Source organism: Agelaius phoeniceus, chromosome 5 (assembly GCF_051311805.1).
Source record: "Agelaius phoeniceus isolate bAgePho1 chromosome 5, bAgePho1.hap1, whole genome shotgun sequence".
NCBI lineage: Eukaryota > Metazoa > Chordata > Aves > Passeriformes > Icteridae > Agelaius > Agelaius phoeniceus.
In genome coordinates this window covers 69,533,068-69,781,649 of record NC_135269.1, presented here as the reverse complement: position 1 = coordinate 69,781,649, position 248,582 = coordinate 69,533,068, and the positions used below count along the sequence as shown (strand labels likewise).

The 248,582-nt window shown below is 43.7% G+C and overlaps 1 protein-coding gene across 4 annotated transcripts; it reads right to left on the bottom strand.

Moving 5' to 3' along the window:
* Window positions 1–118,323: 118,323 nt before the first annotated feature.
* SFMBT2 (Scm like with four mbt domains 2) lies at window positions 118,324–233,312 on the bottom strand. 4 transcript variants are annotated; one of them, XM_077179260.1, is made up of 21 exons: window positions 232,807–233,312; window positions 218,941–219,101; window positions 213,199–213,293; window positions 210,893–211,133; window positions 185,021–185,109; window positions 181,652–181,898; window positions 176,751–176,848; window positions 162,967–163,068; window positions 162,140–162,287; window positions 156,001–156,083; window positions 152,795–152,921; window positions 148,468–148,581; window positions 147,129–147,171; window positions 146,450–146,520; window positions 144,684–144,823; window positions 140,246–140,355; window positions 133,171–133,346; window positions 131,569–131,741; window positions 128,427–128,675; window positions 126,585–126,713; window positions 118,324–124,573 (listed from the first exon to the last, which is right to left on the bottom strand). In XM_077179260.1, exons 2-21 carry the CDS (start codon window positions 219,044–219,046, stop codon window positions 124,433–124,435), a joined length of 2,682 nt encoding a protein of 893 aa, XP_077035375.1. In that variant the 5' UTR covers window positions 219,047–219,101; window positions 232,807–233,312; the 3' UTR covers window positions 118,324–124,432. The 4 variants fall into 4 exon arrangements, with proteins under 4 accessions (XP_077035375.1, XP_077035376.1, XP_077035374.1 ...); XM_077179261.1 differs by lacking the exon at window positions 232,807–233,312 and adding an exon at window positions 232,583–232,728; XM_077179259.1 differs by lacking the exon at window positions 232,807–233,312 and adding an exon at window positions 232,037–232,182.
* Window positions 233,313–248,582: the final 15,270 nt, after the last annotated feature.

The following is a 248,582-nucleotide window of genomic DNA, read 5'->3' as shown; positions in this document are numbered from 1 at the left end:
ATATGCCACAACTGTAGTTCAGATTTGCAGAAACTTATTGTGTCAGCCTTACCCTGGGGAGCACCAGGAATAAGCAACTCTTCTTCTTTATACAGCAGAAGAAAAACTTCCTAAAGGAAAAAGAATCTTGTTAGCAATTCTTTTAGAAAAGTCTCCACACTCTGTGGCTTCAGGAGGAGGGAATTGCATCAGGGTTGTGCATCCTTCCCTGCTGAATTCAGCTGCAGAGATCCTTCTCCACTGACATCAGCTCAATACAAATCATTTGTGCTGACAAGATCTTTAATTGGGATGGCTCAGAAATGATAAACCAAGACCCAGAGAAATATCCATTGCAAAAATCCCTTGGATTTGCACCCAAGGATCAAGAATTCCCATTCCCTGGTGCTTCTAGTGGGAAGCTGCCTGGGTTGGCAAACTTTTCTACTCCATAAGAATACAAAACTTTAATCTGGGCAGCTGCAAAAGGATCTTGAGTTTCTCCATAGACTCCCTCATGTAAAAAAAAACCCAAACAAACCAAACCTGAGAAATTCAACAGCATCAAATTATGAAGCGGAAGAGTGAAGCTAATTTCTACAAGATTGCCTATAAATAATATATTTTATAGATATAATAGATATTATTTATACATATATATTCATGTAGTACATGAAATATATAAATTTTTATATATATAAAATATATATATTTTCTATATATTTTTTCATGTAGTACATATATTATATACTGTATATATACTGCTATATAAAAATATATTTTAATATGTACGTATAATATATAAAATATACATATTATATATTTAATATTATTTTATACATAACATGTGATATATTATATATTTATATGCTAATATATAACTATATATTTTATTTATACATACTCTATATGTATACTTATATATATATATATAAAGAGAGAAAATATCTCTATAGTAGGTATATATGTATTTCTACAAGTGTAAAAGATCAATGATTTAATGACCCTGTGTGACACATATATTCGTGCATACATTACATGTATCTGTGTAATTATATGTACAAATAAATACACTTACAAACAATTTCAAGGTGTGGCTCTGCATGGCAGTGTACAATTTAAAGGCAGAGAAACATTAGGCATTGATTTCTCCCCAGCTAACAGGATTTGTGGCTGGATCCCTGCATCTCAGCAGGATGATTTAGAGCCAGGGAGGGACCTCTGTGCATGACAATTTCCCTCCTGTTGGGAGGCATCAGCTCACAGTTTGGAATTCCTTTTAAAACCCTCGGTGTGAAATGTGCCCTTCTGGGTAATTCTGGCTGCAGATGCTCCAGCTGAATCCTTTGTGGGATAAGGGAATGTAACAGGGAGGGTGTGTTAAAATTCCTGATGAAGCATGAACAGAGCACTGCTCATTGGGAAGGGTTTCCCACTCAGAGCAGAGGTTTTGCACAGAGTTTGATCACATCCATGATCAATATCAGCCAATATATAAAAGCATCCACAGGTGGGTAGACCACCCCTGTGCACTCTGGAAAATCATCACTGGGAAAATTTCACTGCTTTCCTGCCTCTCTTTACTACATCTCCAATATAAACAGGGCAGAACTCAGCCCAAAATTTGAATTAAGTTTTCAAGCGGCCAAAAATTATGTCACTGGTTTTTGGGACATGGAGTTGAACTGTTCTCACAACAGTTCAGCTCTATTTTCTCTGTACTGCAGAGACAGTACAGAGACAAGGAACCCTAAATTCTTTCTCTTTACAGGGTAGAAAGTACAAGAAAGTTTAGTTTGGTACCAGCAGGAAGCTTGAACAAGTCAGAAAAAAAACACTCCCAGGTGAAATCCATGGTAGAACACCTTGGTTTTTCACCTCTAACAGTCTTGTGGTGTTTTGAGGGTTCATCTCAAGCTAAAGCACGAGTGATGGAGATCTCCCAGCTCCCATCTTCCTATCAGACCTCAGGATAAATCAGCTGGCAAACTCTCCTAAGCCATAACTCAAAATAAGTAATAATAATTAGAAAATAATTAATTTCTTATGATTTCTTTATAATTTCTTATGTGTTCTCATCAGAATCACTTGACTGGAACAAGGCAGAAGACCCCAAGGGCTCACTGTGCTCACTTCTGGCCACTTCTTCGGGTTTCTTACCAACAACAAGGCACAGGAGAAGTTTTTAAAAGGAAACAAAAATCAGAAGAGCCTTGATGAGGATAATTTTTAGAATGTATAAGTTACAAGCTCACACCTGGCACTCAGCTCTTCTCAGGAAGCAGCACTGCTGCTTGCCCTCTCCAAGTGGCTCTGAGTGAGACACTCCCAGGGTTATTTTTGTGCTCCTCAGCCTGAGCATCTGCTTGAAGAGCAGAACGGACTCCTTGCCTTCCCTCCCACTCAGGGTCTTCATTTTTGCACCAGAGGTTCCTGTGGTTTCTGGGATGGGACAGCCTCAGGGCTGACTTTGAAAGCTTGCTTGATGTCAGGACCCAGGACATTGCTCTGGCTGCCCTGGGTGATTCCAGACCCTGGCAGGGGCTCAGAGACCTTGGCACAGAGTCACAAACACCTGTGCCTTTGATTTTAGCCCATGGAAACAATTCCCAACTTTGTGTGAGGAGTTACAAGCCACAAGAGTTGGAGTAGAATGATAGTGAATTTGTCACAGGGTGAAAAAGTAGAATTTTGGGGATTTAGAATGGGGGTTCAGGAGGCAAGATGGAGGAATCTGGGCATGTCCTGACCTTCTCCTCCTCCTTCTCTTCTTCTTCTTCTTCTTCTCCTCCTCCTCCTCCTCCTCCTCCTCCTCCTCCTCCATCTTCTGCTGTGATGTTGGCACTTCTGGATTGGTTTAGAGTAGAGCCAGACTGTCTAACATAGGTGACAGGTACTGGAAAATTATTGTAAATTAAGTACACATAGTTCATAATATAAAAAGCCAACACCCGCCCAAGGGCAGGGACTGTGCCACAACCCAACCTGCTGGACAGATCTCAGCAGGTCAGAGAAAGAATGTCATAGATAAGAGAAAATAAACAACCCTGAAAAGCAGAACTGAGGAATCTCAACTTCTTCTTCTGTCACGGGGCTGGGAAAGAAAAAACTTTCTAATACCTCAAAGATCATCTCAACCACAAAAACCCAAAGTTTGCTTCCAAATTTATTATTTATGTCTTCCTGGCTGCCACTCCAGACACTCAGTGCCAGGTGCTCAGGTGGTTAGCAGGTGGTTTTGGTGGCCAGCAGTCAGAATCTCCAATAAAGATCTCATGGTTTGATAGATCTGTGTCTTGAGCAGTAGGACAGCACAAAATACTTGTTTTTCCTTCCCTCAGTCTGCATCATGAACAGTCTGGAGAAGAAAACATGGAACATTACTCAGTGGACACCACAGACAAAATTTCACTGGGTTGCTGTTACAAATTCAGGCTCTAACTATATAATAAAGAGGTGTTTAAAAATTATTTACTATAAAAATGTATTTACTATAACTTTCATAACTCTCATCAAGATAAAGGTCATACCTAGAGAAATGGCACCTCCTAACATCCAGCAAAAGGTTAAAATGAATAAAATCACTCAGCAGCTTAGAAGTAATGAGGAGTAACTCCATTACTTTTAAAGATCTTACCTTGGCACAAGGTAAGGAGGATCTACACAGACTCTCCCCCTCTATTTTAAAACTTTTTAATGAGATACAGAAAATCTGAGGGAAACCTCCAGCTGTCTTTACTCAGACCAAGGCTCTGGACTTCAGGAAATAGGAGTCTGAGAAATCACCAGCTTGGGTCTTTCTCTGCTTGAATATTTGCAAGTTTTAGCTATTAGCTAAGATAAAGACCATCTGTAGTCCTTACCAAATGCTAAATATTTCCCTAAAGTGACTGTCATCATTGCTATTAAAGAACAGCCAGGCTCTAATGCCTTTCTATGGGCCACTAAAGAAAACATTTGACTTCTCATGGATTTGAAGAGGATTCACCTTAAGGAAAACATCCTGATGAGAGCAGGTTTTAAGCTGTTAGGCTCATTCAGGCTCTGAATATGACTTTTTTGAAGGCTTTATGGCACTTATCTCCTATTCCCATTACTGTTTTTGTTAGTGCACCATGGAAACCCCATTCCTGACCCAGAACTCACTGTGCTGTCATCACCTCAGCATTCCAGTCCTGTTTCCTTGGCTGCACACAGCAAAAGTGCTTCCACTCACAACATTTTAACTCCTAGGGCTGGGCCCCACCTAGCTTTGTACCCCTAACCCATCTAGTCTGGGCATTTGTTTGGTCACCCAATCTCCCTTTAGTTTGGAAGGTGACCAAATTACTTCCAAAGCCTGGAATTAGGCTTTTCCAAAGCCTAATTCCCTCACTGGAAGGGAGAGTAAATGCACTGATGTGCCTCACCCTGCTCCCTGTGTCACAGATTCATGCTATCACCCAGATATGGAAAAAAAACAATAAAAAGTTGGCCAAAGATTCCCAATGCTGAGAAGTTGTGTCCTAAAAGATCTAAAGTTTGGGGGTAGTTTTCTATGGACAAAGGTGGAAATAACCCCCACATTTCATCTTTTTGAAGATGCCCTCAGCTCTGCCCTTTGTTGCCACCCTGGATCTTCCCTAAAGCTGCAGTCCTCACCCTGTTTTCCATGCTATCCCACCAGCATGAAATAAAACATTCTGCAAAGGCTTGCTTGATGCTGTGCTGCTCAAATTAGGCCTTTCTTATGTTCTTATATTTTCTTTCTTATAAGAAAATCTGCTGAACTGCTGACTCTTGTAGGGGTTTGACCCTTTAAAATGTTTAATGTGGCTGCTTCTTTGTGCCTCTTCATTGACCTCCTGCAGAAACTCTGAGAGTTTCTGTGCAAATTCTAAAGAACCTGGAAAGCATCACTGTAATGTAGGTGGTTTCCCTTCTGCCTGTGCAAGTTTTCTAACATTATGTGTGTGAGAGTGACCTTTAAATTGAGAGATTTCTCTTTTAAGCCACCTCTGTCTCAATGAATATTTCTGTCTCAGCAACAGAATTAAATTTGTCTCCTTCTCCAAATGAAGTTCAAGACTTCTTCACTTACAAACTGTTGCTAAAACTGAGGCTCTGCTAAGAACCCACCATGGAATGTGTTAATAATTAAGGAGCATGGATGGTCAGACAAATCCCAATTTACTTCCAAGTTTAAATTTATCTGCTTGCAGGAGCAGAAGGATCCACCTAAGGGAGTGGGCAGGGCTGGGAATTGGAGGATCATGCTATCATACAACCTTCTGAGCTTCAGCATGAGTTTGTACCAGACTAGAATGACTGCATGGCAGCCTTGTGCTCCAAAAACAGTTCTCACACTCCAAAAACAATTCCCTTTTTAAAAAATATTTTTTTTAAGATGATACTAGATTTGCTGCTGCACTCATACCCTCCCTCAAAGGAGCAGAACCTGGTGAAATCTGGGGCTGGCACAAAAGGAATGGAGAGGAATGGGCAGCTGGAGGAGGGAAGGGAGGGGAACAACTTGCAGCCACCAATTATCAGTCTGAGTTAGGCTGGTGTGAAGCTCAGAGCACAATGTTTGCTGTGCCCAGTGGGCTGAGCAGGTTGACAGTCCTGACACTGATATGTTTGTGTGTAGACCTCCTGCCTTACCCAAAATCTCATTAACCTCCTCACCCAGGTAGTTCCTGCTAACATCTAACTCATTTTCCCCCCTTCTCCTTCCATCATTACCCCCTCAAAAGTGTTTCTGTTTAATATCTTGCCTTTAAAACTACCTCTTCATTTTCCCTTCTGCCAACACATCACCTTCAGTGCAAAGGTGCTAAAGAAGATATATTTTCCCTGCAAACTCTATATCTCAGCAGTATGAGCTCTCATCAAGCAGCGATGCCATGCTGGGGAGGGGGTGTTGGGGTAGGATTTGATCTCTTTTATTTGCACAAGGTGACCAGGAACATTTGTCTACATCCCCCTGCAGGGGCAGGAAGGTTTGGAGCCTGCAGTGAGGCTCAGTCAGCTGAAAGTTCATGTGTGTAAAGAGAGCTTTTGTTATTTATTTCTTGTTTTCAAATCTGACAAAAACAAACAAACAAACCTTTCCAAATCAGCACCTCCTCACTGATTGCCATTGGATGAAGTGAGTGCATTCCCTGTGCCTGTGGCTCCCAAACCTCTGAGCCACCTCAGATCTCAGTGAACTCTAAAATTCCCCATGGTTCAGGCTCATTAGGACTGACAAGTTCTGCAAATCGCTGTGCTTAATTTGATTTTGCATAAAAGCTTCAGACCACAAAGGGCAGTCCCTGGACCATGGTTTGCACTGAAGGAATGACTTGCAGGTGAAGTTCTCCTGGAAAACAACTGCCTCCAATCCATGTAGATTCTCCATCCAAGTCAAAATGCAGGATTCTGCACTTGGGATGGAGAAACACCAGGCACAAATGTAAACTGAGGGAGGAATGGCGAGAGAGCAGCCCTGCAGGGAGGGATCTGAGGTGCTGGCTGGCAGAGACTCAACAGGGGAGGGAGATGCTGATACCTTCTCCCTGGAATACAGTGTTGACATGTGGGAATGGCTCAAAGCTGTGCAGGGAAGGTTTAAACTGGACATGAGGAAGGAGTTCCTCACTGAGAGTGTGGTCAAACACTGGAACAGGCTCCCTGGGGGGATACTCAATGCCTCAGGGCTGTCAGTGTTAAGGAGGGAATTGGAAAATGCCCTTAGTAACATGATTTATCCTCTGGCCAGCCCTGAAGTAGTCAGACATTTGGACTAACTGATTGATGTAGGATTTTTGGCCTTTCCAAACAATCTATTCTATTCTATTCTATCCTACATTTTTAATTCAGCCATTCAGAAAACACATTCTTTTCTGTGCCTAAAGCAGGTCTATAATTGCCCATGTCCCAACTTCCTCACTGGTGTAAGACAGGCTTGGCAGCATTTTGCACAACCTGCATCTCATGCTGTCACTGTTCTCTAGCTGCCTCATACCACAATGTAAAGTGACAAACAAAAAAATCAAGATTTAAGTTTTCCTGTCAATTAGAAACTCCAGGTAGGAAGAAAAGAAGAAACTAAAGCCTCTGTCTCAGATAAGTGAGACACAGGATATTGTTATTTTTATATCGCTCAATCATTCATGACTCGAGCTATAAAAAGTCCTAAATTCCTCATGGTCCCATATTGAGATGGAAGTTAATGCTTCATTAGCAGTAAAAGCTTCAGGTTATGTGAGTGAGTAACCTTTTGTTCAAACATGATGCCTGACATTTGCATAACTACGTCTATCTCTGAGTTATTGAGATGATGTGACTCACCAAGCTCTTGTAAACAGGTTTTTATTTTTCTTTCCTGCCTCCTCTCATACATCCTCACACTTTGCTTTCTCACAGCTGTCTGGTAGGGCAGTGACATTTTTAGGCTTCATCAGCTTTTCACATCAGAATAATCCCTCTCCTGTGCCTGGCAGCTGCTCCTGGAGATCAGAGAGCCCAAACCAGCAATGCCTCACCCAGCTGAGAACGTGGGGTGTTCTGCAGAAACAGCAAGGCAGAGGTGAAATCACCTTCTCATGGTGTCCCAAAGGACTTTGCACTGACCCTGGTTTCAAGCAGTGGAAAGGTGACCTGGAAAATCCCTTCCATAACCTCCTTCTGTAATTACTTGCAGGAGTTTAGATGTAAAATTATTATCAAGACTTTTTAGCCTCGAGCCATCTCTGAGCTCTGCCCAGCAATAAAATAACCTTGGTGGAGCAATGGAGGGGCTGAAGATCTTGTTTTAAGTGATGACTGGTTCTATACCACAACATGAGGCTGATTAGAGCAATTTGAGGCTTGAAAATAGTAATAGAAAAAATATGGCAGGAAAACATAGCTCAGAAAATAGAAATCTTCCATAAAATTAACCAGTTCCCTCTTCAATCCAACCAAAGACAGCTCTGAAATGTCACTGTTTGAATGGGTAGGAACCACCCCTTCATTGCCAACCAAACATATCTGTGGTTCCATTTCTGCTGTGGCTTTATTGGAGTATCCCAATTTCACTTCATTCAGAATCTTTTTAAATATTTCTGGAATGCAGGGGTTTTTTGGTATCTAAATCACTGCCTGTAGGAAACACCAGAGGGACTGGGACAGAAAGGAATATTCCCTGGTAACAACCCACCTCAGAATTAGGGAGCATGAAGTATGTCTTTCTCTCTCCAGAACCTTCCATTTACTTTGATTTTACAGTTTTTGGGTCTCTGTTCACTGTCTAGATTTTAGAAGCCAAGGAGTTATCATTTGATTGGCAAATCTTAGAATGGCCAGATTTAGGTCTATTCTGTTTTTTGTTTCTGTTTTGTTCTCTGTTCCACAAAATTTGTCCAATGGAGGGAAGACCTTTCCTTGCATGTTTGGCACTTGGAAACTGGAAAATTGCTGCTTTCTGCAAATGATGTTCCAGGCAAGTGTTTGCAAGCTACAGAAAAGGCTTTGACAGGCTCTGATAAAGAATCATATAATCATTAATCATTGCAAAATACCTCTAAGATCATTTAATTCAAACATATGTATTCACAACTTACAAGACAGTGCTTTCCTTTATGTCACAGCTTCTGAGCATGATCCTTTTCTTCATTTCACATCCACTACAACGTGCTGCACATCAAAATCAGGATAAATCAGTTTCTAGCACATCCTCTATGAACCTTCCTTCCTCATGGTGCTCTTTGGATGTGACAATTGCTGTAATGCAGTGGTCACCCTTAGAACTCTCCAGTGCTGCCTGAGTGTCACCAACATATTTTCTGAAAAATCCCTTCACCAGGATTTCTTCTCCTGGGAAGCTGAGAGGCCTCAGAGAAAGATGAAAATAATAATTATCTGATTGCTTCTCCTGTGTTTTGCTGCTTTGGAATGTGGTTTGGACATTGTTTACCAACTGGTCATTGTTTGGTTGGCTTCATGTGAATTGTTTTGATTTAATGACCAATCACAGCCAGCTGTGTTGGGAATCTGGAGAGTCACGAGTTTTTCATTAGCATCTTTTAGCCTTCTGTAAGAATCCTTTCTCTATTGTTTAGTATAGCATAACATAACATAATATATATAATATATTATATATTATATATTATATATTATATATTATATATTATATATTATATATTATATATTATATATTATATATTATATATTATATATTATATATTATCAGCCTTGTAAGAACATGGAATCAGATTCATCATTTCCTTCCTGCCACACCTGAGCAGTTATTTAACTTTATTTCCATCCACACTGAGCTGCTTTGGGTCTCCATGGCAGGAGGAGCCTGGAGGCTGCACTGCCAGAGACAACGACACCCAGGAGAGCAAAGGGATCCTGGGGAGCTCCTAAGGGTGACATCTCTGCAGAGAAAAAGGTTTTGGGGCCACACAAGTGGATAAACATTCACCCTGCTGAAAGCAGGAGGCCTTTGGGGTTGGGTACTTGAAGTTAACTTTTGAGGATTGGGTGGATTCTGTCATGGAAGATGTTTGGGAACTGATGCCCTGTGAAGGCTGACCTAGAACAGAGACAAGACAGAGCTAAAGAATAAAGCAGGGATTCATTCCAAGGATCTCCTCCATGGATGCACCTTGGGCAGCACAAGAGCCCAGCCAGGGCTGCACCCAAGATGAACCAAAATGGCCCCAAAATGCACCAGCGCTCCCGGGGTCTCTCCCTGGGATCAGTTCTGCTCCATTTGCATCTTGCAGTTCATTGTCCCATCCCAGCTTTAGCCCCTGCAGTCCCACCCTGCTTGTTTTTCTCTCTCCAGCCCACGGGGTTTGTGCTCCTGGGCTGAGATTTGGGTCATTTGTCCTTGGTGCCCAGCTGGAGCAGGAATTGTTTTGTCTCCCTGCTCTGTGCACAGAGCTCACCATCCCATAATATGAAGCCCAGACCCACAGACTAAAGCAGCACAGAATGTGAAAAATATAAAAGCTAAAACCTGAGGCATCAGCACAGAGGAGCTGGTCAGGGAGATATGAACACGAATCCACCAGCCAGGCAAGGTGAGCTGGGAGTGTCCAGGGAGATTTGGATTCAGACAGATTTTTTCAGCATTTTAGCTGAACTAAAAGCCCTCAAGGCCACAGGTAAGGCCACAGGTAAGGCCACAGGTCCATCTCCAAGAGCCAGCCCTGGCTCCCTGTGCAGTCCATAGGGCAGGTATCTCCAGTGGGACAAAAATACATTTCTGTCTGGAGCAAGGGCTCATCTGCCCACAAAAAGGCAGCAGCTTGCAATTGGCTGCTCAACAGTAATCATCCACACATAGAAAACAAGTTTACATATTTTTTCCTGCCTGTTAGCAAGCATTCCCAGTCACATGCTGGAAAATAGGCAGGAATCTAGTTCAGGTGTCCTGTTAAAATGCTGTCAGCTGTGAGCTCTTTAACGTTTTCACTTCAGGCATCCATAAATATTCAGTGCTCTTGTCCTGAAGGGCAGTTCTTTTAGGCTTAAGGGTGTCTTGACATCCTTAAAATCTGAAATCTGCCAAAAGTACTGGTGAGCTTTGTTGCTTCCAGACCCATGGGGAAAGATAGGTGTTCAGTCCAAGGTCCCTGTTACAGCAAACTCAGTTCCAGACCTAATGGGGCCAGCACAAAGTAAAAGCAGGAACAAAAAAAAAATTTTTTTCATGGTCACATTTGGGGTGTGACTGGAGGAACATCTGAGCTGCCATGAAAAGGCAGCATCTGTCAAACACTTTCTTCTCATTTTCTCTTTCCTGCTGCCAGATCTTCTGTCTTCTTTCCTGCTCTGCCTCCCCTTTGTATTGAAGCTGTTGCTTATCAGAGTGTTCTGGTCCTGCTTAGCTTGTTGGACTATATGGAAAACAGTTCATTATCCCTTTTTTTGGAAGGAGGGATGGAGGGGAAAGTTCATTTTTTGCCAGGCTAGGGAATTGTGCTGGCCCTCAACATCATCTGATGAGCTGGTAAAATATATATAACATCAGCATGTGACCAGAGATGGCTAAAAGAGAAAAATCTGAGGGTATGGAATGGGAAATTTACTTTGTCCAGTGCAATTTTAACTTCTGATTTGTGGATTTCTTTCCCTAAAACTGACTTTACTGCTGTGAGACTCCTTGACTTGCACACGGTGAAGCCTTGGACAAAAGGTGAGGTTTGCCTTTTCCATCTGCAGGTTCTGATCAGAAAAAGCAGTTTGCCCTCAGAGCAGTAATTGGAACAAATCTCCATGGAGAAGGTGGCAGAGCCCTCAGCAAAAGGACAGCAATTATCTTCCTTTGCTCTGGGATGAGGTCACTCATGGGCACTGATGAAGATATGGACAGCACCATCCTTCTACAGAAAAAAGATTTGTCCTGGTTTTATGTTTCATACCTGCCAAAAGAAGATGCACCTTTTCTGTTTGCTTTGGGGGCTTTTTGAGTGTGTGTTTCATTGTATGAGTGTGTGCCAGGTTGTTTGCTTTGGTTTGGATTTTTGGTTTTTTGGGTTTTTTGGGTTTTTTTGTCAATGCATCATCAGTTGTCTCAGAGATTGGATTTTGGGCCCTGTCTGCAGGAAGGAGGTGGCATCTGGATCCCAGAGAAAGCTGGAACCCATGAAGTTCCTCTCAGGGGGCTGACACAGGGACTTCCTAAACACCAGCCTTTTTAAAATAAACTGCAAAAGCTGATTCTTCCCACTTTTCTTAACCTCACATTGTTCTGTTTCTGTGCACCACATTAAGGAGCCATTCCTAGTTCTACAATGCTCCATGGAGTTACACACAGGATTCCCATCCTGGCAAACCAAAGAGACAAAGTTTTTACTCAAAAAAGTTCATGTGAGAAGGGAATTTGCTGCTTTCTCTGCAGAATGGGACTGGTGGCAAGCTCTGCCTTGATTTCCATGTGGTGTACCCAGACAATCCTTCCTGGAGAATGGGAAGTAAATTCTGATCAGCCTGATACACTCTCCTTCCTCTCAGATTGGATACCCAGCTCAACAGGAGGAAAAGAACTGGCTTTAAAATTCAGCAGGTTGTTTCTCCCTTTAAATTGGTGATTTGGATTCCGGTTTGGAGCATAAGGAAGCATAAATTATAACACAAATGAGAATGTGGGAGACAGGGTAGGAAAATTCTGTATTTAAAAAAAAAAAAAAAAAAAGAAGAAGCAGAGAGGGAGCAACATTTGGGGAATAAAAAGTAGGGCAGATTTTGAAATATTCTCAAAACCATTTAACACCATCTGTCAGGGGTTTGTGTTGCTAGGGATTTATCATCTCCTATCTACAAAATCCTCTGGCTAGTGAAAACAAATTTGGGAAAAGATGATTAAACTTCTCCTACCCTTGGATTCCCAGCCCCACACTGTCACCAACCAACTCATCTTCCTTCATGTGCTGGGAGGAGGCATCCTCTGAATCCATGAGCAACCCTATGGAAAATGCAGCAATTTTTAGAAAATCCTAGCTAATAGTTGCAACCCCTTTTAAGTTGCCACAGCCCAGCTTGATTTTCAGTGCTTTCAAAACAACCCCTACACAAGCCAAGGGTCAGCTGAGCTCTGAATAAAAATGTCCCTGAGGCAGAGGATTGATTCACAGAGGGGAAACAAATGCACAGATCCAAAAGCTTTGGATACAGAAACCTCACAGGCAACACCCAGGGGTTTTTTGTGCACATCTTGGAAGCATTTTGACCAAAACCTACCTTGTATATTTTTAAATCCTATTGATCTCACTTGGTCTGGAGGTTGCCTTTTCAAAAAGCCAGCTGATAGCAGTCTGAAGTGCTGTTCTAGCTGTAAAATGATGATGTTATGAGCAAGTGACAGATATTTCAGATGGGTGTAAGGTAAGGTGCTGGAATAACCTCCTTGACTAGAAATGGTTAAACACATGCAAATTTCAATAGCATTTTTATTTCAAATAAGCAGTAGAGTCAGTTCCTAATTGCTGTAACACTGCCTTTGGGGGTGAACTAGAACATTATTTGCTTCCACTCTGTAGGTTTCCCTGCACTCCTAAATGCCTCAGGATAAAACATGAGGTCTCCTTACAGAAGAGCAGAGAAGGAACAGTGTTTGGGGAATAAAAAGCATTCAGTGGAACCCCAGCCCTAACAAGCTGTAGGAGATGTAAAACCCTCCAGGTCTTCTTTATCCACAGACAAGAATGTAGAGACAGCTACACTAAATATCCCACAGGGGCATTTCTGCTGAATAAAAGGAAAAAAAGGTAATTTGTATTCTCGTACATTTCAATGCAATGGAAAATAATTAAAAATTAACTGGATGTTACCTTTGTGAAAAGCTTGTTTAAATAATCTAGTTTTTAAAAAAAGTGTTTCAATCATTTTTTACAGACTCTACCATTTAAGCTGTTCTAATAAACTAGTTATTTCAACTCCTCTTTAGGCATTTAGTAGCCTGCTATAAATGTCTTAGAAATGTGCCTTTAAATTGAATGTTTTTCTTGATGTCTTTTCTCCTTTCTGAAAGCAAATTATAGACAACATGCAAATGCAATAATCAGAGAGGGTTTTTAAATAAAAGTGTGTGTGCTGAGACAATTAAATTGTAATTGTCTGATAACAGAGGCTCTGGAATGCCAACTGAATCCCGGGAAGTGCAATGGAGGGAGCAACACTGCCATTAATTATTCTGTGTGCTGGGGACATGGGCCACAGCTTGCCAAGGGCTGCAGGCTGGTCTGATTCAAGCATGTAAAGGGGGTCAGATCCATGCTCTCTGGGACTTGTTTTTAGGGAAAATAAGGCTGAATGTTTGGGATGAGGAAAGCTGCTAGGTAGAAAGGGCCCTAATTTGAGGAAAGAGTGAGAATGGAAGTAGGAGACTAAAAAGTGTAGGAGCACAGCACATGGTGGAGAGGGCTGATCTAAGAAGAGGTGGAGGTGGGAGTGGGTTCCCATCTCTGGATGAATTAAAGACTCTGGATATAATTTTTATTGATGTTTTCCCCAGCTAATTTGGGTAACATCTATTCTCAGTGCCTGAGTGTACATTGGTGTTTCTGGAGATACCAAACCCTTTCACTCCTGTCTTGCAGTGTGGCCAACAGAGGTTTTCTGCCCTTTGGAAGCTGAATGTGCCATTCTTGGCTCAGCTGAGATGCTGTTTTGACACCAAAGCAAAGGATGAAGTGGTGTGTGTTTGCTTGCCACGAGCCAGACACTCAATGGCTCATTTTTCATTCATTCTGTCTCCAAAGCAAAGCAAAGCAAAGCAAAGCAAAGCTCTGTGTGTGTCTGCCAGACCTTCTTGCTTGGGTATCCCTGACAAATGACAGCTTCAACACAGAAGCAATGTGGTCTTTGGTCATAGACAGAGCTACAGTAATGACACATCTCCCAGAAATGTTGTGCCAGAGCCCACTCAAGACAAAAAAGAAAATGACTCCAGGGTATTTTTGACTCAGGTGTGCAATTTTTTTGAGAGCACACCCTGCCTGTGACTGTGAAAGACCACAGCCCTGGACTGGAGGAGAATTCAACACCTGTGTGCAGATGAAATAAAGCTGTAGCTAATCTAAAATCCAGAAAGTGAAGGTGAACTTTTCCACCGATTTCTGTGGCCTCACAATGAAATCTGTGGTTCTTTCTTGAGTTAAATGCCAACCAAAGCAGCCAAACACTCCCCAGTGTCTTCTTGCTGCAGGGTCAGCAGCAGGCACCTGGATGGCTGCAACCACCCAAAATACCCATCCCTTTCTCCTCATCCTGCAAATGGTCAGAGTGAGATGGCAAAGAGAGAGGAACTGCATGTTTTGCATGGCCACCTCTACACACATCCTAGCACAATTTGTCCAAAAAGTGAGGCAAATGAAACAGCTTGTCAATTCTGTTGTTTACAATTTGGAATGCTGGTTCCTAGAGTCTCTGAATTTGCTGAACTCAGTGCTGGGCTCTGTGTAGCTGTGTAAACTCACAGGAAAATCACTAAGGATGTAAGTTTTAATCCTTTTGGCTCTGGTGGCTCAACCCTATTATCTCTAGAGGGTTTAGAATTTAACCTTGAGTTCAAAAGCCTGAAAGAGTCCTAACCAGATGGATAATTAAGAGGTAGACAGAAAAGTGCCAATATGGATATAAGCTTTTCTTTAACTTCAAATTGGGGCTTTATGAGGAATGTACACCTTAGCAGCCCTTTGCTTCCAGAAAGGGAAGGGTTTGAATGCTGGCTTTTAATAATTCATGCAGTGATTCTCTCTGGATGCCATGTGGGCATGAATTTGCTTTTCTTCCTTATAAAGCTTACATTCAATTGGGAGAAAAAGATCTAATATCTACATGTGTGAGGATTAACTGAAGATGGTATTTCTGAGGTGAGAAATCTTATTATTGCCACAGAAAGCATTTATCAAATGGGTTTGAGTTGAGGATTTGAAGCTCCCCACAGCTATGAGAACACTGCATTGCTCAGAAAAATGCTTTTCTCTGTGACTGCAAAGTAACTCTGATTCATATCTGAGTCCATAACTGTGCTTGGAATATGCTCTTTAAATGGGGCTTTCAAGTCCCTCTGCTCACCTTACAGAGAGATCCACATTTCAGTGTTGCTCTGACCCAGCTGTGGCAGTGACAAATCAGTTTCCACAGTCACTTAAGGGAAACTCTCAGTACTGGGCCACTGGCAGGCAGAGCAGCTGTGATGCCTTTAATTCAGAAGTAATGGCTTTTGTCCATTGAAAACTGGATCAATGCACTAAACCCTTTTCACTAAAAATCAGAGGATTTCAGTTACTACCCTGCTAGGCAGGAGCTGCTGACTCCAGTTTCGCATCACTAAATACAGAGCCCAGAACGTTCCCCATATTTCTGTCTTTTACCCCACACGTGAAGTCTGCCTTCAGAAAAGGGTAAATAAAATCATGAGCTGGGACTGATCACAATAAAAGAACTCTAAAGTTTCCTCCTCATACACAACAAAACTTTTGTTTTCCTCTCTCTCTACGATGTGCCATAGAAGAAATATCAACAACTGCTTGAATGAAAATATGTAAAATGCAGAAACATGGACTTTCTCTTACATGAGTTTCTCATGATTCAGTATTTTTTGACAGCTTTGCTAACTGAGGAATGGAGAAGTTTTGGGGAGAGGTCCCACCAAAACAGTTAAAAATTAGGAAAACATTTAATTTCAGGACTCAAATTGCTGTTTCTGATAAGGTCTGGCTATATTGTTCTCACTAAACCAGGTCAATTATGTCCCTCAAAGGCAAACAGGGTTTCTCCTCAACAAAGTAAAGACATTTGAAAGCATTTTGGCCATTCTGAGATGGGGCCTGTTTCAAGAACTACTCTGTGCTGTGGGTCCTGTAATAAGTCCCATTATATTTCTGCCTGGCCACTCTCTGTTCACCAATACCTTTTTTTCATGTCTGATCTTTGATTTACATAAAAGTTGGCCATTTTAAAATTATGGAGCATGTCTTCCAAAATCTGAAGCTCCACTCAACAAAGACATCCAAGTCTTTGATGACAAGACAGAAACACCCCTACATGCAGTCCATGTTGTTTCTACAGGAGCTGGATGAGGAATATCTCTAAGTGGATTTCCCAGGGCATCCCAGTCAAGAAGGAATTTAAAAATGGCTATCTGGATGCCAAGCCACCATGGCAAATCCTTGGATTTGCCTTCCCAGCTGCATCATCCGTGGTAGAAATGGAACACCCTCAGTGCACTGGGGGGATTGGAGTAACCTGCAAATGAACCCATTTGCCCTTAAACCACGGATCTTTGTCTCTGGAAATGCAAACTTACCTTGAAATTATAACAGTGATGCCTCAGGTTTTGGCTTTTATATTTTTCAGATTCTGAGCTGCTTTAGTGTGTGGGTCTGGGCTCCATATTATGGGATGGTGAGCTCTGTGCACAGAGCAGGGAGACAAAACAATTCCTGCTCCAGCTGGGCACCAAGGACAAATGCCCCAAATCTCAGCCCAGGAGCACAAACCCCGTGGGCTGGAGAGAGAAAAACAAGCAGGGTGGGACTGCAGGGGCTAAAGCTGGGATGGGACAATGAACTGCAAGATGCAAATGGAGCAGAACTGATCCCAGGGAGAGACCCCGGGAGCGCTGGTGCATTTTGGGGCCATTTTGGTTCATCTTGGGTGCAGCCCTGGCTGGGCTCTGGTGCTGCCCCAGGTGCATCCATGGAGGAGATGCTTTGAATAAATCCCTGCTTTATTCTTTAGCTCTGTCTTGTCTCTGTTCTAGGTCAGCCTTCACAAGGCATCAACAGAAACCAAGCCTGGCTGGTGCCTCATTTTGCAATGGAGACCTTTTGAATCATTTCTCCCCACACATTTGTGGGGACCTTGAAGCATCTCCAGTCATTGGGTCAGATGGACACAATCCATTGCATGTAAAGTGGCAGATGGAGCTTCTATGGCAGAAATCTTATATCTTGTTAGTGCATATGAACCCTCCCAGAAACAGCTCTTCAGAACAAGTCCACCCATGTGGGAATTCCCAAAGCTTGAGCACTGATTTCCTACATGACCTCATGCACCATCATGTCTCTTGTCCCTAATTCACTTGTGCTGTTTTATTTACCTGATTTGCACCTACACAGCCAACACAGGGGACTGCTGTTAGCTGAGAGCTGTAGGTAATCATGGGATAACCCCAAACTAATTAGGATGCATTTGTGTATTCAATTACTCATGTTCAGAAGTTTATGTAAGATCAAGGCTTAGTGCTGTACCCACGGCCTTTGTATTCACTGCATGGGTAGTAACAAAAAGACAATACTCTTTGTCCAAGTTTCAAGGTTCCTGCCAATATTTGCCATCTGGGACACATTCCCTATCTTTGCTCTTGCCTTTGTGTCTGAAGTAGCATCATCTAAATGGCAAGACACGTTGCAGTCACACATGCTTAGTGTTTGCTGCTTGGCTGATGTTCAGACTCCATGGAGAAACACTCATAAAAGTTGTCCTGATCAAAGGACAACAGCAACAAAACTTTGCAGATGTGTTAAGAACATATCTGGGGCTGGGCAAAGAGTTAAAGTCATTTGAAGGCAGTGTCTTTAATAGATCCATTCTGTGTGGATGCTGGCTGGGATGAATTTGTTTCCATGAACACTTCAAAAGTCAAATAATTCATTTTGTCTTGCTGAAGCACAGTGGGATTATGTCTATGCAGTTGTGTCAAACCTCTGTGGGGAGCTTCTTAGGCTGAACCTCCCAGTTTGACATTTTTACCTGTCCTGCAGTCCTTGCCAATGCTTCATGTAGACCTGGAATTTACTCTGAGACAGAATGAAAAATACTGGGGTCTTCTTAGAGGCCAAAATTTATATATTCATTAAAATCAGGTGATTTTTTTTCTCCCTTGCCTCTGTCTCGTGGGGTCCTTCCTCTCTTGGAGCAGGAGCAGGTACAAAGGGACACACAGCAAACCCCACTGCTCTTCCCAGCACTAAGGATGCATTGTTGTGCTGCAAAAGTGCCAAGAGCAGCACAAGGCTATTTTCAAAAAGAATTAGGTTTATTGTCAAGAAGAATTAGGTTATTCTGGTCCAGGACATCAGCACTGCAGATGCCACTTAAACTTTGCACTGAAGTCTCAGGAGTGAAAAAGATCAATGTGATTTGCAGCCAACCTCTCCTGCATAAGTTTGCTGCAGCAAATCACAGCTGGAGTAATATTAAAGTCAAATAATAAGAATTAATTTTTATAGCATTGCACTGTTTCATTCCACCTGCAATTCTTATGAAGGTTATAGCACGATTGTCCTAAAAGTACCTCTTTTAGGGAAATTGAAAGTAAAGCAAAAAATCTTTTTGTGAAAGACCTCATTGGCTTCCTTTTTGGTTTAGATCATCCCCTGAAAACTGAAGTTCCTTGGAAGGTGGCAGCTCTCTCTGGTTCATTCTGTTTCTAACAAGGCAAAGTCTCTAAACCTTCACCCCTTCCAGGTGGATGGATAATCCACAGGGGAGCAGCAGTGCCCATGGCAGTGCTCTGGTTTGGTGTGGTTGTTAGGGCTGGCAGTAAGAGACACAGGCACACTGTGTCTGCCCTCTAACCCTTCTAACCCCACTTATCTTATGCTAAACACTCCTCTCCAGTTTCCAGATTCTTTCCTGACTACTGATTATGAATCCTACAGTCAGAAATTAAATGAAAACCACAATAAGGACCTTAAAAATCTCATTGCTTGAATTCAGGTGCTATTTTTGGGGGTGTAGAGGTTGAGTGTGGGAAGAGCTGTTCCATTTCTATTTCTCCTTTTTCTGTGGGTACAAAAAAAAAAAAAAAGACAGAAACAACAACTCCTGCCACCCAGTCCTCACCCATGCTAGATACACTCCATCTTTTCAAAAGCCATCTCATAGCAACTGATGGTGGCCTTGAGCAGCATTTCAGGAGCAATTAAAGTGCTTGGGGATGTGTCTGGGGGAGGAGAGATTCCTCTGGCCTCTGTTTAAATGAAGCTGCTATTCATTCACCAACATTTCTAATTACCAGCACAATAATTGAAATACTGGAGCAATCCATTTGAGGGAGGAGAGCAGGGGACAGGGTGATTTTATTAAAGCAGGAGGTGGGAAACTTGGTGCCAATGGCAGCTGAGCAAAGGGTTGGACTTGAAGGTCTCTTCCAACCCAGGGAATCTGTGATTCTGTGAAAGGCAACTCAGCTTGAGGAGATGCAGGCAAAGATGAAGAGGAGACAAAGGAATGGAGCCAGCCAGGGAGTGGGTGGAGGTTTGAAATAATTCTCCTTACTCCACAGCAGACATTTGGGGTCATCCTTAGCCCATGCAGCCTCAGGGACACTGGTTCCTTCACAGGGATGTCTGTAACCCAGCTGGGCTTGGTGGAAGGTGCTATTTCATCAGAATGAGAGATGGAAGAAGGGGCTCTGGATGCTCTCAGGTCTCATGATCCTGTTGGCAGTGAGGATTCAGGAGCTATGGGTCAGAGAAAGCCCCTTCTTTTGTCTCTCCACTGTTCTGTTCCTCCCACCCTCCCAGACAGGCTGGTGACTCTAGGGCCAGTTCCCAAGGCTCTTCTGATGAGAGAAACAACAGCTCAGACCATTGGTGGAGGTTTGGGTGTACTCCCTTCCTGCTCTTCCTCCCAGTCTTCACAGTCTTCTTCCATGTCCCTGATCATTCCAAGGCCCGGATAATTCACATAAACACACAGATGTGTGGTTCTGCAGCCAGCTGGGAAGAAGGAGATCGCTGGTGGGATGTTGGATAGTGGTTTCCACTTAATTTCTGGGTGTAGGATCCATAAAAAACAGTCAGAAATCACCCCTGCCCTGGAGATACAGAGCAGAGGACCTGGAAGCAGGCAGCAGACATGACAACTGCATTGTTGTCACCCTGGTATTACTTTTATTCACAAACTTTTTGCACTATTTGTCCTTTTTGAGAGTGTCTCTATGACTCCTGCTGAAGCTGAGATTCCCCATGGCAGTTGCTGCCTCTTTTTGCTGCAAAGCCCTTGACTGGGTCACATGAATGTCCTCCCACAGCAACAGCAATCAAGGATCTGCTGCACAAGTTCAGGATGAGGTCGAGTTCATGAATTCAGACATCAGGCTTGAGAGGACACAAGTGTGGCAGAGTCAGTGACAGCCTGTGGTGAGTCTGGATGATCAGATGTGCTGAAGAACCAGCAAGAGTGGAGTTTTTACCTTCCCTGATTATCTCACCAGTCACCCACTCCCACCAGCACCACCTACACATGTTCTCAACTTTTATTCCCAGCAGGGAAGTCACTGCTGCTCCTGGCAAAAGGTTGTGTCAGTTCCCATGTCTGAGTAAACTGGAGGATTCAGGACTTGTCACTCCATGAAGGAGGCACAAGGCACTGCCAATGACATCAAGCACATCCTGCAGGAGCAACTTGAGATTTTACAGCCTGCCAAGACAAGGCCCAAATGTCTCACTGCACACAGATACTGCTCCCCTCTGCACATCTTACCTAGGTCTTAGCCTTGAGCAAAATTGAGTCTTCTCCACTCATTGAGGCTGAAACCCATGGCTGGAAAGATTTGAGTTCTGAGAAAGGCTTTGGGTGGGTGTTGTAAAACCAGACTGACATATGTATTCCCTTTCTCTAAAGGCTTGAAATCTTAATGGGAACACAGCAGAACAAGAGGCTACAGACAGAGACAAGAGTGCTGTGGATGTCAGGCTGATTGAAATGTCTTACAGGAATACTTTTGACAGCTGATCTTGCTCATCCTTCCCTTGAGATGTGTTAAGCTGGTGAGATGAAGGTTCTCAGGTGGATGGTAGATGTGGCACAGTGAGACAGGAGTCACTTCACAGCAACATGCCCTGAGGCCATGCCCCGACTGTGCACACTGACAGCAGAGCTTCTCTGAGCAGCCAGAGACATTTTCCACATCATCAGTAATACCAAGATAACCATTAACCGTGTCCAGGTCCTAACCTTGAGAGCAGTCATGCATCCATGTCTGTTCCCATGGTCTAACTTCAGGCCTGGCATTGATATGGAATATAAGTATTTTGTTGCCCATCACATCTTTGACTGCATTGTTTTCCCCCTTTCCCTGTGTCAAATCAGCTATGCAGTTGTAACCCCTATTGGGACAATCTCTCTTTTTTTTTTTTTTTTTTTTGCAGATTATTAACCTCATGCTTGTGTCCAGCTCCAGAGTTTAACATTGCTTGAATGGTAAATGGCCATGAAAATAGCCAGGCCCCTTCTTTAGATAAGAGCCAGCTGTGAAGTCTGGATGTTGCTCCAAATATCCCCCTAGTTTGGGTCTGTGCCAGACTGGGGATGTGCTATGAGCTAATCACTCACAGAAATTAGAGGCTGCTCTGAAAGGCAAGCGGTTGTTGTGCTGCATGCACAATATTAAGATCTTATCTTGCTTTACAAGCAGACTAAACCCAGAATGAATCAATTATGAGATTAGAATTAATCCAATAATCCTCTGTTCTTGTGTGCCTGGAATCAGATGGTGCATCTGTGAAGATAGTGTTAGTTACGGCAAATGAGATCACCGCTCGTCCCATTTTATTAAAAGCCTTTCCCAAGCGTTAACAGCTCGGGTGAGAGGTTGAAATGAAATTAAATTGCAATCTCTCCTCTTTGACTGATTGCCATTGTGCACACATCCTTGGCCTCAGCTGCCCAGAGGGGATGGCCAGCACAGGAAACTGTGACTGTTGGAATGGGATGCAGAGGGATTCCTCTAAAGGATTCCCACCCCTGGATGTGGCTGCCAGTGTAGCTGGGCTCGTGGCAGGGAGGAAGCCAGGAAGCTTTACTGACCTCCTTAATTTCCTCCTGCAAACTCCTCTTCCAATGCTGCAGCTTGGACTCAGGGCAAAAAGCTGAAACGTGCCTCCCTGCCCACCACTGGTGCCTCTCACCAGCCAGGCCTGGCAGGCCTTGTCCTCTCTCCCCTCTTCTGTGTGGGTTTTACATTCCCACTTCTCCTGGCCTAAATCTGGAAAGTTGCTCTCCTGACTTATGTTTTGCATCAGAGACCAAGCACAATTTTGCCATTTACCAGGTTTTGCTGTTCAACTTTTGTACTTCAAAGCCAGAGTTAAGCTTGAGTATTCCTCACACTTCCCTCTCCTTTATTTTAAGGAACCAAAATAAACCGAAAAGTAGAGGGGAGTCCAAAGCAAACCTGCTGCAGGCAGCTCTAACCACTTCTTATTTGGGCCATCAGGGCTTGAAACATATTTTTAGTGCTCATATGGTTCTGCCACTGGATCCAAGACATGGGAACTGTCATGAATGACAATAAGGAGTCCCATGAAATGCACAACACTGAGTATAACCCAGAGGGAGAGATGTGACTTCAATGAGAAAAGAAGAAGATTACTTTTTTTATCCATGGTCCTTCAGGAAGATGAGTTTGGTCCAGGCCTTGTGCACTGAAGATGATACTCAAAGTTTGGAGCCTTCTGCTAGGATAAGTGCTCTCCCTCTATCACCTTTCAAATCCAATTTCCAACAGAAGCACTTGGAAAAAATTAGTAGCAGTGAAAATTTTCTTTCCATTCTGCTGAAGGGAATCTAGGTAAATTTGTTGAGACTTTTCAAAATAACTCTGTCTGAAGCAGAGATACCTGGATGATCCCAGCTTTCACAACTAATATTGTCAAATCTAGGTGCAACTGGAAACAGAAGTTGAAGAAAAGCACTTTTCCATGTCTTTAACACTAGGGCTTATTTGTTGGAATGCACAACCAAATAGCACCAGCCAAATGGGCACAGGAAGGTCAGGATGAATTTTTCAATATGGACAGTAAGTAAGCAAACTTACACCAACAGAGGATTTGGTCCACTGTAATCAACAGAAATTGAAGTGGAGATTTCCAGCTAGTGTGCATTTTAAGCTGTACCCTTGATCTAAATCCCTTCTCTAACACCCTATCTGGAAAAACAAATTGCAGTCCCCAACAGCAAGGTATAAGCAGCAGCCCCATGAATATGTAAAGATCATTCAGATGGTATTTTAAAACAGCATTCAGTAACCATTATCCACAGTTAACTGACTTCACCAGGCTTAAAAACAGGAGTCTTTAATTACAGTCGTTTATATTTCCAAAGATAGACTATAACATATTTATAAACAATCTGTGCACTTGGTGAGTAAATGACACACGGCATGAATCATTCCCTAACAGTTCTTATATAATATTCAAAGTGGGCATGAATGTTTCATGAAGGCACTTCCACTGCTGAACTTCATAGGAAACTGAGCTTTCCTCCTTTCTAGGCTGCTTCTTCTCTTCCTTTTCCTTCTGTGAAAGCCCTGAACAACTCAATTCCCGCCAAAAACTTTTGGATTTGTCCAGCTGTTTCCAGTGCTTGGACTGATGCAACTTGGATTTGGAGCCTCTGTGCCAGGAGTGCAGAGAGACACACTTTATCACAAAAAATTTCCTCTAAAATACCAAAACTCTTGTGTCTCATAGTGCAGCACCCGTCCCTTATGTGTCCCAAGGAAATACTGACTTAAACATGTGGGATGTTTAACATGGCACTGCAGAGATGAGAAAATCAAAGGATGGGAGATGAATTTACAGCCACTCAAGGGATCTAAAGGTTTACTCATGACTGGGAAACACTGAGGTGAAGTTTTTGGTGCAAAATCACTGAGATTTAGTAGTACCTTGAGTGGTAGAAAGGATTGGACCAGGCTCCATCAATGCTAGACATGGAGAAGCCTCCACATAAAGCCCAGATCAGGGTTAATTGTGTGGGTTGATCTTTGGGCAGTTCAACACCTCTCCAAAACTTCTGCAAAGAAGTAACAGGCAGCTGCAACAGCTTTGTCACAGGCCTGAAGCAAAGGGAATTTTTACTCTCTCTGGGCTTGTCCAGCAGCACAAAGGGAGCCTGTCTGTAACTGGGGCCCCCAATGTGAGATGATGCTATGATAAATATGTAATCATACTTCTAGAAACTTTCTGCTTTGTCTGTTGCACTTCAAATCCCCGTGACTATGGATGCTCCCCTCACTGAACTTTCCAGGCAGGTTGGATAATGATTCTTCGTGTGGACAGCAGGGAACATTGATGTGAACAATCCATTGTTAGGTGAGTGGCTTTATTGATACATGACAGCTTGGACAGCAGGGGTTACTGGAGTCATCCTGTTCTGTTTTTGCCATTTTAATTTCTCTGCAAGCCCCAAGGGCCAAATGAAAGCATGAATGAGTAAGTAAGAAGATATCCATTTGCAATATGTCCACAATTGTTTTCCTCTGAGCATTTCCTATCCATAGCCAAGTGTCCCAAAATTACACCAGGCAAATTTCAATGACATCTATTCTTCCTTGACTTTCATTAAAACATGCTGTTCGTAGCAGCAATAAAGAACATGGGTTTTAAATGGACCTAGATTTGTATTTTATATAGGCTGCTCAGTTGTTGTTGTTGTTGTAATAAATGACACAGAGACAATTTCAGATTGTTCTGACAAAAATCAGGACTCCTAAGGGGAGTCTGTCTCATGCACATGAAGTTGTAGCTCTGAGCAACCAGCCAGGAAGATGCAATTAATTTCCCCCTCGTGAGTAAAGCCATTATATAAAATACCACAGTTGCCTTGAGGGCCAAATTGAAGGCACTGAATTATGTATTATCAAAACTGACTTTACAATGATGTCTTCATGGGCACTGCTGCTGCTGCTTGTGAATGGAGAGGGAATGGTAGTCAGCTGCCAGGATCTTATTTCCCTCTTGGTCACTGTAAACAATACTCTGCTCATGTGAAGACCTTGATGAGATGCAGTGACATTGTTCTTTCCCTTCAGGGAGTGGCATGGAAAGGAGAGGAAATCCTGAGAAGTCTGCTTAATTATATTGTGTGCAGTCATAGTTCAGCCCCAGTCCTCTGCTCTTTGCTCAAGGCCCAGAGATGCAGAGGTTTTCCAGCCCATTCTCTCCTGTTGGAGCAATGAGGAACATTAAAGACCTAAGTTGAGCTGCCACTCCCAATCTATTGGAGCCACTTTTTGTCTAGGATGATGAAGGTCTGAAGCCTCAATATCTCAATTTCTGCTCAGGGAGTCTTCAAATGCCCTGGGTTGGAAGAGAACTCAAAGCTCCTCCAGTTCCACCCTCTCCATGGGCAGGGATAACATCCACTATCCCAGGTTGCTCAGATCTCCATCCAACCTGCCTTGAACACTTCCAAGGATGGGGCATCCACAACTCCTCTGAGAAACCTGTTCCAGTGTTCACCACTCTCACAAGAAAGAATTTCCTCCTGATATCCAATCTAAACCTGCCTTCTTTCAGTTTAAAGCCATTTCCCCCATCCACACATGCTCCTGTAAGTGCAGTGTGAACAGAAACCCTCCCCATTAAAAACTGTGTGGAATTTCATCTCCCTTCTGCAGCCACCACGCTGGCAAGTAATGTGGAAGAATTCCTTGTATCCCATGAGCAAAGGAAGGCAGGAACAGGGGGATTAAGATGGAATGTGCCAGCCAGAGCAGAGCGTGTGAGATGAGCCAGAGAGCAGGTGTAAAGTCCAGGAGGTCACACCTGATCAAAACAGGGTTATTAAGGAGTATTTTCAACTGGGCATTCACAAGATACATTTCTACACAGAAAAACATCCTTAGCATTTCACAAAACCAACACCCTGCATGTTATATTTATCCTTAGAAGCAAACAAGGAACAAAAAATTGCAGTGCCTGTGGCGAGATTGGATGGTGGCTCAGTGATAAGGGGGAAGTGGTTTTCATTTTTCATGAGTGTTTTCCCCTCTCCCTGGCTTCTGATCTGAGTCATCACAGTGCTGCTGTGAGGCAGGTATTCACATTAAAAGCAATAACAACTTAATTAAACTTCAGGTACTCTGAACTGTTCAAGCACACATAAAAATGGGAAAACATACATATTTCTTTGGGTAAATGGTTGTCAGACATTCATTTGTGATAGAATACATCAGCAGCACAGTGAGACAGGACACATTTTGCTTATCTTACAAATGATAAAAAGCAAATCAAGATTGCTTCTTTCCCTTCAGTCCCACATTGTGCCAGACTAAAAACATCCAGGAAAGGGAATGAATGTCCACTCCAGGAAAGGGAGCATGCAATCTTCTCTGGTCTGACTCTGAACAAGCATGAGACCTTTCCAAGCTGGAATTTGTCCTCAGATTTTCCCATAGAAGGCCTGTGACTATTTAAAACATGTACAAGTACCCAATAAGTGAAGCAATTATTCATAACAGAGGAAAATTTATTAAAATATTTTTGACAAATAATTCCTGACTAGGGAGGTGGGGAATACTTAGGATCAACAAAAATCAGTTCATGGATGCCCATTTCCTCCAACCTTGTCCCTCTTGCATACAGAGCAGTGTGAATATAGAAAAAAGCTGAATATTCAACTCTCTCTGAGGGATTTCCACTTTAGTTTCTAATTCAGATTGTCTGGGCCATTTGCCAACTTCCCTTTGTTCTGCAAAGGCAAAGCCTGAGCTTGCTGCCCTTTCTCCTGGTCCTGAGATGTTCCTGGGAGCTGAGGAAATCCCAGGTGGCAAAGGAGCCTCCCGGGGAGAGGGATGAGTGTGTGTGTGGAGCCCTTGGGAGCTGGGGACAGCTGTGACCCAGTGGCACCTCCACACTGAGAGCAAGATTTTCCCTGTCTGCTCCTGTTCCCACTTCATGAATCAGGCTGGGAAAGTATAGGCCCTTACCAAAAATTTAAATTCACCTGAACAATTCTGAGCAACACTTTAAATGGCTTTGTCTGAGCCTTTTGGATGTAATGTTATCTGGCATTTTCTGTCCGGGAACAAACCAATTTATTCGTGCCACAGGCATGGGTTTTCTTTCATATCCAGTAGCCAAAATGCCCTTTTGAACAGTGGGAAATAAGAGCACAATGTAAATTAACCCTTGGGTCTCCTTTATGGATCTTGTTCCTAACACAAGAACATGGTGGTTTGCAACCCAGGACTCTCCTCTTCATTTTTTAAAAAATGAAAATACAGAGTAATTTAAAGCCTGAGCAAACTTTTGAGGCATCTCTGTTATGTACACGCCAGACAGAAAATTTTCATATTATGCAGGAAGTTTTACTGGGGTCACTGCATTTTTTAGCACATCCACCTGCAGCAGAACTTGATACTGCAGGATGTGAGAGGATGGCTGGTACCCATGGGCTTGGTTTGGTGTAGTGGGCTTGGTTTAGTGGTTTAGGGCAGTAGCAGAGTCAGAATTTACGGAAAAATATCATAAATTATCGAGGTTTACAACCCCTTTTTTGACAAAGGCTCGCAGAAATCTTGCAGACCTTAAACCCAGTTTTGCTGCTGTGTGAGCCAAAGATCCGGGGAACAAAACTCCCCATGGTTTTGTACTCCAGATATGAACTTTTCCTCATCTAATGCTGGCTGCCTGAAAGCTCAGTCCCCACAAAGCTCATTTCCCTTTGTAGTCATCTGTAGGGTGGGACTTGTCTCATACTAATGATATTTTTAGATAAATTGCATGAATCACATTTATAGAAGTATTCTCCTCTTTCCACTGACAATGTAGGTTGGACAGCCAGCTCAGATGGGTCTGTCAACATTGTGACTGCAGGCCTGGAAGACAAATCCCACACTTTTGCACCTTCCTTTAGCTCATGAAACAGAGGAAGGGGGTCTGCAGGTAGAATTTAAATGATAAAAATAGCTTTGATTGACTTAACTGAAATGTCACCCTCTGAAACTTTAGCCTTGCTAATTTGAAAGATGTGGATCACTCATCTCAAACTGCTGGGCTCACCAAGAGCTGGATTCACAGTTGTGGTGTAAAAACATCAATAATTAAAGCAGCACCAAAAATTAGCCTGATTAGTTGTTAAGCTTTCCTGTTTATCAATTGTTTTTATTTTATTTCATGTTGGAAATACACCAAACCACAGGGGGAAAAGGGGAGCTTAGGATGCAAAAACGTTGTTGACACATTTCTCACTGGATGAGTGTTCATCTCTCTCAAACTTCTTGGACTTGCTTCAGTTCATCTTATCTTAATTTCTCTCAAACAAAGGCTGTATTCTAAATTTCTTTTTCATCCTCCAAGTCCCCTTACTCCTCAACCACCCTGTTGGCTCCAGTCAGTTCACCCTAAGAGTGGTGTACTATGGGAAGGGAGGATGCAGCATGCTCAGAGTGACTAATTTGGATTTTCAACTCCTTTCCTGAAGCTTCATTTTTATTTTTTCTCTTTATTCCATTATTCATGTCTCAGTCTGTAGCTACTCCAAAGGCTGCATTATAGTCCCTGACACAGAGATGTATTTTTTGAATGCAATGGGGTCCTTTCTGGGGGATGCTGAGCTGCCCTTTGGAGTTCTGCTATTCTTTGATGATTTGCTGAATCCAATCTCCTTTTGTTCTTCTTTTCTTCCAGTGTGTGCTCACTTCACAGCTGAGCATTTTTGGAACGTGGTGCCTTTCCTGCATAAATCCTGCTCCACAGATGTGGTGCCCTGGCATTTTCAGGGGTTGCTGTGGGCACTCAGTCTTTTGTTCTGGTTAGAAATTCCTCACAGCTGACCACTTTGTACCATCACCAGCTCCTTAATTGATAACTAGTAGAATTCCTGAGATGTAAAATCAAAGTCCTTTTCTCTTTAGCACTGAGGGCACCCTGCTCTCTCCATCCTCCATTTCCATAGTGTTCCCTTTTTGAAGCAATAATAAATTTATTTATTTATTTACTCTGAACAAGAGTTTGCCTTTTTTTTTTTTTTAGTGATCCGTGCTATGACCCAAATGTGGATGAACTTCACCTACTTTCTTCCTGACATATGCCTGTCAACTCTATTTCAAGGAGTGATATGAGGAGTTGGAAGGGGGGGGGAAAAGGGAAAATATTACCTTGAAGGAGATGAAAAAGGATTTAAAACAACCTGCCTTGGCTCCAGCCCAGTCCTTCTTTGGTTTGTGGATCAGTCAGTCCCCACCAGAGAGCATCACTGTGCCTCTGCCTGATAGCGAGATAGCAGGGCTGGGGTCTTATCACTTTGAACTCTCCTCCGTGTCTTTTTCATCTCAGCTTTCAAAACCCCTCGAGGCTGCACCGCGGACTTTTTTGACAAGTCAGCAACTGTTAATGTCTTCAGAAAGCAGCCTGAAAACCTGCAAACAGGCACTGCTGCCTCTGACAGCGAGGTGCAATCGCACCAACACCCTCCCCGAGCCTGCAGCCAAGGCAGGAACCCTCTGAAATTCAGGAGACGTGCAGCCCTCCCTAACCCTTGCCATCCTCCTCTTCCCTCGGGGCTGGAGGCTCTTCCCTCCTCTATTTGCCTGACACACATTTTGCACAGGGAGCAGGAGTTAGTGGTTTAGTTACAGAATGGAGAAGTGTGGGATCTCAGCACATCGTTCCCGATGTCCAGAGATGCCAGGAGAACCCTTGGGGGTCTCGAAAATCCTGGAATGTTGCCAAGAGTGCTTGGTGGCTTGATTTTGATCCATCCACAGAAGTAACAAGAGTTTGAGGACAAGAGAATCACTTTAGAGTGAAGGGTGTAAGAGGGACACATTTAGAGGGTGAAATATAAACTTTAAGGTTTTTGGTACAGGGGGGTTGTGGAGACAAGATGGAGGGATCAGGGCGTGTCTCGTCCTTCTTCTTTCTTCTTCTTGTCTTCCATCTCCTGTGATGATGTTGGCACTTGGGGATTGGTTTATGGTGAAGGTGCACTTGCTAACATGGGTGAAAAGCATTGGGAAATAAAGGTAAATATTATGTACGTAGATTTTAGTATAAAAAGACATGACCGCCCCGTGAGTGGTCAGAGAGTGCCTGTGACTGCCTGCAGATCAGACCTCTGTTGGGCAGACAGAAAATTTTGTAGATAAGAAACAATAAACAACCTGAAGACCGAAAAGCTGAAGAGTCCAGACTCGTCCTTTGCATCGCGCCCACCAAAGAACCACCCTGCCCGTGTCTGGGCAGAGACAGACAGACAGACCTGACAGAGAAGCAATGATATTTTTAGCGTGCCAAAAGAATTCCTGATTGAATTGTTCCCTATGCGGTACCACTTCAGCATATGGGACTAAAAACCCTGAATCCAGGGAAGCTTTTTTCTCTTCCTATTATTTCACAATTCCAAGTCCTAGGGTACATTTTAAAAATTGCACACCTCAGTGCTGTGAATTTGGTAAGAAATTCCTGACTGCACAGGGAGGAAGGATCTGGGTTTGCCAGCCAGGAGGTTTGCTGGAATACACACAGCAGTGGATGTTGTTATGTGAAATTATCTGCCTTTCTGAGGGGGTTTGAAGTGGTTGAAAGAGGCAGTAGAGTCTGGCAGCTGTTCATTTTTTGGGCCCAGAAGCCTCTGTCCCACAGCATGGACATCTGAGCACCAGGGAGTGAGTGTGTTTTGACAAGATGTTAATGGGCTGTGACTCTTCTGTCTCCCTGGATTTGTCAGGTCCTTGTGGAAGGGGTTTAAATGTAAATGAATTCATTTTTAAATACAGCATCCAGGGAGGTTTATCTTCACCCTGGGGTGTAATGCAGTGTAGGGTGTATGAGCAACACTAAGTGTTGGTGAAGATAAACTCAGCCTGTTCTTTAGCCCCAACTCCACCACTTACAAGACAGAATATGTGAATTTCAATGTGAAATGATAGGAAAAATGGATGTGTTTTCATTAATCCCACTTTTCAAAACGTGAGAAAGCTTAACAGATAATCCATGATTAAATGAACAGAGGGATAGATAAAATACAGGATTGAAAAGAATTGTTAAGATGATAATTCTCAATATTTGCCGGTTCTGTTATGGCAAAGGGGCTGTGGACTTGGAAGGAGCAATGAGTGGAGTTTGGCTTCATAAAAATCCTCCTTTGATTATCGCATGAGGGAACATCCTCTTGACCACAGGAGGAGTCAGTCTGTGGCTTTCTATCTTCATGCCCAACTCACTAAAACAACCCTCTCGATTTTTCATTGAGTTTATTTGATCTTGACCTCCTCGGATGGTCACCACTCTTCAAAAACGTTGTATCCCTGAGATTTCCAGGGTTTTTTTTCTCCATGTACAGTGTGAACCTCAGAGTGATCTCAGCCCTGGTCATATCTTTAGAGACAATGGCAAGCTTCAGTTGGAATGCTGGAAAATTCCTTTAAAAATTTTCTGCAGTGAGCACATAAGCATGGAAATACCATTTTTACTTGTTTGCCATCAGCTCTTCACCTTTTTTGATGGCACTGGAAACATCAGATCACCTTGACAAGAGTTGGGAAAAGGAGCAATATTAGGGATTTAATACTTCTTGGAGAGCTCCTTCTCCGATGAAGGATCATCCAAATATCCTTGGTGATATCCTGTCTCTAGTGATACCAAGAAAAGAACAGTGGTACTTTTTTGTAGGGCAAAGCACTCAAAATATTTTAAAAGATTTGATGTTTAATATTGTTTTGCTATTTTATTCATAGAATCTTAACAAGATCAGGCCTCCCCATTTTTAAAAAATAAAATATATTAACTGCAAAACTTCTGTGAACTTAGGAAAACAGTTTATGGTTTAGCAAATAGAATAACCTGGGAAGATGTCCAGATGCTGTAGAAGTTATTGGTGCTGCTGCTGCTTCTGTGGACAAGGATCACTGATGAAAATATTTTGTAAAAATGTAAGAGGATGCAGACCATATGGTCTGTTCATAAATACAATGTAAATGCCATTGAGGCATTAATTCTATTGTTTTGATTTATCAAAATAGATTTTGCATGGGATGAAAATTTCACAGAAAGCCCCAGAATATTTGACCTGGCTTTTTTTTCCTTAAGCAGCAGCTTGCTGATCTAATGGTATTAAAAATGGAGAGGACATTCCTGGGGGGAAGTGAAGTCCTCCACTCTCCCCATGTTATCAGACCCTTCAGGCAGCCTCATCCACTCATCTGACAACTTTAGAGTGTCCAAAAAAATGCATCTTTTTCATATGTCAGCCTTGGTTCTCTCATAGAGTCAGGAATATGGAGAGTCCTGGCATTTTACAGCACTGGTTTATGGGAGGGAGGATGAGGAATTCTTGCTGCTTGTCTTAGAATGTAAACTCTTTGCTCAGGCAGCAGACTGTTATTTTACTTCTGTTTTGGCTATTAGCTTAAAAATTGCATATTTGTGAGACTATCTCTAAAAACAGTGGGCTGGGTCACAAAACAGATAGAGAATAATCACTAATTAATCAGCCATCAGACTAATAATGGGCCTTCAGTTTTGCCAACAAACCTCGCTAACTAAATCGCACCCTCATTACCAATAACCACCAATTTAGAGTCTGTGTTACTGCACCAGTTTTATTAATGTCACATTCAGGAGGGTACTCCAGCAATAAACTGGCATAAGGCTGTAAAAAGAGGGTTGTTGTACATATTAATAATGTGTTTTATAGTGCACTTTAATATTCTGGATCCAAGCTGCCTGGCTTTATAATCAGAAGAGGAAAAAGGCAAGTCGATCAATCACCCTCACCTGATCTGCAGTGGCCACCTAACTCCTCACAGTGATAAATATGGGCATCATATCTTGTTACAAAAATCTTACTATTAAGCAATGCTATTAGTTCTAATTTGTTATAATGGCTTATAATAAGCTTGGTAATAAGTTTCTGAATGATTTATGGGGTGTTTTTTAAGCAGGCAGTGTCTGCAGTCTCTCCAGGAGATGTGTTTGGTGGTGGGTAAGGAGCTGGGAGGGAAGTGGGGGTCTCTGAGCAAGAGGAGAGAACCCTTTTAATGTGGACTTAGTCCAGGGACCAATCCTTCTTCCTGGTCTTCTCCATGCAGGAAAAACACCTAAAGCTAAAATTTCAGAGGCCCATGTTGAACATAAGAGCAGCCAGAAAATATTTCTGCATTTCCCATTTCTGCCATAGAAGACCCTTGCTTTCACCTTGGATGAGAGAGCTGAATCCCAATTTAAAAACATTAAAAATCTGTGTGGTTTAGGGGTTTAGGGATCTCACTGGTTTCAGGTCTTTGTAAACCAGGCGTATTTTATAGCATTTCCCTCCAATACCAGAGTGGTGAAGGAAGAAAAATTAACAGTTGCAATATACTCCAATGATGAGAGAACCCAAATAAACACTTAAAAGGAAGAGCCCTCACCTTTCCTCCATAATTCCATGGCCTTCCCTGCCTCCATACTGACCAGGAGTGGTCTGAGCTTAGCTATTAAATAGAGCTGACTTTGTGTCCTCTGGGAAGGAGGAACAAAGAGCTCATGGGAACATTCAGTAACAAAGAGGCTTGGACAGATCAGATGGCACAACATCAGATGGCACAGCTTGCTCTGACCATCCCTGGAGCAGAACTTCTTGGGAGCTGGGGTAAGGCCACCATGGAATTAAACCACATCTCTTGACCCAGCAGGGTCAGTCCTGCAGCACAATGCAGCAGCAGCTTCCCTTTGCTCCAAATTTAACTTAACTTTAATTTAACTTTAATTTCACTTAAGTTTAACCTAATTTCAACTTAACTTCAATTTTTTTTGCTCCCCTGCTCATGGAGGGATCAGGTGGCTGAACCAGTCCTGCTAAATCCTGTCCATGTCTGTGCTCTTCACCTTCCAGTCTTCCTGGCTTGGAAAAAGATCATCTCTGGTTCCACTGCCAGTCACAGCTGGAACATCTGTTCCAACCTGGAGTAAATTGTAGGTCAGAGTGATCTGTCAGAGGACAACTGACCCAGCAGATGGACCACCCAAAGCACCCAAAGCACCCAAAACACCCAAAATACCCAAAATACCCAAACCACCCAAACCACCCAAACCACCCAAGCACCCAAACAACCCAAACAACCCAAAGCACTCAAACACCCAAACCATCCATAACACCCAGAGCACCCAAAGCACCCAAAGCACCCAAAGCACTCAGAGCACCCAAACCACCGAAAACACCCAAAGCACTCAAACCACCCAAACCACCCAAAACACCCAAACCACCCAAACAACCCAAACAACCCAAAGCACTCAAACACCCAAACCATCCATAACACCCAAAGCACCCAAAGCACCCAGAGCACCCAAACCAGCCAAAACACCCAAAGCACTCAAACCACCCAAAGCACCCAAAACACCCAAAGCACCCAAACCACCCAAACCACCCAAAACACCCAAACCACCCAAAGAGTGAGGAAGAAAATGGTCATCCTTGGGGAAGGTGCTTCAGCTGGGGGTCAGAGACACGAGGGTGGGAGGAGGAGGCATAACCAAGCTCCATGAAGGGTAAGTGTGGATTTGCACTTAAAACCTTGACACCCAGCCAAGGGTTTCATTTTCCCCATGGTGAGGTGACTGTTCCTGTCTGCTGTGGAGCCGATGGGCTTTTAACTGTGGCTGCAGCCATTAATTTAACACAAAGAGCAGCATTTCTGTTCCTTTCCAGTGGAACCTGTCATTTGAGCCTAATGACTCTGATTATGGTCCCCACTAGCTGGTGATGGACAGGGCTGGTCCCCTTCCAGCAGGCTGAGGAGCAAAGCCAGGTGGCTTTTCAGCACAATGTGAATAAATAACTCTGTTTTCATTACTGTTGTGAAGGTTTCTAACCTGGACTTAGTTTGTAAGTAAGTTGGTTTCTAATTGTAACCTGGACTAGGTCTAATTTGTAACCTGGACTAAATCTTCAAGTAAATTGGTTTCTAAATAGAGAAGGGCAGGAGTAAAAGATGCCTGGAGTCAAGTCCAGGGATGGACTCTCACTTGGTGTAAAGTGATGTGGTGTAACTTCCATTTGATGGTGTTTAAGGCTCTATCCTGGTTAAGGACTGCAGAATCCCATGTGTGACTAAGATAAAGCAAAGCCCAACTAGGACAGGCCTTGCCAAGTTTCTTACTTACTTGGCACACCGAAATATTTATGGAAAAATTACAGATGTCCCATTAAATACAGTTAAAATTCTCTGCTTTATGGTGGAAGTTTACTGTCCTGTTGTAACGGCACTGAGCAGAATCTGGAAGAAAAAATTGCAAAAACATTACCCTGAGGAAAGCACCAGATAATCACCCTGTTAAACGCGTGCTTTGTATCACAGTTTAGCTACTTTACACATTCATTTCCCAAGTATTTCTTAACTGCATTGGATAAGTCATGAAAATACCACTCTGAGTGGCTGCAGGGATCACTTCTGTCAGGTTTACCATAATATATCACCTTGCTGTTGGCTAAAAATAATTCCCATTCAAATGGCTTGTTTTAACTGAATAACTGAAGTTTGTCTTTTCTATGTTCACATTTCACTGAAGCTCAGATTTCAGGAGGGACAATGGTAATGTGCACCAGAAGATCTTCTATATTTAGGTGTGGACAAGCCAGGAAAAGGAATATGAATAGAAAATCACTGCTTGAATGGAAATACTTCATCTTACCAATTCTGTAGAGGTAACTGTGCAGCTTCCCTGCCCACCCCCATCACTTGCAGTTTGCTTGGGGCTGGTGACTTTGCAGCTTTGTTTGCTCCATGAGTTGCTAAATAAGGGCAGAGCTGAGTGCTGTGAGGTGATTTTCCCATGGGAGATGGGTTTGCTCCCACAGGGACAGACCCTGTCTCCTTCATGCTGCCAGAAGTAAACCAGGATCAAAATCTAATTTAAAAGGGAAAAAGAAGAAGGCTGTGCTGTTATTGAAGGCAAATCCCTGCAGATCCCTGGGAATATAGCTGTTGTCTAATGGAAACCACTAATAAACCAAAAAAAAGCCACCTAAAGGGAAACAATCCATTATTTATATGACAGGTAAACCTCATAAAGACTCCTTATCAAGTTAACATCCTGGGCCAGGTACCTGCTTTTGTAATCTTCAAAAAGTGGAATAGGCATTCAGCCAGGGGTGTGTTTTTATTCAGTGTTTGTGTCAACTGAGTGAGCACCTGCCATTTCCCAAGGAGTTGTGCTCTGCATGATTTACGCTGCTGCTGGATTGTTTGGCAACATTCCTTCCCAAAGAGGCTACCAGCAATAAATTAGCTCTTTTCATGATTTAGACATTTTTAAGCGTTCCTAATCTTCCTCCCCCTCACCTTTTATTGTCAACAAATTCAATATTTGTTGTGCTGTCAATGATCTGGTGCTTTTCCTTCTCTGTTGCTGCGCCTTCTGTATTTTACAGGAATGTTCAGTTGCTCTGCATGTCACACACTAATAATACCTTTTGGCTAGAGGCAACACACCTCTCAGGATCTCAAAATGTTTTGTAAACTTTCATTACCTCCCAAATTCCACATGCTGCAGTGTCAGTGTAGTCCTTAAGGTGTTTTTCCCAAGTGGTCTTGAGACATCTGCGCTCAGATTGATAAATCTGTGTGGAAAAAAAAATGCACCTACCCAGTTAAATGCTTGTGATCTCAGGATTTTGTATGCAAACATAACATAAAATTGAGATTTTTTTTCAACTTATTTTTAAGGGTTTTCTTGAATCTGATCTATATTGGGGTAAGTTTGTATTTTTGGTTACTCGCTCGTTGGGCTTTTACCTTGCAAGTTCCCTCCTTGGATTTCAAAAAGGTCATCCCCTTCCCTCCAAGAGGGTTGCAGGAGACCCCAGAGCAGATCCACAGCAGAAACAGGGGCTGGAGAAAGTCCCTGTGGGTCACAGGCCCTGTTAGTGGCCGCCCCTCGTGTTCCCCTGGGATGGTGACAGCCAGTGGCAGTCACTGTGGTGACCCCTGCAGCGCGTCCCAGGAGCAGATTATTTATTATAATCCACGGCCCAGGAACTCTGGCTGCCATTTCCTGAGCTGTTGTGGCAATTCTCAGGAGACAGGAGGGTGACTGTGGTGGTGATAGAAGGGTAATTTGGACTGAGTGCTCCTCTCCCCTGGAGACAGCTGAACGTGTGAGAGACTCGGGCTGCTTTCTATAATAGACAAGTTCATAGCTAGAAAGAAGCTGTAAAAGAGCAGGACCATTAGAATCAAAAATAAGAGGATAAATAAAAACATAATAACACTTAAAATGGAAAAATATAGTAACTTTTAAGCTATTAATATAACTTAGGAACTCTAAAGTTTTGAATACATTAAGAATAATAAATTCTTTTCTGTGATGGCAAAACTATTTCCTCCCTGGCAAATACCCCTGGCTTAAAGTGCAGATTTATTTACAGAGTGGTTTCATAGTAGCTCCAAACTGTAAGGTTTTTCTCCTTGAACCTCTAAGCTCTGTATGATTTAGTGCTGGGGGCAAGAGATCACTGTTTAATTTATTTTTTAAACAAGCAAATGTTGAATTTAGAGAGACAAAAAATTCTTCATTCAGGCTCTTTAAGAATGAGCTGTCATGTCAACTAAAACACTAAAACCAAAGGAGAGGTACAAGTTTGGAGTTTAGGGGTACAACTAATTTAATCCCCCGTGTTTAGTTTGGGGGAAAACAGCACTAACAGCTTGATTTACATCTAATTCCTCCTGCTGTAATGCAGAAGAATTGCTGCCAACAGAGCAGCACTCAAGGACACGATGCCAACAATTAACCAGTCCACCCCATGCAAAGCACAGGACCTGAAACTGCCTCCAACAAATGCACAGAACTTCAGGTGCTCTGAACTCTGCGGACCAAATCATTCTCTATTCCTTTTAGAAACTGCAGGTCTCACTCCCCCCCGTTTTCTAGGTGTGTTTTGTATTTTCCTGCAAAGCCAGGCTGGCTGTGCTTGCATTTTTTTATTTTTCATCACCATCTCTGCTGTGGTGATGCAAAATAAGAAGGGAGACATCAGACTTCCATACACAAACATGGAATAAAAAGGTCCATTTACAGACATGCAGTCCCCATATCTATCACTACACGGAGCCATGTGGTGAAAACACAACATATGGCAATGTAACCATGGCAGTAAATAAAAGTAATTCTGTGTGTCAGCAGCAGGAGAGGAGCCACCACACATCATCCATTTTTGTCTCACACCAGAAAGGCCAAAGAAGACAAAGGCAGCGGCAATGGGAGCTGATGGACCAAGAGGCTCCAGTGACAGATTTTCTTCTTCCACTTAAGAGCCAGAAGAAAAATGGGCAGCTTTTCTGATCTTTTCTGTCTCAGACCAGAGTCTTTATGAGGCTGTGGATGAGACACATCCATGGCATCCCTGTGGGAGATAAGGAGGAGGATTTTTGGAGATGTGCGACGGAAATTGTCCTGAGTCCCACCACTCCACATGGGGTTGCACAAGAGCTCTTGAGCCCTGAGGAAAAAAAGCAGTGACACCTTTTCCATCAACCCATGATGCTCCATCCCTTCTTTTCAGCTCCAAGGACCACACCTGGTGTTTCTTCAGTCACAGCCCACATCCTACAGGTCACGGCCCACGAAAGAGTTTGGTTTCACCTCAGAAGCACAAGGCTTCCCTACAATTATTCTGCAGCTGAAAACCATTGGCCTCTTTGCTTCCAGCAGGCACAGGCTGGTTTTGTTTATTTTCCACTCCACTAAGATTTTCAGAAACGGGTGCCTGATGCTAAACTCTTTAAACATACTCTAACTATACATATACACAAAATCTCCTGATTTTTGAGAGTAGGTTGCTGTTAGTTTTCACTGAGACTCTACCAACATTGATTAATCATGAAGCTTTACAATGGGGTTTTAGGAGTTTATATTCAGAAATCCAGTTCTGCTTCCAGGGAGCTCCATGGACCATCATTTAAGCAGGACCCTCTTTGGGGTCTAAGTAAAATGCAGTCATGAAGGCCAGTAGATACCCACAACAAATTGGAGCTGACAGATGTTTTCTCCAGGGCTGAATTTGCAGCAAAGGGTTTAGGTAGAAATTAATCACCTCACCCTGAGAGAAATGAGTTGAGTATGAAAGGATTAAAGTAACCCTGAAAACTCAGAGGAAAAGTAAAGAAGCTTTTGATAAACCTTTTTTTGGTACTCAGTAGAGAATGGCATAGGAGGGTTGGAACACCCCAAAGAAATTATGATATCTCCTGTCTCTGTGCAGGGAACTGAATTTAGGGCAATTTGCACTATTGCATCAACCCCAGCTCCATGGGATGGGATGGGATGGGATGGGATGGGATGGGATGGGATGGGATGGGATGGGATGGAAATTGAGAGGACTACAGCACTCTTCCTGCCACAGAGATCTAACTACAGTCAGCATTTCGGGGATCACAAGGTCACGTTAATTGGTCTTGCACAATAGTCACAACTACTTGCAAAAAAAATGTTAACCAGGGTAGATCAGGGCAGCAGCTGACATCAGGTTAACGCCTGCACTCACAAACAAGCTTTTAATTAGGTAAAAACTAGCATTTCCAGGCCATGATCTTTCCAGATAAACTGAAAAAAATAATATCATAGAAGAAGATAACCAGAAGCAGAGGTCCAGGATTGTTGGTGTGTGTGCAGCTCAGCACTGGTTTAGTGCTGGACCTGGCAGCATTGATGGCTGGACTGGATGATCCTAAAGGTCTTTCCCAAACCTAATTATTCTGGGATTCCACGATTCTTTGCCCTGAATCCTGTTCCCTGAATCCCAACCTTTTCCCTAGCCGTGCCAGCAAATCCTCATACCTATCTATAGATGGCAGCAACTTTCCAAATCTCCTGCAGATGCTGATGAGCCGGGATGGGCTCTGGCTTCCCACGGCCAGGAGTGTTTCACGGCACGAAACAGGGAACAAACTGCACGTGGATTTAATGGTGTGCACAAAGAGCTCCACTCACTCCTAAGGCGGGGTGGGGGGGGGATATTTTCTTTTTTGTGTGCTTCTAAAAAGGTTTGGATTGACAGCAGAGACACGCACGGGGGTGGAGGAGGCAGTTGGGAGAAGTGGGTGGATTTCTTTTCTGCTGCTATTAACTGCCAGCTCAGAAATAGTAAAAAAAAAAAAAAAAGAAAAAAAAATTAAAAAAAGTACACCCTGACTGTGATTGTTGCTGGCTCTTAACATATGTCAGGCTCTTATCATTTCAGAGCAGCTGGCAAGTTCATGCAGAACCACCAGGCGGCCCAACGTGGCCAGTAATCAGTTAAGTACAGATGTCCAAATAGATGTAACTTCCATTAAACTTTAAATAAAGCTAATTTATGCTGAGTAAACAGACGAGTGAGCACATTTGCCCAAATACAGATGGCACTACCTGATAGCAGTGCATTAGAGGGGTCATTAAACAGGGAGGTTCAATAGCATAGTGCTCAAAGATGGTCTTCTGCAAGGAAAAATAGCTGAGATCAGGGGTAGAAAGTCTTCCTCTGCATTTCTTTTTTTCCCCCTCTACTTCTTTTTAAATAGCTTAGCAAGTTTGGAGTCTAAATGGGGCTTAAAGAGAAACAAATTTTCTCCTGGAGGGACACCCTTGCACCTGTCCAAATTTAAAAAACAATTAAAAAGGCATTGTTATTTTCCTCAGTTGGAAATCAGGATGAGTGCTCAGTTGGAGGGAGGAAAAATTTCTGAGAATGAAGGCCTTAATCCAAGGCCTGATGACTCAAGGGAGGGACTTTGCATTTGCATCCCCAGGGCAAGGGAGGCACTTATGTCATGCCCTGGAATTGGATTAGATGCACACTGAAAGCACACAAATCCATCCTTCCTTCCTTCCTTCCTTCCTTCCTTCCTTCCTTCCTTCCTTCCTTCCTTCCTTCCTTCCTTCCTTCCTTCCTTCCGCCACTTCCGCCACTTCCGCCACTTCCGCCACTTCCGCCACTTCCGCCACTTCCTTCCGCCACTTCCTTCCACCACTTCCTTCTGCCACTTCCTTCCTTCCACCACTTCCTTCTGCCACTTCCTTCCTTCCACCACTTCCTTCTGCCACTTCCTTCCTTCCACCACTTCCTTCCTTCCTTCCGCCACTTCCTTCCGCCACTTCCTTCCTTCCTTCTGTGCCAGCTCCTCAGAAAGGACATGGAATTCAGCTGAGGACCCAGATGTTGGGGCTCAGGCACCAGATGTGGGGGTTCTGGCTCTCCTAGGACATTGGGAAGCCTAAGTGAGGAATTAAAAGGTGGGATCACCTTTAGTATGAGCAGAGCCATTGGAGTCACCTTTCTGACTTTCACCTATTCTGCAATAACTCTCCATCTCCTTGTGTGTGATCAACAATAATCACATTATTTCAGCTTTGGGCACATCATGCAATGGAACAACGTCACCCACGACCTCTTCTGATCACAGCAAGCAAGGGTGGGACTTTTCTTGGCTGGTTCCTGCCTGTGAACACGTGGGTTTCCATGCTAAGCTTGTTATCCAGGCTCTTTCTGCAGCTGGTGGAGCTTCCCAGGGCAATTCATGCTCTGTAAAGAGCTGTGATGGATCACCTCTAGAGCTGCTTCCCTCTACTGACTATTGAGAGGGTCCAGATGTCTGCACTAAGCCAGATGCCTCATTTTCAGATGGCTAATGTTAGATAAAAGAAATCCAGCTCAAAAAGAAGCATCAGCCTGTCTTTATTATTTTTATTTACTATGTTCTTCTCTCTGCTTCAACTTGGTCCTTGTGGAATAAGGATAAAGACACATTAATGCTGATATGATGTCCTGTTTATCAAACCTCCTCTTATTTGTGCTAAAGGTGCCCCTGGGACACTTTCAGTGGGACAACTGGGGGATAATATTTAGTTATTTCAGATGCATTTTCAGAAATTAAACTTAAAGCAGCTGGGTTTTGAGTCTTGCACTTATGACCTTGCCTCGCTTTTATTTGTAGCAAAATAATTTATTTTCAGGTATCTGTAGGGTCAAAAATCCCCTTTCCCCACATTACAAGATACTGTCTTTTCTTTGATTGTCTCAAGAGTTTTCCCTCCAGTTCCTCTCATTTTAAACCAAGGTCCTTTTTAAAAACTCTTGGTCTTTTCTTATCCCATTCATGATATTGACCTACACAAAACCTTTCACCTCCCCTCAACTTTCCTCTCCCATCATTTTAAAATCATCCCTCTTAAAAATCAAATTTACACATCAAATTCTGTAACCCTTCAGGTTGATGGTGAGGTTCTCTAGCAAGAATATTCATGCTACTGCAGACGGCGTTGAAACATTTTTTGCCCTAAATTCTCTCAGTAATATTTAAATAAATGGCAAATGGCTGGGAGGAGGCACTGAAAAGCAGAATCCAATGCTGCACTGAAGACTTCCAGCATCATGTGTTATTCAAAGTAGTTCCTTCTTCAGAGTGATTACTTCATTTTACATTTCCTGGCCTTATGCTCATGTCACACCCCAGTTCCTGTGGCTGTCAGATTAAACACTGCTTTATCAGAAGAAATGCCATTGAATTATACAATTTCTTTGGCCATTTAACACCTTTATCTCCACCTTGCCTCTGCCAGGATTACTGACACAGATTTGCCCTGTCCTTGCTCCTAGAAAACTCCTAAAATATATGTAGGAGGAGTTTCTGGGGAATATTTTTTAATATTTTTATTCCTTTAGCCCATTTTTGTTGAGGAAAACTGCATGCAAAAAATTAGCTTTTCATCTTTGAAATGACACAATTTTTTAAAAAAAATCATAGGACAAACTTTCTGAATGGTGCTGATTTCTTTCCCATTTAAAACAAGTGGAGTGAGACTCTTGCTCATGCAAGCCCATCTGAAGGCTGCCCCTTGGAGCTGGTGCACTCTTGCTCTAAAAGCATTGGTGGAGGTGTCACCTGGGACCAGGTAAAAAGAAACCAAAGTCCATCTGTGTGGTATTTGCTGCAGTTCCCAGGACGAAGAAGGAATTGATGAATCTGACTCCACGTCCTCAGAAGGCTAATTTATGATTTTATGTACTTATTTTATATTAAAGAATGCTATACTAAACTATACTAAAGAATAGAGAAAGGATACTTACAGAAGGCTTTACAAGGTACTAATCAAAAATTCATGACTCTCCAGAGCCTTGACATAGATGGCTGTGGTTGGTCATTAAGTCAAAACAATTTATGTGAAACCAATTAAACAATCACCTGTTGGATAAACAATCTCCAAACGCATTCCAAAGCAGCAAAACACAGGAGAAGCAAATGAGATAATATTGTTTTCCTTTTTCTCTGAGGCTTCTCAGCTTCCCAGGAGAAGAAATCCTGGCAAAGGGATTTTTCCAGAAAATATGACAGTGACACCTCTGAATGGTGCAGAGCCCTCAGAGCATCTCCTGCCTCACCCAGGGTGGTTTTTGCTGTTCACACATATCGGAACAGGATGACACCAATGGCAGGCAGAAATGATGAAGAAGACTCCATCTTATCAGAAGGCTAATTAATTACTTTATTATACTATAATATTCTATATTATATTACACTCTGTTACATTACATCTAAACTGAATCTGCCAAGCACTCAACTCTGCACACACTGCACAGAATCTTGTGACTGTCCCAACACACACACACACACCTGGCCTTGATAGGTCAAGGAAACAAAACACCGACACTTTGGGTAAACAATCTCCATATTGCATTCTACTTTGGCACAAACACAGGCACAGCAAATGAGATAAGAATTGTTTTTCCTTTCTCTGAGGTTCAGAGAATGTGAAACCCAGAAATATTCTTGGGAAGAATTGTGCTTTGCTTTTTTTCTCTGTGAAGAGAAATGTGGTGACACACACACACATGCACAAAGTCACTCTCCGTGGCTGGAGTGACCTCAGCAATGCCATGGGGTCACAGCACGTGTCCACCACTGCCTGTAGGGTCATTTCAGCCTTGGACAGCCCCTCCTGAGAGGGGTGACAGAAGGTGACAGGCTCTGCTGGGAGCAGGCTGTGCCACATCAGCTGCACAGCTTCTGGCCAGCTCCGAGCGTGACCGCAGCAAATGAAATCTGCTTAGAGAGCATCGTCCTGAGCCATGGCAGGAGGAGCAGCAGGGGCTGCCCTGACCTGGGCCTGGCTTTGCTGTTCCACAGCCTCAGGCAACAACCTTAGCCTCCCCCAGCCATATGAAAAATCTTACAATCACAGAATAGTTTGGATTGGAAGAGACCTGTGATGGTGTTCACAGGGGTCTTAGGATGAGGGAAGAGATGAGAATATTGAGTCCATGTTTCAGAAGGCTGATTTATTATTTTATGATATATATTACATTAAAACTATACTAAAAGAATAGAAGAAAGGATTTCATCAGAAGGCTAGCTAAGAATAGAAAAAGAGAACGATAACAAAGGCTTGTGTCTTGGACAAAGAGTCTGAGCCAGTTCACATCACTGTGATTGGCCATTAATTAGAAACAACCAACATGGACCAATCCCAGATGCACCTGTTGCATTCCACAGCAGCAGATAATCATTGGTTACATTTTGTTCCTGAGGCCTCTCAGCTTCTCAGGAGAAAAAATCCTAAGGAAAGTATTTTTCATAAAATGTGTCTGTGACAGAGACCTTTTAACATCACCGTCCTGTTTTCAGCTCAGGAACAGTTAATTTCTTGTCAGCAGCTGTTCCAGGGCTGTGTTTTGGATTCAGGATGGGAATGGTGTTGATGACACACTGATGGTTCAGGTTTTTGCTTTTGTGTTTATCCTAAGTCAAGGAATATTTTTCCCCTTGTCTCACACTCTGGCAGGTTCACAAAAGAAATTGGGAGCATAGCTGAGACAGGTGACCCAAACTGACCACAGCATTGGATGATGGGTTTTCAAACCAGACTTCTTTCTGAGCCTTGTTCAAGCTGTGAATTCTGGATCTGGCTTTAGACATTTCTCAGATACAGCAATTATTAGCCCTGATAGGTATTCTGGTCTTTTTGTCTGTCATCAGCAGTAATTTTTTCCACTTCGATGTCTCCTGAGGGCCAGCTTTTGCTAGAAATTGTCAAAATATTTACTTGTTTCTCAAAAAAAAAAAAAAAAAAGAGAAAATATCATGATAGAGCTTAGCCAAGATGAGCTGTGTCCCTGTTCTGCAGCCAGCCCTCTCAGTCCCAGCCATTCCCACCAAGTGTCCACCTGCCAAATGGGATTCCTTCTTCTGGCTGCCGTGATCATTCTGCTTCCAAGAACAACTGCTGAGCAGACAACTGAGTCACTGAAGGGTACCAGGCACAGAGAGACACGTGGGAGAGAAAAGCAGGGGGCTGTTCACAATCTGCTCCTCCTATTTGGAACCACAGCTAATTGCCCTGGCTTGGCACAGCAGCCCCTGCCTCAGCTCCCTGAAGTACAGGAGAGTGACACGTGGAGAAGACCCTCAGGGACACATTAGTGAATTGTTGCATCCATTTTCTGCCTTTTAGATGTGATTGTTGTTCTGACACCTTAAATTTAAGCACCCAGGCCTGGCAATGTGACTGCCACCCTGAGCTCCTCTACATAAAGCGTGAGTCCGAGGAGACATTTTAAATTACCTCACTTAAACTGGTGCAGGATGCTGATTTTGGTTTCAGTCAGGACAGATTTTGTTATTCTCTCTGGTTTATATAAAGCAAGTGGTTTGGGTTGCATTAATTAAAATGGTTCATCCTTGTGGAAGAAAAGCCCAGGAGTTGTCAGAAGGAGCCAAGAAGCACAAATGCAGCTCCATCTCAAGGATGCAAATAAATGCCATGATTTGCTTTTCACTTTATATTAGTTAATGTCCTATTTATTTTATTACTTTTTCAGGCCAGAAGCTTAGGAACTAAATAACCCATGGCAAAGAAAATCCTCCTCTTGCTTTTAATAGGAGCAGAGAATCATAGAATAGTGAGGGTTGGAAAGCACCTTAAAGATCATTTAGCCCCAGTCTTGAGGTAAAACTCTTTAAGTTGTTCTGCCAGGATGAGAATCCTTCAATTCTGAGAGCAAAATATAATTTTGAGTGTGACCAGATGCCTCAAACCATCTGACTGATTTAAAATAGGAAGAACAGCTTTTCCAAGAAAAGTTATTAGGTCAAATCCTCCCCTCTCATCCCACTCTGCAGCACACTGATGTCACTGATGCTGCTGGTAAGGGAAATGTTGACTGACACAGCCTGTCAGGAAAAAAAAAAGGGTCTAAGAAATGGGTTAAATATTTCAGGCTCTGATTTAACAACCATCTGAGTTAGCAGCAACTTATATATTGATGGAAAGGAACTCTGAGTGCCTGCAGAGCAGGGGGAAGGTGCTGATAGATCAGATGAGCCCAGCCACAAAGCACTCTTAAAAATGCACATATACATGGCAAGGTTATTCAGCTCCTGCCTTTGGGTGGAATAATTGCCCTGTGAAACATTAGTGAATCAGCATGAATGTTTCATAAGTTTGAATTTATAAAATATTTCTGATTCTCCTGTACACATGCCTTCCAAAGATAACTTTCAAGTGCTTGCTGTATTATGCATCTCACTTTTCAAGAGAACAGCATGATTTCCTTGAAGACATATCCGTTTAGAGAGTTGCCATGGCAATTTGTTCCCACCCCCCAAAAATGCTTAAAAACAGATTTTTCCATTGTCTTCTGATTTCTGCAGATTACAACATGCTTTGCTTTTCTCTCTTCCCTGGAGTGGCTCTAGGTGAGAGTACAGGAAAAAAAAGAAGAAAGTGAAATCTTTTTTTTATTTAAATTACCTTCTGATGGGAGCAGAAAGCTTTTCCTTCTAAAGTTTAGTCAAAACCAAGGCAAAATCATTTTGCTATTTGAAACAATCATTTATTAGCATGATTTTTTTTTTATCCCAGGAGAATCCTGATAAAAAATTGCCTGTGCAAACATAAAACCTCTTTTTACATATGCAAGGTAATTATTAATCCAATTAACCATCTGCATACCAGCATATTTAATTAGTTCTCAGAATTACTCTTTCCCTGCTGTAATTGAACTAACCACCTTGTGCAATCTGTAAATCTGACCCATTAAGGTATGCTTTGGCAAAAATTAGATTAATTGAAGGATTTTCCTTATTTCATCTTTATTTTTTGGGTTTTTTTTCTGTCTGCCCCCAAAGAAAGGCAATCAGTGATGAGGATTATATTTTCAAATGCTGAAAAATTATAGTTGTATTTCTGGAGGGGGAAAAAGGCCAAAAAAAATTAATATAGTGATATTTTTATCCCTATTAACTTTTTAACGACAATTACCCTCTTTGATCATTGTTAATTGCTTGGTCCCTGAGCATAATCACACAGAGTATTTTGACTTTAGAACAGACTGGCTTGCTTGTAAACACTCCTTCTTTCCCTGTTTTATTGAAAAATAAAATAGAAAACTAATGGTGTTTGACAAGTCCATTCTTGGTGCTGTTTCATATCAGAGGCTGTGCTGCGTTTTTAAGATAATATTGCTCTTGCACAATTCTGCTTTTAATTGCTCTGCTGGGGCAGATGGGTCAGCACAAAATTCATGTCCTGATGTTTTTCCTTTGTGCAGGAAACTCTGAATAACTCCAGGAAGCCAAAACACATGAGTGAGTTTGACCAGGTAGCTCTGAGAGATCTGAGCTTGTTCCACTGATGTGGGGAAAACAAAATGAGGAGGAAAAAGGATGGGGAAAAAAAAAAAGGCTCCTTTGATATCACTTGAGATATCTTGGAGGCACCTGAAATATCCTGGCAGGTCTGTGGGAGTTCTCCTGGGACAAAACCATAAAGGGCTGTGGGTGGTTGCATTGAGGAGATTGGGCCAAATTTTTGTCCTCTACAGACTATAATGAGGTTTGACTTCCAGCCCAGGTGCTCCTACATGGTGGTATCATCTTCCATTTGTGTCTTAGTAGTGAGATGAAGATTTATTTCTTTTCCTGTCTCATCCTGTGGTAGCTCTGTCCTTTTGAGCCCTGCAAGAAATGGTATTTTGCCCATTCTGCCTGGCCTGCACACCCTGTCCTGGCTTGTGACAGTCCCTGCAGGAGGGACATAGTAAATACCTGTTCCCTGAAGCCAGTTCACCAAGCCTTGGATGCTCTTTCCCAAAAGGAATCCAAGAGATGGCCCTGGTTGATCACTGTACACATGGAGGGAACTCTGATTTTAGAAGCAGCCCCAGAAAACTCAATTCAGCCACCATAAAATCAGTATTTGATGAATTGTGGTACAGAATTTAAGAGCAGATATTAGGAATTGTGGCTGAATCTCAGATCCTGATGACATAGCAAAGACATTATGTAGCTCAACAAGTGTGGAAGACTCACAGAGTGAAAGATTTGGTGATTTCAGGGACTCTGCAGCCTTTAGGTTGTGACAATTATTTGCTGCTTTCCCTGTTCCTCCTGTTTGAACAACTTAAGCTATTACTGCCTCAGCATTCCCATTTGCCTCTGCTATTATGTGTTCTGGAACAATGAACACAATCACCCATTTCAGAGCAGGATTTTGACTGTGTGTTTGTAAATAGGCTTCCAAGCAGAAAGGCAGAGCGGGGAAATGAAGAAACTGCTATCTGCTTTCCATATATATATGGAAATACACATAAATTTATATACACATTTATATATATATACATACATTTATGTATATATATAAATACACATAAATAATGAGAGCTTTCTGCTGCTTTGCTTCTTCCCAGGATGGGTTACAAAAGGATAAACTGGAGTCAGTGAGATTCTCCCTTTTGCCTCTGAGATATATCTCTGGTTTAATTACTAATAATCTGCCTACAAAGTTGATCCAACTGAACCAGACACAGTGTTCATCTCTGCAATGCAATGTGCATGTAAGTAGAGAGGAGTTCTGAATGCTGATTTCCTCTCTGCCTCATCCCCATTTGAAGAGAAAAAAAAAAGGCAAAAAAAATGTTTGTAATTAAAGATCACCCAGCTGAAGTGAATAAGAAGCTGAGAAGTTGTTGAAATATTAAAGACAACTTTGTGCTGTGCTTAGTCTTGTCCTGAGCAGCATCCTTGTTCTGGTCTCAAAAAGCTGATTCCACTAAGACCCAGGGGTGCCCTCAGCTCTGAGCTGGAATGTTTCTGCCATGGATATCTCACTCTCACAGCTGCAGGGGCTGGAACATGGATAGCAAAAGAGGAATAGGTGCTAAAGCAAGAAGAAATGGCTTCAAGTTGCACCAGAAGTTTAGGTTGGATATTAAAACAAACCTCCTTCACTGAATGAGTTGTCAAGCATTGGAACAGGCAGCCCAGGGAAGTGGTGGAGTCACTGCCCCTGGAAATGTTCCAAAAATGTGGGAGGTGGCACTTCAGTGTGGTATTTTCTGAGACCCCCTCACTGGAGGAAGGAAATGATGAATCTGACTCCTTGTTCTTAGAAGGCTTATTTATTATTTTATGATCTCTATTATATAAAAGAATACTACACTAAACTATACTAAAGAATAGAGAAAGGATACAGACAGGAGGCTAAAAGATAATAATGAAAAACTTGTGACTCTCTCCAGAGTCTGACACAGCCTGACCATGATTGGTCATTAAGTTAAAACAATTCCCATGAAACCAATGAAACAGTCACCTGTTGGATAAACAATCTCCAAACACATTGCAAAGCAGCAAAACACAGCAGAAGCAAATCAGATAATATTGTTTTCCTGTTTCTCTGAGGCTTCTCAGCTTCCCAGGAGAAGAATCCTGGGCAAAGAGATTTTTCCAGAAAATATGACAGTGACACTTCAGGACATGGTTTTGTGGTGGACCTGGAAGAGCTGGGTCAATGGTTTGACTCAGTGGTCCTGGGGGTGTTTTCCACCCTAAACAATTCCATGTTAACAGCAGATGGCTTTCTGTACACACACAGCATTGGATGAGCACTCAAGGAAGGTGTTGGAAGCAAAGGGTGCCAGATCCCAAACTTTGCTAATGAATGTTGCCATGAGCTTGGGAGAGTTGCATAAAACCCACAGGAATTCAAAATTCCCATCAGTTCTAGAAAAACGAGGAGCTGTCAGCCAGCTCTCATTTGAAATGAAATGATGTTGTATGTCATGAGCTGGCCCATCTTCTTCCTCTGGTTTGTATCATGAGTGCAAGAAATGAGCTCACCAGGACTTGTGCACAGCCTCATTCATCTTCTGCTTGACATGAGGATGTCCCAGGAAAAAAACAAAATCCTTCCAATTCTCTCTCTTTGTAACAAGAAACGAGAGGAAAAGCAAACAAGTTTCTACCTGCCTGTGTATCCTGCAGGGAATTTGGCTGAGCTTCTCTGGAGCTCCCCAAAGATGCTGTAACCCACACCAATAGCTCCCAGTTTTGATAACAAACCTGTGTGTGATTTCCTCTTTAAACTCATTCAATTTTCACTTCTGATCCTTGAATAGAATCAAGAGCTTATGCAGAACCAAGCCACCCTTCTGAAAATCAGCCAGAATATTGCAGTGCCAGACACCTTAGGCTGGTATGTGCTGATCCTCCGTTCCTGGATTCCTCCAGCAGTGGTTTTTGAGAGATGCTGCGCCAGCCAAGCTGTCAGAGCAGCACAAAACTAATAACCAGGCTGAGCTACGTCCTGATGATGTGACAATGGTACTGATGGTGCTTATTCTCACAGACTACAAGGCAGCATTTCTTTGATTGCTTATGGGAACACTTTACAGCTGAAGTATAATTTCATTTATTAGAGGCAGACAGCTTATAAAAATGTGTGAAACACAACAGGTACCAAAAGGAAAGCTGGGGAAGACTAATGAGGCACAAGGCTCGTGCCTTTAAAGAAAACAAAGGTTTCTGCAGACAAACAGCTGATGCAGTTTGTTTTTTATAGACATAAATCAATCAAAATATTCAAACCATGTTATCCTGAAGGGTTACAGCAAATGTATTTCATCTAAAATTATTGATGACCTTGCTTTTAAACAGAGGATAGGACCAAAAAGAAAACATGGAGAAAAAACCCCATAAAATCTGTCACATTCAAAGAAATATAGCTGGAGTGAAAACCAATCTAGAGGGGAAAACGTGCACAAGTAAAATGTTAATAGTATTGTCACAAAGTGTCTTTTCCTCAGAACAGTCTCCCACCCTGCCTGAGCACTGAATTAAAGCAAAATGTGATGCAAACATCTTCAGAATACATCCAGGAGTGAAAAGTGGTTCAAGAGTGACAGAGCTGCCCCAAGGAGCTGCAGGAGGGTTGGCAGATTCGTGTCCCAGCTGCAGGGGGATGGCCCTGCTGAATGACAGACGTGGAACAAAGACCAAAAGAGTCACTTTCAACTGCATCAGGCTGCTCAGAGCCCTGTCCAGCCTGGCCTTGAACACTTCCAGGGTTGGGGCATTCACACCTGCCCTGAGCAACCTGGGCCACTGTTCCACCACCATCACTGTAAAAAAACTTCTTCCTTATTCCTAATTTAAATCAGCTCTCCTTCAATGTAAAACCATTCTCCCTGTCACAACATTCCCTGCTAAAAGGTCTGTCCCCATCTGTCCAAGGCCTCTGGGGGAACTGAAAGGTGCTCCAGGTCTCCCTGCAGCCTTTTCTTCTCCAGCCCAACTCTGTCCTCACAGAGAAGGTGTTCCATCACTCCAATCACCTTTGTGGCCTCCTCTGGCTCCACTCCTACCTATCATTATAGGAAATCTTTGGATTTCAATCCTAATTATGGCATTAATGAGTTGAGCTTCGCCAGTTCCTGTTAAGAAACCAATCAAAAAATCTCCTGTTCTGTGAGAGATAAGAATCAGGAAGCAAAATGTTTGTTACCCTTCCCTGTCTCTACCACCACCTCATTCCCCTGCTGACATTCTTTGTGATCCATCACACAGACATCATTTCTCATCCAAATTATTTCACATTTTGTTGAATCCAGGTAGGGGTCATGGATCCAGTTCAGCTCCCATCCTTTTGGCTGTGTATGGCTGTGGGTTTTGGCAAAACACAAAAGGAAAGGGTTGGGAGCCTGGCAGAGCCCTGTTTTCTTTCATGTGAAATCCATTTAGCCCTGTCAGGGAGGGGGCCCTGAGGGAGGAGCCAGTACCATGTACCTTGCTTTGAAGCCCTGCCATGATCTGAAGAACAAGAGACCTGTCTGTAATAGAAAATTAGGTTTATAGATGGGAATGGAATGGAATGGAATGGAATAGAATAGAATAGAATAGAATAGAATAGAATAGAATAGAATAGAATAGAAAACAAAAGTTTAGAGAAGCTCTCTAAGATCATCGAGTTCAAACATTAATAGTGCCAGATCCATCTCATCTGTGCAAATTTTGAATACCTGCAGGGATGCTGTCCCCACTGCTCCCCTGGACAGCCTGCTCCAGTGCTGGTGAGTGCCTGAGCTTCACCTCCCACCTCTCTGCCATTGCACCTGGAGCTCCATCTCCCATGGAATTGAGCACAGCAGTTGCAGGGATGCTGAGCAAGGGTAACCCTGAGCTGTTCCCATGCCCTGACACACTCTGCATTTAATCCCTCTCACTGATTTCCTTATCCCAAACCTGGTGCTTTTCCATGGTGCTTCTTTCCATGCCCTCAGGATGTGCTGAGTGCCTTACCCCTGCTCTGCCCTGACCACCCACAGTCCTCCAGAGTTCAGCTCTTCCTGAAAACAACAACATGTGGTTGCTTTCATCATGAACCACATGAAGGCTGCCCTGACAGACAAGTCTGAATCTGCTTTTCCCCTCTGGATACAACTTCTGCCCCAGAGAACAGAGCACATCCTTCAGAGAGCTGCCCCACTGCTCTGCTACATTAACTCCAGGCTCTCTCAGCTGATGCCAGCAGCAATGAAGATTTCTGGGTAGGAAACTGCATAACCTCAAACTGTTCTGCAGTGTGAGGACAAGGGAAAGAAATGAGCTGACTTGGCTGCATCCTGGAGCAGGTCATGCACAGCATCACACCCCTGGTGCAATCTCAGCGCTGGGCTGGGCTCACAGGGAATGCTTTGTTACTCGTGCTCAGTGAAGCCATTGCAGCACAATAAATGCCATGCCAAGATGACCCTGCTTTGCTCCCACTCCCTTCCCTCCCATGCATGATGAAGAGAAGGTCAAGGGAAGGAAGAATTTCCTTTGCTATTGAAGTCTGGCAGAGAGGGCTCACCTGAGCAACTTCCAGCCAGCCATGGAATTCCATCTGAGCTTCCCAGATAGAATCTCCTGTTTCAGGGACTGTATTTACTCACTGTGTTTAATCTGACAATGAAAACTCCACACATACCAGTCTTTTAAATAATAATAAAAAACCTCTCAACAATGAGAAATCTCACAGGCAGCCTAATAAGTGGAAAGTTTATAAGTGTCAAAACCAGAAGATAGAATTCTAAGCAGTAAAGCAGAAAAGGGGCATTCTTACAAATGAAAGAGCATTAAAAAAATTGTTCTGCTATTTTGTATCCACCTATAATGTTAAATATTGCCATTCAGGTTCTCCTTGCCCACCTTCCTTTGGGCAGAGTGCCTCCAGAGAGAGGAGCACTGCTTTATTCATGCCAGATTTGGACCAATTTCAAGATGTTTTATTTCAAGAGTGCCTTTGCACTCATGCAGGTGTCTTGCAGCTTTTCTTCAGTTAAGTGAGAAACTTTTGCTGAAGAGAAGGAGAGAAGGAAAGGAAGAGTAAAAGGGGAGATGGGAAAGAAAGGGGCAGAGTCTGTTTTGGAGGTGTCTTCATGGGGTTTTCCAGGGAGATGGGAACCTGAGGTGACTGAGCTGAGCTGAGCTGAGCTGATGAGCTCCACAGAGGCTGTGAAAGGTTGTACTTGGTGCAGTCATGTCACAGCTGCACAGCCTCAGATTTGGAGCTGAAGAAAAGGCAGAGTTGAGAGAACCTGTAAAAAAAACCCCAAGAGCTGAATGTGGGGCCCCATTATAACATCACAGAGTCACAGAGTGGTTCAGATTGGAAGGGACCTTAGAGACCTTCCAGCTCCATCCCCACTGCCACAGACAAGGATGACACCCACTAAACCAGGTTTCTCATCCTGGACTTTAAAATCTCCAGGAATGGGGCATCCACACCTTTGGGAAACCTGTTCCCTCCCAGTAAAGAGTTTCTTTCCTCATTAGCAATTCTTTGGTAAAGGATTATCCTTTACCATCAGCTCTGCCTTAAGTGTGGACAAGCCCAGAGACTCACTTTCCCTGCAAAAGCATTAGGAACAGGAATGAATACCCAAATAATTAGTTCAGAAATGCCAGGCTGATGGGGGACAGAGAACTTTGGTACTCCTGGGGTGAGTTATCCAGCAGCAGTCTAAGGAGACAGAGAAGTGATTATGCTTTTCAGAAAAATGCAAAATTAGACCCAAAGTCATACTTTCCATGCACCCTGAATTACTGCTTGCAAGTAACAGTTCCTGATCCTTCTGGGAGTCCCCTATTAAAAGCAAAGCATGTGAGGCTGGCTAACAAACTGATCAGAGGCTGCATTATTGATTGTGCTATTAAGGTCTTCGTTTGAACCATTAGCAGGGTTAATGAAATGGTCGAACACTTCCCCCAGCACAACCATCACTATGTTTCCTTCCAGCTCCACTTTCAGCATCCAGGCCAGCTCACATTGAACCCAAAAGGGACCAGGCTGCTGCCTGTTGTAGAAATAGGCTGGCTGCAGTGTGAAATAAGCCTATGGATGAGATATTAGCAGGGCATTAGCCATGGACGAGTATAGGAAGGTTACCATGTACCAGTTCATTATATAATAATTTACTAATGAAGTCAGAGGCTGTAAATGTGAGTGTGTTTAATTCCACATCTTTCAGCCAGCTGGGGCAGCTGATATGTGTTTTTTCTCCACATCAAACTCAACAGATAAGAATAATTTGTCTCTGTTACACCAGGAAAGCAAAGCTCACCTGGACCCCCACCCAAACAGCAAGATCAAACAGCAGGAACATCATCCCCAGTTTTTGGTCTTTTTTGTCATCTTTGCAATATTTTTAAATCCTCCTCAGCACTGTAGGCAAACTGGAGAATGAGGGCAAAATAAGTTGCACTGTCCTGGTCTGGAAGTGGGAATATTCCTTTCCCAGCCACTGGTCCTTTCCCTGTGCCCACTCCCTGTGCTCAGGTCCCCTCTGTGTCCCCACAAGGTGACACACATCCCACCAACAGGTAACTCTGCACCCCTGGGGTGTCACAGGCAGGGCTTTGGGTCCAATTCCAGCAGCCTCCTGAATCCAAGAGCTGGCTCTGCCTCTCCTTCTCCATGAATATGACCATGAGACAACATCAGAGTGAAAAATCAGCACACACTGGTTTGTGCTTCACTGCCTTTTAACTACTGGCATTTTTCTGTAAAGGTCCTCAAAAACCACAATGTTTTTTACATGTAAGGAAGCCTATTCCACATTGGCTGGCAGACCAATGGTTTACAAGAAAACCTCTGTGTGGCAATGTTCCTCACTCAGGGCTCACCACCAAATGTGGTGGTGTTAGCAGGGGTCCCAGGACAAGGGAAGAGATGAGAATATTGACTCCATGTTTCAGAAGGCTGATTTATTATTTTATGATATATATTATATTAAAAGAAAATGATATATTAAAACTATACTAAAGAATAGAAGAAAGCATTTCATCAGAAGGTTAGCAAAGAAAGGAATGGAATGATAATAAAATCCTGTGATTGCTCACAGCCTCGACACAGGCAGCTGTCATTGGTCATCAAGTAGAAACAATTTCACATGCTGGGTAAACAATTCTCCAAATCACATTCCAAAGCAGAAAAACATGGAGAAGCTGAAGCTTCTCAGCTTCTCGGGAGAAAAGTTCCTAAGGGAAGGATTTTTCATAAAATATGTCTGTGACACCTCTGCATTTTCCTCACGCCACTGTTACATCCAGATTTGAAATGTTCCATCCTAAAGTCATTCTGTATCATGTGTTAAAACATCTCAAAAGTAATTGAATTCACAGTGCTTCATAAAATTTCCACCAATTGCTCATTTATATATAATTTTTATATATATATATATTGGAAGGGACCTTAAAGACCTTCCAGTTCCATCCCCACTGCCACAGACAGGGATGATACCCACTAGACCAGGTTTCTCACCCTGGACTTTAAAATCTCCAGGGATGGGGTATCCACACCTTTGAGCAACCTGTTCCCTCCCAGTAAAGAGTTTCTTTCTTCTTTAGAAATTCTTTGGTAAAGGATTATCTTTTATATAGATTTAGATTTAGATATATAATTTAGCCAACTGCAAATGTAATCTCTCAGACAGTCCTTTTCCCAATTGCTTCCTCTGCATCCCAGTAGCTTTTAGTCCCCCTGATTTCCACTGCTGGCTGTGCTGTCCTCATTCCCTTCTCCACATGTGTTAATTGCCCACAAGCTGACCCATTTCATGGACCATTTTATCTTCACACACTGGGTATCTCCCTCACTGCAGATTATGGAAACTGGGAGCCACCTTCATTAAAAGTAGGTACACATCCCTTTTTCAGGAAAAAATGTCTGCTACAAGGGGTTCTAATGCTGGTTGTGCATTTCTTGGTGGTCACAATTCTTGGTTCCTGGGGATTTGGTGCCTCATCCTCAAGACAGCCCCTCAAGAGAACTGAGAGCCTTCATCATCCAACCAAATCCTGCTCCACACAACTGCCATGGTGAGAAAACTCACCCCTCATGCTTTGTATCAGTTTTTTTTTTTTCCCCTTTTCATTCTGGGTTGAAAATCCTGGTGAAAATCCAGTTCCAGGTTTAAACGAATGGCGCTGTGGAGAAATTCAGCTCCAGTGATTGGAGGTGCTGGTGAATGGGCACTGATGATGAGGGGAAGTTTTCCATCTCTCTGCCACTGCTGTGCAGGGACACACAGACATTGCAAAGGGCCATGAGCAAGTAATGGTGATGTGAAAGAAAAAGGTGATGTGAAAGAAGCAAAATGTTTTAGAGGGATTTTTGCCCCTCAGCAGAGTAAATGAAATTTCAAGATTCACGTGGCTTTGGGTGCAATGGGCATTGTGAAGAGGACAAGTTGAATTAAGGGATGATGGCTTACTTAGTTCAAGTAACATTTTTTTTTTTTTTAAGAAGGAACTTAACAAATTATCTTCTTGCTGACCAGTTCCTCGTGCCTTTTGCCTTTCATTTCAATCCATTTAAATTGCAAATAGCTTACTCCCAGAGACTTTCTGCTGACAGTTCACCTGTTGGGAATCTGAGCCCCTGGGTCTCTCTGAGGTCTCCTCTCTGCTGTCCTCAGGGAAGGGGAAAGGCAGCTACATCCACTCATATCTCCATAATTTCATTATGCCTTGTGGCTTCTTTGGCTGCCACTTCCACTGCTCCAAGGTCACTTCTGCAGTGAGCAGAGAAGGCTGGGGCAGGATGCAGAGTTTCACCTTGGGAGGATTCAATCCAGTTATCCAAGCACAGGGGGAAACTGGGGGGGTTTTAGTCAGCCCCCAACTTCCAGGACCTCCTGTAGCTCCAAAGTGGCACTTTGGGGTTTCTCAAGCAGCATTTTGTCTGCAACAAGGCTCCTGTCTGCAGGCAAGTGGCTCAAATCTTTGTATTGTTGTATTATTATAATTACAGCAACCAGTGACTGCTTAAAATAGTCTTTATTTGAGGAGGCACCAGCCAGTGGGTTTACTCAACACTGGACCATCTGGCACAGGATTTTGTCCTACTGCTGGAACTGATGCAGGTGGATAAATCTGCACCCCTCCAGCTTTTAATCAGTCAATCAGCAGTGTTTCAAGAAACAAAATATTTATTGTCCCTACTCCTAAAACCACTTTTTTTTTTTTCCAACAGCTTTCCTTGATATATCTTCCCCTAGTCACTCAGAAATCCTGTTCACACAAGGGAGAAAGAATGGAATTTGATAGTTTGGCCAGGATTTTTGGATGTCTAGCAACCCAGACACAGCAGATTAACCAAAATGACCTCTGCATGTCCCAAAATGCCAAAGATTGATGTTGTCAGGGCAGTGGCTGCAGTGCAAGTGATCTGTGTCCTGCAGATTTTGTGCAATGTAACAGATGACCTTGATCCCCACTCTTGGAAAATGCAAACCAAGGCCATACAAGTGCATGGATTGCCCTTCTGGCCCAACTTGAGCTGAAAATTCAAATGTTTTTCTGAGAAAGAATTCTTTGAGGGAATAAAAAGGACTGTGAAACAAATTCAAGAGGTTGAATGGTTTCAGTTTTGGTTTTGAGCAGGTCAGAAATTCTTCACTTTAAGCGGTGGAATGTTAAACTCAATTTTTTCATTTATACCTGGGCAGTATCACCCCAGACAGGGATGTCACTGGTACAGACATTTTCTGTCAAGTAAAAGGTGTTAAAAGACAGGAGCAACTCAAACACCGTAAATCCTTCAAGGTAAAAGGATATGAAAATCAACCTCCTGTCCCAGTTTCTTCTTGCACAGGAGCTTACTGGGATTTTTTGGGTTTTACTGGGCTGTACTGGTACCATCCCTCCCTCCCTTGCAGGTAAAAATCTGTGCTACCTGCTCAGGACCACAATATTTGTGATTTATTAACTCTGTTTGGAAACAGCTCTTTCACAGAGCACAAATTCTCCTGGATTTATCAGTCAAACCAGAGGCTTTGGAAAGCACTTATTTTCCAGGGAGAATAGGGATGGATGGATGGATGTACAGTGACAAAAAGGGGTAGAAGGTTTTGAAAAAGCCAATTTTAAGATGGAGTGTTTCTTTCTGTGGTTCAAAAGAGGAGTTGGATCCTAAAGGAGGAGGGATTATTCCTTAAGAGAGCACCTGAGTTTTGCTATTCCAGCAAGATAGGAGTCAGTAGCTTAGCTCCAAGGAATTATATTAGCAGTCCAGCCTGTCTCTTCCTTTCCATCCTTTTCCTTGTGTCTCTTTATAAAGTTCTACGTACTTTTCAGTGAAGAAAGGAGAAACGTGATTTTAAGATGAGTTGGAGTTGAGCCTTGAGGCAGAAACAATGCTCAGAAACTCCGTTTTAATGAATACAAAATATTACACCGTGAAAATCAGTGGCTGTTGCTGCTGCTTTTTCTTTGAAGGTATGTTAATTTTTGTTGCTCTTAAATACTTTTGTTGCTGGGAAACCGCCTCACACACTGTAATTGAAATTGGTTCTTCATATCCCTTTTTGTTCCTGGCAGGTTTGAAGTATTCTTAAAAGGTAAAAACTCTGCTGAGGAGAGGCAAGGTGCAGCTGATGGCAGATCCATTGGCATTTCTTTGGGCAAAAACACATCATGAAACACGTTCAGAAAAATTAAAGATTTGGGGCAGGGTACACATTGAAACTGGCAGGGGGTTGTGGTGAATATATTGTGAGTGAGAAGATTGGGAAGGGTGAGAAGAATATTTAATGGACTGGGGGAGTTAGAGGGTCTTTTTCACACAAATCCACCTTGGTTTCAATCATTCTGGCACTCAGCATTTCCTCCTTCAGGGATTATAACTTTTGCTCCTAAACTTTTTAAGACTGGTACACAGACACTTTGCAAAGCTCTGACTGTGTAATTAGTTGTATTCTTCCTTTGCAAATCAATTTGGTCTTACTTATGTTTTAAAAGATATGTCACTTTTCCATCTTTTTTTTTTCCCAGTGACTTGTTTAGCACCTTCTGTTATCTTGCAGGATTTGTACAAGTAGCTGAGCAATGTGGCTTCAGAGTAAAGATCAGCACACAGCTTAACTCTATTTTAAGATGCTTAATATGCACTCTTGTACCAAATCATTGTGTCTCTGAGATGAAAATATACTAGCTGTTCCTCTGACATAAATCCCTCTTTTATCTGCTTTGTTTGGCCCCTCAACAGGGTGAAACTTGGCCAGATCTGAGAACTGGGTCCACAGGGAGAAAGTTAAACAAGAAACACTTCAATGTTATTAAAGACAAAGCTCTTGACTCTTCACCTCCTTGATTAATGCTGCTTATAACTGTGCCTTATGTGAGGAAGAACAAGAAGCTCAGAGAAACAAAGGCTCTGCTGAAGTTTATGGACTGAGTTGCAGCAACACACATCCCATTCCCTTTTTTATCATGCTCTGCTCCAGCCTTTCCTCTCCCTCAGCCTGCAAACAGCTCTGCTGTGCTCAAGTGCTAGTCACATCTTTCATCCCACATAAATAATAACACATCACAGCAATAAAGCAGCTGTTGTGAGTTAATTCCAACCAAACTACAGTCTACCCCCATGCAACAAGATGTCTGCACAATCACTCTGAGTAATAAGTCCTGGGAAATGCTGCACAATAATCTCAGTGCTTGATTAATTTTTATTTCATAACAAGCTGTTATTAATGGGCCAGATGCTGATAGGTTTGCTCATGGTGAGGACAGTGTGACTGAGAGAGATGTGGCATTAAAAGAAAGGAAAGCAAAGTGCAACTGAGCTAGCTCAAGGATATTTTAGTGCATCACTGCCAGAGTAAAACAGCTAGTGAGTCAAACAAAACAAGATCAGCTTTTAGAAGCAAGTACAATGACTTGCTGCCTCGAAGAGATAATGTTCCTCTTTTAGTTTCTTGTGTCGTGCAATAAAAGAACAGTGAAAAGTTCCCAGAATATCTGCGCAGGGAGTTAACATTTCCAGGAAAAAAAACCCAACAAAAAACACACCAAAAAAAAAAAAGCAGCCTTTACAAAAGAGGTTTTCTTTTTTCCAGGCTCTTCAGAGAAAGGCTATGTAAAAGAAAAGAGCGAGAAAAAAGTCCAGGCGAAGCCAGAAGAAAAACATCAAGTCTTTTCAGCAGGGAATGAAAGCACAAAGGCAGGTCCGTGGCAAATGTCAATATTTACATGAGCCACAACAGAAGCACTGGCCAAGGGGTAGAGCAGGGAAGGGTGTTCAGAGGAGTGACCCTCTGGCCAGCATGCAGGAGCTTTCCTTTGGCACTGCAGGGCGTGGGGTCAGCATCCACAGTGACCGGGACAAGAGCCTTGGGTGCAGTGACAATTCTGCAGCACTGAACCAAAACCACCCAGCACTGAAAAGCCCCAGACTCTGGGGGAATTGATTTGCACAGCCAGCAGCTCTCCTAAGAGAGCAAAGCAACATAAATTGTGCACAGGGTGTAGAGAACAGGGGATAGGTGGGGTTGGGGGGGGTCTCATTTTCGGCAGAATGAGGGAACTGGGCAGTGATTGCTGCCTTGTACAAATAGGAACAGGATCCTGGGAGGAGGGAACTCAAACTGCCCATAATAACTAATAAACCCATCCTACAACTACCTAGTAAACTGAAGCTGCCTGGAATTTACCCTGGAAAAGCCCAGGACCAGCTCAGGTCCTGCAGAACTGCATTGATCAAGAGAGATGAAAGAGCCCCTCATCAGTCATGCTTCAGATGTAATCAGCCTGACAAACCCAATCCATGGTTTCTTCTGAAAATCATTAGTCATCATATTAAACCAGATTATGTTAACAAATTGCTTCCATCTTCATACTCTTCAAGCAAACAGGAAGCAAGGAGCAGCTTTGGTTTGAGCAAATGGCTTGGCCAGAGCTGACAGCAAATTGTGTGCACTAATTGAAATTCTAAATTAACACCATGTAGTACAGTTTGGCTTAATTGCTTTAAAAAGAGTTTTTCCAGGGTATAATCTTGTTTCCAGTGTTACTCTGCCAAAGCTGTTCTAACATGTGAAGGTGGAGGAGCAGGTTTAGGGAAGCTCAGGTGTTCCCTTTGCCCCTTTACATTGATTTTCCTCGGTGTTTATGATAATCCCTCTCAGCTGTTGCAGAGCTGCTGTGTGCTCAGTCCCAGGAGGGTGCTCTTCCCTGAACACAGATGCAGATCTAACAGGGCCTGCTAACACCTTCATGCTTTATAGATCCAGCCAGGATCAGGCCCTGAGTGAGATCTGAGCACATTGGGAATGGCAGTGCTCCAATGAGCCCCACACAGGTAAGGGGAACAAGTCACAGAAGGAACAGGGAAAAACCCCACTGCCCTTTTTGCAAAAAAAATACAGCTAGAAAAAGAGCTACTCTTCTAGATAATTGTAGAATCCTAATTTAGCCACAAACCATGGATATGCAGTGACATTTGAAAAGTTTCTGGGGATCAGAGGTGCCCAAGTGAGACTGAGAGATGCAGCTGGGATTTAGGGGAGGTGCTCACCCTCAGAGTATTGCTGGAGGTCAGGAGGACACCCCAGACCACCAAAACCATCACTAGACCCCGTGCTCAGACAACTGGATGCCATCACACATTTGCATAGTTTCCCTTGGGAATTTGCAATCAGAACTTGCACAGAAACAGATCCATGGAGACTCTGAGACTCAGATGTGTTAACCTGCAGTGTCAACCCTCCACTGAAAGCTAAAGGAAGTTAATCCCACCTCACTGAAACAAGCTCAACATCTCCAGGAACATGAGCAAGAAACTCCATGAGCTGAGCTTGGCTTCAGTCTCCAGAGACTCATCTGCAAGTCTGTGCTGCTCAGAGCAAAAATGACAGGTTCCAGTTTGAGCTTCACCTATGGAAGTTTGAGCATTGGACTGGAGTAAAATAGAAAAGGTTAAGTCCAAAGAGCAAATTATTATGGACATGTTTGTATTTCCACAGCTGAAACAGTTTAAAACCTCTGCTTCTACCAGCTCTATTTCTGTAGGGATGGTTCCAGGGGCATCTGCTCTGGCCCAAACAAAGAACTTAAAAAAAGTAAATTTAAAATCCATCTTAAAAAACCTCAAAATGGAAAAGGGGGCTGTTTCCAAAGAACCAGAGATGTAGATGTAGCTGCCTTGGCAGGAAGTTTGGATTAGATGATCTCCTTCTAACCCCAACCCTTCAGTGATGCTTGGGGGTGACCTGTCTGTCCTTTTGGCCGAGCTATGCCTGCAGAGTTTGTGAGCCCTTCTAATCAGCACCTGCACAAATTAAACCAGGTCAGAGTAAATCACAGCTCCAGGATGGCAATTTAAGCTGCTGTGGCTCTCCCCTGGGCACATCCTCCTGCAGGGCACCAGCAGCTCACAGAAATCTCCTCTGCCTCACGCACAAACCTGGTTGTTTCCACATCTGAGCAGACACCACAGGACAGGCAGGAAGCACTGAGGGCACATCCCACACTGATCCTCCTCTCCATGGGGCTGCTCCTCCTCTGTGTAGAGCAGTCATTCCACCACCCAGCACTCTGCATGGTTATTACCTCCAAAGGCAGCACCTACATCCCCCCCACAGGCTTTTTACCAATTGTACTCCAAGGGCCTGGCTTGGAGATGCTGCAGGAGCATGAATTTATTTGGCACCAGGGCATAGGTGAAGCTGTTACATGCCAGCTGAGGAATATGGTCTATTTTGAACTCAGCATGTTCTTAAGGTATATCATCAGTTTTTCAGTATCTCAGAGAAACAGTCAGGATCTGCAAAAACCCCTGAAGAAGGGCTTTAAATGTTTTAAAAGTTACCCTGCATTATGCCAGGCCAGGAGAGGGACAGGAATAGAAGATTTCATTTAGATTACAGTTTCCCCAGGGAACAGGCAGCCTCTGACCATGCTTCTGTATGGTTCCTGCCATAATACACACTCTGAATGCACATCCACAAACCTGCACACAGAGCAGAGAGTCCCAGGTGAAAGGACAGGAGCCTGACATGGTGGTTTTGGTGCTGAGTCATGGGGTAGAAATGACCCCAGGAATGCTTTACGGGTCTCAATTACAGAAAACTACATCAAGAAGTATTTTTCCTAGTCCACAGAGAGCAATGGACATTTCCCAAGCATGATTCATCTGCCCTAGTTCAGAACAATTTCTCCCCAGAAAGCTTTATTTCTCTCTTCTGACTATAAAGGTGGAAATGGAGAATTTTACCTCTTACATGTCCACGTTTGGTCACAGCAATCCCATCAACTGGGGCAAAGGCACTGGGTTCAGAATGCAATTAAATTTCCCAGAGACAAAGAAGTCATTTGACATTTTCTTCCAAAACCCATCACAGTTATTATAGCAAGGTTGAGCATGTGTAAAATGCTCAAGGTTCCCACAGACGGTGGTGGACATTCTTTATGATTGATATGAAGGATTGAAGGTGGCTGAAGAGTTCCTGGATTCTACAGATGGATATTCCATCCAGAAGTTTTGTTTCCAACAAGCAGAGGAAGGAAAAAACCTCTGGAAATGAAGGACTTCTAGTTTTAAGTAGAGTGAGGCAGATATTTGTCCTGCAAGAAATACAATTACCTATTTGGTGAGAAGACAAAGCCACTGTGTTCCAACACTGCCTCTTCACAGGAGAGCCTTCAAGGTGTCAGGCTGAATAGTCAGGAGAGTGTTAAAATGGGGAAGATGGAAGGCAGAGAGGGAGGAATGAATGAGCATTCATTTAGCTCGAAATTAAGATGTCAAGAACAAAATTAATCAAGGCACCAAGGGACGTGAAGAGAAGAAATTCTTTAATTGCCTATACTCTAATGCTGGGAGCCTGAGCAATAAACAAGAACTGGAATTGGAGGAGCTCATTTATGAGTATACATCAGACTTCGTTGGCATTATTGAAATCTTGGGGGAAGATTTGCATGATTGGAATATTAAAATCACTCATTATAATCTATTTAGGAAGGGTAAAGTGGGCAAATGCAGAAGGGGAGTGGCACTCAACATCAGATGTGTTTCTGTGGGAGTCAGGTGCCTGAGCACTTCTTGTGAAGCTTTTCAAGCATTTCTCTGTGTTTTACATCTGAAGACATGGGAAAAGATGGATGGCTGGGATTTGCAATGTGGGATCTTTTGGAACCTCAGTTGTTGGAAGGTGCTCAATGTTTGTCACTCTTGAAAGACTGTCTTCAAAAATCAGACTCCTACAGAACAGAAGAACATTCTGGGGAAATCGTTGCTGTTTTACTCTTCACAAAAACTCAGAGCACTGCTTGAATGGCTCTGAAATTTGCCATAAATAAAACAAGACATAATAAGCTCTGCTTAAATCCTACAGACATTTTGTGTACAAAACCACAGAGGCTGAGCTGCTCTGAATGAGCTTTCCTACCTAGGCGTGTTTGACCCTTCCTGGCATGACACACAGAAGAAATCTGGTCTTTTCTGTTTTTCAATGGTGCAAATTATTGCTGTGCTCTTGGAAGACGCAGCCTTGGCAGGTCTGCAGAATGAGAGGGGCTCTAATCATCACTTATTCTTCTGCTGCGATTTCCCTGACATCACTTTAGAGTCTCACTCTCACTATACATCCACATGTTTTATTTCCTAGGTAATTTTCATGATTCTCTCTTACACAGTTTTAGATGAATGAGCTATTCCCTGAGTACACAAGATTCTCTGAGCCATTATCTTTAAGGCTCACCTCTTCCCTCCCTCCTACCCTACTCAATCCCTATATCCATTCTGACTTTGGCAACAATTTAATTCATCCTAATTGAAAATCCTATGCAGTAGCATAGGAGTTCATACTGCCAAGCTAATTTCATGCCCTCATTATTGTGATCTTTATTCTGCTTCACACTACAGAAACCCCCCTCCACTCTGCACCACGCTATCAGAAAACATCTCAAAACCCAAATGCCAGAACAGCTCCAGTTTTTCTTCCCATATGTCAAGAATTATTTATTTTTACCCAGAAGTTCAGAGCTAAACAGTAATAACTTTGAATATGTCTTGATTACTCTGAAAAGTTCTTTTTGAGAACTATGTGTGTGTGTTGGAAGGGCAGTAAAGCCAAGAAAAATCACAGAATCAGACTGCCCTGGGTTGGAAGGGACCTACAAGGATTATCAAGTCCAGCTCCTGGTTCTGCACAGGACACCCCAACAATCCCACCCCGTGCCTGAGAGCACTGTCCAAACATTCTCTGAACTCTGGCAAGTTTGGTGCTGTGACCACTTCCCTGTTCAGTGCCCAGCCACCCTCGGGGTGAAAAAATCTTCTCCTGATATCCAACCTAGGCCTCCCCTGGCACAGCTTCATGCAGCTGAAAGAGATGAGATGTGCTTGCATGGAGGAGCAGCTCTGCACAAAGTGGATGGATCACTGTGCTCCTGTTGTTGTTCTATTATTTCTCTAGAGTCCCATAATGATATTCTCAGACTTCTAAAGTCCATACCTCTTTGGTGTGTTCTCATGGCTGCCAATCTTCACTGACTCCCTCTTCTGCACACTGTCCTCTCTCAGGTCAGGGCTCCTCCAAGGCTCTCCCTGACTGGCTATCCCACCCCCTTTTATCCCAGTTATCTTCATTGGTTACAGCTGCAGCCCAGTTAAGGACATGGCAGCTGCAGCCCATCAAGGGCAACTGGGACCTCTGGGGCAAAGCCTCCATACAGATATTCAAGTACATTTCCTCTACTATATGCTCCCATCCAGGAGCAGTTTCTGGATGGACCAGGGATGCAGGTGTGTAGGTCAGTCACAATCCTCTTGGTTGTGTGTAGATTTCTCCAAAACCATGTGCTTTTCTGGTGTAAAGAAAAAAAACAAAAAACACATGCTTGTGCTGCCTCTGTTTGAGTCAGTGACTCATTCTGTCTTTCCACAACAAAGCAAACTGAAGTCACAGCAGAGCATGGAAGAGAGATGTGATTCAGACTTCACTCCTGATTTTATGCTTGAACAATATTCCTGAGTACAAAGTAACATCAGTCAGCCCCTTGCACATGTAATGCTGGGATGGGTGAAGGCAAAATTGAGATTAACAAGGTCCATGACTTTGCAAAGCTTAACTTTAATTTTTTTTGGCCTCAAAACTAGGGTCAGTTTGTAAGCTGAATCCATCCAATAGAACACAGGGTTCTTCAGCCAATTAACTAATTAGTGTATGGTTTCCCAGCTCCATCTGAAGCTCAGTTCAAGCTGCAGCAGACACATTTCCCCCCAAGACAGTACGAGATGTCTGTGGTTGTTACAGCACGGTGTGTGCCTGGATGAACAGGCACCTATTCGTACTGACACAGCTCCAGAGGCACTTCCAGCACCTCCTGGGAAATCTCATTTGAAGCAAAAACCGACTGGAATTCATTCGGGGGAAGCACTGTTCTGGCTGTGGGGCTGTAAACAAAAGGCAGTGTTTGTCACCTAAGACTGGAGCTAAAAGGAGATATCCTGGAGATGGTGTCGGGGTGGAGAGCAGCAGTTCTGCTTTCTGCTCTGTTAATACTAAAGAAAATAACAGGGGCTGCCCATAACCAAAGTGAGGGGCTGTGGTGAGGGCAGAGAAGTAACAAGAAGGGAAGGGAGGAGGTTAGGAATACCAGCTGGGAACACAGGGTGAAGAAAAACAATGTGGGAAGGAAATTTGGGGCCACATCAGCGAGGTTTAACACTGGAAAGGGGCATATGAATGGGATGCATGATATGCAGTGATATGCCTGATATGGAAGGGAGAGGGTCCAAGAAGGAGGAGAAATGGCCTGGAAACCAGTAGGGTTGGTGTGAAAGATTTGGAAATTCATGTATTACTTGTCTCAGAAAAGGGGAGAAGAGAAGAAATACAAGAGGGGACGACCACAACTTTACCAAAGTTGATTTGAAAACTTTACCAGAGGATTTGAGCTGCAGGGCCCAGGTTTCACCCCCCAGCCTACAGGGCACTGCAGTTCTCACTCACTCACCCTCACAAAGGCCATTTCAGAGGCTGTGCCAAGGGAAGAGCTGAGAACAAAGCAAAACAGGTCTAAATTCCAGCACACCTCTTGCAGCAACACCAAGACCAAGAGAGAAAAGACATCAGCTCTTCATGGTCATGGCCACATTGGGCATGGCCACTTTGGGCTCACAGCTATCCCTCTTGGAGCACCATGTCCCTCCTCATTCCCTCTGGATTTCTGGCCCTGTGCACTGAGCTCTGCTGCTTTTCTGTGCAGCACCTTCAGCCTCAGCAGCTGCATTAGCTTGTGAGGGCCCCACAGTGAGGATTTTAAGACTCAACTAGACAAGAGAAGTAGGAGCTGCAGCTGAGGGATAATTCAGTTTTAATGGAGAGATGCAATTACTGATCTCCTGTTTGGGCTTTTTCCCTGGCTTAGCACACCTATGTCATTTATATTAAGCCATTCATCACTGCAGTGGTACATACCTGCTCTTAACTGATGGTCCTGCTTAACTGTAGTGTTGCATTTAATTTATTTCACAGAAGACAAGCAGTAACATTTGCCCTTTCCTGAACCCTTATGGAAAGCAGAATTTTTCAGTATATACCCTTTTAATAAATTATGCACTACATTAGATAAAAAGTACAGTAATGTGTGTGTGTATGTGAATGTACATATATGCTGTAGCTTTTGTTGAAAATAGGGAATATTTTTATGTTTAGGTGGACACATATCAATTGGGAATCCTCTCCTTGGGTTCCCAGCTGTTCCTCTTCAAGGTTTAAAAAAAAAAATATAGACATCACTTAGAGCTGTGGTTGTGTGCCAGGACATTGCTACTTGGAAGTCCTTCAAATTCAGAGTCATCGTGCCCAAATTTGTGCGGGGATCTGAACGAAACTCATTTTTTATCAGTTCCCAGGAGTCTGATTTCCATCACACTGACAATGGGAACATCTGAATCCCAGCTGAATGGGAGATAATAAAATAAAATTAGTGCTTTTTGATGAGGGCAAAGGAGAAGGGATGTCCCACCAGTGGCCATTGTGCTTTGTACACGTTTTCCTTCACGTGGAGAAGGAAATTCATTCATTTTCCTTCATTCATGGAGAATCCTCCAAGAAGCCCCAGTGTATGTTTTCAGTTAAGGCTGGAAGAAGCTTTTCTTTCCTGGGAGAAGCAAGCACAGCCTGGCTATTTAAACTGACCACCAACCACTGCACAATGACATTTCTGCTGCACTCACATCAGAGACCCCTGAAGAGAGCACTTGCTGCAGCAGCTGAGAGGAAAAATAACATCAACATGAATAAACCACACCGTGCTCGTCAAGCTGAGCAGCCACATCTCTTCTTGTTCTCAGTGGAAACTGGGAGAAGTGGGAACTAAAACTGGGAGAAGTGGGCACTAAAACTGGGAGAAGTGGGAACTAAAACTGGGAGAAGTGGGCACTAAAACAAGCAGGGTGGTGACAGGGTACCAATCCCTGCTCACAAGCTGGCAGATGCAAGAAGCCAAGGTTGGACTTCATGGTCTCGGAGGTGTTTTCCAGCCATAATGATTGCAGTGCCACATTAAGCAGCTCTGACTTTCTCTGCTTGTTAATCCTCCCTGATTTTACTTTTTATCCTCCTGGTTCAAGTTCTGGATGTGCAGTGAGCATTTTGAGGACCACAGAGTTGCTGCCATGCTCTACACAGGACTTTCATGACTTTATTTGCAAAAGGAATGGATAAATTTGAATGACAATGGAGTAACATGGTGAAAGTCCCATGAAAGCTGTGATGCACCTTCAGGCAACTCCCTGTAATTCCAAAGGCTTTCCCAAAGCAGCATCTCTGTGGTATCTGAGCACCTCATTGATCTCAGGGGCTGGATACAGAGATCCTTCCTTTTAGGCCAGGAGGGACTTCAGTTTTGGGGCAGAGCTCCAGTTTTGGGGCAGAGCTCCAGTTTTGGGGAAGATGTACTGTGCTAAACAAAAAGGAAAATCAAACACTTGTGCATTTTCATACCCTTGGCAGCAAGGACACAAACCAGTCATGACCAGCTGGCCTGAGGACCTCAGGGTGGTCCTTGGCTCTTTTTAACCAGGTGTCAGCATCATCAAAGGGAACTCAAGGGTGGGTGTGGCCACACAAAGCTAGGTGCAAGGATCCCAAGGAATTTAATGGATTCATGGCTGGAGACGGTGCACCCATATTAACACAGAGACTCCTCAGGCTAAGATGGGACTCAGCAACAAAGGAGGAACATCATGGTGAAGTGGTGGCTGTAGGATGGCCCTGAGGTGGTGCTACTTAACCCCCAGTCCAGATCAGGTGCTCCTGGCCCACACAGACCTGCAAAGTGTCCGTCTGTCCTCATCTGTACAGCCTAGAGCTCTTCTCCAGCTGGTACCTGCCATGAGCAGGATATTCCTCTAGTGCCCTCATGAGAGATGAGGAAATCCCTAAGGATACCAGAGAGGAGCTGAAACCAATCCATCAAACAGGAAATAACTGCAGTGAGTGTGGCAAGGCTCCTAGCATTAACTAACCCACTACAAAACATGTTTCAGAAGTGATTTATCTTTCCCTCTTAACACTTTTAAGCCAGTTGCCATTATAATCAGCTACAAGAGCAGCTCAGAAAATCCAAAAAAGTCAGGGGGAAAAAAAACAACAGCAAAAAAAAAAAAAAAAAAACCAAAGAAAAAAAGCCCCAAAACAAAATCAAAAAACCCTAAAAAACTAAAACAAAAAAAAAAACCCAAAAAAACCCACCACAAAAAACCAAAAAAAAATCCCCCAAAAAACAAAAAAAAGCACAAAGAAACAAACCCAGAAATTAAAAATGGGGTATCAATTCTTCACAGTAGAACAGCAATGATTTAGATTTACACTGCTATGATATTTCTGCATTCAGGTTGGGGGGGGTTTTATTTTCTTTCTTTTTCCCTCTTTCCCTTCAGTGTTTGTCTTCCTTTCATGGGGAAATTGATTGTTTGAAGGGACCAAGATTGATGCACCTAATGTTTACAAATGGCTCAAACTTCTGGACACTCTATTTTCCAGTGTAAACTAATAAGAAATTGATTTGTTAGTTGCTGGGTCTTTGCCTTGTTCGATGCATTTTAAAATATTTATATATGTATATTAGTACTAATCAGCCTTGAAAATGATGAACTAGATGGTTAGAATTCTAATAAACTGAAATTTTGATCGTACGATATCCAGTAGAAATGATCAATCTAAAATTTTTTGTGTCATTTACACATATATCTAGGAAATATTTCTTAGTTAAGGACTGCTCTACAGGAAAAAGCAAGAATTTTATCACTTTCTTCTGTGATCATCTGTTGTCAGTTCTGTATCCCTCAGGCTTTTGTGTTACTCTTGTTTTGATTTATCATTTGATCCTTTTCATTTTGTCATCTTTGAACTCAACTGAAAACCAGCAATGAGGATCATATGAAAAGAAACACATTTCTGCACACGTTAAAAGCTGAAAGAATTTAATAAAATGCATTCCTCCCTGTATCTCAGAAGGGAGCATTCACCTGGTTTGTCTAGCTGTTCCTGTGGCCCCCTGAAGCCTAGCACATAACTGAGGCAACAATGAAGACTGATGGGATTTGTAGTCCCAAAAGTGGAATAAACTTCTGGCAGGATCAGTCTGGGGGAAGGTGAAGGGCTGGCTACTGCATGGGGCAGCCACAGCTTCTCTGGGAAACCTGGGCCAGGGCTTCACCATCCTCACAGACAGCAATTTCTTCCTAGTACCCAATTTAACCCTGCCCTCTGTCAATTTGAAGCCATTCCCTGTGTCCTGTCCCTCTATCCCCTGTCCCCAGTCCCTCTCCAGCTCTCCTGGAGCCCCTTTAGGCCTGGAAGTGGCTCTAAATTCTCCCTGGGACCTTTCCTTCTCCAGCTCTCTCTGTCTTCACAGCAGAGATGTTCCATCTCTCTGAGCATCTCCATGACCTCACCTGGACTCACCCAACAGGGCCATGGATCCAGATTTGGTCTGACAAATGCCAAGTGAAAACAGAAGATTATTCCCCAAGAACTTCTGTCTCTATTTAAGCCACTATGAACCAGTATCCCATGCACACTTTAGGCTGCTGAGGGGATCACCTACCCCAGAGGTTCTTTTCAGATTGCCATAGATTTTTTCCAGCAGGGTTTCTAAGGCTGAACATGTGAATACACAGCTCCTGGATTATTTTTTGTCCAGCATAATAAAAATATGACCCACCCTGTAGACACTAAAACCATCTGGAGGAAGCACAGCTTCTACCCAATGTCCCCAGCTCAGGCTGCACCTCCTTGTCCTCAGGATGGGTGAGTTCCTCAAAAAGCCTTGGGCTGCTGGAGTTTCCTGGGCTGGAGACTGCCTTACCTGAATCTGTCACTGCTGCTTTTGTTCCCACTCTGTTTCTGTGATCACAGCACTGCACGGAGCAGCTGCTCCCTCCTCAGCAGACTTCCTGACAGGTGATTACTTCACAATAAAGATTTAGGATAAAACAAATGTTGAGTTGCTGGTGACACCCTCCTTTTCTCCCTCCAGCATTTCAAGTCTGGGTTCATTATCACCTCTTTAATTGGGTAATTATAATAGAGCTGACAATCACTCGGTGCCATCCAACGGCATTTTTGATCTCACCTTTTTTTTTTTTTTTTTAATGTGTATATATAGTTATATATTAAGAGAAGAACCATTAAACTTCTTATCCTTTGTCACACCCTTCCCAGGAATACCAGGGAGCCCAAAGTCCCTGGATGAATGCAGAGCTGGGAATGACCCAGTCCTCAGCCAATACTGAACCCAAGCAGCACCATGGCAGCACAGACCATCAAAGAAAGGAAGATGAGGGGGCTCAAAGGGAGCAATGTTTAACAAATCAGGTGAAGGATGCTCAGCCTATCACCAAGACCAGGCCAGGATCAGCTACAGCTCCTTCCAGCTGGGCTGTGCTTAAAGGGATGTGTGGATCACTTCACCAGTCTCACCATGGAGAGGGAAAAGCAGCGAGATGAGGAAGCTCTTGCTAACAGACTCTTAGTCCCAGGAGTGAGTAATATTAATAGACTGCCTGCAATCTATTAGGAAAAGGAATTAATTAGTATCTTTAGATGAGTTTGTTGTGTGTTTGTTTAATTATGCACACAGGGAAAAAAAAAAAATACCATCTGCCCTTCTGAAAAAGAATAAAAATGCAATCACACAGGAGCAGATGCCCAAAGAAGGCAAGTGGAACTGCAGCCCACAAAAAACTGATGGCAACAGAATCCTTAAGCATCGCTCCATTTCCTGTAAACACACTTTAAACGGCCAAAACTTTCTTCTGAGTCCCCAGAGAGATAATTTTATTGAAGAGAACTTTTCTAAAATGCAGGGAAGTCTATCAATGCTGGAAAAGGGTCTGTTTTGGTAAGAGTGCAGTCCATTTATTTTCTTCCCTAATAAAGAACTGTTATTCCTGCTCCCATATCTTCGTCTGAGAGCCCCTTAATTTCAAAATGATAACAATTTGGAGGGAGGAGGTTTACATTTTCCATTTCAGGGGAGGTTCCTGCCTTCCTTGGCAGACACCTGTCTGTTCAAACCAAGACTACCCTTGTGCCTGATCTCCAGCTGATCCTCACTCCACCAACTGAGACCCTCTGAGCCCAGCATTTCACTTAGTTTTCAATCCAACTCACTGTCCATTTGTCTAACCTGTATTTCGCCAGCTTGAAAATTAAGATGTTGTGGCAAACAGTGTCAAAAGCCTTGTTAAATTATGGAAATAATCCCTGCTCTTCTCTCACCCATTGGTTAATAATTTCTTTGTAGAAAGCTTTGATCAGTTAATGAATCCATGCTGACTTCTCTCAAGTGCTTTATTATCTTTAGACATTTGGAAATGGCTTCTAGAAGGATTGAAAGCAGGTTATTTTCTCCCAGCCCTTACAGACCTCTCTGGAGAACACAAAGTATTGAAAATTCCTGTGTCAAAAGAAATCCAAGAGAAAACTGAGCTCATGCCCTTCCCCAAACCATTGGTGCTTCAACTGTTTCTTTCCCAGGGTGGCTCAGATCTCTGTCCCTCCACGGGCACCTTTGTGGTTCATAAACAAACTCTCAAACAGCCATGTTCAGCCTGAGAAGATGTAGGAATGGTGACACCCCAACCCTGGAAGTGTTCCAGACCAGTTTGGATGGGGTTTGGAGCAATCTGAGTTAGTGGAAGGCGTCCCTGCCCATGGAAGGGGTTGGAACTAAATAATCTTTAGGGTCCCTTGCAACCCCGATCATTTCATGTTTCTATGGCACTTGTCTTGTTTGAGTCTGCAGCAGAAAACCACACTGGGTGCTGAGATCCCCATTTAATGTCTCTGCTGTTTTATGTGGATTTTGGAATTATGATACACTCCACAGAAATGGTTGCTATATATATTTAATGTGCATTATTTATAAAGAGACAATTCCTTAAGGCGATATGGAGACATACAGGGGCATGTATCAATATGTATGGGTTTAACAAAAAAAAAAGAGCTGGAAGGTCTGGACTCAAATAATCCATGCTCCAAAAATGTCTGTTTTAAACAATGAAACAACAGTGGCAGCATTTGTCTTTGTTTTACAATCATGCTGAGTGGCTTAACTGTGCCAGATGGTTTGTTCATGTCTTAGGAGTGAAAAGAAATGTCTGTGAGCTCACCCAAACTTGAATTTCCCTCTCTGAGACACTTCTGACATGAAAATAATGAAGATGCTGAGATGAAAGTAACTTACAGGACATTTATTCGATTTCATACTAGATGTACAAAGAATAAACCAGGCAGTGTGTCACTGGAGATAGCAGCAAGGAAGAGATGGAAAAGAAGGAATATCTGGAATCTATACAGCTGCTGCAGGAACACACAGGGTGGGAGCAGAGTTATTTACCTCTGCATCACGTGCCCAGAAAGGAATCACAGTCTCCCAGGATCACACTTGCTGCTTTATCCCCTGCTCTGTGCTGCAGGGCTCAGCTCAGTGCCAGTCCTCTGCAGGTGTTGGAGAAAGGGATATTTTATTTCAGCCTAAGCTTTCTTATGAAGAGCTAAGTGAAACTGAAAAATGTCCCTTCGTGACAAATCCCCTAGATATTCCTGGTCTGTGTTTTCCCCCACACCAGGACAAAAGAAATGTGTGGTTTTATTTTTTACAGAATGGACGAGGGAGCGACAAAGAAATTCAATTTGGAAAGGTCAAAACACAACAGATGTCAAATGCTCTTTTTGACATTTTCAGCTGAAGAGAAATGTTTCGACATGCCTGAAATCAAAACCTTTCCATTTGGGTTGCTGAAAGGTTTTGTTTTGAGTCATGTCAACATTCAACTTTGTTTTCTCACAGCAGCACGTGGTCTTGTGGGAACTGTAGTTAAAACAGAAACAGTCACATTTCCCCCACTCTCCTAGAGCAGGCTTCCTGCTCATAATAATTACATGCTAATTACTAGCTAATGTAATGTCCATGACAAACCACATTGCTTGGCTGGTGGGAAGTCAGCACAGATCTGATTGTGGAAGCACAATCCTCTGAGGAGATTATTTCATTGGTGAAAATGGTGTAAAACTACCAGTCCCATCAGGCTGTACAGCATCAGGAAAATGCAGTTTAATACTTTGCTAAGGTGTTTCCAAAAGAAGCACATTATAAGCAGCCCAAAAAGAAAATACAATTATTTAACAAAACTCCCAAAATGTTTCCTTAAAAATGTATGTATACATAGAAAAGTTTTTAGACTGGAAAGGTCTTGTTCATCTGTCATTAGAAATGCTGGGCCCCATTCTGGAGAGTCACAGCCCTCACAACTGAAATGTAGAATAAAGCTCAGTGTCTGCAGGAGAAAGAGTGTTTTAAGAGTGACAGAATACAAAAAATAAGAAGAAAAAATATAAAATTTTGACACATAATGGAATATATTATTTAACAGCCCTCCTACACAGAAAAATAATATTACAAAAAAAACCCCTAAACTGCAAAGCACCACAGAGCTGATTTCAGTCTGAGTGACAATGATTATAATGTACATTTGTGAAGGGTCAGTTATCCTCAAAAACTCCCAGGTGCTTCTTAAGCCATAAATAAAGAGATCCTTCACTAGACATTGGGGTGGAAGGTAACAGCCACTCTGCATCAGCAAAGGTGCTCCCTGGATTTTTTGGGGATGATTTTATTTGCAAGTACAATTACTGCTCTAGCAGCAGGGACCCAATGCAGGGATGAAATCCTTTAGTCAGGAGTTCTAATCTAGGAATCCTCTAATCTAGGAATTACAACTAGGGTCTAGAGTTAGCCTCATTTTTGACACTGATCTACTCCAGAAAAATTCTCTGAGCTGCAACAGGACCTCAAATCCCTCAAAATCCTGAGAGCACTTAGCCCCAGAACAGGACTCAGATGCCCACAAAATGCCCCATCGTTTCCAAACACCCTTTGTAGATAGTGGAATGATCCAGAACCTCATTTCTCACCTTCTCCTAAGGACGTTAATTCCCTGCCTTAAGGTCTTCTGGGTGGAAGATGATGAATGGATAATAGGAAATACAATTAGCATCAGGATTTTAGGTCCCAAATTTATAAGCAATGGGAACACCACAGTTCTGGTCACAGTTCTGGCCCCAGCATTTCTGAGAGAAATGCTCCTTCCAGGGAATTTCAGGAAGGGAAATGGAAAACTGGCAGTGAAAAGAGTTTTTGACTTGAAAATTGCTTGAATTTTTGACTTTGAAATTTTCCTTTCCTTTCCTTTCCTTTCCTTTCCTTTCCTTTCCTTTCCTTTCCTTTCCTTTCCTTTCCTTTCCTTTCCTTTCCTTTCCTTTCCTTTCCTTTCCTTTCCTTTCCTTTCCTTTCCTTTCCTTTCCTTTCCTTTCCTTTCCTTTCCTTTCCTTTCCTTTCCTTTCCTTTCCTTTCCTTTCCTTTCCTTTTTTTCACTTGAGGACAATGCATGAGTTAATGTGAGACACACATAAATATAAAATAAATAAACAGGAATGTAAAATCACATCCAGAACAGAGCTGCTGTTCAAGGAGAAAACAGACATCAGTTTGTTTGTGCTGGTGCTCTCCAAAGGACAGATGAATATTTAGGTGGAGCATAGAAAAAGAAGCAGAAAAGGGAAAGAAATGTGTAGGACTTGGGGGAAACACAAATCATTGGACACATACAGAGCTTATTTATGGATTTATTCACAGAATATGTGGAATAAAGGGCTACAGGTAACAACAGAGGACAAGTGAGTGAGTGAATGTGATGATGTAAGTACACACATCCTTGAAGGTTCACCTACTAATTCATAGTAAAATCCTTACAATGAGTCATTTTCTGCATTATGATCCTATAAATTACTCTTTTCTTGGAAAGAAAAGCACTGGAGTGAGGCAGACAAGAGAAGAAGCCTGCTGAAAAGATAAATACAAATAAATTCCCTTTTCCTAGCAGCTTTTCTTTCACCTTGACAAGCAGAGGAATAAGGTGCTGCACAAATATCTGTAATTACCTGGCTATTACAGAGAATGTTCTGAGTGAGCCATGGAGTCTCACAAGCCTCCCTAATGCACTTGGTTGTCCAGATCCTGTCATGGAGAGGAAACTCCTCTTGGATGTCTTGACCCTTGGGTATTAGGGTTTGCTCTTCAAAATATGTTGCCAATGGTGTAAAATAAGGGAATTTTCACTAAACTACAGTAATTATGGTGATTTGCAGCAAATTTGGGACAGGTTTATCAAAGCCACTTTTTCTCACCATGCTGCCTGTGGGCTGGAGCAATTCAGTGGCATATTTTCTTTTTAGGTTTTTGTATGAGGTGATTATAGTGTGGCCTCAAATTCCCATATTCACTCAGCACATTATTATAATGTTACTAGCATTAACTTTGCTTTCAGATAGACTAAATGGGCCAATACACAAAATCCTCAGTACTTAATGTAGGCAAATACAACTTTTCCTTTCCTGTTTTCTCATTCTGTGGAGTTTTCCATGCATTCAAATACTCTTGGATTTACTTACTAGAATAATATTGCCATTCTAGCAGGAATTACCTGGCCCCAGTTTGTCAGTCAGGTCTTTCCAGGTCAGCCATGATTTTCTAGAATCATAGTCTAGTTTGGTTTGGAAGGAGCCTTAAAAATCCTCTCATTCCAACCCACTTCCATGGGCAGGGACACCTTCCATTGTCCCAGGTGGCTCCAAGCTCCATCCAACCTGGCCTTGGACACTTCCAGGGATCCAGGGGCAGCCACAGCTTCTCTGGGCAACCTCTGCCATCCTCACAGTCAATAATGTCCTTTGAACATCCAATATAAACCTACTCCCATGTCTCTGTTTTGATACTCAGACAACTATTAATTATTGATTTGGGGTGCCTTGTCTTTCAGACAGCTTGAATTGTTCATGTGCACTGAAAAACTGCTTAGAGCATAAGGGGGTTGAAAATCTATATCTGAGAGCTGGAAACACCAAGGCTGGTGTAGGATAGAGGGAAGGAAAGAGAAATGATCTTATGTATCACAGAAGCCTTTTTACTGGCTACATACCTCTAATTTTATAATAGAGAAAGTCCAGATAAAAACTCATGTGTCCCCAGATTGTTGTCCCCTCAGGATTTCCAGCACTGACACTTCTTCCCAAACATGGAGATCCATGAAAAAATCATACCAATTTTTAGTGGAATCAAGAGGCCTTCCTGAATATTGAGCTAAATCAAGGTATTGCTGAAGCCAGGAGAAGATTTTTTTCAAGGAGTTTGACAAAGGCTTCTAAATGTGACAAATTTTTCTAAGCAATTTTGTGTAGCAGCTGGAGCTGTCACCTTGTCATGCAGAAGGGTTGCAAGGACAAACCTGTTCAGAGCAGCACAAGCATCTGCTGGAATGGTTTATGAGTGCACAGCCTTGAGCAGAGGTGAGGAAAAGTGATTTTATCCTTTCAGAGCTTTGGCTGTAACAATTTCAAGTGGACTGTTGCTTTTCTGAAACAAAAAAACCCCTCTATTCCCTTCCACTGTTTTTTAAGATGATTTAGTCTTTCTTCATACTATTTATTCTTTTAGGTATGAAAAGATGTAAACTTGCAGCTCTTGTGCTCGGAGTTTTGTTATGTTTTCTTGTTATACAGAAATTAATCTCCCCTTGATGTTTTTCCTTGCTTTCAAAAGCTTATTAAAAATAACAAGGAACAAATTGGGTGGAAAAATGAACAGCTGATGAATCATCCTTTTCTTTGTCAATCTGAGAAGACTGAACCAAAGTAACCTTTTTAACTGAACTCTTTCAGGCTTTTGGACTGGATGAACAGAGAACTTTGTCTTGACTGCAGCTTGAAGGCATCTCCTTGCAAGGTATGCAGTTTAAATATCTTGAAGACTGGTCCTTTGGAGGGAAAGCATGATGAGTGTTTGGAAAGTTTTTGGACGTCCTAAAGAGGATGCAACTGCAGCTAAATGCAGCTTTACTGAAACCAGAGACACAACCTCAAATGGAAAATAATTCTACTGTTTTGCACACATGGTGATAATGCCTTGAGCTAAATATGATATAAATGGGGTTCATCAAACCCTAGGCAAGATTATGTAGCCAAGTTATCACCATGACAGAACAAAACATATCTCCAAAGACATAATTAGACTGCTTGCAGGTTTGGCCAACAAAGGATAAAAAGCAGAGTCAGTAAAAATTCTTAGAAGGGAATACATCTTGAAGGAGATAATATGCCAGGGAGAGCAGTCTCCTTTGCCTCCAGGAAGTCCTTTCTCCTTTCTAGAAAATTCTACAGTAGATTTCCAACATGGGGTATTTTTTCCTGGATATTTTAAGCACTGAAGCAGTTCCTATCAGAATTTTTATCATGTTTTTGTGAATACTCCTCAGGATGATTTCCCAGACTCTCTGCATCCTTGTGCAGTTGAGGTCCAGCATTTTCCAAGTGGATCAGGTTATGTGGCCACTATAAGAGCGATGGAATGGGCTGAACAGTTTCAAAACTGTGAAAAGAAACCTCTGCACATATTCAGTAATGAGCTAGAAGTTACTTAACTTCTTAAAGTTAAATAGTAATTTAAATAATTTAAAATAATAATTAACTAATTAAGCCCCAAAGCTGGGAGGAGTGTTTGACTTGGATTGCAGGGAAAAGCATAATTTGCCCAACAGTCAATTGGCTGTTCCATTATGTTCCTAATTCCAGTTATGTCCTGTACATAATTTTCTTTACATAACTTGCCTTTGTGATTATAGATGAAATTACTGAGATGTTTGTGTAATTTAGAATTCCCCTCAAAATTTAATGTATGTAAACATACCTTTAGGGGTAGGCAATAAAACAACTGAAAAAATAAACCCATCAGTCACACCATCATAGGCTGCAATACCTCTTCTTGCACAGCCCATTTGTAGTAAGGAGGTAAAATCATGTAAGAAGAACAAGAAAATCCTAGCCCAAAGTCATTGTAATGGACTTCAAAAGATATTCAAAGGCTTTTTGTGGGATATAATTCTCACATTCCTAGGAAAATTTCAAGTCTGAAGTAATGCAAAACTCCAAAGAAAATAAATAGAATATTTTTTGTGTTTTGCATTTGGTTTTTAATTTATACCCCTACCTGACACTCCAGCCACCAGTTTCACCCAGACCCCACATCAATGAATAATTTCTTCCTAATATCTGATTTAAGTCTATCTTCCTTCACCTAAAAGCCATTAATTAATGGTTTCAGGCTCTCCCTATTAAAGTCTTCAGCCATATTTGTGTCTTCTTCTCCCCCAGCACCTGCCTGAGTAGGAGTAAGCTGGAGTTGACCCCTGGTTCACTAAGAACCAAACCAGACTCATCAGTGAAAGATCCATCTCAGAAAAGAAGTGTCACATCCCCAGCCACTCTGAGTTGTCCACATCATATCAAAATCTTGGCAGATCCTGTGGGTTTTTCTCTGCTTCTTTTCCTCAGAATAAGTCAAGTGCCATAATATGGGAGCACACAAAGAGAACAGAGTAATTGGGGAAGCGTTTGCTTTTTTTGGGGCTTTACGACGACGTTCGCAAAAGCGCTTCCGACGAGCTCCTGCTCTGCACGCCTTGCACCCCGCTCCGTGAGCTGGCAGCGTGATGGAGAGCTCCCATTACCAGGTCCAGCATGGGGAGGGGGTTGCTTTTCTCCATCCAGGCCCAGGAGCAGCTATTCCTGGTGATATATTGGCGGGAATGCCAACAAATGCAACACAGTCATCCTCCGACGGGGAGGAACGCCGCGCGCGCTGGGGCAAACGAGGATGGATGGGGCGAGTGTGAGTATTCAAACAATAAAATCTGTGTGAGTAAATCATCTCTTATTGCTCCATACATCTTCTCCAGGGCTGCTTCCTGTTTCTTAACCAGCAAAGCCTCCCTGGTAATGCTGATTTTCTCTCTGCTGTTCCAGATGTGTTGATGTCATTTTATGCAGCTGGGGCTGAGATAAAAAAATGCCGAATGTTCCCCCCTGCCCATGACACACCTCCATCTCCTCCCCCTGTTTATTTCTTGAGATACTTTCTCAAACTAAGAATAGGACTATGGGAAGGAGTGAAGGAGAGAAATATCCATGAAATGGGAACTGGACAAAACAACATCTCAGCTGTTCCCAGCCAAAGGAGTTTTTCAGCAGTTGTCATTATTTTTGTTCTGATGTGATGATTCACAGGGTGGAAGCTGTTTCTCTTCATCCATTTGGTCCATGTTGTCTTCCACCATGGAGGAGGTTGCTAGGTTTGATGTCACATTTTATGTTTAATAGGACTGGGAACATCAGGAGAATATTCTGTTCCCACCATCCACAGTATGTGGTTTCATGCACTGCATGGTTACTGCATTATTCATAACAATAATAATAACAACAGTAATAATAATAATAATAATAATAACAATAATAACAATACCTTCTATAGTTCTCCTAGCACTGTTCCAAGAGGTTTGGTGATCCTAATTAAATATATAATGAACCTAATTTAATATATGATCTCTAATTTAATATATGAGATGATAAACCACAATTTCTTGGTTGTACCATGGAAAAGCTAAATTCCAGACCTTTGCAGACCAGTCCAATTTATAATCCACCAATTCCTATTGTGTCTTCTGGGGAAGCAGCTGTAACTGGATGGTTTTGGTAGTGCCTTTCTGATATAAACATCCATTCTTTAGGAAAGATGGTAAAGTTTAGGCCAAGGTGTTGATCTATACTGGCTTAGGATATAAAGGACAAGTAAAAAGGATCAAAAATGTGAATTTTCCTATCCCTGGGACATAGTGTCCCATACATACAGGACAGTATATTGTGGTAAGGCATGTGCACAACCTGCTTTGGAGAGCATCCACACACTGGGTGATCCTGTTCTAATCCATTCATTTGATCATTGCCCTCATTAAACTGGCAAAGAGGGTTGTTTGGAAAATTTCCCATTTAAAATTGTCTCCTTTCAGCTTTTCCAGATTGATTAAGTCTTGCTTGTTGTCAGTTACTCCATCTCACACTCCCCTGACAGCGTGAAACAGGATAATCATGTCCTGACATGCCTTACAGCCATAATAAGTCTTTCTCTACTTCCAATTTTTTTCATATTATTTACCTGAATATTAAGGATCTTTGCCTGAAAGCTGACAGATGAAGAGCCTTATCTGTGTCCCATTTACTAAGGTGCTTACATTTGCTGCTTCAAGTATTTAAAGCTGCTTTAACAAATTCACCACAGTTTGTGATGAATGCAATGTAATCAGCAGAAGTTAATAGGAAACTTGAATTTAGTGTCCCCATTTGTCCAGGTAGCAGGGAATGGACTGAATGGTCCCCAGAACCTCCTTTACTTGGAGTGCAGGGAGTAGCCAGAGGTTGCTTCAGGCTTCACTAAGATTTGGGCATGTAAAGCCACAGTATCTCAGACTGAAGCAGCTGTGGTTTGGGGAATCTTGCAGCTTAAAACTCAGCACAAGCCACAGACTCTGAAGGTGCCTTTATTAATCTGGAAAGGTGTTCTTGAAGCTTTGTCCAACCTCTGTGTTTGCAGACTGGAGGGCAGGCAAGAGGTGCTGTGGACTCCAGGCCTTCTTAGGAAAGAGCTCCCTATGACTTCCTTCCCACCCTAACACAGATCCCACTTTGCCTCTCCAGCTGGAGAACTATCTTCCTGGAAGTTCAGCCACACCAAAGTGGGATATTGGTGGGGACAAATGGACATATTTTATTGGGAGCACTGGGGAATGGATTGGAAAGAGGATACTGAGGCAGGTGGGGATGAAGAATCAAGGAGCAGCCAAGGCTGGAGCCCACAAATGTAATGATTAACAAAGAATTTAGAACATAAATTGATTACAGTGGTGAGAAATAAATGCTTATTTCCCTGTCTCATACAGGAAGGAGCCAAGTGTAAAAATGTTCATTTAGGCCTGCCAGTTTCTGTTTCAACAAGTAATCTAGAGTTGTCCCTTCTCCAGTTCCCACTTCCCTTTCTTCTCTTTGGACTGATGACCTTTGCTTCCAGCCCTTTAAAAGCCACCAGTGCCTAAATTTCTTGCCTTTGGGCAACAAACACCCAAGTTTGGCCTCACAACTGCTGTGGCATCTCACTGCAAAGCTGGAATGGGCTCCTGAGGTTTTCCCTCCAGGTGTCTGCCCTGGGGAGGAAGACACAGACAAAATTTCAGAGCTTGTTGCTTATGTACTGCTGGTAGAATGGATACAGCCCAGTGGATTTCAGAGATTTCAGGAATTGCACGAACATTGAAGAATGCAGGGCCAGAGAGATCTCTCTGGGATTCCTCTGAAAGTGCACTTGCCTGAAGACAAATTCTTTTTTCTTTTTCACCCACTGAGATCAGACAGGTGCTTCTCTGTCTCTTTATCATGCCAGCCTGGTTTTATGCCCTTCTATCTTCTTAACTAAATATGGTCCTGTCCCTATCAAGAGCCTTGCAGACTCTGGTTTTATTGTATTACAATGATCAACAATAGCAATCAGGTTTGAAAAAACTATTAAAAAAGGATATTTAGTGAGTTGGTTGACATCTATCATCCAGGACCAGGAACACACCTGGAATTGCACCAAAAGTGAAAAAGATGCAAACTATTTTCTTTTCAACTACCTGCACATCATCTAAGCAGTATTGCAGCGTGCAAGAATCATGGGGAAGAAAAAACCCCATGCATGGCACAGATAATTAACAGGGTACAGAAGGAAACACAAGGAAAGGAGAAAAGGAATAAGGGAAAGAAGGAATAGTGGGGGGAAATAATGCCTCAGGGCTTAGCTTTTGTATTTTTCACATTCTGTGCTGCTTTAGTGTGTGGGTCTGAGCTCCATATTATGGGATGGTGAGCTCTGTGCACAGAGCAGGGAGACAAAACAATTCCTGCTCCAGCTGGGCACCAAGGACAAATGACCCAAATCTCAGCCCAGGAGCACAAACCCCATGGGCTGGAGAGAGAAAAACAAGCAGGGTGGGACTGCAGGGGCTAAAGCTGGAATGGGACAATGAACTGCAAGATGCAAATGGAGCAGAACTGATCCCAGGGAGAGACCCCGGGAGCGCTGGTGCATTTTGGGGCCATTTTGGTTCATCTTGGGTGCAGCCCTGGCTGGGCTCTTGTGCTGCCCAAGGTGGATCCATTGAGGCCTTCTAATAAATCCCTACTTTAGTCTTTAACTCCATCTAGTCTCTGTTCTAGGTCAGCCTTCACAAGACATCAGGAGAATGGGGAGAACAGAAGGGTTGTACAAGTCCTTTCAGTGCTTGGGTATCTGCAGGCCTGTTCACTTTTACACAAGGGGCTCCTGCCCATCTCCCTCTACCCCTCCTGAATGTCTCACCTGATAAAAACAAGAGCAGGCTCCCAGTACTAGAGTGATTTCAGCATTTATTACAATAAAAAGAAAGGCCTAAAATGTGGGGGCCCGCAGGCCGAGCAGGAGCATTCCCATCAGGGATGCTGCAAGGCCTGTAGTGATGTCCCCAATGTCCCAGGTGGAGCAGCACAATTCAGTGAGTCAGAAGCCCCTTTATATCCTGTTTTTTGTCCCTCTGGATTGTTTTCTGTTTGGATCCTTCATTTGCATGAAGGTTTAAGGCTCTTGATTGGACCCTTACAGTTCTGTCCAGGCTGGCTTGTGATGCACTTTACTGAGGTGTATTATGGTACATTGAGTACTCTATTTCTTATAACTACCCTTTTAACCCCTTTTACAATATAATAACCCAACTACCAGTATGTGCTTAAAGATCTATCAACTATTTTACAACAGTTTCTAACCTATTTTTAACATTGCATGTCTGTCCCCTCTTTGTTTTGGCCCAACCAAACACCTGCCCCACCTCAGCTGCCCCGTTTCATGCATGGCCTCCAGCTGCTCATGAAGGTGAGTTTCTTTTGGAGCACTGGGTTGTGAACAAGCATTGCTGGGACAGGAGCATGTGTTTGTTCCAGCTGCCTCTGCTGCAATCTTGGGATCCCTATCTGGTCAGAGTGACTTGGAGATGAGTTAGAAAGTCTCTTTTCTCAGCTTGGTGGTCAAAGAAGGAGTCAGAGTTCTTCAGTCAATTGTTTTCAGTCTCAAGGTTGTTTATTGTTTCTTATCTATAAAATTCTTTCTCTTGTCCAGCCGAGGTCCGCTCAGCAAGACAGTCAGAGGCACTCTGCCTCCCCCCGGGGTGGTGTTATCTTTTTATACTAAAAACTACATGTACAATATTTACAATTACTTTCTAATATCTATCACCTATGTTAGACAGTGAGCTTCTACTCTAAACCAATCCCAAAGTGCCAACATCACAGCAGAAGATGGAGGCCAAGAAGAAGAAGGAGAAAGGCTGGACACGCCCAGATTCTTCTATATTGTCTCCTGAACCCCCATTCTAAATACCTCAAAAATCTATTTTCACCTTGTGACAAGCTATTATTCTACTTAAACTCTTTTGACTTGTAATTCTTCATATAAGGTTGGCAATTGTTTTTCTATGGGTCAACTCAAAGGCACAGGTGTCATGGGTTCTGTGCCAAGGTCTCTGATCCCCTCCAGTCAGGGACTCAAGCCCTCCAGGGCAGCCAGAGGAATTTCTTGGGTTCTGACACTGCAGGAGCAGGACCTGTGCTGGGAAGGAGACAGCAAACACCTGGGAGGAGCTGCTGGTAGAGATATGAGTAGCTGTTAGTTGTTAAAAAGTTGTTTATTATATGAATATATTAGTTGAATATATTAGTTAGGTCCATATATATTGTGTGTTGTTTATTGTATGAGTATATTAGTTTTGAAGGTAAAGAGTTTAAGATATTAAAGTTTGTGTTAAAATATTAAAGTCTGTGTTAAGTTTTTTAGTATAGAGTCTTAAGGTTTTGTGTAAGAACAGTAGTAGTAGTAGCAGCAGGTTTTTTTGGCATAGAGTTTGATGTTTTGAATAGTATTAAGAACTACAGATTTTTTTCTTTTTTCTTTTTTTTGTTATTCTTTATTCTTTTTATTTCTGTTATTATAGTTATTGCTTCTTATACTTCATTATAAAGTATTTTATTTATAAAACATTTAATTAGTTAAAATTACAATTTAAAAACATTTTTAAAACTAATTTAAAGTTAATTTTAATAGATGAAAATAGCATTAGTTTTTACTTTAAACACTATGTATATAATATTATTTATTTACATAAACATATTATCTGTTTGTTTATTTATTTATTTATTTATTATCTGGCTGTTTGCTCAGCAAATGCCAGTTAAATATCCAATGGTGAGAAATGATTAGGCCCCAGTGATACCCATTGCTCTGGACGTGCATTTGTATCTCCCCATGACAGGTCAGTGTTTTGTCCTTCCCTTGGCAACCCAGCACTGGCTCTGCCCTCACAGAGTATTTCCAGGCACACACACACCTGAAAGTCATGGAGATCACAGGTGCCTGAGGCTCCTGGGACTGGTTTTGACACTAAAGGTATTGTCATTGCTTAAATATGTTTGTTACTGCTCGTATTCACAACTTCTTTATAATTTTTATTACCTATATTGTCATTTTTGTTACTTCACTGGGATTTTCCAGCTCTCTGGAGACAGACCTTGGTTAAACAGCTCAGAAAGCCTCAGTGGCATCAATTGATCAATCAGGCTGCAAACATTAATTGTTTCAGTTCTTTACCTCATTTCAGATCACATGGGTCACACCTGTCAGGAGCCTCATCTGCCCAAGTGACTCTGTACAGAGAGATATTTGATAGGCAATAATTTCACAGTTACTCAGAACTCGTACTGTCACTGTCCAAAGACAAATTTCTCCCATCTCATCACAAAAACAATTCAGTTTAAATCTGACTGGATGGGTTTAGAGTAGATGGATTAGGTCCTGCAGTGAAACTGGACAGGAAGACAACCCAGTTACCAGATTAACTGCCTTTCTCTTCTAAATAGAACCAAATACACCCATACAAAGTAGGAGAGGCATTATTAGAAATCTTCTATTTTTATGGATAGGAATGAATTTTTATGGAGCTGATAATGCAGATGGAACACACAATTGGCCTAGTCAAAATGAAAGATGAATACAAATTGCAAATCAGCTCCTGAGCTATAAAAATTGGTGTAACCTTCTCAGCAATAACTGATTGTTTAGGAGGCTCAAATAGAGTCACAGTGATGTTTCTTCCAGCCTTATTAAGCATCACAGTTGTCATATTAAACCAATGATGTATGAGTATTTGCTTATTGTAATGAGTTCTGGAGACAGTAGCTGGAGCAGCAATACAAAAAAACCTCAGGCTGAAGACTTTGGATATCTTTTTCCCACTCCCTGAGGGAAATATTTCTCTCTTTTATTTCACTGACATCAAAGACTGCCTCAAACCCTGATACAGGCAGAACTCCTCCCAAAGCTAAATCTCTGGGATCTAATGCCCCTTCCCCCTCAATGGACTGTAAATATAACTCCAGATGTATCTGATGTTCTTCTGTATTTTCACTTCCCTGGGAGCAACGGGAAATTAATATTCCTTTGTATATGGTAGGCTAGAGGATCCCAGATTGCTATCCAAGCTTTAGCAAAAGTCTCCTGGGAAATAAATTTGGAGGTGTTAGCAGCCATGCTGTTTGGAGGTCAGATTCTTTCAGCAGGGTGAGCTTTGGGGGAATTTAGAGCAGAGTGAAATGGGGCACTCCAGGCTCACCCAAGGGATTTTCAGAGGGAGGAAAAGAAGACGTGGAGTGGAGGAGCCATTAGTGAGGGGAAGCAGCCAGGTGATGTGTGATTATCTGATATTCATGTGTTTTGTCAGCTCTGGAGCAATTCCACTGGCAGGGTAGCAGCACACTAAGGAGATGCTTGATGGCCATGGTCAGATTTGTGGCTGTGGCAGGAGCCATCAATTTCTATATTCCAGCATCTCTATGAAAAGGAATCAGGATGGGAGGCACACTGAGCATTCCCCTGCTTGGTGCCACAACTAATGGTGGGAGAATCACAAAGCCTGTTAATTCCTTGATGAAATTTAGGTCCATCATTTCTTGTTCTGATACCCACAGGCACATGTAAAAGTTCATTTTCTCCTTCTTAAAAGCCTTGCTAAAGCTTCCCCTTAAGTCTTTCTCCTCTGGCTAAACAACTCCAGCTCTTTCTCTTGTTCTTGCAGACCATGCACATCACACTGGTGATCTCTGCTGCACCTGGGAACACTCCCATTGGCCCAACTATTCTCCTTGAAGGCTGATATCAAAACCAGACATGGGATGCCACTGGGGACAGACAGGAGAATGACTTCCATTGTCTTGCAGGCTGTTGCCCAGCTGACAGAGCCAAGCTGTTGGGAAGAGCATGAGCATATATATATACTATTGTTCACCCTATATTGTGTAAATATTGGCTTGCTCTGCTCTGGAAAGGAAGTTGAAGTCAAACTGAATTATCAGCATTTCCTTGTTTCTCCCTTTTTGCTTTTTAGCAGCCAGGCACTTTTTGTTCTCCCCTAATCTTCTGTATTCACATCATTACAGGAGTTATTTAAGTCCTATCTTGTGCTCAAGATAAATCCCCTTTGCCTCAAAATGCATTCCACCTGCAGAGGGGAAGACAAGGGGAGCTAATTCAAGTTGTAGACTCAAACATAATCTGGCCTTCCTTTTCCACTGCTTCTCTTGGCAGCTAAAACCACTTTTACAGAGCTGTCATATGTCATTATTAGAAGAGTTGCAGCCATGAGCTAAATTAAAGCTTTGCAAAGCTGGTACATTTATTCCATATATTTTGCAGATGGGGTCTTTGTCCTCAGGGAGATAAGTGATTGCCAGGATTATATAGGCTTCATCTATACAGTGTTTGGGATTTGTCCAAGGAACAGGCCATGGTCCCCAGGCCATGTGGTGGAAGCTGCTTTATGGTTGCACTGTTCAAGTATCAGCAGTCTTTGGAGCTCTAGGTGTGTCATCGCAGGAGAGTTTCAGAGCTCTTCCTGCTGTTTTTCATGCCTAGAGAACATGCAGCTGCTCCCAAGCCACTGGGGAAACTTGGGGATTGCTGGAACAGTCTCAGAAGACAAAAATGGCCCGAGGAAGCAACATCTTGTGCAACTTGAGTGCACGCTGTATGTAAAATATGGATTTCAGCATGAGATGTTTTCTAGTCTGTGTCATTCATTTTCCAACCAGGAAAGGAATAATTTCACACTGGAGTCAAAATTGGGTTGAGCTAACATAAACACAGTTATAGTTGTCATGCTAAATGAGGCAGTGTCCATGCTGCATTAAATAGGATAACACACCTGCTTTGAGTGGAGAAGGGAGAGTGGGACACTCTTCCCTTCTCAAATCCAGATCCAGCAGGCATTTCAGAGATATCTGGAGTAGTTCAACTTGTCATGGTGTCAGTGTCCTTCTGTCAGGTAACACCAACCCAGGCACTGCCAGGATGTCAGGGGGCTGTTAATGGACATCAGGAGCTGCTCCCTGAAGTCACTCCCAGTTAAGTAGTGGGAGTGTCTTAATTAGCACTAATGAGGGTGGTCCCGAGCAAGGCCAGGAGCTGGACTCCATGATCCTTGTGGATCATTCAATCCTGAATGATTGAATGAGCCACAAGGATCATTCTGATCCTTCCAGCTCAGGATATTCTGTGACCTGCAGGTTGAGGGAGGGGATTCTGTCCCTCTGCCCCACTCAGGTGAGACCTCACCTGCAGAGCTGCCTCCAGCCCTGGTGCCCAGCAGCAGAAGGACATGGAGCTGATGGAGCAGATCCAGAGGAGTCCATGGATATGCTCCAAAGGCTGGAGACAGGCTGGGAGAGCCAGGGTTGTCCAGCCTGGAGAAGGCTCCAGGGAGAACTTTGAGCAGTTTCCAGTACCCAAAGGGGCTCCAGGAGAGCTGGAGAGGGATTTGGGACAAAGCAATGCAATTATGGAACAATTGGGAATGGCTTTAAACTGACAGAAGGCAGGCTTAGATAAGACATTGGGAAGAAATCCTTCCCTGTGAGGGTGGTGAGGCCCTGGCACAGGGTGCCCAGAGCAGCTGTGGCTGCCCCTGGATCCCTGGCAGTGCCCAAGGCCAGGCTGGATGGGGCTTGGAGCAGCCTGGGATAGTGGAAATTGTTCATGGCAGGGGGTGGAAGAAGATGATTTTTAAGATCCCTTCCAACCCAAACCACTCTGGATTCTACAATTCTGTGAATGTACACTTTGCCCTGACAGCCCCCATACACTTAAACACACCTGGAGAAAAATGGGGTTTGGTTTGTTTATGATCCATTTCAGCTTTGCTCAGTGAAGGCTTTTCAGGTATCATAACAGACTTCATGAGCAGTCACTGTGCATTCCTGGGTGAAAATGGGCAGCACGTGGCAGAGCTGTGTTTTACAAAACTGGATTTGCAGTATTTTACTGCTGCAGTGATTGTTCACAGAATGATAAGGATATGATCCTATTTGCCTACTTCTTGACCACCTAAGAATGCAGAATATTTTCCATGCAACAGGCCATAAGCCAGGTTAAAGATAACATGAATTTGCATTTGAGTTCCAGTCCCCTTTCAGATTGTCTCAGAGGGAATTTCTATGACTCATAGCACCAACACGATCTGAAACATAAGAACCTCAGTCAGCTTCCTGAAATAAAATTTGGGCTTAAGAAATGATATGATTTAAAAATAATGAAACACAAGGTTTTTATTTCTGTATATTTGCAGCCAGGTGCTCTAGGTTCCCACTTTTCAGATTTTTCCTGTAATGAGAAGGAGCACAAGGAAGATGGAAAGAAGCAACTTTCTTATTATTTCAACACCTCGAGATTTACCAGAAAAAAAAAAAACAGCCCTCACCAAATTCTGTGGTGCTGCAGTATACCCCTGGGAATGGCCAAGATCCTGTCAGGCAGAGCAGAGAGCTTTTGCTGTCACCTTCCCTGGCAAATATTGATTTTAAAAATGAGCTGAACCTTTGTGAGGGCCCAGATACATGCAAGTTGGATTATGTGGACAATTAACAGATCTGCTACATTAAAACTGAGTCACCACCTGCTCTCCTGGAGTCACCAGAGGACTGAAGAGCACAGTGTAACCCCTGAAACCCAAATCCAGCCCAAGGGGCCGTGTTTGGTGATTTCCCAGTAGGGGTTTCAAGCCCTTCTTCAAGTGCCAGACCCTGCAGATATTTTACACTGGAGATGAAGACCCTGAGGAGCAAATTCCCATCTATGGATTGCAGGCTGACTTTCCTTAATGATCTTTTTGGGTTCCCTGGGATGGCTTAGAGGTGGCCAGCTCCTCCCTGCCCAGGATATTTAGCTGTGCCTGTGTTCATTGTGCAGGGTTATGTGGGATCAATCCCGAGCTGATTGCTCCCAAAAGGATGCTCACTCTGGAAACCTTCCAGGGAGGCCTTATATGGGAAAATTTACACATTTTTGGATGCTCTTCAGTGACAATTCTTCTTTCCAGACTCTGCAGAGCCAGGAAGCCCGGAGCCAAGGAGATGTTTCCAGGCTGGATTGTGAATGTTTAAGAGGATTGTGACTTTGACTGAGAGGTGTGGATGAGTTATGACAAAGGGATGTATCAGGGGTCAGAAGAGAGGTCCATCAGCTGTAGCTGTCTTGGAAGTCATCTAGGAGACAAAGTGAGGGGGCATAAGGGCAAAAGACTTTCCTTGGTTGGGGTGAAATAGGCCAGATTATAGCTAAAATTGGGAAAATCACTTTTTTCCTTGTTGTGTCTGGAGGAAATAAACCAGCAGGGGGAAAGGGAAGGGAAAGGGAAAGGGAAAGGGAAAGGGAAAGGGAAGGGAAGGGAAGGGAAGGAGGGAAGGGAAGGGAGGAGGAAGGGAAGGGAAGGGAAGGGAAGGGAAGGGAAGGGAAGGGAAGGGAAGGGAAGGGAAGGGAGGGAAGGGAAGGGAAGGGAAGGGAAGGGAAGGGAAGGGAAGGGAAGGGAGAGGAGAAAAGAGAAGAGAAGAGAAGAGAAGAGAAGAGAAGAGAAGAGAAGAGAAGAGAAGAGAAGAGAAGAGAAGAGAAGAGAAGAGAAGAGAAGAGAAGAGAGGAGAGGAGAGGAGAGGAGAGGAGAGGAGAGGAGAGGAGAGGAGAGGAGAGGAGAGGAGAGGAGAGGAGAGGAGAGGAGAGGAGAGGAGAGGAGAGGAGAGGAGAGGAGAGAAGAGAAGAGAAGAGAAGAGAAGAGAAGAGAAGAGAAGAGAAGAGAAGAGAAGAGAAGAGAAGAGAAGAGAAGAGAAGAGAAGAGAAGAGGAGTTCTATTGATAAACGTGGTAAAAATCCTGATACCTTTGACCCCTAAGAGTCTGGCCTTGAAAGAGATGGAATCCCTTCAGTGGCAGCTGAAGTGCTCCTGCAACAGTGGACTGGAGGCTGGGGACAGCATTTCCACCCTCAAAGCTTGCTGAGTTTATCTCCTCTAAATAGAGCAGGTTCCTGGAGGGGAAAAAGGTCAGGATTTCAGTCATGGGGTTTTCTTATATAAATCAAGGCTAAAAAGATAGTAGGACCTGGTAAGGAAAGAAGTTGTGAGACCTGACAGTTTAATTCTTGCCATGGCTAGAACCCAGCAAAAATTTTTAAAACCTTCTGCTTTTGTTATTAAATGCAAATTTTTCATAGGCAATCAGTATAAATATGCTTATAGAAGCTAAGAGGCCTGACTCTTGTTTTACTACCTCAGCAAAAAGGTGGAAGAGTGCTCTAAAGTTCTCAGAAATTACTGAAAATCTTAATTCTTCACTCAAAAGGTCACAGCCTTTCAGTTCCTCTTGAAGAGAGTCTGACCTGCCTGAAATAAAAGCACAGGGATCATGAAACTTCACCTAAGAAATGCTGTTAGCTCCTCTCTGACCTGCCAATAATCCCATTCTGAAGCGATTCAAATAAAAATTAATTTTAAAAAATCAAAGGAGTAAAAAAGCCGTAAGGCAATAGAGACAGTAATTTGGGTTTGTTTTTCAGGTTGTATCTGCAAACCTTTTGTTGTTGTATAAACCTTTGGGTAAGAGTCAGATTTCTCTATTGACTTTGATACTGGCTATTGGGTTGATATTTATATATTGGCCTGGCTGTGTAAGAACAGGTTTATCTTCAGCAGTGCCATTTGCTTTTGTTTTTTAGTGGAAGATGCTCTTTGTCAAGATGAACAAAAAAAATCAGTTAGGTGGACACGAGAAATTTTCAAGACTGGCAAAGTAAATATTTTGACATGCACTCACACTTTTGAGAAACACACATCTCTAGCTGGAGCAGCTGTGGCAGCCTCTTTGGATGGCACCACCTCCCAGTTTTCAGTCTGTTCAATTACTCTCAGATTTTAGAGTGCAGAGATTAAATCAGGAGTTTGGGAGAAGTGGCTCTGTAAGGCAAAGCCACTGCAGCCATCCCCATTGCTCCTCCTCTGGGGCACACAGGGGATGGAAAGTAGAGAAAAGCCAACTGAGTCTACAGCCCTGGCAAGGGGGGAATAAACTGTTTGACTTTTAGACAGCCAAATATTCTGTTTTTTTCCCCCATCTATTTCCCAGAAAAGCATTTTTCTATCTAGTTTAATCCAAGCATGACACCTGGAAACTTCTCTGAACAGCTCATGTTACTCCACAATTCCTACTGTAGGTGGATTCTGAAATCCTTTGCTTTCCATTTTTGTGTCCCATCAACAACAGCACAATTGGCTTTTTGATCACCTCCAAGGCTCTGCAGTGTGAGGGTACATTCATCCACGAGATCAGCACAGTCCAGCAGGATTATAAAGTCTGCCCAGACTCTTTTGCAGCCACTTGCATTTGAGGAGAGGCAGGTGGAGGTTGTGTTTTGATTTGCAAACTCTTGGATGCAGCAATTGATTTAATAGTTTAATAATTAATCAGAGAGGGAAGACTGAAGGCATTTGTAAAGGGCTGATGGGAAATCAATGGCAAGGAGAGCACGTTGCTGCTCAGAAATCAGGAGTGCATCAGACTGGGCTGGGAAAAATAATCCTGTGAATATTTAGAGAGACTGGAAATATTCAGTCTCAGAATAGGGCTTTGGCTTTTTACCTTTGCAAGCAGAAGTGGCTGAAAATATTTCTGCCTTTGTGAGGTGAAAAGAGGAGGACATTTGGCTCTCCAGTGCCCTGCTGCTGGTGATGGAGGGGAGCCATGGCAAGGCTGATCCCCTCCCATGATTTTCTCTCCCTCTTTTCTGTGCTTGGCACCCTGAGACTGCTCCTTCCCAGGGATCCCATAGAGCAGGTTTTGTTAGAAGAGAAAGAAGATATTCTGAAACTTCAGGAAAAGGACTCTGCACTGCCTTTTTGGGTAGAACTCACAACCAAATATCTCTAAGCTAAACTTCTGCCTAACCAGTTGTGATTGGGGGAAGAGATTATTAATGAATTTAATTTTAAAAAAAACCAACGCCAAATAAGAAACACAAAGGAAATGGCTTTATAATGTGCTCTGATTTTTCCTCTGCCCAGAGAAAATGTGTTTATCTGGCTCATCTGAGCAACTTCAGCTGCCTCTTGGCAACTGAACTTGACTACAGTTAAATAATTTTATTTCTTTATTTTGCAGGTTTCCTTCCACATGCACTTTTTGGGGTTAAACACCAGCCAATGAATAGAACATGAGAAGCAGTTCCCTGGATTCATTGTCATTTGAATAAGACACCCAGCAGTCCTTACACTAAAAAAAAAAATGCACCAAACTGTTAATTGATTTTTAAAGGAGAATTATGGTGCTTTTTACAAGCCACTTATCTTGCTAAGCATTGCTGGGGTAGTGTATCTTCCCCTGAAATGGCTGTTCCACAATGTGAGTCCCTAATTGCTTATAAAGCACACTGTTTATTGAGTATTAGCTCTGGCATAGTTGTTTATTACAGGAGTGCATTGCTTCATGCTTGTAAAAAGCCCTCCAACTTAAATATGCCCTGCCTTGTCTCTTACCCTGCGATGAACACACGCTCTCCATTCCTGAGTTTGCAGTGGGAAGGTGTCGGGTTTGTTGTTGCTGGAATGGCTCCCAAGGTATTAAAAGTCTTTTTTCTCAGCCCCGCACTCAAAGAAGAAGTTGGGATTTCTCAGCACTGCTTTTCAAGGTTGTTTATTTTCTCTTATCTGTGGCAATCTTTTTTGGACCTGCTGAGATTTGTCCAGCAGGTTGGGTTGTGGCACAGTCCCTGCCCTTGGGGTGGTGTTGGCTTTTTATACTAAGAACTACCTGTACTTTATTTACAATAATTTTCCAATACCTATCACCTATATTAGACAGTCTGGCTCTACTCTAAACCAATCCAGAAGTGCCACCATCACCCAGAAGATGGAAGACAAGAAGCCAGGACATCCCTCTGGCTGTCCTGGAGGACTCGAGACCCTGGCAGGGAGCTCAGAGACCTTGGCACAGAGCCTAAGACCCCTGTGCCTTTGATTTACCCCTTGGAAAAAACAATTACCAACCTTTATATGAAGAATTACAAGTCAAGAGAGTTTAGGTAGAATAATAGTTAGTTTGTCATGGAGTGAAAAATAGATTTTTGGGGTTTTTAGAATGGGGGTTCAGGAGGCAAGAGGGAGGAATCTGGGCATGTCCAGCCTTTCTCCTTCTTCTTGGCCTCCATCTTCTGCTGTGATGTTGGCACTTTTGGATTGGTTTAAGGTAGAAGCTCACTGTCTAACATAGGTGATAGGTATTGGGAAGTTATGGTAAATGTTGTACATGCAGTTTTTAGTATAAAAGATAACACCCTCCCAAGGACCGTCAGTGTGCCTCAACCCAACCTGCCAGACAGACCTCAGTGGGTCAGAGAAAGAATGTTATAGATAAGAAATAATAAACAACCTTGAGAATGAGAACAGAAGAATCCTGACTCCTTTGACTGCTGGGCTGGGAAAAAGAGGCTTGTACCTATCTCAGAGTTACTCTGACAAGCAGAGATTCTGAGAATGGAGGACAAGAAGAAGAAAGACAGGACATACCCAGATTCCTCCATCTTGCCTCTTGAACTCCCATTCTAAAAACCCCAAAATTCTACTTTTTCATCCTGTGATAAATTCACTATCATCCTGTTCAAACCCTTGTGGCTTGTAACTCCTCACACAAAGTTGGGAATTGTTTCCATGGGCTAAAATCGAAGGCACAGGTGTTTTTGACTCCATGCCAAGGTCTCTGAGCCCCCTGCCAGGGTGTGGAATCACCCAGGCCAGCCAGAGGAGTATCCTGAGTTCCCACAGGAAGGGAGGGAAAAGTGTCAGCAGAGCTGTGGAGAGCTGGAGGAGGTTGCCTGGTAACTGTGAGGAAAAGATCCGACTCGGGAGCGTATCGACTATTTATTATCTGCCTGCAATTAACAGGTCAGTGACCCGGGGAAACATTTCAGATGAAGTCAAACCATCAGCTGGACAAATGTGCCTCAAGTCCTGCTGTGTGCTGGACCCATGCAGGAGGGATGAATCAGTGGCAGGCTGGTACTGCAGCCTCCAGCCCCTGGGCCACGTGCTGTGTTATCATTGTGAGATGTGAAGCCTCCAGCTTGTGTGAGCTACAGGCAGCAGGGATGCATTTGCCTTCCTATTCTATGGGGATTTGTCACTCCTTTTCCTGGGATGGGTGGTGTTTTCAGCTGTAAGGAGGAAATTCCACCTGAGAGAGAGCACAAGGCCATAGATATACTGGCATCATTTAGTTATAGCTCGTTTTTCAGCCCTGGAATGACCTCTCCGATTTGCTGCTCCTGCGAGGAGTGAGGAGGTGGATTTATCATCCCCTGGTCTCCCATGTAAAACTGAAGCTGGCGGGTAGGAGGATGGCCGAATTTGACACTCAGCTTCTGATTTCTTCTTCCCCATAAAGATAGAAAACCTCTTTTCCTGTCAACTGAACTGCCTGGGCTGTAGGAGTAGCTGAGTGTTCTGGCTTTGACTGAGATTGGTGAGCAGTGGGGTGGGATTTGCTGAGTGAACAACTCTAGTAATCATGTTTTATTGCCCTCTTCACTTGGTTTTCTTGATCTCAGGAGTCAACTTGCACTGGTTTTGTGGTGTTTTTATCCGTGGCCACGTCCCAAGACTCTTCACAAAGGAATGTAACAAGATGGGTTTGGCCTCTTCTCTCCTCTTCTCACAGCTAGAGACAGAACAAGGGGAAATGGCCTCAATTTGGGCCAGGGGACATTAAATTTGGATATTAGACAGAATTTCTTCTCTGGAAGAATGGTTAAGCATTGGAACAGGCTCCACAGGGAAGTGATTGAATCACCATCCATGGAAATGTTCAAAAAACAAATGTACGTGGCACTTTGTGGTATGGTTTAGTGGGCCTGGTGGTATTTGGTGAAAAGCTGGACTTGCTCTTGGAGGACTTTTCAAACTTTAATGATTCTGTAATTCCCAGAGATCAATCCCCAGACAAAGAAGGTCCTGGGGGACTTGGCACTGGAGTTTAATTTTGCATCTTAGCATCTGTGTGCTTCTTGCAAACACAATTTCTCCCTTCTTCTGTCCAATGAAGCTGTTACACCATTTTGTTGGGAAAAGGAGAATTATATGAGACTGGCATGTCAGATTCAGGTTTAAAGGCATCCAAGTGAGGTTTGCATAGAGATTTCTGCTGTTTGAGATCTAGTCAGACCTTTGTTGATGAGCTGGATGAATTCTTAGTATTTCATCTGTCTTGTTGACCTATTCTAATACAAGAGTTCCCCTTCCTTAATCTCCCAGACACTTTATTTTGTTAGCAGAAGAACACAGTATCATGTTCTTTTGCAGTATTCTCAAGGGCTTTATGAATCCTCCAAAAGACCTTTAAAATTAGAAATTACCAGCCATCTTTGTACCACCAAAGCTGTATAACAGTTAATTTCCTGACTGTCTGAAATCAAATACTGTTGCCCCACTTAATGCCATGATTTGGATAAGTTGATTTCTAAGGGAGCTCAGGAAGCTGCAGCAACTTTCTTTTAAGTGAAAGTGGCTTTGAAGGAGACCATTTGGGATTTCAAATGGCCTTAAATGGAAAAATCCAAATCCACAGAAAAACTAAATGGGAAGGTCTCTGAAGATGATGTGCTTCAGTGAGCTTCACTCACTAAGCTTATTAAGAAAAATGTCAGCAAATACGACATTGAAAAATCCACAGTGTATTTCTGCTACCATCAGAAATGTTACAGTCTGAGACTACACTGCTCTGTATTTGTATCCACTGGTTAATTAAATTACACAGTGTTAGTTTAACTGGCTTGGAAAAGATTTTCCTTTGGTACAAATATCTGAGTTAAATGCTGCAGCTGCACCACAGAAAAGGCATGATTACACAATTTATAAATACAGAGAGATACATAGATATTTAATTTGAGGTATATATAATTTTTACAGCTTTACAGTTGATCTGTTCCAGATCAACAAGCTGTGCTAAACTACATCTCATCTTGCAGACAGACTCCAGTTCTTGATGTTGGAGTATTGTCAACATCAGTTTAAGCACCTTATTAAAGTGAAATAAACAAGTATTTGACTGTGTACTCTCAAAATAATTGTAAATATTCTAGTATTTATACACACCTTTGTAACATTTTTCAAATTAATTAAATGTCTGTTTGTTGATCTGGAAAGGATTGCAGGTTAGGTTAAGCAGGAAATCAGCCTGGAGTGGTCACACCTGTCTTGATGAAGATGCTTCCAGTGCCTACAACCAAACTACTTGTCTAGACCAGTTTTACAGGCAGTGGGGCACTGCACCTTCAGGAAATCATTCATCTCATTGTAAAATAATTGTCTACAATCAGTCACATTCACAAAAAGTGAATATTGGTGTCCATTGGCCCTACTGGGAGCTGGGGGTTAACAGCTCCAATGCTGTGCTGCACCTTGCATAGGTGGAATTAATCTAACACACATGGATTGCATATCTGATCAGCTGAATTCTAACCCATGCCATCTGCAGCCACTGGAAAACAAGGAGCTCTTCACAGACACTCAAGTCCCCATCTGCTGATACAACCACAGCTTGTTGCCTTGGAGGTTTAGGCCTGGAAGAAGAAAAGTAACAGAAGAAAAGTGGCGAATTATCTTTGTGCTTGTCTCCTCTGCACACTCTGGCCCCTATGCAACAGATTCCTGTACCTGTTCTGACAGAAACGCCAAAGGCTTTTGAAGCAGAACTCCAAAAACTTCAAGAATCTGGGTGGTTGAAAACATCCAGAATAATTTATCCTCATTGCTTCTCCCATCCACACCTGGTCTCCAGCTCTTCTCTCTTGATGCTGTGTTTCTTGGGCCCTGCTGTCGAGTTTCCTTCTGAAGACATCAATTGTTCCTGACTAAAATCTTCAACAAGATCATGAGACAGGTAGGGAAGGACCTTCTAGATCAGTTTGGTTGCATTCCAAATTGATTGAATTGATCTATCACCTCCACTTGTGTAAGGGTGAAGTGAGTAAAAGAGGTCAAGAAATAGATTCTGTGGGTTATCTTAGGTCACAAGACACTCTGATTAGGCTTGGATAACATTAGTGCAATTACTCTGATCTGCACAATCACAGTTGGATGAGCAGATAATTACCAGCAGAAAAATTAATTGCATGGATTTATTTGACCTGTGGTCATAATAAACACTGTGGTCAGAATAAACTTATCTGTCTGATAAAATATTAAAAAAAACCAAAACTATAACCTCATCAAGATGAGTTGGGATGGGCTGCAGGTTCCTACAGATGAAATAGGTTGGAATGATCTTCTTCCTAGATGTCACTTGGCAGAGTACCTGTGGCTGTACTGAGGAGCACTTAAAGCCACTCTAAATATCATGAGCCCATGAAGATTTTTGGTAAGCAAAGGAACATCTTTGAGTGCCATGGCAGCACAGGCTGGGTTATGATATATTTGCCTACATCCTACCCTGGGTGATCTTTAATGTGAATATTTAGAGAGACTGGAAATATTCAGAAATATTCAGGTCCCCTCCAACCCAAACCATCCTGTGAAACCAATGATTCTACTTTTACCAGAAGAGCATGGGATTTAAACCACAGATTTGGGGTTTTGTTTTACCACTCCTCTTCAAAAATGGCCAGTTCCAGCCATTCCTGAAATCCTGTCTGGATTCATTTCCACTGAGAGAACAATAACAGAGGTTTCTTCATCTGGACTGGTCACCTATCCTCTTTTCTGAGTGGAGGAAAGGAGACTTTGTGCACCCCTCATTTCCTCCTAAGCTGACCATCCAAACCAGTTCACACCTGAGGAGTATTTGATGCCTTCCATGATCTGTAAGAGCAGGTGCCATTTCATCCCTACATTTATGTTCTATTTCAGTGCATGGCAGCCCTGCAGTACAACCCTTCTTGTCAAATCCTTTCAGAACAATCCTTTTCCAGCACAATCAGGTGAACAGAGCAGATTTACCAGCTCCAAACAACCTTTTCTCAAGCCAATCCCTCCCTTCTGCAAGGCCTTGCTCATGCAATGGGGCCTCCAGCCAAGACTCTCCTTCTTTTGCCTCCTAAGGTGTTGCTAAAATAACTTGTTTAGGAGTCTGCTGTCAAAATCATGCTTTGATCTGCCTGTGCTTTCCTCCACAGTGTTTGCATGGATGTAATCAATTTGTAAGAAGGTAATCATGCTGCTTTGCTTCTTTTCCTAAGCCTGCAGTAGATAAATGTATTAACACTGTGATAACAATCTTGGAGCTGCTTCTAATCCAGTATTAACTCTCCCACTGACCTGTTAGCTGCATTATTCATCATTTTCAGAGGATATTGAAGCCCAAATCAGCCTCACTTTGCTTAAATCTGGACACACGTCACTGAGGGAACCATGAGATGGGTCAGGGGAGTTGGTCACAGGATGAGAAGGAATGGTGGGATGAGCACACAGGGACAGAAAACAACCAACCAAATAAACCCAACCCCAAACTCACCCAACAGAGGTCCATTTTTAAATGACCTCAGAAGTGGTAGAAAGGAAAAAATGGTGGAGCAATCCTGAACCCAGCTTACCCCACCTGAAATGTTGTCCCTCTGCATTCATTCAGATGTTAAGCCAGAAAAAAAACCTTTCTATTTACAAAGAGTAGCTTTTGTAAACACACTTTTCTAGTGATGGCTATTTTATTGTCTGACTGATGCACAGTGGGGAGCACAATTCTAAGTTTTCCTGTAGGCTACATTTTTTATTTTACAGCCAGATGTCACAATAAAATTGTATAAGAAGAAATGATACAAATAAGATGCCAAATTGGGAAAAAATAATCAGCTCAGGGAGGAGAAAAACACATTTCAGTCTTCAAAACATCAGCAGAAACTCTTATAGTTCCATTATAAAAATAGATTACATTCTTAATGTAAAGGTCTGATATGCTCTGTAATATTATATTGTCCTGCACAGAGTTATTTTGTGAAAAAGCTCTATTATAAATATTCTCTTGCTAAATCTTTTCCACTGTACCTTATAAATACATAAAATCTATTTGCAACTCAGTTTTGGTTACCACTTTGAGGAAAAGCACCATAAGGGTTGATTGTTCTCCATCACATTTGAGGGGTGACTTTTATGTGTTTACCACATATTTTGATAAAGGGGGCCCCAGAGGCAGCTGAATTACTGAAATTCTGCTGAAGTCAGAGCATTCAGAAGGTGCAGTGTTTTAGGCTTAGTATGTGATATTTATATAATATTTAAAATATTTAAATCACTAAAGACAGGTTTTTTTGTAATCTAGCTGTGAGGTAGAAGACCAGGATTCAATTTCCTTGACCTGCTGGAATTTGTAATCACATTCATCCCTTTTAATGGAAAGTCTGAGGTGTAACACAAGGAGGAGTGTTGCTCTCTCTTCTTGGAACCATACAATACATCTTGAAATCTGTTTAAGGGAAGCAAAACCAAAAATCATGTAGGTTGCTAAGTTGGGGATTTTTCTTCTGGAGCCCTAGGCCACCATGAAAAGCAGGTCTGATGCTTTTTTGTGCAATATTTATATGCCTGTACCTGACTGTAGAAAAACCTGTGAGAAGGAACTACTGGAGAAGAGAGTGTCCCTTGTGCTCAGGAGTCCCTGCCCTCTTGGCCACATCTCCAGCCTCTCTCCAGTGCCTGTTTGGACATATTGTACAAAGCAGAAAGAATTGGACAACAAAATTATAGAATTGTTTGGGTTGGAAGGGACCTTTAAAGGCCAGCTAGTCCAACCCCAGGTGCAGGACATCACCCATCATTTATGGTGCTGGGTTTATGGTTGGACTCAATGGCCTCAGAGGTGTTTTCCAAACCTAATGATTCTGATTTACATCCTTCCAAGCAGAGAGAGGCAGTGAACAACACCTGAGACTCTGGAGTCTCCAAAACCTGAGCTGTTCCCTCCCCCAGTGGATAAAAATCACCTTAGTTTACTCTCCCATTGTCACAAATTATCAAAATATAAATGAACCACTTTGAATGAAACCTTTCTGCTAATTCATAGGAATGCTGTGTTAGCTGCCCCCCAATCCTCTTTTTTTCTTTAAATTAATATGAAAAAAAGTTTACTATTTCCATCTTGAGTCAAGTTGAACTGGATGTTTGCATTACCTTTAATTTTGAGGGTGGACAAGGGGTCAGGCCCCAGACAGTTTATCATTTTGCACAGTCAACAGGATCAGGCACATGGTGTGAGTTTATAAAGCAGTGTCATAGCAAGTTCTGCATGAAAACCTGTTCTGAGAGAGCAAAAACACATTCCACTCAATAAAAGAATAATAAAGTGTCAGGTAGGAAATAAATATTGAAACGCATTTCCCACCAGGGAAATCTCTTTGCAGTAACTAATTTAGATGGAGAATAAAACAAAAAGGCCCCATATCTCAACCTTTGCAATAACCTGTCACCAAGCAGCACTCACCTTTTGTCTCTGCTCAGACCTGATCCCTGCATGGGAAGAAGAGGTGACAACTGCTTTGCTGTCTCCCTTTATAAACCAAATCATGTAAATCATGAATGAAAGGAATTCTTGCAAAATAATAACAGTGCATTAGGGTCCCTTGGACATTCTTAAGCAGCAAGGACAAGGTTTTTCCTCTCGGTGCTGTCAGTAATTATGTGAGATACCACAGGTGAAGGGATTGCTTTGGAATTCCATCAAGAAATTAAACTGCTTCCATGGTGTGGTGGTGGTTTCCTTGTTTAAACTTCTCTGGAGATTAAACCTGAGGCTGGGTGAGCAATGCAGGAGGGATAGAAAGGTGTTAACCTGTTGGGCTCCTGTGGTGGCATGGGCTGGAGACCATGACAAAATGAGTAATGATATTTGACTTCCCTGGAAGCAGCAGCAAGAAATTATGGCCAGGACCCACACAGGCTGTCCCTGCCTGCTGTCCCCTGTGTCCTTGTCCATCTGGCTTCACCTTGTGCTCCTCTCAGGGACCAACTCCCCACTGTGTCCCTGCCTTTCCCTGCACCAGCTCTCATGGTGGCTTTGTGGGTCTGGCTGGCACAGGTACCTCTGTGGGTCTCGGAATCTCTGCTGGTCAGGATGACCCCGAGATGTGTAAAAAGTCTCTTTTCCCAGCCTGGCAGTTGAAGAAGGAGTCAGAGTTCTTCAGCTGTAGTGTTCAAAGTTGTTTATTATTTCTATATCTATAACATTCTTTCCCTGGCCTGCTGAGGTCTGTTCAGCAGGTCAGACAAAGGCACACTGACTGCCCTCAGAGCAGTGTTATCTTTTATACTAAAAACTACATGTATATTATTTACAATAACTTCCCAATACCTATCACCTGTGTTAGACAGTGAGTTCCTACCTTAAACCAATCCAAAAGTGCCACCATCACCCAGAAGATGGAGGCTAGGAAGAAGGAGAAAGGACAAGGCACGCCCAAATTCCTCCATCTTGAGACCTTGAACCCTCATTCTAAAAACCCCAAAATTCTACTTTTCACCCTGTAAGAAACTAACTATCATTCTACTTAAACTCTCTTGACTTGTAATTCTTCATATAAAGGTGGTAATTTTTTCCATGGGTCAAAATCAAAGGCACAGGGGTGTCTTGGGCTCTGTGCCAAGGTCTCTGACCCCCTGGCAGAGGCTTGAGCTATCCAGGACAGCCAGAGGGATGTCCTGGGTTCTGACATGTGGGGTTACACCTATCCTGGGGGTGCATTCCCCAGCTGGCATGGGCTGGTGTTGAAACCTTTCCCTGGAAAACCAGATCTTGTCCCTCTGTGATCACAGGAAAGGTCACAGCTCTCTTTTTTTTGTCTCCATTCCCCTGGAAGGAAAAGTGGGGTGAGCAGCACAGTGCCTTAGCAGCAAATGGAAGGAAAACACAAACAGAAAAAAGAAAAAGTATGAGGAAGAAAAAGCCACCAAGGATCACTGCACCTGCCTGCAAAAAGCCCATGTCTGAGTTGTCCCCACTCTGGAACATATTTCCTTCATCCCTGACTACCTGGAGTAAAGAATCAAGGCCTTGTCACTGTCCTTCTCTGATGCCACCTTTCAATGTGCAGAACCCAGAAGATTAGAGTGACCCTTTCTGTCACCATCGTATTTTCTGAGAATTCCTCTTTGCCCAGGATTCTTCTCCTGGAACACTGAGAAGCCTCAGAGAAAAAGGAAAACAATATTATCTCATTTGCTTCTCTGTGTTTTGCTGCTTTGGAATATGGTTGGAGATTGTTTATCCAACAGGTGATTGTTTCATTGGTTTCATGTGAATTGTTTTAACTTAATGACCAATCAGGGTCAAGCTGTGTGGGACTCTGGAGAGAGTCATGAGTTTTTCATTAGTATCTTGTTAAGCCTTCTGTAAGTGTCCTTTCTCTATTCTTTAGTATAGTTATAATATAATATAATATAATATAATATAATATAATATAATATAATATAATATAATATAATATAATATAATATAATATAATATAATATAATATAATATAATATAATATAATATAATATAAGCCTTCTCAGAACATGGAGTCAGATTCATCTTTCCTCCCCACGACAGGGGACCCTGAACACACCACACCTTTTCTAAAGGCTTATAAGGGACTTTTCCTTTAAACACCAATATCTACCCTCCCAAATGCTTTGTAACCTCTGGGTAGGCTCTTCCTCCATCAGGCCTCTTGGATAACCTCTCCCAACCCCTTCAGTGCCCGTTTCTGTGCTCTGCAACTCAGTCCAGGCACAAGGCTGTTGCTCTCACAGACCTCTAGGATTTGGTTGCTCCCTCCTGGGATGCCTGAGATGACGCCCATGGGGCTGATGGAGGACAGAAAAGAAAGGTTCATTTTTGGGGCAGCACTGGTAGTGATTGGCACATGCTTCCACATTTGAATATTCTGTTTTCTGTATTTTCCTTAAAATATTAATAGATATGTTCATCTACCCATAAATATTAATATATTCTAATAAAAATATCAATATGCCTATAAAATAGCTTCTCGCTGATGATGCAGGCCTGAGTTTCCACAGACGAAGTGCAAAGCTCATCCATCCAATATGAGATAACATATATTTCTACAGCCTGAAAAACAACCTTAAAAAATTAGGGTGCTCTGGAAAGGGAGGAGAATATGAAGGAAAGCAATTTTACTGCACAGGTAACATCAGTCCAGAAATGTCAATGATGGAGGTGGAAACACCTACACTGGAAGCTGTTACAGATATGCTCTCAGCTACCATGAGAAATAGGGAATTGCAACCAGAGCATTATTGATCTCACTGATTTTAAACTTCTGAACTAGTGCAGGACAAATCATTCTATTGGAAATGTTACATGTCTCCAGTAACTTTTTAAAAAGTCCAAATATCCCCATGAAAAAAGAAATGTCCTGTCCATTCCTGAATTCCCAGTGGTAATGCATAGCAAGAACTGCTCTCACCAGCCTCACTTACACCTGGAGTGGGAGATTTCTTCATCTCATGTTCATTTTGCTCTGGCATCTCATCAATATCTCCTTAGAAGTTCCAGGGATAAGGAAACTTGTCTTCCTGCTACACCTGTAAATCATGATGTAATTTTATGTGAATGATGCATTAAAATAAATAACTGTATGCTCCTGTGTCTAAGGGTCTCAAGCCCAGAAAATTAATTGCCCATCTCACTTTACAGCTTTACCATTGGCACCTTGAAGAAGTGGCTCATTAACGAGTGAAGGAGGATGCAGAAGGGGGGGGAAATCCAATTTCTAGCTTGCAGTATTTTGCTAAAAACGTTGATAACAATTTCTACTATTAGTCTCTGTCAGAAATGCCAGAGTCATTACTGAGCTGGTGTGGCCAGAGGGCACCCTGCATCACAGCTCACTGAATAAACATTGCAAAGCACTGAAAACTGTCTGTGCTTGAAAGTTTTCAAGTCCTTAGAGGAGTACCCTGCTCTGTTGGTAGCAGGCAGTTGAGCTGGAAGAAAATCTCACCTTCTGCTTTCCATTCCTGAGCTCAGCCAGTGTGGTTTTGTTGTTGTTGTTGTTGTCCCAGCTTGCCTCAGTGCAGGTGGGGCTGGCTGAGACACACCTGAGTGTCTGACCCAGGCAGCAAATTCCATCCACACAGGGTCCCCTCTGAGCACATCCCCTTTGGGGTGGGAATTCAACAAGCTTTCTCCACCAGGAGGGCAGGACTTGGGTGTGAAGACAGAAGAGTGCTTGGCTGGCATGCACTGAGCTGTCAATCCAGATTAAAAACCTTTGGGAACCCAGGAAATTCCTCTGGCTGCCCTGGAGGACTCAAGACCCTGGCAGGGGGCTTGGAGAGCTTGGCATAGAGTCAAAAACACCTGTGCCTTTGATTTTAGCCCATGGAAAAAACACTTACCAACCTTATGTGAGGATTCACAAGCCACGAAAGTTTAAGTAGAACAATAGTTTGTTACAAGATAGAAAAGTAGAATTTTGAGTTTTTAGAATGAGGGTTCAGAAGCCAAGATGGAGGGATTTGGTCGTGCCTTGTCCTTCTTCTTTCTGCTTCTTAGCCTCCACCTTCTGGGTGATGGTGGCACTTTTGGATTGGTTTAAGGTAGAAACTCACTGTCTAACATAGGTGATAGGTATTGGAAAATTATTGTAAATAAAGTACACATAGTTTTTAGTATAAAAAGACAACACCGCCCCAAGGTGGTCAGTGTGCCTCAACCCGACCTGCTGGACAGATCTCAGCAGGTCAGAGAAAGAATGTCATAGATAACAGCAAATAAACAACCTTGAAAAGCAGAACAGAAGAATCCTGACTCCTTCTTCAGCTGCTGGGCTGGGAAAAGAGGCTCTCTAACACATCTTGGGGTCATCCTGACCACAGAGACTCCAAGAAAAACCTTGCTGCCCCAAAGCACAGTAACTGGGAGTTGTGAGTGGCTGCCTGTGCCTCCATCAGGACCACGGACCTGAGAGGAGCAGGAGAACATCTTTGAAAATGTTCCCAGTATTTCAGACAAATACAGAATATCCTGAGTTGGAAGGGACCCACAAGGATCATCAAGTCCACCTCCTGGCCCTGCACAGACACCCCAACAATCCTACCACTTCCCTTTTCCTGCCTTTTGTGTGGTTTAAAATTTTAAAATCCTAGAGCTCACATTCCCCCGGGATTTCCATAGGAGCTGGGTACTGAAGGGACATTGTGATTCTGGGTTTACATGTTCCTGAGCACAAAAGTACCCATCAGCTGCAGCATCCAAGAGGCTTGAGATCTACTGTCTTTCCTGCTGACTCTGCTCTGTGTAAGTGAAGCAATGATTCACCTTTTGGACATACTGCAAGGATTAGTTAATGTTTGGGGAAGCGTTTTAATGATATGAAGTGTGGTAAAAATGCTAAGTATTATTATTGTTCCACTTTGTCTTCCACTTAAATATAAAGAGGGATTGTACAGCTCCTTCCCAAGTGTCTCCCAAGGGTGTTTCTAAAGCAATTATGTTGGCTGACACTTTCAAGCCTCAGAAAATGGAAACGATTCAGAGGCTGACCAATCAGCCCCTTTACCAGCAGATGAATCTAACGACTTCAAAGCTATTCATTAAGCAGTCCTATGAATTGATTACATAAATTAGCATGCTGCTGACAAGGCAGGGAAGGGAGGAGAAGAGGCAGAGGAGGCTGACATAACACATCCCTCATTTGGCAAAGACAGTGGTTATTAGGAGCCCAGAGCTAATGAAAGAGACAGATCCATTAGGCACGTGTCGCTGGAGGGGATTGATTGCTCCCCCTGAAAAAGGGCTGCTCCTCTTGCTACTGCAGGATTATATTTGTTCTGGCTTGTTGATCCAGGGACAAGCATCACATTTAACAAAAAACCCCCCTGTAGTTTGTAAAGAGAGGGAAGGGAGATGATAAACTTGCATCAAAATCATTATTGAAATCTTGTAAGCCCAGGCACTGCGAGGCAGGTTGGTTCAGTTGTTAAAAGGGAAGATGTGTGAGGAGGATTTCCTGCCTGAAGCACCTGCATTTGGGAGAATTACAGTCAGAATTTCTGGAAACAGGAAGTTTTTCAGTGAAAACATTGAATGACAAAATCTGACCAGTGCAGAACCCTGCCTTCAAAGAAAACTACTTGTTCAATTCTAGCACAATGCAAAGTTCACTGCATGGTGCCCTAAGTTCAGTAAGTCTGGAGCTAAGGTGGGTCAACCATGAACTGTCAACATCATCTCCCCAGGCAAAGCAAGCATCACTTCACAGAGCCTCCCATGAAAACTGGAGAGGGATTGAATGACACAGTCTGATTTCCCTGTTTTATCCAGTTTCTACATTCAGGACTCTCTGGACAGTCCTGCCAGGATCTCTCTGTTTAGTTCAGCCCTGTGTAACTCTAACTATAGGCACATCCCTGTGTTTTTTGTGAGAGGTAGGCTTTTCATCCATTGGAGCTGCTTCTGGCTCTGCTTTAGGGGAAGATGTGTTGAGTCATGATTTGAGTAACCTCTGGCTCTGCTTTAGGAGAAGATTAGTTGAGTCATGATTTGAGTAATCTCTAATTAGAAGGGCACAAGTGTGTTGTTCAGCCCTTCAGACCCTCAAATATATGCTTAAATTAAGCACACGTTGAAGAGCACTTCTGAATCAGGAGCCTGAGCAAGCTCAGGCTGAATTTCCTGCTGTATGTGAAAATTGCTGCAATCCATTATTCCAAATGCAGCTCGGGCAATGAAACCAAACAAAAGCTCCTGGAAAAAGAAACTCTCAGGCAAAACACATGTTCTGCTTGGTGAGTTTGATGCTGCTGTTTCTCTGCAGGAACAAACACTTTGTCATTTGGTGACTGATGTTCGCTAAAATATTTTGTTCTCTTCAAAAAAGGAATTGATCTTCTTTAAAGAAGGAATTACTTGGCAGTTTCATTACCAGAGAGAGGAATCCTGGATGTGACATCCATTCAGATTTCTTCCGAATTTGCAGGAAATCGTTGTGATTTAAAAAGGAAACCAGCTACAAGCTGGAGAGCAAACCTCCCCACAGTTCAGGATGGCTTGCTGGTTTCTGCTGGAGGAAAACCTGAGTTTGATGGATCACCAAGAAAATCCATTATGGCACCTGAACGCTGATGGCAGCTGCACCAATTTAGAACAACTGACTTCTCGTGTTGCAGTGAAGAATTCAGCAAGATCAGGAACTACCAGAGCATCATTAAATCTGGATATTTAATGGAGCAGCTTTGTGCAACAATTGAACTTCAGAGAGGATTTTTCTGTCCTTCACCATTAAAGTAGTTTGGTGGATTTGTTATTAACCAAGGAAAAAAAAACCCCAACAGGGATAGAATATTTTGCTAAGTCAAACTACCTCGGGGTTACACAGAGCCTGCTGCATTATGCAGTTGTTCCTTTGCATATTTCATTGGCTCTGGGGAAATATTAAAATTTGTAATTTCCATATTGCCAGATTATCGTACACTCTCCAGTGATTGTTCTCTCTATTTTTTATAATCTGTCAATTTTCACACTATTTAAAAAGACAATTTGACTGCCTTAATGCCAGAAAAATCTCACAGGGTATTTTCTTTCTTTTTCTTTCCTCAGCCTAGGAAAGGCTATTTTTAGGACTAGAAACCTTTCATTACCATTCATTGAGCACCTTGCCTTGCCATTGCACATAAACACTGAGCTTAACAGTTTTTAGCCCTGAAAAAAAAAAAAAAATTAAAATTTTGAATCTGCTTCCAGGAAGTTTTTGGTAAATATCATGTCACTGTGGAGTGCCACATTAATAGAGAGTGTGAAATACAAGTGTGAAGTCTACGATATATCTATACCCCGTGCTTTTATATGTCATAATATTTAGTTATCCACAGCTAAGGAACTCACAAGATTCTTGAAGTGCAGTAAGCAACACTTTGCACATTTTACAGACAAGGAGATGGAAAAAATACGTGAAATAGATGCAGTGGCTGGCAGGAGGTGAGGCAGCTCCTCAAGTGCAGCTCCTGGTATTGATTTGCCATCTTCCTGTCCCATGAACAGCCCAGTGCCTACAGATTTCACTAAAATATGAATTAAATTATAAGGCTGGATGAGGTAAAAGGCTTGATAAGGGGAGATGCAAAGCTTGTCAACAGACACTTTTTGCACAATAATCAATTGTGGGACTGAAAAGTGGATTTTCAGCTGCTTTTTGAGTCTCAGTGTCAATATGTTCTCCAGATGAATTGCCCTTAAATTTATTTGCCCCAGAACCTGCTGTTGGGAGGCAGAACAGCAGAAGTGGATGTCCTGAAGACCTGTTTTGGTGTGTTCTGCCCCATCCCTGGAAGTGTTCAAGGCCAGGTTGGACAGGGCTTGGAGCAACCTGGGGAAGGGGAAGGTGTCCCTGCCCATGGCAGGGGGGGCTGGAATGAGGGGATTTTTAAGGCCCCTTCCAACCCAAACTCTTCCATGATTCCGTGAAAATAAAAGCAAAATATCAAGGAATATTGTGGAAGAAATGGAACTCTTCCCAGTGATGTGCCCCTGTGGCATGGTGAAAACACATGGCAGGGTCAGAAACTCTGAGCATCCTTCTAAACAAAGCTCAGTGGAAAACTCAGCCTGTTCCTGCTGTGGAGGAAAAAAGTTCTTGAGCCAGAGAATAATACACCCATCCAAGCTCTTTCATGGTTTCATTAGTTCCTAATGGGAACTTTGCAGATGGAGTAGGCAGCAATTAACAATTAACAGCCATTAACAATTATTCCTTCAACTTGCTTCCTGCTGGAAAAGGGAGACAATTAAATTCTCTTATGCTGTCCTTGTTCTTGTCCCTCCCTACCTTGGGAATTGCATTATCAAGGAATCATCTCATTTAGCAAAGGCCCTGTTGTGGCTTGTGGTAAGTAGTTGCTCCCTTAGGGACAGATTTCTAGAAGTGCCTGAAGATACAGCTGGGTACTCCCTTTTCAGGTTTTTGGGAAAGGAAGAGGGAAATCTCATTTCAAAATCATGAAGATTTTTTTTTTTTTAATGGAGCAAAAATATAGTGAGCCAAGTTTCTATCTAAGTGAAAAGTGTGGATAACTGAATTGTGGAAAACTGAATTGTGTAAGACACAGTTCTCCTGCTCTGCACCTGGTGTGAAGAAGTGTCTGCCCTTGTCCTTATCACTGTGGCAACTCCTGTTCCTGATTCCAGTGTAAATCCATGTGCAGCTGAAAAAGATGATGAGACTGAAAAAGAATCCATGTGAAACTGAAAAAGAAGGAAACTTCTTTCCCTCCCAAGTGCTCCTTCCTCCCCACACCAGAACACTGGCTGAAAAGCTTGGACATCCAGGTAGATAGATTGGGAAAATGAGCCAGCTGAGAGCTTTTCCATGTGGGTTAATCTTTAACCAGATGAATTTCCCAACTGCAAAAATATTGATGTGAGCATGAGGGAGAAAGGAGGAGGAACACAGGGAGGGGATGGGGCCACTCAGTGAAGCAGGAATTGCTCCCTCTAAAGCCACAGAGTAACCTTGGCTTGTGGGTTAAGAGCATGAAATTCCTCCTTGTTTGCTTTGAGCCACAAACCTACATTTAGGAAGTTATGACAAGCAGAAAAAGCACAGAAGTCCATCCTAAGTCCTCCTCCTCCTGTAACTTCTTCACACCTCTCTGCCCAGAAACTCCCAAAGTGTTTCCATCCAGGACAGGCTGACTGAGGAAGAGATATTGTGGGATAACACTGGGTGACTCACTAATACTGATCTGTGAATGCAAGAGATCCTCTGTAATTAATCACTGAGAAACAGCCCATTAATATTCCAAAGTCTGTAATTTATACAATTTCTGTCAGATTTGTTATCCAGATCAGGGGATAAAAAATAGGGGTTGCAAGGATCTGAGGAGGAAGCGGCCCACAAATCTTCACAGTGAGAAAAGCAGAATTAAACTGCTCATCCATCTTAGAGGAGCTGCCTGCACCAGGGTGGTTATCACCCCTCACATCCCTTCAGAGACAGAAACAACAAAGGGAGTGTGGATCTTGCTTCTCCCATAAAGGACAATGGAAATCTCCATGTCTGGAGGGATTTCAGTGTCTATGAATGCACCTGGTACAGCCAGGGAAGCTGCAGAGGCAGAAATCCAGGTGGGACATGAATGAGTTGACACAAAATAGGTGTTTACCACTATCTGAGAGAGCTGAAAATGCCACTTCTGCTGCTCTAAGAGGCTGTGACTGTTCCTTGGCTTTGCCATCCCATTCATGGCTTGGATGCCTTGGCTGGAGTCAGGTGAGAAATTCTCTGCCCAGGCACCTAAAAATTAAATAACACTTGAAATTATTGCCCAGCTTTGTAGATTTTCTGAAGTGTCACCAAATTTTATCATTATTCCAAAATTTATAATTTATCACTATTCCAAAATTCCAAAGTCTCTTTCTGTCCACTTCTAAAAATTATCCAAATATCCACTCAATTATCTGAACCAAACCTGTCCTCACACGCCTGTCAATAATACTAATAAAAAATTCATCTAATGCTTTTTTTTGCTTCATGTCTCTAATGCCCTATCAGTAAAAAAATTAAAGATAGATTTGTCTGAAATAAGTTATAATTGAGAATGTCTTTTCCTATTCTACATGAAGGAGCTCATCTTCAAAGCAATCTGCACAAATCCCATTAACAGCAATAACAGAATTTGTGCAAGTAACTCCCCAAACACCACTTTGAACATTAAGCCCTTTACTTAATTCAATATCAGATAAAACCCACGATCTAAGGCAATGCAAAGACTTGATATTCTGGTTTGTGTTTCACAATGGGCTGGAGACTCACACAGAGACACATCCAGGAACATTGATGCCACAGCTTAACAACTTTAAATGAAAACAGAAAAGCTGCTTCTTACTAAAGGAAGTAAATTGGAAGGAAAGAAAAAAAGAGAAAAAAAAAAAAAAAAGAAAAAGGCCCCCAGCATCAACCTCAAATATCAACTTCATTCCCAGAAGAGAAATAAGAGAGAGAAAAGAGAGAGAATCTTCTCTGACTGGTTTGCTTCTCCTCCTCCACAGTCTTTTCCTCCTCCACTTCATTCTTAACAAATATTTGGGCTTGGACTGGTTCTTTTGTACCCTGCCCTCCCACACACAAATGCAGTGTACTCCCATAAAAATTCAGATTTCATTGAGAAATGCCATGACCAAGGCACCATCCAGCCACCCTCTTAGAGACACTGCGTTCTCAAGAACTTGAAGGGGAGGGAAGGTTATACATTGACTTTTTAAGTGTGCTGGAGACCCTGGATCAGGGAGGAGGAGGAGGAAAGAGATTCCCAATTTTTCACTGCAGCACAGCATGGTGTGCAGGATCACCCTGGCCTGCCTCAGTGGTTCATGTGACAAGAGAAGACAGCAGAGCTTCCCCACTGAAAAAGGATGTATGAATTTATTCCAAGTTCTTGGTTGAAGATATTCTCTTTAATGTATTTATCACTTGTAGTAATAGAGGTTAAAAATGAAGTCAAGCCCCAAGGCACCAGCAGTTGTAGATACTGAGCAAGCACAGAACAAAATGAGGTTTTTTTTCCCCTCATATCAATGAGTTGATATCTCAGGGCTTTATTTCAGGCTTAAGTAGATCCTTGGAGGCAGAGAAGGCCTCAGATGGTCCAGTTTCCTGTTCTTCTCTCCTTTTGTGCTTCTCTCTATTGTCCTCATGACAGAGCACAAAAACAAGGGGTCAAAGCCTGGCACTGGTGGCTGTGGTTGGGGACCCACTGTGCTCACTCCCTCCTTGGCCAGGGAAAGTCCTGCTCTGGAGGCTCTGAACAGAAAACTGCACTGGGAAAATGCAATTGAGGTCAATCATACACCCAGGAGCTCAGCAGACCTTGCAGTTTTCCTGTGCAAACCTAAAGTTTCACAGTTTGGATGTTCGAAGTGAATTTCAGAGGAATGTTTGCATTTCAATGTGGTGATCTCCCCCAGCACACTCCTGCTTAGACACAAGTGTGATCTCACCTTAAACCAGTGGGAACACAGTCCCTGATTCCTGCAAGGTCCCCAGGTCTCAGTGACAAGTCCATGAAGCTGATAATAAATAACACTTTCTTCCCCTGAACAGGTCCTTTGCTGGCTATCATCATGGGAGGCTGTTGATTGCCTTGGCAGGGAATCTTTTCCCTTTTCCCTTTCCTTTTTCCTCTCCCTTTCCTTTTTCCTCTCCCTTTCCTTTTTCCTCTCCCTTTCCTTTCCTTTCCTTTCCTTTCCTTTCCTTTCCTTTCCTTTCCTTTCCTTTCCTTTCCTTTCCTTTCCTTTCCTTTCCTTTCCTTTCCTTTCCTTTCCTTTCCTTTCCTTTCCTTTCCTTTCCTTTCCTTTCCTTTCCTTTCCTTTCCTTTCCTTTCCCTTCCCTTTCCTTTCCCTTTCCTTCCCCTTTCCTTCCCCCTTTTCATTTCCCCTTCCCCCTTTTCCTTTCCCCTTTCCCTTCCCCTTTTCCTTTCCCCTTTCCCTTTCCTTTCCCCTTTCCTTCTCCTTTTTCCTTTCCCCTTTCCCCTTCCTCTTTTCCTTTCCCCTTCCCCTTCCCCTTTCCTTTCCCCTTTCCTTCCCCCTTTTCCTTTCCCCTTCCCCCTTTTCCTTCCCCCTTTCCCCTTCCCCTTCCCCTTTCCCTTTCCTTTCCCCTTTCCTTCCCCCTTTTCCTTTCCCCTTCCCCCTTTTCCTTTCCCCTTTCCCCTTCCCCTTTCCCTTTCCTTTCCCCTTTCCTTCTCCCTTTTCCTTTCCCCTTTCCCGTTTCCCCTCCTTCTTTCTCCATCTTAACCACAAATCTCCTGCTTTTACTTTTATTAATTGCTGCATTAATCACCAGTCAGACTGAGCTTTTCAAAATGAAATGACCACTCCATGGCGACATCAGCTCTGTGGTTTTGCCTGAGAATATCACATTTCATCATCCAAATGCCATCACTTTTTTTGTTTTACATGCTGTGGAAGTGCTGGGGAAAGGCTTGTTGCTGGAGGTCTTACTTTGACACCCATCTGAAGGTCAGGTTAAACAAATGCCAAATAGGAACAAGATTTGTCTAATTGGTCCTGCCTCGTGGAGGGAAACAGTCAACCTGACACCTCAAGGTGTCCTGCAGCACTATTTTTTTCCTCTGGTTTTAAGATTTTATGACATATTAGAGAAGACAGCATAATTACAACTTCAGCTGAGATGTAGTTATAAAATCAAGTTGCTGTAATTGAGTACAGACACTACAGCAAGAGGTGTATCAGTCTTAAGTAAATATTGCAGCAGTAGAGGGACTTGGAGAATCATTAAATTTCACAGAAAGGCATGAATCTTGAAATTAAAAAAGCAATAAAACTGCTATCAACAGCAGCAGTAACAGCAACAACATAGTTATTAAAAACAGTAATTATTTGCCTTGAAAGTCTGTCTAGAAAGCTTGGGAGTGAAATATAACTACCTGCTTTTGTTCATTCTGTATGCAGGAAAGAAAATGGTGTTTCCTCAGGGACCTGAAAATATAACTTTTGTTTTGTAGGTGTTTTTGTTGTAGGGATGGTTGACTACATGTTGATGTTCATACGTCCACTCACGTGACTGCTTGATTGTGTCAACAAATCAAATCAAGTATCTAGAAATCTTTCACAAATAGATTGCACATGAAAAACACTAAAAATGGAAGTCTCTTCAAAATCTTGGTCTGTGATACCAGAAGCAAGACTGGTTGGTAGGTATTTTTCCCCTCAGGAAATGATATATGGCAACCATATTTCATGCATTGGTCATTAATTTCGAGGAACTCAGTTGGAGTATTTTGCCAGGGTTTGACTAAAATCACTTCATATTCCTCAAAAATTGTCTCTTTGCAGAGCTCTGAGTCTTGCCTGAGCTGGGGCAGAAATTTAAAAACTAGTGTCTGACCTTTGCATTACTTTTAAATGAGTATATAATGAGCGATGGGGAGATACCTGGGTTTATCTTCACCTCTGCACCCTAAAGAATATCATGAACCATTCAAGTTTTTGCTCTTTTGGTTTTGTCATCATCAGATTCAGCTCAGCATTGTTTCCTTTGATAAATCCTTCCCATTCTCTGTTCCACCTTTCAGTGAGCTCCTCTGTGGTCCAGCAGGCCATTGGTCAGCAGCCAGCAGTACCCACTGCTCTGTGCTCTATTCCCAAGGCTGTCTGGACAGGTCACTTCACTGAACCACCTGCACTGCTGTCCCTCCCAAAGCCTGGGCTTCAGGACAGCGTCAGAAGGAGTCAGACCACAGGATTATCATCCCAAGACTTGTTGACATGGTAAATTAACAAGTTTTCAATGGTTTGATTCTTTTTTAAGTCACTCTACCCCCATTTGCTTGCCCACGGTTGTGTTTTTGCCTGACAGACAAGAGCCAGTCTTGATGAAATTGGAGAAATGATGGAACATGGAGGGAGAAATTTGGGTTTTGCTGTATCCACAAGAGGCATTTAAATAGGATTGATGGAGTGTCACTGTCATATTTTCTGAAAAATCCCTTCACCAGGATCTCTTCTCCTGGGAAGCTGAGAACCCTCAGAAAAGAATGAAAACAATAATTATCTGATTGTTTCTCCTGTGTTTTGCTGCTTTGGAATGTGGTCTGGAGATTGTTTATCACCAGGTGAATGTTTGATTGGTTTCATGTGAATTGTTTTGACTTAATGACCAATCACAGCCAGCTGTGTCAGACTCTGAGGAGTCAGTCAGGGGTTTTTATTATTCTTCTTGTTAAGCTTTCTGTCTGTATCCTTTCTCTTTCTTTAGTATAGTTTTAACATAGCATTCTTTAATATAAGTACATAAAATAATAAATCAGTCTTCTGAGAACATGGAGTCAGATTCTCAATTCCTCCTTTGTCCTGGGGACCTCACAACTCAACAATGGAGCAAAACCAAAGTCATCCAAACTCTTGTTAGCCAATTCTGTGGACTCTGTGCCCACTTTCTCCCATGCACACATCAATGGAAGCTGTTGGGGTGTGCACCACCCTCCATTCACTGAGGCACAGGGGACATGGGAGGACACCAGTGGCAAATGCTGGGTAGCCAAGCCTGTCCAACAAACAGAGGCCTTTAGAGCAGGACTCAGGATGCCACTGAGAGGTCTGAAAGGTGACAGGACATGCAAAGCTGGAATTTAAGCTCAGCACAGCCTGTAAGTGCAGGGAAAACATCACACGAGGCACGCAACGCACGCAAGGTTTTGTCTGGCAAAGCAGGTATGTCTGAAGCCCACCCTTTGCAATTCACAGCTATTTTTTCCCCACTGCAGAATGGCTTCCCCCATCTTCAATGGCTGCTGTGAACCGGGGGAAGTTTTATTTTCTGTCTCCCTACTCCACGTGCTGCTGTAACTCTTGTCCTGCCGCCATCAGCTCCTCTGTTGCTACACCCTCCTTTGCCTGTTGTTCACTGAGTTATTTCCACTCCTGTCCCTCACCCTGCTCCCATCACTTCCTTAAAAGGTCCTTGGATGCTGTTGTGTCTCCTGACCACCCACCACCTTTCTTGTTTCATGTCCTGATGCTGGGAAGAACTTCAAGATGCATAAACCCAAACTGTTCAGCTTGGTGCCTACGGAGGGCTGAGCCAGGGAGGTTGTGTTGGACCTCTGGAAGTTTGGGGGCTCAGTGAAGGCAAAACTGATCCAGGCAGCCTGGACACACAAATACATCAAAACACAGCCCTGTCAAACAAACAAACAAACAAAAACAATATATGACTTATTGTTACTTTATTAACAACGTGGCTTACAACTGTTTCAAGTAAAAAGGGATTTCATTCTGAATAAAAATTAAAATATAACTCTGAATATAGATTTTCACTTATTTACATGGAAACATATATACAGAATAGAATCTTACAGCAAACTGACAACATGCCCTTCGCCCTGGGAACTTGAAAAAGTAAAAACACCAGCATTGATTGATTGATATGTATATATATATACACATACATATACACGCACATATATATACATATATATATACACACATATGTATCAACACACCAAAGGGATTATGTACACGAACTTGGGAGTCAAAACCTTCAGTACAAACTGGAATGCAGAACAATTCAAAAGTTTTCCAACATGCACCACCACGAATGGAGGGTAACTGCTGGTTGTGGAGCCAATTCCTGCTGCTCCAGGAGAGACAGGAGGGTTGAAGTGCTTGCCTTGTCCTACACAAGGCACATGACAAGACTCAGCTCCCCTCCAAGGCTGCATTTGAGGCTTTCACCTCCCTTGGAACACACGGGGCACCCCTGCCTGTGCATGTGAAAGGGTCATGGTGCCATTCCCCAGGTGTTTTCCAGAAAGAAGGTCCCTGAAGGTGAAGGCTGCTGGAACAACTTGGCACATCCTGACCAGGTCTGGCAGAACAGGGATTGGGAAATGGAATGCACACATTTACAATGCATAAATTACAGACATGTGTATGTCCATAATCTCCAGAGAGGCTGGAGCAATGAGAAGCAGGTGGGGTGCCCTGGAAATGAGCATTTTCATCCTGTCACACCACAACACAGAGCAGAGGGTTCTGCACATCCACAACCTGAACTCAGGGCAACGTCACCTTTTCCTGTGGGAGAGAGCTCAAGTTTTAGCCTGGTATTTCCTAAGGAGGTCTGGAAGGTGCAAGAGGAGAGTCTTCAGCTCCCAAACTCCAGAAGACACACAGGAGTTGGGTATAATGAAAAAAGACTGATTTTCCCTCCTATGCAGCCAATGAGCCTAGAGACATCTGAGTCAGATTTCTCTATCTCCACTGAGAAAAAAAAAATGAGAACCTTTCAGTATTGTGGCTCTGAGTCTATTGCAAACTTCTTTCCCTCCTCTCACCTAGCCCCTGCTGGGACTCAAAAACCATCTCTGCTGTGAAAAAGAAAAGCTTTCAGGGATGATGCTCACAGATCCCAGCTGTGCTGCTGTTCTGAGAGGCCCCTCTCCACAAAGACAACTCAAGTCCAGAACTCCAGGCTCCCTCCTCTTGAAGCCCTCTCTCTCCTCTCCCACATCCTTGGCAGTGATCAAGACTTACCTTTTTCACTGCAAAAATTAACACCACAGACTAAAAAAAGAGAAAGGCCACGAGTATTTGTAACTATGACCCAGGTTTGTGCAGCTCATGTGTCTTCTGCAAGAGAATTCCTGTGCATGGCACCAAATCACTGCAAAACCACTCTTACTCTGCAGGACAGCTGACATTTAAAGCACTGCTGGGCTATAAAATTCTGATCTTTGATGACTGGCTCATATTCTATATGCAGCCATTAACACCATTTACACTTCTTGCTGGAGTATTGTACCAAAGAATAAATGAGACCATTAAAGGCTTCTGCTCCTTTACAGGGAGTTCATGAGCACCTAAGGACACAAGCCCTCTCTTGTGAAGTCTGACAGACTGCAGCTGCATTTCTCCTGCTAGGAGAAGGAGGCATTTAAATTTTCTGTTAATTAAGTGCAGACTTTTTGACTTTTATGTGAGAGAAACTGGTCCCACAACCCACACGTCTTGAGGGCCCTAACACTAACCTCAGTTATTTCTGGATTAAATCCTGAGTAACAGATTCCTTTTGTTCTGGGTCAGCTGATGTGATAAAGAATATTATTGAGGGGGAAAATATACATGCATCCACATTTTGAAAGAATTTTTACATAAATATACTGTATAAAACATCTCCAAAACACCCAGTATTGTGGGTGGAGTATTTGTTGAGTGTATCCAAGTTAAAAAGTGTACAGTCACGAGAACAAAAAAAAAAATAAATCTAATGTTCAAGATGTTGCAGATTACAGAAAATATTTCCTGGAGTAAGGAATCAGCTTTGCAATCCCAAGCAATGGAAAATACAGCGTGACATCTCTTAGCACCAAAATGGAGCCCTTGGGACTGTATTTATCCATGCATAATAAAGCTGGTTTCAATGGTGTTCAGTTGCAGCATGTTGTTCTCTTTTGGCACTTGAATTTGGAAATGAGAGGAACACTCTGAGTTCAGAGTTTCCCACATGCACTGCACCAGAAAAGCACAAAGTATTTGAAGTGCCCTGATTGTACAGAGCTTCTGAAACACTGAGATGGCACAGCAGCTCTGCCAAATTCGATTTTGTGCCCTGGAAAGACCAAGGCAGGCTTTGAGGTGACTAAATGTTGATGATGGCAGCCCAAAATTGCCAGGTTTGCCCTCAAAAGGCTGAGGTGGGGACACCATACAACTGGGACTGCAACAGGCTGAAGGTTAAAGCCAAGGAATGGTGACTTTCCAGTTTAAGGCAAATCAGCTGTTTGCCCAGAGCAAAATAAAGGAGTTTAGGTGCCCCACTGAGAAACTTTTTAAATCCCACCAGGCATCCAAACACATCTGTGAGGGTGGGTCAGGCCATCTCAGCTAGGACATGCATCTACTGAATAATTCACTAAGGACAGGTTGTGCCTGGATTTCGGTGTTTTCTGAGGGCACACAGCATTTTTAGGAGGTTTGTGCACCCTGCAGGCCCAAATGATAAAGGGTTATGGAATATGGGTAACACAAAAGAGCTGGAAACCCTGAAATCCTCCTAGAGCTGAGAAGCCTTTGTGCCTCTGAGAGGTAGGAAAAGCCAGGGTTTGGTCATTCTGGCAGCTGTGCTTGTGAGCTGAAAAAGGAAGAAAAGCCCTGAAATCAAATATCATTTTTCTTGAAGAGCATCCATGACAGCAGGAAGAAGGCAGGACAACCAAGCAGGAAATCATGGACATTCCTTAAGTTAATGATTTAATCCCATTTCAGAGATGAATGCTTTGGCTCTGAAAAGTGGGAATTGGCTGATTCTACCAAGGCAAGGGCTGTGAAGGGAGCAGGGACCTGCCCATGGATCTGTTCAGCCTGAGTGCAAGCTCCAAAGAAGCCAGTGCAGATCAAGATGAGCAGGCACCATACACTCTCCAGCCCCCTGTTTTTGTTCCAAAAATGCTCATCTTTGGTCCTGTGCCCGAAGAGAGTCCAGAACACCTGCACAGCCCTCCTGTGGGAGCAAAGTGTCTGTGTCAGTGTGCTGAAGGTCAGCATCCAACAGCCAGAAATAAGAGCAGGGCTGCTCCCCAGCCCTTGGCAGTGGCCTGGGGTAACCATGAGCTCAGCACTTCTCAGCAGTGGCATTTTTGCAGCTGGCAACACAGCAAACTTCAGGCCTGGATGCCAAATTCACAACAGGGAGGGGAGATGTGGCTTCACCACTGTCATTAGTGCATCTGTGGAACTGCAACAGCTCTGAATTTAACTTGGAATCAATCTGGTCTGGAACAAAAAAATCCCACAAACTTACAGTGGTTTGCACTTGTATACTGCAAAGTGAAGTGGCATTTTACTCCAGCAAGACTGGATGCCCATCATCTCCTTTAAGTACATTACTCCAAAGCTTTACAGATGTTCCAGAATTGAAATTATGTCCAGGCAAAGGCAATTAGTTCCTTCTGATCTCTGTTCAATCTGAGCACATTGTCCAGTTGAACTCCACACCACTCATTCTCCACTTTTGTAAGAAATGACCCAAGAAGTTCAGCTCCACCTTTTCTGGAAAGCAACCAAAGCAACAGCCAACAGTACCCCAATCCTGTACTCTTCCCAACCTGCAGACTAAAGATAAACAATAAAGCATTTACCACCCAAGGTAATTTCAGCATAAAGATTTCAGGTTATCAACTTCTCTGGGAGGACAGAAAGTGATAAATGAGGCAACACTGAAGAGCAATAAAGTGAAAGACAAATAGTGGGAGAGAAATCTGCAGGAATAAAAGAGCCGGCGCGAGATAAAATTAAAACTTTTTTGTTGTTGTTTAATAGTTCGAGTTTTGAATATGATTTAACTTCCCTGAACAGCCAGTAAAGATTCCCATGTTCTTGGCTCAATGCTTCACCCATTCATTGGCTGGCCAGCACTAGAGCTGGTTGCTCTCAGAGTCTGTGTGTGTCTGCTCCCCAGTCATGCCTCCACGAGCAATTAGCTGCCATAGGAATATCTACAGTTACAAGGCTGATGGAGACAAAAAATGACATTTTTGCAGTGTGTCCCAGAAGGCATGAAATGTCTCTGACAAATCCCAGAGGCCAGAAACTCCAAGAACATCTGAGCAGCAGAAGAAGCTGGGTTTGATGAGTAAAGGATCAGTGCTGGGATGCTGTTTAGCAAACAGCCCTCCTGCTTCTCTTCCTTGCAATGTCCTCATGCACCAGTTCTCCTGACAGAATCCTCCCAGGAGCTGTCTCCTGCTGACAGATGGGACACCAGGACTGGGCTGAAGCGAGGAGGAGCTGGCAGAAGCAGCCTCCCTGATTTTCTCAGCTGCTCTCTCACTTTGCTGGGCTCAATCCTTCAGTCTTCAGAGGTGAAACACTGAGCGACACTTTCAGGGGACCCTGAGAGGGATCCAAAGCAGTTATCAAATCAGTTGTACTGACACATTTCACTGTCAGCAGGAAATACAGTCAAAACCCCATTTTTTTTTAACATCTGCCCCACTACAGAACCCTCTTCCTGGATTTCTGAAGAACAAAACCCCAGCATTTGATGCAGAGGCAACAAACACTGCCTTGAACCAATTAAAACTTGAAGAAGATCATGAGAACAAAGCAACAGTTGAGAACAGATCCAGTCCTGCTCATCTCCCATGTAAGAACATTTCTGATGAAGTCTCAGCATCTGGTCCAGCCTGCAGCAGGTGCACCAATCCCATTCCTCAGTGACAAATCAGGAAACTTGCTGAAAGGCAAGCCAGGAATTCCCAAGTGATGCATGGCAGTCAGTGCTTCCTGCCTAAAACATCCTCTGGGCAAGATCTGGATGTATTCCAGAGTATTTATATCTGAAGGTCCTCCCTCTTCTCCAAAGAATTAAAGAAGGAAACCAGTGAAGGAGAATGCAGCAGCTGCAGCCTGGTGTGGGTCAGCAGGTTCTTCTGAGCACAAGGGTGAGCAGGAGTCCCTGATCCCAGTCTGCTGTCACCTTGTGGCTCTAAGACAGGTCTTTGAATTGACTTGGAGTTAAGATTTTGACTATGAAAGCCTTCATGTTCCTGTACAAGAATGGAGCACTGTACAGATCCCATCACAGAGATTTCCAGCTGATTGTGCAGAGCCAGCGTGGCTCAGGGTGTGCTGCTGCCCCACCAGGTCTTGTGCCACCCCTGTCAGTCCCCTGCAATTTTGTCTGGTATCACAGAGACCATGGGTTGAATCCTCTTTCAAAATTCAGTCAGGAATAACCATTATATGCCTGGTGTAACATTTTTTCCTTTTGTAAAACCAGAGAGGTGGAAGGAAAAAAAAAAAAAAGATCACTGCAAGATCTCCAAGATCAAACTTGCAGTTAAACCCCAGGTAATGCTACAAATGATGACTTACATTTCAATATGAAAGAAGAGTGTCAGAGCTGTCTAAAAGAAATGTTCATGTCCAGAAATTGTCCTAGACAAACCATGACCACCTGGGAATGTCTGACCCTTCTCCTTGGGAATGTGTCTGCCATTGGTAGGTTTGGTTTGGTGACAAATCAGCTGATCCATGCTGGCCTTGCACCACTGGGCAATGGGTTGGAGAGGCTCATGAGGAGAGATGCCAGCAGTCTTTCCATGTGCTTTACAAGTACAGAAAATTTAGTTCCATTTGTAGCTCGTTTCTTTTTGTGTTTCTTTTTCTTCCCCCTGCAGATTGCTCCCAGTGCTTCCAATTCCACTTGTTCTTGGAAAAGAAAAAGGAAAAGGGGGAAGAAAACCCCTTGAACAAGCTGAAATGGTAAAAAAGACAGGGAACAAGGAGGAGGAGAGGAAGGAATGCAGAAGTGCAGTCAGTTGGCATATTGTGCATAGAAAGCAACTTTGACTCTCTCGATCTGGTGGCACAGTTTGATGGCTGGGCCCAGCTTCAGCTCCATGCACTCCTGCACCGTGGGCAGTGTCAGCAACAGGAGGGCCTGGCCATCAATGTCCTGGGGAGAGAAACACAGGGAAAATGGTTTTGTTTGTGGACTCTGGAGGGCAGAATGCATAAGCAAGTTTGGAGGAACAAGAAGGGCAGTTTGCCCTAAAAATTAAGTTATTTTATCCTCTGCTTTTTTCTCACTTGGACATTGCCCATCTCCTTTTCCTGAGATACAACATGGTTTTTCAGAAGTTGTCTAGTGTCTCTGCATAGGTTATCACCTTAACCCCCAGCTTGGGAAAAGCCTCCCAGCTGCTGAAATGAGGGGTCACCTAAAGAACCTCTGCAGAGCTAACAGAGATCTGATCAGTCCATTTTATGCCTGAGGAGCTGAAATGGGGGACAGGCTGCAGAGAGACTCCAGGAGACAGAGGAGGGAGCAGAATGGACAAACTGATGCTGGTCCCACTGCCAAGTCAGACCCTTTCCCCACCTCCTCTGGCCAGGATTGCTCAGCACAGGTTTATGTCTACCTTGCTCCATGCCCTGTACCCAGGTACACCCAGGACCTGCCTTGTTCCACTGCTGAATGACCAAGAGAGGGGCCTGGACACCCAAAGCCCTTGCAATCTCTAATGTCCTACAATCCCAGAATGGTGTAGGCTGCAAAGGACCTCTGCAGGTCATGTCTTCCCCTCCAGCATAACTATGCACCAAACTCCATGAACCAGTACCCTGGATGAGCACTTTTATTGGGAACCTCTGCTGGCTTTATGATCCTCTTCTTAATAAAAAGCTCGAGTTGTCTTTGTTCTTTAATAGACTGAGATGATCAGGCCACAAAACTGCTTTTAACCCTTTAGGGAGGATCAGAGTCTATGCACAGCAAATCACAGCCAACATAAACTCCCCAGGACAGCCCTGATTAGGCAGCACTTTAAATTGACTTGGAGTTAAGATTTTGACTTAGGATTTAGAAAAGGAGTATTTAGACACCTGAAGTGCTGCTTTGATCAGACTGTCCACAGCTCAGTCCATCCTCCACTGAAGGCTGATGGCACAGACCATTGCACCAGGGCTTCACAAGGAAAAGCTCCAGTCATCTGTGTTTGATTCAAGCCACTATAAAACTCTCTGGCAAAGGAGACAGGGTTGGCTTCCAAGCCCTGGCATTGCTCCAGGCTGGTTAACAAATGGTTGGAGCTCGCTGTGACACAGCAACTGCAGCATCCTGCTCTGGGGAGTTTCACTCGCTCCAGACTCACCCTCCACCTTCTCCCAGCCACAGCAGCTGGAGTCATCCATGGTGAAGAATCAGAGACAGTTCAGTGAGCAGCTGGCCACACCACTGATTAATTAACTACACTTGTTTTTTCCTAACTACAGCTCGTTAGTGCTGCCCTTTACCCTCAGCAGTGGCTGCGACTCATTTGCCAAGGAATGGCTCTTTCCACATAGGTTGTACACACTCTCACTGGCTTGAGATGAAGAGCACTGGCTTTGCTCCTGCAAACCTATCTGCTTAATGAGGAGAAGACTGGCATCTCCTAAATTTAGGTCATCCAAGGCCTGACTGGCAGATCTTCAGAGGAACATAGTCAGGAATTAGGTGTCTACACACCTTGGACATCTAGGTGTTAATAGCAAAATTTAGACAGCCAGTCTGGGCTTCAAGCAGCACTTTTCTGCTTCCCAGGCCAGTATTTTAGAACAGGATGGAACTCATGTGGCTGGGAGAAAGCCTAGAGTGTACCAAGTAACCATGACCTGTTTTTACACTGAGGTTCCTACCTATGGGACATGAGTATGGCACCGTGGACCTTGGCATGAAAGGACCAAAACTCCTGCTTTCCACAAGGCAATTGAGTTTCTGGACTCTCTGAGGATCTGACTCAAGGTTCTGACTCAAGTAGGGCTTTCATGCCTTGCCAGAATTGGTGTTATAACTCGGCCTGATGGACCTGAAGTCTGGTCATAGTCTCTGTACCCAAGCCCCAGGCCCAGCCAGCAAGGTGGGATGTCCTGTAGCATGAACAGGCACCACAGACACAAAGGGACAAGTGACAAAAGCATTCTACCTGCTCCTGAAATATTTTGGCAAGGGGTGCACAGTCAGTGAGTTTAATAAACCTCACAACATCAGTCACAGTCCACTCCAGTGGGTTACTGTCCAGGACGAGCTTCTCTTCCTCTTCTGGCTTAATTTCCTGTGAGGGAAAAAATAACAAAGAAAGGTTTTCATCATGTGGATGCCAGCCTGTCAGGGAGACAGAAATGGCAATTGTTTAGCCCAGTGGCTTGTAAGAATTTTTAGGGAGTTGTAAGAATGTGATAACTTGTTAGTACAAACAATCTACGGGTGGTGTTTTTTCACTTTGTTTTTCTGTTCTTCTCCAGGATGGTGTGTGAGAAAGGTGTTTTTTATTAACTAGCCAATCAAGTGGAATGTATCCTATAGGTCTATAAAAACCTAAGAATCCTTTGTAATAAGCCCTTCTTTTCTCCTCTTGCAATTGGGTCTCTCACCTGTTCTTGTGTCATTCTTGGCCCAAGGGTGATATCATAAAGCAAACAACCTCCTGTGGAGTCTCGGAGTCTCTGTGGTCAGGATGACCCCAAGATGTGTCAGAGTCTCTTTTCCCAGCCCAGCAAGAGAAGAAGGGGTCAGGATTCTTCTGTTCTGCTTTTCAAGGTTGTTTATTCTCTGTTATCTGTAACATTCTTTTCCTGACCTGCTGAGGTCCATCCATCAGGTCAGTCAGTGGCACACTCCCCACTTCAGGGCGGTGTTGTCTTTTTATACTAAAAACTATGTGTACATTATTTACAATAATTTCCCAATACCTATCACCTATGTTAGACAATCTGTCTCTACCCTAAACCAATCCAAAAGTGCCACCACCACCCAGAAGATGGAGGCTAGGAAGAAGGAGAAAGAAGGACAAGGCATGCCCAAATTCCTCCATCTGGGGACCCCATTCTAAAAACCCCAAAATTCTACTTTTCACCCTGTGACAAACTAACTGTCATTCTACTTAGACTTTCGTGGCTCGCAGATCCTCATACAAGGTTGGTAATTTTTTCCATGGGTCATAATCAAAGGGTCTTGGGCTCTGAGCCCCCTGACAGGTGCTCGAGCCATCCAGGACAGCCAGAGGGGTGTCCAACAGTGGAGAACCAGGGCAGGGCTGCCCTCCTCAGAGCAGCAAAGTTTGGCACTTGTTATGAGTAGAAAAAGCTGCCCATTTTGTTTAAAAGGTTGCAGAGTTCACAGGTTGGGCCAGCTGCTGCCAGGGTGGAGTTCTAACTGTTTGTTGTTGTAATCACTTGTTGTTTTTGTTAACCACCTGTCGTTGATGATTAAGAACTCCCCCTTTTGTCAGTGACACCCTGCTGCTTCCTGGAGGATGGCACCCAGACGGTGAAGGGGAAGGGACATTGAGTCAGCATGCAAATGACATTGGATCCAGCATGCAATGGGAGAGACCCCTCACCAAACCTAGCCAAAAACCCCAAAAACAACGAGCCAACACAAAACTGACGAATCAAAGTGATGGCCAGATGTGAGGAACAGAATCCAGTATCCACCAAGGCCTTTTTACCCCTCACCCTAACCTAAAGATTTTGGCTAGACAGAGGACCTCGAATGTTGAACTGAACAGCAAGGGAATCTCCTGATGCTCTCCTGAGGATGGAGCCCCCAGCTCTGCCCACAGACCAGTGGACACAGCTGCACTCTGCCTCCTACCCCGAATCACTCCTGGGAGCAGCAGCAGCGTGAGCACAGACCCGTCAGTTCTCCCCACCCGAGCTGATCACTTTTAATAAAGGCATTAAAAAGGAGAAAGGTCTCCTGCCCGTGTTCATGCCAGCACTGAAGGTTCATTTAGGATGAACTGCGCTATGAAACACACTCTCACCTCCTTGGCTGGCGTGCCCTTGTCGGCCTCGCTGCAGGAGTGGGGCTGGGCCCTGCGGCTGCGGCGCGCTCTCTCAGGGGCAGGGGGCCTGTCCAGCTCGGAGCTGGCCCGCAGGGTGACGGCTCGGCGGGGCCGGGCCGAGGGCACCTCGGCCGAGGACGTGTCTGTCTGGTCATCGCGCAGCTCCGAGCTCGTCTCCTCGCTGCCCGTCTCGTCCTCCATCGCGTCCGCCTCGTCCTCCTCGCTCTCCTGCACGCACAAACAGTGTTGTGAGTAAAAAAAAAAAAAAGGTTACCCATTTTTTTAAAAAGGTTGCAGAGTTACAAGCTGAGCTGGTTGCTGGCAGAGGAGAGTTCTTTGTTAGCTTCATGTTGTAATCACCTGTTAAAGAGTGGTTGTTAAATGCCTACTGTTGAGAATTCCCCTTTTTGTCAGTACCACCCTGCCTGCTGCCAGGTGGACGGCCCTTCTCGGACAGTGAAAGGAGGGCATGCAAATGACCTCGGAGCCAGCATTCCACGAGAAAGCCACCCCACCAAACTTACCAAAAAGACCCCAAAAACAACGAGCCAACACAGAATTAAGAGATCAAAGTGATGTCTGGACGTGAGGAACCAAGTCCAGAGCCTGCAGAGACGCTTGCCCCAGCCAAGGAGGACCTCGGCTAGAGGCAGGACCCTGAAGGTCAGGCCAAAAAAGCGAACAAGGGATTTCCTGATGCTCTCGTGAGGATGGAACCCCCAGCTCTGCCCACAGACCAGTGGACAAAGCTGAACTCTGCCTCCTCCCCTGAGTCACTCCTGGGAGCAGCAGCAGTGTGAGCGTGGACCTGTTGGTTCTCCCCACCCGAGCTGATCACTTTTAATAAAGGCATTAAAAAGGAGAAAAGTCTCCTGCCTGTGTTTATTTCAAACAGCACCTGGGAGATGGACACAGCAGCAGATCCAAAGGCATGGATGGGGCAGACTGCACTCCCATGGCTGTGCTGGTCTGGGGTAACATTTATTTTAAGTGAATTATCTAGTTTTTGTTACAGCGGTAAGTGAATTAGCCCTACATTTAGGTTCGTTACAAAATGCAGAAGAAAAAAAGGTGTATGGCAGGAAATTCTTTTTCTCCTCCCAACTAAAGTGTAGCAGGCCCTGGGTCTGCAAGGGCCCCGTGGCGTGCAGAAGCCTAAAGATAGGAAATGCCAAGTCATGGTGAATAGGCCAGAAGCCCCTCTTCTGCCTTTTGGAACCCTCTGTATAACCCTATAGATCACTTTCCTTTAACCCTTGCCACTGGACCATTTCTGATCCCCCTGTACCCTATATGAAGGGCTGGTTTAGCCTGGTTCTGGTAGAAGAGCTGTCACTGGAACCCTTCTCAGAAGAATCAATAAAGACATCACTGTGGAACTCCAAACAGCCTTCTCCTCTCTCTCCCTGTGTCTGCCTGCCTGGGCACCTGCAAGCTGAAAGGGCTGAAACCACAATGAGCTGAAAATCACTAAATCACTACATTAATAAAAGAGCTGATCTCACTTAAACTTGCTGAGGTTGCCTGTGGCTGAGAGCTGCTCAGGAACTCGGGCAGTCTGTCCCAGAGAGGACTGTGCTATCCGGACCCTGCACCCAGCAAAGGTGCATCACTAAAGGTCAACAGCAATGACTCATCTGGCATGAAACGTTCCTGTCCTGGGCTGGTATCTCAAAACTTGTGGCACTGCAGATGTGCAGGAGGAGAAATGGAAAATACTAAGAGGATAAAATGAAATTCAGGTTGACTGAGATGAAATAAAATCAGAAACTTGACTTTAAACTTTCACATTGCTTCAAATTGGTTAGGGTGTTACTGCTCCTGAAAAAAGGGACATTTTGGTGCCTTTTGAAAATGGCTAGATGTTCAAGATAGGACTCTTTTAGTGACATTTCTGCAAAACTCAGGACAGAGGATTGCACCCAGATTTCCCTGCTTTCAGCCCAACACTGAACTGCTGGAGGTGAAGCCCTAAGTTCATTTGAAGCCTTATACCAGATTCTTGTTATTTCCGTCACACAGGGCTTTACAAACACTCAGCAACTGATGGAAACTGTGCATTTTGGACTTTATATATATATATATAACCTGCCCAAATGGCTTTGACAGCTTATCTCTGTTCCAAGTGTGAGCAGGCACCCAAAGCCATGTGCTCAGGTCTTGAGTGAAAGAGCAATTTAGACAAAGATAGTTGTATTGGCTGAAAGGTTGAAAAACTTGGCTAATGGTTGATTTAGGCTTAACATAAGTTTAAGTTCCTTTGAAGCAGGTATAATCTAAGGAAATGAAGCAGAACTACACCTAAATGAGGACCAAGCCATGAAGATGCAGGCAATCAACTGAAAGCTGAATAAAATAACCTACTCTAGCTGAAGTGGAGGGAATTTAAGTAAACCAATTTTATTTCACATTGCACAAAGCAGCAATCACTGGCACTCAGCTGAGGAAGTGAAACCACACGAGCTCTGTTACTGCCACCATGGGAAAAGCCCTCAGAAAACAGCCCACACAGAGCTAAGTCTATTCCAGGTTTAATCTGGATATGAATCTTTGCTGAGGCTCAGAACCTGTTATATCACACAGCAGACTGGAAAGACTGAGCCCTCAAATTCCATGTATTTGGGACACAAACCATTTGCTTGCATGCTAAGGCTTGATGTTATGAGCCAAAAATATTAGGAATAGTTAAAAAATATACAAAATTCCTTGAAACCACAATGGCTATGAGCTATTATTATTTATTGCAATACTTGGAGATCTTAGGCATGGATCACAGAGCTCCTTCACTCTGCTAAATGTTGTGCAAAGCATCCAACAGGCTCATCTGCATGCTTTTAAGGAAGGAAATAAAATAAAAGGAGATATTAGAGCATGTCAGCCAGTGAGCTGGCTGGGAGCAAGAAATCTGCTTGCTACTTCTGAAATGGCCAAGGCAAAAATCCCCAAACTGCCCCAGTAAAACCAGTCTGATTGTAGAGGAAGAGAGCAGCAAGGAAAGATCCAAAATAGAAACTGGCAGTGTTCAGGTGTGCTGAGAAGCCCCCCAAAAGGAAAATGCAGAATGGGGGACAAGAAGAAGAGACCAAGGGGTTTTTGCTGGTTTATCCAGTGTGACACAAACCTCTGCAGAGCCTGCAGCATTGGAATCCACAGCTGATGATCTCCTTTTCTTCTGCACAAAGATGGATTTCCGCCTCTTTCTGCGTCTGGCTGGCTTGACATGGCCACTTTTCAGGTTGTTATTTTCCCCAATCGGTGGCTTAATGATTTTTTTCCTCTTCCCATAATAATAAGCTGGAGAAATGAAGCACAATGCCCATTAAAAAGTTTAACAACCAAAGAAGGGAACCTTGGCTTGCTCCTTGCTACAGTTTCAGGAATGTACTCTAAGTGCAATTTAAACTTGAAAATAAATTGATTTGGGGAAAAAAAAATTGTACAGCATAAATAGGTCATGTTGGACTAGCACAGAGTGTTACAGCTCCTATGTATCCAGATTTATTGATGATGAATGAAGACTTCAGGATTTAACAATGTGTTTAGGCAGAGCTGAGCAGTGACTTGGAGGGAAAGAGGCCAACAAGTTCCAGATTTGATCCAATGCAGTTCTGTGTGAGGTAAAGTTGCTGAAGTTTTCAGCAGAGAGGGGAGAGGGCCAGCTAGCCTCAATCATGTACAAAGGAATGGGTTTTTATTACTTTTAACTATTTTGTGGACCAGGCTGAAATTAAGTCCTCTGACCTTACATTAAATGTTTGTATTAAATGCCTTTTGACACACTCTGGGGATGAAAGACACAATGTCCTTGACGAGCTAGAGTATGCCAGGACAACTAAAATGGCCCTTGGCACATGTGGCAAAGTTCATAACTGAACTGAGCCTTTCAGCAAATCAATGGATTTCTGAGGAAAAATTCTTCCAGTCACATAAACCATCACCTTTGAGATGGGACAACCTCAGCTGGAGCTCCTCCAGCTCTCCATTTGCTACAAGTGGGAGCCAGGACTCCAGCTCAGGTGTAGATTTCTAGAGAAACCCATCCCCAGGGATCTCAGTATCCCCCTGAGCACATTCCTCCTTCTACTGGCACCAAACTCAAAGAATTGCTTTAGGTCAATTACACTGCTTTTTGCAACCTTTGTGGAAGAAGGACAACACTCCCTTCCACTTTCCTGACCTGTCTGACAGCCAATAATTCCAATAACATTGACAACAAAAAGAACTGAACACTAACAACAACCTTCCTGAACAGGCAGGATCATGTTTAAGTATTAAACACTCTGAGTAGAGAGTGAGTGTTCAAATCTTCCAGCACCTCAGCACTGTGGCTCTGGCCTGTGCTGGTGTGTATGCCAGAAACTCTTTACAAGGAGGTTTCATCTCACCTAACAAAGCTGTCTCGGATGTAGCAAGTTAAAATCTCAGCTCCCCACTGCAGGCTCCTTTTACGTGCTCCTTGTGTTAACTTTAGATATGAAGAAAATTCAAGACTTCCAAAAAGTGATGGCTATCAAACAGATGCATTAGGATGGAGTAAGAGGGACAGTTTTCTGGTAGAGGATTCTAAGGGAATCTGTGGTGGCCTCAGGATTAAACAACTGCTCTTAGATGAGATGAATCCTCATCAGTATTAACGTATCACACAACTCCTGTTCTTCACCACACACCACCTCCCACTCCTCTGGTTCCCAGCCAGCACCAAGATCATTTTCCCAATACTCACTGTACTTGGTTTTGGTGTGGATGGAGCAGTTCTCGGGGCAGACTTCAGCCACCAGCACAGGGCTGAAGAGGTTGGGGCAGCACTCGAGCTTGGCACAGACCCTCCTGCAGAAATCTGCCACCTGGTCCGACGTGCGCACGATCTTCACGGTCGCCCTGTACGTCTTCCCCCTGTACCTAGGGAGGAGTACAGGACCCCACGTCACCCATCCAGCAAAATCCTGTGGTGCTGCAGACCAGACCCCCCTCTGCCAGGGAGAGATCCTCCCCAGGGACCTTTGGGAGAGTGACTCTCTTGAGAATGCAGGCAGAACAGGTCTGCTTTTTTTTAGTGGCTCCATTTCAGATGGACTCGAGAAAGGAAAGGGTGGAATAAATTGAAGGTGTGAACATGATTTGGGAAGGAATCTATGTGCACACTGGATATATCTGTAGATATGGCAAGAGAAGGTAAAAAATCTCAGTAGGCTTGGTGAGGATACTACACAGGAGAGCAAGGCCTTATTGTGAACTGATGCAAAGGTTTTGGGAGAGGGATGCAGTCTCTCCTCATATATTGACCCATGATCAGATGCTTACACACCTTGCAGAGCTTTCTGGTCACCACTCAACTCTCTAAGCCCCCAGTGCATTTTTGGTTTTCTCCATTGCCATCTTTCCTGCTCCCACATCATGTTCTAGCTCCCAACAATCCCCAAGACTCATGGTGCCAGCTGTGGCTATCAGGACATACTCGTTGTGAAGAAGTATCTGGGTGAAACACCAATCTCTGGCACCCCAGGACCAGATGACTTCACCACTCTGAGATGTGGGCACTGCAAAACCTGAGGAACTCATCAGGAGTCTCTGGAGTTATTTAACAGGTCCTAAAAACTGATTCCTGCAGGGAATGCTTGGAGCACAAACCTGCAATGAAAGGTTTGTCTTAAATTTGCTACGCCACTGAAACGTTTATTTCGGTGTTTCATATGAAGTGTTTCTGAGTGATAAATGGCTGAGAAAGATACAGTTACATCCCTGCTGTACTACATTGTAGATGTGAACCCTGGAAAACCAATTATCCCCGTAATTTATTAAACAGCAGCAGCAAGCTGTTGTAAACAGTGAGATAAGGTTTTTAAAACATCTCTTACATATCCTGAGGAATGCAACACGAGGAACAACCATGCCAGAGCCCGGTGCTGGCATTACAAATGTGCTCAGAGGAGGGAAAAGCAACACATAACAAAAGGAAAAGAGGGAACAACAGTGGAAGAAAGATTACTGGATGGGAGGCAAGGAAAGAGAAAGATACAGTCACCAGGAAAAATGAAACAAAGCATTTGTCAGTGTATTAAGATCCGCAGTTTCCTAGCAGCTGCTGATAGATATGGAAGAGGAAAAGGAGGAGGTGGTGAAATAAAGATGTGACCAGAGAGCTAAAACATTCAGACAGCTCTTTCTGAAACAAAGAGGTGTGAGAAAAGGGTTTGAAACTGTGGCACAAGAAGTGTTCTAAAGGGGAAACCCAAATGAAACTTGAGTCTGAGAACATCCCAGTCCAACCATGCTCAGGTCACAATCCAAATTACCACCTCAGCATAAAATGTGAATGAGCATTCCTGCAAGGTGCCAGGCTCTGATCCCCCTTTTGGTGCCAGGACAATCCTGGATTCATTCACCTGAATGCATGAATGACTTCATGAGCCAACTTTTCACACACCCTTAAAGACCTGGACAGATGATGTAAAAGGGAAAATGTTCCCTTCAGGTACAGAGCACTGTTATGATCCCAGCTTCCCCATGAAACAGCTGCAGAGGCAGGCTGGCTGAGCAGGGTTTGGCAATACCTGATATAACAAAACCACTAAATGCCACAGGCATTTAAATGCATCTACTTATGAAAGTTTTATATTTCTTTTCAATATGTTTGAAAAGACTCCTGCACTTATTACTTCTCCAGCAGCCATGAAGTTTAACGACAGCCTGGATTGTTGGGTCAGTGAGTCTGCTCTCAGAGATTTCACTGTGCTGCTTTCAGCTGGACCCAAATAACTCTGCTTGGACTAAAACAGCACTACCAGACAAGCACCAGCCTCGAGGGTCTCCCCACTGGAGGAATCGTGGCACAGGGAGCACCTGTACCTACACCTCATTTTATGTCTGGATGCATCTGAATTTAACTCACATTTATTTGTCCTTGTTCTGACTTTCAGCACTAGGATGAAAAGACTGCATCTGGTTTTGTTTCCCTGCAAAAGCACTCTAATCAAATTGCTTCTTGATCTTCTTTCTTATAAGCTAAGAAAGCTGCCTGATGGGTATTATTCAAGGATGGCTGACTTTTTCTAACTGTGTGCTTCCTATTGTGTTTGGCTGCCCAGGAAGGACCCATTGTACTGCAGTGCCTGCTGAAAGGAAAAGATGAAACTAGGAAAATGAACAACTGACTGATTTCATCGTCTGCTTTGAATGCAACACACATTTTAATTAACAGAGAGGATGGCAAAATGGAGATCTCCATGACTGCAGCAATCAGTCTCAATAAGCCAAGGTGTTAGCACTGGCCACAGCAGTATTTTTTACATCATTTTGGTCTTGGCAGCACCTCTTTCAACTATAAACCAGGTTCTCCTAATATTTTCCATATTCCTCACACACTAAAGATTTTTTAACTCAGGCACCACCAAATGTAATCTGAGCTGCTTCTAGGACAGCCATGTAGTAGGAGCTCCTTTGTCAGAAAACATTTTCCATTAGCATCTCTCAGAAAGTTACCAACTACTGATGACCCTATTTATGTTCTTATAGCAGGGCTCCTATCTTCTCAACCACCTGCAAGCAGCAAGTATCTACATGCACAGCATGGCACCACTGGAGACTTGGAAAATTGCTGTGTCAAGGATAATATTTTTGGTTTTCTTAGAAATCGCTGTTCTTTTTTTAAAGAAAAAAAAGATTTTCCAGCTAAAACCAAAAGAATCTTTCTTTCCTCTTCCCCCTTCTCTGCCCTCAGATGCCAAACACAGAGAAAACCTTAAGGCTGGAACTGTTTCCATGAAAAGTACACTTGCTGATCCATGAGCAAAAATATTAAATGAACAGCACTTTGCAATAGAATTCTTCTGTTGAAACTCCCTAAAATAGATTAGAGGCTCATGAGAACATAGTGCCTTCCAGAACTCCAGTTATGGACTGCTGTGTGATGACACAGAAAGTCTTTTGCTGAAAAACTTCAAAAAGCAAGAACATTGAGAACCCCATTTTCAAAAGTCCCATTCTAAGGTGTTCTGACAATTCTTGAGACTAATTTGAGCAACTAAAAAGTCTCAATTTCTTTTTGGGGGACTGAAAACTCCTTTCTACTCTTTTAAAGAAATTTCCATTTTTTCTGTCTACCTTAAAGTCTGCCAAACATAAGGAGTTAACTTCCTTCAAAGCTATTTAATCTTCCAGTGGCATTTTGTACTCTTGAACACCGGATTCAGAAAGGGCACTGGAATGCTCTGGTTCTAAGGCCTTGTCTCATTAAGTCTCCTGATTAGAGAAATAAAAGGTTTAAATCATTCCACTGATCCTGGCTTGTAAAGCCTTGCTCAAAATGAACACAAATTAATTTCCACTGTTTCTTCCTCAACCCCAAACCAGTTACCTCATCACATCAGGCACAACTCACCCTTTGCTTCTTGCCCATCCCCTACTGGTCCTGCACGTTCTCAGAAATGGCTTCCAAGATGATTTGGCTAATAACCTTTCCAGGAAAATTGAACTGACAGTGTACAGTTACTTGGATCCTCCTTCTTGTCCTTCCTAAGGAGGGGTGTCAGAATTGTCTTTTCCAAAAATTAGCATTCTTCCCTCATCCTCATCAACTTCCAAACATGCCTTGCAATGACATTGGCCAGTTCTCCCAGGCAGAGCTGGCTGCATCCCAACTGCTTCCATGCACTTGTGCACATCCACTTTGCTTCCAGGGTTTTTAGATTCTTTTCCACCTACTGTGGGCAACACTTCACTCCTTCAAACAGGATCAGGGCCCTGGGAAGCCTGAGAGCAAACCCTCACTAGCAAAGGCTGAGGCAAAGAAGATTTCAAACACCTCACCTATCACAAGTTAAAGGCAGTCTAAAGCAGCTGCAGTGAAAAGGCTTTCTTTGAAATGCTGCCTCATAAATAAGCAATGATGTCTGGCATAGGGGTAAATATTCCTGGAGTTCAGCTACTGGATTTGAGCAGTTCTCAGGATTTCATTTAATGAAGGAGTTCAGGAATACTCATCTTTATTATTTTGATCAACTGGGCTTCATACAAGACCCAGGAGACAACTTTGTGCACACACTGCTTTTGTTTATGTCCAAAGCCCTGCAAAAATGGGTAAATCCAAACAGCCCCATTATCAGCCCTTAGAAATGAAAACCCTTGAAAAGCATGAAGTCCCTTAAGCATTTCATGTAAAATTGGGAAGGCAAATCAAGATGTAGGCACTGCACTTAAGAGCATCAGAACTATAAGGGTTGAATGCTGACAGCTTCAACCAGCCCTCATGGGAACCCAGGAGGATCAAGCCTGACATTTCTAACTCATCATCACCAATAAATCAGGTTTGACTCTTCTCACACGGAGCCAGCAGCGCTGATGGGAAGCAGCTGCCATCACACACTGCAAACACATCTCTCTGGACAATCTAAATTGTTTTATCTTCTTTGCAAGGTGAGTGTAATTGATTCCACAGTGGTCACTCACGGCAGCAGAGTGAACTGAACACAGGCTGCCCCAGGACTGAGATAATGCATTCCTGGCAGTGCAAAACCTTGCATTTGGAACAGTGGGAAAAGCAGCTTTCTCTTCACCTATCCCTTTGCTCTACCCTGCTGCAGGCACTGCAGACAAACAGCACTGCCAAGATCCAAGGAGGTGCCAGCCCACATCAGAAAGAGGGTGACAAGAAGTGTCCCATCACAGCTGGCTCTGGAGCTGTCACCCTTAGCAACAGGCACCATCCAGAGCCCATGGAGCTGGAAGTTGCTCATTGCAGACCTGTGTTTCATATTAGAGGTCTCTGTTTAAGACTCTGGAGCATTGTCACACCTGGTGGAAAGTGTCATTTGCTGTTTGAATGTTCCACAGTATCTGGCTTCATGACTGTATTTTCTTTTTTGCTCCTGAACAACCAAATGCAATTAAGACTTTGGGATGGAGCAAACTAAAAAGGAAAAAAGAAGAAGTCCTAGGGTAGCCAGACAGTCTTGGGGCATGTCAATCCTCTGCCATCCACTCTTAAAAGTACTCAAACTACCCACAGACAAGCTGGCACCACCACAAGCACTGCTCTGTGAAGAGAGCAGCCACAGGAGCCAGCGAGCTGCAGGAGCCAGGTTCTGTCCAGCCCCATGAGCTTTGTCTCCTCAGGAGCCACACAGGAGGAGAATCCACTGCTGCTCTCAGAAAGCACTTCAATGCTTGCTGTCAGGGCTCTGAGCTTGTGATGACCCATTCTGAGGCTTAATAAAGTTGAAAGATGCTGCCTGGAGAGCAAGGTGGATGCCTGCTGGGGCTGCCAGCATGCAGGAACACAAACATGGACTGTGACTGGGGGGGCCAGTGTAAAATACTACCATGGATGGTCAGGTAAACATTTCCCAGGCTGTCTCCCATTAGAAATATGGATTGCAGCTTTAAGAAATAGGCATTTCTGCTTTTGCACAAGGCAGATCCCCACACTCAAATGGGAAAGTCCAACAAAATCCTACTCAGGATACTGCTAATAGGAAAAGTGCCTGTAAGCTCAGTTCTTTGCAGGAGAGGATGTTAAGTAATATAGGGCATTACAACTTGATTTCACAACTGCTAAGTACCTGCAGGAGTGAATTATCTGATATTTGTAGCACAAGATGTGAGATCCTGGAATCAATGAAAACCAGGTCATGGACAAAGACCTGTTTTAAATGAAAATCTGCATGCACAAAGTTGACTTTTAGACTTCCATCCACAACAAACACAAAAGCCCAACACTCCACATGGGTGAAAGCAGCAAATTAAAAATAGGATGTTTTTAGCAGATCTCCATCTCAGTTTGCAATCCTCCTTCAGGAAAGCAGTTTAAGTGTACACAGAGTAAAAGTTTCTCAAGTCCCTCCCTCAACCACAGAACACATGAACTCTCTGCAATACCTGCATGGGCAAAGAGCAAATACAGTAGCCATCAATAGTGCTGTGTTTGGCAGCTATTCATATCAAATAACCCAGAGAAAATTGCTTTTCTTTGAAAAGGAGTTACAGAGTTCAGTACAAAGGGTGAGATTCACTGCATTTAACTACAGCACTTAAAAAGTTAAGGTGACCATTAGTCAACAAAGAAAGCTTTCTTCAAAGAAATATTTATTGAGATCCATCTTCAAGTGGGAAGAATTATTCTTCAGAAGGACTCTGGAGAGAGCTTAGTCATAAGACTCCCCTCTTTCAGAGAGGCAACAATTGTTGAAATACATCCTAAGTATAGTGCCCATTACATAAAGAAGACATAAACAGGTAGATTTTAATGCTGGAAGGAGGAATTCAGCATTCTTTGGTGCTGTTTAGAAGAGAATTGAAGAATATTTTCTAGAAAGGCATCAAATCTTGACCTGAATCTCTGATCTGTTACTACTTGGCCCTAATCACACCCCTGCTAAAAAATGTGTCCCTGCTAATCTGCTTGAACTTTTTTTGGTGCCACTCATTCTCACCAGTTTTTTCTGCATTACCCTGACAGGCTCTAATTTAAAAGCAGCCATACTCCTCCATCTAGAAACCTGGGAATTTAGTTCATTCAGTAATAGCCAAGCTTATAAGAACAGCTTATCATAAAACTCAGGACTTGACTTCATCAAAAACTGGATGGCTGCTTGGAGAAAGACAAAAGAAATGAACTGTTCAGGTGAATATTTCATTTCTGAAGTTGCTATGGAATGAGTCAAATAATTCAATGAAGCAAAACGATAATTAGAAAAGTAAAACTCTCACAATAGGAAAAAACCCTTTTCTTCTATTTTTTTTTTTCCCCAGTCAGTTTCCTTTCTGAAACCTCCCAAATAAAACAACACACATTGAAGACTTACTTTGCTTTAAGTGTTTCCTCCTGGAAATTCCACTGAGGGTCCTCCACAAGCTGCAGTTCTCGTAAAACACTCCCTGGCTTGTAAGCTGCATTGATCACCATGCTGAGAACCTATGGGGAGATAAAACCAGCAACAATGATGGCTTTAAAAGCAGTCCTTGACCACACAGGTGCTGCACGGGCAGGAGCAGCTTGCAGGTGCTTGTTTCTGTCCTGGCTGCACAGGTTAAGTGCTGGATGCAAGGAGGAGGGGTCCCAGAATATATAATTGTTGCCATACCATAGGTAACACCTGAGTCTGAAAAGGTAACTGCATTAAATGCTTCTGTTCAACCCCAAAAATCTGCTAACCGCTGATTTTGTCTTTGTGGAAAACCCTCTCACCCAAAGCAGATTGCACAGACTGCACACCCATCATGGACCAGTTTAATAAAAAAAATGAAAGCAGAAATAAAGGCACAACCAGGTACAGGCCACGTGCACCACCACACAGTGAACACTGAAGGGGAAATTCACACATTAGAGGTCAGCAATGTACTGAAGAGCCTGAGAGCTGTGTGCCTTGACTGTATTAACAGAATAGCAATGAAGTCTCCACAAAAAGAGTTTGCAGGAGGTGTGCCTGGAGCCCAGTGTGTGTCCACTCTGTACCAGAGAACACATGTGCCAATCCTTTTAATCCAAAGTCAGTGAGAATAAAAATGATTCTTGCTATTGGCTCAGGAAATCCAAGCTTTAATAGCCTACCCTTGGCATAGGGAGATAAACACAAGGAAAACAAATCTCTTAACAGCACCAGACTGTGTGTTTGAACACTCTGCATTGTATGCACATGAGTGATCCCACAGTGAATCTGGATTGGTTTTCATCTAATTTAGCTCGTTACCTAACGCCTGTTCTTAATTCCTTGGGGGCCTGCAAAATGATTTCAGATTGATGAACATGAAGTTTATCCAGCAACCATGAACAGAGTTCATCAGAAATGAAAAAATAACTAGGTCATACTGCAGTGACCAATGTGTTTATGTTTGTTTGGTTGGTTTTTTCTGGGTTGGTTTTTTTTCCCCCTCTAAATCCAGCAACCTGAGGATTTGCTAGCATTTTGAAAACCCTACAGGATTAATCATTTTCAGGCAAGGGCTTCACTTAATGCTGCAGAGCACTCTGTAAAATGGCACTGGCTGGAGTTGCTTGGATAGGTTATTTACTAGAAGCAAAATTTAATTTATCATTGGGCCCTTGGAAACATAACTCAAACCACTCTTCAAAAAAGTCCAATTAGAGACACCAAACACTGACAGAGCGTAGATTTAGAGTGGATATGAGGAAGAAATGCTTCCCTGTGAGGGTGGTGAGGCCCTGGCACAGGGTGCCCAGAGCAGCTGTGGCTGCCCCTGGATCCCTGGAAGTGTCCAAGGCCAGGCTGGACAGGGCTTGGAGCAACCTGGGATAGTGCAAGATGTCCCTGCCCATGGCAGGGGCTGGCCCTGGGTGATCTTTATGGTCCCATACAACCCAAACCATTTAAAATGCTATGAAATGACAGTTTCTGAGTGAGCCCTTCCAGCTGCTCACCCACATCTCTCTTGCTGGTCTCTCCCCACACAAACTGAGAAGCACTGGACTCTGATACTTGATATGAGGAAGCCAGAAGTGGGTTTTCAAAAACATCAAGTGCCTGGGGGGCTGCCACACTCGTTCACAGCTCATCAGGTGCCTTGATCAGCAAACCCAGGGAGTTATTTAAGCCCTGTACAGGAGTTTGTTGGCAAAGCTCTCCTTGAGCACACCCCTACACCCACCCCACTGGCTGCTGGGGCACCTTGCTGACCAATTTCCACCAGCAGTGCTGTCCTGCCCCCTCACCAGTGAAATGGTGCTTGCATGAGTTGTCAGAATAGCTGGGAAACGAGCAAGAAAAGAAAACCCAACCCTGCAGTACCAGTGTGGCCCTGTCTGGGCGTTCTCCCAGACACCTAATCAACTGCAGCCCTGCACAGGCACCCACAGCGCCAGGACTTTTCTCAAAGCTGGCTTGTCACCAGCAGGACTCTGCAAAGTTCTACACTCAGTTCAAAAAAATGAGTGTTTTGTAAGAACAATTATTTCCTTTTCACGGAAGGAAAAAAAAAAAAAAAGAAATTAAAACCTCTGGTCTTAAAATTTAAAACCTCTGGCTTTTACTCTTCTTGTATCTCATGTGAGTCACTGGGTTTGGCATTTTACCCTACAGCAAAGGTCCATCATCATAGTAACAGTGGTACCTTCTAGCAACACTACCACTTCATATTGCACTCTATTAAATGCAAACAAACAGAATTTTGGAAAAGAAAATTAACTGTGATTTAAACAAAACCAGTGAAGAAACCTAGACCAGTTTCCAACTTTCTCTGGAGATGGAAAATTACATCAACCATCTCAGGTCAAATTTCCTTTGGCTGGAGCGTGACCAGTAGGAGATTTTGGTGGTTGAATTTCAGCCCTCAGCATCAGGATTGGTTTGGGTGCCTTGGAGCACAGGGGGGATTAGGCAAGCTCAGCCTTTGCTGTTGTCCATCAGTGAGGTTTTATTTTGATGCTGCTTGCCTTTGGATTTTCAGAGCTGACTGAGCTGGAGTCACACCAGTGAACATCATCAGGCAGCACCATCACAAGCCCCTGCCCCACCTCACAAGCACCTGGTATTCATGAAGTTCTCCATGTCATGTACTTCCATGTGCACAGGGGCTCTTTTTTGAGTGTATCTGGTGTGCCTGATGCCACTGGGCAGTTCAGCACTTTTCTTCCCATGACAGCTCTCTGGTGCTCACACATTTCCCATCTCCATCCCCCTTGAAACAGTCTCAAGTTTTGAGATGGATGAAGTTTTCTTAGGAGATATCACTGACAAGGTACAGCTAAAAAATATGATCACAACTCTTTTCTCCTATTCAAGACCTCAATGATCAGCATTCTTATGAGGAAAAACTCGTTTTCCTTCCTCTATCTGAGTTATAATCCCACATTCCTACCTAATAAGAGATGCTAAATCCCAGGGTGGCCTCAAAACAGGGCAGTAAACTTATTTTTTTAACTTGGAATACTGATGTGTCTGTGGGACAGAGAGAGGGGAGCAGAAGAGTTATCTGGGATTCTTTCATTAGATCATCAAGGATCTAAAAGGCATCTTATGTCATGGTCCATTTTCTTTTTAAATAGACAAAGAGCAAAGTGTCTTAAAAACAGTAAGAGCAGTAAGCAATGAAACCAATTAATCTTTACAGCATATTTCTCTAAAATATGGGGAGGTTATAGATCACCTGGAGTCTTAAGAACTTAGACACCTTGTTTTATTTTACAAGGTTGCTGAGGAGTTCTTGGCACATATGAAGAACTGTTTGTGCTTCTTAGATATTCTGACCCCAGTACTAAAACTAAAGCTGACAATGTGTTTATTTTAATTTAACTTCAAGTCAGCCTTTATTACATACAACTACCTTACAGTCACCACTTTTCAGCCCAGGTGCAATGGCTGGATGGCAGTAGCTGATGTCTCCATTGTATTTGGCTCCAGGTTTCAACTTGTTTACCAAGAAAATACTTCAGAAATGAGACAAACTTTGCAGCTGATGTCAAACAACAGGCATTGCCACCTCACTTGCCTCTTCCAGTGAAAGAAACCACAATAAACCAGTGGTCCCAGCAGAAAACCTGTGCTGGCACTGGGAATAATGAACAGCAAGGCTGTAAAAATAAGTTTGGTACTGAACTGCACAAGAGTTACTTGTAACTCACCTAAAACTTTGGGATTCAAGGGTACACACACAGGATAATGCTTCACTGCATCAGTGGTGGAGGTAAGGACATGCCTTGGGTGGAAAGGGCTGAGGAACATCAGGAACTTCAATTGTGCTGCAATTTTTTCACCTCCATCCTGCCCGTGGCTCTCCATGCTGCTGGCATCTCTCACATCTCAGCAACAGCTACCAGGAATCAGGTACAGCAACACCCTGAATGTTTTCTTTTCACCCTTCCCAGAATTTGGAACTGGTTCCCATGGGCAGAATGAGCTTGAGCTTATGGCCATAATAAGCTTGAATATTTTCTGCAAAGTAACAGGGACCAATGCTGGACCACTGCCATTGTCCTGCTCCTTGGGAAATTGTTTATGTCTCCAAAAAGAGATGCCCATGTCTCCATGACACTGCTGTTTGCTCCTGTGTTGATGGCAACCCACACTGAAGTTGCTTCCAACCAAAAGAACTCCCCATGTTTCAAAAATACCAGCTCTCCCATCAAAATCCACAATGCAAAACCTGCCCCTTCTTCCTGGCTTGCAGTTTTGCCTCATGGAAACCACTCCAGGACAATTTTAAGTGTATTGTTTGCAAATTCTGGGTGTGGCAAGCCATGACCCATCCTTTCCTCTGACATCCCCCCAAAAGAGAGCTGGGCCATACCTCCTTGAGGACCAGCACACACTTGCCAGGCCCCACAGACTGAGGTAGCTCTGCAATCCTGCCTTTGTTTAAATATGGACCTGAGAAGCAGCGGTGGTTGATGTAGAGCTGGGGGCAGCAGTACCTCCCATTGATGGTGCCTGCAAGGAGAAAGCAGCAGTGAGGTGCCTGCAGCACTCTTATACCATAAACCAAGGGCAATTCTTTGTTATTATCATTGTTTTAATTCAAGGGATGGGGCTACAGTTGGGTTAAAAACAATTTATTGTTTAAATAAATATCAATCTTAGAGGCTGTGAGATTTAAGAGAATAAGTAGTCAGCTATAGCTCAAAATGGTCTCAAGTTTTTCCTTACAAGATAATATATAACTTTCTAATCTAATGGATAGTTGCCACAAAGTTTGTTTTGTTTTTCTAATTTATCACCTTTACTTACTTCTACTGTAATGTGTATACTTTCATCTAATGGGTTGCAATCACATGTACACACATATGCTTTTAATGTAACTTCTAAACTCTTAGCTTATTCTATACAATTACACCCTTATATTATAAACCCTTCATCAATAGTTTCTCACTTGAAGCATATTCTTACTTATTATAGAACATGAGTTTATGATTTTTCTGTTTAATGTCTGTGTACTTTGTTTTTACATCAATTCAAGCTTCTTCCAAGGCTGTAAATGAAACCCTCCTGTGCCTGTGGAAGTTTCTATTCTTCTATTTTCCACACTTCTTCCTCCTGGATGTGGGAGGAAGGGGAGGAGAATAAAGGAGGCACAAAATAGAGGGTAGGGAAGCCTCTGCTATTCAAATCCCTCCAGCATGGGAAAATGAGGTGGTTTTGATAGTGACTGATTTATCTGCACACCCTGCTGAAAGGAGGACTGAGAAAGGAGTTAATCCACGACAGGAGCCAGGGCTGTCCCAGAACTCACAGGGCAGGGGGACACTGCAACCTGCCAGGAGGGGATGCACGAGCTGAGCCTCACAGACAGGCAGTCAGCTCAGGGAGAACATTCTCCCAGTGAAGAAAGAGCCTCAGAAACCCCTCCTCAACTCCTGTCCAACCCCACAAGTCCTGCAGTGCCATTCCCTGACCCAGCATGGGTCTACACAGCAGTTTTCCTTGTCTGGGCTAATTACTCTGGGCTCCTCCATAGACCATGGAGAGAAATGGGAACTTTTAGATGTGGCTCACTTTTTTTGGTTATCATACCCAAAAGGACCCTGATTCTCCCCATTTGACTGTAATGGGGTGTTGGCTGCAATGCCAATATGTGTCCCACAGCCTGCTGAAATAAAGTGAGTTAAATCCTGTCCCTGCTGCTGGGTTCACACCATCAATTGGATCAATATTGCACTCAGAGCCTCCTGCCACTGCTAAAGGGGAGAGGAATTTGCCTTCAGCAGAAGCAGCAGCCACACCACACAGTCCTGACCTAAGAGAGGGGACCCATCAGGTCCTGCTGTACCCAATTTCATCAGTGTCAATCAACAACCTGCACCCATCTCCACCAGAGAGAGTCATTAGCCTTGTCTTAACATCAACATCTGCAATGGGCAGGCTCCAGGGGAACTCTGACAGCCCCAGCAGGACATGTGGAGAAACAGACCCTCACCTGGGGTGCCTCAGGTGGGTTCACTCCACCTTACAGCCCCTGAGGATGTGGTTCCATCTCCCCACCCCCATGAGAACTCACTGCCTTTCTGGGGTCCTCCCCTTCCATTTGGGAACATGGCTCTTTGAAATAAGGGTCCTTACCTGTTGTGTCTAGCTGAGGAACTGGGCAGAGGTCATGAGGTATTTTCTCAACAGGCACTGTGGATGGTAACCTGTTAAAAGAGAAATGGGGTGCATTTCATAGAGTATTTGGAGTATTTAATAGCATCAGACAGGACAAAGGGCCAGAAGCAGCCCCCAGGCTGGACCAAAAGCTACACCAGCAACAGCCTGGTATGGGGAACAGAGATACCTCCAACACAATTCCACTTTGCCATGGCTGATCACAGACCAGGGTACTGCAGATGAAGGAGCCAGATCCACCCCTTCTCTGAAAATACACTCTGATGTGCCAGCTTTAGACCTCCAGGCTCCAAATATCCTGCCTTAAACCCCTTAAATTCAGGTTTCTACAAACTGCAAGAGCTAGACAGGGAAATGCCCTCCTGGTATATGTCCATCTTCCATAAGCATCCCTTGATGGCCATCAGACAGGGGCTGCACAGCCCCAGCCAACAAAAAATTGCTGTTACAGAGACTTTCTAATATGCTAACAAATATTTCAGACTTCAAAGAATCCTCTTGCTGGCTGTGCTGCAGTATCTGAGCAGTAGTTACTGAGCCACACAGCTGCTGTGTATTATCCCCCCTGGAAGACCTGATGCATTCCTGTGAAAACAGCACCTTAAATAACAAAAAAAAAAAACCCAAAACAACTTACTGTTTTTCTGGCTGCACAACTGCAATTCTTCTCTTCCTTCGCACTGCAAAAATGAAGCAAGAAAGAAAAAAATAGTTTTGTCCCCTTCTGTCCTGTTAAGTACACCCAGAATGCATAAAAAAGCTGTGTAAATGCACTGACTATAAAATGACTTTGAACACAATGAAATGGTACTTAATTACTATCACCATCTTTTCTTGGTATTTTTTAAGTAAGTCACTACATCATTAAAACCTACTTTAAGGATGTAATAATACATTTAATCTTTCCTCTGGAATGCTAATATTGTGTTTTATGGGATCAGCATAAAAGAAAAAAATTAAAATAAAAACACAAATATTTTTCCATACAGAACCACATATGGATAAGATTACATTTTACAAGCATGATTACCTCCAGCATAATTTATCCCCAGCAATAACTTGTGATAAGGCTGCATAATGTTGCCATAGCAGTATTCTCCTAAATTAGGCTCTGGCTGCCTGATTTTTAACTTAAGCATATTTAACTCTTCGGAAGGGAAGATACATTTTAAAATTTGCCTTTCAGATGTTAATTAATATAAACAATGAGGCCAATTTTTCACATGGTGGCTTGAGATTGGATATATTGGAACAGGAGAACAACACCAAGTTTCTCATGAACTGCCTTCAAATGCAAATAGAAAGGAAAGAAATTTGTCTTAATATGCACTGGAGGCAGGACAAAACACTGTGGGCTTAATTGTGCTGAGGGGGAATTTAAACTGAACACAAGGAAAATCTCTGAGCTGGCAAGGGCAGTGAAATAAGGGACAGATGCCCTGGGAAAGGGCAGAAATTCCATCACAGAATGGCAGCAATTATTTCTCCATTTAGATGAAGCAGATCCTGTTTTGGAAAGGGGCACCTGGATGGCCTCTGTATATCCATTCTACCTGACATTTTATGGAGTTGTTTTTTTTTTAATCTGAGGACTTTGTCCCTGATCCACTCAGCTGCCTGAGTGAACCTGGCTCAGCACAACTCTGACAACCCCACTGACCAACAGCCCCTCTGCAAACCCACAACCCCCTCTGCAATCCCAAACCATGGAACAGCCTCCCCCAGCACAGACAACTCCATTTTTGGAGGGGCTGATCACAGAGAAAAATACAAACTGTATAATTCCAGTCTGGTCACTAATTAGATTTATTATGATTTATTGAAGTACACTTGGTTGTGTACACTTGGTTGTGTACTGTAAATAGCCTGGTTATTGGTCTCCTGAGTAGGTTGATAGTGTCAAAAATGGGATTAGAGACCTTAGGAAAAATCCCTGGTATCATCTGCACTGCTCAGGTCTCCATCCATGTACTTACAAACAGCTTTGTGTGGTGGGGTGAGGTTATAAGCATTTGCTTCACACCAGCCAACAGGGAAAATGTCCATGGACTCCACATCAACAATGTACTCTGGAGAGGGCATCTGTGAACCTATAAACACAAATTTATAATGGGATTTAGGCACGGTAACACCAAGCCCAGAGCCATCCAAGCATCCATTACGAGCCTGGGGAAGCAAATGATGGAACATGTGAAAATAAATCTGCTCCCCTGCACCCCAATCAGGCCCCATTTCATCTCTAGTTCTGCACAGACAGGAAGGATGAGGCTGCTGCATTTACAGTGCAATGTGGTTCAGAGGAAAACCCCATTAAGAGCACTTTGAGGGTGTGCAGTGAAGCAGCCAAAAGCCAGGGAGGTTAAACATATGTAACTTCCCTCAACAAGGTAGCCTGGCTGACCCCTGGATATTTTGTGAAGTTGCATAACTGAGTTGGAAGGACTTGTTGAATGCCTGATCTTAATGGTAGGAGAGTGTATCCCAGAGGCTTTGATGTTCCAGTGCTTCCCTGAAGCTTTTTTGAGCAGCTCTGCCCTTGAGTCCCATTTTTTAAGGGGGAGAGGTACCCACTCTTCTGTCCACAAGTGCCACGAATTCTCCTAGAGTTCCTCACATGAAACAAGAGCTGATCACCCAACAGGAGAGAAGAAATATAAAAATCCCAAGTGGGACACATGCACCAAGCTCTCTGTCACAATGCTGACTCCAAAACTTCACCTGAAGTCTCTAGTTAAAGCAATTATCTTCCAATTTGGTTATACACCTCCTCTAGAAGACAACCTCCTGTCCTCATTGATGTGGGTCCCACTCACAGAACAAAAGAATTATTTAGGTTGGAAAAGACCTCCAAGATCATCAAGCCCAACCACTAACCCATCACTGGCAGGCCCACCACTAACCCATGTCTCTCAGCACCACATCTACATGACTTTTGAACACTTCCAGAGACATTATTCCACCACTACCCTGGGAAACATGTTAAAATGCTTGACCACCCCTTCAAAGAAGGAAATTTTTCCTACTTTTTTTTCCCCTAATTTACCTGATGTCCACTTAAAATCCAATGAAGATATTCCTGCTGGCTTTGAGTTCTTTCTAAAGCAACCCTTGTGTCCTGAGTCATTGCACCATTTAACTACTCCAATTCAAGTTCAAGTTGCTGGTACAGCTGGGCCAGCAACTTCACCTCCTCCCTCTGCCAATTCCACCCCAGGAGAGACAGCTCCAGCACCAGCATGGGGTGATCTCCTAATGAAAGGGACCAAAGGATCAGCAGCTCCCCCTGCATCACCCTTGCCTTGGCATCTGTCAGAACATCTTTGCCTCCTGCTAAAGGCAGCAAGTGTTTGACTGTGCACAGCCAGAGGACTACAGGGAGCTTGCCACTAATGTGTGCTCATCAAGGGCTTGTGGTGTAATTGAAACAGTAATTGAACTTTGTGATGGGAACTGCACTGGGGCTGAGGTGCAGCATTTGGATCAGTAATAAACCTGCTGCTCTCAGAGTGTGTGGCTGCAGAAAAAAGCCTCCTCCTCAAAGGAGGCAGGGAAATAGGTGAACACTGCTGGAGGAAATAATGAAAAAAATGCAATTAGGATGTCTGTGTAGATCCATGGATGTCCTCATGGTGTTCCCCTGAGCCCTGCATTGTGTTCATGCACTATCCATTGAAAATACACACTGGAGTAGGGGGAAGAGAATGGGATGAAGGCATAGGGCAAGGACACAATTTGCTGAACACAAGATTTCAGCTGAAATCTTGTATTTGCTGCTGAAATTCCCTGAAAAACCATTTCCCTCCACAAGATAATACCACATGGTCACTGCTCAGTTTGAACCTGATGAAAGCTCCAGTGGGGAGCTCCATTTCCACCTGACACCACAAATCCAGGCAAGGAGCCCATGTGACAACAGTGAGTCAGTGGCAAGACATGCACACAGTGAGCAAGCCATAGATCAAGCCCTAAACAGAGCAAGAAATCAACACAGACCCCACTGAAATGTCACAAGGTCTGGGAAAACCAATTGCTTCATTATTGTGATGGTGTTATTCTGACAAAACAGACTCAATTCTTTTAGAGGTCCTTTCCAATCTTAATTATTCTACAGCTCAAAATTATTATAAAGTAACCAGATGAAACGTACTCTCCTGCTTACAAGCTACAATAAATGAGACATGAAGGGTCTTTTCCAACCAAAGTGGTTCTATGAACATTCTGCTTCTGAAGTTTACAGCTGCAGTCACCCTGAGGAGCAAGAAAGCAGCACAATGCCCGTTCTCCAGCAACACTTTTGCTCCTCTTGTAAGACATATTCACAGCTCCTCTGTCCTCCCTGGCACTGCTTCTGCCCTCTGGCAATTGATAACCCTGCTTTCCACTTCCAACATCTTACTGCTTCCTTTGGCCTCACTCACAGGAGTGGAAAACAGCTTTTCTGAGACTCATTAGTTTCATCTGTTGCGTTTTATGCCGCTCTCTTCTCAGAGCAAGAAATGTCCGTGGGAATTGGGAGGTTAAAGGGAAAACAAGGAGACTGGAAACAGGGTGAGGAAAATGTCTACTATGAATTTTACAGGATGGGTAGAACAGAGCAGCAACTCCAGAAAACTGCAGAAGGGGAAATTACAGGAAACCTCCCTGGAGAAGTGATTAACCAAAGGGTTTTCCTCAAATTCCTGGGCTGTGCAGGGAGCGTGCATTATTACTTGTATAAATTCACACCAGAAAGCTTCAAGCTCTAAAATTTAAAATGAACCAGTAAAAATTAACAATGCAGATGATGAGTAATAAAGTAGCAGAGAGCACAGAGCATCCCATCAGTCCTGAGCTTCTCCTCCACCACGGGGGAACCGCACTGCTGCATATTAAACGCTCGCCTTCGAGTTCAGGGTTTTGCTACTGTACAAAGTGTGATTTATCACACAGTGCTCCTAACTCAGCCCTGTCTAACTCAGCCCTGCTTAACTCCTGTGCTCCTGGTTTATGGCTGCAGCCTGGGCTGTCCAGCTGGGAAACTGGGAGGGCAACCATGAAAGCTGCAGAGGCGCCTGTGATAAATGGTGGGACCTGAGGTCTTCAGTGAGGGGCTCCTGTGGAACTGGGGAGCCTTGCTGCTTCCAGAATATAAATAATCAGTTAGAAACAACACTATATTTATGGAGTAAAAAAAAACCCCATGCCTCACTTCAAGCCACATTTATTTTACAACTCTGCAAGCAGTTGGCTGTGGTTTTTTTTTTTTTAATGCCTGCTTTTTGCATAACACTGTGCATACTGTAGTGATGTATTCCTAGAGCAGCAAAGATTTCTCTCTCTGTTTTCTGCAGTCTTTTGCATCTTTTCTGTTTACGACAGATCATTCAATTCCTGGTACTGAGATATAAACCAAGCTTAAAGCACCTATATATCAGAACTCAAAAGAAAGTAGATGTACACAGGGCTTTTTTATGGTAAGCTGTAAAAAAACATGCTTTAAGAAATTAAGAGAGTAAGAGGCAGGAAGAAAGAGATGAGGGAAGGAAGCAACTTGGGAGTGTGTTGCTCTCTTCCTGCATCTATCCACATCTTTGGCATATACAAGTGAAGGCACCTGGTCATTTAAGAAAAGAAGTCCCCAAAATGGGTCAAATTCCCTGATCAGATGGGTGTAAATTCAACAACAGCCTCAGTGGGAATGAATTTTCAAACAATTGTTGATTCCAGCAATTAAAAAATAATATTTGCCCTGTATCCAGACCAGGCTCCAGATAAGCTTTTGCTACCTTGAGCTAGAAGGCAGACAATCTTAGAGTTCAAAAACCAAAACCTGCCCTTGCACACAGCTCTACCAAAAGCAAACACTTGGGAGGAATTACAATGTTTTGGGTTACCTGGCAATGTTTTTACCACCTTTAAGGGCTTTGATTAGAGACCTCTCCTCCTGTACAAACTGTCAGGTTGGGAACTGCTGTAGAAGTCTCAGCTGCACAAGTGAGGCAAACTTCTATTCCTAGGATGAGGGTGTATGATGGTGGCAGGGAGGAGGTTGTCATCATGGTGATAAAGACCATGTGGATGAAAGGGTGAAGGAACTTGCAGCTGCCCCAGAGAAAGAGCAGGTAAATGTAATTCCTCAGAAAACATAACTGGTCAGTATGCATAAAATTGGAAAGTTGAAGAGAGCAATTTTGTGGAGAGGATGAAGGATAAAATTAAGAGAGTGAGAGAGTGAGAGTGAAATAGTGAGTGAGTGAGTGAGTGAGTGAGTGAGTGAGTGAGTGAGTGCAGCAGACAAACACAAGCAGCCTTTAGAGCAGGTACCTTCCAGGTGCAGCCACATCAGCCGTCCTTTCACCGAGGTGATGGAAGCCACACAAATCTCTGCAGGGTTCCTGGGGTTCACTGCCTCCAGCTTCATGTTCTTGGTGAAGCCACGGCTGAAGGATGTCTGAAAAGAGGCAAGAGACAACGCTGAAACATGGCACTGCAGCACTGCACAACTTCAACCAGACTGTGTGCTGGGAAGCATAAATTTAGCATGGTTTGCTTTCTGCTGGAAGGGCAGGATTCCCTGAAGAATGCAAAGGCATCCAGAGCCAAATCAGAGCTGTGCTGGTGCAGCCCAGGGTGAGGCAGCTGTGCCCCTGCAGCACATGGGGGATCTGCAGGGGAGTAGAGACTGCTGCCCCTGGAGGATCCCTGTCACAGGAGATGGACACCCAGAGGAGGCTGTGACCCTGGAGAGAGGAGCCCATGCAGGAGCAGGTTTCACCAGCACCCATTGAAAACTCAGTGATGAAATGCATGTCATGTTCTACTCCTATCCCTGACTCTGAGGGGACTGGGAGGAAGCTGCTCCACATCAGCTCCAAGGATGTCTGAATGTTTGCTAATGATCATTTTCTGTTAATGTGATACCACCTAAAGGGTTCCTAGAACTCCAGTGCTTAAGCATCTCTCACCTTGCTAGGAGAAACTTTACAAAGCAAAAAACCACCTTGCCTGAGACCAGAGAAACCTCTTCAAGCATTCAGTCACCCAAGCTGACTGGAGCTGAAGATATCTGAGTAACCTTTTCAAGTATGCTTTTCTTCATGGAATTTTCATGGATGGACCTCTGAGCAACCAATCTAGAGGATGGCAGCAGTGCCCATGGGATGGGGGGACTGGAACTAGACAGTCTTTAATGACCCTTCCAACCCAAACCATCCTGTGATTCTATTTTAAGCTCAATGAACAAGGATTTCAGGTACATTGGCTGGAGTGTAGATGGATCCAGATGTGCTCATTGCCACTGTTCCTTCCAATGTCCCCTCCTGTCATTTATTCTCAGCCCCTTCCCAGTTTTTCCCCCACGACTCTCCCTGAAAACACACTAATGCAACACCTGTGTCCATACCAGGGCTTCCTCTCCTTGGATTTCCCTCCCCTCTGTTCCACCTGCTCTGCATCTCTCTGCATACAGTAGCACAGAAAGGGTTCCCTCTCTGAAATGAGATTTTTTTACTGATAATAATTGGGATGGGTAATAATTGCCACTGACTCAAAATGACACCAAACCCTCATCCTATGTGAGAAACTGGAAGCCAGGCTCAAATCCAACCCTTCTCCCATTGCTACAACACCAAGGACCATGGGCACTTCACCTTGAACAACCACTGAGAGCTCTCTGAGAGACTAAAAACTCATGGCTTTGGTCTCTTTTCCATCCTAGAACATTCTGCTACTCTCAAGCACACCTTGGACTGCCTCAAGCCTTGCTCAGCACACAGATCAGCTTCACCCTGCAAAAGCTGCTGAGTTTGTTAAAATGCCTTTTATGTTGCCTAACAAGGAAATGCCATTCATCATCACCCTGGCTCCTTTCATTGCAGTTCGGTGCTGGAGGCTCATTTATACAGAATCAATGGCAAAACAGTTAGGTGGAGTTTATTTTACTAAGCATTTGGGCACGTCAATCCATTCCACAACTGCCTCTCCTTGTTAAAAAATCCCTCCTGGGGAAACAGCTACAGCACCTCCAGTGCCAGCACCACATCTGGCTGCACGAGGTGGGAGATGCAAAGAAAGCTTCCATCAAAGAGCCCCTCACAGCCACAATTCAAGGGGACCAGCCAGCCAGGAGGCTGCACAAGTGAAAGCAGAGCAGCTCCTTCTGAAAAGAATTGTGTTACTGAGAGTGGAAGAATAAGAGACACATGTTCATCTGATGAGTGTTTCCTTAAAAACAAAAAAAAAAGGACCAAAAAATGCCCAGACCTGACTTAATCTTAGAGGATATTATGCAGAGACTTTTCTCAAGGCTGCCACAGCTGAGAGAAGAGATTCACTAGTTGGCAAAATGAAAAGAGATATAAAGGAAAGGTGGGGATGCTTGCAGAAGGGAAATGCAAAAATAGCCCCACTGTATTGGTGTGATGCATCACTGTCCAGCTTCCCTCAGGACTGCTGGAAATCTTTGCTTTAAGTCCCTTCAGGGAGATGGCCTCTATTGGGCAAAGAAATCCTTACTCTGGTTTGACGCCCAAGTCAGACTCTGCTCATGGCACAGTTCCTGTGAGTTCATCAATAAAAAATTCACTAATTCACCATCAAAGCTTCCAAGCCAGGCTGCCCCAAGGCCACCACAGACGAGGAAAGCCATGGAAAACCACAGCTGGTGCCTGTCTCCATTCTGCTTTCCATAAATACCACATCCCTCAGTCCTGTGACTTTCTGTAACATTCCTACAGAAACCTGTCTGTCCATCATTCACCACATAACTTCATTTTGCAAAGCTTTCTGTGCTCATTTTAGGTGCACCACTAACATTTAGGTACCACCATCAGGAGTATTTTCAGTTACTGATGGCATCTCAATCTTCATCAGCTGATGGGCACATGAAGGAGAGCCCCAGGTTGCTGGGAAAGGCAGAAGGCTACATCTGCCTTTCCCCAAGCAATGAATATCTGTCAGATCAAGCCACACAGGACTGTCACTGCCATAAAACAGCCTGCAAAAGATTATTTCAAAAGCTGTGACTCTTAATGGCATCCATCACTCTCACATCACTATTTCAGCATCAAGGAGGGACATGAACTGTTCCAAGGACCAGAGCATCCATGAGGGTTAATCATCCTCTCCTTCATTTTGAACATTTAGCATTTTAATACATGTGGTTTGGTTTCTCTGTATCCCTGGGATACAGAGAGAACACCTAAAATGTAAAAAGGGACAAATGATACTGTGCAACTTCTTTACCTGAATTATTTTTAGTAGCACTTGAATTAATAGTAATAACCAGTTGAGATCCTTTTAGTGCTGTACAAAACCAGAGAGGGGATGAAGAGCAGGATAATTACAGATAAAGACAAGACTAAAATAAGTTTTTTCTCTTTTAGGGATGGAAACCTGGAAGATTCCCCCAGTTTCCTACCTAAGGCATCCTCATAGTGCTCTGGGAGGAAGCCCTCAAAGCTTTGCAGCACCTTTTCTGTGCAAGCTGTTTTGTTTCACATGGCTGGCCAGGAGCAAAAGGAAGAACTTACATTTCTAAAGCACAGGTGAGGTGCTGCCTCAGCTCCACACTGCTTCTGGTAGTCTGCCCAGTCAAAGTCCTGGCCAGGGTAACCTGCAGGATAACAAAACAAAAAGAGCCATCAGCCACCACTCCACACCACAGAGGACAAAACAGACCACAAGGAGATGAGGATTTGTGTTTCAGCATCTCATCCTGCCTCAGTGACCCCTGCAGGGCCCCCATGCTTGAGCGTGTCCAGAGGAGAGCAACGAGGCTGGTGAGGGGCTTGGAACACAAGCCCTGTGAAGAACAACTGTGGGAGCTGGGGTTGTTCAGCCTGGAGAAAAGGAGACTCAGAGGTGACCTCATCACTCTCTTCAGCTTCCTGAAGGGTGACTGTGGTGAGCTGGGGTCGGTCTCTTTCTCCAGGCAACAACAGACAGAACAGAGGACACAGTCTCAAGCTGCGCCAAGGGAGATACAGGCTGGAATTAAGAAGGAAGTTTTTCACAGAAAGAGTGGTCAAATACTGGAATCATCTACCCAGGGAGGTGGTGGAGTCACCATCCCTCGAGGTGTTTAAAAAAAGACTGGATGTGGCACTGGGTGCCATGATCTAGCTGAGGTGTCAGAACATGGGCTGGACTCGATGATCTTAAAGGTCTCTTCCAACCTAGAAATTCTGTGATTCTGTGATTCTGTGGTCACACACCATGAGAGCCAATGGCTCTTCCAGCCTCCACTCACACATCTGCATTTCACTGCTAAGACTCCACTAAAAAGTACTAAGACATAATCATTTCCCCTATTTTCCCTTTTCTGTGAGCATCTCCCAACTTTTAACAAACCCATAACTAATGACAAGTGCCACTGTGCCAAATTTCCACATAGGGCTACTTACAGCCTTCTTCTTTCTCTTGCTTTTATATGTCTAAAAGGTGGACAAGGTTATGGAGCTGGACATGGGATATTTGCTGCTCCCTCAGGAATGGACAGGGAGGGGATCAGCACATCAGGAGCTGATCCATCCTCCTTTTCAAAGCACGAGATAAATTCCCCTCTCTTCATTCATGTACCCTTCCTGAGTGGCCCCCCAGCAGCTCAGGGTGTGTGAGCTGAATCCCATCACAGTAAAAATGTTACAGAAATCTGGAGCAGAGCAGGAAAATGAATGCAGATCCCCCTCAAACAGCCTCAGCAAGCAGATCATCCCTTCAGCCTCTGCTTCTAGGTAAAATAAAGGGATTCCTTTAAATGAGCATCTCTCAAGGAGTCCCATCATAGAAACACAAATCAGACCTCTGCTCATCCACTATTCCTACTTGGCAATTTAGGCAATAAATTCTTGGGACAGAAACATTTGGGGGGATTTTTCATTTGCTTTTGGGAGCTTGTTTTTTTTTTTTTGGCCTTCCTCTTAAGTTTCTATTTTTGCAGTGCTTGAAACCAGTGAGTGCTAATCCTGTCCAGGGGCTTGAGGATACTCTAATGACATTACTGCAGAACTACTCTTATGGAAAGTTTCAGGAGTCACCCAAAGGCCAAATTCTCCCCTCAATCTCCCTAGAAATCTCAGCCTGGCCTCATTTCACAGAACATCCCTAAATGCCTTTTGCATTGATAGTCAAAAAGGGACACTCAAGATCAAATGTGAATGAATCTTTTATGACAATGGAAATTGTGGCTTTTTTTTTATAGGCAAGGACTGGAATACTGAGTATAATCCCCTATCAGTCTGCCAGATCCCAAAAAAAGGAGGCAAAATTTTTGAAAACAACATGCCAAGCATCCTGCTAAGATCCAAGTATCTTGGATAAGATGATTTCTATTCCTAGTAATTGCATTCATGACAAACAAATTACTGAGATAAAGCCTTGAGCTATGATGCCTGTCTCTGTGGGGCATTAAAGTGCATAATAATTAAAAAACTAAACATGTACAGGGAAGGAAAAAACGGGTAGTTACTTATAAAAAATGTTCTTTTTTCATACAAAAAATATCCTTGCACTGTTTTTTAACAATTTCTGCAACAGTATTTTCTTCACACTTTGTGGTGTTTGTGAGGGTTTCTAGAATGAGGTGAGAGATGAGAATCTGGTTTCTCGTTTTCAGAAAGCTGATTTATTATTATATTATATTAAAAATGTTATACTAAAACTACACTAAGAAAGAAAAAAGATACATCAGAAGGTTTAACAAGAATAAATAATAAAAACCTGTAATTCCTCAGAACCTTGACACAGCTGGCTGTGATTTGGTCATTAAATTAAAACAATTCACATAGAACCAATCAAACATTCACCTGTTGGTAAACAATGTCTAAGCCACATTCCAAAGCAGCAAAACACAGGAGCAGCAATCAGATAATTATTGTTTTCACTCCTCTCTGAGGCTTCTCAGCTTCCCAGGAAAAAATCCTGGGCAACGAAAAATTTTCAAAAAACCTCATAGTAACAACGCTTCATCTCTTTTTTTATCTCCAATTTAACCCCCTCATGGATAGGGTTTGCATCTCAATTTTGATCAACACAGATCTTGTCAGAGTGGATGGAAAAGGCCTATTAGAGATGTTTTAGTGAGGTACAAAAACTGTGATTGTGCTTTCACCACGCAACCACCCCGCTCAGCTCTGCACCACTGGAACCACTGGAAGCCTTTTCCTTCAGGCTTCAGCAGGAATGGAACCAGGAAGGGCAGCTGGGGAGGTAAAAATTAACTCCCTGCAGCAGCACAGGGAGGGTTCCAAGAGGAGAACACGCAGGAACTGATTTCACATGAGCCCGGATTTGTCTGTGGCCTTTGCAGGGTGAGGCTGCACCTCGAGGGCTGTGGCCGGTTCTGGGCCTTCAGGGCCACAGAGCCTTGGAGGGGCTGGGCCTGTCCAGGGAAGGGATGGAGCTGGGAAGGGTCTGGGGAACCTGAGGCAGCTGGGAAGGGTCTGGGGAACCTGAGGGAGCTGGGAAGGGTCTGGAGAACCTGAGGGAGCTGGGAAGGGTCTGGAGAACCTGAGGCAGCTGGGAAGGGGCTCAGCCTGGAGAAAAGGAGGCTCAGAGGGAACTCCTGGCTCTGCACAAGTCCCTGACGGGGGGGACTACTGTATTTGCAGGATGGCCCAATGAAGGAAGGAATGATGAATCTGACTCCAGGTTCTCAGAAGGCTAATTTATTATTTAATGATAATATATTATATTAAAGAATATAGAAAGGACACTTACAAAAGGCTAAAAAGATAATAATGAAAACTCATGACTCTTTCCAGAGTCCCAACACAGCTTAGCACTAACTGGCCAAAGAGTGAAAACAACCCACAGCAGAATCCAATGAAACAATCACCTGTTGGATAAACAATCTCCAAACACATTCCACATGTGAGCACAACACAGGAGAAGCAAATGAGATAAAAATTTGTTTTCCTTTTTCTCTGAAGCTTCTCAACTTCCCAGGAGAAAAATCCTGGGCAAAAGGATTTTTCAGAAAATCTGAATGCCACAGGTGAACAGCCAGGGGGATCGGGCTGTGCTCCCAGGGAACAGGGATAGGAGGAGAGGGAAAGGCACTAAGCTGCACTAGGAGAGGGTCAGGGTGGACATTAGGAGGAATTTCTAACACTGAAAGGGTTGTCAGGCATTGGAATGGGCTGCCCAGGGAAGGGGTGGAAGTGATAAGAAGCAACTCAGTGCTGTGGTCTGCGTGACAGTGTGGCCATCAAAGGTTGGACTTGATGGCCCAGCTTGCCTGGAGGTCCTTTCCAACCTCTCTGCCTCCCTCAGCACACAGGGAGGTACCAGGTGCCCAGGGCCTCCATCAGCACATAGCACTCACACCCTGGAAGGCTCAGCCCAAGGGACAGCACTGAGAGCTGTGTTGGCAGAACCCCTCAAACATGCAACACCTTCACCATGTTTGCCACCTCAGCTCTGGGCATGGAAGAGCCCAGCATCAGAAGCTAATTCAAAGCAAGTATAATACAAATGCACACGAGGTTTTGGAAGTGGCTTTTCCTTAGTAAGCTTTACAACAAGGAACATTATCAATTTTTTTTTTTTTCCCCACTTAATAATAGCTCATAAAACAATGATTGTTACTCTAAAGGGAAGTGGTCTATAAATCCTGCTCTAATAAATATAAACAGAGCTTGTTCAATGTTTATACAGCAGCAGTTAATGGGTATTCATTTTTGGCACTGTACAGGAAAATGCTGCTCTCTATTTCAAGTAGCAAATATTTGCACCTCCTGTTCATGACCCATTTACTCTTTGTCTTCAATAAAGCCCCGATAAGCAAAAAGGAAAGAGAATGGATATCAGACAAATAAAGGACTCCAAACTCCAATATCCCAACCTGACATATTGTTCTGACCAGAAAAAATCAGTTGATTCTGAGATCAGAAAACTTCCTTGTCAAGCTATATTAACCAGGGGTTTGGATGCTTTTCACCTTCCATCTGCTTTCTTTTTTAGTGGTTTTTGGGTTTTTGTTGTGTTTAGTTTGTGTTTATTTTCAAATGACTCATTCTAATATCTGATTACATTTTAGTAACTCAAAGAAAGTGTCTGCCCATAGAAAAGGCTTTAAGGTGCTAAAATTCAGTTTGGAGATGCAGCCTTTATACACAGTATAAAAAATACAGCAACTCATAGAATTCATCTATCTGCCACTGTTTTTTTGCCTTTTTAATAGCTTTCCCCCAGGATTTCTGATCTCAGAGCAGAAAGCCAATTTGATTTTCACCAGGGGAATAAGGAGAGACTTTCTGCACCTCCTCAGGTGGATCTCAATAACCAAGCACCACACAAGATCACAGAATCACAGAATGGTTTGGGCTGGAAGGGGCCTGGAAGATGATCCAGTTCCACCCCTCTGACATGGGCAGGGACACCTCCCACCAGACCTGGCCAAGTTGAAAAATATTCACATGACAGATGCTTCAGATATGTCTTCAAATGTTGGCATCTAAAATAGACTTCACACACACCTGACCCATAAACCACCATCTCAGACAGGCTTTGTGTCAGCATGGATTGGAAATTTTTAAGCTTATGGTCTCCTTCAGTTAATTATCCTGCCTGGGCACGCTGCATGTAAATTTGGGTGGAAAATCTGCAAAATATTCCATTTACTTTGATTTCTAGCAACTTTTCTGGCCAGTATCAGTGAGTGCTTACACAGGCATTATCATTACACCTGGTTTTCAGCAGGAGAGAGCTGAAGCCCCAGACAGCAGATTTATTTCAGCAGAAGCAGCAGAGCAATCATGGATGCACCGTATGCAGCTGCAGGCACAGGGCTCCAGGACTTTGGTGGGAATTTCAAATTACATGTGCTGAAGAAGCACTCTGGATATAGATAAGAGGATTCTGAATCTGGTAGGGAATAACCCTTCCCTTCCCTGGGTTTGGCAGCATCATGCTTTTTCCAAAATGAAGGCAAAAGTTCATACACACAACTTAGCTTCTTTCTTTTCTTTTTTGAGGCTTTTCTTACTCCCAAGCAACATTGATTTTTGGCTATAGACCAACAACCCAGCCAGCTTCAAAAACCTGAAATTCCAGGGAACCAACACATTTTGCAAGCAAAGAAATATTGCTAGAGCACCACAGGTGGTTGTCTGAAGTTGGGAGTAATTAAGTGCACAGCTACAAAGTTGAGGAACAGCAGGGCTGGAGGCTGTTTCTCCTGCCTGTGACCTGAACACTGCCTGCAGTGTGCCCTGGGATTTGCTGAGACAGCCAAGGAAATCCCTCCACACTCCTGGGCAGGCAGCTGTTTTTAGCTCAGACATTCAGATTTAGGAGCTCTGCTTGGCCTCGGTGTTGTACCGATGTGGATGAAACAGGGTTTGCCTCTGCAGTGATTGGACTTTTAATGCTCCTTTTGCTCTCTACACACAAAAAGAACTGCTAGGATTCATCCCACAGGAATTCACGAGGATTTCACAAGCCTTAATCAGACTTCAAAGCACAGGGACATCAATCCAACAGCAAGAAACATTTGCTGAGATGTTCATGGGCTGGTAGGAGCCAGAACAGCCCCAATCACTCCAGAGAACTACTCTGGCTTGAGAGTACTGATGCTCTGCAGCAACCACCAACACAATTTTAAAGGCAATAATAACAAGCAAATGTGCTTCAGAGTAAACCTAAAAATCACTGAGAAGGAATACAAACCCATAGGAGGTGTGAGATTGACTCCGTTTTTAAGGCACCACTGTATTGGCAAGATCCCCAAGGAATCTGCATGGCAAAGCATTGAGATTTTGCTGGGTTCAGGTCTCAAGTCATCAATGGTCACTTGTAAATAATGATTGTTAAAAACCTATGGGGTGAAAAAGAAGAGACCAAAATCAGGGGTTAGATTTGCTGCAACATTAGGTAACGTGGAAAGCTGAAACAGCCAAACTCGGGGATCAAACAACTGAAAATAATTTGCTCTCACCTAAACACCTGTGCATCAAAGTGTTTCTACCCAAGAGATCAAAGCCTGAGTTTCAGAGATGGGTGAAATGAAGCAATGGAAAGTGCTGAGGTTCAGGGTCCCACAGCTGAGCAGCAACTGGAGATGATCCTGAGGACCCCAGAGCTTTCCTCTGTCTTGTATTTGAGTGTGTGGATTAAATATCCAGCTACCACCTCCATGCAGCTGTTTTATTTCCAAAAGTTTCTCAGATGGGCAGGGAAAATACATATGGATGGAGGGGAGATAAAGACAAAAGAGGGATCTTTTTTTTTTTCCATGCAAGTGGTAGATGAACATGCTCATCCCCATTGGTTTTAAGTGCATGGAATCAGATGGTGATGCTTGCGGGAAAGAAAGAATTAATTAGGAACATCCATGGATTTTAAACCTATTCCTTAATGTGTTCTCCAGCCACTTAAGTACCACTCTTTTTTTTTAAGTACTTCCTGATTTCCACTACATTTTTCCCTAAATGTAGTGGAAATCGGGAAGGGTTTCACAGAGAAGCTCTTTCCCTCCCTCCTTTCTGAGCACTCACCTTGGTCACTGATGCAGGACAGATATGAAATGGCTCCCTCATATTCACTGCCTCCAGCTTCATCCCCACAGTGAAGAAGTGGTTTCTCAAATCAGCATGGTCCTGTGGGAAGAGGAACACGTGGTGACACCAAGAAGAAGCCAATACATCTGAAAATCTATCTGAAAGACATCCATGTGGGTTGGGTCCACTTAGCTGGTCCTATGTTCCTTTCAAGCCAACCCAGCCACAGAAAGAGACAGGACAACCTGAGTCCTAGAGGACACATCTACAGCACCAAGCCCACCATACCTAAAGCACAGAGTTTATGTCCATCTCAGGCATCCAACCAGCATTTGGTCCACGAGGATTTTGTGCTCACCAAAATGAGGACCTGGCTGAGAAACTGCTGCATGAAAACCTCCTGTGGGCAGAGCCTCTCCACCTCTGACACCCACATCACCCTCTGGGAGCAACTGAGGGTCCACAGATGCCAAGACTCAAACTGAAGCCCTCCAGGGTAATGCACAAGATGGATGCAAACAGCTCAGCATGGCCCTGACTTACCCTGATGCATGTCCAGCACCTGCAGGGCACCAAAACAAGCACTGGGCTGCTCTCCAAGATGGAAATATGGAAAGGTATTTTTTTCCAGCCAGGAGACTGGAAATGGATTAGAGCTTGGACAGTGAACTCAGACCCAAAATGTGGGCGATCAGAGAACATGATGGTAGGAAAACAGGCAGCTGTGTTCAAGCACATCCCCAGCATAACACTTCCACCTGGGATAAAACCTGGCTGCACCAGAAGCTACACACAGAGGGTTCCCCACAGCAGCTCTGGGCATGCAGGATGCAGTCCTGAAATTCAGAAGCAACCCAGATTCAACTCCTTGGTTTGCCACCAGTTTAGTTTAACACTTAATTACTCCATCCCTTGTGATCCCTATCTAACAGCCACACAAGCTGCCACCCTAATTCCAGGGTAATGACTGCATTTTGAGTTCATTCAATAAAAATGTCCCGCAGTATTTCTAAACCACTGGTGCATTAGCCAAGACAAGCATGAAGAGAGATGATGCTGTATTTAGCACACACTCAGAGACTACTTCAAAATACATGCAGAAAGCTTGCTATCTAATAAGTGGTTAGCAACAACAACCCCATCTACATTCATTGCCACACGTGGTATTCTTGCTCTAAAATGATTTTCTATTGATCCAAAGTTGTGTTTCATTGTGCTTTCTTTTCCCAAGAACTGTCTGCACTTGTAAGGGCTTAACAACTTCTATTTTGGGATCTTACATTCCAACTGCTGCTAGAGATAAGGATTTTTACAAGCTCCAACCACAGCTAAATGAATCGCTGTTTTCATCCTACCAACCTGCAGCCTTACGGAGCCCTTTTTGGTGAGAAACAAAAAGCAGAAAAAAACCCACCAACGGAACAATAATGAATTTTGTCTCAAAAGAGAAGAAAATACTGATGAGGAATATTTAAGAATAATGGCCCAGAGCCCAAGGAACTAATGGTTGAGGATGGAGCAGACATCCAGGAGTTTGAGCATCCTTTTCATAAGGGCATGCAATCATAGGATGAGGCAGAATGGTTTTAAGCTGAAAAAAGGCAGATTTAGATCAGATATTAGGAATAAATTCTTTACTGTGAGTCACTAGAACAGGTTTCCCTGAGAAGTTGTGGATGTTCATCCCTGGAAGTGCTCAAGGCCAGCAATCTGGGATAGTGGAAAATGTCTCTGCCCATGGCAGGGGAGTGGAAGGAGATGAGCTTTAAAGTCCTATCAAAAACTGCCACCTTTAATACTGAAAAGGCTTCAGAGGGAAAAGATGATGGCTGCAAAACTCCAGTATCACCAGCACTGAACTTTAAACCCCTAAAGGAAAAATAGCATTTGGACTGGAGGGCTGCCTCCTGCTGCATGAGGACCCACGCTCGGATTTTCTTAATCCTTGGGGTGAGGTTGTAAAGAAAAGGCAACTTTGCAAAATGCGCACCTGCATCTCCCCACAAACGTTCCATGATTCAACTCACGCTCGGATCCAGCCTCAATATGTAATAAGCAAAGATCCACCAAAGTACTTAATCATGTTTATCTTTAAACACACAAGTAGTTTAATCAACTTTTAAAGTGATTTGTTGATTGAGACCAAAATATACTGACACCAAACCACACTGCTTCTCCTTTTTATCTGAACCATTTTCTTTGGTGTTTCTCCTTCTATTTGTTTTGGCTTTTTTTTCAAAGGGGAAAAATAATCAGATGGGGGAAAAAAAACCCACTAATAATATTTAAAAGTATTTTACATCAAAAGCACTGTGTACCTTGGGATCAAATCTCCCTTGTCTTTCAGCATAGCAAGTAAATACTTTCCCCATTAAATGAGTAGCAAGAGTGAACTCACAAGGGGAGTTCACAGGATCTCAAGTACGTCTCCCTTTTGAGGGTCAAAATCCTCTTTGAAGCAGAAACATGCATTTCTTTGGAGAAATGCTGTGGAAGTAAAAACCCTTTCTGTGTTAAATGTCATTTTTGAGATGGAAAAGCTTTCATGGAGAAAAAGCCTTTATACTGAACCTCTCTGGAAAATGGTCAGGGTCTGGATATTTGATCTGTCTCATATACTGGCTAAAGAGAATCATCAGAATTTACCAAAGCAGCTTTATATTTTTGCAGCCACAAAAGGAAAGAAAAAAGATTCCTGATGCCATTCTCTGGTTCCAGTGCTGGAGCTGCCTCAGCCAGCAGGGAATTACTTAGGATTTGGCATATGCTCCTCTTCAAAACTCCAATTAATTTACATAATTTCTAAGAATAGGTTCCAGAGAAGTGATGGCAAAGCTTTTAATTAGTATTAGACTCAAAGTGATACACTGGATAATGAACTGCTCTCTCTTCCCTTTATTCACGTTGACAGGAACCAACGCCTGTTTAATAAAAGCAGCTACAAGGAAAGGACTGGAGGGGTGAGACTTTCTCCTGGTCCCCGCCAGGCTCTGCAGCTGAACAAAAGAAATGCCTGACATGATAATGGGTGGCAGAATTCGACCCTTTGCTGCTATTTCACAGCATTCAATGCCACCAGCGAGGATGTCACCAGCCATTATTTTCCAGCAACTTCTCCAAGTGACTCAATTTCCTTTGAAATGGAGATCAACAGGCAGAATAGTTTTGACCAGCTGGAGCATTTTAAAGCCTCATGCATGCTGGGCCTTCACTCCTGCTGGCAGTCGGTCCTTCCCAGGAGCAGCCTCGCTGACCACACAGAAGTTTGCTCTGGATGTTAAGAAAAATTTCCACACTGAATGTGCTGCCAAGCACTGCTGCCCTGGGAAGTGCTGGAGTCGCCACCCCTGGAGGGATTTAAGAGTTGTGGAGGGATTTAAAAGTTGTGCAGATGTGGCATTTGGGGACATGGTTTAGTGGTGGGCTTGGCAGTGCTGGGTTAATGGTTGGACTTGATTTTGGAGGTGTTTTCCAAACTAAATGAGGCAATGATTCTGTGATTCTGTAATTTACACCAGAGGATTGCCTGTCCTGGGGTTCACAAGCCCTGAGAGGGCAATGGAAACACCCTCTGGCTGCTGAGTGACCTGGACTGACAATCAGCAAGGATTCAGAAGAGTCCCTTAGAGCAAAGTGAGAAACCATGCCACAAAACATTGAACAAATTAACGTGGCACGGGCACCACAGCTGCTCACTCCAAGGGTCACAGTCTCCAACATGATGGATTACAGCTCAGGGGTAATGAGTGGAGCACTGCAAAAGCCCTCAATGAACGTCTGTCACTCACAGCCCAAACCCACTGGCAACAGCCAGAGCTGTCACAGCTCTCACTATAATCCCAAAAAAGCAATTAAACTCAGCCCCACACTCACAGCCTTAGAGCAGGGGGTGCATTTGCAAATGCACAGGCCATGACCCTCTGGGCCACCTGAAAGACAGCCCTGCTTTGATACACATCTGCATCGTGATTTCCATCTGTACATGGCTTGTGTTTCTGTAATTATCCTGTAAAAATTACTGATGGGCTTTGTAACAGCTCACTGCATCCAGCATCACACACAGGGCTGGGAACTGCAAAATCTGGAGGTCAGCTAACAAGTTAGCCACAGTGCTGGGAGCAGAAACAGGCTCCAAATTCCCAGATTAGGGAATTAATTCCCTTCCCAAATTCCTTTCTTTCTTTAGGGTCTGAGATAGCCACATCATTTTCTCCCTCACAGCTAACAAGCCACCAGCAGTGTGGATTTCAGAAATGCCAGGTGACATGGCAGCCTAAATGTCATTCCAAAAGAGATCCACAAACAGATTTAGAAAAGCATTGCAACTCTTCAGGATCTGAGTAAGCCTTAGGGAACTACCTGTGTGGGTGACATGCTTAGAATTCCTGATAATTGAGCCAGTAAGTTTTATTTTTAGGTGATGGGACTCAGAAATTTCAAAATCATCACTGCCATTTGTCCAACCTGTTAGCTAAATACCAGGTCAACAAATGTAATTTCTGCTAAAAAAAATGCCATTTGGCTGTAAATAAACTCAATTCTGTCCACGTCACAAGAGTGGAGCTCTTTGGGGCTTTTTTGGGGGCTTAATTTTACAGTGCACTGGGTAAAGCTGATAGAGCAGGGGGACCTGGCTAAGCTGCTTTTGTCTGTGACACTCAGGGAAGCTGCACTCTGATAGGGCTGGCTGCTCTATCTGTGTCCCCAAACCCAAGGAAGGGCAGCACTTTCAGATTGTGACATGTCCATTTTTAGCCCATTCTGCTCAAGACCACTGGAGTAATATAATTTTAAACACAGCACCTTACACAATGTATAGAAAAGAGCAAAAGGCTCTAATTTTGGTCGAATTTTCAAATATTCTTAAAATCAGGGCTCTTTTGGTCCAGGACAGTCAGATGCACACAAATTACAAAACTGCAACTTCATGCAAAATTCAGAACTAAGTCTGAATGCTGAAAAGCTGCAAGGTTGAGAGGCTGATTAGAAACACTGATCACTTAATAAATTACTGACCTGAGCCTCCTTTAAGTGTAACTTTAAGTGTGAACTACTCTTTCCTTCAGTCCCATCTCTCCTGGTCTACCCTAATAAAGGACACAGAGAAGCAGGCCCCATCTGGTATAACTGGGAACATATTAGATGATTTGGTTTTTATTTTTGAAAAAATGACTTCCCCTCCATCTTTTCTCTCTAATTTCTCCAAGAAACTGGCTGTTCCTAATAGCCTAATTTTCATCACAAAGCTCACGTGTGGGAACCAGTCACAAACACAGTAATAGCAGTGCTTAAACTGCCTCCACAGGAATCTGGCATTTGTTTTTTTAATTGAGAAAAAAAAATAAAATAAAGAAACGCTACCCAATGCAACCCTCTGTGTTATTTGCAGATGAATCAGTCTTGTTTGTGATTCACCAACTTACTCTGCTAAACACAGAGCAATTTTCCCTGAAGGTGCACTCTCTGCAGGGAGACAGAAATCCCTGTAAGACCCAACACGTGCAAACTGTCCCCTTGTTCTGACAAGGGCCATCAGAGGAAGACCAGAATGTAGAGATGTGGGGTGGGATGATGAGGAAAGGGCGCTGGGAGGGACGTTTTGGAGACACCACAACCCTGAAGCAACGAGAGCCAGCTACAAACTGCACCTACTGAAGAGCCCCTTGAAAAACTGCAGATGCTTCTGCCGAGGATTGGATTTAGCCCTACGGATTTTAAGCTCCTCTTGTTGAATAAAAAAGAGTTGCCATAGAAACAGCAACATTGCAGAGTAGCCAGTCGAAATCCAAGCACACCTTCTCCGTATGGCTCGGGCCAAGGCAGATGGCATTAGGGCAAAGATCCCCTCCCACACAGCGCCTGCTTGGCTCTGCCTGGCCACTGGAAGCATGGGCAGAGGTAAAAGAGATGGATATTCATCCACTTGGGGTTTTTTTTGGTGTGTTTGTGTCCTAGGGTGACGTTATGATGTTGTATCCCCCATTTGTGTGTTCTGTTTATGCTGGATACTGTGTTCTGTGCCTTCAAGAGTGGCTCTGAAGAGTGAAAGTTTTGTTTTGGTTTTGTTATCAGCCACTGCCCCACAGCTCGTGGGACACAGACAGGGCAGTACATAGTGCTGCTTTTGGTTTTTGCTTGGCCTTTTGCTTTGCTCTTGCTTCTGCTTTGCTCTTGCCTTTTGCTTCTGCTCATTAGTTAGTTTAGCTAAGCAGTCCAAATTTTTCCCTGGACTGTTTTTCCTTTCCCTTTTTTGGAACCATTCCCACCTGCTGCAGACTGGGACCTGGGAACACCAAGAGTTTGCACCTTGTGGCTGCAGCAGCTGCCCCAGTGCCAAAGGGACTGATAGCAGAGTGACCACCTCCAAGAGAGACTTTCTGAATTTGCCATCTTTTTCAGAGCGGTGGAAGAGTGTTGTCATCTGGTATTGCTCATTCTGTGTGCTGGGGGTGCTGTGCCTGTTAAATAAACAGGTTCTTTCCACTTCTCTCCAAGGAATCCTTCCTGAACCAGTGCGGGGAGGGGCCATGTGGATTTGCTTTCTGGAGGGGCCCCCTTTGGAGGTTTTCTCCCAAATGTGCCCTAAACCAGGACAGTTTGGCTTGGGTTTTTTAGCATCTCAGAGCCACAGTACTTGACAAGCGTCGGTGAGACTCGGTTGTGTTACATGCCCAGGTCCCATTTCATGGAGGGTAAAGCCACACAGAAAGGGTGGCACAGGTGGGAACAGCTACTGGAGTGCTCAGAGTGAAACCAGCAGCGTCTCTGCTCACACCCCCTCAACACACAGAGCCTCAACTATGAGGAGGGACTGAGGCTGCCCACGGTAACATCATGGCAGGAATTGTTACTGGGAAATCAACAGGAATTTGTGAGAGCAGAGAGGATCAAGAGCCCATTCAATGCACACTGTGAGATGCAACCATCCTGGAAAACAGCTGCAGACCACAGCTGCTTTTGCTTTCTTTGAGGACATTAATTCACCTTTAGATCATACAGCAGTAGACTCATGGAATGGTTTGGGTTGGAAGAGACATTAGTGATTATCTCATTCCAGAGCCTCTGCCGCGACACCTTCCACTATCCCAGGTTGATCCAAGCCCCAACACACCTGGCCTGGGACACTTCCACGGATGGGGCAGCTGTAACTTCTGGGCAACCTGTGCCAAGACTTCACCAACCCTCTATTAGGAATAAAGAATTTCATGCTAATATCTGACCTAAACCTTCCCTTTTTCAGTTTTAAGCCCTATCACCACATGCCCTCACAAAATGCCCTAAAATGGATGACTTTTAGGTACCACCACTCCATACATGGGAGCAGACGTTGCTGTAGGTGCACATCAGCTCCTCTCAGTGGAAAACACTGCCCAGGGATGTGGAAGGCAGGAGCTCAGGATGTCACAAACTCCCTCACACCAAGGCTGGATGCAGTGATTCAACTAAACCAGGCTCTTTAGCTGACCCCTCCCCATCCTGAGACCCCCAGTGAAGAAAACTACACATGCCAGAGGGATGAGGAAGGCTGAGGGACCTGGTTCTCACTCCTCCCCTCTGCTTGGCTTGAACTGCCTCTAGCATTTCTCTCCCAACCCTGACTTTCATACGGTGTTGCCAAACAGACCCTGGGGGCACCTCAGACAGGGCTTGGCTTCACCCACCTCCCAACCAATTGCTCTCCCAACCCAAATCCTTGCACAGCCTTGGGCAGTCAGGAGGGAGCTGGAGAGGGTTAGAGCTGTTCACTGCTCACAGAGGTACCACCAGGCTCCATCTCACCCTCTGGGACCAGAGACATCCTGACTCCCTCTGTGGGGTCCCATGGTTCTTACAAAGATAAATTCTGAGGCAGGAGTGGATCAAAAGGCAGCAGAACAACAGAGGGATTGGGAAGCCATGTGTCCTGGATTGTCAAGCTGATTGTATTCCATTTGCCATCTGTATGGCAGTTGTCTTCTGTTCAGGGGGCAGTTTTCCTTATCTCTTCCACAACCACTCCTCCCTCTGGGCAGACATCTGCTGATAACAGCCATTGAATGTCACTGCATGGCTGATAAGAGCTACAGCATCCCACTGGGAGATGTGAGCCCAGAGGGAGGAGCCAAGCATTCCTACCTGGATATAATCTGGAGATTCTGGAACACCAGCACAGCTTCTCCACTGGATTTCCCAGAGGAGCAGCAGCTGCCTCTCCTTCCACTGGATTGTCAGAGGCAGAGACTGCACCCTTCTACAGGATCCCTGCTCCAGCAGAACCAGCCCTGACACTGCAGGAGGGCTGCAGCCACAATTCCAATGGGACTGCTGCCAACACCCTGACCCACAGGGTGTCAGGTTGGGCTCTGACTCTGTCAGAGTTGTTTTAATTTACTGCATTGTTTATTTTATCTTTTTATTTTCTTCCCTAATAAAGAACTGTTACTCTTACTCTTACTCCCATATATTTGCCTGAGAGCCCCTTAATTTCAAATATGTAACAATTCAGAGGGAGGGGGTTTACATTTTTCATTTCAGACACCTGGCTTTCCAAACCAAGACCCCATGCACGTCTCCCAGCCAGGCAACCAGCAGCCATGGAAAAGGGCTGGAGAGCCCACAGATGAGGAAGAACAGATGGAGTATAAATAATCTGGCAGCCTGCAGACAACTCGTGGGTTATTAAAGCACAGCGTGCCGAGCCAGGGCCAGCCAAGCCAGCAGGGCATGAAGGAGCTCGGGACTGGGGCTTGGCTTCCAAGGGAGACCAAAGGCACGTTCCTCTCAAGCTGCTGCAGCAGCACGTGCCCATCCACTGAGGGGGGAAGAAGACACAAAAACCCTGTTGGGCTTCAAAGCTACTCATGGAGCCAGGTCAGGATGAGCTGAAAATCCTACGGGTTTCTGTCACTATAGGACACGAAAGAACACAAGCGCACCCCGCTGCTCTCAAGATGAGGAAGAAGAGGGAAGTTTATTTTCTGACTCCAACATTTATAGTTTTCCAAAAGTGACAGTGGATTGGAGGGTGACAGTGCCACCTCTCCAATGACACTGGACAAACCAACAGTCCATCAAATTTCTTCTCCTCCATGAAAGAATGCAAACCAATGAGTTATTTACAGAAAGTGTGTGAGGAGGTTCGCTACAAGAATGTCAACATCAGAAGGCTTAGAAAATCTTAAAAAACCAGGGCGACAGGTTTCTCTAATTTCAACTCTTCCAGTACAAAAAACACTCTGAAACACACAAAATGTTTACTAAATTCTGAGAGATGTTGTCTTCTGTGTTATTTTCTGGGGTCCCCCATGGCAGGAAGGAATGAATTTGACTCCATGTTCTTAGAAGGCTAATTTATTATTTTATGATATTATATGAAAGAATACTATACTAAAACTATACTAAAGAATAGAGAAAGGATACTTACAGAAGGCTACAGAAAATGATAGTGAATCTCATGACTCTCTCTCCAGAGTCCAACACAGCCTGACTGTGACTGGTCATTAAGTCAAAACAATTCACATGAAGCCAATCAAACAACCTCCTGTTGGATAAACAATCTTCAAATCACATTCCAGAGCAGCAAAACACAAGAGAAGCAAATGAGATAATATCATTTTCCTTTTTCTCTCAGGCCTCTCAGCTTTCCAGGAGAAGAATCCTGGGCAAAGAGGATTTTTCAGAAAAAGCTTTTTTTTTGGTAGGAAGGAGTCCTGTTCAATGTTTGTCTTCGGGCTTGTGAGTGTAGAACTAGAAGCACCACTCTGTCCTGAAATTCAGGGGCAGCTCTTGTCTGGGTGGTGGATGGTCCCTCCATCTCTCTCCTTAGGAGAGATCTATCCCAACTGATTCCTTCCATGTCATTAGTTTTAGTATGAATTAATACTATTAACTGGTAACAGGAGACATCCAGAAGCTCCAGTCAGAAATAGGGGAACTGCACCTAATATGTTAGGCTGCACCTAATATAGAGGGGTTTTTGCTAGAAAGATTTAGAGCTGGAAAGAACAAACAACAGCTTCAGGAAAGGATGAGGGCAGAGGGCAGGAAAGGATCAAAGGCCATAAAGCAGGAACTTCCACCTGTCTTAGATATCTAACACCTCTCTCTCCTAGGTGCTTTCCAAGCAGTTTTTCAGGCTGTGGTTCAGGGATGTGGCTGGTAACAGTTCCATCCAAGCCTGCTATCAGGATTCACTTCATAGGAATTGGGAACAGGATGCCAATATGCAAAATCCATGGAAAGATGATGAGCACCCCAAATCCTAGGTAGGATTCAGCTGCTCAAACAGGTGAGGTGAGGATCCATGACATCTGCAAGGCACCCACAGATGTGGCACAGGAGACTGGAGAAAGCAGAATGGGAGGCCAGAGAGGATATCCAGGATCTCCTGTCTGCCTCTCTCCAGGAAATGAAACCCATTCACCTTACACAAGCTGCTGGGCTGCAACTCTAAAATATGCACTGGTTTGTAGTATCAGAGCTGTGTTTGGAGCATGGTTCCCTCTTAGAGAGCACCAGCAATGCCAGCACTGAAGCAAACCACTGAAATTGTTCCACTGAACTTGAAATCGGGCCCTGGCAGCATTTTGACCATTTTTATTCACAACAAGCCCTGACCATTTTATCAGGTGTCACCTGAAGCCCAAGCCATCATTTATGACCTGTACCAAACCAAGTGTGGGAGCATTCAACAGCAGTCTGAAATCAGAGCAGACACAGCAAAGGACACATGTCCTTGGGCTGTGGCCTTTTGGAAGGATTTGTGCTCCTAAGCCGTTCAAACATCCTTGAAAACCCTGTCTGTATTTATTTTTCTTCAAGGATCAACATGTTTTCTGAAAGGCAGAGAACGACAAAATAGCAGGTGCATTGCAAAAAGCTTTTGTGAGGAGGAAAATTTATTCCAGGATGTGCAGTTTGCAAAACACTATGTTTAGTAGCTGCATAATAGCAGCATTTTGTGACAGTTAAACATCATGTTCCTTTCTCAAAGGATCCTAAAGCATTTTACAAACACTTCCAACATATGGCCAAGTGTAAAACAGCACCAGGAAAAAAAAAATAAAAGAAAATCCTGTTTGCAGCCTTCTCTCCTGATTTTTGCAACCAGCTCCTGTGGTCTGGTGTCCTCTCCCTGGATGCCAAGAGGGGCTCAGGGCTGTGCTTCTGCAAGGGGTTTTTGGAGCTGCAGCTGAAGACCACCACATGCCAAGCTCAGCTCTGACACACTTCTGAGCATTGATAACTCAGGCTCAAACCCGTGTTTTTTGAGCTCTCAGGCAGCACCCAACCCTGTGACACCAAAAGTGAGGAGTGCCACAGCAGCAATGGGCTGACAGACCCCTGAGAGCAGCTGCTTCTCACCCTGCAAACGCGGCTCTGCTCTGCCAGTGCCACCTCCTGGGGACAGCTGGATGGCACCACAGTGACACTTCCCTCAGCCACGCAGAGCTCTAAGGACAACGTGGATTTAAGTCACAACCCAGCACAGGGGACGTGCCCATGAAGAGCAAGCACACGCCTACACCCTGCTCAGCCAGGGGATTCTGCAGGGAAATGTGGAAAAACCAGAATGTAACTGCTCAGTGTGCAGTCACCATGCCTGCCAAAATAGACATTTTCAGCTTTCCAGAAGATCTCTAAGAGTTGCCAGCTGTCAAACCTTGTGTTTTTTATCTCATCTAACAAACAGCTACAACGGCAAGGAGCCCCAGGCACGGTGTAGAGACACTACTTCTGTGCTGGGATTGTAAATAAAATTTAAAAAATTATAATTAAAAGGAAGTTATAAAAGACACCTTTGGATATGACACTCTTTGCTGGGATCTGGGATTCTACTTGAAGGTCCCACAGATAAATAATCCTTGGCTTTCTTTGCAATATCAGTTGAGTTTACTCCCAGATAGTCTCCTAAAGCCTTAACTCATGTTTAAGTCATTACTAGAGGAAGACTTGCTCACAGGCACAGATGACATCTTGTCTTTTTCTCCTTAATTAAGATGTACAAAATGGGGTTGATTCACCCTAAATGGGCAGAATAAAGTGATGCCCACACACAGAAAATTTATTCAGTCTCCTGCCTTCCCAGCACCAAAATCTGAATTCTGCTCATCTTGTGCTCACCTTCCACATTATGATAAACAGAGAAGTCCTACTGACCTAATCATGGACCTAAACATTGACATTTTTGCCACATTTTGCCCCGAAGTTACTCTACTCTTGGGCCATTCAAGCATTCCAAGGTTTTGTACTGTCTTCTAAGAGGAACATCTTTGCAAGCTCCAAAGCTCCAAGCACACAGCACAGCAACTGGGATTTTATGAATTCAAATTTATGACCTGCATGCAATAATTAAAATAAGTGGGTATAAGTCTGGCACACTGGGAAGAGCCAGCAACACAGCTGTTAGTCATAAACTATTTTTCAGAAAGGATGTTTCATGAGCCTCATCAGAAACATTCTTCACTCTTTCACACAGACAGGAATAAAACTTACACATTAGAAATTCCCTTCTGTGATTTAATCCCTGCCCCACACAAAGCATTTTTGATCTTGAAGCTGCCAATGCAAACTTTTAATAGAGTTGGCAGATGGGAGCCTTGGATGAGATGAATGGCAGAGACCCAGAACTCTGTGCTCACCACTTCCATCCCAGCACAGGGCTCCTCAAGCCCTGTGCCCAAGGCCAATCTTCCCTCTCCTCCCAGCACAGCAGAGCTCCCACACTGCCAATGAGCCCGGGCTATTGAGCTAAGTGTCCCCTAATTAATGTTGCTAATTTGAGTGCATCCCAGCTGGGTGAGGAGCCTGGATTCCTCATGGGAAGCTGCTGGAATGTCCCTGCAGGGAGGGTGAAGGTGGCACTGGGGTTCTGTGGCAGCCACAATGGGACATGGTAAGAGACTTATTCCAGTTACAGAGCCATCAAATTGTTTCACTTAGAAAAGCCCTCTAAGATCCAAGTCCAGCACTGCCAAGGCCACCAGCAAGTGCCACACATGAGCTGCACCAATTCCAGGGATGTTCTGGAGTAGCCCAGTGCAGTGCTGCTGAAGGGCTGGGGGGAACCCAGAGGGTCCCCAGGCTGGGGGTGGTGGGGAAGGCAGCCTGGCCCAGCAGGTCCCCAAGCAAGAGGTGACAGCAGAGCCATGGGGGCACTGCTGTGCTCTCACACCTCCCTGAGCATCCCCACACTGCCCATCCCACCCCAGCCAGGATGGAACTGCTGAAACCAGGCAGGCACAGCTGTAAATCAGGATCACCTGGAGCCACCATGGCTCACAGCAGTGCAGATTTACACGGGAAATTAAAGGCAGGGCCTTGGGGCTGAAGCACCAGAGTGAGAATAAAAAAAAAAAATTAAAAAAAGAAGATGTAGGAACAAAATCATCTCTCCCTTCCACTACAGGTCCCTCCCTGAAGGAGGTTTCTCTACCTTGTGGCTTGTGATCAGGTGAAAACTTTGGTGCAAGGCTCACAGAAATCTGTCCAGTTTGTGTAAACTTTTATGGTCACAGCCTTACTATTTCAGTTATGTATGATGGCTTTGCAGAGATTTAACAGAGTAAGACAAAGGAAAAATAATTGGAGAAATCCCTGCTGGTCACTCCCAGCCCCCAGAAAACACCAACTAAGAAATAAGTCCACACATAAAAGTGTTTTATACAAACATCCAACTTGTGACCTTCCACAGTGATATATTATAGCAAAGGCCTTTCCAGAGTAAGTTTAACATTAGCTACTAAACATGGCATGATATTTATTCATCACAAGTTCCACAAGCAAAGGAAAATGTCTTTTACCTTGAACACTTCCATTGGAAGAGGAAAATTTGCTGCATCATTAAGGGATTTTTCCAGAGCGCATTTCCACTCAGTTATAGTCTTCAGAGAATAGATATCTACAGGGATGACAATAACAAAAAGAAAAAAAGAACAACAAAACCAAGAGGTGACTGTTTGGAGATCAGAAATTTTTGGAAGACTAAAGTTCTTAAGTCATATGAATGGACAGAGCAAGTGAAATGAACAGTGTCTATATTCCAAGCTGTGCAGCATGGATAAATTCAACACAAAAGCAGCTAGCAGGGGCACACTGGAGAAAGATTGTGTTTTATAACCTGGAGTAAAACACAGAAAAATTCACATCCTTCAAATTCTGCTAAAGGAATGATAATCATATTATCTCATTACTTGAAAATAGTGAAAAACTCTTTCATTTTCATTTCTCAAACTACCTGATGTTTCCTAGTTTGAGGAGCCTCAGGTCTTCAAGCAATATTAGTCATATTTGAACAAAACAAATAGTATCATTATTAAGACACCTGTTCATCAGAAAGAATTTGGGTTTGGGTTTTTTTTTTAATTGCAAGGTTGGGGTGGGTGTGGGAAGAAACATTTCAGCTAAATCTCTACCCAGACACATTTTTTGGTATCACACTCAAACCAGAGCATCACACCAGAGCAAGGCCTTACACTTATGAATTTTCATCATTATACTTTTAGGCAACATCTTTGTGCAGCTTCACATTGCTTGCAGTGAGTTTCTTTACACAGGTTTAATATTATTAAATCATGATATTAACAAGCCCTTTATGGTTCAGTGCAGTGAAATGCCTATGAATCATCAAAGGGAACAATGTAGGAAACAATGCTGTGATGAGGAACATTATACTGGATTTACTCCTGCCCTAGAAAACACATTGTTATCTTGCACATAACAAGTTATTGCAGAACATTCATATCAAGGCCTCAAAGAGAGAAGATAGGGAGATAGATTGCAACAATTATTAAAATGGAAATGAACATGTGCTCAGTAATAAACTCGAACCTTGATACAGAGTGAAGAGTGTGGAGCTTTTCTTTGGCCAGTCTGGCTCCCCTCATTCACAGCAAGGTTCAATTTGGCCCAATTTGCATTTAAATCCTGTACATCTAATAACCATATATATTTACTACCTAGCAGAAGATTTACTGCTGTATCTTACAATTCTGAAAGAGGGAATAAAAAATATGTGTTAAAAAACAAAAAAGGAATTGGCAAGTACTGTTTCCACCTAGCACTGATGGTACAAGAGAATTTTATGCTCTGAACTCAACAGATTTAAGACCTTATCAAAGGAGGATTTGCAGAATCACTCACTGAAGTGGATGTATTTATACTTCCACTATATCAAATCTCACTACTTCAGAACAGACATCAAGGATATGCATATGAATTTAAACACACTTGAAGGGGAATGTTAACCTTTCAGGGCAGTATTTTTAATTCCTCAGCTGTCTGGTTATTAATGGGAATATAGATTTCAAATCTTTGTTTACAATGTGTGCAGCGGGCACAAGTGTTAAGAAGTGCCCTCTTTATCTAATTGTTCATTATTTTACAGTTTTGTTGCCCCACTTCTCCCTTGCTTGCAGGAATTCTGATCAGCATGAAGTTCAGGGAGGGGGATGACTCGTTTCTTTCTTTTTTGGTTTAATTTACAGGGAAATACTTAACACAACATGATTTTGCCCCATGCTGCAACCAGCCTGGTGTTTCAGGTCTGAGTTCAGAAAAACTCTGCCTGATGCTTCCCTGCTGGAAACAGACACTCATTTTCTATTGTGATGTCAGTGAAGCACAGGAAAGATGAAACTGGCATTTTGGGCAACTCTGGTCAAGTTTTGGGCAACTTTGGCCAAAATCAGTGAAAACAAGCAGCAAATTCTCTGGGCATTGCCAACAAAATTCAAGATAGAGAGGCACCTCCAGTGGTTTCAAGGACCAGCAAGGAATATGCACATTGAATTAGTGGCATCTCACTTATGCTGGGCAAGTGTATGGACACTAAATTGCACGGTTAAAAGAGCATAAAGCATTTATTTAAGTGTCAGGGCTCCAGGTAATTGAACAAAGTGCACTGTGTCAATTTGTATTAGGGTTCACAAGCAGTGAGCAATTAAAATGACTGGCAATTTGTCTTTAAATAGAAAGTGGCATGAAACAGGATGATCTTGTCCTGCATAAACAGCTGAGCTCAGGCCATCAGTGGCTCTGTGTCAAGCAGCCTGTGCCAATTTGCACTAGCAAGGAGACTTATTCCAAACTCAGATGTACATCTGAAGAGAAAAATAAGCTATAACCCCTTTGCTTCAGTTAAATGGGCTTGTGAGAGATACAGAGTCCATTTGAGGGAGACAGCTGAGATGCTGTTTCATAGAATCACTGAATGGTTTGAGTTGGAATGGACCTTAGACATCATCTAGTTCCAAGAACCTGAGGACCCTCTTCCACATTAAGTGGGTGTTAGGATGTGGGTGGCTTCAGGAAAGAGACCCCTCCATCCAAAATATTGTTTGGGTCCATGGGATCTCCTTTATCTGAGATGCTCTGCATCCTGAAAGAGTGACCTGGAAACCTGGCAGGTGCCAGAGGTGGATCAACAGGGCAAAACCACACCCCAGACACAGAGGGAAATAAAGCACAGGGTGGGTATGTAGAATCCTAGTTCAGGGTAGGCAAAGCACTGTCACAAGCTGCAGCAGTGATGTATAAAAACACCCTTGTTTGACAGCAAGGGGACACACAGCCTGCTTTGGGAGCAGCTGCATGTCCTCAGCATCTCCTCAGAGGAGACTGATAACAGATTTGATTCACAGTCCAAGGCTGTTCCCTTTATCAATCAAGGCTTAACTGGCTTCAGATGTTCAAAATTTAGGACAACCAGGTGTGTGTTCATTGCTTTAAACCCCCGTGAGTGAAAAAAAACAGGCTTAAAAAGATGTCATGTCATCTTACCTATGTTAGGTGTCTTAGCACCCTCTTTTCCCTACCCAATATAAAGAGAAAGAGACTTCTCATGCAGAACTGTCTTTAGATGCCTGCCCCATGGCAGGTGAATCTAAACCCTGCTGTGTAAAACAACAAGGTACTGCCCATAGAATCTCTCTAAGAAGGTCCACACTAGGTCTTTCACACAACAGACATCTGCCTAGTCCAAATGCTCTTCCCTAAAGAAGTCACCAGGGGATATACCCCTGACAGAGTCTCCAGGCCTCAGGTCCTTAGGAAACTTCATTTTTTGAGTTTATAGTTTGACAGCCTCATCCCTGAGTTACTTTAGAGCTCTCTGCTGCCAGCATCTCATCCCCACAACTCATTACTGCTTCCCTGACTGCTCCAAGATTCCTTTTGCAGAGACTTTAATTTGAAGCATATCCCATAAGATCAGCCACTTAGGGTTTTTTGTCTTCTTCCTCTCAGTTAATATCTCACACATTTTATTAATTCATTGTGCCTCATGGACACGTTGGATGGTTGGACAGGAAGATCTTGAAGGTTTTTTTCCAACCTTGATGATTCTGTGACTCCGTGTTAGGTGGACATCAAATGACCAGGAGAGGAACAACCAGAATTCCTGGCTCCAGAAACTCCTCAAATTTCCACTCCTGCCTGGCTACTTCCTGCAGTACAGAGCTGGGTCACAAGGGGGGATCAATGAAAGACCCCAGAAGCAGTGATCAGGAGAGGATTTGGGCAAAAACAGAAGAGTTCAGACCTGAAGGGTCTTTCCACAGCAAAATCCTACAAGGCTCAACTTCAGGAGATGTAAAGTAATGAAGACCTATTTAAGAGAGGAAGAAGATTTGGGCATTGAGTCCATTAATAATAATGTTGACTAAAAAGTGAATAACCTGAGAAATTAGAGGGAACAGCTATCAGGTGAAAACAGGTAAGAACAAGAGACAGAAATTTTAAAAGTTAAATCAAGGAGAGGGGAGAAGAAAAGTAAACAACTCCAGCAAATAAAGAATCTAGTAACAAGTTTAAAGACAACTGAAAAAAAATGAAAAGAAAGGCATGAGGGGTGGGGAATCCACAGAGAAGGATTCCACAACTGGATAAAAGGAGGAAAGAGTAGAAAGCAAATGGAATGAACAAAGAGGAAGCACAAATCTCCTCTGGGCCATTTCTATATTCCCCAAACCTATACAGGCCAAGAGGGTTCAGAGATGGTCACTGAAAAAATTGTTTCTCTGTAACACAAAGACTCTAAAATAACAGTGGGTGATATTCATGATCTCCAGCACTCACATCTAATTTAGAAGTGATGGGGAACATTGATTCCTGCCTACCAGTGAAGAAAAACACTTCCTAAAAGCACTCAAGACCCAAGTCCCAGACAAACTGTGAACATGAGAATTGAACATGTCGGGGTCAACTCTCCTCACTGGGTGTGAGGGACAGAAGCCACATCAGAAACACCTTCCCAGAGGAGGGGAACTTAATACTCACGGAAAAACTTAACACCCACAGCAGAAAGAAAATGAGGCACAGACCTGGCCACATTGTCAACCTGCACAGGAGAAGGTGGATCAATCTGTGACCCCAGACTGGCTGAACTGCAGCCCCAATCCCTTTCCATTCAAGCTGGTTTGAACACTAAACTCAACCCTAAAGACTTTCAAACCCTAAAGACACCTCATCTCCAAGCTGTGATGTCCTGGTGCTTCATACGGTCCGACAGACTCACAAAGACTTCAGCTGAATTTCTTTAATTAACAATACAGTTCTGAACCCAAATTAGATGGACCTCGCCTCCCATCTGTGCCACAGCCAGAAACTACTGACAAAGCAATGTGAACGCTGGAAAAGGACAAAGCATCTCAAAACATCACTGAACACCCACGAAGGGAGACAGTATTTCAAGGAGGTTCCTTACCTGCAGGTGGGTCCATTCTGTATTTATTCTCTTGACACCAACCGACTGGTCGAAGTCTGCAATCCAAGTAAAACAACCACTGGTCATAGGATTCAGTCTCCTCCAATCCCACATAGCGAAGGCGTAATCTTCCTCCAACATTTTCAACCACACTAACTATCCAGTACTGAAAGGGATTCTGGGAATCCTGCAGCTCTATTAAGGAATCAACTGTAATGAGGTCTACAGGGTTTTTTCCTCGCAGAGGCTGTTTGAATAGAAGCAAAACTCCTTATTTTAAACTTTATTTGAAGACTTCTCAAGGAAACAGATGACAGCAGAAGATTATTTTTGTTTTTCACACCATCATCCAAGCGATCAGCAAACAGTCTGTTCTTCTTCTATTTTACCCAATGTCTTCCAAGTGCAAATTCAGAAGTAAAACAGAAAACAACAGTTGTGCTAATTTCTCAACCGACATCATCAACAACAACAACAAAAAAAGAATAATAAAGGTGGAACAGCTCGTGAGGCACATCCATTTAGGATGCTCCTGAACTACTCAAAGCCCAGTTGTACTGAAGGATTTTAAACAATTTCTCATTGATTGCAGCTGATAAGAACCAACCACAGGACTGGACCCTAATATTTACCTAAAAGGTGACTACTTTGTACATGACCCAGAAATTTCACTCTGTGTACTGATCTCTTTCACCAAAGATCAGCTTTATCTTATTCCTACTGGCATGGAGAGCAAATTATCCCCCCCAGCCACGGATGCAGGAGTCTGTGGGGGTTATTCCAAAGCTCAAAGCCCACAGCAGGTTTGGAGCCAAGCCCAAGGCACACAGGATTTGTTGGGTCAAGCCACCATGCCCAAGAAATCCCAGTGACTGAGGTTATTTGCTTCCACATGGTTATTTTCTGGGATCCAGTTCTGCAGCTATTTACACACGTGTGTAACTTTCCACCTGCAAGTTCAGGCATTAAAAAACAACGAGATGCTCTGCAGAACAACCCCTTTGGGGCTTTGGTTTTGTTTTGTGACTGTGAGCATCTCTGTGTTCTCAAGCTTTAACATAATGGCTAGATTTCTTATTTTTTTATTAAATACATGTTTGAATTCTTATGCAATGTCTCAGTTTCCGGGGTTTTAAGAGCAGCATTAAAATGACCCCAAGACTTGGAAGCACTGGTCCCCAAAGGAGATGCTAAGCAAAGGCAAAATACATTAAAAACAAAGACTTATTTTTTTCCTGTGTGTTAGTCCCAATTTTACTTAATTAAACCATATAAACATCTCACATTACTTTTTAAAATATTAATTCTGTAAATCAAGAGTCAGTCCAGGATGGTTCTTTCTAGTAGTGGCTACAAAACAAAACAATAAGGAGAAAGCCTTATTTTTCAAAAAGTTATTTTTCCTAGTGAATATTGAAAATATTGAAATTTTGAGATGCAATTGATTTTCATACATCTCTCTTAATCCAAAAAAGAAGGCAAGAGCATGAGAATATGGTAAAAAATGCAATTAAAATTAACAAAAAGCTTATCACATGTACAACTTTAAACAAATTTATGATTAACAGATATTTCTCAGAACAATATATTTGCCATAATAAGCTACTTTTCTACAGTGCAAGCTGCAAGCATCTGTATAATCTCTTCAAATATTATTTCATGGCAAAATGCAGTGTCAGAATTTAATAATACAACAGAAATCCACTTTAATGTGGATTTTTTCCCCTCTCATACAACTGCTTGCAACCAAATATTCTTTAATATGAAAGGATGGTGTAATGATTTAACTTATTATAATAAATCCCTGGCTGTATCAAAGTGAATATTGCTTCCCTGATTTGTGTGCTAAATTTTAAGCCAATGGGCTGTCACTTACCCCATGAGAACTGAATGGCTAGGATTAATAATCAGCTTGCATGAAATATTAACATTTACCATCATGCAAGAACCCTTCACATGCGTAGCTGGCACGTAAAAATAAAAAAAAAAAAAAGGATTTAAAAAGTAGCACTACATATTGATTTAACAGCCTAACAACAATCTGCAGCACTCATGAACAGCAAATCTGTCAACAGGGGCCAACATACATTGCAGGACACAGACAGCACTGAGCACATAAAACACCAGGGAAGGGTCAGAAACTGCTTTGAGCCAACTCAGTGTTTTCTTTCTCTGCTTTTCTGCCTCTCTCCCCTGCCTGCAGAAAGGGGAGGTTTGGCACACACCAGGGATGGGGGCTGGACACCACCAGATTTCTGCATGTGCCACCTGGGAGTAGTCCAGGAATGGGGATGCAGCAGGATGGGGATTGTTTGGGGGCTGCAAGGCTGTTCTTCGCTCAGGCTGGGGGGAAAAAAACCCTAATGGTACAATATGAATTATCCCTGCCAGGTCCATCCTTACTGCTCGGGCACGTGGAAAAAGGATGCAGCTGTGGATGGTGGAAGTGAACAGGGAAAAAATGACCAAAAATGGTGCCTGGATGGACACTGGCTTCCCAAAAGCCAACATGAGCACTTTGACAAATTCCTTTATGGCCCTGCTCTCAGCCTGAACAGAGGGACAAAGAATGAGGGGCTCCTGCAGGAGCATCTGTCTCCTCTCCAAAGCACCCACAGCAGAGCAGGGCAGGCCCTGATGCAAAAGTGGTTTCAAGGTGAAGCTGTGGGGTTTTTGTCCAGGATCTGAGGCTGTCCCAGGTGCAAGCCACCCCATGGATTTGCTGCACAGACTGGGCTCTGGGAGCATCTAAAAAATGAACCCTTCTGCTCTTCTGAGGCCACCTCACCCAACAACTTCCCCGCTAAATGTGACTGCTGGATTTAGGGGGAGGGAATGTCCTTGAGGAGCACTGCCCATATAAAGACAAACCCAACAGTGCTCCCCACCAACCTACTAAACTCCCTCTCCAACCTGTGCCACAGAGTCACAGAATGGTTTGGGTTGGAAGGGACCTTAAAGATCACCCAGTTCCAACCCCATGCCATGGGCAGGGACACCTTGCACTACACCAGACAGCTCCAAGCCCTGTCCAGCCTGGCCCTGAACACTTCCAGGGATGGAGCAGAGATGGACTGGCAGCTCAGCTCACCAGTTTGATGGATCTAATGGGGCACTGGAGGGCCGAGCTCTCCCTTCTGTGGATCCCCTCCACACTCCATGCCTCTTTTGAGCACCCAACTTTCTAAAGAATGAAAAGGCAAAACTAACTCCCCGTGCCAGGGTGAGAAGCAGAGCCAGCAGAGCCCAGGCACTGCTGCCATGGATTTTGGGGCAGGGCAGGGTCAGGTCCCAGGGCTGGCAGACACAGACACTGCAAGCACACAGTGAGGAGGAGGAGGAGGAGGAGGAATGCAATCTAATACATACACCTTCCAGCAAATTCGCAGGGGCCGTCCTGGCGCCAGTCAGATCCTGGATGAGAAACTCTGTCCAGTCCATGTATTTCTCCTTGATTGCTGGGGAAAGGAAGGGAAGGGAAGAAAAGAAATGCTTAGCACAACAGACTGCAGCTGCCTGCCACGTGTGTGTCCCACAGTGGACCTGGTGTATTTATTAAGAACAAATTCTTCATTATTAGAGGGATGAGGCACTGGCACAGGGTGCCCATTGAAGCTGTGGCTGCCCCATCCCTGAGAGCATCCAAGGCCAGGTTGGAGAGGGCTTGGAGCACCCTGGGATAGTGGAAGGTGTCCCTGCCCATGGCAGGGCATGGAATGAGATGATCTTTCATGTTCCTTCCAACCCAAAGCATCCTATGATTCAATCAGAAACATCTCAGGATTTACCAGCTCCAAAGTTTTGGATTCAACTGCAACTCAGACAAGGAAAAAAAAAGCTGGTTTGTTGTCCAGTTCTTTGGGCAACCCGTGCACACAGTTAAATCCCAAAAAAAGGGAAGGTGTTGCTCCACTGTAGCCACTGACAGTGATTTACAACATCGTGGCTTATCACCCCCATCTCTCCCATTCAGAATTGGCCACTGCCTGTGTAACCACTCGTTTCCTGCTTATCACCTGGGCTCAGATGTGATTCATAAAGTCTCTCTGTATGTTCACTAATGACCTCTGGGAAAAAAAGAAGCTGTGCAAACTTTCAATTCCTTGACAGGAAACCAGAAACTCCAGGTGTTTTTCCAACAGAGTAGAAAAATCAACCCTGAGAACATCATATATCAGCTGCTGAGTCAATACACTAGCAAGAAGAAAGATTTAAAGTCTTTCCCTTATCAGGAACTTCTGTTTCATTTAGTAAAAAAAAAAAGAAAAAAAAAGAATAATTTCTGAGGTAAACACTGTGAACCAGCGTTAATTTAGCACATGTAGGCAGTTTTATAAGATTTGAACTGAAATATATAAATTTTGCCTCTAGGATTCATATTCCAGGTCAGTTCTGGTTTAAATCAGTGGATACATGAAGGTAGTAATTCAGCAAATCTCAGCTTGACAGACGGAGATGCCTCTTCAAATGCACTGTGCAGCTGCAATCAAAAATCCAGAAATTCGACTTTAATTCTACCTGCCTGTAGAGGAGAATTAAAGTACACCTGAAAATTTTGTTTTCTCTCCAAACTAATCTCACTTATATGTGAGAGAATCATCAGGAATGCAGTTATTTGCTAACTTAGAAACACCTACAGAAGGGAAAAATCACAAACATTTGAAAATGTAAACATTTCCTCTGAACAAACAACTAGATATGTTATTTAAAGACCATTACCCCATGGTAATCCACAGGACTGGACATGTATAAAGATACAAGCCATGCCCAGGGCACCTTACCTCAACCTCATTTCTGAGCTGTGCTCCTTCCCCAAAAGCCAGTTCTCCTAGCTTGAGCTATACATCCCATTTAGATATCTAAATTACTTTAAATGTGCATTTAAATGGACTTAAAATTATCAAGCCTTGCACTGCTGGACTCGAGCCTCCATAAAATAAGTGTTTGAACTTGCCTGGAACCATTCTAAGTCTTTTGCAACACCAGTTTTGCATGATTTCTGGAAGATTTCTAACCTTTGCATTATTTAAGATGAAAGAACAGCCTGAGAAGAAATGGTTTAGATGTGACACTTTCTCTCCCAACACCCCTGCTGCTTTGAACTCATCAGTTCCCGTCCACCTACCTCAGGATAAAGAAAAAAAAGCTGAATTTTGGCACCAGGGAGGGGGACAGTCACTGTGGTAATGGATGAGGCTGGGGTCCCTCTAGCTCAGATTTCTGCCTCCCCCTGAGCACAGCACTGGGTGCAGCACACAAAGGTGCAAGTTGAACTCGATCTTGGCTCGTTCCCACAAAGTTGTCAGCCAAATTTCCGAACGCCAGAGCTTCACTACCAAGGAATGACAAATGTGATAAAAAGCACACACTTTGAACTTTCAAAGCTGGCAGGAGTCGGGGGGGGGGGGGGGAGGGAGATGGGGGGGAAAATAGGATTTTTCAAAGTTGACAACAGATTAACAGATTTCAGGGGCTTCCACTTCCAGATGCCCAACTGGAGATGTCATAACGACGCCTGAATCACAGATCTGGCTGTCTGTCAGTCTCCCAGTGCCTTTCAGAGAGAGAAAAAAAAATTCCCTGTCCTTTTTTAAAAGACTTGCACCTCACAGTTTGACATCTAAATAAGCTCTTCTCCACATTCAGATCTGGATTAGAGACTTCCAAAGTCCAAAAGTCACAAGGTGACTTCTTGTTTTCAGACTAAATAGGCTCAGCTGGAAAAAACCCCTGAGCCATTCTCAGTTTCTAGGTGGTTTCAGAACCATCCTTCTCATACAAATCTAATTTCTAGGGTTTTCCTTTATTATGCTTTTGTGGCATAGATAAAACGACTCTGAAAACCTCTGAGAGACAGGAAATTGCACTGGAAGTTGTAGAAACAGCGATTTGTACCTTCCTCTGTGCCTACAGAGCACAATCAGCCCTCTCAGTTTTACAGTTCAAGTCACCACAGTGCAAATATTAATTTTTAGTAGTAATGAAGTGAATCTGAATGATCACGATAGCTGCAAAAGCCTTTGAGGACCAAGGAAAATGTTAAACAAATATATTCAAACCAAGGAAAATCTGCTGGGTAAATGAGAATAGCTGTCAGTGCCATGCATGGGTGCCCAGCCTGAGCATCCCTCTCCAGAAATGCTGCTGCTCCTCTGGCATATCAGTACTGGGGACTGAAGCAGCGAATTTCCATCACTATTTACCATTTTCCCTCATCATTAGCTACAGGAAAAGGCTCTATTGAACCTCTCCTACTGCTGGACAGGCTGGGAGAATTCTACTTTTTTTTTTTGCAGCTGGCTGGCCAGCTGGTGGGAAGGGAAAGTGTCCAGGATAAAGAATCCTGCTCCATAGCGACCTAAACTCCACTAGTATTCCCGTTTTCAAAACATTTTTCACTGCCTTAAATTAATTCAGTGAGGCAGGAGTGGTCCATGGGCTTCAGACACCTGAAAAAGAGCCCACATTTCCCTCCCCAGTTCCTGAGGAGCAGCTGTAGGGATGCACCAGTTCCCAGACTCAGTGATGGGCTGGCGAAGGGTGAACCATTCCCAAGAGACCTCAGTGAAATTATCCACACCTGCAAAAGTAAAAACCAATAAAAACCTTGCAGCTCACTGCCTCCTTCCATGAGAAAAAAATTATTATTTCAGAGATCACCTTCTAGTTTGGCAAGTATTACAGCAAATTCTTGAATGAGAAAGAAAAAGGACCTTTCCAACATTGATTCGGGTTATAAAACTGAGTGCTCCTTCCAGAGACCTGAACTCCACCAAGAAATGGATCATATCCAATATCCCTCAAATTCTTCCCACTTTTCCCTACTCAATTCACCTTGCTCACAACATCTCTGACTCCCATTCCTCTCTCCCCTTTCTCACCCACTGCCATTTCCTCCCTTTTCCTCATTTTCCTCATTTTCCCAGCTGTGTCCTGAGACTCCAGGCAGCATTTGGACCTGGCACCAGCTGAGGAGCAGGGGCTGCTGCCAGCTGCTCCCTGCCTGGTGTATTTAGTATTTATCATCAGGTTTTCCCCATCAGCTGCTCTTGCCCAGCCCTTTCCCCTTGCTCTGTGCTTGCTGACCATGAAAACCATTCCAAGAGCAGCTGGAAATGCTGGAGCAAGGCACAGCCCATCCAATCCCCCTGAACACGTGCCCCAGAGCCAGGACAGCAGCTTCATTCCCTGCAACCCTGTAAATCTCTGTGCCCTGCCTCAGCCTCAGCACATAATGGGTTCAGATTTATCTGCCTCTCTAGAGAAATAAGAGATTAAAAGCACATTCACAGTCCCATGGCAGCACTGAGGCACAGGCACTCCATTCAATGAATATGAGATACTATTATCACATTAGCAGCTCTTGGGATTTTATCTCGTTTTCTAGGAGTTGCTGTTTTGCTGAGAGCCACTCCTCTCAGGTTTACATGGAAATTCTCATTTTCCTTTTTTTCTTTTTTTTTTTTTGCCCCCAAGAACAGGGCACTGCAAAGTGCAGGAAAAACCTTGAAATCTGAAAGACAGACATGACAATGGGAAGAACATGGTTTGTTTTTTATACTTTTCATGACTGTTTTTTCCCCCCAAGGCACCCGTTTGATTGGCAAGAACAAGATTCAGGGATCTGAACTGCTGCATTTGGTAAAATAAAGCAATGGTAGCATATATAACTTACAGGCATACAGTTCCTAAAAATAAGCTACTCCTTGGAAACACCTCAGCATGCCCCATGGATACATGTGCCCAACAAGCAGTAATATATCAAATTATGCTCATTTTTGTCCATACCTAAAAGAAAACAACAACCAAAAAAACAACAAAACACCCTTCATGCTGGGTTTCTCTTTTTTTTAATAACTCAGGGTCACCAGGAACCTGTCGACACCTCTACTGGAAAATCCCCACTGGAACCCATCAACCTCTAAACAGCAGAGTTTTAATTTTCTCATATGTGAAGAACAGCATCTTAAACAGCTTTATAAAATGGTTTAAGATCTTTCAGATTAATCTGCTAAGTGACAACACTCTCAGCGTGGGAACTATTTTTATCATTAAAAACTTTAACTCTTTCCTAGGACTGGAACGAACAAAAATAGTTAACAAGGGGAATTATAGCTGGGTGGGAATCAGGCAATTCTTTTCCCTCCATTGTGAAATAAATGAAATAAATTTAAAATACCAGCATCTCATTAAAAGATTAATTTCCTAAACAAACAATTCAGGATGTTCAAAATTTAATACAGATATACAAATTAGATACACATATACATATATACACACATATATATATATACACACAATATATATATATATATATATATATTAAAAAAAATATATGTACACACACATATATATAAGAATCAGATACACATTTAAGATACATTAAAGTAAAGCTGCTGGTGCCAGAAAGAAATGCCCAGACCCTGGAGAGAAGGATCCCAGATCAGCAGGAGAGCACCTGAAAGGCAACACAAGGGAATTCCAGCCACTCCATCCAGCAGGGATGGGTGACTTTATAGTGGAGATCTGCTACAGGTCACCCAGCCAGCAAAACCAAGGCTGAACAGGGCTTGGAGCATCCAAAGTCTAGTGGAAAATGTCCCTGTCCATGGCAGGGAGGTGGAAAAAGATGATCTTTAAGTCCCTTCCAACCCAAACCATCCTGGGACTCTGTGAAAGATATGCAGGTTTTTAAAAGCTAAATAGCATACTGCAAAACTATATAGAAAGCTTACAATATTGACATTTTCTTTTAATTTTAAAGTTGCCACAAATCCGATGGAGTGTTTATAAGTTACAAAAATATTAACACATAAATGCTGTAACTATGTTATAAAGGCCTAAATGATGGAGTAGAAATGAGATGTCTTTATATCAAAATAACATAGAATGCTAAAACAATTTGTTTAGACTTCACCCATCAAAACAATTTGTCAAAACTGACATGTTCTCACAAAATATTTCCATTTTGATAAAACAGCATTTTGACAGGAAACGGTTGAATCCCCACATTTTCATTCCTCTTGCTGAACTATTTACATCCCTGTGAACCAGACTGGATGTGAAAACAGGATGGGGGCTGAGTGCTGTCCCCAAGTAAAGGCTCAGGCTGTTTCTGAACCCTCCCCAAGACCCAAAGGGCTGGGAACACACTCCACTGCACACCCTACAAAGCCAGGTCCCCTATTAAGAATTTCCAAAATAAATCGAGTAAAACCTACATTTAAAAAAAAAAATTAGTCAGTCCTTTAATGACTTTTTTTTATAAAAATGACTGTTTGCTTTGAATGCTTTTGTGGGCTCCCTGAAAAAAAAAGCCAAATGGGGCTAAAGACATCTTCAAACAATTTCTTACTTAAAACTTCAAACAGTCTTCTGTTCTCACAGCAGCAGAGTTCTGTGGTTTGAACTGGATCACAAAATAATGCAAATTCAGTCCAGGAAAGAAAAGAAATGCATCAAAAGCTGTTGATCTGATTTCCTCGTGGTGCAGCCACAAATATCATGAGACCCCAACTTCAGAGCTCAGGCACTGCCTTCTATACACCTGTCTTAAATGAAGTGCTCAAGGAAAATACTACATAGAGAGGATTTTCATGGAAACCAGAAATCCTAAGCCACTGTCCATCAAAGAATGCAGGTGCTCAAAAGACACTTCTGGACCAGCAGTACCCTGTGCTCCCATCCATGTGCATTCACAACAGGCTAATGAGCAGGTGCTGGAAGGAAGTGTGATGTCTGTAGGAGAACGTGTCACTCTTGCATTCTCTCAGTAGATGATCCTTTTAAGCTGTTGATTAATCTGCTTGCTCCTAATTAGCTCACTTTTTAAAAAATAAAACTGAGTTAAGTGCAAACTTCAAATTAATGTTTAGCCCATGTGAGCTACGTCATTTAGTAACAATATTCTGCATGTTTGTTAAATTTTCTTCAAGATATTTGGTGCCCTCTGTTTTCTCAGGCCATCCAAACCACCCTGATCTCATTTCTAAAAGAAGACCACACTGTAGTTTCTGTGGTCCTGACCCAAGAAAGGGCCAGCACACAGACTTTAATCCTTGCACATCCAACTCTGCATGAAAAAGCAGTCCTTGATTAGAAAAAGAAGGAAAAAAAAAAATTCAGATAAAAGCATGAGCACATGCTTCAGGTTCTCACCTGAACTCCCTTACAGTTTTTTCTATTCAACTACACTGAATTTCAGTACAATGCAACTTTTATCCTTCCTGCTGCCATTCAGAATTTCCAGAAATTATCTGCTTATATCCTCTGGGTCAAAACAAGCAAGCTGATGAGCAAAAAGCTGCCTCAGTGTCCACAGGACACCCTGCTTCCCAACATCCTCTGAGCTCTTCACAGACATGCACACCATTCCCCTTGTGTTTCTCCAGTCTTTAATTAACTGCTATCTTTGAACAATAAAAAAGCAGTGGGTGGTTTGGGAGTTGCTTTTTCATTTCTTGAAATAAAAAAAAAAAGCACTGGCTACAAATTCCAACCCAGCTGCAGGAGCTCTGGGTGGAAGAGGTGGATGTGGGATGCTGTGGGAGAAAACCATCAGTGTGTGCAGACAGGGTGAGTGGATGCTATTATACTGATTTTTTTTTTTTTGATTATGCAAAATCTTGTAAAAACCCCCTCCACCAACTCACTGCAGCTTAGGAAGCTGAACAAGACACTTTGGTCACCACCACCAACTACTGAGGCACTCCCATGCAGCAGGATCAGCTAGGAAAAAACCTGAGGTGTAACTACAGAGACTGTTTCACCCAGACTTCTTCACTGTCTGCACCCCAAACACAACATAATGGATGCAGACACACTTTTCTGACATCCCACTACTGTGGCTTTCTGCTTCCAAGTCAAACTGCCCAAGATCAGCAGAGAAATTTGTCCCATAGATCCCAACAGTGCCACAAAGCCAGATCAGCCTGCCCTGACTCCCTGAGCACAGAAGCCTCAGGTACCCAGCCAGCAGTAAATTATTTAATCATAAGTGCTGTGATTAATTACCTCCCTTCAGTCAAAGTCAATACCTGGTTTGCACTGAAGTACTTATAATAATTTTTTAGAAAAGAGCTAAAAAAGAGAGGGGTGCTGATAATGGGAAGGGACTCTGATCTGTCTTGGTGGTGTTACTTCTCAACTGCAATCAGATTATGCAGATAAGGAGCAGCAGCAAATCCATCAGCTCCACCTGCACTTGTTTCAAGGCTTCACCCAAGTGTGATCAGCACTGAAGTATTTAAAATAAATTTTTAGAGAAGGGGTAGAAAAGAGAGGGGTGCTGATAATGGGAAGGGACTCAGCTCTGTCTTGGTGCTGTTACTTCTCAATTGCAATCAGATTATGCAGGTAAGGAGCAGCAGCAAATCCATCAGCTCCACCTGTGCTTGTCTGAAGCCTTCACCCAGGTGTGATCAGCATCAGCCAGCCTGGAATGACCCAGACACAGCCCTGCTCTCCCTCAGGGTCTGGGAATGAGGGGAGAGAGATGCAGGTGGGACATGGCAGGAGGAGAGGGGAATTAATCTCTTCCCATCCCTTGCAGGGATGCCACCAATTCCTTCACCTGGTCCTTCAGCATAACAAAAAGTCACCTGTGGCCATCCAGCCTCAACAGGTTGGAATTTAATGATGAAGCATTCAATTGTTTAGAGCATTTACCACATATTTATAGCCAGGTTAATGGCTGGGCTCAATGACATTTTCCAACCCAAACAATTCTGTGATCATTTATTTCTTTTTAAGGTGTTTTTACAATGATTTCACCTGAAACACAATTCTGCAATGTTGTCACCTGGAGTGTCACCACCCTCATTAACACCACCAAAAGTTGGGAAGGGAATGCAAAAATATCTTCTGGACACAACCATTTTTAAGTGGGTGTCCTGCTTTAGGGCAAATTTTGGGAGAAAACAATGATCTTTGATGGTTGGGCTCAATGATCTTTCCCAACCCAAATAATTCTACGATTACTTATTTATTTTTAAGGTATTTTTACACAGATTTCACCTGGGACACAATTCTGCAACATTGTCACCTGGAGTAGACACCAAAACCCACCCTCATTAAAGCCACCAAAAATTGGGAAGGGAGTGCAAAAATATCTCCTGGACACAACCATTTTTAAGTTAGTGTCCTGCTTTAGGGCAAATTTTGGGAGGAAACTTCTGAAATGGTCTTTTCTAGAAAGCAAAATCAAGCAGTCCCCCCCCCCAACCAGTTCAGGAGGTAAACCTCCTTTGAGAAAAAGTGGAAAAAAAACTGTTTATGCAACAAGCAAAGTATTCACAAGCATAAAAAATGAGTAATATTAAACAATGAAACCTCTCATTGTTCTGAAGAAATTCAGAGTCCTTGTGGTGAGGTGTAGCTGAGCTCACTCAGTCTCTTATCAGTCTCTCCTGTGCTGGAAAATGCCATGTCCCAGGCTCCAGTGAGTCACAGGCATGGGCTCCTGATGTTTTTCTGGGTTTTCAGTCCAGAACTGAAGGCTGATCAGGTCCAAGAAGAAGAAAAGCCACAGTTTGGGGAACTTCTCTGCCTCAGCTAGCTAAAAACTAACTAAAAGCAAAGGAGAGCTCTCTCCTGCTGCCCAGGCTGCAGACAACACAGTCTGTGAGAAGGAAAACTGAAGCTTTTTATATTTTTGGATACAGCCAGCTCAGATATTCCACAGCTTCTCCTTCTCCCCCCTTTGGCTCCCAGGTCAGGTTTTCAAAGCACAGAACTCAATATCCAGCATGAGCAGAACAGACAACTGGGGATACAAGCAGCATGAAGTCACCCTAGGGCAGTGGGGCAGTTTTCTGCAGGCATGCATGAAGGCTGATTATTCTCATTTTGTTACAGAATCCAACGTGGCAAAAATGGGCTGATTTTAGTCTCAGTTACCTGTGTGATAAATTAGGAAAAAACCTGAGGTGTAACTACAGAGACTGTTTCACCCAGAGCTGGTCATTTGTGCTCCTCCAAAATTTCTTCCCTAAACAGGAACTGCACACTCCTTAAAACAACAGCAGTAACTCTGCTCCCTGCCCCATTCAATTCTAGGAACAAGGCACCTGAATTTCACTGCTGCCAACAACAGTTTTAGAAACAAATCATGACTGGCTGACTGAAATGATCTTGGATGTGTAGAGAGAGCTCCTGAAAGGCATTTCTGAGAGGCAGGCAGTGCCTGGATTCTGAGAGCTCTGCACACACCACATCACCATGGGGGCTCTCCCATCATTAGTATCAATGACCATTAGGGTGATGGCTCACTGTGAAAATGAGCATCCAAACTCTGCAGCTCCTGGCACTTAACCCCAAGCCTCCACACACATTCCCTGATTATTTTTTCCTTCCTTGTGCATTAAGCACCGTGCCCAGGGCTCAGAAGAAATGGATTGAGAGCTCCAGCTCCCAATCTCCAGACCCAGGAGTCTTTAATGAAGGCCTTGTGAAATCAGCAGTTTGGGAGCTTTCAGGGAAAAGAGGGGGGAACCTGGTATTGTGACTGTAATTTCTACATCAGTTTTTAGCCCATAGAGATAAAAGAATAATAGCAATAACATTGTGAGAGTGCTGTTATCCAGGGAAAATCAGCATCTTAACCAACGTGCTCAGAAGCAAAACCAGATCACAGAGCTCACAGTGACTGCATGAGAAGGTTATGAATTCACCTGTGTGAGAAACAAGCACACACACCAGATTCCTTGCACTTAGCAGGCATTTCCATGGTTATTTCCTTCCAAATTGTAGCCCCTCTGGGTGAAAACCAAAAAACCATTTAGTCATCTTTGCAGGTAAAGAGATTTACTGTGGCAGGTAGACAGAAATGCACAGGCAAATGTAGGAGAAATTGTAAAATCCCGAAAGGTTTAAAAGTTTCAAAAGTAGAAGCTTGAAAAGTATAATTTAAAAGTTTTGAAAGCCATGGGGGAGGATGTTTGTGCTGCTTGCCCAGCCATCAATCCTGGCAAACTCTTCCTGTAGCATTCCACAGCTCCTGGTGCACTTTTTCCACACCAGAAACGCAGAAAGAGGGGAAAAAAATGTGTCTAAAGAGCAAAACACTGAATTCCTAGATAAACCCCCATCCAAGTCAGAATTCCTAACCACAGCCAGAACTACTGCAAGCCAGCCACCAGCCTGGTTCAGAGCTGAATCAGTATTTCTGGGCAGCATGGGCACACGCTGGCCCATGCCAACAGGGGGTATGAATTGGGCTCTTTCACACAAAATGACATTGCCCCAGGTGTCACTGATGCCCCACAGTGAACCAAAGAAAACCTGGAGGTCTCCTGAACACCACACACCCTCCCCTTGGCTTGCCTTGGCAATGGACACAGGAGGCAGCTCCATGCCCTGTGCCTTTGGGATCTCACAAACCAGCCCCAAATAGATTTTGTGGCACAACAACACCTAAAATTTATGGGCCATTCCGTCCTGGGATGTCACTGCAGTATAAACATCCTTCCCAGGGCTCTGACCTCACACCTCCAACCTCCATCCAATTATCCCCCACACCAAGTGCCTGCTCTAACTCCCAAACCCCACAGTCACTTTCTGAAGGATATTCTTTGGAGACAGCTCTGCAAAACCCAACAAATTTACAGCAGCACAATGTTCTTACATAAAGCATAAACCAGTTCACTGCACAATTGTGTTGTTTTTCCCTGGTAGTGCCAACAGTCTACAGCAAATATCCACTACAAATAAAAGCATCAAAACATAGAAGACAAATAGAGGGATGTGATGTCCAAGAAATCCATTCTGATTTGGGGTTGGGATTTGGAGGTTTTAGTTTCTTTTTCATTTTCTGTATTCTACAGAAAGAGGAGAATGAGTGGGGATGATGCTTGCAGTTTATTGTATGCATTATACTGTTTATTACACAACAGAAGAAACACCAATTAAAAAAAAGGCATGAAGTTTTGGTTAATGCTTAAAATTAAGGGAGTTATTTTAGAATCATGGAATGGTTTGGACTGGAGGAGACCTTGAAGATCCTCTTGTTCCATCCCTGCTGTGGGAAGGGACACCTTCCACTAGACAAGGTGGCTCAAAGCCCCATCCAGCCTGGTGCTGAACACTTCCAGGGATGGGGCAGCCACAGCTTCTCTGGGCAGTGTGTCCCAATTTTTTTCCAATATTTTTTTTTCCCACCAGCAGTGATTTCAAAGTGAAAAAGCAAGCCATTACTAGTTTCAGCCTGACACCCCCAACACAAAGATGCATCCCAGTAATAAGAGGCAAAGGGATTCTTTGCTGGAAAATTCTGTCAGGACTCAAGGGGAGGCTGGTGCCACTGTGCTTGGGTTAGTGAGGGATTTATGTTTAAAGAGGCTGACCTGAAACACAGGCTAGACAGAGCTGAAGGAATAAAGTAGGTATTTATTATAAGGTCTTCAAAGGATACACCTTGGGCAGTACAAGAGCCTGGATGTGGGCTCCAAGATGGACTTGTAAGGTCTGATTTAAGGGTTTGCCTGTGACTCTTCCCAAATCTCACTGCTCACCCCCAGTGCTTGGGACAACAGTGGAAATGTAACCATTCCCATGACCCAGCACACTCCCAAATTATCATGGAAATAGCAAACAAGCCTCATTCACCACGACTCCAACTTCTGACACCCCATGAAGCAGAAACATATGTTTTCCAAAAAATCCCATCAAACTCATTTCACAATTTACAGTGCGTTCTGTAATTAATCACATTTGTATTGCCAGCTCCTAATGACTGAGTCCCGTTTAATCACTCTGGAGCCTTTCAGCTGTGTGATGTGAGCACCACAAATCAGAACCTGCAGGGCCTGATGAACATTCATCATGCATCCTTTCCCGAAATTAATGGTACAGTCAAAGCACAGCCAGGCCCCATGAGGTGCTCAACATCCTATGCACAAAATGCAAATTCATAACCATCATCACAACACCATCAAAGAAATACTCCATCAAGGCTCATTTTGTGCTTGCTAAACATGTGTTTTCTTCACTTGGAAACAGAAAAGGGGCTTGAACTATAAATCCCAGGATCAAAAACATCCCCCGAAACTTTGAAGAGTTTAAATCTGAATCGGAGATCGACGTGGAGCATTATGCAAAGCAATGTTTGAACTGAGAATAACAATGTGCTACAGGACCTGAAATGGGAGCAGCTTTTCCACAGTGCTCTGAATTTCCTTTCAATTACAAAACTTTAGCTTCTCCATCAAACTGGGATTTTCTGACTGGAGATGATGATGCTCCAGTGAACCAAAATGCCTTCACTGCTAAATCAAATATTAGTGCAGAGCCATGGTTCACTCAACTGGTTTGCGAGCCCTTAATCTCATCTTCATCATACAATGCTTCCTCTTAAGTTTATTTGCCTTCTTTCTAAATAAATTTAGATGTTCTACATGAAGAGGCCTTCCCAAAAGATCCACCTGCTGAGAAGGTCAAGCTCAACAGCAGAACTGCTCAGAGCAAAGCAGGATTCTATGGAAAAGGTAATTTCAGCAGTCAGAACAATCAGGGTGTAGATGCTTCACATGGGCAGGACTCTGGACTTCCCAGAGTTGTTTGGCACAGGGGAATTGCAGGATTTCCCCCTCAGCAGTGAAAACACTCAGGGTGTAGATGTTTCACTCCTCACTGACCTTCCCAGGGGTGCTTGGCACAGGGGAATTGCAGGATTCCCCCCTCTCTAGGGTCTGTACTCCTCACGGCAGAGCCTCTTCACTAAAACTGCTACAACACATAGCAGGACGATTTCCTGAATCTGGAAAGGTTTCCCCTGGATATAATTAATCTTCTACATCAACTCCAGCCCTTTAGGAAGTAGCTACATTTTTTACACCTAAAAACACTGACTTTCCCCTCGTTTCTTCATTCCCAAGTGACAGCGTGGGGAAAGAAGCTTTTTTTAGCTACAAACACAGGAGGTGGATGCTCTGCCTCTCAACACAAAATAAACCATCAATCAGGATGGGTTTCAGCATGTCCTTAAGCTCATTTGTGGGTCTGGGTTTTATTCCTTCTGTGACCAAAATCAAATGGGAGCGAGAGCACGCACGCACAGACACAGAAACAGATTATGTGGGAATTCAGAGCAAAAGTTCTCCAATCCAGAAGGGCCAGAACTGACCCAGAATTTGGTATCTGGGTTGGAAGAATTGATTTTTAGTTGTCATCAGGAAAATGCTTTCTAGGAGCATCCCTTAAAGCTCCGCTCTGTGTTGTTATCAGCCACCTCCACGGGCTGCAGGAGCATATGGCCTGCTTCAGGAATCCAGCTCCTTCCACGGTGACTGGGAGCCCACATTATCATGCATAATGAAGGAAAAATCAAGTGCAAGTCACAGCTGGCTCGGGATCATGCTGGTGCTTGCATCTGCCACTAGCAGCTTCCCAAATTCACTCCGTGCCTGTTCCTCGCCGATCCCAGGTGCACCCGAAGGAAAGCTCTGCTGAAGACACAGCACTGGGCATATTGCTCTGTCCTTGGCCTAAAAGGGCTCAGAACATCCTCCCTCAGCTCAGCACTAAAAGGTGTAATTTAATATCCAAACTGATCAAAAAAAGGTCCACTGCAGAAAAGTGTACTTCAATTTTGGCATGCTCTGGAGCAAATCCCTTGCGCTGCTCACCCTTCCCAGTTCCTACCCAATGCACCAAAAATATCACCTCCTTCTCTGATATAAACACCCAAAACTGTCTAACTTTGAATATCAAAGACATGGGGATTTTTTTTAAGTCTCCACAGATGTCTCCAATAGAGATTAATTAAGTTTGACCATGCTTTACCTTTTTTATCATTAACTACCTAAGTCTAGTCTTACAGTTGAAGTGGCATTTCCATTCCAGAACTCCTCTGGGGAAAATTACAGGAGACTGGGGAAGGGAAATTAAATTCAATTATCAAGAATGACTATTTTAAAATCTCTCAAACTAATAATTTTTTAAGAGTACTTTATTAAAAATGCATTTAGCCAGACATTAATTAAATTGACAATTACAAAAATGACTGGTCTGCACCCACTGTTATGCTTTCAGGGTCAACCATCCCATTTTTCTGTGGTTTCTGGGCTTTTTAGCTCCACAGCTTGAGAGCAGATGTCCCAGGACATGGAAGAACAACTGTGGATATTCACTGCTGGATATTCAAGGTGTGGGGATCTCCAGAGTCATGAGCAAGGTGCATGTCCGTGGTTTTTGCTTGAATAATGTCACTGTAGTCTCCTCAGTGACCACACACCAAGCCTACAAATGGGGCTGTAATTCTTCTGTTCAATGCTGAACAGATTCTCAACTTTTCTGCATTTTGTTTCATATTCACATGGTCTGAACCAAGGAGTTGGATTATATCAAACAATGGTTAAACTCAGAGCAACAGGGCCAGTAGTTCTTAAACTTTTTTTTTTTTTTAAGGAGCCTTACAGAGGCTAATTATGAAATAATTTCCATCTTGGCACTTAAATGTATTAGGAGGAGGATTTTGCTGTTTCACACAGTGGATGCAAGAAGCTTTTTGCAAGAATTGTCAAAGGGAATTTTTTTCTGGAATGGTCTCAAAGGTACCACCCAAAAACCCACCCTGTTCCACTCCCTGCTAAAGAAGGAGGAAATCTCTACTTGCAGAAAAGTCTGGTGTCTGCTCACCGCCTTTTCCTGCAGTATTTCCTTGGAAATGCAGCTCCTCATTGACAGTTTCTGCCTCAAGCTGCAATTACTCCCCTCCTGCCCTATCTCTGCTCCTCCAGCACAACCTGCACTGAACATCAGGCTCAAAACCAATGCTTTGGTCACGGTGGAGGCTGCAGACTGTGATCAGAATCATGAGCAACAGAAGGCAAAGCCACGGGGTCCCACCCGCTCACCTCAAGTGCTCCAAGCACCCTGAACAGAGCCTGAGTCCCACTGAAATGAGTTTTCCTTGCAGGGGGGTCAGGAGCTGCCACAGAAATTGGTTCTGCCAACATTTTGGGCTGGATGAATCAGTTGTTGCAGCTCAGCATCACTTGCAGGGAGTTTTGCTGCATCAGTATTCGCTGAGGTTTAATGCTTTTGCTGTGCAATGGGCTTGAGACTTGATCTACAGAGACAGAATCTCACACGTTGCCTAATAACCCTACCAAAAAAATGGAACTCAGATCTGTGGGGGTTTGGACAAGCAAAACCCCCTCAGTTTCTAACACAACCTCTCTTCTAATACCAAGCCCTGCTCATATGTAGCAGAAACCTCATAGGGCCGTACTCCATCCAGCCAAGAGGGATTAATTTCAGTTCCCAAAGTTGCCTGCTACAAAATCAACTGGCTCCACAAGAAAAAATAAAAAAAGGGAGAAAAAAAAATGAAAAAAAGGACTTTTACTCCTTCTCATGGCAAAAGCAGCTAAGAAATGCCTCATTCCATGCAACACCAACCCCACCACTCCATGCAAGGTGTGGGGTTGAGAGGATCCCCAGCTCATGCTGATGCCTTCCCAAAGTTACCTCTACCCCTCCAATCACCCTTGCTTTTATCTCCCTACTTGCCTCATTTGCTTTTCACTTGCTGGTCCAGCTGTGAAAACATCAACTGGCTTCAGTCCTGCTGTTCCCAAGGAGAAATCACATCCCCAAGGATTTTTTAGAAATTATTGCAAAAGACATGGAACACAGAGCTGACACATACCCTGATTTCCTCCTATTTGTTACGGCTGCCAACCATAAAGAAACTTTACCAGCACACCCAAGCCCCAGCCCTGCCAAAAGCCTGAGCTTGAAGAGAATTTCCATCTCCCTGCTTAAATCTGTGATATCCAGTGCAGAAATGTCCAAGCCTCACTGGCCATAGGGGACAGACTCCAGAGAACTCTGGGCTAGTTCTAATCCTTCGAGCAGCAGCAAACTGGGTGCTGAAGGCTTCCAAAACCCATAAAAATCCTAATTGCTTACAATCAGAAATGACCAGCATGCTCAAGTGATTTTCCTCCTGGATAATGACCTCAGCTGGAGTCCTGAAACACCTCCAGCTGTGATGGTAGAGGATGGATGGCTCCTCAGGTTTTAGGAAAAGGAGAAAGTCAGGAGCTGTCTGCCTTGAAAACCCAGATGCACCATAAGGGCAGGATGAAATGAATCATTCTCTGATATTCAAGCATCTCCCAAACAGCAGAACAGGTATCAGGAGAAAACAAACAGAACCCAGTACAGTGCTGTGTACAGAAAGGAACTAATATCAAGCTTGACTGAAAAAGTTGATTAAATTAGTTTAATTTAAAAGCCCAAACAAACCCTGAAGGAGGTTCTTTGTTTATTGCTTTTTACCAACAGCACACTTTACAGAAGAAGCACCATGTGGGCATGAAATATTCATTCATTAAATCTTTCATAAAGCTCCACACTATTGGTTTCACTCAGGATATATTTATAACTTGTCAAAGCCCCCAAAAAAATCACTGCTTTTTCTTCTCCCCCCTCCAGACTGTTTATAAAAGGATTAGGCTTTCAGTTTTCATAGCAATATCCCTGATCCTCAGCTCTGCTTTTGCTTGTACACAAGGTGCTGCTTCTTTAATCATAACAGGATTCATCACTCAGCCTTCCCAACACCAAAGGGACCAAAGCACCCAAAGGCACCAAAGCACCCAAAAGGGACCCTTCAAAATGCTGCAAACCACCCAGCTGCTGTGGGAATGGCAGCATCACTCCTTTATGGGGGAAGGCAGCAGCATGTGGAGATAAAAGTCAGAACAGAGCATCGGTGATATTTTTGCGTGATGTCTGGGAGGAATGATGCATCTGAATCCATGGATATCAGAAGGCTAATTAATTACTTTATTATACTATATTTATTATACTATATTATTAGACTACTTTATTTTACTATGTTATTCTATATTACATTCCACCTGAACTGAATCTGCACAAGCACCCAACTGCACAGCATCTCGTGACTGTCACCTGACAGTCCCAACACACACCCTTGGATTCAACTGGTCAATGAATCAAAACACCCACACCAGAATCCAATCAAGCAAATTCCTTCTGGTAAATAATCTTCCATGATGCATTCCACTTGTGAGCAACAAGAGGAGCAGCAATTGACATTAGAATTGTTTTTTTTTCTTTCTCTGAGGTTCAGAGAATGTGAATCCCAGAAATATCCTTGGGAAGTTGTGCCTTGATTTTTCTCTGTGAAGAAAAATGCAGCTACAAGAGAGAGTCCACCCAAGCCAGGGAAGAGCAGGCAGGGAGTGGATTCATTGCAGCAGGGCCATGTCTGAGGCACTGCCTTCCAAACCTCATCCACTGGAGAACCACTTCTTGAACCCTTCCTTGGCTGCCAGCCAAGCTCCAGATTAAACCCCTGCTCCGAGCTGGGTTAATAACACACTAGAGTAAACAGTGCTGCATTATCCTCAGTGTTAGCTGCAAAACTAAGTCATATTTTTTTAAAAGGTTTGCTGACTACACGGCTCAGTCCAGTACAGGAACAAGGACAAGCAACAGTTATAGATGAAAAGTATTTCCATCCAGAAATCTGCAAAAATCCAGGATTTGCATTAGGGGAAAACTGCATCAGTGAAACTGTCAACCCGCTAAGGACTTGCACTGATAACTAATCTAGGTGTAGGCCAAATCTGATTTTTCCAAACTATCCTCAGTAATATTCTGCTCTGCACAAGGTGTCCCTGCCCATGGCAGGGGTTAGAATGAGATGATCAGCAAGATCCCTTCCATCCCAAACCATTCTTGGGTTCTGTGATAAAAAAGCACCCAAATACAGGTGCTGAACAGGCACCTGAGGTGCACTGCAGGCTCCTGAGCAGTTCTGGTGCCCACAGACACTGCCCATATCCCTGCCTTGCTGGACCACGGGCTGCCTGGTCAGGCCTGCTCCTTTTCTCCTTTTCCCCTCCCTCCATTTTGCTTGTGAGCATAAATAAATATAAATACAGCATAAGCAGATGTTGTTGTCCCTAGAAACTAGGCTTGCTGGGCATGTTTCTGCTGAAACGGCTTCTTACTGGAAAATTAGGTTTTGATAAAAGTGTGTTTCTTTTCTTGCTTTTAATAAACAGAGCCTACTTCATGTGCAAGCTCTGGGCTTTCTTTTTTCCACTGGAAAACTAAACAATCTTGCATGGTTTCAGTTTTTCAAATGCCTGATCCTCAGCAAGGGCTGGGTTCTCCAGGAGCATCTCACGGGGATGGAAGTGAAAAATCTCAAGATGAATGCACAAGGAGAGGCCAAAACCCCCTGAGACAAAGTCTAACCCTGGTAAAAGGGCAAGGAGGGACCAGCATCCACTTTTGGGGGGCTGAGTCTGCTGCAACTCAACTCCAAGACAGTTTCGTGGGTGTTTAAACTCCAAGACAGCCATCCTGATGTTTTTGAGTGGAAAAAACACTGACTTTTTCCTGAAGGAAAATACTGGTGAGCACAAAGCAGAGGCTTTGAGTTTATGGTTGAATGACAGGGAGAAAGGAACTTTTCTAAGCCAGTTCCACCAGACACTGAAGAGAAGCAAGAAGAGTGACCCCAGCTGATGAGACCTGGCCTCAGGGAAGAAAACTTTCCCCTGAGCAGAGAGCTGAGAGTGCCCCAAGGTCACTACCAGAGCCACAGCCCTGCAGAGCCACGGCTGGGAGCCTTGTCCATATTTCTAAAGAACACTTCTACTGCACTCCCAAAACAAAAAGACCTGTGTTGAACCAAACACTGTTTTTCCTCCTCCATTTTCTCCATCACTCACAGAGCCACAGCAGTGCACACCCTGCATTTCCCACTCAGGAAGTGGTTTTTTTGTCCGAGTTTCACAATTAAAATATCAGGATAATTCATTTACTCCCCACTCCTCCTAATAAAGCTGCCAGCATCTCATCCCTGCAAGGCTCTCTGCAGTTATGCCTCGATAAATTATATTAAAGGGAAAATCAAACCAGAAAATGTTGACCTCAAGCCCAGCAGAGCTGGAGATGATCAAAACCCTCTACATTTGATAAAGTCTACAGCTCAAACTTCTTGCAAAGCCTGACCCACTGGCTGTGCCACATTTACACAGTAACTCAACAATTAATTACATTCCCACAACACATATGGGGGGCTGTTATGCTCAGTTGACCCGAAAAGGGCCTCACTTGGCAATAGTAAGTCTTCTGAAAGTAACTAAAGCCAGTAGCACATGAGAAAGATTTACAGTTTCACACAACAGAGAAAAGAGCATTTTCCCTATCAAGACAACATTATCCTGATGCCACTCAAGCCACGAGGAGACTCTTGAATTTTCACATCCCAGGTTGAGGGATCTGACTCATGCCAAGGAGGGGAAGGAAAAGCTACTGAGGGTGCTCTGATGAAAATATGCTTTTCTCAGGAGCAAATCTGCAAGGGGCTACGAGGGGCTGGGAGGAAATGCCAAGCCATGACATGCTCCAATGAATTCCAGCTCCTGGAAACTCCCAAGATACACCAGAGTCAACTGACCTGACTCCTACTACAGCAAATTTCAGGCAAACCCCAGCATTTTTACCTCCTCTCCTCCCCTTTGCCGTCATCAGGAGAGCTTAGGGAGAAAAAAAAAAAAAATCTGTTTTTTTTATGTGCTCGTTAAGTATGATCTGCTAAATGTTCTATGCCAATGCATAAAGCTGCCTACTATGCTAATAGAATATTTAATTGACATTTATTTGCTGACTAGTTATTTATGCTAACGTCATCCCTGCATAATTAATAGTCTGCTGAAGTCGCCTTGAAAAGCACACATAAAACACTGCACTAAGAGTCATTTGCAGCATTTAAAATAAAGAAATCCTGCCATCTATTTACATTAGGCTAGTCTAAACTCAGTTTTGATGGAATAACAGGATAAAGATCGGGCAGAGATTTTAAGAAACAGCCCTGTATACTGCTTTAGAAACATCCACAGGCTTTGAGAGTGCAACCTGCCAAAGAAGATTTCCGAGTTTCATTTTACTTGGCTCGAGGGCCCAGTTCTTAGCTGATGTTAAACAGCATAAGCTCAGTGAATGCCTACTTATTTTCTCCAGCCACAAGCTCTTAGGAAGCAATATTTCAGGTGAAAGAGCTAAACAAGGGCTAGATCTGCTCTCCATACCAGTAAAAAGGCAAAAGGAGAAGTCCACCCTGCCCATCTGATCCCTCTACCTGCAAGTACAGTTCAATTTTTACATCCTCTGGGATGAGATCCCCAGGGGGAAGATGACTTTATTAAAAAAAAAACCAAAACCAAAAAACAAAACAAAACAAAAAAACAAAACAAACAAACAAACAAACAAAAAAAAAACAACAAAAAAAAGCCCCAACTATATCCATGACTGCATTTTCTGAAACGGAATTTTTGACCACCCTCATCCATTGTCAGACACATCATCTCTGATCTCTGTGTCCCTCTTTTGAGAAGCTGTGGACAAGCTTTGTATTCAGCAAGGCAGCTCCAGAAATGATGCTGAAAGCCAAGGGTATGGGCCACATCACCACCACCCTGAGCTGTGACCCCAAAAAAAGCCTTCTGTGTGCCTTGGAGTGACATCAAATGCACACCTGCATCACAGCAGACCATCTTCTGGCCATTCAGAATCACCCTGCTGTAAATTTCACCAAGTCCAACCAGATCCATTTCTCCCCTCCTTTAACACTGCTGACCTCAAAGAGCAGAATTTTGTTCTGTGATAGATTCACATGATAATATATAAAACCAACCAAACAAAAAAAGCAGTAAGTTGTCATTTGAAGGTAACCCAACATGCCACGGCACAAGTTTTATCTCCCTTTTCCACCATATCCTGCCCAGAATCTGACCCAGCACTTGGAATCACAGTGAAATTTCCCTCCTTTGGCCTTAATCTCACCTGAGAGCCACATGAAAACCTGTCTCAAATACTGACCAAATGATGGTGTTTGCCTTCACAGAAAGCCTGGGCAGGCAAAATGCTTTAAAGTCTACCCTCTTAATGGTATATTTGATGACTAAACTTTATCAGGCTCAGCACCATGAAAGAGGAGGTTATTTCAACCCAGGATCAGCCTTCTGAACTTTAATCCTCCTTGTATTTATGCAACAGGGAAGTAAAAGCTGCTTTCCCACACAGAATCACAGTGGGACTGATCTTCTTGGTCACCAAGCCCAGGTACAGCCAGTGTTCAGAGGTTTCCCCATTTGCACCAGCCCACCACAAAATCAAAATATGGACCTGGTTCTCTCCCTGCTGTGTTTCTTCCCATCTCCACAGACTCCAGCTCACAGATCTGCACACAGAAATGCCCTGTTTGAATTTCCATCTGTCAATAGCATCAAAGCAGAGCCACTGCTGCAATTCCAAGTGTACAAAGCAATCCCCTCATCCGGTGTCTTTAGCTCATTCCAGGATGCATTACAACGGTGCCAGGGGAGCCAGGGCTCCATCAGTTCAGCTGGAAATCTGCAATCTGCACAAAAACCCCCTGAGTGTCAATCACAGGATGTCCCTGCTCTTTCACAATGCATAATTTAGCTACTACACTTGTCAGGTCCTCCACGCCGCTCCTGCGCCCGATGGTGGATGTGGCCATGAACTCAAGTGTCACCAGCAGAGGAAAACACACATGGAAATGAACAGGCCAAAGGACACCTCTTTTCCTTTCACTAGTCAGCAAAGTTTAGTTAGGCTCCAATTTTTAATGCTCAGTGGGTAAAAGGGATGAGGGATGCTCAGTCCGAGGGATAGAGGATGGCGACAACAACTGCACTTAGAGGAGGAAGAGAGTTTTGGGCAAGACACAGGAGGGAATAAATTCTATCCCTGTTACCATTCAGGCTGATACAATGGGGAAATTTTAACTAACTGATGGAAAATCTACCTTCCATCCCACCCTTAGAGTGCAGGAAACAAAGGCTCCCACACCACCACAGCCCTGCCCCTGCCAGGGAACTCTGAAGCAGGCTGCCCTTCCTCATATGAATTACAAGTGCTGAAGGGCCTTGTCAGGAAGGATGAAAATTTCACACTCAGCTACATCAGGCTGTAGTTACCCACTGCTTACACCACAGTTAATATGCAATAAAGAAGAAATCTCTGTCCCAGGACGTGACATTAGAGCTGATCAGTGCCAAAGCTACAGACCATAAGGACAGCTTCACACTTGCCTCAGCTAGTTCATGAATAAACATCCAATTCATTCAAATGAGTTCTATATTAACTAATTTAAATAATTTTCATTTTGCTTTGAATGGTAAACAGATCTATTCTGCCAGGATAGTTGAGTTTGCAATTCAAATTACACACCGATTTGTAATGAGAAAAATATAATTAATGGCAGAGCTTGAAGTAACTACAGTTTTACTCCTTTGATTTCCTGTGTAGGAGGGGGTTGGAGCATGAAGCTCACGGGCACACGTGCACTCACATCATCCTGCCATAAACCAAGACATTTTATTGCCACCTCAGGTATTCCTGGCCTGGTGACTGCACCATCACGTCACGGGAGGACAGAACATGACTTGACATTTTACTCACAGGCCACAGGCACCATGATGCAACTAATGTCACCCCATAAATAACAGAGCAGCAGTCTGCAAATTAATCAACTTCCTTCGGTCTGGATCATAAACTACAATTATTTGGCAGCCGCCTCTTAAAAGCTCTGTGTGTGCTGGACTTTAAATCAAGTTCTATTGATCTGCTGAACTGAACCAGCCCATTTTGTTGCATCTCTCTCCCATCTAATGAAATTCTTTGTCCCATCACTCCACTATTCTTGTCTGGCAGCACATTTACGAGATGAGCACCCATCAGTCCCACCTGACTCGTGAGCAGAAATAAAGCATTGTCCCAGTGCTGTCATCCTGGCTGTTAAACAAGTCCATTTTGGCAACTCTGCTTTTTAACCAAGGCCTTCAGCTCCTGATTAAAATCACAGCCTAATGACAGACAACCAGCCCCAGCCATGCTGCAGCCAGCAGATACAGCCACTGTAATCAAGATATGCAGAACTTCGTTGTGTTGTGAAGTTGCCTTCACAACTGGGTCCGTGCAATTTAAAGCTGGTTTTAGTTTCTCCCAAAAGTCTGACAACAAAATAAAGAGGTTTAAAAAAAATCTTCACAGAGTTCATAGAGAACATGAGTTTCTCTTTTACCAATGCATAGGTCCTATGATTCTTTAAGTCCTGAAGGCTGAGATCCTCTTGGGCATTTGAGACGCCTCATTCCAAAATGAGCCAAGCTCTTAAATGCTTAAATCTGTTTTGGATTAACAACCCATGCATTTAATTTCTTCTTTGAAAGAAATTAAATATTTAACTAAGTTTATTCACTGAAAACCAGAGTGGGAGTGGGAAAATAAACAAAAAAAGCCCCAAACTAACAGGGCAGCTGCCCACATTCAACACCCTGATGTCCAGATACATCACCCACCAGAGAAAAAGGGATGTAGGGCACTCTGAACACTGGCAGTCACTCAAGCAAGGCAATTCACACAGAGTGGCCACGACCCAAAGGGCAAATTACAACAGATCCATGAAAAGCAGTTGCCTCAGGTTATAAGGGAATTGTTATTTTCTATTATGACATTCAGTGAATTCTCTTACCCCCCCTGACCCTCACTTTTGAGATTTAGTCTGCAGCACTGTACACCTTTCTGGTAACACTGATTGTAATCCACATAATAAAATGCAGTTTAAGAGGCCAATAAAATAAAACACCTCACCCCTCTCACATCAGCTTGATTTACTGGTACCAAGCCAAGAGATTTCTCAGCTGTATTTATCTTCAGGACTTCTTTTTTTTAAGCAATCAATCTTGTGTTTATTCAAAACACACAGACCAGAACAAAAAGACAAGTTTAGCTCACAGATGGGCACATGCAAGGCAGGAATGTCAGCTTTGATTCAAAGACTGTGTCTACAGCTCACTTCAGGAGGAAGTCAGGGAACACTCACTCCAGGAGAATTCCCACGTGGCACACAACTGGCACATGCACTGTTCCCAATGGCCACAGAGCAGAAAGGAAAAGAGTAACTTCAGCAGCAGAGCCCTTAAATGAGACTTTCCTTAAATGTATGCACAAGCTGGAGGCTGAATATTCATCTCTTCTTCCCTTGATGCAGAATAAATGGGATATATGGCAGGAATACTTAGGAGCAACGCTGACAATATGCCTCTGCTTGGAGCAATGTGGTAGCAAGGATACACCACAGCTGCTCTGTTGATGCACATGGCCTATATACATTAATATGTATATATATTTATATTCAAATACCTTGGGGATCAAGTTGTATTATTAACAAACTGCTCCACATGGGCCACTCAGGAACCTGCAACACTTCCATTCAGCTTTTGTGCACCTAAGAGCTGCCAATCAGGACATGCCCTAACCAATAATGATCAAATTCTGCTATCTTCAATCACGTGGATCTACCATTGGAATTAAGAGCTGCCAGAGTCTGGCAATGGAAGGTTTTAAACTTTCAGGGCAAAACAGTTTTGAGTGCAAAGTCAGCTTCTGATTTTGGTTACATCCAAGCTGATCTTGCTTATTTTAGTTTGTTCTCACTCTTGAATTTCACCCCTCCTTTCCACAAGAACAGGACTTTTCCCCAAAGTGAAAATCCCAGCATTACAGTTCAGCAGTAAAAAGACATTTCCCTATGGAAGTGCCTTCTGTTGTCACCAACTAAGGCAAAAACTCCTTTGCTGGAGGCTGACTGGCAAACTGAATCCTGTGGGGACACAACCCTGCCCACATCACCCAACACCAGCTGAGGACCTGCAGTACCCATCCCATGTCCCATTCACATTCTCAGGATTGTGAGAAAAATCCCAGGATTTTTCTCCTGGGAAAGCCTCAGAGAAAAAGGGAAAAAATTCTTATCTCATTTGCTTCTCCTGTGTTTTGCTCATGTGGAATGTGGTTGGAGATTGTTTACCCACAGGTGATTGTTCCATTGGATTCTGCTGTGAGTTGTTTTCACTCTTTGGCCAATCAGGGCCAAGCTGTGTCGGCACTCTGGAGAGAGTCACAAGTTTTCATTCTTATCTTTTTAGCACTCTGTAAGTATCCTTTCTGCATTCTTTAGTATAGTATAGTTTAGTATTCTTTAATATAGTACAATAAAGTAATAAATTAGCCTTCTGAGAGCATGGACTTCTCAGATTCATCATGGAGTCAGACTCGTCACTCCTCCCTTCATCGCCGCACCCCGCGAATACAACAATCCCAACCCAGCCAGAAACCTGGACCCCAACAGCAGAGCATGACCCCAGCAAAGCAGACAGAACTCACCCTCTGGAGGCACCAGGACCTTGTTGTTCTGTGTGCACCAGCCCACGGGGTGCAGGTCTGCTGTCATCACGTCACACCAGAAGTCAGCCCTGCGGTCGTCGCCGTAGCCGCAGTAGCGCAGCAGCAGCAGCTGCCCGCACGTGGTGATGATGGTCGCCACCCAGTACGTGTCTGGGCTGCTCTTGTTGGCCACCTCCAGCTTCATCCCTGGCTGGAAGCTGCTCTGAAGGCTGATTTCAACCTTGTAAAAAAGGAGAAAGGAATGGTGTTAACTTGTTCTGCTCGGTAGGGTGATCCCCTCACCTCCCCTGGGAATGCTGCCCTTGAAGAGCAACCCTGGGATAGGACACGAGCTGATTGTGCTTCTTAATCCAACCACCTCTTTCCCCATCTCTCTGGGCATTCCATTCCTACTTCACTGGCTCATATCCCATCAGGCAAGTCCCACAGGCTCTGAAGTGCAGGAGTGGTGCCTTCAGGTGTACTGCATCCAAGAGAGGTCTGGCACTCATCTTCCACCCCTAAATGTCACCAATGCCTTGGATACAGCCAGCATAAACCACATGAAGTTTCATTTCCCACATGCAGGAGTGGTGCCTTCAGGTGTACTACATCCAAGAGAGGACTGGCACTCATCTTCCACCCCTAAATGTCACCAATGCCTTGGATACAGTCAGCATAAACCAAATGAAGCTTCATTTCCTACTGCAGAGCTCCACCAGGCACATCACAGGACACAGAAAGGCAGGTATGGAGCACCTCTAGGAGTTAAGCCCAACTACAATATTTAGTCACATCACAACATTGAAGCATCTCTAGAGGCTTGACAAGCATCAAGGGCTGAATGCTGTACCAGGCAGACCAAGGAGAGGATTTCCACTGCACCCATCCTCAGCAGCTCAAGCCTCAGCCAATTCCCCCATGGAAAATGAGGTATGACCTGTCACTGAAAGAAGTAAATTCTCTGGGTCACTGTCCTCCATCTGATGGAGATGCCACTTCCACTGATCTCAGCAGAGACAGGGCACCTGTGATGTGCCTTAGGACACTGGAGATGCCTGTGCATCTCTTTTGGGACACTGCTGCTGAACACCAGGGCCTGCTGCAGCATAACCTGTGCTCCAAGGACCAGTGGGATGCCTTTAGCTGATGCTGCTGAAGAAGAGGTGGATGCCAGTGCACTGGTCAGGTGCCAGCCTTGTCTTCACAAAACCATCCAAAACGTAACCTGTCACTCTTCAGGAAACATTTAAGGACAGGTTGTCACAGGTTTCTTAGAACCTTATCAGCTACTGAATCCAGAGGGATTATAACTCTAGGTAAGCCTGTCTCTCATTGCTTTCCAATTGAAATGGCAGTTTTAAATGACTCTTTTATTTAGAAAGACAAATATAACATGGTCCACTTGCTCAACTGAGGATTGGTCTACTTGCTCAACCACAAAATTACCTGGAGACAAAGGTGGTTTGGACCAGGTCATCTCCAGAGGTGCCCTCAAATGCATTTTGAGGGTATAGAGAATTATGGTCCTTCATCCTGCAATGCTCTGGGTGAAGTGTTGTTAAAATGAAAGCAGAATAGGGAATGGAGGAGTTTTCTGGTTTCTCAGATTAGATAAAATAGAGGTTTTTTTTCATCCCTGCAGCTCCTTTAGCCCTACAAAACAAGCCCCAAAATCACCTGGAGACAAAGGTGGTTGGACCAGGTGATCTCCAGAGGTGCCCTCACTGCTGCTGGTGCTAACACAGAGCACAGCACAGACCTGTCACTGCCTGCATGTGGAAAAAGGAAAAGCTCCACCTGCCCAAGCCCCTGCTCCCCACACTGCTGAGACAGCAGAGATGGTTTCCTATGGGCCACACTGAACTCTGGTGCTCAGGGACTCTGCCAGGCAGCAAATCAGGCACTAAAAGGAGCTTTGGGGAACAACAATACTCCTGTAAGATTCATCTCTGCAGGCTGGCATGGACAACAATGAATGAAGAGGGGAAAACAGGTGAAGAGGAAAAAAAAAATTAGTGCATTAGAAGCAAAGGGAGAGCAACACAACCCCTCAAAAATGGAAAATCTGATGCAAAAGCAGAGGATAAGGGAGTGGCACAGAGACAGAACTCCAATCTGTGACTGCAAACACACCAAGGTCACCCAACACCAGCTGGGGGCTATTCCCACTCAGGCTGCCACATTTGTGGAGGGACAATTTCTCCCCAAAATGGGAAGATTTCACTTTCAGTTCCCCAGGGAGCCCCTGCAAACCAGGAGAGGGAATGTGTACAACACCCCCAGGGCTCAGAGGGAGCACATACATGTTTGAAGGAGGTGTGGGGGGCAGCACTGGCTCCTGTTTCCTCCAGGAACTCGTCCCAGTTGAAGTCTGCATCCTCAATGCTGGAGCCCTCATCTGTTCAAGAGAAGAAAAAAAAAAAATTAAAAAATGAGAGAAAGAAAAGCAGCCTAAAACACAGCCAAAGAAGGCAAAAGTTGTGTCAAAGAGTTCAGGGTGAGAATAGCAACCAGTATAAACATCAACAGAAGGGAAAACAGAAAGCTTGCTTTAAGGATCTGTGTTTTGACCAGCTCTTGCTGTGAATTCAGCAGACTCTGGGCTTTTAGCAGCCAACACTGAGACCAGAAATGACTCTGCTTCCATGGCAGTGGAGGCACAAAGCTGTCACACACTGCAAGAGGCACTTGGGCTCTTTAATTTTGCATTTGGTGACTCCCAGGCTGTGATTTTGGGCAGTGGCTGCCTGCCCATCATCCCTGCTGCAATGTCCCTGTGCCCTCCAAGTGCTCCCCCAGCCCTGGTGGCCACAGCAGAGCCCCAGGGATAAATTACAAGATGCTTCTGTTGGCTGGGCCATGGGTACAGCAAACACCAACCCATGGGGTGAGTGAGACCTTTCTTCACTCCTGCCACCCCCTCTTCTCCTTCCTCAGCATCACTGCACCCAGAAATCTCAGATAAACCCCTTTTACAAGCCACAGCTGCTTCTCCCAGATCTCACTAGACTCCTACTGCCTTCTTATCCCTGCTCCCCTTCACATTTGGGGTTCTGTGTCCTCTCTCCCCCATGCACACCCCTGCCCCACAGCAAGGGCTGGACACGACCACTTTTTGTTTTCTTCCTTTAGAACCACACTGAGGCAGAGCCAAGGCCCCAAACCATTTCTGAAACTCACCCAGCAATAATTAAAAATAAATCTTCTTTCACTTACAGAAAATCAGCCAAATCTGATTGTTTTCATTTTGTTCCCAAGCAATCTTGCAAGCCCAGTTTCATCCCCAGAGCAAAAATATTTACAGTCTGGCAATGAGCTCTGTGCAATAAGCATTTATCAGGCAAACTCTGCAAGACCCTGTACCTGCCCCAGCATTCATCAGTGTGGTCATGATGTAATTAAAGTGACTCATGACAAACTGAATTAAGAACCCTCCCCAGACAGTTTTATGAAGAAAAAGGCTAGGTTAATTTATTGCAATTATTGCTACAGGTCTCCAGTTTCCAGGACCAGAGAAAATGATGTTGTGCAAGGGGAAATCTCTCATTATTAAAAGGGGAAGACACAGTTTTTATTTGCTGCCTGTGGCACCAGACCCATGTAGGTGAGGGAGAGAAAAGGGGAACAGAAGAGGGTTTTTGAGACAGAGCTGGTTGAGGGTAAAGATCTGTCTGGGGGTTCAAAGCTGAGCTGTCAACACCATTAAACACTTGCACGCTGCTGCATCAAGCCTGACTCCTTGCCCTAAACTCAAATCCTCTTCTTAAATATGGAGATGCAAATCAACATTTACTCCAGTGATAAAGAGGCTACCAGATGACTCTTCAACACAGCAAGAAATAACCCAATGCCATGATTACAATCCAAAAAACAGACAAATCCATGGCAGAATAAAGAACGGGCTCTGTTTTGATTTTTGCAATCACTGCAAAAACCTCCAGGCTCAGAAACTGGCTCTACTTGAGATATCTGACCCAGAATGAGGGGTTTGTTCAACCTTGACTGAATGATAAGCCACAACTTAACCACAAGGTAGGAACTTGGTGGAAGAATTCTGTATCATGCAGGCAGGCAATTTAGATGAACAGGGATATTTGTCAGCCTTTGTGCCTGCAACCCTGCAGAGTTAATGTTACAAGAAGAGCTGTGTGCAGAGACTGCAAAGGCTGAGCCTCTAAAACCAAGTCCATCAGGAGGTGGGCAGATATGATTATCCATTCCAAGCTTAAAACTGCTTAAGCAACTTTTACCCTGAGCACAACCCACCAAAGGTCAGAAGCACCTGACAGGAAAAGCTTGAAGAGCATCATCCCCTGTGCCTGTGGGGTTGGGATGGGCTGTTCCAACAATCCCAAGGGCATCTCCACCTCAGGACATGGCCAGGACATTTGGAACAGGCTGCCCAAGGCAGTGGGGGAGTCACCATCCCTGGATTTAAAGGACACAGGGATGTGGTATGTGGGGACATGGCTTAGGGCGTGCTCTTGGCAGTGCTGGGGAATGGTTCTCAGAGTTTTCTTCCAACCTAAATAATTCTGTGACTTCCAGGTCAGCTCTCTTCCCTCCTGGTCAGGCACTTCCATGTCAGAGCATTTCCCTTTTCCTCAGTCCAGGATGCTCTCTGTGTACTGTCAGTTTTTATCCCTGTTTTTGCTCTAAATTCCTGTGTGAGTCCCTCCTTCAGCACGTGTGTCCTTTCCTCCAGCCTCCCTCAGCAGCCTTACAGGAAAGATTCATTCCACAGAGGTTTTCAGCCAGTCCAGTGCATCACCTGCAGCCCTTGCAAGGAGCAAAGTCTCCAAGCAGGTCAGAGTCTTCTCCAGAATTTGGAAAAAGCTTTTTAACAATTAGAACTAGATGCTAGTTATGGATGCATCGAGTCCTTCACAACCTTATTAACCCTGACTGTCGCAGACATCTTTTATGAAAAATCCTTTCCTTAGGATTTCTCCTCCTGAGAAGCTGAGAGGCCTCAGGAACAAAATGTAAACATTGATTATCTGCTGCTGTGGAATGCAACAGGTGCATCTGGGATTGGGCTCATGTGGTTGTTCCTAATTAATGGCCAATTACAGTCCAGCTGGCTCAGACAGAGAGTCCGAGCCACAAACCTTTGTTATCATTCTTTTTTATTCTATTCTTAGCTAGTCTTCTGATGAAATCCTTTCTTCTATTCTTTTAGCTAGATAGTTTTAATGTAATATATATCATAAAATAATAAATCAGCCTTCTGAAACATGGAGTCAGATCCTCGTCTCTTCCCTCATCCTCAGACCCCTGTGAACACTGTCACACCTGACCTGCTCTGGCACAGGCCAGCACAGAGACTCCCACTGGAAGGTTATTTCACATGCTGCCCAGCAAAATTCACACCACCACCTGTTTTAACAAAACACCACCCAGATCTCTCCTTTCTAAACCCAAATGAAGAGGTTTTTAAGGCCCAGAGGCAAGGCAGAGTGAGAGCTGCAGCCTTCCCTCGCTGTCAGCTCATTCCTCTCTGACACATCACCAGCCTGGCTCCTCCACCATGTTTTATCTGCAGACTTTATCAGGAAATTACTTTTACAAGGTCTGTAAAAATAATGCCAGAGTACTCATTTATCACAGCATCACTGGTTTATCTTGCTTCATTTCACCACAACAGATTCTGAAGGGACTGTATGTTTTCTGAAATGGTTTTTCAATGGACTTGGTTCCCTGCTGGAATTCTGGCAGAGCAGACACAGAGTGGCACAGGGATGGGACCAGCCCAAAGGACCCAACACCACCCACACATTCAACAGGGCTGCACACAAATCTCCTCATCCATCACAGAAACCCAACTGCTGAGGAGCACAGGACACCCTGGAAGGTGATAAATCTGCCATTAAACCTGTTTTACATACCAGCTCCCTTTCCAATTATTGGTACTTAGGTCCAGAGCTTTTTCTTAATGAAAGAGTCAAGGCTGGCTGCTTTACAACACGGTGATGTATAAACAAGCCCAGGATGACAAATAAAATCAACAAGTCATTATCTGAGAGCCTCTCAATGGCTTTAAAGTGCTCGTGCATTGACATTATAAAAATGCAACTGTTCCAGCTGTTAACAGCCCCCTGGAACGTTCAGCTATGGAAAAGAAAAGGGATAAAAGACCAAACCCTGTGACTCCAGAAACACTGATTTTTAATTTTTTTTTTTCCCTTCAGGCTTCACTGTAGGAGAAAGTATTTAAGGCAAATTGCTTAGACATCTTATTGATAGCACCTAGATACACAAACATGACTTTTTGAGTGAATGGAGCACTGGAATGCTCCCACAACAGGTGTGGGGAGACACACAGACACCTGATCAACCACAAACCTCTGGCACAGCCTTGGGAGAGCCATCAAAATCCTCATCCCCATCAAAATTTAGGCATTGCAGGCCAGTTCTCCTCATTCCCAAAAAAAAAATGCCTATGGTTGGCCGACTGAATCTCACCTTAGAGATTCCTATCTCTCAAAATAGAAAAAAAATAGATCCAGTGGTGACTAGACCAACCCAGATGTGTCCACTCTGGAAATCCAAGGATCTGGTGTCCAAGGAAACAGGAAAATCACTGAGCTGCTACAAGGAGTGAGGAAACTGAAGGCTGAGTGCCCAAATTTGTGACCTGCTGAGGGAGAAGCAGGGAAAAGCTTGGCTTGAGAAACAAAGTAGGTTAGGTCTAGCCATAATGTACTTTTCCATCATATGACACAGTCTCCTCCTGCTAAGGCTGGATGTGGGAAGTCAAAGCACCTGATTCCATCAAAAATCACCAGAATGTAGCATTTACTTTTCTGCATCTACCACAGAACACCCAAATTTAGCACAGCAGATCCTGACACCTCCAGGAGCCCATCCCAGAGCATTACAAAGCATCCAGTCATGATGGGACAACATGGGACCAGCTCTCCTCAGTGTTTGTGAAACCCCCTCACCTGAAGCACTCCAAAAAACAGTGAAGGAAATGAGGGGGAAGGTCAAAACAAAGGAGAAATGCTGTAAATTTATCTACATCCACTGTTCTGGAGTGGATGTAGATTGTTATTGGGATTAGGCTGATTAAGAAGGAGGTTTTGACTGTGTAATTGTGCTGGGAGTCTCCTTGAGGTTGTTGGATAGAAGTGGAAATAGGATATTTTCTGAATATTTGTTCTGTCTCTCTTCACCACAAAATTTCAACAGAATAAAAAATGCTGGAGAAGCTGGGAGAACACAATGTGATGCCTTGGGAAAGGTTTTCCATGGCTGTTTGTTTACATTTTGAACAGCTGATACATACTGCAGATGAGGTCCAGAAGAGGAAAAGCTCCTATTTCCCATCAGTCACAGGACAGAGTCCAATCCCTAAGACCCAAAAAAGGGCTTGGAGCTGTACAACCATTCCCAATTCCTCCCAGCTCTACCTTGAGGAGCTGCAGCAGTGAGGAGTGTAGCAGCTCACCTCTGGAAACCCAGGGCACTGGGAATATTTCTGTGTCTGCTCTGGGGTGCCCTGACCCCCAGGGCAGCACTGACTCTGACCCTCATTCATGGAGAAAGTTTCCCAGACTTCAAGATGGACTGGAATCCACCAAAGTGTGAAACAGATTATGGAGAGCAGTGTAGGTGTATCACTTGGTGAGAACTGAGGTTTTGGGATTTTTAGTGTGTTGTGGATGGAAGCAAGATGGAGGGCACAGGGTGTCATCCTGGGTTTCTTCTTCATGCTTCTTCTTCCTTCTTCTTCATGGGTTTGGGTGGCATTTTGTAATTGGGCAGAAGAGTCCACATTGCAGCTCTTTGGGATCAGTAATTGGGTTAAAAGGGAAAATAATCCAGGTGTCAGTTCTTAATTGGATAGTTTAGCCTTAAAAGCCCTTGTACCAAGAGATTGTTGGCCATTTTGTGCCTTCTAATGAAAAGCTGCAGAACTCACAGTAGTGAGACTGTTTTACTGATAAGAAATAATAAACACCTGAGTCCCAACATGAATTACTGTCTCAATGCCTTCAATCCAGACCCAGAGAAACCCAGGACTGGGACCCCCCACTCACCTGAGTCAAAGTGCTCCCCATCACCATTGGCTGGGCTGGGATCCTTCTCTGGGGAGAGCTGCTGGGTCTCTCTCATGCTGGCAATGAAGGATGCCCTCGTCTCCATGGCTCAGAGAAAGAGGCTTGGCCTTCCTAATTCATCCTGCAGAAAGGAGGACAAGCTACAAGGAAAATTTAAAAAAAAAGCAATGAGTGATTTATTGTAGACCAACCCACTCCCTCAGCCTTTCCCCATGGTTTTCATGTCGCCCCATGTTGATACAGTTGAAATTAAAGATCTCAGAGGTCTTTTACAACCTAAATAATTCTGTGACCCTCTGATGGTGACCCTTCCATCCTGCTCTTGTCTCCAGCCTGAAGCTGGGTTTGGATGAAAACCACAACAAAGGACCTTAGTGGAAATAATATAAGAGCAACAGCAAAGATAATGACAACAGAGAAGATAATAAGGTAATAAACAGCACCCAGAGGCTTCACATCTCAAAGTTCCCTCCAGCCCATCAACAGAGAGACAGGGATGAGCCCAAAAAGCAGCACAACCCATGCTAAAAAAAACCATCTTCAGCAACTTCCAGCCATTTCAGCCCTTGATTTCCAGCCTTTTAATGACTAACACTGTGTGAGACACATCTCACTCCATAAATATTCAAACTTCCAAAGGGAGAGATCTGTGGTAATGAAACAGAGGAAACACTGAAGTGAAAATACTCATGAGAAAGAGACTGGAGTAACTCTAGAAAACAAAACTGAGAATGCAAAATGCAGATACCTTCATGAAATAGTGCTGGCTGCAACTGTTTATTGAGTGAGGACTGACCTAAGGTAACTGTACCAGTTTTAACATGCAGGGCAGGAAATAGTAGCTGATTTTAAATTGGGTTGTGTTAGCAGAGGAGTTTCTCCTAGCAGGAGTGACCACAGTAAATTCAAAGCAGAATAAAAACACACAGAAATGAAAAACAGTATGAGGAAGGGCACAATGCTCAGATCTTGCATGAGACTAAATGAGAACTGTATTTCCAGCCACACCAGACAAGCAACACCCCAAGATACACCTTTAGGAGTAGATTAAAAACAGCTCCAGAGTGAGCTTTTCAGTAGAACTCCGAGATGCTGATGAATTACGAGGTGTCAAAAAGGACGACGGAAAAAGAAAAACCCAGAGCTGGGGTTATGGGCACAGAGGGAAGCAGCTATTCACACAAGATATGCTAAAGCCAAGCCAGGCAGCAGGGAAGGTGTGTGTCCAGAATATCTGATGGGGAGGACTGGTCCTGCTTATTTTATTAGAGGAGCCTCCAAACCCTGCATGACAAGAGGGGACTGTGCCAAACGCTCGGCGAAATGTGTGACTAAAAGTAGGGAAGACGTTTACTGCCACAGGCCAGGCAAAGCAGGATGTAATAAGATTGTAAAAATAGATGGGATTTTTTCAACTTTTACTACTCTGGAGGCATATTCTAGAAGACTAGATATGATGGTTATAAAATAGAAAGGAGGAGAGTGTTCTGCTGTGGATTTCTCACTCCCAGTTTTTAAGGGCTGCTCCTATGGCAATTTAAAAGAAGAAATGGACGTGTGTGAGCAGAACTGAAAAAGATGAGGAGCGTGTCAAGTGTCTGATATCCATCAGCTGGACCATGGTGGGAATGTCTGCTGGAGCAATCACAGCTGCAATTAAAACCTGCAAAAACCATGGGTGTTTCGCAAAAAAAATCACTGGTGAAAGCAAATTACCAAGGCAGGTGATTCAACCCCCACCAAAGGTTTCTCAGGCAAAGTTAGAAATTTTTGCTTCCCACCCCAAAGGAATCTGCTAATGAAAGAAAAAATGAGTATTTTAAAAAATGAAGATCATAACCCAGCTCAGAGCAATATGGTTGTTGGTGTTTTCACAGAGTGCTCAGCAAACTTGAAGTACTCCCCAAATATGACCCTTTTCCCACTGCCACAGCACTACATCTTTATTCTTTGTTGACATGAGACTTGCTAATGAATTAAGTGTATTATAGACTGAGTATTCTGAGTGCAGCTAACCTCTGAACATACACATCACTCATCCCCAGTGTATATTAAGTTTCAATTAACCATGAAACTAGAAGCAGTCAGTTTACTGAAAGTCAAAAAAAAAAACCCCACTTCTCCTTTGATAGAGACACTTCCGTAAATATCATTAATAATAAATTAGCTAAGTATCAGGACTTTACATCAAGCTTGTTAAATGTGAGAGGAGGGGAGATGCCAGCTGAAGCTAAACCTTGGGGGGATGTGGCTGTTTTAATTTTTGCCAGGGACCAGACAAGGATGGAAGAAAACCTGGGTCTACCAAAAAAATTCAAAGAGAAAAAGAGGTATCAATTTAAACACAACAAATCCATCATCTTAAAGAGAGCTCAGGGTTAACAACATAAATACCAAGAAGAAACATAATCCTCTCAGTATTGTAGTTAAATCTTGTGGTGCTTCTATGACGCTGATAAAACAGAGTTATGAGCTGACAAAAAGCTGAAGGTGCCCAATCAGACAACAAGAGTATTTGCTTTTTTGTTTTTGCACAGCCCAAATCTGCCACCAGAGCCATGAGAGGGACTCAAACCCCTGGATCATGGAATTTGCTATCAGAAATGGAAAGTGGATGGGCAAATCAGCAGGAACCTGCCCAAGGTGTCAGCAACACAACTGGGACCCATCCTCAGCGGCCCCATCTGGAACTGGCTTTGAGCCCACTTCAATTAAAAGGGAGAAATACAGAACCTCTGAGGCACATTCAGCAACATCATCAACATTTTTGAGGTTTTAAACTCTATTTTAATGTATTTTTTGCTTAAGCTGTGGACAACTTACTAGTTTTGAAATGTCATGTTGAGAGTATCCACCTCCCAAGGAAACTGGATCTATCAGAGGCCACTACTTGGTTTATTTTGGGAATAACAAGTTTATCAGTTATGGCAGGAGAGCACTTCTGTATTTTCCCAACAGGATGTGACAACAAGACCAAACTCTTATGCAAACACCAGCCTCAAAACAGCGCTGAGCTTTAGTGTTGATACAACTAACCAGCAAAGAAAGCTGACACAGGGTATTAATTTTTCACTTCTTATTAATTGCTGCTAATTAACACTTCAAACAGAGTCCCCAGCCATCCTGTTAACAGTAGCACACTGGCTGCCCTGCACTCATCAACATTGCACCAGCAGCACACACCAGTGTACTCCCAGTGAAATCCACTGGAAACCAAATCAAGGTTTGCCTGGGAACAAGGTGATGGGAAACAGCACCAAAAGAGGCTCAAGGTGACATTACACCAGGCAGGAGCACAAAGGCAAAATCCTATGAAATGCATTTGAAAGAGCAGGGAGGGGGGAAATTCCCTGGTTTCAGATCCCTTGCTCATTGTTTCTGCACAGTGGTGGCTCAGACTGAGCCGATTCTTCCCCCCACGCAGCTCCCATTCCCTTGGTATTTAATTCAGATCCAGGCTCTTAACTCACAGGCAGGAAAAGCCAGGCAATATAATAAAGAATCTCCTTTATTTCCTCCTTCCCACGGCTGTCAGTCTCAGCCCTGCCTTGTCATCTGTATCAATATTGGCTCTTTGTACGAGCACAGCATTGGCTTCCTCACACCATTTTACACTTCTCATCTCCTGTCAGCTCCAGCCTGGTTTTCCTTCCTTTGGAGTGTTCCTCTGTAGGGAGAGGTCCCTTACCCACACATAAATCCAGCACCCCTAGGGTTCTTCCTTAAAGCTACTCCTGAAAAACTTATTTTCTCCCTCCAGTGCACACTTGGTTAATCGGGATTGACACAAGGAAGAGAGGAAAGATGCTGAATCCCTGAAACCTCTAACCTGAATAGTGAACCAGGTGTGCCAATGTAATGCTGAGTCCTGAATGGTGGAGAAATAAATTTCATTGCTTTCCCAGTGATCTGGGACTGATTTTGGCCCCTCCAAAATCCAGCAACAGGCACTGACTGGAGATGGTCCCACCTCTCAGCATGGTGACACCTGAGAGTGGCAGCAGGGTCAGGGAATCTCAGAATGTCCTGAGTTGGAAAGGACCCACCAGAATCATCAAAATCCAGCTCCTGGCCCAGCAAAAGACAACCCCAACAATCCTACCATGTGCCTGAGTGCTGTCCAAACACTCCATGGTCTCTGTCAGGCTTGGTGCTGTGACAAATTCCCTGGGGAGGCTGCTCCAGTGCCCAACCACTGTCACACACATATTTTCTGAAACATCCTTTGCTAGGATTTTTTCTCCTGAGAAGCTGAGAAGCCCCAGAGGAAAAGAAAAACAATAATTATCTGCTGCTGTGGGATGCAACAGGTGCATCTTTGATTGGTCCGTGTGAGTTGTTTCTACTTGAAGACCAATCACAGTCCAGCTGTGTTGGGACTGAGCAGTCACAAGATTTTATTATCATTCTTTTCCATTCCTTTCTTTTCCTTCTGATGAAATCTTTTCTTCTATTCTTTTAGTATCGTTTTAGTATACTAAATACATACAATTTTATTTTAATATATGATAAAATATATAATTTTATTTTAATATTACATATAATAAAATATATATAATTTTCTATATTTTATATAATTATATAATTATATATAATTTTATCATTATATATGATATATGTAATTTTATTTTAATATATGTCATAAAATATATATAATTTTTATATATTTTATATTATATAATTATACATAATTTTTCATTATATAATATATATATATAATATGTAATTTTATTTTAATATAATATATATCATAAAATAAATCAGCTTTCTGAAACATGGAGTCAAGATTCTCATCTCTTCCCTCATCCTGGGACCCCTGCAAACACCACCACAAACCATCCTCTGGGGGAAGAACCTTTTCCAAATATCCAGCCTAAACCAAGCCAAGAGAAATCACATCCAAAGGATGACTGCCTTAATTTCAGACCCCTGAAATTCAGATGAGATGAACAACCCTCAGGGGGCTCCTGCTCAGCACCTGCTAATGTTTTAAATACCCAAATTTCCCAGCAGACAAGCTGCATCAGTCACAGGGGGGTTTGGGTTGGAAGAGGCCATGAAGATCACCTGGGCAGGGACACCTTCCAGTGAAGGGAGATGCTCAGATTCCAGGTGGTCCTGGTGCTGTTCGTGGAGCAGGATGAAGGGGATCTCATCCCTGTGGGACATGATCCAGGAGGCACTGCCAGAGCCAGCCTGCCACCATTCACACACCCCTGAGCATCTGCACAATGCACTGGAAGCTCATTCAAAATGGATATTGAACACATCATGCAACAGCTTCACCTCCTAGAAAAAGGGACTGTGTCTCCTCTCAGACAAAGTACCAGTTGGAAACCTATAAAGGACTTTTTCTTCCAAATTCCTGTGAGGGCTTTTTTATTATTTATTTGAGAGCTTCCCTCGCCCAAATGTTTTCACTTATATCAACTGACAATTTCTCTTTCATATTGAAGACCCCACAGGATTTTAATAAGGGAAATTTACTGCTTTGAACGGCTCTGTGTTGCACTCTGGGGTGGAAGAAACAAATCCCATGTACTCTGGAGAACCAGGAATGTTCACAATATTCAAATACATAAAAAACAGCTGAATGGGGAAAGAATATAATCTGTTTTCCATGTTCTTGTTGGATTGAAGAAGGCAGCTTGGTTGAAACTGCAGGGTGGAGGGGACACAATTTGGGAAAGAGAAGAAATCACTTATAATGAATTTGGTGAAGAAGTGGAATACACTGTGGGAAGGGCACAGAGCTCTGCTTTTTGGAGGAGTTAGGATATTAATGTGTCCAGAAACTGATCTTGGTAGAGTCAATGCTGCCCTGGGGTAAGGGATGGTCAGTCCAAAACCCCCTCAGTCCCCCAGCTCCAGCCACTCAACAGGGCTCATCTTCCTGCTCTTGAAGTCAGCATTTGTGCAGCAGAGAAAATAAATGAGCAAGCCTGGAGGCAAAACATGTAAAAACAGGAAATTAGGGAACCACCAGAGCAGGGATGGACTGGATTGTCTGTCTCAAAGTCAGAGAAGGAAAGGAACCAAACCTCTCTGAAGAAGGGATTGTGCAAGGTGGTGGCAGCCCCTGTAACTCAGCTGCTCCTTGCTCTCCTCTCTCCTTGCACTGGTGCCAAAAGCTTCACACTTTTGATGCCAACAGAGACAAACCTGCTCCACAAAGCAATTTTCTCATCCTCCCTACCTGGCACACTCCTGAGTGCAGGATACACACAGAGATAAGTGGTAGTAAGATAAGATAACAGAAAGTAAAATGAACCTAATTAGGGACTGTTAACTTGTTTACAGCAAAAAGCCCTGCAGTATTAAAAGAAAGAGAGAGAGATGACAGGCAGACACCCAGGCTTGGGTACACATTACCCTCTTAGCTGTCCTGTGTGTAAATAAAACCTAAGGACCTCGAGATGGACTTCAAGCCAAAACCTGCCTCAAACTTCTCTGATCAAACCACAAAAATTCAAGCACTTTTCCATTCAGTTTTCCTTCTCCTGAGTGAGCTGGATGTTTTATAAGCAGGGGCAAGGGGGCATTGCTGCCCCAGCTGTACCCTGCACCTGGGAGCCCTGGACATGCCCACCTTCAGCACCCCACAAAGCATGTCTCCCAAGGAGAGGGAGGCCACCTCACACTAATCCTTCCTGTTTCCAGCTGTTCTGTCCCCTAGCAGGTGTCTGCAGCTCCTTCATGACTCAACAGGCAATTTCCATGATGCTGCCCCCCACTTTGGTGAAGCATTTCTACCCATGCTAAGCACCCAACGTACACAAATTACATGGAAACATGGCATGTTTAAATCTGGGCATCTTCTAAAGCTCTCAGCTGAACCAGGGCTGTGAAGAAGACTGGGACAATGTCCTTGATGCCCTTTATAACAGGAAAAAGAACTGCAAGGAAGGAGGACAGCAATAACCATGTGCAACACTCTGTCCTCTCCCACATCTATATGTGAAACAGAGCTGAAACCAGGAAGCCTTTGAGATGGATAACTTGAAAACACAGAGCTTCCTGATCATCCTAAGACTCCTCATCTTGTCAGGGAAAATCACAGAGCACAGTGGAGCGGGCTGGAAAGGACCTTGAAGATCAGGGAGTTCCAACCCCCACCAAGTGATGCTTATCACCTCAGAACAGCAGCCACATGGACCAAATTAATCAGTCAGACCCCCTGAGTGGCACCAATCAGCCCAGAGACAGAAGTCACCCAGCAGGAAACACAAAACATTGTTTTCACAGACTTAATTTAGAGCCCAATTCAGAAGTCCCTCATCAACCAAACTCCCATTGTCCAGGGCAATCAGTTCTGCCTTCTATGTCTTTGCAGCAGTCAGAGCTGTTCTCAAAAAAGAAAAAAAAAAATAAATAAAAGATGCAAACCAGAATCCAGGAAACATCTGCCATCTGATTCCAGCACTTTTTAGGGAGAAAAAAAAAGGCATTTTACATCTTGGCAGTGTTTGGTTCATTTAAACAGCACAGCTGATCAGCACTTGGGCTTAGTCCTGCACACACTTACATCCCTGTGGGTGCTTCACATCCAGAAGCTGCTTCACTGACTGGCAGGATCTGCCAAAAAAAGAAAAATTTGAAGAAGATGCAGCCCTCACAACCATCTCCAGCCACCCCACAGCACAGCAGCAGCAGGAGGAGAACCCTTCCCTTAGCCAAGCACATGGGAGGGCAGCCAGCAGAGCCCTGCCAAGGTCCATCCACAACCAAACTGCACAAGGCATTTTAACTCACAGAGTCCTACAGGTCACATTTACAGGGCTAATTCCACCCCATTTCTCCAAGGTAAAACAAACTGGATTCCCTTTCATGTGAACATGAGAACTGCTGCAAAACATCCAGGTGTGATGCCCCACCACCATCCCAACAAAGCATCCCAGAGCCTGATCTGACACTTGCACTCAGCTCCCACGCCCAAAACACCCCCCAAGAAACAGTCAATTTTTGCTTTTTCCTGAACTTTCTTTAAAAATGTATTTTTGAAGCACCTAGGAGAGTTATGGCTTTCTACCCAAAAGTCTCCACAAAGGACTTGGGAGCCTTTAAGGATCCTCAGCCTGTGGTTGTCTTGTCTGATATCCCACACAGCAGGGGCAGGCATAATGTCACTCCTGGATTTTAGGAGGGAATTCCACCTCCTTGCCAAGCAAATAAATGCAAGACTTTCTAATTAACTTTTGTTCAAATTGGGTCTCAGATCTTTGCCCAAGAAAATATGGCTCTTTTGCACAAGCCACCCAGTGATGCTTAGAGTATTAGTCATGAAAGCAGGAACTGGGAGTAAAAATAGCAAGGATTCTGCACATACTTCTTTTTAAGCCTCACACCTACTCAGAACTGATCCCTGGGTCAGCTGTCAAGAGCTGCTTGGTTTTGGGCTTTTTTTCTTTTTTTTTTTTTATTACTATTTTATTTTAGATCATCACTTCTGATTCATAGAAATGGGAGTAACTGTGAACACATTTTCCAAATCAGCCTTCACAAGAATGCTTTGTTGAGGTCTTACAAAAGGCCAATCTCAAAATAAACTTTCTCAGGAGTTTTTTAAATGTCAGTAGAGAAATCTTCGCTCTTATTTCTGTATTTCCTTATTTTGCAGCTCCAACATTTTTAACCACTGTCGGAGTCATACCCCAAGAAACAGAAAATAAAGGAAAGAGAAATCTTTTTGGAAAAAAAAAAAACCCATAGGATGGATTTGATAGGTTTCAACGGGGTCTGTCATGTAAAGATCAACAGTTTCAAATCATGAGTTTTAAATATTGACAAGGTACCATCAGCAACTCTAATCCCAAAAAACTCTGCTCCTAGGGGCCAGATGTTACAATGACAGAACAAACTCCTATTTGCAGGTGGCATCACTATTATCAACAGTTATTATCAACATATTTGCATGTGGTTACACTATTATCAACAATTTCATTTTCAGCACTGAGGACCCTGCTGCACCAGCTGATAGACTCTGCATCAATATTCATAGTAATAAAATACTTCTGACACCTTCAGATCATCTAAAGCATGGACCCTGTGGTCACCACAGGATTGTTTTTGTGAACCCTCATGAACACACCCCAGGCTCCTCTGCTTCAAGTTTTGGCTGTCACAAGTTCTGGAGTTTTTCACAACTCCTTTATTTTATCACTTGGACACAGTCAGGGACAAGGCACCTCCTTCACCCATCACCATCCTTGCAAACCCCCTCAGATGCTCTCCATGCCTCTGCTTACCCCACACCAAGACGAATTTAACTGGTGAAATGCCCTTGGAGGCTCACAGAAACACAGAATTATTTGAGCTGGAAGGGACCTTAAAGATCATCTCATTCCATCCCCCTGCCATGGGCAGGGACACCTTCCACCATCCCAGGCTGCTCCAAGCCCCATCCAGCCCAGCCTTGGACATTTCCAGGGATCCAGGGGCAGCCACAGCTGCTCTGGGCACCCTGTGCCAGGGCCTCAGCACCCTCACAATAAAGAATTTCTCCCCAAAATCTGCTGGAGAAACAAGGTGGCACCTTCCCTACCCTGTCCTGCCCTTCAGCAAGGTTACCATCACATCTCCACACCCAGCTCAGAGCAGCACCCATGGCTCTGAAAGGGCAGAAACAGTGACCCAAAGTACACCAGCTCAGCACAGCACGAGCCAGGAGTGAGGGAAAAGCATCCCCAGTCCAAAGTGTTGGCAGGTGTGGTGTTTACCACTATTTCTAGTAACACTTCCATAAAGTTTTAATAAATGCTTCATTAAAACATCAACTGCCTGTCCAGCCAGGCAATTATCACTCATAATCACAGCTACATAACTGTATACTGTCTTCTGCAGATGTTCTTACATCTGTGCAAAACACACTCTCCACCTCTGCCACATGTAACATCTGTTGAATATTTGCAAACGTTTTCTCAATATAGAACTGAAATTATACTGCCTTGCTTATAATGTATTTACTGTCCCACCACCCTGTGCACCCCTAAAAAAATCATTAAAAATGTATTTCCTTGCTGTGTACAAGGTTCCAATCTCTCAACAGCTCTTTGCTGCATTTATTTAAATGGCTTTTAGATTTTCACTTAGTAACAGATTACACCGAGCCTCCATCTTATCACAGGAGTTATTAGGACCTAATCCTTTATAAGCACTGAAGTTATTAGACTTGTGAGGATATTTTCTTCCCTTTCATAAATAATCTGTTGGAGAGAGGAAAAAAAAAAAGAAAAAAGAGGAGGGAAAAAGCCACTTGCATCCCTGCTCACCCAGGCAACAGTCCCAACCCCAGAGAAAGAGCAGCTGAGGCAGGTTCTTAATTTGCCAACAGCAAAGGAAATCAAATTTGTTTTCACCTGAAGGCTCCTAGAGAGGGAAAACAAATTGCACTAATTCCTGGCCAGCACCCTTCCCTGTGGAAGAAGAAGAAGCTCCTTGGGGAAGGTTTGCCCCAGGTTCAGAGGGATCTCCACAGACCTTTCCAAATCCCCTCCATCTCCACGTCCCCATCACACCCAGGTGAAGCTGCTGCTCTGCTCAGGCACAAGGACACATCACTCTGCTATCACACTTTCTTCCCCAGAGCACCAGGGGCACAAACGGATTTTAGAAAAGCTGTCCTGTCCAAGGGACACCAAAGTTGGGGATGGGGAGATGCACGGGGGGCAGAGAGGGAAGATCCCTTCCCTTTCTACAATTCTTCCAATCTCTTCCCATCCCAAAGAAAACCCCACTGCAGCTCTTGGGTTTTGCCACCCAAATTCCCACCACAGCTTGATAACTGCCCTCCAAGCCTCTCTGCTTATAATTAATGTGATTTTCTGCTATTTTGATAAGAAATCACAATTTCACCCCCATCTTTTCCTCTGTCCCCCTCCCCACCACCAAACCCTGCAATGGGAGTTTGTGGATCCCTGTGCCAGCTCGGTCCTGGCAGGGGCTGGAGAAGGGAGGGGGAAACGTGTGGGTTGATGGATCAGAGCCCTTTTGGAATGGGAAACCTCACCCTGCACGACAAGGTGTGCAAACAGCACTGCCGACCAATAAAACAAAAATAAATAAAACCACAGCGAGGTTCTGGGCAGCATCTCCAAGAGGCACAGGGAAATGAGCAGCAGAGCAGCTCTTCAGCCACTCCTGGATTCTCCCTGGCTCCTCCATCCACTCCTGGATCCTCCCTGGCCCCTCCATCCACTCCTGGATCCTCCATCCACTCCTGGATCGTCCCTGCCTCCTCCATCCACTCCTGGATCCTCCCTGGCTCCTCCATCCACACCCAGGCACTGAGAGCCCTCGGTGCTGGAGCATCCCATCCCCTCCCACACTTCAGAAACACAAGATGCTCCAACATTAACACCTTACAACCACGGGGGAACAGCAGCAGCACCGAAATGCTCCCTGCACTACTGGGGAAGTTTTTCCTGCCTCTCAGGCAGCCTCACTCCTCCACTCCCCTGGAAAATACGTTTGGAAAAGGCGCTACCAACTCCGGGAGAACTCTCTGCAAACTCCTTCTCTCGCTTTGCGAAAGCTGAGATTCCGTCCCCGGGGGTTTTCGGGATCTCTCTGCAAGAGAGATGCAGCTCGCACTGCCCGAGTCGCTTCTCTGCCGCCCCAATTTCCGCGTGGAGCAATTCCAGAGTGGTTTTTTTGCCAAACAAAAACATGCAAAAAGCGGAAAAAAACCACCCCAGCCATCGCCAGCTGACTGCGCCCAGGAAGGTTTGACAGCTCCAACAGGACATCTCATCCCACGACATGTCTACAGCTAATGCAAAATAAATCAGCGCTCCGTCTCCCGGCGCATTATTTTATTATTTTTTTTTCCCTCCTCTCATGGCACGCCTGCGATTTTGGCATTCAAAGGCAAATCGGCCGCGGTTCCAACTCCACACGTCCCTTCCCAGCCCACAGAAATGCCCCGGCGCTTTTCCCACCGCCGGCTCCTGCGGGGGGAGCATCCCGAATTGGGGATCCCATCCTCATCCCTCCGCGCTGGATTCACCAGCGCACCTCTCCGAGCAACAAAAGAGAGTTGAACCAAACGCCTTTGCCCTCTTTTTCCCCCCCTCTCAAAATGTTTATTTGCAGTTTTTGAAGACACCTTAACCCGCCATGTTGAACAAGCTTTATAAATATTCATTTACCGCAGTTCGGGAGCGCTACGGGAAAATATGTCTAGATCAGGGCTGCACATTTTGGCACAGCTGATTGCTTTCTTCTCTTTTCTTTTCTTCTTTTTTTTTTTTTCCCTTCCCTCTCGCCTCCTGCAGCAGCTTTTTTTTTATTTTCCCCCACAGATTCAGAAGAAACCCACCCGCACACCCAAAATAACTCTTTCCGAGAGATGAGCATCATCAGCCTTGTAAATCTGAAAGGAGGTCGCACGAGCGTTTGGCAGGGAAGCAGAAAAACGATAGGTGTAACTTTAAAAAAAAAATTAAAAAAAAATTTTAAAAATAAGGGAAAGAAAGGTGGGGGAAAGGGAATCATAGAAAAAAAAAGGAAAGGAAAAAAGGGGGGAAAAGCAAAAGAAAGGGGAGGGGAAAAGCAAAAAAAGGGGGGGAAAGCAAAAGGGGGGAAAAAAAGCAAAAAAAGGGGGAAAAAAGCAAAAAAAGGGGGAAAGGGAGGGGAAGAAAGGAAGGGGAAAAAGGAGATGAGAGCATCTAAAATGCGATCTGCCGAGGTGAAAAGCAAGCCCCGCACGGCTGCGCTGCATCCGAGAGGCAGCGCGGAGGCTCCCGGCCCGCGGGGCGCAGCCGGGCAGCGGCAGCCGCGCTCCGAGCGCCGGTCCCGGCCGGGGGCTCAGCCCCGGCACGCCAGCACTTCCACAACTCCACCGCCGGCTCACCCTCTGGAAAACGGGCGGATAAAATACCCACACCCATCTCTTAGGCTTTAAAAAATATATCAAAATTTAAAAAAAAAATAATAAGTGAAAAGAATTTTTACTACATCTTGGAAAAGGGGAAAGCGACCCTCTCCACCCAAGCGCTGCCGAAGCCGATAAATAAAATAAAGGGAAACGCCAGCCGGGAGGGTTTGGGAGGGGTGGCTGCGGGGCGCCGTGCCTTACCTGTGCGAGTTTGGCTTATTTCGGGGTGTTTTTCCCTTTTTTTGCCCCGCGGAGCGGTGCGCGGTGCTGCGCGGAGCGGAGCCCGGCCGTGCCTGCGCCCGCACCCGCGGCAAGCTCCTTCCAATATGGCATCCGCGCAGTGCGCATGCCTGCCGCTCTTTTTAGGGCTTTTTTTTTTTTCTTTCTTTCTTTCTCGCTTTTTTTTTTCCCCTTTTAATATTTAGCAGCCAACTCCTTCGTTGACCTTTTTCAGCAGTTTCAAGAAAAAGGATTAAAAAAAATAATAATAATAATAATCAAGCGCGCATCCCAACCCGCACTGCCCCGGCTGCTCCGCGCCCGCGGTGCCTCCGCGCTTTGAGCCGCGCCTCTGCCGGGGGTTTGGGCAGGGATGGAATCCACGCGTGGAAGTCGGGATTCCATCCCTGTCCCCACCCGGGACAGCGCGCAGTGGCATCCCGGGCTGGCCGCCCGCGCCCTAAATGCCATCAAATACCATCAAATGCCATAAAACACCATAAAATACCAGAAAATGCCATCAAATACCATAAAACACCATTAAATCCGAGCCTTCAACAGCGGAGCGCTGCCTCCCGGCTTGCCCTCCCCACGAGCTTTTATTTCGCTTTTCCTCCTCGTTTCGCGTCGCCAAGAAACTTCCAAGGGAGGGAGATGGGGGAAGGAGATGGGGAGAAGAGGGAAAGCAAAAAAAATGCGGCGCTTCCCTCAGCCCAGCCCGTTCCCTCCGCTTCGCCGGGCTCCGGCATTACCTGTTAACTCCCTGTTGCGGAAAATAAATAAAATATATCACGAAAAGCCGGCGAAGGCAGAAGGCGGGATGTAAAATCAACTGGTGGGCACCCTCCGCCCTCCCGGCGCTCAGGGACGCGCACAACTTTCCCTCCTTTGCTCCTCAGGTTATCGGATGGGATTTTTTTCTTTCCTTTCGGGTTTTTTGGATGGTTTTTCCTTTCTTTGGCGAGTGCGGGGGATTCGCGCTGCATTCGGTGCTGCTGCGGGGGTGTTCGCACGTACAGCCACACTGCGGGATTTTTCAGATTGCACAGATATTCTGTTCTTCCCTCCCGAGAAAATCAGCCCCTCTGCAGGACTGGAAAATCATGCCAGACATCACTGCCCGTGCCCCTCACCCGGCTGGCTCTGCTCTCGGGGAGGGGGTCAGGAAAATCCCCTGGGGTGGGAAGGATGGGGATAAATCCTCATTTCTGCAGCCGAGGTTTCTCGGGATGCTCTGACCGCCCGCAGATCCCGGAGCTTCCCCTACCCCTGCTCAGCAGCGAGGCTGGGGGTGAATTTTGCAGGATTTTTGCCCCTCCCCTCTTGCAGCCCTGCTCAGGGACTGCGTAAACCATCTTTGATGGGGATTTTTGGAGCCCCAGCTCCCGTTTCCCTGCAGGCACGATTGGTGCGATTGAGGATTCAAGTGGATGCTCTAGGAGCATCCTCCGAGGTGGGGGTTGGTGCAGGGCACACACATTCAACAGGTCTGGAGGAGAGCAGAGGGAAAGGACCGTTTTGAGGCAGCAACCAGTCCTGGACTTTGTTCTTTCCACAAATTCCTTTCCGAATTAACCCCAATGTGCTGTGTCCATCCCCACCCCCAGGCTGCCAAATTTATGTCACCCCTCGTGCTCAGATGCAAGTGCTGTCCCCACTTGCCTTTCTCTGCACATTTCTGAGCCAAGGTTTGAAGTTTCCAGGTTGATTTTGTGAGCATCCCTTCTTGCAGGAGCAGGGAGGGTGATCTCACACTGGGGAAGGACTGGTTTCCCACAGGTGACCCCAGCTCTTCTCTGCCCTGTTGCAAGCACCAGCATCCTCTTCACTGGTTCTTGCTGGGGATTCATCACTGAACCTCCCAAATCCCTTTCCCTTCCAGTCCCTCCAATCCCTTTCCCTTCCACTCTCTCCAATCCCTTTCTCTTCCACCAGCCTCTCATGGATTTTGTGCAAGAAGACAAGTGAGGGGTGGAATAAAGATGAAGAAATATTTTGATTCTGGAATACATTTGAGAAGATAGCAAAGACTGAGAAGGAAGAGCAAATATTGCAGACAGTGTTTCTTCAGCACAATCCATGTTCTTGCCATTCTCACTCCAAGAGACCACGGGCATGGGCTCAGCCTCTCCTGTTTCTGCAGATTTCCTGGAAAACAAATACAAATACAAATACAAATACAAATACAAATACAAATCAAGCAGCTCCTATTTTCAGACTTTGGGCTGGATGGGATTTCAAAACAGCAAGGGAACACTCTCAGAACTTCAAAATAAGACCAAAATCCCAACTAGATGCCAGGAGAGCATTGAAGTCCTGTTTATCCAGATGATTGTGGAAGTGGGTGACATTTTCAGCACAGTGACATTTCAAATTTTCAGCATAGTTTTGAAAGGAAGATGCTCTGCAAACACCATATCTGTTTTCTCTCTCCTTTTAATCTGCTCTGAATCAGGTTACACTGAGATTCCTCTGGCTGCAGCCTCTCCTCATCTAAAGCTGGTGGCATCATCCAGTTTAGGGACAGACACAGCCACAGTGGCTCTCACAGCACTTCAGGTGTTCCTCCATCTCCTTTCCTTTAACACCAGATGCCTTTGTGCTTTATTTATTTATATATTTGTTTTCCATTCAGGCCTAAGAGGTTTTCCCAGAAGTTTTGGCTCCACTGTTTTCTCTGGAGCTTCTTCTTCCCTCTTCACCTTGATTTTCCCTTTCGGTTTTATTTATAGACTATTTCTGAAGCACTGATGGTTCAATTGGCCCTCTATGGAGAGATGTGGAAGAAAGCCTTCTAAGAGTTTGTGATCTAAATTAGGTCTGTGGATGGTGTCCAAAGAGGTGGTTTGAAAAAAAAAAAAAAGGAAAGAAAGAAAGAAAGAAAATAATAGTAATTAAAGCTGAGGAACAAAATTCCCTTGGAACTTTTCTAAGTGGCTGCTACAACAAAGCTCTCAGATATGAATGAAAAGGTGCAGATTTATATCAGGGCTGAGCTGGAGATGACTCTAACAGCTCCTGTTGGCAGCAAAGACTTTGCATCTTGCTTGTTGCTGAGAATACAAATTGCTTTAGTGGACGTGAACTGCAGTAATTGCTGAGAGATTTCACTCTAATACTGGCTTTGAGAGCATCACTGGGAAAAAAAGAAAGTGCTTTAAGAAATACTGAATTGTGCCAGTGTAGCATCCCAAGATGTAAAGTGGATTTAAGCCCTGGCAGAAACCCACCCTGAGATCAGCTCCAGTTTCAGACTCAGTGACTCCCAGGGATGAATTTTCCACTGATCTAAAGCAACTCCATTAATTTCACTCCTGTCCATGCTCCTTAGTGCTGAATTTGTTGGCAACCACGACACCTGATCTTGTGTTTCAAGCTGGGAACAGAAGTCTCACATCTGAATTTTGTTGTTGTTTTTAACTAAAGCACTTTGATGCAAGTAGCACTGATAAAAACGATTTACCTGAGTACCAAGAACCCAAGCTGTAAGGAACATCCATCTGCTGTTGCCTCTGATGATCACTGCCAAAGGATGGAACTGTTCACATTCCAGACTTTCCATAGCTGGACACACAAAAACTGTCCAACCCACTGAAATTCAGACAGTCCCATTCCTTCAGATCAGATGTTAGCAGCTCCTGATCTGCAGGATAAGATTACTAAGACACAAAAATGTTCCCATTTCCCAGGCTGTTGCCTTCAGCAGGTTCTTGTTTTTGGAGGATAGATGGAGATGTAAAAAGGTCCCCTAGACAAGGAGGCACAAGCACACACACAAACAGTGATGTTATGGCATTAACATAATCCCATATGTTAATTTTCCTCTTTTCTCCTGGCTTGGGAAGAGAAATGCTCAGAGGGACCCTGTTGGATTTGTAGGTGGTTGTGTGTTTGTTTATCCATTTCTGGCCCAAATTTAAGAGGTGCCTGAAGGACCCACAAGCTGAACATGGTGCTGAGATGACATTTGTGTTCAGGAATAAATGGCATTAGCCCTGCTGACAGAGCAATTGGGGGGGTCTGAAACAACTTTTCTACAATTAAAATGGCAAAGTTGAGGCTCTGGAGCTTTATCTGTGATAAACACCGTGAGTGAGACTGGGCCAAAGCTCCTTGGTGGCAGCCAGGTTTCCTTTTAGCCCAAAGAATGGGGTTATCTCCACTTTTGGAGGTGTTTGCCTGATTTTGGGATGCTGATTCCTGCACTGGAAAAGGGGCAGGGCTGTGCAGCTGGCACTGGGGAGTTCTTTGGGGTTAACAGTGTCCAGCCTGAGTGAGCTAAAGGGTGGGGAGTGTCTGACAGGAGTTTGGTGTCAGAGAGGGGACACAGGACATCACTGGGGCCACCTGCACAGCCAAGTGCAGCTCCTGGTAGCTCCTCTGCCACACTCATCTCCTGGCACTGCTCCTGGGCTCACAGCAAAGCCTCTCTGCATTTTCCCTCTCCTCTCAACAAACTGAGGCCTTCAGCTTCCGAATTTTCACCCCATCTTATCATGAGGTAAAACACCATCAGGCCCTTATTTCATGACAGCCCCTGAGCCAAGGCTTTCACTTCCACCTTTGTCTTCTTTTTATCCATCAGCCCTAATTCAGAAAGAAGTTGTTCCCTGGGAGGTGGCACTGGGATGCTGAAAGACTTGTTTCACAGTGCCATCTCCTGGAGATCGTATTTAGGCTGAATTTCTCAGATACCTTTTTCGTTTCAGTGTATCTGAGTTTTGAAGGCAGGTGTTTAAGGCATGATCTAAAGGAGAGATTAACATAAGTGAAGTTAATCCAAAATTTAAACTCCCTCTTTATGCTTCACAGTAAAAGTCCTGCCTCTTGAATGCTGTGAACAGCAAAGGAATTGCTGGCTTGGGATTCATAAAATATTCATTGGGTTATGGTCTCACAGGCTTTGCACCTCTTGGCAGCACCAGCCCTGTGTGCAGTGATTGCAGAGGCAAAACATGCCCTGGAGAGGTAAAAGGTGCCTTGGTGCAGCCCTTTTCTTGCAGGAACTCAAGGAACACCAGGGAAAAGGGATCACCACCTCTCAAATGGGGGCTCTCAGGGCCAGGCACCCCCACAGCCTCCAGCACAGCTGCCCTGCACAGCCTGCCCCAGACACAAACCCCATGTGCAGACCCACACACCACCTCCTGAGCCCAAAGCACTTTATTTACCCAATTCTAATTTATTTTTACTTCCTGTTGATTAGAAATCGCTGCGCAGGGGTTGTGGCTATTCCGCAGAGGGGCAATAAGTGGCTTTAATATTAACTGGAGAATCTGAGCCAGTACCTCATGCCTGCAGCTCAGGAATGCCCAGAAAGTGTGGTCTCTGTGCTAAACAATGGCTTTCCCACCTTAGCAGTGAATGAAAAGGAAGCACATGTTATAGCCAATAAATCACAGAGCTGAGGTTCAATACTGAGGCTCACAGCTATGAGCTGTATTGATCGTGCCAGCACTACAGGAGAGACCCACTCTCATACCAAAAACTTGCTCATTTCTACCATTTACTAACAGCTTCTTTATTTATTTCAAGTATTTACAGGCTTTGCCTTGGCAGGAAAGCTCCTCCTGGTTTTTGAGCCTTTCCGAGCTGGTGTCGGGAAGGGAGGCTGGGGAAACTGAGGCAGGAGGAGCTGAGCTCTCACACACAGATATGCAATTCCAGGGAAAGGCTGTGGCAATGGAAATGGATTTACACATCAGATGCAGCACTGTGGTTACAGCTTTCACTTCACAGGGGTGTTTCTGCCAAGTTCTGTGGTGTCAAACAAGTAAATTCTCCATTTCCCTCCTGTTTCATATAGGAATACCCACAATGGCAGAAAGAGATCAAAATCTCTGACTGACAAGGATGACCAGGAGCTCATGTTTCATTAAAGTGCAAATTATGCACCACATCTGCATTTCTCATCATTGCTGCATGTGGAGTGAATTCTGTGTCATAGTCTGCAAAATACTGGGCTGGTCTGGCTCTCTCAGTGCCCTCCTTGCATGGTGGGCTCAAAACCCAGCTCAGGCATTTCCATGGTTTTGGTACCTAATAGGATTTAGGAGCTGGACAGCTGTGGGCAGAAATTCCCACAACAGCCCAAAAGCCCATCCACAACACAATTTGTGCCCAAAATTTCTCTGGCAAACATCTCACCATGAGGCAAAACCTAACTTTGCAATTATCCACTTGAACTTCTCCTCCCTCTTTCCAGCCCCCAGTCAGCACCACCCCCAAATTCACAGCAAAGTATTAAAAGGTCATATCAGTAGTTTGAGGGATGTTTTTGACAGAACTAAGATGAAAATGATGCATTTAGAAGTGTCTCTCTGAGGCTGAATATGAAAAGGGCTTGTGGATGGCTTTTGCTCTTTTAATGTCTCCTTCTGTATTAAGGAGGAAGATTAAGAACAAAATGCCACTAATTGCACATAAAGGACCCAGCTTCCACAACAGAGTAACTGTACATTGTATTCAGCCTAATCTCCATCTGCCCCTAAGTGCATAATTGATTTTTTATTTTAATTTGAAGAGGCTGACACTTCTACTTCTTCATTGCCAGGTTGCTAAGCACATTTAATAAGGATGCTTATGAGTGGAGGAGTCTAGAGTATGCCATTAAAGGTAATAGGTAACATATTTAAGGTCATAATGAGCTCAGGACTGAGTATCTCAGTGCAGGGATCAGGAGAGGAGGTGTTTAAATCCTTTTCTTACTGGAACTCTGCTGAGCAAGACGTGGCTGTGGGCTTATGAGTAAAGAAGGAAACAAAGAGGGTTTTTTTCATGAATTGAATTTTCTGATCTCATTTCACACCATGCTCCCTTGGTAGTTCATGTCCTGCCTGCAGGTGACCATGGTTTTGCCCTAGACTGGCTGAGCCCTGACAAGTGACAGCCTCTGGGCCTCAGTTTCCCCATCCCTACAATGGAAAGAAGAGTAATGCACTGGTTTTATAAACTGCTTGAAGAATTCACTGCTGAAAAATCCCATATTCTGTACCTTTTAACTATCCTGTACCTTTTAACTATCCTGTACTTTGTCTTTAGAAAGGAAGCACTGTACAGCTGGGAGATTGAAATCTAGGCAAATTAAAAGCCAGGTCCATAAAAACATTTAATAATTTAAATCCCTCTTGGATTTCCTATTGCAAATAATAGGTTTTAGGAATGGAGGGAGATTTTTAAGGAACTCAAAAAGCTGCAAGCAGCTTTGGACATGACTCCAGGATCAAGTCAGTTCCTCTAAGTCCTTACTTTTATTATGACATTGATAACATTTTCTCCACTTTTAGACTCCTTTTTAACTAAAGCACTTTGATGCAAGTAGCACTGATAAAAAAGATTTACCTGAGTACCAAGAACCCAAGCTGTAAGGAACATCCATCTGCTGTTGCCTCTGATGATCACTGCCAAAGGATGGAACTGTTCACATTCCAAACTTTCCATAGCTGGACACACCAAAACTGTCCAACCCACTGAAATTCAGACAGTCCCATTCCTTCAGATCAGATGTTAGCAGCTCCTGATCTGCAGGATAAGATTACTAAGACACAAAAATGTTCCCATTTTCCAGGCTGTTGCCTTCAGCAGGTTGATGTTTTTGGAGGACAGGTGGAGATGTAAAAAGGTCCCCTACACAAGGAGGCACAAGCACACACACAAACAGTGATGTTATGGCATTAACAGTCCTAATTTTCCTCTTTTCCCCTGGCTTGGGAAGATAAATGCTCAGAGGGACCCTGTTGGATTTGCAGGTGGTTGTGTGTTTGTTTATCCATTTCAGGCCCAAATTTAAGCAGGTGCCTGAAGGACCCACAAGCTGAACGTGGTGCTGAGATAACATTTGTGTTCATGAATAAATGGCATTAGCCTTGCTTATTTTAGACAATCAGCCTGCCCAGGACATGTCTGGTTACCTTCAGGCACCCCCAGGAGCCTCAGGAAGATTTGGTCCTAGAGCAGCATCTGCTCTGTTTGAGATTCACACCCTCTCTGAAATCCTGCAGAGAGACTCAGCTCCTGCATCTGTCACAAACTTGCAGCCAAACCCCCCCAAAAAATTCAGGCTTGGAAAAAAAAATGGTAACTTCTGCCACACGTAGAGAGGGTGAAAATCCTCAGCACCCACCCTGGCTGCTCAGAAATTCCTGTTAATGGGGTGAGATGATACAAGTTCAGTCCCCAAAGCCAGGACTCCTACCTGAGTATCCCATCAGTTAAAATGATGGGATTTTAGCCATCATTTGGTTAATTCTCAAAATCTTTTGCTTAAAATCAAATTATTTTAACCATCATTTGGATCCCAGTGGGATCCACCAACACCCAAGTTTGGGTTTGGTGGATCCAGCTGGGCACAATAAAGCTGCACTTTTTCATATTTCACATACAGGAAGGATCATAGGAAAAAAGAACCTGGATTTTGGCTGTGTGCATGCACTCTCACACAGTCACAGTGCCAGGAGAAGAATGTGCCCTCGGGCACCAACTGTGTCATCTGAGTCAAGCACTCTGATTGATGTGGTGGAACTGATCTGAAACCCTAAAACATGGCACGGGGCATGCTGGCATTTAATGAGACAGAGATTGTGTGCAATTCAACCTAATTGCTGATTCCCTTTTGATTTTATAAACTGGCATTGCTTCAGGCCAGGATTTACAGTCTGGACAGGAGTCTTTTCCAGTGGGAATCTCCAAACCTCTCCTAAATTCTGGCATTTATGCCAGCCCTATTTTTCTGTGTGTTCAGTTGTAACATGAAAAGAAAAATTCCTCAGCTTGTTCCTGTCACACATTATAAATATTAACCATCTTTCAGGTTTCTTTTGGATTGAACCAGGTCGTTCCCTGATGGATCCAGGGTGCATTCAGGGGTCACTTGAAGGGTTTCCCTTTGTCCTCAGTGTGACTGAGGATGAGTTTACCTTCCTGGCTTTCCAACACCATCACTGGGGAAGATGTGCTTCCAACAGCTAAAACATTTTAACATGAAAAAATTATTTTCCTTGCTTGCTTTTTGATCACCTCTCATTATACGTGTGAGGTATAAATGTAAAAGCTTCTTGGCATGGTGTTGAGAAAATAATAGGTTTTAGTGCTCTGGAAAAAAGTTTTTGTCTAAAAGAACACAACTCTTTACACAGGAAAAATCACTTTTTTTATAACTGCTGCTTTCTTGCTCACACCTACAATTTCATAATGTAAAATGAGAGAAGGCTTGACCCTGACAAATCTTCTTAGTCCTCATCTCAATGTCCTTTAAATTGCCTTCTTCCAAACAAAAGGATCCTGCACAGCCCTGTCAAGAGGAAATGCTTGCTGACAAGCATTGGATTTAAAGTTCTGTTTAGGTAAACAAATCATGATTGCAGTCGATTAATTGATTATGTTACTGTCTATGAAATATCCCATTTATCCAAGATCCACAAAGGCAGCTCATTAGCTATTAGCATAAACAAAGAGTGAAGAGTAGGGGCAAAGGCAAAAGGGGACTTTGGAAGAGGTGCCAACAAGACAGGGCCAGGGAGGATGATTTCTGTTAGAAAAGCAATGTCAGGGATGAAGGTTTGTGTGAAAATGCCTTCTGAAACTGGCCAGTGCAGTGTCCCTGTCTCATATTTGGAATACCTCAATGGATGCACCCAAGACTGCATTCTGAAAGATGGATTTGGGTGTTTTTCCTGTGGAAATGTCAGTATTTTGGGGATATTTCCATGCTCTATGCCTGGAAGTGCTCAAGGTCAGGTTGGACAGGGCTCTAAGCAACCTTGTCTATGGAAAAGCATCCCTGTCCATGGCAGGGGGGTGGAATGAGATGATCTCTGAGGTCCTTTCCAACCCAAACCATTCTGTGACTCTGCAACTTTTATGTTCCTCTATTCCTACTCAATGATTTGTGCCCATCCCTCCTGGATGGGAGCAGTGAGAAATCCCTGGAGACTGATCCAGATCTGATCAATGTGACAGCACAGGGCACAGAATTCATGCTCCTCCTCTGCTGAGTAACAACAGGTGTCCAGGTAGGAAAGGACTTGGATTTTCCTCGTGACAAGTTTTAAAATGCATTTAATTTTCAGCTCAGCTTTTCAAAACCTGGAGCCAGGAGAAGCTTTTTGGACAGGAATGGGAGCACACTTCCTGGCAGAACAGGATCCAAAGGCTTTTCTCCAGCTCTGCCATAGAAAAAAGGCAGAAAACTCAGCATGCAAGGTCATTCAAAGGCATTTGCACAGCAAAGGCAGCACTCTCAAAGCAGACCAAGAAAACTCAGACCCAGCAGGAGAAGGTCAACATTTCCTTTGGAAAATCCTCCCTGTGTGTGCTGAGAGAGGTGGCCCTTTTGGGGGCAAACCAGGCAACCACAGAGAAATTTCCCCAAAAATGATTAGTGCCAGTGCCAGCAGGTGTGAGGCACAGAAAGGTGACTTCCCCACGTGACTGGCCACACTCCAAGGATCCATCACTGGGCCGTTCTGCCTCCCCATTTTTCATCTCACCTGGTAGTTTTAATGCTAATCTGCTTAACTGCCTTTTTACAGCTGCTAGCTGGAGGCTGGTTGAGTTAAGAAACCTTTACAGCTGTACAGTTTACAGGGCTGCTTTAAGACATGGCATATATTATGTATGAAGCCTTATAACAACCATCCATATCAGAGCTGATGGAGAACATGAAAGCAATCCAGCACTGCTCCTTCCTACAGCACTTTGTTACAGGTGACAAGAGATAGGAGATCCAAAGGCTCAGTAAAACTGGGAGCAGGAAATTATTTTCCTAAGAGACTTCTAAAGGATTTAATGATAAATAAGACTTTCAGAGCCACAGTGAGACAAAGGGCTGCTTTAATTAAAAAGAAATCTGATCCCATGAAATGTTGAAGGTTGTATTCATCTGTCTGAGCTAGGAGATATTGAGATAAGTGCAGCTGAAGTATTAATCCCCTTTGTAACTGGGGGGAGAAATCACTGCAGGGACCTGGAAAAGAAATTCATCTCCCTCCAGGGTAAATAGCAAATATTTTATCTGTGCTTGAGACTTTCAAACTTCCATGTTTGAGTATTAGCTACGATCTGTCTCAATAAAGCAAAACTGGTTTCCAGGCCCAGAGCAGCCTGTAAGACACCTTGGTCTGGAGCTTTGGGTGAGAAGAGTCCCAAACCCAACCCAAAGCCAAGAAGAACCCTGGTCCTACAGATTCCAGAAGGGAGCAGAGATTCCCCACAGGATAACTACTTGTATGACAAACTTCTGCAGGTACTTGTGAGGTTTGCTCCACTGGAGCTACACTGTTTTGAACTTCTTTGAATTAAACCCTTCAAGAGTGTGGAAACTGGGAAGATTTTTCCTTCCAGAGTATGAATCAGAGTCTGCAAAACTGTATTAAATTCAATGTCACTGTAATCCTTTCCAAAGCAGAAGGAAGTTTAAATCGTCCTGCCCCCTTCCCCAAAACAAAGCTCTCATCTCCCATCCCCATTTCAAGGCTAATGATAAACAGAAAGTCTTGCCCCTCCTGGAGTTTAATCAGTTTTGCTTTCATGCCAAAGACAAGCACAAAAGTTGAGTTTGATTCTAAGTGATTCTGGGCTTTTTCATTCTGGAGAGCTCAAGAGCCAGCTCCTGTAAATAAAACCACTTTCCAGCACTAAATACTTCTCATTTTCACCCACAGAGCACCTGGGGCACCTTTTCCAAGAAATCCATTTGGGTTCTCACTCTTCACCATGACAGGGCATACACCAATGTGTATAAAGGCATTATAAGAAGTTCATGAGAAAGACACATGGTGTAATGATACTAAATGAAAATAGATGTAATGAAAGCTTGGAGAAAAAGCATTCACACACTGGTTACAAAGAGCTAATGTCCACTTTAAGTGGTATCAAGAGCTGGAGCAATTGAAAGATAATAAGGAGAAAATGAGTAATGAATCAATTTTATTGTGTGCTGTTGAGCAGACCTCGCTGGAAGAGAGTGTGTTGATACTGCCTGATAAAACGGATGGATGGGAGCTGACAGCAGCAGGGACAAGTACTCCCACACTTTCTGAAGAAATAAATGATTTCTGGAGTTATTTTTGCCTCAACCAATAGGATCCCACTGAAAAAAAAATGGGATGTTTTCTTGTGGAGATCAGTATAGACACAGCAATTGAACAGCAGGATATTTATGGAGAGCGAAAATTCCAGCTCTATCGGAGACACAAACTCACTTTGCATTTTTCTTGAATGTGGCTGTGCTGGCCCCCCCAGGAAAAGGGACCCTCCTAGATCTCCCTGTGGGACTCATCTCTGCTGGCACATCTCTCTTTTTCATGCATTATATAAAGCCTAAACCACCACTTTCCACTTCAGCTCTTTGGTTTGGTATGGGTTCCAAATTCATGCTTGCCTCCCTGGACTCACAGAAGGGTTTGGGTTGGAAGGGATCTTAAAGACCATCCAAGGACCATCCAAGGACCATCTGGTTCCAACCTGTAGGGGGATACAGCATGGGTAAATGAAGGTGGTATAGAATGTCATCTTATCCCCTAAAGAGTTGCAGCTGAACCAATTACTAAAGATTAGGAGCAGGCCTGATGTTAACAGGCCACACCTGTAGCAAATAAGAAAAATGGTATAAAAGAGTGGATTGGTGGGAACTGGAGTCAGATGGTTGCTATAAGGACCAGAAAGAGTCAGTGCTTAGAGGAGCTGCCTATGAGAAACATTAAGGAGGTACAAAACTCTGGCGATATGGAATCCTTGCACTACAATGATAAGAGAACTCTTGATATATAAGACAACCCCAACCCCCCTACCATGGGCAGGGATGTTTTCCACTCTCCCAAGCTGCTGCAGGTTGGTGAGGCTAACTCAGGTTCTTGTGAATAGCACTAAGGACAGATTAGAGTGAAGTGACACCACACACCCAGGAACTCTCTTCCCTCCTCTCTGGGGTGCAAACCTGGCACCAGCAAAGCACAAAAGGGCAAATAGAAACCACAAAAGGAAAATCCAAGTCCTTTCCTACCTGGACAGCTGTTGTTACTCAGCAGAGGAGGAGCATGAATTCTGTGCCCTGTGCTGACACATTGATCAGATCTGGATCAGTCTCCAGGGACATTTCTCACTGCTCCCATCCAGGAGGGATGGGCACAAATCATTGAGTAGGAATAGAGGAACATAAAAGTTGCAGAGTCACAGAATTATTTGGGTTGGAAAGGACCTCAAAGTTCATCTCGTTCCACCCCCCTGCCATGGATAGGGATGCTTTTCTTGTTAATAGGGGCAGGTTAGAGTGGAATGACACCACACACCCAGGAACTCTCTTCCTCCTTCTCTGGGGTGCAAACCTGGCACCAGCAAAGCACAAAAGGGCAAATGTTGGAACCATCCCCCCTAAACATTTCAGTGTCTCACTCCAGGCTGCTCAGAGCCCTTTCCAGCCTGTCCTTGAGCCATGCTGCAGTTATCCAGAGTTATCCAGAAACCACAAAGCTGCTGTAGTACCTTCCCTGTTGAAAACAGCAAAATGAGTGCACACAGGCATTTCTTCCTGCTACAGCAAGACTGATTCCTGTAACACCCTGATTCTTCACTGCAGTCTGAAGGGTGGAAATCTATTTGGCAACTGTTTTCTTACTGATGCCTATGTTTCAATTTTTTCATCCCTGTTTAATTCTTCATCAAAGCACCATTTATGCCTAATTGGGGAAATCTGAATGAGTTCTGAATCTCACTGACTAATATTATTTCATCCATGTGTTAACTTGCAAACATCTGTGATGGCAAGCAGATGTCTTCTGGCCTTTGGAAATCCCTGGGCATTCAGGGGTTTGTATTTCAGCTGTAACATCCAGAAGTGAAGAGATGGGGAGGAAAAGAACATATGGCCTACATCAGCATCAAGCTAAGGGGTCTCCTGTTAAAACAGCAGCCCTTGATTAGGGCGAGGCTGAAAATAGAAAAAATACAGTAGGAGAAAGTAGAAACACTCTTTAGGTTGAGTTTGAAATAAGTATTGGGTTAAAAATAATTTCTTATTGAATGGTTCAGGCCTATTCCGCCCAGGCAAGGAGGAAAAGTCTCAGGATTGGGACCTCCACTTTGAGCTATGCCAAAAGCTAAGAACTCTGCAGAACTCATCTGAGTCACTAGGCACAAATCTCCTTGAACAAATTAGCTTTCCAGCCTGTAGAGTTACTATTCTGGTGCAACAAGTAAAATTTAGGCCAGTTAAAAGCCTTTTTTCAATGGCATGTACCAGAGGAAGGTGAGTGTAAAAACTCCACCCCTTCACTGTCAGGAAAACTTTCAAGGAGCAGATCTGGTGTCAGACACATACAGTGACTGGGGGTTTGCACATCACTCTGTAAAGCAATTTTCTAACACTTTTTGTTTTAAAAATAACTTGTAGCTGTGTCATAGATTCATGGAATCATTCAGATTGGAAAGGTGTGTCTTGCCCATGCAGTTACAGAAGGCAAGAGCAGGGCTGCAGGGTGGGATGCATTTGTAGGATCATCTCTAGCAGCTGCTGCCTTACCTCTTCAAATATTTTTCTCTTCTCCTGCTGAAGATGGAAATGCAGTAAGAATATGGCTCCTCTGGGATGCAGCTTCTCTGGGATACAGCTGGCAGGCATTTTGTTCAGCTTTGCATCCACACAGAGGCACAGAAAGCTTTGTCTGCGAGCTGTGCTCATGTGAGCACTGAGACTTCTCTGTAAATAACTTTAAGGATCCTTCCAGAAGTTAATTCAGGCATGGGGTGAAGGGGCACGGTTTGAGGAAGCCTAGAAAGCCAGTTTGGGCTGCAGGGCTACATCTTAAAGACCTCAAAAGCAGCAGACCCAACTCCCTGCATTTCCAGCCTCCTCTCCAGTGCTGAAGGAGGCTCTGAGCTCAGAATATGTGCAGATCCATGCTGCAATAATTCTGCTTGAAAAGGAGTTGTACATTGGCAAGTGTCCAGTGTTTGGGAGCTAAAATGTGAAAACACACCTCTGGTAAATGGATTTCTTCAACTGAGATTGTTTTGTATCAGATCTCATCTAAGGGTGAGATTTACACATCTGATCTAAGGCTATTGTATTTGCAGGGATCCCCATGGCAGGAAGGAGTGATGAATCTGACTCCGTGTTCTCAGAAGGCTAATTTATTATTTTATTAAACTATATTATATTAAAGAATACTAAACTATACTAAAGAATACAGAAAGGATATTTACAGAAGGCTAAAAAGATAATAATGAAAATAGAGTCTCAACACAGCTTGGCACTGATTGGCCATTGAGTCAAAACAACTCACAGCAGAATCCAATGAAACCATCACCTGTGGTAAACAATCTCCAAACACATTCCACGTGTGAGCAAAACACAGGAGAAGCAAATGAGATAAGAATTGGTTTCCTTTTCTCTGAGGATTCTCAGCTTCCCAGGAGAAAAATCCTGGGCAAAGGGATTTTTCAGAGAGTGTGAATGCCACATAAGGCCAGCTGGAATCAGGAAAAAGATTCCCCTTGAGTTCGTAAAACACAGGGATGACCAAAGCAACCTCACCACTTGCTCCTTTGGAAAACCATTATTTTGTTTTACACTGGATATTGTAGTGCAAAACAAAATAATAACAGCAAAGTTATTATTTTAAATGAAATGCATATTTTAGAGCCAAGTGTTTTAGTAACCACCACCAGATCTGAGGCCACCAACCACAGGAGAAATGAGCAATCCTCCCCATGGTGTTTTCTTTGTGACTTTAGTTCCTTGCTTAACTAGATGAAGTCCCTAAGAAAGGATTAAACCTAAAATCAGGATTCCAGCAGGTCTTCAGGAAGAAGTGGCATAGTTGAGCAGATCTCTGTGCCTTCTGCAGTGCACACCCAATGTTTGCATGGTGGGTAATGAACTGGGGTGGGACCCAAATTGTCTGATTTCCTGGGCAGGATCCTGAGGATGCTAAGGGAAGCAATACAGAACTCCTTCCTTTAATTCCTCCTCCCATTTAGTGTCTGTGGCTGACACCAGATCTGCTCCTTGAAAGTTTTCCTGACACTGTTGTACCAGTGAAGGGGTGGAGTTTTTACAAACACCTTCCTCTGGTACATGCCATTGAAAAAAGGCTTTTAACTGGCCTAAATTTTACTTGTTGCACCAGAATAGTAACTCTGCAGGCTGGAAAGCTATTTTTTTCAAGGATATTTGTGCTTAGTGACTCAGATGAGTTCTGCAGGCTTCTTAGCTTTTGGCATAGCTCAAAGTGGGAGACTTTTCCTCCTTGTCTGGGAGGAATAGGCCTGTACCATTTAATATCCAATAGGATCATTATGGGCTTGTGTGTGCATGTTTCTCATCAGAGACCCTCTAGGGGAGTAAAAATCAAGTTTTAAGACAGTTCATGAGGTTTATTTGGCAACCCCTGGGAGGAAACACTGTAGGTATCACAGGGGCAGATTTGGCTGAGGTTTCTAGGCTGGAGACGATCTTCTCCCTGAACCTTGAGGTTTGTTTGTTGCAATACTTGTTGCACCATTTCTAATCCAAACACTATTAACACCCCTT

Excerpts from the sequence above, each read along its gene's own strand:
- SFMBT2 (XM_077179260.1), bottom strand. The coding sequence starts at position 219,046 with ATGGAGACGAGGGCATCCTTCATTGCCAGCATGAGAGAGACCCAGCAG. Across the intron at positions 211,134-213,198 it reads CCCACACCTCCTTCAAACAT|GTTGAAATCAGCCTTCAGAG; the intron begins GTATGTGCTCCC and ends CTTTTTTACAAG. Across the intron at positions 163,069-176,750 it reads TTCCAATGGAAGTGTTCAAG|GACCATGCTGATTTGAGAAA; the intron begins GTAAAAGACATT and ends CTCTTCCCACAG.